At 41.6% G+C, this 243,793-nt stretch overlaps 1 protein-coding gene and 2 long non-coding RNA genes across 11 annotated transcripts; 2 read left to right on the top strand and 1 right to left on the bottom strand.

Annotated features, from left to right (window-relative positions):
• The first annotated feature begins 23,774 nt into the window (after positions 1-23,774).
• On the top strand, positions 23,775-238,942 carry esrrb (estrogen-related receptor beta). Of its 9 annotated transcripts, XM_034159547.1 has the most exons (10): positions 23,775-24,112; positions 24,557-24,632; positions 34,805-36,806; positions 40,693-40,889; positions 166,335-166,744; positions 185,696-185,821; positions 198,787-198,897; positions 199,203-199,364; positions 225,078-225,347; positions 238,558-238,942. In XM_034159547.1, exons 4-10 carry the CDS (start codon positions 40,735-40,737, stop codon positions 238,800-238,802), a joined length of 1,479 nt encoding a protein of 492 aa, XP_034015438.1. In that variant the 5' UTR covers positions 23,775-24,112; positions 24,557-24,632; positions 34,805-36,806; positions 40,693-40,734; the 3' UTR covers positions 238,803-238,942. The 9 variants fall into 9 exon arrangements, with proteins under 9 accessions (XP_034015438.1, XP_034015441.1, XP_034015437.1 ...); XM_034159550.1 differs by lacking the exons at positions 34,805-36,806; positions 40,693-40,889; XM_034159549.1 differs by lacking the exons at positions 23,775-24,112; positions 24,557-24,632; positions 34,805-36,806; positions 40,693-40,889 and adding exons at positions 138,401-139,205; positions 139,416-139,472.
• LOC117500772 lies at positions 50,569-63,896 on the top strand. The gene is made up of 4 exons (XR_004557843.1): positions 50,569-51,185; positions 52,024-52,136; positions 52,261-52,379; positions 63,683-63,896. It is a non-coding gene; the product is annotated as an uncharacterized LOC117500772 (long non-coding RNA).
• Positions 116,372-133,585, bottom strand: LOC117500773. The gene is made up of 3 exons (XR_004557844.1): positions 133,575-133,585; positions 121,379-121,385; positions 116,372-116,436 (listed from the first exon to the last, which is right to left on the bottom strand). It is a non-coding gene; the product is annotated as an uncharacterized LOC117500773 (long non-coding RNA).
• Positions 238,943-243,793: the final 4,851 nt, after the last annotated feature.

Here is a 243,793-nt window from a genome sequence, read left to right as displayed (position 1 = left end):
GGGCAAATAATGTTGTGATTTGGCACTATATAAATAAACTGAATTGAACTGAATTGTTCAAAGGCACTTTAGTGAGTTTCCTGTCTGACTGGGGAGTTGAACATATGATGGTCAATTCTCTTCTTCAGGCCACCACACTTCCTGTTGATCTCACTTGATCTCATTCCAGGAATTTCAGCAATTGGCTTTATGATGTTTAGAAATGCATATATGCTGCCTTCATGTGCTAAACAATCTGCCGGACTAACGCAGCTCGCTCCTTTTGTGCTTTCTGTAATCTACCACGCTGCAATAATCTGTCACAATGTCACTGAGCTTTAGTCATTTGTGTCGTGTTGTTTCCTTGATTGCAGCAGCATGATGGATGAGCTGGTGCAAGATCTGGTGTCTGCGCTGGAGCAGACCTCGGAGCAGAATCAGCTGGGTGAGCTGTGGCAGGAAATGGTTCTGAGTCCACTACGGCAGAGCAGGCAGATCCGTCGGCGTAGAGGCCGCAAGCGACACCGTGAGGCCTCCTTGTATTCGCTGGTGAACAGGTGCTGCTTAATTGAGGCGTCTGAGTCGAGCTTGGATGAGGCCGTAAAAGGATACAGGGGGAACGGTCCACAAACCTTCACGGCCTCTGCAGCCAACGGCAGTGACTCTGATGACATGGTTGAAACCAACCGGTGGCACTCCCTCTCGAGAGGCCCAGCAGAGACGAGGCAGCGCTCCTGGCCGGAATCAGACTCCTTCACCGAGAATAATCCTGGAAAGCCACTCAGGAGGAGGAGGAAAGTCAAGCGTATGACTTCAGACGTCAGGGTCACGTTGAAGCAGAAGATTTTTCGACACAGGCCACCTCGGACGCAGCGTCTGTCAGGGATGAAGAAGAGGTCCGTCGGCTGGGTCGGAGCGGACCGGCAGACTGAAGCAGTGAGGCTGATGGGAAAAGAGCGCTGGAAGAATAAGCTCACACTGGAAGCTGCGGAATGGAGAGATGCTGCAGATGAAATCATTTCTGAGGGGTAATGTTTCCATCATGTTTGAAGTGACACTCTGCAGGATTTAGGGTGTTTCTGAGCGGAAATGAAATACAGCTTAATGTTGATGTGGTAGCCCAGAAGAGAAGGAAAACTGAAGAAAAAGGAAGCAGTATGAGTGGTTGCTTCCCGAACACTGTCTACTGGTTGCTAGAGCAGCCAAGGAGATTGAAACCTCCATTTTTGTGAAATGGAAGATCTTACATATTGGTTATCACAAGATAAGGCAAGGGAGAATGAATCTCCATCACAAAAGAAGCAAAAATCTGGTGGTGATATAATGCAATCTGCATCCTCGCCACTTGTTGGCACTAAGTCCTACACAGTATAACTTTAAGAACATGTCCAAAAAAGAGAGAGAAAAATCCAAATGTGTTTAAAGCAACAGGCTTAAAATCATCCAGTCAGGATTTTCAAAACACTTTCTTTAATTTCAAATGACGCGTTGCCAAAGCAGTTAAACCTGTAACATAAAAGTCATGAGCACATCAGACAGAAGCAATTAAAGAAGGAGACATTTAAGATGATCTATACTGCCCGTCTTCATCTAGCCAATTGTCAGTATCTACTGTCCTCAACTAACCACCCTCCCCCCCGCTCCCCAAAAATGTATTACAATCATGCCACTAGACTTTAAAGTATTGAGTCGGCATTAAAAATGAATGACGGCGTCTCTTCATCTGCTGTAGCTGCAACGATCACCAGGGAGAGATCTTTGATAGTTACGCCTCTGGGCATCTTCCAGCTCATTATTTCCTTTTGAGAAATATTGTCACAAATAAATAAGTGACTTTGTGTGGTATTGATTTGTTTTGAAATGAATTCCTGTCTCGGGCTGGGTAATTAAAGCTGCACCTGTCCCAGTGTCCCACTGTGCACCCTCTCATGTGCATTTTATTTAGCAAAAGAAAATGCTGCTGTAACTGGCAGCAGAGTAGCAAATTACATCATCTCAACTGCACGCACACCTGACTGCAGTGTGGAAACAACCAGGCCAAATGGGAATTTGTTCCAAATAAAAATCTGTTGCATTATCTCGTCAGAGGAGGTTATTAAGATCTTTAGTAATGAAGGTGTTTGCCCTTAAGCGCGCCTTAGTTTCCATATGTATAAACGCAGTCGAGTCCATCAGTTCTTGAGCTGATAGAGTTTTTGTCTTTTTTGCCTCTGTACACCATCATAATAGAGTTGAAATGAAACAATCAAGATGTGTTTGTAGTCGAGACTTTCAGCTTTATTTCAAAGAGTTTAACGAAAACATTCCATTAAACATTTAGGAATTACAGCCATTTTTATACACAGTGCCTCCAGTTTCTGAGTGTGTAACTAATTGGACAAATGTATTTTAAGGACTAATCATCACTTTTACAGCCAGTCTTCTCTGGACAAGTCAGCTTGTCAGCTTAATATGTCTTGGACTTCATTTACATCACATATTATCAAGTATGGCACGGGATGATAAATTTGTCTGGAGCAGACAGCTCTCAAAAACTGAGTGTCCGTACAAGAGGCAGGCTAATGAGGGAAGCTACCCAAACACCTAAACAACTGGGAAAGAGTTGTTGGTTTCTAAAAGCGTGAATGGAGGAGCTGTGCATAGTGCAGTTTTGTCTGTTGCACCACTGATTATACAACTTTATAGTGGAGTGAAACACAAACAGATTTTAACTGGAAAGTTCAGTTACAGTTTATCAAAAGGCACATGGGAGAATATGAGTGTTGATTTGATCCATTTCTCTTTTCCACTCGACCATAAAGCTGGACATGGGCCTGGTTTCATAAAGCAGTCTAATCTTGTTTACTTGACTAAACTCACTCAGTCGACTAATCTTCTGACGTTAGCCGTTCCACAAAGTGCTTCGTCGGTGAAAGTTTTGCGTTACCCGACTAAAGTTTTTAGCCTGGTACAGAGACGGCTAATGTTATTTCAGTCAGCAAAAGTTCAGTGTCTTACCTCAAAAAAAAGTGGCTCTCATGTACCACCACATGATGGAGGACGAAGGAAGGAGAGTGTTCCGGGACCGGAATAATCCATTCGAGATGTTTATGGATGCTGAGGTCGGGAGCGCTTCTCCTCTGCTGCGGAGGACTCAGCCATGTTGTTAGCAAATGACCAACCCGGAAGTAAACAAAAATGTTGCGCAATTGAGGCGTTTGTTTGCAACGGCACTCGTGACGCCGCTATGACCGTGAAAATTGAGATTGAAACTGAGATTGGACGGATAATGTTGCATGACTAACTTTACTCGACTAAATAAACTTAGTAGACTAAAATATTAGACTGCTTTATGAAACTGGTGGCTTCCCTCACTTGTCTCATTCTTGCACGTTCACTGAGTTTTTGAGAACTGCCCACTCCAAATTTTCCATATTGTACCACAGTTTTTGCATTTAATGTAAATGAACATTCAAAATAATGCAGGGTGTATGGAATGGATTGCATTTTTTTTTTTGTCTTGCTTTTGTGTCTGATGCAGATGCTGAAGGTGCTTTACAATAATGCCTTACATTCATCCATTTACACATGCACACACATTGATGTCCGGGTGCTGCCATCCTAGGTGCTCATTTGCACAGTGCTTGGAACTTGAGCATTAATGTCCTCACTCAATCATAGTGACGATCTTCTGATCACAGGTCCAACCCTCCAACCTCTGGCTGCAGTTCCTAAATGGCGAATGTGATGTTTTTTGAACTGCTAGAATAAAAGCTGAAGGTTGACACTGAAAGCGTATCTAGATTGTTTCAATTCAAAACCACAGTGGTGGTGTGCAAATGCAAAATTCATCTGTCCAAATACTTATGGACCTGACGATATGGGCAGTGCTGGTCAGTTGTGCCTCGCTCCTTTAGTGCATAAATTTATTGGAGCCTGTCGCTCCTCATTCGTAATCTTCTGCTGTAGTAGATTTCTTTTGATGACCTAATTACCTACCGAGAGCACGAAAGGTGAGCAGATCACCGGTAATGGCACAGACAGAAGGCTTTACATCTTCCAGTTTAATTTGTGCTGACCTCTCTAGCCCCTAAACGATACTTGTTTTCTTACTTTATGGAAAAATCAATAGCCGTTCTGACGGAAAACAGCTCCGGAGAAGAAATAAATGGGAACATCGTGGCACACTGTCAATCATTTCTCACTTACACAATGCCGACGCTCGTGATTGCTGCTCAGTCGACTGCCACACCGTACCGAGGGCCAGACAATCTGACGGCGAAGCCCCGGTGCAGGAAATCGGGGAAAAAATGGCAGCGTTGATGAGGGTTGACAGTGGTACGTACAACAGTGATATTTATACTCAGAGAATATACGGTCCATTTGACATCGGACACAGATGCCGTTGTGGAAACCGGCCACCTAGATTTCTTCAGTGTCCATTAAACCGTTCTCATACAGAATGTCTGGTTGCTTAAAACGTGCTTCTCCTCAAGGTCACTGCCCGTACGTGCACACCGAGCGCAGCTCTTGCCTTAAGCCACCAAGTGCAAAGAGAGCAGATGTTGGCAGCTCCATTTGGGCTCCACATCCTTGATTAGACCTGGCCTGTGCCTGCTGGCACCGAGGCCACCTGGCACCCAGGCTGGCCCAGCACGTCGGCCTCACCTGTAGGCTGAAGCCGTCTCCGGATAAGCCTACTGGTTGTAGCAGTTGGATTCAGTCCACACAAAGCCACAGTGCGTGTTTTTCCCACAGTCAACTTTATTGTTGCTGTAATTTATATTTGAAGAGTCTTCGAGGAGTTTTGGAGAAAGCCGTGCACCATTTGCCAAAGTTAATTTTCATAAATCTCTGAGACTAATCCAATTACTGCAGCCCAGGGAGGGGTGGATAACCTTATAATCAGACACCCATGGAAGAGGGCATGGATTTGGGATGAGGTGGCTTGTTTGAAGAGTTTACAGATCCATTGTTATCAGTCCCCCCCCCCCCCCCCCCCCCCCCCCCCACATGCATTCTCTTTATTCCTCTGCAGAATGAGCCTAGGCTCAGTAAATGGCAACTAGTGTATAATCTCTGTGCAAACTGCTCTGCCTCTCACAGGAACTGAGACTTATTTCCTCATGAATAGTGCTCATCTGGATACTGTTTGTCGTGTAGTTTTTACGATTTGCATGTCTTTGATTCACTGTTGAAATTTCACTGAAACTTGAAGGTACGATGTGTAGGGTTTAGGGAACATTCAATTCGATTCCGATTCTTGGGGTGACGATTTGAATCAGAATCGATTTTCGATTCAAAGAGCTCTGAGAAATAGTTATATTACTTTAAAAATGTTTATGTTTAAGAAAATGCAGCTTTACAAGGTTAATTAAGTGATTCTAAAGATGTAAATTTACTTATCTGCTTTGCTCATTCAGAGTTGGCTGGCAGTTTAGCGAAGCGCTCGTCAGTAGTCGGCAGATGCCGCTGCTCCCCTATTTTAGCTCTGGGTGATAGCGTAGCATGTTGGCTTGCGGATTTGAAGTGTTTCCAAAGTACTTGACTTTCATTTTGCAGATTTTGCACACTGCATAAGTCATGTCAAGCTCCTTCTTACGCAGCAAATAATAAAATCCAAAATGCGCCCAAACATTTGCCTTCAGCAAAGACGGTGCTGGCAGAATTAGCTCTTTGTCCACCATGCTAAGCTACAGCCACTGAACTCTGCAGCTCACGAGTGTTTGAAGCACGGCGGGGACGCTGTAGTACGGAAGCTGTTGCCTGACAAACAGTACACACAGCGAGTAAGCAAGAAAATGTTTTTTAAAAATCGATTCTTGGACATTTTGGATCGATTCAGAATCGTAATAAATAAGAATCGCGATTCGGACAACAATCGATTTTTTCCGACACCCCTAGAACATAGCATTCATAACCATCTGTTAAATGGAAGTTGCTTCGTCTTCTCCTTCATTTTTCCTCTGAGTCGCCACAAGAGATCTGCATGTTGATTTGGCAAAAGTTTTGCACTGGATGCCCTTCTTGATACAACTCAATATTGCATGGATAATGGGCTGAGTATTGTCATAAGCTTAAAGCTTGGAATGTGGCCTTCATATCTACATAGGAGGAGGCCCTTTCATCGACACCACCACCCATGTTGCACCACCATGTTGATACAGTAGCCCAAAGGGGATGACTTTACTCCGCCTTTCATGTTTTGCAGCATGACCAGCTGGTTGCTGGTTGCAAGCAGGCTAACAAGTTTGAGAACCCCCATTTAATTGCTGGATCCGACCCATTGCTTATCACAAGAAATGGCTAGGGAGCGTTCATCCCTCTTGCCAAAGAAGGGAAATTGTAAAAGGATACAAAATCGGGGCCGCAATAGCACAATGCAATCTGCAAACCACCACTAGGAGTCACTAAATTCCACATGCTGTGGCTAATGTCTGTGAAGCAAAGGTTAAGTTTTCCAAAAAAAATGTTTTCGTTAAAGGTCACTGGTGAAGAAAGACGAGGCGTTTCTTTTGGTTGAGAGAAAAATGGCGGTCTCAATTATTCATGGCTTTAATTAGGGAGTACTTAATGGAAACGGTGTCACATCAGCCCTGTGCTGCTCCGAGCAACATCACATTTATCCATTTTAATATGGATAAATACTTAATGCATGTTTCTAATTCATTATTTATATCTGTGATTTTTAAACTTTTATACAAAATACCTCAAATAAGAATCAATTTTTTAACCTTAGAAAAAGTGGAGGTCATTATGAAGCTGGGAAGTGTTAATTTTAGTTTGTGTCTAAAGCTGTTGCTTTGTTTCAAAAGTTGCAACCTCTGAGTTCGTGGCTGTGCCCTCCACTGATGGGAGCTGGGAGCTCCAGATGCTGGGCGGCATGTTCGAAGGTTGGGTGCAGCAGAGCAAAATCCTGAGGAATCAGCCTGGAGAGATTGGGGGGTGGGGGAGGGAATCCTGGGACTGCTGGGCTAAGCCAGTCATCTTCCAGATTCCCTGGAGTTGCCTTCTTCCTCACATCTGCTCCTTGTGGATGTGAGAGGAGCTGATGCAGGACCATCTGGCTCCAAAGACGTGCAGGCCGGATGGTGTTTTTTCTGATGCTGCCGTCTCCAGCACGCATCAGCAATATGGCAAAGCAGCGTATCAGCGCATGTCTGACCCTATAATCAAGGGCAGCAACAGCTAACAGGAAGCAAAATGCAAGGCTGCCTAAAGACTCCAGAACTTTCCAAATGTCATTTTTTCCTTGCTTGTAATAATTGGTTTGGTTGGTTTTATTGGGGAGGAGCACTCCCTAAAATGCATTCCCATTGCTGAGGAATGCGGATCAGAATCTTCACACAGATCTAGTCTAGGCTGTAGTTGTTGGTTCAACATTCTGATCAAGATTTGTGTTGTTTTAGTGCTTTTCGCCTTTTTTTTTTAAACTGCTTCACTTTTTTAAAATCAGTTATTTTAAAACATTAACTGTAAAGTCTCTGAGTGCTTTTCTTGAATTATTGTTTGTGTGAGAAATCCTGAAATCCACCATATGCTTAAAATAATACAATCTACTTTTTTAAATTGTGTGTGTGTGTTTTAAAGGGATATTTGGTATTTTTCAAACTGGTCTATTTTTAGATTGTTTTAGGTTCATCTTTTCACTCAGGAACAAAAAGGATTTTAATCAGTACAGTGTCAAATTAGAACACAAACAGCGTCGCAAGCTAACTGGCTACACAATAGATTGTACAGGGCAAGCTAAAAACACTTGTAATAAACTGCTTCTTGTCACCACTGAACAGGTTAAAATGTCATTAGAAGTTTCTGGTAGCACAGAGGAGGAGCCGTATGGAGGTGAATGTGTGCATGGTTACCTCACTGAATGAAAAGAAACTTTTCAAATGACAGTTAGGCACTTACCTGGATGCCCAACACCGTCGGTCTCCACTGAGACATTTTAGGTTGATTTCTGATGAGGGGCTCCTTCTTCACAAGTGCTGCAGTTCCCCTTTAAATTATTGAGGTACGGTGCATCCGGAAAGTATTCACAGCGCTTCACTATCTTACAGCTTTATTCCAAAATGGAGTAAATTAATTTTTTCCCCCAAAATTCTACTCACAACACCCCATAATGACATGAAAAAAGTTTTTTGTTTTGTTTTGAAATTTTGCAAATTTATTAAAAATAAAAGACTAAGAAAATGCGTGTACGTAAGTATTCACACCCTTTGCTCAATCCTTTGTTGATGCAACTTTGGCAGCAATTACAGCCTCAAGTCTTCTTGAATTTGATGCCACACACTTGGTGCACCTATCTCTGGGTTTTTTTGCCCATTCCTCTTTGCAGCACCTCTCAAACTCCATCAGGTTGGACATTTTCAGATCTCTCCAGAGATGCTCAATTGGATTCAGGTCTGGACTCTGGCTGGGCCACTCAAGGACATTCACAGAGTTGACCTGAAGCCACTCCTTTGATATCTTGACTGTGTGTTTAAGGTCATTGTCCTGCTGAAAGACGAACCGTTGCCCCAGTCTGAGGTCAGGAGCGCTCTGGAGCAGGTTTTCATCCAGGATGTCTCTGTACATTGCTGCATTCATCTTTCCCTCAATCCTGACTAGTCTCCCAGTTCCTGCTGCTGAAAAACATCCCCACAGCATGATGCTACCACCACCATGCTTCACTGTAGGGATGGTGCCTGGTTTCCTCCAAACATGACGCCTGGCATTCACGCCAAAGAGTTCAATCTTTGTCTCATCAGACCAGAGAATTTTGTTTCTTATGGTCTGAGAGTCCTTCAGGTGCCTTTTACTAAGGAGTGGCTTCCATCTGGCCACTCTACCATACAGGCCTGATTAATGGATTGCTGCAGAGATGGTTGTCCTTCTGGAAGGTTCTCATCTTTCCACAGAGGAATGCTGGAGCTCTGACAGGGAGACTATTGGGTTCTTGGTCACCTCCCTGACTAAGGCCCTTCTTCCCCAACCGCTCAGTTTAGACAGGCAGCCAGCTCTAGGAAGAGTCCCGGTGGATCAGAGCTTCTTCCATTTGTGGATGATGGAGGCCAGTGTGCTCATTGGGACCTTCAAAACAGCAGAAATGTTTCTGTACCCTTCCCCAGATTTGTGCCTTGAGATAATCATGTCTCAGAGGTCTACAGACAATTCCTTTAACTTCATGCTTGGTTTGTGCTCTGACATGCACTGTCAACCGTGGGACCTTATATGTAGACGGGTGTGTGTCTTTCCAAATCATGTCCAATCAACTGAATTTACTCCAGGTGGACTCCAATTAAGCTGGAGAATCATCTCAATGATGATCAGTGGAAACAGAATGCACCTGAGCTCAATTTTGAGCTTCATGGCAAAGGCTGTGAATACTGATGTAGATGTGATTTGTTAGTTTTTTGTTGCATAAAGTTGCAAAAAAAACAAAAAAAACAAATCTGAACTTTTTTTTCACTTTGTCATTATGGGGTATTGTGTGCAGAATTTTGAGGGGAAAAAAAAAAGAATTTCATCCATTTTCGAATAAGGCTGTACCATAACAAAATGTGGAAAAACTGAAGCGCTGTAAATACGTTCCAGATGCACTGGTACCAGAGAAATGGAAAAAAGACTAAATATGGCCAGTTCATTGGATTTTTTCCCAACTATACCATTTTATATAAACCTTTTATCAGAGTGAAACGTGAGCTCTGGTCAGTTTATTTATGGTGGATGTGCTGCACAGTAAATATATTAATGCTGCATTTAAGTCAGACTTTTTTTTTAACTTGGTGATTCCAGTTGCTTGTGTTAAAAATCGTTGCCAGTAATGTAACATGTATCCTAATCATATTTAGGGCTATTCTTTCTTGTGTAAGCAAAGAATGACACAGTTATGTTTGGTAGGAGGAAATTTTGAGGTCCTCGTCACATGCATCTTTTGACCCCTGGTTGCGTATGTGGACCTCTCGGGTTGCGGTGGGTGACACAGATGCTTGCTCGGGTTCATGGTGAGTGGTTGCTACCCACTGAGCAGATGTTGTGTGAAAGCACGTCTGCGGGCCACTCTCTGTGCAGGGCACCCCCAGAGGGAGGGGCGGGCACACGAATGCGTTTCGCTCTCCTGTCATCCTCAACGACGCCGGCCAGATTAGATTGGAGCTGACAGCGGGGGATATTCGATTAGATTGTGCATGTCACTCAGTGGCTTCGATCAGAGTCCTTCCTCGTGCCTTTGCAACAAGGGACAACACAGCATGCGCCGTCTTTTTGTGTCATTTCCATTTATGTCGACCTCTAACTACGGATCGCTTCATTATTTTTATATTGAGTGCTACCTGTTAAATATCGACGTTACAGCAGCATGTAGATTTTTGATTTACATTGTTCGCTTCTCAGATGCGGCAACATTGTCCGACCTATGAGCCAGATGTCATTGATATTAAAGCAATAATCCAGATTTGTTTTTATTTGCAGGGAAAGCAGCAGTACATGCAGCAGTGACCCTGGTCTTTTCACCAATGACGAAGGAAGACAAGGTAATAAAAGTGCAGTCATTCTGACAAATGGGGACAGTTAAAGTGCAACAGTTAGTTAAAGAGAGTTTGAGTTTGTTTTGCTGTGCACTTGACAGCGGGCGTCTCCGTCTTGCTGAAAGACCCGAATGCTAAAGTTGTCCGATTTGGGCGATGCACTGCTTAACTCTGAGGGAATCCTGCAGCGACAGGGGGAGGTTTCCATACAATGCGCCGGTTTCTGGGCACCCAGGCGACTCTAATAAGACGTTGTCATGTCGTGTTAATGAGCGCTGAAGCCTTTGCTAATCTCATTAGCCGTGTTGGGCCCAGGCAGCCTCTGATTTAACAGTTGTCACTACACCTTGACTGTGAGAAGCGCGGTTCCTCAGTGTGCTTTGCTGACTGACAGGTTTGAGAAGAGCTTTCTGTCTGAGGGGGAGAGAGAGAGAGAGACAGTGGAAGGATATCTTCTTACCCTATAATGAAATGTACTCATTAGAGAAAGACCCACATTTGAGGGAGTGCAACACCTGCGTCTTATGTGTTTAGTACCAAGACATGCAAATTCATTCTTTGTGATTCTGTGACACCAATTTCAACCACTTTATCATTGAATAACATGTTGTTCGGGTTGTATAGTTATGACTTTGAGTTTGACCTTTAGCAGCCACAATGAGTTTCAGTGGTCACAGGACAAACATATACAACAGTCTTTCTTTTTTTGTTTTGGCTTCTTGTTTTTGATCAGGGTTACCACAGTGAATATGATATGGATCCACATATCAAATTTTACATTTGATGCACAAAGTTTATGCTGGATGTCCTCCCTGATGCAACTCCAGATATGCTATAAGCATTCTGGAGTGACTTTTAAGTGATTTTTTTTTCCCAGCCTCAAATTATTTTGTCCTTGGCTAAACCTTAGTTATCGCACCAAATTTGGTCCAAATTAGGCCAAAACTCTTTCAGTTATTTTGTTCACATACAGACGGACACATAGTCCCACTTGTGCAGGTCAAAAAGCATAGATGTAATCCTCAGCATTACTTCCAGAATTCAGATGTTTCGTAGTCACATTAGCACTCGAGTCACTTTACTCGCATTACCTCGTGTCTCCACCATTATCCTCAGATCCTGAAAAGTATTAAAGCAAGAACCATTCATAAATTTTTGTTGTGCACTGGAGAGACATTTGAGTTTAAAATAATAAAATACAAATGAGAAGGCAGTTTCCGAATTTCATCTTGTATGGTTGCTAATGAGTTTCCTGAGGTGATAACTAGATATCTTGGTATTAGATCTCTGCAGAGGATCTTTGGATACCACTGGAATGGCTTTCTGTTGACCAAATGGTTACTTGAGTCCCTTTAACACCGGGCCAATGTAGGGTTGCGTAATGTGGCGTACTGACTACACCGAGCTTATGCAGCCCTACATAGCAATATGCTGAGGGATGCAAAGGGGTCCAAGAAATGGATGCAAAAAATTAAACGTTTAACGTTTTGCAAAAAACTTAATTTTTCGCGGACATTTGGCATACAGCACTGAATGCAGTTCTCAGTTCAAGTCTATGCAACACTCCACTACTGTATGCAAGACTATGCAACACTGCGCTACTGTACACCATACCTCCGCTTTTGTATGCTACCCCATGCCAGTCCGGCGAGAAATCCTTTTAGGTTTTTTATCAGTACATAGCTGCATTGCTAGATCTTTTTACATTAATGTAGGGTTGAAATATCCTTTCTAACTCTGTCTGTCGCAGTGCCTGATTCCATGTGCGTCCCTATTTGCAGGTGATGATGAACAGAGTGACTGGTTCTTCGAGGGGGACTGTGGTGTTGGCACGGGTGTGGCCAGCCTGCTACCCAGCTGGGAACCAGACAAACATCTTTCTCTTGTGGACAGCCGCCCCTCGGCCACCTTCCTGCAGCCTGCGCAGTGCTCTCAGCGAGGTCAAGCACAGTCCCTATCAAAATCACACCAGTTGTAATCTGCTTCTCTTTGGTCTCTTAAAGCTACAAGGCATCTTAGCCCCTCAGGTCATCTGTAAGTGGTCTTCACACTGTTGCAACGGTACAATATGAGACTGAGGCCATCCTTAAAATCGGGTAATTCTGCCTTTTGTAAAAGCCTTCCTAAAGACCTGCAATGTACTCACTCCTATAAGTGATCTTTTTCGGCTCTTAACTGCTTGCATTTATGGAAACAAATTTCAGGCAATGTTTTAGTTCTTACATTTCCACAATTTCAATAATTTCATTCCGTAGGATTTTTCTTTTATCTATTCCTGTATGACTCAGTGTGAGATCGGGAAACATCTTTGTAAAGGTAGAAATAATTTTGCACAAGTTATACAAAAGAAATCCATGTACATTAATAGGTTGAAGTTGGGGTAAAGATGGATTTTTTTTTTTTTTTTGCGAATGAATGAAAAAGTCAGTGCATTTCTCCATAATGGGAGTGTCAAACTTGTGGAGAAATTCATGACTCTGGGACCTCAATAAATGAAGTCCAGAGATGTTTTGGAAAGAGTTTATGGATTTGTGTGGTTGCTGGACAGAGCGGTCTGGTGATACCGATGCGCTTGCTGTAGGATGAACATCCACATCTTGAGAATAATTGGTAATTCCAGTCTTACTGTGTATGTGTGTGTGCATGTGTGTGTGTGTGTGTGTAAGACTTGTACCCAAACCACTTGACACTGGGCCTTGGTCAAGGCCTCAATGAGCCTTAAAGCCCTTTTTTTCCCAAAAAAATTTGGGCTAGAAGGTTTCAAGCCTTGGTTATCTCAAGAACATTCATGACATTTTCAATGCATTTGGAATTTCACTATTTTGAAATACAATTTAAATAGCTAAACAACTCAGAATATTACTTTTGTGTCAAGCCTTGGCAATGGCCTTGGAGGGTCAAGGCCTTGGCCTGGGTCTTGGGTGTGAAAAACCTTTGTCCGTGAGGGTTTGAGCCCTTGACTACAACACTACTAACCAGTGCTTTAAGTAGATAACTGGATATCTCTGTCATCTCTGTTGAGCTCCACTGTAATAACTTTGTGTCAAATGAGTGGTTCCTTAAGGAGCCCCAGATGAGGCGTACTACCTGTATCGTGAATAAACAACAATTGCGAAACTATACTCATGCAGCTCCTTTTTTCCTGATCGTGATACAGTGCTGACACCCCTGGCAACTCAGTGAGGCAAAGGGGAATCTCTACATACACCTGACTGCAGAAGATAGATGCTACAGTCTGAAGATGAGGATGAACCAGTGGTTTGTCTTGGTGGTTGCCAGTCAGAACCCAGGGTTACGCGGGTGTGGTTAATGTGGCGAGACACAGTGCATGCACTCAGACCTGACCTCATGCACAGCTTCAGTGCAAGTGGAATAGGGGTTTTTGATATTTCTTGCTGCTGGCATGTATGTTATAAATGTGTAACTGCAGTTTGCTTTGACTTTATTTTTTTTTCTTGTTTTTCTCTTTTTAATGTCATGGATCTTATCTGACCATTGAAACATTGACAGAGTAACATAATGTGTTGTGCTGCTGCAGGGTATCACCCACGCCTCAAACGAATACGTGGCACCGCCGCCTGCTGCATCAGGAAGGAAAGGAGACGACTCACCGCCAAGGTTAGTGCCATTGTACTTCTTCAGTAGACGTACTATAGAACTGAAAGCAATAATCATATTTTTGCATATGTTTATGTGTAGCTTTAATTTTTGTTTTACAGAGCAACAACATGCCCGTGTTGGTCGAGAGACTGAGACACATCTCTCAAGATCCATACCGGAGAGAGTAAGATATGCTGTTTAGAAGTAGTGCAAAATTGTGTCTAATTCTTGCTTTATAACATTTGTTTGCATCTGTGATTTTGCATCCTGTTTGGAATTTTTGATTGCCTTCTTTATGCATTCTCCTGCCATCTGCTGGAAAATCAGCTTGCAGTTTCAAACTGTTTCTTTTGAGTCCTGTCTTTTTGTGCACAGTTTGTTCAGGCTCGTGAAACTGCAAAATTCTTCACACGCTTTATCGATTCTTTTTATTTCCAGTTCACTCCTTGATGTGCAATACCTGTGTTCCACTCCTTGATGTGCAATACCTGTGTTCCACTCCTTGATGTGCAATACCTGTGTTCCACTCCTTGATGTGCAATACCTGTGTTCTGTCAATGTGATGTCAGAGGGCTGCCGTCACAGTATTTGACACTACGTTACATAAAGCTGCTTCTTAAGGGATTATTAGAGATATCGATCAGTTTTTCCATATTAAAGCTTAGTATGTCGTTGAAATCTATAGTCAACTTGTTAAAATAAACCAAGAAAGAGGTCCCTGTGAATTACAGTAATCCAAGTCTCTGAGACTGTGTGCAGGTAATTTCAGTGCATGTGGCTATGTGGTCTTTAGTTGATGGTTTCTCTCATCAAAAGTACGAATGTACACACCCAACTGTGTATGACATCACAAGTACAAGCTGTGTTTGAAACAGAGAAGTCCGTCCCATCTATTTTCCACATTTGATCTGGGACTGGGTTGTTGTGGCGAATCCTAAGTGAAGACGCCCAGATGTTCCTTTGCCTAGCCTCATCCTCCAGTTATTCCTTGGGATTCCAGGGTGTTTCTAAGGCAAATGGGACATATAGTCCCTGTAGTGGAATGTACTTTGGACCCCATAGTGGTGGTAGGTGAGAGGAGGATGTTAGCTAAATTGACATCAATTATGGACAATCCCTCTCACCCACATGAGATGGTGGGAGCCTTAAGCAGCTCTTTCAGTTATGCAAGTGCTGCTGTCAGACTGTATAATACCTCAAAATGTTTTAAACACCATAACCACCTGCTGATTCTGCACAATTAACTATTGCCCTGGTCAGACCAAATAATGAATGATAAATAATGAGCCACCTTGCATGAGACGTAAGCACCAGGGCTTACGTCTTCCGCCACCTTTTGTGCTTTATTACATGCATAACTGTGCAATTTATCCTATGCAGTAATTTTGCCATATCTATACATCCTTATACATATATATATAGACCCACTTAAGCCCTGGTCAGACCGAATAATAAAGGCATTTATAATGAGCCACGTATGGATTTGTCAGAAATCAGTGATTATTCGAATAATGAGCCACGTATATGATGTTCTTCTGAAGGAATTGCAGGAAACAGATGTTAAAAATGGCCACAAGGGCTTTCTCCGAGTGGAACCTGCTCTGCTGCAGGTAGTCCTTGTTGCCGCCAGGTACTCAGATAATGGGCTTCTAACAGCCTTGTACTCACCACTAACATGCCTCTAACATCCTCGTTTGTCCTCGTAGTACCTCATACACGAATCACCCCATGCTATTTTTGCTAAATTTTGAACTTATGCACCCACAAGCAACTTTAATGTCAATATTTTTCTTTTCTTTACTACTATATGATTCTTGCTGCTGAAACAAGTGAGTTTCCCTGCTGTGGGATCAATAAAGTTTATCTTATTTTATCTTAGTGTGTTCTGAGTCTACCCCAGAGTCTCCTCGTAGCTGAATACATCTGGAAACTCTCCAGAGGAAAACTTTCAGGAGACATCGGGTATCTCCAACCCCTCATCTGGATCTTTTCGAAGCAAAGCAGAAACGTCAGGCTGCTACTGTTTAGGTTCATTGCAACATGGAAACACAAGAGGGTCAGGGCCAAAGTGATTCACATGGCATCCTGGGGTAGGGATTTTTTTGGCACAGTCATTTGCGGTTCCTAGCAGTTCATTGTTAGGAATCAGAAATTGGTTTTAAGGTAGACAGTGCAACCACATTAGATGGACCTAATGCACGATGAACCGTTTGATGTTTGACGTTAGGAATCGGTTGAGTGGAGCTGTTATGGTGTTATGCTGCTACTTCTGCATCCTCAAACTTTCATTTATATTCAAAAGTCAGCGTGAGATTCTTTCAGGATTTCTGCAATCAAGATCCAAGCAACTTTTGACTTAGTTTACATTATCATGGAAAGTGAAGGTTAACAATAAACAAAGAATTATCTTGTATTGCACGGAAACAAATCGGACGGAATTGAACCGTTAGTTAATAAAAAGTATTGTATCATAGCATATGTATGCAGCTACACATCGGATTGTTTTGTAATGGAAAGATGCACAACCCTACTGGCTGCATACATTTTTATTGTGCAAACAACTGGAGAGATTTTTCTTAACTCTGTATACAGCAATATTATGCTTGGATATGGCAATACTTCAGTTTGGTACTTTTCAAGGTCAGTGTTTCCACATAATGAAATCCTGTGTGTTGACATAGTTATAATGCAGATTCCAGCCCCAGAATTGATGGAACTGTAGAAAAACATTTTTTTTTTTTTTTTTTGAGGAAAAAAAAAAGAGGTTTATTCAAAAGATATTGTCAAAGCATCACATCGCTCCAAGTCATCTCCAGGACTGTTGGATCTGCATAGGGGGGGGACTGTTGAGAAGCTGAGCAGCCCCTTGGCCTCAAGACTGTGGGGCTCCTCCATTGTATTGTTTCTGCCGTGCCTATTTATGGTGCATTCTTAATTTTGTTGAACGCACTCTCTCTCTCTCTCTCTATCTATCTATCTATCTCTCTCTCTCTCGGGTTATTTCACACAGCACTCTCCCACTCCTTGATGAGGGGCAAAAACACGACTGATATGAAAAGCCCCTGACTTCTTAGGGCTTTCTTTTCTAAACTGGTCCTTTCTTCTCCACCTGAAAGGTTCCTTCAGATTCCAGTTTGAGGCATTGTGAATACTAATTTCTCTCTATTAAAAAACCCTCATATCCCTGCCATGCTCTCATTTGAATGGCAGACTCGGGGGAGACCTCTTAATTCCTTTATAGTGGGATTCAAGACCTTTCACTTCAAAAAGTATAAATCATACTCCCAAATGAATTGGGGGGTGGAGGGGGAGATTGACGAGAGGGGCTTCTGATGTGTCCCATTGGACGGCATGAGCTGAATCTGACTCCCCAAGCTGCTCAAATCCACTCTCCGCTGAGACGGTTCCTCTGTCCTTATGACCCAGCTCACAGGAGCCCGTTTACTTTCACTCCCACAATAAACTCCAAAACACAAACTCAGGAATGGGAACAGTGATCGTCACACAACCCCTGACTGCAGCAGTTAGGCTTTCTGCTGCATGGACGTAATCCAACATGCTTGTGACTCAGTCTTGAGGACCTCAGGAACTGGAAAAGTCCAAGTGGAAGCCAGTCTTTCACCTGGCCATGGAAGATAGATGGCTACATTCGAGAGGTGGAGATGGCTCGGTTGTCTGCCTGGGTGGTTGCCATCCAGGACCTAAGATGATTCCGTGGTGTGGCGGACATGTTGATGTGGAAAAAAAAAAGTGCACACACTCAGATGTGACCTGATTTGATGGCCGTGACGTTTCCCATGACGCTACCTTAATTGACCTGTGTCTGTTTTTTTGGTGCGTGAGCAGCTTACTGGAAAATGACTGACTCTTTATCTCAGAGAGGACTTTGAGAGAAGATTTAACTTGAAACAGAAACTTTCATTTTTGGGGTGAAACCACAAAAATAGGTGGTACTACTAACATATTTATATATATTTAAAAGGTTTTTGGCAAGTTGCAAGTTTGACAAGTTTTCTGTGAACCTTTTTTTTGGTTTTCGTTTCTTCTGGAATAGATTTCATTCCAAGAAAATGCACTGTTCTAGGAGTGCCCTTCTATGTTTTCACTCATATAATTTCTTGGTTTTCCACTAGAAGAAGCAGGAAGTCTTATATGTGCACAAAGGTCCATTGCTACTTATATCCCTGGATTCTATAGCATGAAACAGATCAGTGTCTGCGGCCACCTCCGGACAGGTACCAGTCAGAAATAGTTTGCTTCCCTAACCAAATCCATTACCCATTTTCAGCGTGGTGGACTGAGACAATGTACACAAAACATCTTTTCCTAAGACACAGACAGGTAGCCTGACTGGGAATCAAACCCAGGTCTACATGTAGTCCAGCTCCTTATCTACTGGGCTATTCATTTACTCATTCATTTTCTCTAGGCCCAGGTCATGGAGGCAGTAGACCAAGCAGCTCATCCCACACTTCCTCATCCTTTGCCAGGTCCTCTAACCTTTTCTGGTGAATTTTGAGGGGTTCCCAAACTAGCTGTGAGGTATAATCTCTCCATCATGTCTTGGGTCTTGGGTCTCCTCCCAGTTGGATGTGCCTGTAATATCTCCTTAGGAAGACGACCTACAGTAGTAGGTTATCTCCCAACTACTAACAACAATAAACATTGAATAACTAAATTCTAATCATGCAGTGATTAAAAAGCACACACCCTTAGCGGGAACCAAGTGTGTGTCCAGTTTGCTATCATAAATGTATTATTTTTTTGGTCTCTAATAGTAAGTCCCTTCGGCTAATATGAAATATTTTTGTGACATCAGCTGACTGTTCACACAAACCACAAAAGCTTCACCTTGTTGGTTGTCTAGAAGATGCTGCAGTGACATCACAGCACTTTTCTAAAAAGTGGAAGAATTTTCAAATTAGAAGGCTCTCAGTGGGGACATGAAAAAGGGTAATGGATTGCATTATATAGCACTCTTTTATCTGAATCTGAAGCTCAAAGCATTTTTACAGTGATACGTCACATTCACACACACGCGCGCACACACATGCACACACTGGGTGGTGCTATGCAAGGCACTCAACTGCACACCGAGAGCAACAGAGGGTTTAACGCTTAAACACTGGACCATCCTGATGGTGGCTGCATGCAGCTGCATATGCTCAGTTCTCAATTACAGCAATTGAAAAAAGATGCTGGCACTCAGAAAATAGCAGTACATGAACACGAAGCCTTTCGGGTTGAGGTAGCATGGTCCGAATGGACCTTTTGCCTGGGGGGTTTGTGCTGTACTGAATGCCCGTCCAGCTCGTGCGGAGGTCCTCCTCTTGACGCTCTTTAAAATGTCACGTCTTGATTTTACGCCGCGATATTTTTCATTTCTTTTGAACACATACCCCACATGATCGATTTCTTGCGCTGAGCTCTCATACATTTGACTTTTCTTGTTTTTGAACACCCTTGAGAGCAAAGTGTTTTCTCTGCGTGTAGAGTGTAAGCATTAATCTTGTACCACAGCCAGGTTGAAATGATACTGTATTTATAAAAGCTGTCATCTCCTGTTTGGCAGGAGTTAACGGCAACAATCAGAGATTTTGACGTTAAGTGATAAAGGCTGCGTGATGCTGTTTATCCTCGTACCGCCGTGTGAATAGGCATGATGCTTTGTGGGATTTGCCCGTAATGCTCAGAACCTGGTGGCTCCATTAAAATGCATAACTGCCTCCCACCTGAGCCCGACACCAGCGGCTTTTATTTATTGACTTATTTATTTCTAAATGACACTCGCGCTGAGAGATAAATCATAGTCTTACACCACTCTCCTACCAGTTTTCATTTTAATTGTGAGATCTTGGTGTCAGCAGTAAGTATATTGGTGTGAGTGGCCTATTGATTATTGATTTGGAGCTATTGATTATGCTCCTTGGAGACTCTAATCCTTTCTGATTCATTTGAATACCTCTATTAATCTTGAGATCCTGCTTGCACCCGAAGCACTATGTACCCTAATGAAAATAGATGGCTGTTTTGTAACTGCAGCTTCTCACTACTCTTTTGATTTATTATTTTTAATTGATATTTGCTTTTTCGATGTGGGCACCAAAAATTACAATTGACCCTGTGTCAGTGCTGTTTTACTTGGTGCCCTCAGGGACCACATTGAGTTTGGAGGTGCCTCATGAGCAGAAAAAAAATCCATCTTGGAGACTTTTCACCTCAGTGTCCTTGTGTCTTTTATACAATTTAGTTGTTGGATAGCTTCAATACATAGAACTTGCTTTAATTATTATTATTATTTTTTGATAATTATTATTTTTTGGGCAATTCTATGGTAACGGAATTACAACAGATGCAAAATCTGGACATATGGCATCTAACCACGACAGATTAGCTCAGATTGTAATTCCGTTACCGTAGAATTGCCCTTTTGTAGTTGTGGAGTAAGTCGGTCAGTAGTAAGTAGGTTTCTATCTGTTGTGGAGGATACCCCTCAGGAAATGTTGGTGGAATTGCTCAAGGGTCTTCAGGTGGCAGCAGTATGTGGTCTCAGATCCGTACAGCAGGGTTGACATGGTGAAGGCTTTGTTGGTGAGGATTTTTATTTTGTGCTGAAGGTCTCTGTTGTTGAAATCATGGGTGCAAAGCTGGCCGAAGGCAGTCCCTGCACGCTTGTGTTGGTATCGAATGTTTTGACCTCGGCCAGATTGGACTTGGACATTTTGGCCCTAGAACGTGTGGACGTAGTGCAAATACATTGAAAAATATTAGTGTAATATTACACTTAGTGTTGGGAGCTCCGGAAGGAATGCCACAGCCGAAACATCCAGTATTTAACACCAGTTAGAGGGCAGGATGAAGACAGGTCAAGTGGGCAGTAGGTTAAGAGCCAAGAAGTGGAGTCAGTGATGCAGACAAATCATTTGCGGGTCAGTCAGAAGGAGGGTTGAGCAGACAGGTTCAGCACTCGGATGTCAAATCGGCAATACGGTCAGACCAGGAAGGAGGTGGGCAGAACAAGTGATGAGTCGGAAACCTTAATGAGGCAGGATAGAGGCAGATAAAAGCTCAGGAGCAGGTAAGACACGCGTCAACAACAGAGCAGAGGTTTTCCAGTGTGACAGGCAGATGGCAGCGGTACAAGAGCCGGCTGGGTTAGTCATAAATCAGACAGACAATAAGCAGGTTTGAGATTTCAACACAGTTGCACAAAACAGTCTGGCAGTAATTGAATGGTGAGCTGACTTAATGCTGCACGCTGATTGAAACTGGGAAGCAGGTGAGCAGAAATGGGTGGAGTTGGTTACCAGCAGGTAAACTACAAACGAGAGAGAGAGCAAGAGAGAGACTGGTTTAGAGGTACTGTGAAAATTTCTCATCACCCAGTCAGTATATTTAGGGGGAGAGCAACTGTCCAACATCTGGTTTGCAATTAAAAATGATGAAGTAGCAGATGTTCAGTAGTATAATCAGTGTTTTGCACACTTTTTTGGAAGCGGGGTGGGAGGCTCTAAAACGCCTTTGGGTTCCGCTCTGAAATAAATGTTCATGTTTTGCTTCAGTTAATGAACCAGCTGATGGCATGCTCAGGTTTGATTAGCATTGTCCTGGGTGTCTTGGTGGGTTTTGGTGCAGACCCGTGGTGGATCTACATCTCTGCCTTGAGCAGGGGTGAGCCTTTACCTCCTTCCAGGCTTCAGGTCACACCTCCCCGCAACCGAGTGCCCTGGCCCAAAATGCAATGAAGGAAGAGATGGAGGGATGGATCTCCACACATCAAGACCAAATGCATCAGGGTATTACGTTTAATACCGCAGGCGGGCTTTGTGAAATAATGGGACGTTTAAATGTGGATCGATTTTGGAATTAAAAAGTTAGTTTGCAAAGATTTACTGTACTGAGTTCAATGGCTGAGCTCTTTATCAGGGCCGCAAATGGCTGGTTATGTGCTGTCCGACAGAGGTGCGTTTGAGGGATCGATAGGCGCGTGATTTACTAACTGGAGTACAGGTAATCAATAAGTATAAAAGTAAATGAAATATGCATTACTGGGATTTTATTAGAGAGGGGTAGCAGGGAGAGAATAACGGTCAAGCCATTTATTTTTATATCTATTGATTATACAACATAGAGACTTCGCTCAAAGCATGCCGCTCACAGCTCTCGACACCCTGCGCCTGCACACTCATGTGATTTATGGGTGCTGAGGTCATGGCACATGATGGCTTTTAAAAGGCTGCCCTGACAGGCCCTGATTGTAGCGCACGCCTGTTGGGGTTGTGAACGCTATGTAGCCTGCAGTACTAGACCAGCGGAGCCGGTTAGCGAGGAGCGCTCCTCTGCTGGATCGGAGTCTGTCTTGATTTCTCTTTTACAGGTGATGTTTATTGGTATTTTCAAACAGGGTGCCTTGTTGTTCTTTCAGTCCACTCCAGGATTAGTCCATGGGCCAAGCAGGTTTTCAGTACCACTTAAGGGGACAAAATGACACTTAGAATCCAGCCTCAGTGTATCATGGCCTACACAAAAATATATGATAGCCATCCTAGGGTGGTAGCTGTAGCCAGGTAGGGATCAATGAAGAATTACACAGAGGTCAAACTTTAAAAATGCTCCAGTCATGTTGAAAACTATATCACATTACTTGTCTGATTATAACGATTCCAAAAAGGTATAGTTTGGACTATCTATGACTGAATGTTCTGGAGTTATGGGGTCAAAACAGCCAAAATGGTGACAAAGGTCAATTTCAGTTTGTACAGGGGTCAAATATTAAAGTTGCTCCAATTTCAGTAAAAAATGATGCAAATTATTGTTTGGGTTAATAGGGTTCTAAAAAGGAATAGTTTGCATCATCTGTCATGCTTAGTTATCATGTTACAGGGCAATATATGTAATAGGTCATAGAATCCAATGGATGTTGACCTTGTTTGACCTTTACTTTGGAGACAAAGCATTCAAAACAGTCAAAACTATTCCATTTATTGATCCTTTTATTTCAACCAATAATTTGCATCATTTGTTGCTGAAATTGGAGCAACTTTAACTTTTGACCCCTGTACAAACTGAAATTGACCTTTGTCAACATTTTTGCTGTTTTTACCCCATAACTCCAGAACATTCCATCATAGATAGTCTAAACTATACTTTTTTGGAATTATGATCAGACAAGTAATGTGACATAGTTTCCAACATGACTGGAGCATTTTTAAAGTTTGACCTCTGTGTAATTCTTCATTGACCCCTACCTGGCTACAGCTACCATCCTGGGATGGCTATCGTACATGCTTGTGTAGGCCATGATACACTGAGGCTGGATTCTAAGTGTCATTTTTTTCCCCTTAATGGTACCGATTAGGTCAAAATTCATGACTGGCTCATGAACTAGATGTCATGAGAAAAGGTTTTGCATTATTATTAATGGAATCTGGTTGGCTTATGTGCACCCTACAGCTCCATGCTCCTTTTTCCTTTGTGGTGGTCCATTTCACCAGCCATACCCTGTGCACCCAACACGTCTCCATGAGTGAGGTTGACCTTAATGTTACATCTCTGACATCAGGGCTCTTCAGCACGTGGGCAGGGTGGGGTCGGTATGAGGGGGCATTTTCTGTTCAGTGCTCCTCACGTATGACGCAGGAGGAGCAGAGCAGCTGTAATTTGTTGATTTGAACTCTGCAGTGACTCAGCTTCATTCAGGTTCTTCTCATTCAGTGTTTTAACCAGACCAGCACTCGTGAGACTGCACAATACTGGTAATGCCTAAAATGGTGTCGATCGCAACCCTCAAACACCGTGGCTGGCGGACACCGGTGGTCAGGGAAACTGTCTGACTGAAGAAGGAGTCCTTCGGGGAGATGTTTCTCGGAGGACTCCGGAGGCAGATGCACGGTAGCGACAGGCCTGAAGGGCGGCAGCTACCCTGCTCAGCATGCTGCTCACGTTGGAGCGACATCTCTGCTGTTTTGGCATTGTGGGATAGCTCGTCTGACTATTTTCACCTGACCAGCGCTGAATTTGGAGGCATGAGAAGATGCTGCTGGATGAATGTGAGTATGCTGACTTCCGATCATTTAGATGTAAAAACACACAAGATACAGGAGTTCTTGTGCCAAATATACTCATGTTTTTCTTACCCATGAAAACACACTGTCATCGCAAATACAGCATTGTTTGGGAACTACTTTTTGCGCAGGAATTCATCAAGCACGTCGGCTGTGGGTGTGTACTAACACAGAATATACAAAACCTGTATAGTTGTATATCTTTAAACTCTGTAGGTGTGTGCGTGTGGGTGTGAATGTGTTTGTCTGTCTATATGTGGCCCTGTGAGAGACTGGCGTCCTGTCCAGGGTGTACCCGGCTGGGATAGACTCCAGCCCCCCGTGACCCTTAATTGGAGTAAGGGGTTTAAGATGATTGAGCTTAACGCCTTCTCTGTGTGTGTTCTTTTTTTGTGTTGGCTCCACTCAGTCTGTTTGTGTGTTCTCCAGGCAGACTAACGGCCCTCTGGGAATGTTACACACAGGAAGAGGAGGAAAACAGTAACTGTGTTCGTCACACCACCAGGTAAGTTCATCCTCCTCCTCACGGGGAAACAAATCTCTTATATTGTCAGGCACTCGTCATAAACACACCATATACACCTGATAATAAAATGTGTTTCATAATCATATCTAGATGTGATTACATTTACACCTGGTATTAAAATGTACCTCATATCCATACAACACTGCATCATGTGTATAATTTACTCACCAAATATCTAAATCTTACAAATGAAGACAGAGAGATTTAGTCACTCCTCATTGTTTTTTTTCTCAGTCGTAATTTGTGTAGTTTGCTCAGTATTGCAGATTGAGAAGTACTTATAAGTACCTTGTGTATGTAGAGTTATCAGCAGACTGGTGTAGAGTTTTGTGTGAAGCTAAAGAAAATGCGTCTAAGGTGAAGTTAGCAGGCGCCGCGAGTGTTCGGACTAGCGGTTCTGCCTTTTTTCATTAGACTGATGGCTCAGGGGGCCTTGATTCTTCGGCGGATTGAAATCTGAATTGGTTTGTCCACCTTTGCTGGTGCGTCGTCTCTCGGCGCTGCACCCCTACAGCTGCTGTTTGTCATTTAAATAACAAATGCTGGCGGTTCCCTGATTTAGTGAGGGGTGCGGGCCTCTGATGTGTATTAATATTACCACACAGTGCACTGTACCGGGCCCATCATTCATTTGGATAAAAGAGGTGGAATTTAAAAACAGCCAATGCTTTACTTGGATACAGATTGCATCCATTTATTGCGCTGAGTGATGGAACGGCCGGCGACTCTGTCCTTCACCTCCCCAACTCCGAGCCACTTCCCATAAAAGTAAAAGAGGATTCACCCCTGCCCCTTCAGGGCCCCTCATATTTAACACGGGGATAAAGGGGCATCCCTCAGAGCGACACTTTACTGAACCACAGTCTGCTGTAAATACGAAATACATCAGGCAAATAACCTGTGAGAACATCAGGAACATCACAGTAAATGTTTAATTTGTGTTTGACAGAATGTAATCAGGATGCATTCGCATGATATCTTCTGATAAGATGTTTCATAACTAGAGAATATTTATTTGTATGAGCTGCAACACTGGATTAAATTATTATTATTGTTATTATTTTCAATTGCATCGATGCTGATTTCTTCTCGGCCTGTTTTCGAGTGTTGTTTTGGTTCTGGAGTACAGTGCCCCCTGTCCACTGTGATTTATCATGCACGCCATGTCGTCCAATGTCAGTTTCTGCATCTACAACTGCTCTGTATAAATCTTTATTTTGGCAGCCTGCTGCACCACATCTCTCCTCAGTAATCTCACCACCGCCTGAGATGCACATTCACGCTGACAAGCCCTCGCACAGTGTGTACAAATTTTGGGGTGTTGCCGTTCTGCTATAAAGGTGTACGGCCACAAACACTAGCCTGTAGTTGTTTTTTGGTAAACGTCTTGTTTGCATGGGAGTTGTTTGTGTGTGATGCACATTGAAGTCACAGAATCCTGTTTCGTTCTTTGTAACACAACAGCCTGGTCTTTGTCTGAGTTGGTGGGAGGAAGTGGATAGCTGTGTTAGCGGTTGATTTGAAACTCTGTAATCAGGAGTGAAAATGGTCTGCGGTTAGAGGTGTCTTTCTTGGCTCCATGGGGAATTACTGAGGCGGTACCCAGCTGTTGCTTTGTCTTCTTTCTTTACGCTTGTCGCACTTCTGTGGTAGTGTTGAAGATGGTTGAAGAAAAAAAAAAGATAAAAGAACAATACCTTATCAAGCCAGGTATCTGTTTGGATTAGAAGACCATTCCATTTCCCAGACTTAAATTGGCCATTTTCTGCTTTCTCGCCACTGTCAATCCAACAATCCAACTCGCTCCAACACCTTCATTCTGGATTTACAACTAAACATGGCAGGTTTCCCAAACACTAAATTTATACTGGTAATCCCAGATTTTTCAGAGTATAAATCGCATCGGAGTATAAATTGCACGTGTTTAAAAAAAAAAAAAAAAAAAGCCACTTCAAGAGGAAAAAAAAACCTGGATAACTGGAAGACAGACAAACAGGCATAAAATTGGAACTTCCATCCAATTTTAGTTGTGTAGATTAATCCATAACAGAAAAATGAGAGTGATTGAGGCACTTTTGATTGGGATATAATGCAAAATGTACATTAAATGGGCTTTTCAATATTAAATTCAAATGTCCACAAAATCTGGATCACATCTGGATCAATTTTTGTGCCAGTCTACACCTCACTTTCAAATATGACAGTGATCAGGGCACGTTTAAGATATAATGTAAAATGTTAAATTTCAATGGCCACAAAATCTGTAATCAGATCCAGATCAAACGTTGTCAGTCCATAAAGGATATCATCCTACATAAGGCTCTCAAATATGAAAGAGATTCAATCTTTTTTGACAGTTATTAATTTTTGAGATTCTGTTCAATGTTAAAGATAGGGATTTTTCCAATTTTCCAGGATTTTTCCTGCATTTGACCTTTGGCCCATGACCTTAAAAATTGAATCAGTTCTTGCTTATCAGGATATGAATCCTCTATAAAAATTACATAACAATATATAAAACTTGTGGGTTACAGGCTGTTCACGAACAAATAAACAAACAAACAGGGATGAAAACATAACCTCCACCCAACTTCTAAAAATCCAATCTACGAAGAAACCATCTTTCTCTGCCTGTTGTTTTAATTGGAAAGGAGCAGTTGCTCACCACATTCCATCTCTCTGACGTTTTACTTTAAATCATGCAGTTTGTACTTCCACAGACATAAAATTATTCAACACGGAGGATGTTTGACTCGGCTTACTGGGTGTGTATCAGTGTAGTTCTGATTCTTGTATCAGTTCACCTTTACGGCCTTTTTTGTAAATGTATCTTGGCAGTGCAGTGCAAAAACAGATGTTAAACAGTAAACTGAGGAATGCACTTTAAGGCAGGGGTGACAAACTGCTCCCGGAGGTCACCTGGCCTGATTTCCAACTCTTCCTGCTCCACCCACTGCTAATTAACTGTCAGATGTGCTCAGCCAATCAAGAGCCAGAGCATCTTTATCTCCAAGTGATGAATAGCAACAGAATCGCAAACGTATTTTGCGTGCTAAGTGTTGCGGAGTGCATCGTTGGTGTCTGTTTAGAACCTGGACAGACTGTTACACATCACTACTATCTCTTCACGTCGGAAAGTGGCACATGTGGGCTTCCACGCGGAGGCCAGCCGTGCCGCCTCCCCCTTTTCCTCTCCGTCTTCATGTGTCTCCTTGCCTGAGCAAGACGGCTGTGTGACAGATCACCTGCGTCTGAGGCCCGCCGTGTTCCTGCCCGGCGGTCCGGCCCCCTCTCATTAATGCCCAGGCTGGTGCGAGGGCTGTATGGCAGCACAAGACAAATAACGCTACCACTCAGCCATCACTTCTGCTGACAGAAATGCAGCCCACCGCACTATTTCGCCCTCTCCGGCTTCACTCTGCACCCTGCCCGTGTCCTTCAAAAACCCCGTCTCCACCTGCACCTGCGCTGCTCCACCAAACTTCGGCGGTGGCTTTTGCCGAGAGGCCGAGCGCAGAGACTCTGTCATCTAATCCCCAAAAGTGGTGCCTCATTTTCTCACAGCGCATCCTGTTTTCCTGTTGCTTTCTTGGAGACATTGTCTCTGCTGTTGTCGAAGCTGTCAGCTGCTCTTCATGTGTATGTGTGCGACTCTCAGCGGGAGGCCTGATTTTAATGTTTTTTCAGTTGTGTAAAATAGAAACTGGGCATGACTGAGAAGGGAAAAAACCCCAGCAAAGGCTAATCATTAAAGAGCTGTTCAACCCTGTTTGTTTAAGTGTGGAAATCGGCAGGCCCATTACTGTCAATGTGTAATTAGCTGATTAATAAATGGGGGGAAGAGGGGGGCAGGGAATGATTGTTTTTAAAGAGCATCACATGAGAGCTTATTAAGATGGCACAATGGTTCCATTCAACTGCCCTTCATCGCCAACAATAAATACATGCACCGTAGTTCTCCCATTTGCAGTGTAATGTCATTACTGACTTTGACTTACAAACGCTTCAATTTACAACAATACCTACAGAGCAAATACATAACATTATAACCAGTCTAGGTTTGGAGTTTTTCTTTAAATTCCTTAAACAAGTTTCATTCAGGTGAAATCGGGGGTGCTTTTTTCAGTATTTTTAAATGATCAATACTCAGAGATACTGTGACACTGTTGAATATTGATTCTTGCATAACTTACATGACTGAAGCACGCGGACATGAAAACAGAAATGTGAATGCTACTGGGATACACCAGCCATATAAGTAATGTAAAAGTAAATGGTGACACCTTAATAGAATTGTTGATTAGTAGTGGTGTGCGATAGTGCAAGATGTGCTATTGATAAAGATAAAGATCAACTTTATTTATCCCGAAGGAAATGATTTTGCCAGAGTACTGAAACAGTAAACAACGGTTAGTTACATACAGAAATACAGAAAGTGTTAGTAGTTAAATAGAAAAATAAAAAACTAAATACAGGGCCAGTATTAGCGATACTGATACTGATACTTTTTAATAATAAAGGTGCATGCATCATCAAATTGCTGAATCTGAAATAATTTTCATGACTTAAGTGTTTTTGTGATTTTTTTTTTTTTTTTTTTTTTTTTTTTAACTTTGGATTATTAATTAGTTAAAATCCAGGACAGAATTTGGGCAAAGTTTATAGGTAATTGAAAATACTTTATCATAATAAAGGTTGTTGTTCAGAAACAATAAAACAGTAACAAAATATTTTTTCCCCATACGCTGTCATGTCTGGATTTTTTCTTAAGGTGCGTTTACACATAACCAAGATGCGTTACGAATGTCATTTTTCTGTCATTCGTGATACATTTCTGACATTCTTAATGTGACTTAATGCATCTGAATAGGTTTCTTAATAGTGCGTGTTGGTGCGTGATATTCTTGTTATTTGTGGAGCATGTTTTTGCCTGTCAAAAAATCTTCCACGAATGTCACACACCACCCTCTTTTCGTCTCACGTCGTGGAGGTCGCAACTGAGCGTGTTGATCCGTCTTGATGAGTAGTGATCCTTAATAGAACGTGACAACGTTCGTAGTGGTTCCTGTGATGGTTCTTGGAGCCCAAACTGTCACGCGTTATTACGAAGTGACACAGAAACTGAAACGCGGCGTCACATTTCACTGCGCGCCACAACAAATCCATTTTCTGTCACGTGCGCACAGTTAAACTCGGCTCCAAATGTCATTCCACGGTTCCTGCTGAAGCTCCTCAGGACGCTCCTGCAGGTGTTTCACCTGCTGTTATAACTGATGAGCGGGAGAACGAGTCTGAGCCAGAGGAACCAGAGGAGCGAGAGGAGACTCACGTCTCGCCAGACATCTCTGCACCTCCTCCAGTCCGGCGGAGGAAATGGTAAATGGACTGCATTTATATAGCGCTTTTCCATCTGCATCAGACGCTCAAAGCGCTTTACAATTATGCCTCACATTCACCCCAATGTCAGGGTGCTGCCATACAAGGCGCTCACTACACACCGGGAGCAATAGGGGATTAAAGGCCTTGCCCAAGGGCCCTTAGTGATTTTCCAGTCAGGTGGGGATTTGAACCCATGATCTTCTGGACTCAAGCCCAACACCTTAACCACTAGACCATCACCTCCCCAAGGAAGATGCATGCGCACAATTAAACCCTGCTGCACCCCATTCAGTTTGATTGCTGACACCAAGTCGGCTAAAAGTCTAATTCCAGTGCTCTTCAGCGCGCTCCTGTGGATGTTCCACCTGCTGCATGTACCTGATGTTTGGGAAAATGCGTTAGACGAGACCCGCATGAAGCCACACATCTGGCTCTGTCCGTCTCCTCCTCTTCCTCTCTGCGCCACTCCATGGCACAGAGCCCAACTATGCATGCAGTCACAAAGTTCTGAAAAACTGGATCTGAATTCGGTTGGATGAATATGGGTGTGTGTGTGTGGAGACAATTCACCTCGTTCACAACGTGACAGAACTTAACGATGCACTGTTACGCGCAATAGCGCGCAACAATGCGGAACACTTTTCTTGACTGTGCGTAATGGTTCCTGATAATTCTCCAGCAACACGTGCCATTATCGTAATGTGTGGTAACAGGTAACAGGTTGCAGCAGTTCCTGAGGACACCTGACGCCTCTGCCCAGAGTCATCACATTCGTGATCAGCGGACAAGAATGTGTACTTCGTGGCATTCGTGACTTGTCGTCGTTATGTGTAAACGCAGCATTAAATAAACAGTCTGGATTTTTTCTTAAATAAACAGTGTACAAAATTATCACTCCACAACAAATGTAGAATTTCAAGTAGAATGTGTGTTCAGCAAATACAATACAAATATAAAACAAAATTTTTCCTCTTCAGTGCACTTCTTTTCTAAATGCAGCAGTGCATACAGGAGAAAGACTGAAACTAAAGTATTGATCTCATTAAACTGGTATCGATTAATATCAAAACCAATGTTAGTATCGACATTTGGATTGATCCGCCCACCACTATTGATTAGCACGGTGCTTTTGAATTATTTTCCTCTTTGTGATTTCTTTTGTATTACATATTACAACAAATTGTAGCATAAAATGCAGGCACTGGCTGAGACATACAGAAAAATATCAGGAGATAGAAAGTTTGTTGCCCTGGCACTGTATGCTCTCAGCAATAGCAGCCATGGGCATATAGAAACTACATGCTGCAGCAGATAGGGAGGGTAAAGTCTGTCCTTGTAGAGGATAGATTTGTGTAGTAAACAACACAATTCATTGCATGGTGTAAATCAGACGTTTGACCCCATTGACCTTCAGTGGCTGAACTTCCTGGGGCAATTCTGGGATCCACCTATATATATGTGCCAAGTTTGGTCTAAATCATGTTGAAATTCAGTATCCTAGATCTCAGTGGCCTTGGCCGGTCCAGAAATGAACCCTTTAAATGCAATCAGGTTGATGTTGGGTAGAAATTGAAAAACGTCGCTGGAAGTAGTTGCTCAACACACAGACAGACACACCAACATGACCTTGAGCCCTGTGGTTGACCACTGGCAAATTTGACCGTGCCTGGGAAATTCAGAACTTGCCTACATATGTGTGCCAGGTTTGGTGCAAATCAGAATAAAAACTCAGAAGTTTGACTGTTGTCCCCAGTGATATTGACCTTTGACAAAACAAACCCTTTACAGGTTCTGCCTTCATCCCCACACAAAGTTGGGTGCAAATTGGAGTTAAATAAACGTCACAATTTTGCCGTTTGACCCCAGTGACCTTGATCTTTGCCAAAATGAACATTTTAAGTGCAATTCCAGGGTCAACCTTCATCCCCAGGTTTGGTGTAAACTGTCCACAATGCCTGGAAGGAGTAGAGGAACAACAAACAAATGGACAAATGTTGCTCAAATTATAGTTTGATATGTGTTAAGGTCGACTAATTCTTTAGGCATCTTAATTTGGGATACAAGTCCCCCCCTGACCCCTCCTCTACCATCCCTGCCCACCCATCCCCAATTTCCTGTAAACCAAGCTGATACATTCAAATTGTGTTTTTTTTTTTTTTTAACACTCCAAAATCCAGTTATATTGAATTTACATCAATAACTATAGGAAATGCTTAAAAGTACAACCAGTTTAAGTTTGTGGTTTTTCTTTCAAATAGTTATTTATGTAAATAGTTGACACTTATTTGTCAGTAGATTACATCACTACAGCTCCACTTTTACGTCAGTTCTCAGTGGAGAAACAGATCATCTTGAACCAGCCTTTGACCTTGTCTGTCTGTATGTACCTTTGGTTTTGATTCCATGCACGTTAACACACTCGGTGACGTTCCTGGGCTCCTCTTTGTGGCTGAAACATGTGAAAACACCTGGATTATGATCCTGGACTTTAACTGTGTTTCCAAGGAAATGTTTGGGTTGAACCTCAGCAACGGTTAGTCATCGTTCCCTCAAGAAATATTAATCAATTATCTTGCCCGTTGGATCAGTTTGGGAAAGAAGTCATCTGGAAAGAGGCACAAGCAGATATAATGGAAAGGAGCAATAGCACATGCCAGTGAATGCTGTAATGCCTAATCCTTAGAGACAGCCCAGAGCCACAATGTCACTTCTACTTTCTTTGTCCTCTGCTCTGGGGACTGCCTCGCAAATGTCTTGTGTGACCGCCGCTAACTTTTTGGGAGGGAAGGAAAGATTTATTTATCAACGCGGAGTAGAAAAGCAGAAAAGCATGTTAGGGAGCGCAATTGTTTTAGAGTTCCTCTGTCTTCTGGCGAAATTGGCCCCACTTCTGTTTCAGATATTTTCCCTTCACTCCCTGTGACGAAAAGCTTTAAAGGTGAGTGAGATCAAGAGAATGAGGATCTTTAAAAAGGAAGGAAGTCAGTGAGAAGTGAGTTTGTGATGAATGAAGTTAAAAACATCCCGTGCTCATACGTAGCGTACCCAGAGAGGCAGCGTTAAGCCATAAGAGCGGCACAGATTGGCCTTTTAATAACCATGTCCACAAGTCTTACGAGGCCAAATTGGATTTGGCTCACTTGACCAAAACCTCATTAATACTTAGCTTAATGGAAGAGGATTGCTTCAACATTTTTATTTCAGTATACCTCAAACTGGGAACAATTAAGAAAAATGTAATTTATATATATATATATATATATATATATATATATACACTGTAATTTATTGCTTATTCTTGGGGCTGTACTACATGTTAGGGCTACACAAAATATCGTCATTGCAGTGTATGCATGTGCAGTAATCACAACGCAGGATGTGCAATGTTGGTTAATACAAAAAACCCTCCATTGTCAGTCATGTTATAGTCCATGGTGGGTACAGCTAACCTAAACATTAGTTTCAATCACCACTAGTCTGCTAAATGCAACATTAACTGTGATAATGCTACACCGATCAACCATTATATGAATTTAACTTTGACTTTTTTTGGAAAGTGCTGAAATTTTAATGTGTTATAATGTAAACATTGAGATTTCCAAAACGGTTTAGCAGGTCAAGCTCAGATGATGATCAAAAGTAACATAAATAATTAAATGAACAAATTAAATTAGACTAGTTTCCATCCAGCATAGGGTTTATTCACGAGTATATGAAGTATTAAATGAATAAGAAATATTAAGAAATTAAAATACACATGGAAAAATAATTAAAAAAATCTAATTAATGCATTCACTCTGGCTTGAACTTGTCGAAGTGATGCTTGTTGCTTTGACGCTATGTGTCAGTTTTGCTTGTATTAGTGTATAAGCACCAATAGAAACAAACACATGATTTTAGAGTTTACAAACAATTTTGACTGTTAAAACTGTATTTTTTAAAACTGTTGGCTAACGCAAAGCCAGAGGAACTAAATTAAGTAGGAGCTAAGTGGTCCAAAAATGATTTTCAAAGTTATCTGACAAGCTAATTAGCAAACAAAAAAGTTAGCTCTGCTAATTAGCTGTTAGCTGATTAGCTGAACTGTCCATAACAAATCTGCAAGAGACGTGAGTCTGATATAACATAATTCACTCTAAGGGTTCTTGGATACATAGTTTCTTTTTAAAATGTCATTGTTTATTGTTTGTTAGTTATATCAAGCTTCTGGTGGATGGTACTGTAAAATTGTGTTGTCTCTTAAAGTGCTTTGAGTTAATGTAAAGTTCCCTCAGAATTTATGTTTAGGACGTTTATTGTGAAATATCAGCACAGACCCATATTTTTTTGTGTTGTATTTGACTGAAAGAAGTTCTTGTTGGTGTTGAGGTGGTAGAACTGTCCTGCAAAATGAGAGAAACAGGACAAAAACACAGAAATGGCTCCAAAAACAAAATCAACATCAGTTGTCTATGAGACAAGGTCTTTGGGAGTTTTTACAGAGTTATTATTATTATTATTATTATTATTATTTTTTTTTAACTTGGGTAGGCAGGGGGTATTTTTTTAGTTTCCAGGTTTTATTTTCTGTGCAGATGCATTCCCTTACAATAATCACTCTAATCATTACAATGAATAATTCTTTCCAAATAGCTTCCAAATTTTTGGACTGCATTAATATTGGACTTTCCTGTTCAAAGCACTTTACAGTGATGCCTCACATTCACTCATTCACATGCATCCCTACTACCTATCCAGAAAATGTCTTTAAACATATTTTTTTTCCTCTGCAGCTAGCAACAAATTTCAAAAGGACGGGACGAAGGAACAGGAGCCAGTAACACCTAAACCATGCGTCAGGATCACGACTTTCTTCTTCCCATCGTTCTTCCAGGAGGGAAAAACACTCAGAAAAACCCAACAAGCATCAACACAAAGCAGCAAAAGGAAATGTGTAGCACTGCAGCTGGCAAAAACGTGAGAAAGAACAAAAAAAGACACAAAGCACATCCTTACTCTTCAAATCAGCATGTTAATACGTCGTTCTTGGTAGTCTGTTAAGCATGCCAAATGTTAATGCAATCAAGCCTCGTTAAGCCTTCATCTGGCGTGCGCTTGAGGAAGAAGGCAGCTTCAAGAGTCACCTCATTTGTCTCAAGACCAGGCAACTCCTCCTGATTCTACACACAGTCTGCAGGCCACCTGCTACCACACAATTCAACAATTTTGTGAAGTGTTTGTCAGCAGGGACTCCGGGAAGGCGGTCAGGTGTGGGCGGTTTGTTGGGGATCCATTTGAGTTTATACGTGCCGCGGAGTGAGGACATCGACGGCGGCGTAGCGGCTCGGAGACAGGAGAGCATCAGAATGTTTGGCTGTTATCGGGTTCAGAGAGTCGACCAACAGTCGAGCGTCACACAGAGTACAGGCCTCCTATTAGCATGGATTTGAAAAGCTACTGTTTTTACAAAGGTGCTCATTAGCACAACACAGAGGGAGCGTGGTCGCGGTCCTCAGAGGGCCGCTTCTGTTCTTGTCGACTCACCTTCCATATTCAAATTTCCCCAAATGTAGTTAAGTTCAAGGCCAGTTGCAAATCTGTTTGAACAGCCTGTTTTTCAGCTGCTGAGCGCTTTTGGGACTGTGGAGAAAAACGGTCAGGAGAGAGGAGTGGAGCAATGTACACACTGTTTCCACCTACCCCGGGGGTAGATATTTTACCAGCTCCCTCTGCATCAGTTGCATTAAAAGATCAGTGGCACCATACAACTGGATCAAACGGGACACTTCATACCAAGCTGGTAAATAAGGGTCAGGCAAGGTCTAGGGGCACATGCTGGTGTCGCTCATCGCTGCTTGTTTGGAAACCACCAGTCCATCCCCATCTCTAAGGAGTAGCCACCACTCTGCTGCAGGCAGGTGATCCAAGCATCTTTTAAAAATCAGTTTTAAATTTTTGCATATATGTCATACACATCATATCGTAAAATTGGTACCTCAGTTGGATAAGGAGTTGGGCTGTCAATATGTAGACCTGGGTTCACACTACCTGTGTCTATGGGCAAGACACATCACCAGCATTATCTCAGTCCACCCAGCTGTAAGTGGGTAGCAGGCTTGGCTTGGGAAGTAACCTGCTTTGGACTGGTGTCCCATCCAGGGGGTGTCATGTAGAAAGGTTACATACGCACAAAAACATAGCACACATCCTTCTCCACGATAACGTACAGATGTATCAAAAGTGAAATGACTGTGGAAATGTGCAGTGCCCCACGCCAAGTTCATGGCTTGCGTAAGCACATTTCTACAGCTATTGTTCCTCTAGCAACATGTAGAAGTGATGTTGGGAACCATTAATAGTGTGAAAACAAAAGTCATCACAGTGATTTTCACATCAGAGACACACTTGTGAACAATTAACACACCCATGTGTTTGCAGTTATATGGGTGGATATAAATGCATGCGCAAAGTGATGTGTAAAATGGCACTAACAATGGCTACATTGGTGGCAACACAAGGATTTATTTGCTAATGATGAAAATTGGCTCATAAGCTGATTTTGTTTACCAAGGCCACTGTTACTGGAGTTGTGTGCAGAACTGCGGCCGATCCTAGAGTGCAATACGGCAAGGAGCCAGGGGTTGTCTATGCCCACACAGGTGCTGACCATGCTGGGCTTCCTGGCAACAGGGGTATTCCCACGGGAGCTGACCGATCGGTCAGGAGTGTGCCAGTGAACCTTGAGTCGAGCCATGCCAGTTGTTTGGAATGCCATCATCTGAATCAGTCATCCAGGTACATTACATTCCAGCATCAAAGGGCAATTTGCAGTGAGAGCCGGTTTCCCTAATGCTATTGACTGCACACATATTGCTATAAAGGTGCCATCACATGATGAACTTGTTTTCGTTTATAAAAAATATTTTTATTCCATCAATGGACTTATCTCTGTGCTTGTTCTGTTGGACCTCAGTGCTGCTTTTGATACTGTTGACCATAAAATTTTATTACAGAGATTAGAGCATGTCATAGGTATTAAAGGCATTGCGCTGCGGTGGTTTGAATCATATTTGTCTAATAGATTACAGTTTGTTCATGTAAATGGGGAATCTTCTTCACAGACTAAAGTTAATTATGGAGTTCCACAAGGTTCTGTGCTAGGACCAATTTTATTCACTTTATACATGCTTCCCTTGGGCAGTATTATTAGACGGTATTGCTTAAATTTTCATTGTTACGCAGATGATACCCAGCTTTATCTATCCATGAAGCCAGAGGATACACACCAATTAGCTAAACTGCAGGATTGTCTTACAGACATAAAGACATGGATGACCTCTAATTTCCTGCTTTTAAACTCAGATAAAACTGAAGTTATTGTACTTGGCCCCACAAATCTTAGAAGCATGGTGTCTAACCAGATCGTTACTCTGGATGGCATTTCCCTGATCTCTAGTAATACTGTGAGAAATCTTGGAGTTATTTTTGATCAGGATATGTCATTCAAAGCGCATATTAAACAAATATGTAGGACTGCCTTTTTGCATTTACGCAGTATCTCTAAAATCAGAAAGGTCTTGTCTCAGAGTGATGCTGAAAAACTAATTCATGCATTTATTTCCTCTAGGCTGGACTATTGTAATTCATTATTATCAGGTTGTCCTAAAAGTTCCCTAAAAAGCCTTCAGTTGGTTCAGAATGCTGCAGCTAGAGTACTGACGGGGACTAGCAGGAGAGAGCATATCTCACCCGTGTTGGCCTCTCTTCATTGGCTTCCTGTTAATTCTAGAATAGAATTTAAAATTCTTCTTCTTACTTATAAGGTTTTGAATAATCAGGTCCCATCTTATCTTAGGGACCTCGTAGTACCATATTACCCCATTAGAGCGCTTCGCTCTCAGACTGCGGGCTTACTTGTAGTTCCTAGGGTTTGTAAGAGTAGAATGGGAGGCAGAGCCTTCAGCTTTCAGGCTCCTCTCCTGTGGAACCAGCTCCCAATTCAGATCAGGGAGACAGATACCCTCTCTACTTTTAAGATTAGGCTTAAAACTTTCCTTTTCGCTAAGGCTTATAGTTAGGGCTGTGCATCCCAAACAGTGCATCCCATGATGCACTGTTTCTTTCTCTTTTTGCTCTGTATGCACCACTCTGCATTTAATCATTAGTGATCGATCTCTGCTCCCCTCCACAGCATATCTTTTTCCTGGTTCTCTCCCTCAGCCCCAACCAGTCCCAGCAGAAGACTGCCCCTCCCTGAGCCTGGTTCTGCTGGAGGTTTCTTCCTGTTAAAAGGGAGTTTTTCCTTCCCACTGTAGCCAAGTGCTTGCTCACAGGGGGTCGTTTTGACCGTTGGGGTTTTACATCATTATTGTATGGCCTTGCCTTACAATATAAAGCGCCTTGGGGCAACTGTTTGTTGTGATTTGGCGCTATATAAAAAAAAAATTGATTGATTGATTGAGGGCTGGATCGGGTGACCCTGGACCATCCCTTGGTTATGTTGCTTTAGACGTAGACTGTGGGGGGGTTCCCATGATGCACTGTTTCTTTCTCTTTTTGCTCCATATGCATCACTCTGCTTTTAATCATTAGTGATCGATCTCTTTTTCCTGGTTCTTTCCCTCAGCCCCAACCAGTCTCAGCAGAAGACTGCCCCTCCCTGAGCCTGGTTCTGCTGGAGGTTTCTTCCTGTTAAAAGGGAGTTTTTCCTTCCCACTGTGGCCAAGTGCTTGCTCATAGGGGGTCGTTTTGACCGTTGGGGTTTTTCATAATTATTGTATGGCCTTGCCTTGCAATATGGAGCGCCTTGGGGCAACTGTTTGTTGTGATTTGGCGCTATATAAGAAAAAAGTTGATTGATTGATTGATTGATCAATGTTCAAACCCAACCCAAATGCATTGGGTTGGGTTGGGAACAGGCTAGAGGCTGGCACGGTGCGTGATGGATGGCTGCTTGATGAGTAAATAGTTTAATCGTGTCATTGTTCTGAATGAAAACCAGAGTGGGCATGTTTGGGCATGTGCTCATTAAAATATGTTTTTGGTTATTAATTTTTTTTGGTTTGTTTCTTGATGGTGAAACTACTGGCCCAGATTGTCTATGTTCAGTATTTGTCAAAAAGCACGTGCTGAATGTTGTGAATTTCACACACTATCAGTCGCGGCGCACCTCTTATTTTTTAACTTCAGTGTGTGCACACTGCTCTGAGCCCACAGTGTTTACGGCCTCTTACACAAGCTCCCACGGACTTCTTTTCCATTTCATATTTATCCTGTTTGGCAGGGTGCCAAATAAAATAGCCTTGTGTGTATCCATTTTATTTCCATCATCTGTAGCTCACACTCTGTATAATTTCTTTTCTTTGTTCACGTGGAATGATCGGACAGAGGGGGGAATCCCAGGTCCTAGGGCCTATTTTAAAAAGTTTGCATATTTAAATGGGGTGTGGACAGAGAGGAGTTTGGTACTTCTGCATGTGCACTTAATTCTACGTTGATTGGGATGTACAAACAGAACGTGCTTGGATTCATGCTTACGCACACGTTGATACATCAGAATTTTTTCGTGCGTACAACAGTTTCTCGGTTTTAGCGTACACCATTTTTCAGTAGGAAATCCAGGCAAGTCTTTGTACATGAGGCCCCTGGTCATGTGATCACAACGTGTCACACAGTTTACTTTGTTGCAAACTAGATTGTCAGACGCTTTATGCCCACAGCCGCTTGGAGTGTTATCAGAAATAATTCACCGTCTTCAGAAACAATTTCTCAAATTTATATATGGAGAAGGGGCTCCAGTTCATGCCAATATGATGGCACCGAAAAGACTACACAGTGTGCACATTGTGTTCCAACTACAAGATAACTTCTCAGTGACAAGAAATGCATTAACATATGCTCCTTATGACACGCATTCCAGACAATTTAAAGCCTAATTTAAAGGAAGAATTTCATTTAGTAGAATGAAATTTACCAATTAACTTGAGTTATACATGTGCAGTAATCCGTGTGAAGGCTTTATGTGATCATGTTGGCCAGGGATGACATTTATAAATGCTGTGTGTGCACACTCGCCTAACTGGACGCCACACACAAGACGTGCCACCATGGGAATCAGTCAGAGAACGTCCCACCTCCCATCTGCTGCAGCTGCAGCTTGACCAGATCGGCTGCAGGTTGTGCAGGAATACAAGAACTCCTCCTCTTTAAGATCACGCTGGGAATGCATTAGGAGGACAAAAAAGGAGAGACAGATTGGATAAATAAATGCTTTGAAAGCTGCTTTTTAAAACGACGCCCCCACACACACGACAAGTGTCAACTGTCATGTGCTAAAGGAGGTTCTCGCTCTTGTCTAATCTGTCAGTTTGAGTTCTGCTTCCAAGTCACCAACAAGGAAGAAGTTACTTCCATTGCCAGCAGGGAAAAAAAAAAAAAGACTTCGCCACGTCTTTGGTACAGTAATTAGCCGTCATGGTAATGATGTCTCAGCCACACCGCACACCCTGAAATTAATTCCAACATGCAGGAAATGGGGAGGAATGGTTTCCGTGCAGCCAGTCAATTGCCCTGTTACAGTTAAGGAATCCAGCAAGCGGGTGCCACTCATATTTCATCCCAGGTAAAGATTACCTGTCAGGCCCATGGGAGATGTATTGATCTGTTTTCCTTTTTCCGCCAGCAATCACCTGACAAAGGCACCTAGGAGGCGAGTGAATGAGTGATGCCTGGTCTGTCTCCTGCAGCACTCCGGTTTCTAGTGTCCGCCACCGGGCAGAGGCGTGATGAAGAAAAAGGGGAGATAACACACTTGCAAACTGTGTTTGAACCTCCTCTGTATGCATGCAGGGTGCGGCCCCTTTGTCCCTCCGTTCACAGGTCAGTGAGGAATTTACCTTTTTTGGCTCCTTTCTTGTCTCTGGCATTTGTTCTCCTGTGTAGTGATGATATATTAGGAAAAAAAAAGCGTGCAGAAGAGCTGCACTGGTTCCTGCTGACAAATACACGTTGTGATTGTCGGTACATCAACCCACTTTGGTTTTTTTTTGTGAAAGTGACCTGGTTTGATCTCGGGACTTTCACAGGGAATTAAAATTTTTTGTGGTCTCGGGGTTTCCTGCGACTGTGGGTGTAGTGCTGCTGCAGCAGCGGTGATCAATATATTTTTCAGTGTGTCGTGTTTCCTCAGCAGCTAAACGTGTGCACATATATGCCTCGATCAGTAGAATGTTGATATTGTCCGTGTAGCCGTGCATTTATAGCGATTACACTGTATAAAATGTGACATTTATTTCGCAATGTATAATTATAGCTACATTACATGAGGATTTAGGTCTGAGGCATTAAATTAATACTTTCAATTTTGTGATGGTGGCAGTAGATATGTCTCTCTAATTTTCGCTATTGTATTTTATCATTTCATTTACAAGGTTTTAAATATAGCTCCCTGATATCAGGGTTCTTAGGCAGCTATCCACATTTGATATGTAGGACAAACAGCATCTTATCTCATGAGCTGTTATCTTTATATTTAATAGCAGTGAAGGCATGCTTAATTGCTTTGCAAATGATCTAAAGAGGATTATTTTTGCGCCTTCCGTAGGAAGCGTGCACCGTGTCAATGTGTAGCTGTTTTCACATGTGATGCTCTGGATAATGTCCGGAGAGGTAACTTGCCGGTTGGTCTGCTCCCAGTTCATCTACTTCCCATTTGGCCTACTCCCAGTTCGTCTATTTGCCATTTGGTCTCCTCCCATTTCGTCTACTCTCAGAAATGTAGAGTCATGCCATTTTGTCTATTCTCGTATTTTCCTGTTTTTTTTTCTTAATTATTTACAAGATTTTGAATTATAAGAGGTTGTAATGATTAGATAAACCAAAAATACCCCCAATTTTCAGAAGATTTTTTTCCAGCATTTTTATTTAGGGTTAGGGTTAGCCTGGAGTTTCTTTTGTATTTGTATCAGTTGCTATATTTAAAGACAAAAATAAGTAATTGATATTACTCTTTTAGTTTATTTAGAAAGCTTGATTTTAGTATATTGTAGAAATTAATTTCCTTAATTTCATGCAAAAAATAAAAACTAACAACTAAAAGTTTAATTTTAAGTTTCATTTGCATAAAAATCCAAAACAAAATGGGAGTAGACTAAATGGGATTTATGTGCTTTCCTAAGAGTAGACAAAATGGGAGTAGACCAACCGGGTACCTAGCTGTAGACGAACTGGGAATTTTAGAGTAGACAAAATGGGAGTAGGCCAACTGGGAATCTAGCTGTAGACGAACTGGGAATTTTAGAGTAGACCAAATGGGAGTAGACCAACTGGGTACCTAGCTGTAGACGAACTGGGAATTTTAGAGTAGACCAAATGGGAGTAGACCAACCGGGTACCTAGCTGTAGATGAACTGGGAATTTTAGAGTAGACCAAATGGGAGTAGACCAACCGGGTACCTAGCTGTAGATGAACTGGGAATTTTAGAGTAGACCAAATGGGAGTAGGCCAACTGGGAACCTAGCTGTAGACAAACTGGGAATTTTAGAGTAGACCAAATGGGAGTAGGCCAACTGGGAACCTAGCTGTAGATGAACTGGGAATTTTAGAGTAGACCAAATGGGAGTAGGCCAACTGGGAACCTAGCTGTAGTAGAACTGGCAATTTTAGAGTAGACCAAATGGGAGAAGGCCAACTGTGAACCTAGCTGTAGATGAACTGGGAATTTTAGAGTAGACAAAATGGGAGTTGACCAACCGTCTGGAGAATCCAGTTCAGATAACGCCCTGGAGTTGCCCTTTTTCACGTTTAAACACACACAACAGCAGACTGTCTGAGCCAAACGTCCTCACCCACTGTGAATATTGCAGGAGGCAAAACATTACCAGTTCAGTTTCTTGAATTTGTCTGACGATTTTCACACCAACAACCAACAACAGGCAGACAAATATTCCTGTCACAGTTTAAAGTAGGGTTTGCTAATGATTACTCCTCAGTTTACCTGCACACATTTCTTTGGTTTTGTCCTCATGTGTTTCAGCATCCCTCTCACTGAGTTCTCCACCAGAATGTCTTGCACCCTTGCTACACCTTCTCACATTTATTTTTCCTAGTGTCTGTGGAGATTCTCAGTTGTCCAGGTCTTGGTGTTCAAGTAGGTTGAGAGCCTGTCCACATGGAGATGAGGTTAAATGTATGTGCAAAAGTTTTGTTTCGTATCTGCGTTTCAGAGCCTCTTTTTGAAAACCAGTCCCAAAGTGGATACATCTCAAAACTCCGGCTTTGCGTTTTCTAGTGTACAACCAATATACGACTTTTGTGAAACAGTGATGTTATAGTTCCAACTTTCTAACCTCAGCCGTCACCTTGGCCTCAAGACGTTACAGCTTTTTCTGTCGGGTGTCTCACATACTGCACTGTAAACCCAAACAAGTTAGCAGAACTTAAAAATACTGAGGTAATCAGTTGCCACAATATTTTTGAGTTCATAAACTTAAAGTTAATTGTTCCCAGAACTTAAACATTTTGATTATATGCTACTTGTGCCTCATGATTACAATTAAATTAAAGTGTTCATTAAGTAAAAGTAGTCCCTTCAGCTGCTCCCTTGCTTTTCACTCAGGGTTGCTACAGCAGATCTGAGGTGGATCTGCATGCTGAGCTGACAACTTTTACACCGGATGCCCCTCCTGACGCAACTCCACATTACATAGAGAAATGTGGCAGGGGTGGGGTTTGAACCATGAACCTTCTGCACCAAAACCAAGCGCACTAACCACTTGGCCACCACCCCTGCTAAAGTGTTCACTAAGTCAACTCAAATATTTCCATATATAATTAATTATTTTAAGTTGTGCTTAAGTTATACTTTGAAGTTTTGCTTACTTAATATACAATTAGTTCAAATCAGTAAAAAATTCTGAGTTCAATTTACTCAAAAAGCAAGACCATGTTACATAAGTAAGTCAAACATTTTCTTGAAACTTTGAGTTTACACTAATTAATCCTTTTAATTATTTTGAACATTTGGGTTTAGAGTGTGCGCCTGAAATGCGTACTTTATATCGGCGTATTTGGATTAACACAGTTCCCAGTCAACATTCTCTAGTAGTTTCGTCAGTTTATAATCCAATGTGACTCGAAACAGAAGCTCAACTTCATATGCTCCACGTCTTTCTTCTCCTTTTTTTATGGGAGTGTTACAGCACCACCACCGGTGTACGCAGATATTTCTTGAAATAGTGCCATGTTTACAGAACACTTTTCAAAACCGACAAAGAAAAAGATCGTATAGGGAAAGGTTTGTTTCCATGTGAACAAGGCATCAGTCACGTCAACTGGGCTTGTTTAGTTCCTTGAAGACCTTTCGCTCTTCATCCAGAAAAGCTGCATCCGTGAGATCAGTCAAACGAGTCTTTTACATTCTAGTTACCTTTTCCATTTTACCCTGTCACTGTCAGCTCACATTAGAAAATGCTGTTAAAAACCATTGGTCTGGAGTTGACGTGAAGTTTGAGCTTCTCACTGCTTGTTCTTTAAAAATCTAATTTTATTTTAGGTGTAGGAACTTGTGTACTGTATATTATATATTTAGTTTTTGTACACACACATTTATACATCTGGTGTATGGTCATGGTTGAATGTATGCAACTTATTTCTTATTTTTGGGTTTTATTTATGACATATTTGTGTTTTCAAAGTGCTTTAATTAAGGTATTGTAAAGATTTCTGTCTGTGGATTCTAATCTAGTGATTATCAAACATGCTGGAAAAAATATGTATGACCTTTCACCAAACTTATTTTTTAAATCCTCATTATTACCGAAACTAATAAAACGCATGAGAGGGCTGACACGTACTTTTTAAACTATATGTGACTTAATATTAGGACTTGTTTGACTTCATTATGAACTCACTTATGCCAGTTGATCCACAAATATTTTATGGATCAATGTGAGCTTTTTATCAAATCTCTATCCACGTTGGCAGTGGAGGTATGATGGTAAACATGTTTGTTTGTTTGGCTGTGTTTTGATTGATCTTTGACCAATCTCTTCCAAAATTTTTATCTAACTCAAGTAATATTCCCACTATATTTGGTGAAAAAACGTCCAGTCGTATTTGTGAACATCAGCTGCATCTTTTTTCCAAGTCTTCAACTAAAAAAAGACAAAAGCATTTGTGTATTGATAGAAAATCTGTAGGCAATCTATTTTTTGCCTGTTAATTCAGACCTTTTAAGACTGGCATGCTTGCTTGAGGACTAATGTAATTGTTTTCTGTCAAGTTTCTCCTTGATGTAAGTTTGTCTTCTTTTCTGAATCCATTGTGAGCTGGAGTTTGACTTGTAGCATCAGAATCGTCCTGTACTCGTCCTTCCAGCCATGTACACATAAGAACCACCGTGCTTTTAATTCCCCCGTGTAAAGTGTTTATAATAAAACTTGCAGTAATTCTAAACTGACTGTGCAGTAAATGAGTTTCAGTGATGATGACTGTGTGAAACGTATCCAAACCAGTAAATGTGCCAAAAGCATTTTTAATTAAAAGTCACATTGTGCAAAATTGTGTTTTTCTCATGTTTTACGATGACACATAGTTTGATTTTTATGAGAAACATCTGTAAAGTCCAATAACTCCTTATCTGCATGTAGAAATGTCCAATATTTTACATAGAGTAGCCATGAAGACAGTAAAGACAATGACAATCTAACATTTGACCTCAGTGAATTTGACTTTTCACCCAGATTATTGACCTCTGGTTGACCTTGGCAGGGCAATTCTGGAATCCACTTATATGTTTGCCACATTTGGCATCTTTGTTTTAAAATTAGAACTTTTCCTGTTCTGGCAAAGAATGTCTAAAATATTGCACTGACAAAGTACAAGATTACATTTTTCATTATTAAAATAAACATCTTTTCTTCTTTTTAGTGAAATACAGTAATATATGGAGCTAATTTCATCATTAAATGAAGAAACTCTTTGTTCTGCTTGAATAAATCAGCTGTTAAGCCAACCCACTAAATTACCTCAGGTATTCATTAAATTATGACAAAAATCATGAATGTGCATATGTTATGATACATTTCAACTTGAGATACTTTTAAAATTCAAACTGCAAACAATTATTGATTTATAGATATTTACACATAATATATGTTAATTGCAAAGACGGCTTCTTTGCAGGTCAGTTTCTATTATCACGTGCAACTCTTTCTATCTTGTATTTTTTTTTCTCTCACTGAATATAAATGTTGGTAAGGTCAAGAAAAGCCACTCTGGGCTGATGGAGGTTATCAATTAATCCTCCTCCCTGTTAATTTTGTGATGTGAACGCTGACACTGGCGCTGGTCAGTTTCATTGCTGGTCCACACTTACAAATCACATCATCAGCCGTCTGAGCTCCCACGGCCACCTCTTGCCCACCAGATTGATGGTAAAAGGGAGAAAAAGAAAAAATCAATGGTATGCGTCACGTTTGGCATCGCCTTTTCTATACGTTACCTCACTTGGGGGAAATTGAAAGCAGAGTTTGAACAGACTGACAAACGTGAGCCGAGTGAAGTCTCTCAAGACGGCAAAGTGACCGATTCAATCTGCTTCTTTACTTGCAGGCTGTGATCTTCTCGATTTGTACTACTTAGTGCAAACATTCACTCCGGACCGCTGGAAAAGATTAATCTGGGCAAATGTTGGTTCAGCTTCTAATAAATGGCGCTTTGTCTCCAAACTGACTTGGAAGCGTCTGCGTAGGTGACCCTTTGAGTAACAGTAGTCACTTTCCTTCTTCTCCATCACTTCATCCTCATCATCACTGTGAGAACTGTGAACCAATGTTTCCCTTCAGATCTTGCTGTGAAGTTTTTTTTCTCTCTCACTCCCTCTCGCTGACATGCACCCCCCTCCTCCACCACCCTAATGGGAAATTCAAATATCACATATCGGTTGAATGCAGTATTCACTTAGAGAGAGATAACACTCCAGTCTCATGTATCCAGTTTAGAAGTGACGCAGCCACCAGATCCTGAAACCAGATCTGACTGTGTATAAATTCTACGTCGGGCGTGTGAGCTACTTTTATTGGGGTACACATCAGTCCTCTTGTGTGTTTGAGGGAGATTCTAGGGTATCTGTGCACACCCCCAAGGGTATCTTACACCGGCGCCATTCCTTTTCATTTCTGCTGGCATTGTAATCACAACCTTACGAGCTTCAGCGGGTGAAGTACGCAGAAAGTTGTGTTTCCTGACAGCCAATAAAATCCTTATAATCTCCCTGATTCAAGCAACCCATTTAGAAAAAGAAAAAAAACACTAACTAGAGCTATCACTCAGACCGCCCCCTTTCCTTTTTTTAATGCCCTTTTTTTTAAATTTAATATATAGCCCATGAAAAATGAGAGACTCCTGCTTCTCCGTGTAGATATTTTGTTGCCGATGATGCGAGACCATTTTCCATCACAGCTTTGTTTCCAGCGGGTGAGCGGATAATCTTTTACAGCGGAGGGAGGGAGGGCAGCGCTCCCATCAATCTTCATGGCTATAGCCTCCACATGGTTGTGTTTCCTCAACACAACGTTTCCTCGGCACCGCAGCAGCGGTACGCTGAGGGTCAAGCACCAGCCAGGGTTTGTGTTCACACCTCCAAACCGGAACTGAGGAACTGGACCCTCCGTATCCAGCACACAGTTGCGGTGCCTCATTGTTATTGCACTGTCCGCGCACTGATCCAAACACATCATTCTCCATGTACATCTCCAAGGGCATCTGGCGCAAAACCTTTGCTAAAATCAACTCGCAGATCCATGCAGGTTCTGCTGTGGTGATGTTGACGAAAAACAGGAGATTCAGGTTTTAATGACTCGACTACAACACTGGTAATGACCAAAAACAACCAAATTTACTCACGACATCGATTACTGCTAAAGTAAATCTCAGAATTATTCGGTAACCTCAAGCTTCTAATAACGCCAGTGAAACTTTTCGTTAAACTGAAACAAACACCTGCTTTGACATTTGACCTCTAATAAAATGTCCAGTCACTGAACCACAGCGTCTACCAACCATATTTTTGGACTTACTTCATTCAGGATCTTTCACGTTTCTGTTCGAGTCAGTTGAATATTTTTTTCCTGAGAATAACCAGGAACGGGACAGCACAGTGGATTAGTGGTTAGCACAGATGCCTCACAGTGAGAAGGTCCCAGGTTTGCTTCCTGCCTGGTCCTTTCTGTGTGGACTTTCACGTTCTTCCTGTGTTTGTGTGGGTTCCCTCTGGGTGGTTCGGCTTCCTCCCCTTTTCCGAAGACATGCAGGTTTGGTGAATCAAAAACTTTAAATTGCCCGTAGGTGGGAGTCTCTATGTGGCCATGTGATGGAGTGGTGAACTGTTCACGGTCTACGCCACCTATTGCCTAATGACCACTGCAGTAGGCTCCAGCTCCCCGTGACTGGAATAAGTGAGTATATAAAATAAATGAATGAATATCCAGAAATGTTACACTTAGAGAACAGGTGTCTCTGTGGCATATGAGTTGGACTAAGAACCTATAGACCAGTGTTCGATTCCAAGTGTGTCTGCTTCAGGCTTTCTCTCCATGGACAAGTCCCTTCATCTGCATTGTCCCAGTCCACCTAGCTGTAGATGGTGCTGTCCTTGAGGGGGGACTTGTGTCCTGTCATGGTGTCATCCGCTTTACGCTTCTGTTTCCATGGGTAAGCACCGGTTGAAGGACCGGCATAGGTCTTACTCTTTTGGATGACCTCAATTAAATGTAAAGAATCTATTCATGGTTATGCCAAATGTATGTTCCCAGAGAATACTTTAGCTGTTTCTACTGCATACAGAAAGTGACAAGTTTTGTAAAGCCAAAGATCTGAGTTATAGTGGTAAAATCTGGTCCAGACAGCCTCTTTAGAGGGACCCCTAGTGGCTCCATGCAAGCGTACCGGCGGGCAGGAGTGCTGCTGCCGCTCTGCCCTGACAATTGCTCCTCCCCTGGAAATGATGCCGTTGTATTGACAATAATGTGAAGTGGCAGAATCGATGGGTAAAATTCTCCCAGAGCTTCCAGTCACACACAGGGAGCTGTGGAAGCGCTCACCTGTCATCCCTGCAGCACCAGGATTAGAGCCTGTGACAGCACCGGCAGCATGAATAGAAAGATGCTGCTAGTCGTCATCGTCGCTGACAGGCGGGAAATGGTTCCTGTGCGCACGCCTTTGTTATTTGCATGTATCATTACCAGGTTAGAGCCGAGTGCAGTGCTGTTTCCTGCAATGTTATTTATTTATATTGAGAACTACCTAATGACAAGAAAAAAAAAACACGAACTAAAGTTAATGAGAGTGTCCCTCTTAGAAAAATAGATCTGTTCCACAATTTAATAGCATTTATTCTGGGCCAGTGCCAAACTTTCTCCAACTTTCCTGAAAATTACTTTGACAGTCCAACAGACATGGATGAAATCCTTAAAACAGGGTTTCATGAGATGTTGAAGAGTTTGATGAGCTAGTTTTTCTTTAAGAATCTACCTACTTGTAAGGATTTAAATTGGCATTCACCTTAGGCTTGGGAGTGTGCAGTTTGTGTGAGCTAACACTTTGAGCATGGATGCAGTTTGTGCATGACTGCAGTTTGTGTTTACCATTAGTTTGCATCTAGCAGCAGTTTGTACATGGCAGCAGTTTGTGCACAGTAGCACTTTGTGCATGGCAGCAGTTTGTGCACAGTAGCACTTTGTGCATGGCAACAGTTTGTACACAGTAGCACTGTGTGCATGGCAACAGTTTGTACATGGCAGCAGTTTGTGCACCGTAGTAGTTTGTGCATGGCAATAGTTTGTGCACAGTAACAGTTGTGCTCAGCAGCAGTTTCTACATGGCAATGGTTTGTCCGCAGTAGCATTTTGTGCATGGCAACAGTTCATTGTTTGCAGTAGCATTTTGTGCATGGCAACAGTTCATTGTGTGCAGTAGCATTTTGTGCATGGCAACAGTTCATTGTTTGCAGTAGCATTATGTGCATGGCAACAGTTCATTGTTTGCAGTAGCATTTTGTGCATGGCAACAGTTCATTGTTTGCAGTAGCATTTTGTGCATGGCAACAGTTCATTGTGTGCAGTAGCATTTTGTGCATGGCAACAGTTCATTGTGTGCAGTATCATTTTGTGCATGGCAACAGTTCATTGTGGGCAGTACCAGTTTGTACATGGCAACAGTTTGTGCAGTAGCAGTTTGTGCATGGCAATGGTTTGTGTGTAGTAACAGTTTGTACATGTCAGCAGTTTGTACACAGTAGCACTTTGTGCATGGCAACAGTTTGGGCACAGTAGCAATTTGTGTATGTCAGCAGTTTGTACATGGCAAGGGTTTGTGCACAGTAGTAGTTTGTGCACAGTAGCAGTTTGTATATGGCAACAGTTTGTGTGCAGTCGCAGTCTGTGCACAACAGCACTTTGCGTGCAGTTGCAGTTTGTGCGCTGCAGCACTTTCTCCATGGCTGCACTTTGTATGTGGCAGCACTTTGTGCAGCAGTGTATGGAGGTCGGGTGTCCTGACAGTAGGGAAACTCCATATTCTCTAATTGATCGACAAAAGATGTGCATGAAAAGACGTTAAAGCAAAATGAAGTCATAACAGTGGATTGAGACATTTATTAAGTCGGACCAAAGAGCCCCAGAAACGTTGAAATTGTTTATTGATTTTTGTGTTTTGGCTGGCTGCGCAGGAGTCATCAGTGGTGCTGCTGCCACAGGACTGCTGTGCAGACGGAGGCACTGACTTCCTCCTACAGAAGGTAAATTTAGCTGCTGTAATACAAAGCCCTCGTTGGAACTGTTGCTCCGCCATTTCTATGAATCCTGATTTTATAATCTGTCAGTCAGACCGAGTGGCCCATTCGTACCACCAGACAGGTCACGGCAGGTGTGATGGCTGATAGTTACACAAAAAAAAGGTTATTTGACTTTTAGAGTCTGATAGTTTTCCCATATTGATTTTACTGCACTTCCATTTCTGTTTGTTTGTTTTTCCCTGGATGCAAAAATGTTGCAAATAGCACAAATAAATATACAGTATTAGTCTGTACATCTGGATTAATGCAGCTCTCTTCAAGTCATTGACCAGGTCCTCCCGTGCAGTTCTGGGCTTTCTCAGAATCATCCTTACGCCACGAGGTGAGATCTTGCACAGAGCCCCAGACCTAGTAAGACTGACAGTCATGTGTTTCTTCCATTTTTTTAATAATTGCGTTAACAATTGCTGCCTTCTCACCAAGCTGCTTGCCTGTTGTCCTGTAGTCCATCCCAGCCTTGTGCAGGTCTATAAGTTTGTCCTTGGTGTCCTCTTTGGTGTTAGCCATGGTGGACAGGTTTGAATTTGATTGAGTATGTGCACAGGTGTCTTTAATACAGCTAATGAGTTCAAAAAGGTGCAATTAATACAGATAAAGAGTGCAGAATAGGAGGGCTTCTTAAAGAAAAACAGGTCTGTGAGAGCCAGAATTCTTGCTGGTTGGTAGGTGTTCAAATACTTATTTCATGCATTAAAATGCAAATTAATTATTTAAAAATCATGCAAATAATTTAAGTTTTTTTTTTTCCTTTTAGATTCTGTCTTTCACAGTTGTACCTACGATAAAAATTACAGACCTCTCCATTCTTTGTAGGTGGAAAAACTTGCAAAATCGACATTGGATCAAATACTTATTTGCCTCACTGTATGTTTAGCACATTATTAGCCTACGCACTGTACATGAAACTGGTAGAGCTTGCCCATTCATTTTAAAGTATTTAAAAAATATATTTGATCAATTTCAGTTCTGCTCTGTAATTTTAAGGAGGGCTTCATAGCATTTCCGCTGCAGATACATGCCCATGCGTGTGTGTGTGCAATCAAAGGCACCCTGAGCAGTGCCGCTGAGTGTTAGGTAGAGTTCAACCATACTGGTGACATCAATCTGCCTGTTCTTTATTAGACGGAGCAGTGAGGTGTAACTGACTGCATTGTCCACAGATGGACTGGGGCCCGGAGCACACAGGACCCTGGTCAGCCACCCTGACAATACAATCAATAACCGCGCACTCATTACAGGAGCGCTGCCTACCTTCTCCTGCAGTCCTACGCTGGTGAGCCTCAAATCCCCAACCCTTGCTTTGAATCTGCCGGCGCCGTTCACCATCTTTTTTCTTTTTCTCTATCTCCAGGTATGTGCTCTAACATTATCACCTCCATATTCTCAAATTCTCTCAGGTGTTGAAACAGGAAGATCTCGATAGATGTCCCAGATCTAGTATTCAGGCTGCTACAGTGGTCCAGTCGGATTTTAGTGGATGATGGTGATCCGGTATAGAGCCCGGGGCCTATAAATGGTAATGCCCTCCACTTGCCTTGCTCATAAAGCATAATGAAAGGAGGTTATAAATCCTACCAATTAGCTGCGTCCATCAGTCGCCTTAATTGGAGTGTCGTGACTGGCTAGGGGATGACCTTGTGTGCCAGAAAACCAAGACAGACGAGGGGGCCGCGGGGGAGGACGGCTTGGCTGTGGAGGACACAGGCTTCTTTAAATCAGCTGTATCCAAGAGTCCCTTCTTTAAAGGATAAATTCAGGGTTTTGTTTTTTTTTACACTTATCAGCCTAAAACATTGTTCGCAATCAAGCTTCTGATTGCTGAAGTCACCTCTGACGACTGCTTTATTTGCATAAAATCCCTTTTTGAAAAATTAGACAGGAAATAATGACAGTGAACGAGGCGGCCGGGGAGTTAATAGTCCACTGTATGTTCAAAATAGCAAATCTGTTATGTAACTGTCAACACGTTAGCGATATGACTGAATCTGTAAAAATACACTGAGCTAACTGTATTGTTAGCCTTGCTGCAAAGCGGAAAAGAGGCATTGTAATGGCTACATGTCTGTTTGTCTGTAAACGGAGATATCTTCAATGCACAAAGAGAATTTTAAATCCAACTTGGTGGGTAATCTCAGTGGACATATCCCTTGCTACACAGGTCATGTCAGTGTTGTAGGTCAAAGGTCAAAGTTGAATCAGAGGCTATTGTCTAATGTCTCCAGGGATATCTTCAAAATGCAAAGAGCTATTTCAGTCCAACTTTGTGGGTAAACTTAGTGGACCATCCTCTCACAGTACGTCATTGTCAGGGCCCGTGGTCCTCTTTTAAATTATATTAATATCCATATCTCAGGAACTAGATGAGATATTGAAATGTGGTTTTCTGCATAAATTTCAGCTCTCTTGGGGCTCAAAAAGGATCCTATGACATCATGATGTAGTCAAGCGCAGTCAAAAACTTAACTGTTGGCTGCCAGGCATTGTAGTTGTCTGAATGCTTTGTTTTCTAATATACTGAATTATATCAACCTTGAACATTTGTTCTCGCTTCCATGCCACTGCTTTTGGTTTCACCACTTGGATCCCATGGCATACCAAAACCAGATGAGGTCTTTGAACTGTTATCCTTGCTTTGGGTCTGTTTCTCCAAGGTAGAAGGTCACATATGTTCCCCAAAGAGCATGTACTTCTAACACTTCTAACACAAGTTTTCTGAGGCAACCATGAAACTGTGCGCTTTGTTGTGACTTTGAGAAATTAAAGCCCTATGTTGATGATCTATAGTATAGGGCATTTAGAGTAAGTCCAGCCCCACTTTTGTGCTTGCACAGCATGTCATAGTACAAGGTAACGGAGTTGTATTTAGTCAGTTACTCATGGGTGTGTTTTAGGCTTGACAAGAAGTAAAACAATCAGTCACTTGATTCACCCAGTGCACTTCTGTTTGGACAGTACACTCAACTGAGAGGTTTTCTGTCCATTTGACATGTGCATACAACCTGCCAAAGTGCACTAATGAAGAGGAGACACCAAAGCTGCCTGAGGTGAAGCAGTAAAGTTTTCTATTAGTGTTTACTTTTATTTCATTTAAATATTGTTTTCAATTCCGTTTTATTGTGTGTGCAAGCAGAGTGTATAATATATTCTAGAAGACATACCTTACTGAATTTTCATGTGTTTTGTGTCCCCCTATGTTATGGACATCTAAATTTTACTCCGTGTGAACACCAGAAATGCACTGAGCTCTACTTTGGACCAAGCTTTTAGTGCTTTCTGCTTCCTTACAATCGCAATCTGCCGTCACATGTTGGTGCCTTCATTCCGCAGTGATGGTGTTTTCGAGGTTTTGAAGCTGATCACTGATCACAGGCGATCAGGAGGCACTGCTCATCCTTTAGTGCAGCGTTTGTTCTTTCCTTCCCTCAGTAGAACAGGTGCATCTGTGCGCTGTCTTCCTGTGGGCGTGGCCACCACGCCTTCCCTCTCAACACCTCAGTCTGACCCTTTCTGTACCCACTCAAACCTGAGACCTCGGCTTCCATTCTGGCTGCTAACATCCAATATCTGCTGATGGTGTGGGGAAACCCTGCAGCCGTCTGTCCGCATTGGGACACCGATGAGTCCTCGCACTCTCTCTCTCTCTGTGGGATTAAACAGTGAGGACCAGTTTACCAACAGCTGTCAGCGAGAGCCGCAGACAGGTGTTTCCGTTTTCTCTTACCGTACAGAGATAGTTCAGTCATCAAGCTTTGAACTGCAGATAAGAGAGGAAGCAGATGATCCATGGGGCGGGTGTATCTGGGGCCAGGGCGATGGAGTGAAAGGACAGTACAGACAGATGGGGTCCAGGAGAGGACCAGGAAAGACATAAACAGAGAGTGATGCTACTACTCTGTTTAGACTGCAATCCGCCAATTGTGCAGCTAGTTTAGTGTTGGAAATCATGACCTCGTGAGCTTTGCCATGTTCTCTGCAAAAGGTACCAAGTGAATAATTAGATCACAGTAACTCAGAAACAATAAATGCTGTCATCTTCTAAGTCTCCGTATAAACGGGACACATAATGAGAATAAGATGATTAAAAATTGGTTATCGCTGATGCAACAGGTAAAAAGAAAAAGCAGTCAAAATGTGTTTAATGTAACATCTGCTGTATTCACCTGTCTGGTGAAGCCAATGTGGTTGGAGTTAGATGTAGCTTGAAATAAGTTTGTCAGTTTGTTTAATTTCCAAAGCCAAGACCACTGCTGCTTGTTCATATCAACAACACTGATCATTTGATGGACAAGAATTCACTTTTAGATTTAAAGTTGGATTTTTTACATTAAAAATATAAATTACGAACATATATCCAAACATACTTTACCGTCGTTTTCTCACACGACATTTCCAAACTGGCATTTCGTAACTATGCGGACGTAGACGTTCCCCTTACTGTGAACAATCTGAAGTATTTCTGTTAGTTGTGGTTAAGTTGAGGTTGAATGTAATTTTAGTGAAACAAACGACTCCAAAAGTTGCTTTTTTCTAATGTTCTTACATCCCGTCCTTCCCGATTCTGCTCTGATAACTCTCTGCTCTGATAACTCTCTGCTCCTCCTCGCCTTGCCTTTTATGAATGCAAAACGATGGACGAGAGGAAATTAATTTCCAATAAATCCTCGACAGAGCAGCTTTTGTCTTTGACTTGGGCACGTGGATTCTGTGGACCTGCCAGGTGTTGCGCTACGGACTCGTCCTGGCCCCCGTGCTCTGTGGCGGGGTGCACGATGAAAGGCCTCGGGTGGCACATCAAAGCAGCCATTGAGATCGAGCCACGAGCAGGACAGAGAGACACTTGTGCGGACTGACGAAATCTGACACCCTCTGACAGAAGCCCACTCTAGGCCACGCTGACAAACGTGTTCCCGGGAGATCAGCTGGCATCTCATTCACATCCACTGACTCGCTGCCTGCTGACTCCCATTTTTGTCTGTAGAAACAAACGGGCTGAAATATTAAAGATTTCAAAAACTATTCATTATTATGGCTATGATTTATGATGAGTAACAATACAAAGTTCTTCTTAGTGCCAGTTACAGAATCTTTACAGAGCGTCTCTGTGTGTGGCGTCATATGCGAGTGAGGTTTAAAATCTACTCCCCCCCCCCCCCCCATGAGCAAGCACATTGGTGACAGCAGTAATGAAAAACTACCTCAGGTATTTTTTGATTGCAGGAAGAAACCTGAAGCAGACCAGACTGAGTGGGGTGTCCATCTGCTTTGTAATGTCAAGTCTAGGAGCATGTGCTGTGGGCATGGATGTCCCCTTGACCTTCTCCAGCCACTGGGGTCTGCAACACTGAAGCGCCTGTGTGCTGGATGATGCTCAGAGAAAACCAAATGAAGTAAAAACATGTCAAATCTGTACCAAATGGTTTTGGTCTCCATAGCTAGGGCTAGTTACCCCCTTTTTAACAACTGTAAGGGTGGGGGAGTGTGGGGAGAGATCTTTTTTTATTATTTACTTTTAATCACGCAACATTATGAATAATTAGGTACATGGTCACTTTGATGGACAGCGTCTGTTTGCCGTGTTCAGTACTGCTAGCAGTACTGCTAGCTGCTGTGGACAGACTATTTGTTCTTTCTGAGCATTTTATTGGAAATACGAGGTCTATTAGAAAACTAACCGGCAGTTTTATAAAAAAAAAAAAAAAACTATATGGATTTGAATCACGTGCGATTACACCAGACATGCTTGAACCCTCGTGCGCATGCGTGAGTTTTTTCATGCGTGTCAGTGACGTCATTCGCCTTTGGGCAGGCTTTGAGTGAGCACTGGTCCAGCTCTCTGGGCTGAAATCCTTTGTCTGAGACGCTGCTGGAGACGGCGCGCGTTGCTTTATCAAAATTTTTCCAGGACCTGTGAGGGATATCCGAGTGGACACTATTCGAGAAATTCAGCTGGTTCTCGGTGAAAAGTTTAACGGCTGATGAAAGATTGTGGAGTTTCTTTCGCTTTAAGGACAGCTCACAAAGCGGATCTGCGCGGCGCGGTCGGCGGTGGCGTCCGTCTGGCTCTTTCGAGCTGAAAACATCCTAATTTAAGGCTCTGTTCACCCAGGTCGTCGTCAGAGAACAGAGAAGTTTCAGAAGAAGTCGGCATGAGGAGTTTATGCGGACATTCCACTGTTAAAGGAGATTTTGTAATGAAAGAACGTGCGGGCAAATTCACCGAGTCGGTTCCGTGACGACGACGCAAATCCGTCTGCGCCGCGACAGGAAAAACACCTCCATGTTGAAAACCATTTGTAAAATTCAGGCGGCTTTTGATGGCTTTGAACAAGTGAGTATCTGAGAAATTGTTTAACAGCTGGGCATGTTCCAACTTGCCTGTTAAGGTTTCCAACGGAGGTTTTTTTTCCTGTCGCGACCCCCCGCCGTCGGGTCCGGCCCGACATGTGAATCTGCCCGCACGTTCTTTCATTACAAAATCTCCTTTAACAGTGGAATGTCCGCATAAACTCCTCATGCCGACCTCTTCTGAAACTTCTCTGTTCTCTGACGACGACCTGGGTGAACAGAGCCTGAAATGTGGAAGTTTTCAACTTGAAACAGCGAGACGCCGCCGCCTCTGAGCGCAGATCGCCGTCAGTCGCCGTGGGCCGTCCTTAAAGCGACACTATCAGACCAAAATCTCTCATCAGCCGTTAAAATTTTTACCGAAAACCAGCTGAATTTATCGAATGGTGTCCACTCAGTTGTGCCTTAGAGTTTTTGAAAGATTTTGATCAAACAAAGCAGCAGTCTCTGAGCCATTCCTAAACTGAAATGAAAAAATCGACGAGAGGGTGGACGACTCCTCACTCAAAGCCTGCCCACAAGCGAATGTTGTAACCAACAGGCGTGAAAAAACTCTCGCATGCCCACGAGGGTTCAAGCATGTCTGATGTAATCACACGTGATTCAAATCCATATAGTTTTTGAAAAAAATAATAAGGTCGGATACTTTTCTAACAGACCTCGTACCTGAGATAATATGGCTTGCTGTGTGGTAAACTGTAGTAACGGACACCCAGAGAAGTCTAGTATTTCCATCCAGTGAAAGTTTTATATTATTTAATTTCCATGTTAGCATTGATAGCACTGTTAGCTTGATGAAATTAACTCCACTTTTATTCCACAGATACTGAGGCAATAAGCTGCTTATAATTTTTATATTTAAATCCCACAGGATTCCGGTTTAGCTTTAACGTCTTTCACTTTTGAAAACGTCAAGTCCAAACAGACGGATAAAGTATTCATACATTAAGGTCTTGGAAATAAAGCAAAATTGTAAAATGTATGTTTTGGATGTTCAAATGGTAATGCTGCTAATACTGCTAATGCACTTCAGATCTGCTTCAGAGTTGAGGATCTTTATCAGGATGATCTTATTAACCAAGCAGCTCCTGAATGTCATTCCCACACAGATAAAAAAAAAAGGAAGTGTGTTTTAATGAAGTGTAATATAATTTTAAATGTGAGTCTGTCTCAAATTAGCAGCAGCCGGGTCGTGACGGCGCCACTGCTTTCATCGGTGACCTCAAACAAGCCTCACCTGTCAGGCAGTAAAAGAGCACGCAGGGCTTTCAATTACCACTAGTGGACATGTCCATGTCCAACATGACGAGACGTAATAATAAACACGGAGACAAACACGTAACACTGATCAAATAACAGGGTGCAACAATACTTCAAACTCTGTCTGCCCCTTTGTTTATTAAGAGTTGCAATAGAACCACAGATAAACACATTTCAAAATATGATTTGTCTGTTTTCTAGTTCATTCTGATCATTGTATTGATCGATTGCCAATATCAAATATTGGTTTTTGGAGATTTTGCTCTGGCTTGGCCTACTCTGGCAGTTATAAGATGCTATATGTCATGGGTCCAGGTCAGGTCTGGGTGCGTGCACTGGCAGGTTGTCTTATCCAACACAATGTGGAACTGGTTGGCACCCATCTAGACAAACTGTCCATCCATAACTCTGGAAAGTAACCATCGATCTGCTGCAGGTGCAACGTAGGTATCCCATTGGCCTTCTCCAGCCACTGGGGGCCTTGACGCTGGATCATGCCTAGAGAAAAGCACCACATGGCCCAAATGTCAAAGCTGACGTTCCCTGACAAAGTGATACTCCTTATCTGAGTCTCTGTAATGGGTTATAGCTTGAAAATTACCAAAAAGACCACTGATTAGCCTCTACCAAGGTCCATAACATCCTCTCTTATAATTTGAAAGTTCCTGAGGTGCACTGGGGTTGGTCCTTATCCCCTGATACTGTAGCCTAAACCAGATGAGAGTCCATGATGCTTTCTGGATGGGGCACCAATCTGTCATGGGTCACTTTCCCATTTAAAACTGGGTGGACTGGGAAAATGCAGATGAATGTCTTGTCCAAGGATACAGGCAGGTGGCATGACCAGGAATCGAATCCAAGTCTACATATTGATAACCCAACTCTGATCCTACTGAGGTCTACCTTGTCTGTACTGTTTTATAATGTGAAAAATAAGAATGTTTTAATTCAAGCAAAATCTAAACATTAAATCAGAATCACCACCTAAATGACAAATCAACTGTGATAAAAAAGAATGTTAAACCCAACATGTTGGTGAAAACCTTCTCAGTTGAGGAACATGCATTACTTAATATGTTTTCTGTACAGGACCGACCACAACCAAATAGTTCACCTTTAAAAGGTGTGACCTTAAATAATAAAAGATGCTTGTCTTGACACTACGGTTGATGTTGCTTGGTAATATACTGCAGCGGAAGGGCAGAGCAGTTGTCTGCGTTCTGCACCTTCACCAGCCGTTCAGCCTGAAGTCTATAAATCCCAGCGCGGCGAGCAATCCAGGAGCTGAAATAGTCTACGACCAGCTCACCGGACACCGGTATTACCTGCGCTCATACTATACGCCATGTGAGCCTCCAGATACTTGTCTTTGTTAGGGTGTTTATGCTTGTGCATGAGCAGTTCAACCTTTGCGCTTGGCGGTACTTCGATTAGCTTGTAGTTTCCACCCGTAATCTCTTGCGACTCGCCTTCTCAGTCACTCCACCGCCCCCCATCCCGCCACATGCCACCAGGCTGTGCATATACAAATCACTACGGCCTTGTTAACATAGTTTAGTGAAGATGTCAGCTTTACGAGGGCTGGGATCCTTACTATGTGCGGCAGGGACAGCAGAGGAGGAGTAAACCCACAAGAGGAGTACGGCGGGGTACAGAAGCCATACACCATAAATTTTGGTGTGAGGTATATGGAAGTTGTGAAGTGACAGGCCCGGACCTCTCTGGAATACTGTGAACCCTCACTGTGATTTAACAGGGACACAGCAGCATACAGAAATGGACGCTCCGTTTGTCTGTCAGTTAGTGCATAGCCCAGAAAACCATATGTGACTTATTGATTCCGCAAGGTGGAACTAAGTTTAACAATGCATTTTGATTCCCTATATGTCTGTGGAAGTAAAAATAGGGTGATGGACCTTTGTGTTACCCAGGTCAGGTAGGTAATCTTAGACGTCAATGTCATTCCAATAGCATGTATCAGTATAGCTCAAGTAACAAAATAATGTAAACATGTTGAAGTGTCGTGCAAGAAGCTTCCTGAATAGTATTGTTTCAAAAAGACATAGTGTAAATTGAAACAATCCCCAAGTGAGGTCTGGGAGTATGGGCTGGAGCCACTTGTTGTTGCATCCATCACACCGCGGACAGACAGCTGGTCCATCCGTACCTCTTCAGTGTCATAGCCAGGAGAAACATGGCATCCCCTTGGGTATCTCCAGTTGCTGGAGATCTCAATATGGAAGGATAAAATGTTGTAGCTGTTGCTTTTTCACAAATCAAGTGATTGTTGTTATCTGACTCTCCCTAAGTAACCACTGGTTTGACACAAAGCCATTCCAGCTGTCCACAAGGATCCTCAGAAAAGACCTAGTACCAAAGACATCCAGTCGTCGCCTTAGGCCAATGGTTAGCGTCAAAGTCTCACAACCATACAGGAAGCACCAGGACCTTAAAGACTTAGTCCTTCATTGTCCTACAGAGATGTTGGCATAACCAAACACCCCTGTCCCAGGTGTCTCCCAGGCGTAAAGCCTGAGAACCCAGAGATATGGATGTAAGTGAAATTCTACAAGTTCAACACTTCCATCACATGGAGATACAACTCTGATGGCCAAGTCCAGTAAGTAATGGAAACCTGGATGTTACTCTTGATCCAGGAAAAATGAAAACCTGGACACTCCAATTCGTCACTGCGATCAGATCGCAACTTCGTCCATAATCGTAATCACCATTTGTGCTTTTCCAACGAGCAGCTGTTAAAAAGATTAATAATATTAAAAGCTGTTTTTTAAAAAACCTTTCCCATGAATTCTACTATATATATATATATATATATATTCTACTGTACTCGTATAATTTTATTTTTTATTAAAATTGTTACTTACGTACTTACTGAAAAATGTATGTGGAATGTGTTTGTTTAGTGATAACTTAAGCCTTCATGTCCAGTTTGGAGCTAAATGAAATACACAAAAATAAAGATTTATTAAGGTTGAATGTATGATAATATTTTACTTTGTACCAACTGTCAGAAAACTGTTTAAAATTTCAGGAAAATGAGTTTGCTTCAGGTTGAGACATTCTCAGGTTCATCAGTGACAATAAAAAACACTGATATTTAGGCGAGATGTGGTTTTGGAGGAGGATGGAAAAGATCAGCTGGAGAGAGCACGTGAGAAATGAAGAAGTACTGAAGAGAGTTGGAGAAAAGAGAAGCCTAAAAGTTACAATCTGGAAGAGGAAAGCGCGATGGATTGGCCACATCATGAGATCAGAAGGAATGTTAAGAACAGTGCTGGAGGGGAGAGCAGATGGAAAGAGAGGGAGAGGAAGGAAGAGGTTGGCAATGCTGGACAACATACCAGAAGGGCGTGGCTGTCACATCATAAAGGAGATGGCGATGGATCGAGAGAGATGGTGTGCGGTTGTGCATGCTGGACCTGCCCAAGAGCAGACCACCTAAGAGAGAGATTTAGGCAGACAAAGGACTTCATGTTGGATGTTTGAAAGTTGTTATTTCAGGAACACCATGAGGCAGTTCCTGGGATTATCTCATGTGATGTCGCTAAATATGTAACTGTGGAAGGATTTGGGATTACTGAAAATGCTGAACAACAAAAGACTATTTGTAGAGACTTGATCTTTTCACTTTGATCCAGATTTTGTGATTGATCTATACGAACTTTGATTACTGATTGCTTTGATCCCACAATCAGGATCACTAATTTGTTCAGCAATCAAGATAAAATATCAGGATCTGCTTTGTAATCCTGGTTACTTTGATCCTATAATCAGGATTGCTGATTTATTCAGCAATCTTAATCAAAGGTCATGCTCCAGTCTTTGATTCAGATTCATTTGATCCTGTATTCAGGATAACAGACAGACCAACAAAGAGTTATGGAAAAATTTCTGAGATGTCAGGGATGACAGCCATCAGGAGTTATTAAGGTCAAAAGTCAGATGTCAGGATCTTTGCTTAAAATCAAATGTCAAGATCACAGGTGAGCTATCATGATCAAAGTCAATGATCAGGATCAAAGGTCAGATATCAGGATTGTCGCTTAGGATGAAATATTAAGACAATAAATGAGCAATCAGGATCAGGATCAAAGATCAGCAAATAGAAACAAAGTTGAGTGATCAAGATCAAAGGCCAGATATCAGGATTGTCATTGAGGATCACAAATAAGATCAGCAGTCCTAAACAAAGGTGACTAATCAGGATAACTGATCAGTTTCAGGGTCAAAAATCAGCTACAAAGATAGTCACTTAGGATCAAAGATTAGGTCAGTAATTTGGATCAAAGGTCAGTGATCAGGATCTGATGATGCTACAGCCACAATAAAAAGGAAGATGCAAGTAAAATGTCAACAGAGACGTGACTGGATGTCTGCTGGCAGAGGCGTGCACTCTGAATTCTCTATATACTTTATAGCTCACGTAAGACGGCTCATTTGATCAAGGCTGCAGGAAAAGTACATTCTCTGATTTTTGGTGCATGTGTGTTTGGTTGCTGGCATCATCATATTGTTAATCTCATTTCCCAATAATTGAAAATGAAAAGCAGCTCTGAGTTTATCAGGCAGATAAATGGGCGGCCCTTCCTCGCTGAAGATCTAATATGTCATGTGTCAAGGCAGTGCTTTACCTGCCGCCAGTTAATAACCGCGGCGAAGGGACTTATGATTTAGGAGAGCCGGGCTCTTTGTTTGCCTTACCAAACACCTGATGGCTTCCTTAATTAACCGCCCATAATTAGTGGCCCCCGCCATGCCAGGTAGGAGCGGTTCAGCAGAAATAGGAGGCGTTAGATGCAGGGAGGAACTCCATCAGGGTTGACCTTTTTTGGGGAATTACTCATATTAAAGATTTAATTCAGAATTCAGTGAAAACTTCATTTTTTGTTCTAATGGTGAGGTCTCTCTTGTCTCCAGTCTGGAATGGGTTCTAATCCCTGCCTGCAAGTCCTTAATGATCACCTTTATAAATTAAAGAATGCACATGCTTGATTTTTTTTTTCTTTCTTTAATCTTCCTGTCCAACAAGTTGAAGATTAGATTTTTTGTAATCACCTCTGGAATATTGGTTAAAAGGTATCCTCAAATATGCTAATTGAAATGTGTAACGTATTCTGTTCATTTTTATGGTATATTATTGCATAGGGATTACAATACAGAGTTTATTGAACAAATGTCTTTTCTTCCTCGAAGGTGAAAAACAATCTCAGCTATTCACCTGCTGGTCGGGAGACGGGTACTGCCTTTGGTGTGTGATGGATACGGACCCCGGGACAGAAAAGACAATGTAATTGTGAGTGTAGTCATCCTGATAAAGTGCCACTGAATAGATTAAGTGTAGGGTTTTGTTACACAGTAATGTTTTAAAATGTGTAATCCTGCAGGTGATTTGATGCTTGCTGAAGGACGGGTGGACCCCACAGTACTGTCCTTATTCTGCACCCCCATCTCTGTTTCAGGGAGACTGACACATTTAATCATTTAAATTGGCTTTTGATAAAAACATTCATCACCTGAAAGTCTTATTTTTTCAGTCAAAACAGATATCTATAAATTGATCTTAATTTACTACAAATGTAAAACAAAATGGCTCATTTCTCAAGTATCTGTGCTTTCAAGTTGGTATTTATTATGGGCACCTGCAGGGGCGGATCTAGCGTTGGGGGGGGGGGGCGTTGTGACTTGGTTAGGTGTGTCAAAGCATGTCCCTAGGGGTCTGGATGCATGCTTCCTCATAAAAGTTTGATAATGTATATAGTCTTTGTCCTGCACTCGAAGGCAATCTGGAGATACGGTCTCTTTAGTCATCATTTTTAACTCACAATTTTTATTTTATACACTGGAAATAGTCTGAGGATAGTGACTTCAGTCAAGTGAGCTGAACTGTGCACGGCAGAAACTAATTCTGCATGCAGCAGCGTTAATCAATGAACCTTTGTTTATACAAGACCTTTCCCATATTTTACTTTTGGTCAATATCTCGGGGGGGGGGGTACAACCCCGCCTCCCCAACCCCCTGCCTCAAAATCCACCTCTGACCTGATTCATCTTTGCAGTTGAGTTCATCTGCCAACCTAGGGTTTGATTCCAGGTGTGTCCACTTCAGGACACATGTCTGTCTTTCACACTACCTAATCTCTTTGGGTCCTGAACGGCAACCACGGGGCACTTGAAGGCCGAGAACACACGTTTCCCCTGGCTATGGCAAATCGATGCTTACTTTTGAAATTTTGGGAAGAACTGGTTGCCTGCTTGGGTCTCAGTCTACCCAGGTAGGCAAGTATATCAGTACCAGCCTTGGATTAGCTGCATTTATTTATTTATTTTTTTAATGTGGTGCTACTGCTTCATGCAACAAAAAGTAAAATTACTTAATCTATCCATTATTTATTTATAATACAACACCACATGAGCAAGCAGAAACTAGCAAGCAAATTAATGTTGTTGTACGAGGCACAAATATTGGGTAAACCTCTTGCCACCACTGAACAGATGATCATATATGAGGTAAACATGCAATGTAATTAAATGTAGGAAAACTCAGTGCATTATGTATTTATCACACAAACATTTTGTTAGCAAGCACAAGCTTACAGGTTAATTAACGTTATTGTTTGAGGCACAAAACTTGAATAAACTGCTTCTTGCTGCCACTGAACAGCTAAACGTGCATTGTAGTTAAATGTTTGAAGACTCTTTGTAAAACATTTGTAAAGGATAATAGCCTTAGCTGATTTGTATGAAAGTTACATTCCCGCTTTTTATTCCAGAGCATGGTCTTTCAGTTTGAGAGCAGGATTTCTTAAATTCACTCAATCTCTAAGACACAGAAAATCTCTCACATTAAGATCTTCTTCATTATTTTATTTCATAGTGGTTGGCATCCAGCTTAATGGTGCATTATCACCTCCTGTACTGAAATGTGAATCACAGTACCTCATTCACTACATAGGAGCAGCTTGGTCACACATGTAGATGGCACCATCCTTTGGCCATAGATGACATACAGCATTTTTTTCCCCCATATAAAATTCACATCAGAATATAAATTGCAGGACCTCCCCAATTTGTGAAAATAAATAAATAAATGCAATTTATAATCTGGAAAATAAGGTATACCAGTAAGACCTTTAATCCCCCAACATCACATTTCCTGGTTTTATTCTTATTTATTAGTTTTAGTTTATGAATAAAGTGCACATCTTCATGCATTTCCACACCATGAATGAATGAAGAAAATACCCTGCTTTGATCTCCAGTGCAACCACCTGGTCTCATTTCATCGTGCACATGCACATACTCCACCGCCGCATGCATGCATTTATTTATTCGTTATATTTCCTAATTCAGTTTGACGAATGAGTGACAGCTTGACACTTCATTCGGCAAGATTAATAGAACGACACAATATTTACGTGGCAGAGACAGCCAATTATCCCACCATCTATCATCCAGATTATCTTCCTGATTGAAAACTACTCGTCCATGTAATCGGAATTATTTGGAATTAGAAGGGAATTTATGGCTTCTTGTTTCACTTTTCCTGGACTGGTGGTAAATTAGAAATATTAGATACATAAAGAGAATATAGAGATGAAGTGGGATAAATTGAAGCTGAGAATTAAATATCATGCTTGCTGCTTTATTTTTAATTTTTTTTACTTTTTCTTCCTTTTGCTTCACTGTTTCATAGGCTATCTTCACATATTAACACACAGGTTACACTTTACATTGATATTATAATTCAGATTTATAAGAGGAGACGTCGTAATGTTTGTCCATTAATGGGACCATTTAGAATTGAAAAATGGGCGTCGTTGTGTGATTGAGTCATGAGTTATTTAATCAGAAAGCAGAATTAGACGTGTTTGACTTTGAAGACAGTAATGGGTAGATCTTATCGACAGAGATAGCTTTGTGTGTATTGATCTCCAGCTACATTTTTAAGTGTCCGTCTCACGCCACCATTCGTTTTGTCTGTCCTTCATCTTCTGCTGATTAATTCAACCCTCTCATTCTGTCTCACCTACTATACTTAGCGTTCTGTTTTCATACATCACCTTTTTGTGCCAATTTCTTCTCAAACCTTCATTTAGCTAATCTCTCTATCACATTATTGCCTTTTAGTATATCTACTTTTCATAACCAAAATGCACCCACTTTATCTTTTAACAAGCATTTGGAGAATTCATAGTCTCACGATCTCCCCTGCATGTGTTGGCGACTATTGCAAACCCAGTAGCATCCATCCATTTTCTATACCCGCTTAGCCCAATGAAGGGTCGAAGGAACGGTTGGAGCCTATTCCAGCACTTATAGGGTGTGAGGCAGTGTACACCCTGGACAGGATGCCAGTTTGTCGCAGGGCCACATATAGACAAACACCTTCACACCCGCACACACACCTGTGTTCAGTTTAAAGTTCCTGATCCATCTAACCTGTATATCTTTGGATGTGGGAGAACATGAAAACTCCACACAGAAAGGCCCCATTTGGGAAGCGATCCCATGACCTTCTTGCTGTGAGGCAACAGTGCTAACCACTAAGCCACCGTGCTGCCCCAAACCCAGTAGCAGAGATGGAAAATTATTCTTCAGTTGATCACAACAAATCACAATCGAAAGAAGCACATAAAGTTAGAAACTATTCATGAAAAGACTTTTACATGTCATGATCATGCAGGCAAGTCTTCCTGGTCACCAGTTAGGTATTGCCACCTGTCTGCCAGAATGCCCTCCATTCTACCCAGTCAGCGTACAGGGTGGTCCTCTCGACATCTTCCAATGATGAAGCTCTAACATTGATAGCGTCCCTGATGTTGTCTGTCCAACTCTTCTAGTTCTTCCTCTGGATCTCTTTGTTGTAGGTCACCACCCAGGACGCCTCACCAGGGTCTTGATGGTATCCATTCTCTTGATATGTCATAGCTGGCTCTGCTGAATAATTCTTAACACACTCTGGACCCTCAGTTGCTCCCTGATGTTTTCATTGCTGAGTCGATCACGCCTGGTCAGTCCTCTGAAAACTCCCAGGGCTCTCATCTCCACAGCCTTGACTGTACTCTTTGTGGTCAGCGACCCTACCTCATAGCCATAGAGTAGAATGGGCTGCAAAATGGAGGTGTTCGTAGCCACCTTCACACCTGCTGGTATATCTTTGTCCTTGAAGAGAGAGTTCTTGACGTACTCTCCTATCCTCCCGTTGGTGGTGGTCTCCATAACAGTGGTGTTGTTGGACAACTCCCAGGTACCAGGTACACCCAGGCCCTTGCTCTCTCGCCTTTGAACCACTGCTTCGATTGGTTCAAGGTTCAAAGTAAAGCCGCGCTGCAGAAAAGTTGTTTACGGACCCGCTGCAGGGTCTGTAATCAATAGAGAAATTATCATTTCCTGACAAACACCCCCCAAAACAACGGCCACTCTGAAGGACCGATAACAGAATCGTTAAGCACAAAGCTTATTGATGTCGGTGGATCGAGTCATTTCTTAACGATACCCGAAAGGAAACGGTTCTCGATACCCATCCCTAGCTGCTAAGGGGTTAGCTCATTGCCTTTAGAGGAACAAACCAGAGCTAACGTGCCATTCTAACGTGCAATTCTTACAACAGGAATATGGCACGACACAAATTTAAAAACAAAGAAAATGTGATACAGGCTGTACTGATTGCTGGGGTTGATTTTGTCGCAGAGTCGGAACTGACCCTTTACTGAGTATTAAATGCCGACTGAAGCCAGCTCGAAATCGTGCAAGGTTTGTGAAACAGTCCTCCGTGAAATGTGCAGAGCAAAGAAATAGTCGGCGGTTGTATGTACTGGGGATGCGGTTAAAAAGGAATAAAGCCAATGATCGTGTACATTGCTTTCCGTGGGAAGATCATAGTTCGCTAAAACAGCCTGGGAAAGCACACCTGTAGCTCGCCATTGCTTCTTTTCGAGTGTTACGAATGGGTGGGCACAACCTTATGAATAATTAATTTCGAAGGGGCGTGTGTGAAAGGTGTGGGTGTGTGTGTGTGTGGGGGGGCTATTGGTGAAAAAGTGACGTAAGTTTTCTCTCAAAAACGGATTGGCCTGTTTCTAGGGGCAATTCAAAAAAGGAGAAATACTTGAAATAGAGGTTCTGAAACTTGCTGGCACTTCGTGTGTATTCCCCACAGCGGGGAGACTCTGAACTAACACCAGAAACATGAAAAAGATGATTTTGATTCTCTATCCCATTTAAGGAAGTACAAGATCTGTCACATCCACATTGGCTTTGTTTTTCAACACTGGAGGTTGCCGCTTATGTCAGACTGACTAACTGGTAACAGAGTACTCGTGAATACATAATGAGCGGTTGTTTGACTGAACAATTTGTGTTGTCATCTGGTGGAAAAGCGAGTTAGTAAAATGTGCACTGGACATTTTGCAACTGGACATTTTGGCAGTGTGGCTGTCATGGCTGACAGTAAAGCAGCAGCACATCAGCATGAATCAATACACTCTATTTCTACAGAAACTTAGTAAATTACAGTAGACTTATAATGCGATCTGTTACCAAAGTGGTCAATAGCTGAAGCAAAATAAAAACACCTGATATTTGTTACGGTACATAAATTGACTGAGCATTTTTCTCTCTCGGTCTTTAGTAATGAAATTTGGAAAATGACATTTCATCCATTTAGTAAATCCTGGCCCGTCTAAAAGCCGAGCACTCAGTCATTTCTTCTTTTAGAAATGGCGAAAATTGCCACATAGAACAATGTTGCTGAGGTTTGATATTTATCGGCTGCTGCGCGTTCAGACTTGTAAAATAGGATTACGCCGTCCCGATATACGTAGTGCCTCGACTACTCGCTTGTTTATTTTTAGCGTCTTATTAGGGGAGCTGAAAAACGTCAAAGAGTGCCAAAATTATCCTGCAAATTGCTGACGAGGATATATGGAAGGTCTCCAATGGTTATTCCAAGCAATCTGTCTGCATTGTGGCACAATGTGACTGCTGCGCTTGCGATACCAAACAAGGGGACCTTAGTGTGACGGAGAGGAGAGACGCGCTAAAAGTCAGACGCGCGGCCCGGACAGGATCACCAGCGTGCATACGTCACGTCCACGTGACATCAAATCTTGTGGAATTATTAAAAATAAAAAGCTACACAAAAGAGACAGCTGTGGTGATATTTATAAGTTAACATATTTCAAAATTTGCTCACAAAAACAAATTTTAACTGTTTTTTCCTGACCACGGTCTGAAACACGATGCTGCAGGAGTCGTCAGTATTTTTGGTCAATCTCACGAGTTGGCAGAGTTGGTTCACTCTGCCGGTCGACTCCTTTGACCCCAGGGAGCAAATTAACAGCATGGAGTGCGTCTTCCCTGTAACCTTTCAGCATCCTGAATGACATTTGTGCTTCCCTTTGCCTTTGGCCTGGGTGCACAGCAGCCGGAGAGCGGGATGCAGAGAGATGCCGCGTACACTAAGAAATGTGTGCACGTGTTTGCGTCTCGGTCATTCGAGCTGTTCTGTGGCTGCTTCCTCTGTTGTCAATCTGAAAGTGTGCAGCAGTGGGGTCGTGACCCCAGAACATGGTGCAGATCTACAAACCCAATGAGACAGAGGATAAATCAAAGCTGATAAATCACAGGTTTGTTTCGTTATCAGCGCACTGAAAGTGTTAACAACTGTCTGAATTATACGTATGTAATTTCATTTGTTGAAATTAGTTAGAGAGGTGAGTAGCCTTGAATAAACTGAACAAACTGTCGTCTTTATTCACGCATGTTAATATTAGGCAAAAGTGCAGATAAACAAATAAAGAAAACATAAAAAAAACAGGATAGGCATATAAAATTGATTATGTCTGCATTGTCATTAAAATTAAGATTCTCATAGAGGATAAAACCATCTCTGGCCTCAATTATCTCTTAAAATATGCAAAATAATTTATTTAAAACTTTTTGACATCATTTTGGCCACTAATAAAGTAATATTTTCTGCTTTGTCTATTGGTTTATTAACAGAATTACTCAGTTTGTTGAACTGGTTTCATGAAACAATGAAAATATTATTATTATTATTAACAATGCCAGACTCAGCATCTTATTATTGAAACAGTTTTTTTTATACTTGGTGGAATGTTGTGAATCAGTAATTATTTATTTTAATCAATTCACTAATCATTCAATTCAATTACAGATTCCTGTAATGTTTCAGCCAGATTAGAGGGTGAATAAACTTATGAGCCATCAACGGGTCCAAAATGGACTCATGGCGGGCGTGCTGTCTGAAGACGGGTCCAAAGCAGAGTTGATTTCGGCCACAATACGTGATCTTCATCCATTCTCTATCTGCTGCGAGGTGGAAGTGGACTCTGATCCGGAACCGTTTAGCGGATCTGTTCCGAACCTTGTGATACAGCTGCAGTGGATCCGAGATGGAGTCTGTCTGCTGTCGGGGTAAATTAATTTTTTTTTTTTTATTTAAAAATATTACACACACATATGCTATATCTCCCATCTGGAGTGGGATCTCCACGGGATCCCTCATGAAGAGTTAGAAGATGCGGTCAAGGATAGGGGAAGTTTGGGATGAGCTGGTTGGTCTGCTGCCACTGCAACCCAGAACCAGACAACAGAATATCAGTGAATTAGCGTACAGAAGGACTCCGTTTAACATCTTTGAATTTTACCTCGCTGTCTCTCTTGTAGGCAGCACGGTCGGTGGCTTAGTGGTTAGTACTGTTGCCACATAGCAAGAAGGTCACGGGATCGATTCTCACCTGCGACCTTTCTGTGTGGACTTTGCATGTTCTCTCCGTGTTTCCATGGGTTCCCTCCGGGTGCTCCGGCTTCCTCCCACATCCAAAGACATGCAGGTTAAGTGGATTGGAAACTTTAAATTGTCTGTAGGTGTGCGTGTGGGTGTGAATGTGTTTGTTTGTCTTTTTCTGGCCCTGCGACAGACTGGTGTCCTGTCCAGGGTGTACCCTGCCTCATGTCCTATGACTGCTGGGATAGGCTCCACCCCCCCCGTGACCCTTAATTGGAGTAAGCGGTTGAAGATGAGTGAACTAAAGTTTTATTTATTCATTTATTTCTGAACTAATGCATTGATGCCATTGCACCTTGAGTGGAATGAACATCTGTTGGCAGTATCTGCCTGTCGTTTTATGCTCTGTACATCAGTTGGACACTGAGCTGCTTCTGATCTGCATCATTTTCAGCAGAGTGGCCACAAATACATCTTCTCTGCATCCAGATTGCTTCCCCTATAATGATGGGAGTGGATTATACATCCCTATTACTTGTACAACAAGCGCAGCAGAAGCTTCGAGCGGCGAAGGAGACATTGTGGACCGGCTGAAGGTGTGTGTGCGGGAGAAGAGAGCTGGAAATCCGGTTGGGTATATGAACCTTCCAGGCAAGCTGTCACGGCGCTAATGGAAGAAGTGGAGCAGAGGGTCAGGAGTCTTCAGCACCTGTGTAGAAGATTAATGACCACAGAGCCAGCGGAGGGAAAGATGGACAGAAAAAGAGAAAGAGACAAAGGGAGAGGAACTCTGAAACAGCCCTGTCTAACTCAAAGGTCAAACATGTTTGACCTTTGCTAGGCGGGTACAATATTAACTACAGTAAGTCGGCGCACTTTCTGCACTGCGGTGCAGCGAGTCCACAGAATTAGCTCATAAAATCAACCAAATATTTGCAGAATTCATTTTGCCGGACCCACGTTAGAGCATCGAGATTCGTATTCTGCACAAGCTGTGAAAAAGGCGCTCTCAGGCAGCCACGACGGCGGAGCCCTTTAGGATCACCTCAGTCGCATGTAATGCCGCAGAAAAGAGATATCATCATTATCTCGACACAAAGGCGGCCCTCACATTGTTAAAACAATTTGCTGCAGCTAATGTCTGCTGTCAGAGCAGCGCTCGGGTCTGCTTCCGGGAGTTAAGTTGTAGGGGATTTTTTTTTCCTGCACCCCACCACTGCCTCCTTCCCGCCTGCCTGGGGAATCACAGCAGGTACGAGGCTCATTTCCTCATCAAACACAGAACGAGTGATTTGGAATATTTATGAGGCTCCCAATTTAAGTTAAACATTTAACAAAAAGCATCCGATTAAAAATGAGACAGCAGAAAGGGTTAAAGTCCTGTAGGCACCAGGGCTAAAAATTAAACACGGAATGCTGGAGATGAATTAAAGCAGCCGGCGTGAGCTGGGCGACGTTAACGCTGTAGAACCAGCGGTGATCTGCTATATATGTTGAAACAAAGCTTTACATGGCTGTGACTGGAATAGTAATGAAGATATATCATGCTTTGATAAAGTGACTGCAGGATCAAATCTGAATAACGTCCATAATAATGTGAGAACTTTCCATAAATGAAATGAACCAAACATCAAACAGAGACATGTGAATGACTTCATCAGGAGGAGAGAAAAAAAAAAAAGCACACAACATGCAGCTGTTGAGTAGTGCTAGTAAAACTGTTGAGGTCAGAGGTCGCGTGTAACACAATGCCATATTGACTTTATTGATAATCTGTGGCTCGTTTATATTCTTTCTCTCCTCTGGTGCATATATGAGCAGATCAGTGAGAGTCTAAGCAGGAGGAGGAGGGGTCAGCCGGCTCGCCTTACTTCTTGTTTAATCGCCAGTCTCTTGGGGACGCTCCCTCATCCTTCAGTCGGCCGTGAAAAAGTTGAAGTGCTCTGTATCGCCCGACGATGAGATGCTTGTCAGTATGTGTTTGTGTGTATGCTGGAGGAGCACGGGGGGAACAACTCATTCCAATTAAAGTGGAACCCAGTAGAGGGACATACCTGTACCCTTCTATCATATTAAATTATATTATAATTTAATATATCTATAGATTAATAAATCAATTTGAAAACAGCTATTTTATTGTACAGTTAGTTATTCATTTATTGTTTACTATTACTATTTCAGTCCTCCATATATTACATCCTTTTGAACATGTGATGTGTGTCTTATATACACTCAACAAAATATAAACGCAACACTTTTGGTTTTGCTCCCATTTTGTATGAGATGAACTCAAAGATCTAAAACTTTTTCCACATACACAATATCACAATTTTCCTCAAATATTGTTCACAAACCAGTCTAAATCTGTGATAGTGAGCACTTCTTCTTTGCTGAGATAATCCATCCCACCTCACAGGTGTGCCATATCAAGATGCTGATTAGACACCATGATTAGTGCACAGGTGTGCCTTAGACTGCCCACAATAAAAGGCCACTCTGAAAGGTGCAGTTTGTTTTATTGGGGGGGGATACCAGTCAGTATCTGGTGTGACCACCATTTGCCTCATGCAGTGTAACACATCTCCTTCGCATAGAGTTGATCAGGTTGTCAATTGTGGCCTGTGGAATGTTGGTCCACTCCTCTTCAATGGCTGTGCAAAGTTGCTGGATATTGGCAGGAACTGGTACACGCTGTCGTATACGCCGGTCCAGAGCATCCCAAACATGCTCAATGGGTGACATGTCCGGTGAGTATGCCGGCCATGCAAGAACTGGGACATTTTCAGCTTCCAAGAATTGTGTATAGATCCTTGCAACATGGGGCCGTGCATTATCCTGCTGCAACATGAGGTGATGTTCTTGGATGTATGGCACAACAATGGGCCTCAGGATCTCGTCACGGTATCTCTGTGCATGCAAAATGCCATCAATAAAATGCACCTGTGTTCTTCGTCCATAACAGACGCCTGCCCATACCATAACCCCACCGCCACCATGGGCCACTCAATCCACAACATTGACATCAGAAAACCGCTCACCCACACGATGCCACACACGCTGTCTGCCATCTGCCCTGAACAGTGTGAACCGGGATTCATCCGTGAAGAGAACACCTCTCCAACGTGCCAAACGCCAGCGAATGTGAGCATTTGCCCACTCAAGTCGGTTACGACGACGAACTGGAGTCAGGTCGAGACCCCGATGAGGACGACGAGCATGCAGATGAGCTTCCCTGAGACGGTTTCTGACAGTTTGTGCAGAAATTCTTTGGTTATGCAAACCGATTGTTTCAGCAGCTGTCCGAGTGGCTGGTGTCAGACGATCTTGGAGGTGAACATGCTGGATGTGGAGGTCCTTGGGCTGGTGTGGCTAAACGTGGTCTGCGGTTGTGAGGCTGGTTGGATGTACTGCCAAATTCTCTGAAATGCCTTTGGAGACGGCTTATGGTAGAGAAATGAACATTCAATACACGAGCAACAGCTTTGGTTGACATTCCTGCTGTCAGCATGCCAATTGCACGCTCCCTTCAAATCTTGCGACATCTGTGGCATTGTGCTGTGTGATAAAACTGCACCTTTCAGAGTGGCCTTTTATTGTGGGCCAGTCTAAGGCACACCTGTGGCACTAATCATGGTGTCTAATCAGCATCTTGGTATGGCACACCTGTGAGGTGGGATGGATTATCTCAGCAAAGGAGAAGTGCTCACTATCACAGATTTAGACTGGTTTGTGAACAATATTGAGAGAAATGGTGATATTGTGTATGTGGAAAAAGTTTTAGATCTTTGAGTTCATCTCATACAAAATGGGAGCAAAACCAAAGTGTTGCGTTTATATTTTTGTTGAGTGTGTGTGTGTGTATATATATATATATATATATATATATATATATATATATATATATATATTATTTGTCCCTCTGAGCCCCATTGTTCATCATGACATTTTTCATATTTCTTATGGTCCTTTGAAGTAACCATGTACACTAAATGCTTCTGTAAGTGAAGAATAACTATAAGGTGCAAGACTTGCAGGTGCAGGGAAAAATCTGTCCATAGTGAGTAATAATGGCTTGAGGTTCAGAGAATCAATGAGAAACTGAGGGGAAAAACTGCACTAACTTGGTAAAAGTGACAAGCATTCCTTGGATCCACACTGGGAATTGGGACTCTTTGGCCTATGCCCCACCCAACCAAATGTCATACAAATCAATCCATAAGTTTCTGATAATCCAGGTGATAATCAACAAAGCAATAGACACATAAAAACACAGCCTTCTTGCAGAGGTAGTAATCTATATCTTGATCATGTCACAGGTGTGTAGAGACAGGGGAGGTCTTCAGTACGAGGTGTCTTCCAACGATCCTTGGACTCTCCTGGAATGACTGTTGAACAAGCGTTGACTCAGTGAGACTCAGATGAGGGATACCACTTGCACTGTGAGAGAACACCAGCTACAGCACTTCAGGCAAACTGTATTAATCTGCTCTGTCCTGGTCTACAACTGTACACTGGATAGATGGGAGTGTCAGTTCAAAGACAGCGTACACATACAGATTACAAATTGAATTTTCACAGCTGAGCTGAAGATGCTGTGATTTTCGTTAGGAGTAACAAGGATGGACAGGATTAGGAATGAACATAAATGAACAGCACAGGTAGGATGGTTTGGAGACAAAGCCACAGAGGTGAGATTGAGATGGTTGGGGGAAGTGCAGAGGAGGTCCCGGGATATATAGGGAGAAGGATGCTGAGGATGGAGCCACCAGGCAGGAGGAGAAGAGGGAGGCCAAAGAGGAGGTTTATGGATGTGATGGAGGACATGTAAGTGGCTGGTGTGACAGGACGATGCAGAAGACAGGCTGAGATGGAGATGGACCCTATCCCAAAAGAAGAAGAGTTTTCGGTGTTACAAATTTGGATTGAGATAGGACTTCTACTGGTCTGATGAATGTTTATTCCAGTCACATTTTGAATTATACAGTTTAAATCACAATACAACACTGTTGTGTCCCATCCCGAATTTTTGTTGATGATTGAAGTCTGCCTCCAAGATCTGATGGGGGTGGGGGGAGATTCTGATTTTTGTACTCTGTCAGTTGGATGAGGTAATGAGAGTTGGGTAACCCCGGCTTCAGTGACTAAAAGTCCATACATGTATCATTTCTACCTGTGCACCTAAAACAGGTGATTTCATTGATTAGCTCATCTACCTGCCTGAAGAGTTGAACTAATTAGACTCAGCTGGTTTAGTGGGTGGATGGAACAAATATGTGGGAGGACTTTTCCTCACTGAAGCCGAGATTACCCAGCCCTGGAGGTAACCCAGCAGCTGGAGAAGGCAAATGGAACCCCCATGTTTCACCTGGCTGAGGTAGATGATTAATTTCAAGAGCTGGAGATGGGCCGGTTGACTGCCTGGGTGGTTGCCAACAGGACCCAAGGTGGACAACCGGTCCATCCCCAGCTATTATTCTGACAGGCTGTCTGGCCATTGTCCAGATGTGTGCTGCCAATAGGTATTAGTCCAGCAACCAATCCAGAAGGAGAATGCTGAGTTGCATCCCAAGAACACCATATCTACTGTGAAGCATGGGGGAGGAAACATCATGTTTGGAGCTGTTTTCCTGCAAAGGGGACAGGACGACTGATCCGTGTTAAGGGAACAATGAACATGGCCATGTATCATGAGATTTTAAGACAAAGCCTCCTTCCATCAGTGCGAGCATTGAAGATGCAATGTGGCTGGGTCTTCCAGCATGACCATGATCCCAAACACACCACTCAGGCAACGAAGGAGTGGCTCCATAAAAGCATTTCAAGTTCCTGGAGTGGCCTAGCCAGTCTCCAGACTTCAACCCCATAGAAAATTGTTGAGGGAGTTGAAAGCCCGTGTTGCCCAGTGACAGCCCCAAAACATCACTGCTCTAGAGGAGATCTGCATGGAGGAATGGGCCAAAATACCAGCTACGTGTGTGCAAACCTGGTGAAGACTTACAGGAAACGTTTGACCTCTGTCATTGCCAACAAAGATTATGTTACAAAGTATTGAGTTGAGCTTTTATTATTGACCAATTACTTATTTTCCACCATAATTTACAAATAAATTCTTTAAAAAATCCTACAATGTGATTTCCTGGATTTTTTTTTTTTTTTCATTTTGTCTCTTACAGTTGAAGTGTACCTATGTTGAAAATTACAGACCTCTCTCATCTTTCTAAGTATTTAGTCAGGGACTGACTTAAGAGTATTCTAATGTCTCCTTCGTTGGTGCAAAGGGTTTCTCATTATTATCTTGTTGCCTGGAATGAAGGTCTTCCAAAGGCAGCCCTCCTATTGTGGCGGTGTGATCTCATTTTCTCAGCAGAAGGGTGAAACACTTGCCACCCTCTGATCCACCTGGCAGCAGGGGAAGGCTGGACCGAGACAAGCCGGCCAGCCTGCTGACCTCTGGGGAAAAAATATCCCCAACTTGCACTGGGGAGAAAGCCTCTGCAGGCCGACTACGGGGCAAGACTGACTGAAGCAATATGGGCCTGATTAGCTGACAACGGCGACTGGGTTTTTGCAAGCTCCCCTATTCTTCGGCGTAGGTGGGCAAAGGGGCAAAGCAGCTAAAATAGGAATGAACGTATCGATCCTGATAGCATTATGAGAGTGACACACCAGCTATTTTTACAAAGGGAACACTGCTGGCGAAGGCGATCTCTTTGTGACGTAGATAAGCTCCATATAGAAGATTGGAGCCAGTTGATGGGGAAAGAAAAAAAAGTGCAGGTGCGATTTTAAGTACGTGAGGACAATGAATCCATACAGTGATACAATAAAGTTACAGCAACACGCATTGTCACGGTGTTCCAAAGCCATCCTCTTTCCTTGCTGCCCTTAGTGCCCACAGGGAAGTGAGCTGCACCGTTTTTGAATGCGGCAGCCTACCGGAGTTCAGAGGAGGCTTATTCTCACTCATTGCCACTCACTGAACTCCTCCACTCTTTTTGCATAAAGTAATTGCTGTTGGGGAGCGCATGCTGCAGAGAGTTGCGTAGGCTCTACAAGCACAGAGAGTGAGATTAGGCAATAAAACGGCTAAGTCAGTGCTACTTAGGCACTCCCAGATCCAGCGTCTGTCACTGTGCTGCAGTGATGAGGGCTGACAGTGATGAATATTGGCCAAAAGTTGGTATTCCACATGATGATTTTCCCTAATGAGAATTGATGAATGCGGGAGGGAGGGACTGAGGATTGTGTGATGAGAAGAGGGACCACTCATTAGCAGCCAGTCATGCTAAGTTGAGCGGCTTTTAGGTGGGGAAAGTCTGCGCATTGTGCACAAACGTCACTTTACGCCGTCTTCAAGTTGCGTGTGTCAGCTCACACGTACAGCTTGTTATCTGTAGTAATCTCTGATTCCATATGCATGAAGCCGTGGTAACACCTGGCCGTCGGAGAGAGACGGGCCTCTGCTGCTGGAGCTGAAGCCACGTCAGCCTGAGCTGGTCTAGCAGATGGCAGTGCAGGTTTTGAAAACCCGTGGCCCAGAACGAGCCCCAGGCAGCCCCAGAGGCCGGTGCTCAGCCTAAGCTCCACATGTGACAAGCCGAGAAGGACATTAAGTGGGTAATAGTTAATAGTGAACCAGGTCATATACTACACAACCACCACTTTTGTGTGCAGAACTGGGCTGTGACCAAGCGGACGTTTAACTTTAAAATGTGCTAAATGGACAAAAAAGCCATTTGTAGGCTGTCGCAGCCTTGGATAAACATTATTCCATACTTGGGGTGATTTAATAGCTTGTTATGCGATGTGTGATAAAGGATATTGTTGGAAATGTTGCTCTTTCAGTCATATGACTGACCAAAGAATGCTATCTTGCTCATTTCAACATTTTCCACTATAAATGTTATTTGCCCAGGACCATGTGATGTGTCACTCCACTATGGTTAAGTATAGATGAAGAGATAGCTTATTTAATATCCAGGGGCTTATTTCACAGCGGCTGGCAGGTCACAGCATGATGACAGCTAACAAGCCAGCCTAGCAGGATGGAACATAAGCCACGCAGAGCAATGTCGGCTGTGGCCTGCACTGTTCTGGGAGTGGACAGAGAATAGAAACACTCAGGATGGTGCATTAATATACATTTAGTGGGGAAAGCATATGTACATTTGGTTATATGGTTATGGCTGGTGCAAAATGAGATGCATCAGATTTCTAAATGCTTGTTACGCAGGTTTTGAAGCTTCACTAATCCCCTTAAATGCTCTAATCAAGAAATTTGGAGTTTCTTATTGTGCATCTTCATGCTCAGAGTACCGAAAGAGAGCTCTTGAACAGATGGATCACTGGGATAAAGAGTTGGGTGACCAATAATTAGTCCTGGGTTTTGATTCCCAGTCCTATTACCTGTCTGTGTCCTTGGACAAGGCAGCTCTGTCCAATCACAATACTCTCCTTTCACCCTACTTCTTCATTCTTTGCCTTCATTTTGCCCATTTGTGTGAAGGGCGAAGGGTTAGAGTGAAGTAAGAGTATTGGGATCGGTCCTTCGTCTGTATTGTCCAAGTCCACCAAGGTGTAAATGGGTACTAGCATTAGCTGGGGAAGTAACCTGACTTGGATTGGCATCCCATCCAGACTCCTGTAGACTCTTGTCTTCTTTCCCCTGCGAAAACCTAGGGATAAACACTGGCACCAATGGACCTTGGTGACTATATAGGACTTACCGCTTCTACTTATTGCACCCAGAGTAGTGACAGGGAGCTGTAACACAGGTTGATCAGTGGATAAGGAGATGCGCTAACCAATTTGTAGAAAAGCTTCAGTTCCTGGTAGCGCTATCTGTCTGTTCTTGGACAAGACACTTCAGTGTCCCAGTCCACCTTGGTATAAATGGGTACCAGCATTGGCTGGGGAAGTATCCTGTGTCAGACTAGAGTCCTGTTCTGAAGGATTAGGATTCTCATCTGTTTCACACTATAGAAACTAGGAATAAGTATTGGCACCAGTGGACCTCAGGGCCAGTACAGGACTTTGTCACAGGCTGATTGAAAGTGTGTATGCGGCAACACCTAAAATCGCAATTGTCTTTTCCACACTGTATTTTCATTGGGGTTTCTCACATGAAAATAGCTTTAAAAGCACCGGTTTAATTATGATGGCTACTTTTGTCGTGCAGTAAACACTATGTCCAATAGGCACATTCAAAACCATTAACCACTTTGTGCTCTATTCATAATTGGATTTTAACTGCAGGTTCCCTCATACATTTAGCCATCGCCATCTCCAGTATTGGATTTTTCCAATACTTACTCACACAGCTCTCTCTTTATTCCATTCATGTTGAAATTACATGGTTTTTAATCAGGCAATGCATAAAATGTCTGACTGGACTGAAGTCATTAAATGTGTCTGCCTCCACACAGACACATACACACAGCCCACCGACTGCACTGCCTATTAGAGAGATGGAGGATTATGGCCTAAATGAAGCTATTAGTTACGCAAACCTAATGATCATCTTATTTGTATGTATAAATCGCAACCATTTCCCTTGCTTGAGGCAAATATGTATTCTCTCAGATGATTTTAGGGGGAACTGGATAAAAACAACAGCATCAACAATAAAAACAAAGTCAGGATGCATAATGAAAAGAGCGGAGGCAAAGCCGCTCAGGCGATTGCATCTAATGCCCCTCGCCACTATATGAACTCCTTTATAGGGATTACCCCTGGTTCTAGAGAGGTTGATTATTAGACGCTCGCAAAGGTTTCGTTTGAATCGCCCCAGTTAAACGAGAAATTGGAGGCTGAGGAGAGAGGCTAATAACAGTTATTAACCCCGTGCGGGCGGCGGTGTAAAAGAGCGCCACAATAACGAGGTGCACCACCAAGGTTTGAGGCACGGCACAGCTAGCACACCCCTGAGGAGAAGCTAACTTATTAAAATAATGAATTAGCCGACCAGATTACTGCAGCCTGCGGCAAAGGCAATTATCCCTCTCCAAATCCCTGGACAGAGCTCCCTAGCGCCACTATAAAACAAGTGCTCAGAAAGCAGGAGCCCTTCGCTCCACACAAATGAATAGGCTGTTAATTAGGATCTCTCCCGCTGCGGGTAGCCGTCCCGCTACCATAACAGAAACACCACTTCCACGACTGGTAGAAGGAGGGGGGGGAGAAAGTAACGGGAGGATACTGAATGACGATGTGACTGCAGAAGATACGGAATGTGGAAATAGAGTGAGTGAAACTGTGAAAAGCTCCAGTCGGAAGGAAATGTGCATAGAATGAAAGAGGTGAAAGAGACGGATCGACTGCAAGAATCAACAGCTTTAACTCTAAACTCAGTCTGAGGTCTTGTACGAGACAAACACTAAGAAATCAGTCTTCATCTGAGAGAAAATTGTGGCAAGGATTTGTAAATTTTCTGAGCTATACCTGTAAATTTAATATATATCTGTGGGTTTTTGGACTGTTGGATGGACAAACCAAACTATTTCAATATGTTGCCTTGATTAATGATTATTGCTGAAAATGTCTTAAATGAACCATAGGATTGCCGTGGCAGAGCTGTGAAAATGTCAAACATACAGTATATGGAGTTAAATGTACTTAGTGTGTCTGTGTAAGTCTGAGAAAGTGTAATATCTTGGAAAATAAAAGTATTTGATCTGTAATCTGGTGTCGCCGACCAAACGGTCCCCCCTAAAAATCAGTCTGCCTTGAATTCACTGAGCATGCGTCATTAGCCGCGGTTCAGAGATTATCACCTCGTTTCTGCTTAAAACTGCACTCCAGTCATCATCTATCTCAGCGACAAATATCTGAAGCTTTTGTACAACAATCATTTCCACATAAATTCAGCATTATTTCATCATAAAAGCTGGAGGAAGCGATCAGAGTGCCGTGGCTACACAAGCTGCTAGCTAATGCGTTCACTGCGCATTGGCCATTTCAGAGCATCACAGAGTATCACCTCGTTTCTGCTTAAAACGGCCGCGTTTCTGCTAAAAACTGACTTTAGAATGATTTACGAGGTTTTAACTTTATCATCTGATGGTTAATAATCACAGTAATGTATTGGATCGCTTTAGGTAAAGAGACTCTGTTAGACGAGCGGCTGAGCTCCGAAATGACGCATGTGCAGTGGAGGCAGAGCGGGTCAATTTTTAGGGGTGGACCGTTTTGTCTGCAACACCGGTAGAGACAGATACTCTATTTTTTTACTTAGTTTGGGCCCAAAAAATCAAATAAAAAAACTGGACTGGGACGTCCCTATTCACAATTTGAAAAGGCCATTCCCGGGTGAGCTGGTGGAATTTGACGACTGGTTCACTTGCTGTTGCATTTGTAGTTGTGGAGGTGGAGAACATGCATTCAGGGTTTTTATCAGTAGTTATGTGAACAGTTTTTGTGGAGGAAAACACTATGAAAGATGGGGTGCACTTTTGGCTTTGGACAAATCTACATAAAAATGTACTGTAACCAGTGTTCCTGGTTCAATTTGTGCCACCTGCACTGCATATGTATCACTATCTTCAGATCTCGCTTTGCTGTGCTCTCACCCAAAGGCAAAAATACCAGCAAAACATAAAACAACAGTACAGTATTGTTTTTAGAGGATTATTGCTGCTGGAAATGTCTTTAAGCAGCATCAGACCAGTTTATTTTATTTTTTTTTGCATTTGTAACATTGTTGAACCGTGAACAGTCATACCTTAAAATAGCTTTAAAATGAGCACGGAATGAACTAAAGGTGGTTCATCTAGCTCATGTTCCTTAAGGGTTAACCCCATCCTCCTTATGGAGAGCTGTTCGTCCTGGCGTAAAGAAACAATCAGACAAGAAGGCAAGTGAAGTAGGCCAATGGCCACCCTGAAAAACTGCCTGCTGCACCTCATGACTGTTTATATATATATGTATATAATCGTAGTATCACATGGTTGACATCATGAAACAAATCTCAGCACCCTTCACTAGCACCTTCTCTACATCAGTAGAAACGACAAAGTTTGAAGGCTAGATTCACATTGTCCTACATAGCTCTACTAACACAGTGTCCAAGTGGAAACTTTGCCAAAGAGATGACAACTATACACGCTATAGCTCAGCTTATGCATTTTAGCGGCAAAGGTTTAATATATGCACTGACACTTGATCGGATATCTTGTTCTTAAATGAGCTTAAATTCACATTATAACAAAATTACGAAGCGTTATCGAACAAGCATTTTCTAATACGGGACTATCATTGCTGTGTGGGTGCACAGTTTGAATTCTGTTTAGCCCTTTCTGTTTGTTTAAATGTCCTTTGCTTATCCTTGGTGCTTCCAGTGCTTGTGCATCGTGGTCATACACAGTTTGGGTAAACATCAGACAACATGGGTCAGAGAACATGCACTGGTGCTGTGCACCATTGCATCCACCGCACTTAGGCTGTGTTCACATGTTGAGGGCAGAAAAACCATCATAGCAGCCATTATAGCAGAATTCCTGCGATCTGCAGCAGCGGACTGTAGGTGATGAGAGGCACAGTCATTTTTATTGCCACCGACATGGGTAATAATTTACTTAATTGAAAGATGCAACAGAGTTTTATCATGTATAATTAAAACAGGAAGATGTTGCTCTGATGGCTTTTTAAAACTTTTATAGATTAATTCCTCTCTGTAATATCAAACAAATTATTCACATTTACCTGATTAAAACCGGGTGACTCTCTGCACTTAAATAACCCATCTCTCATTGTCCGTCTTTACTCCTTGTTAAAGACAAAACAACATCCGGTTTGTCTTTTTTTGCTGTCGTAAGTGGCAAAAGTTGGAAATTTTGAACTTTTGATAGCAAGTGCCATCACGGTGCCATCACCAGTTCCCCAATGGTTGGCAGCATGGCCCTAATAATCTTCTCTGCTGCCCTCACAACTCTCCCCAGTGGCTTCCTGCCTGCAAGGCTGCTACTTTCTGCAGACTGCAGAGACATTCATGGACAACATTACATCTTACTGTGCAGAAAGCAAAATGTGCCTTTTACAGAAATGTTACCTTTCATGCAGTCACTCTCGAGTACACTTTAACACCAGTTTAGCCAGAAAAGATTGCAATCTGTTGTCTACAATGAATTGTATATGTTTAATGCATACATTATGACATTCTTATGTATGTTTACAGTCATTGAGAATATGTAACATTGTTAAAGGTGCACTTTTTTAGATTATTTCCTCCCAAGATGACGATTGTGGTCAAACAAATATGCAGGACACGGAACAAGATTTTATGCCGGTGTACTATGACTATGCCTTCGAGGCTTGACATGAATGCAATTTCATGTAATTTGAATGCCTTTCATGAGGCAAGGACTCTTTTTGAACTGTCTTAAAAAGCTCATCCGCCATGGCAGTTGCCAGTGGCCCTGGGTACAGAGGAGTCATGTCGACAGGCCCAATTAATGATGGGGCGTCTGAGAGTGAATGAATGAGGAGCTTTGAGAGGATTCCTCCACCTTAAATCCCCCTGTGCTGCTGCTCCCAGACTGCCTGTGAAGAACAATCAAACAGCAGCAACCCCCCTCCTATTTATCACTTTAAGACATTAGCCAGACATGGGCCTGAATATTAACCAGCTCCTTTTGCAGGAGAGTTCTACACCAAAGGCTGCGTGTGGCAACATACATTTTTAATCACAGGGGAAAACGAGGCCTCTCAATCGCTCTCATCTGTTACTATGTGCTTAACTCTTGCCGGGGTTTTTTTTTTCTCAAAAAGGACCCTCAGAAAAAGAAGATGACAAAACATTACTTATTGTTTCTTTGTAGATTTTATTTAAATTAAAAATAAAGTCACATTGAAACAAGAAAATCCTTTTGTTCAAGTTCTTAAATTCCATCCATGGTTGAATTGCTATTTGTATTTTTTTTAAATATGACTTAAAATTTTTAGTTACCTCATTGGTCCTAGTAGGTAGCGAAGCTACGTCACAGGTCAGAATGGTGCATTTGGAAGGTGGCTGACAAATTTGTTATTGCAGTTTGGAAAGATGCTGTATGCATCAACACAAGAAGACCTCAAAGCATCAAGAGTCTCCTTTTTCATCTAGAGCAACAACTATGGACTAGATCAGTGGGCTTAAATTGGTTCCAGGGAGCCAAGAGGGTGCAGAATTTTATTGCAAACACAGACTATGCTGGAGTTAACCATAAAGCAGGAAACAAGAACTGGCAATAGAACAAGCTTTAGTTTTTGTTGGCTTTTCATACTGTACATGGGAAAGTACTGGTTAGCTATGCTAAAGTTTTACCTGTCACTTAAGCCCTGTTCTCACTTCCACCAGTATATAACCCAGAAGGTAATGGTTTGAAACCTTGCCTCTGCCTTGGACTATCTTAAGCCTGACCAAACAGTACACATGACTACAACTGAGGAAGAGTTCAGAAAGCTACAAAATGTTTCAGGATTGTCATTTGAAATATGGAAGCTTCCATCTCTTTTTGCCAATCCAAGCTGTTGGAATATTACCCATCTTAGGGTGGCTTCCCATTGATGCGTTTTGGCCCAGATTTCCATCCCAATTGCAACTTCTTTAAAAAAGTAGTTGAAAAAAATTTGTATTACCTGCTATTTTATATCCACCTCCATACAAGTGTAACTGAATATTGCCGAATACATTCGATTCCCCACTCTTTTCTAAAATATGTCTGTTAACATCTCAAAACTGTCTTCTGTTGAAGAGTGAAACATGTTTTTCATGGGTTTCATGTTGGATAAGAGGATCAGAAAGAAACTTTGCCTGTGAGAAAGGTAGGTCCCGATTACTGCATATTGTATATATCGGCCCAATCTGCATCAGTTACATCCATTTATTCTTGTTTTGTGGTTCATGATTTATCCTGACCTCATGAATTTTTTTTAAGTATGTTTAAAACTTTCCAGATTCCTCACACTGTTCTACAACGGTGATTTTTGTTTGTTTGTTTTGTTTTTTTTTTACCACAGATTACACCTGTTTTTAGGTTCCAATTGGGTATATGATTAAAAATAATACATTTATCTATTTTTGCACCAAAATGTACACAGTCTTGTAGCAGGCAATGGGAGATTTTTGTTAGATCACCCACATCTCAAAACAGCAAGGTATTGTCTTTGTTTCTCCACACTCACCGTGTCTTACTGTCTTTTAGCTTTTTGCAGTTTTATCAAACTGCACTTTTTAGTTTCACCACGTGGCCTCCTCTTAGATCAAAAGTGATTCTTCATCTCATGCAGACAGAATCTCTGACTGACTGTGTTGACTGGACTCATGGAGTTCATTTCAAAGGTTTGTTTTAAAAAAAAGTGAAGCGGGAGCCAGAATTCCGATGTTTAATTGGAGTTATGTTCTCCAGAGTCTGGAGTTCCTCCTGTCAATGCATCAGCCTCTGTGGTGCCAGGCCTGTGGTGGCATCGGGAAGAGCAGAGCCCGGGTACCAAGGCATGCGGGGAGGTGATCTTTTCCTTCCATCCCTTCCCTCTGGGTGCGCCTACTCTAACACATGGTACCCTGGTACCAAGGTCAGTTTTGTGGCGCTACAGGGGGAGGTGGCCCAATTATCAGGAGAAGAGACATTCATAAGAACAATCTAAAGGAGAGTCAGATCTTAAATTACATTCAGTCATAAATAATGACAAGGCTTTCTATATCCAGAAGCATTCCTTCTAAGTTAGTCAAGGGCAAAAAAAAGAGGTTATACAGGGGTAGTGGCCAAGTGGTTCGTGTGCTTGGTTTCAGTGAGGAAGGTTACTGGTTCAAACCCCGCCCTGCCACATTTCTCCATGTAATGTGGAGTTGCACCAAGAAGGGCATCCGGTGTAAAACTTGTGCCAAAACAACACGTGGATCCACCTTGGGTCTGTTGTGGCGACCCAGAGAAAAAAACATGACTTAATTTTATTAAAAGATTAAAAGTAAAGACGAGATAAGATGTAAAGATGAAGTACCAAAATGACTATTTTTGTACAAAAAGACAGTAAGCTGTGGAATTCTTAAGGAAATTTTCTTTTAATAATTAAAAAGCCTTTATTTAAGTGGTTAATGTATAAACTGAAGAAGTTGAAGAGATTACTTTTGAATATTGATTTTCTGGTGGTGGTTTTTTTTTTTCTCGTTTAAATCACTATTAATAAATGAATATTTTATAAATTGTAAGTATAAAATAATTTAGCAACAGGATGCATTGCCAGGCACTTGCCAGCATTTATCAATCTCAATCTCTCTGTGTAAGAAAGTGAAAACTAAAAGGAAAGTCATTTTGTGCCCAATCAAAGTTTTCCTTTGGAAATTTTGCCTTCCATTAAGAATCAAATTAGCACTGAAGCATTGCTTTGGAGAACGGTCTGCCGCCTTTAAAACACACACCCAGTTCTAATTTGTGATTTATTACGTGCGTGGTGGTGTGCTGGTTTATCTGCTCCACAGTGGGTAGGGCATGTGTTTGAGTGCACGAGTGTGTGCTTGCCGGTGCATATGTGACGCAGAGGGGGGGGTGAATCAGGATAAAATGTGGCTAAGCGGAGTGTGCAGCCATCATTCACAGCTGTGGGTCAGCACTCACACATGACAGCAGGTGACCAGTGGCAGATGGGAAAGGTCAAAGACCTGCAGGCTCCACTCTCCCAGAGTTTACAGAGCTTAAAAAAAAAAATCCTGCAGATGCAGCACAAAACTTGACTCCATAAAATAGGTTATTTGGGTCCATCGCTGGGTTTTGATGAGATATTTGCAAGCTTGCTTGGCTGGAAGCCTCTCCGCCAGATGTGTTCTCTCTGTGTCATCTTGCTCCTTCATGATTTTACTTTATTTGTTGCGTTTTCTGCAGACGTTGAATAGCATGTACCCTTTGTTGGCGTGCACCTTGATGTTTTTCAGTGAGTCTCTCTTGTGAACTTGAGGTATCTCATTTGTCTAATGCAGATTCATCATTCACCTGCTTGTGCACCCAGTTTCAGTGTTGCCATGCTTGGCTCAAAAATGCATTGCTGCATTTTGCAGTATCAGCTTTTCCTCAGTCGTGATGATGGGTCCTGGTGCTAACAGGTGACCTAAGGTGATGTCTTTTCAGAGGAACCACTGGAATGACTATATGCCAAACAAGCTGTTACTTCAGCCCAATTGATGCTACTCTGTATCCGAAACTGCGTAGCCACGTAGAGCCCTTTGCCTCATTACGAATCCCCTCTCCATGGCCCGACATGCATCTCCCAGAAATTGGAACTACATGTGAAAATGATGGCGATCGCACGGAGACTGCACAGGCTGTGATTGGTCCACTGAACTACATCATTTCTGGAAGGTCGTCAAATCTGTCAGCCGACATACGAAAATACCTGAAGTGCATTTCTTCATTCACGTCCCGAAGAGGTTGAACAAGTGTTGAATATTCGCCCGTCCTCTGTCTCAATTCGTTCAGTGAACTTACAGACTACCTCTGCACCCGTCTCCTCTTTCGTTGTCGTCTCAACATTTGCGATAAAAGCATTTGCTGTTCAATGTTGATTCCAACTCCAACAACTGTCCTTCTCTCTTGGTCGCCACTATTCACTGTGTTTGGACGAACACAACCAGGAGGTAAATAATCAACGACTTTCATGACCATAGATGGTAGGACAGTTATGGGATGGTAGGACAGTTTTCACATCACTCCCCCTACTGTTCTGGCAGCCCAGTCTCACGTTTTTGTTTGTGTCCCCATCACGAAAACCGCCCCATTTTTGTGACACGTTTTTTTTTTTTCATTTTGCTATTTATAATGCTCTCCCTTCTCTTAACTCGAACCATAATCATAGCATAAGTGTGTCCCCTCCTCTAAACCTAACCATAACCCCCCCGTGCCCCGTCACGAAAAGCACCCCATTTTCATGCTCCTGTTACGAACCCATAGATTAATGTAGTTTTCGTAATGCCACCACAAACTGCCGTGAGACGTGGTATATTGCTTTGTGACACCCACCGACGCAACGGAGAACTTCAAAAGGGTCACGACCACATGGTGGCCACAGAGTTACAGAGTAGTAGGAGCATAAAAAGGCCTTTAGGGGAGATTACGTTGTCAGGTATCACATGCATTGCGAGGGGATATCAGCTACCACATTTTAGTCATGTGGCTTATTTCTTAGTGCATAATCCACGACGCAGGTGCCTCAGTGTTGAGGACACAGGATTAGGAAAAGGACAAGGGGTGCTCTACTTTCACCAGGCTGTAGTGGATAGATGGTTACTTTCAAGATATTAGGATGGATTGGGTGTCTGTCTGGGTGGTTCCATGGTGTGGTGGATGTGGTGACACCAGCACTTGCACCCACACTTGAGTTGCCTAGCTTGTCATTAAGGAAGCCAAACACATATAATGGTGTCACCTTACACACAGTTTCAGTAAGCAAAATATTTTGCAAAACATGACCCCTTTAAATGTGCATAATTGTGGTGTTTTTGTTGTTAGCCCAAATAGCTAAATCGTCTAGTTATATTTTGTTTTAGGGAGGATAAAATCTGCTGGGTGAAGCTTAGTGATGAAGTTCTACGTGGGAAACCTTTTGTACGAGCATCTCCATTGTGGGAAAAGGGCATAGATAGGAAGGCAGATAGTGCTGATCAATAAGAAGTGCAGTTTTCTCGCCAGGCTTTCTTTCATATCTCGGTCTTGTTTGTATTTTAAAGGGGTCGGGAGTAGGGTCTGGTAAAGTGGTGGTGTGGGCGGGCTTCTGCCCCTTTATCAATCAGGATTTTAATTACACACGTCTAGGGCGACAGCTAGATTAGAAACCAATCGACGCTATCGGCCACAAAATCTAATTACTGTTTATTGACAGATAAGGGCAGGGCCCCTTCACTTTTCCAAATAAGATAAACCTCCCCCCTCCTACACAATGAAGAGCAGCTCATACTGTCCGTAAAAGAGTCTATGATAAGTAACCCTTCACCAGAGAATTCACCTGTGCTTTACCTCTATACTTCTGGTAGAGGCGACAGGATCAGTGCGACAGGATCAGTACAACAAAGCCGCATCACACTTTAAGCACAAACTCCTTCTTCAGCTTGTCTTTGTAATAGTACAAGTGTGAAGTTGGATCAAAAAGTCAGGTTTTCTCCTTGATAAAATCCCTTGTGATCATTATGCAGATGGTTTTGTCTTGATTTAAACTATGGATTTAACTATAAACAAAAAAGAAATAAAGGTGAGCCCATTTTTGAGGGATACTCAAAGAATGGGTTCACAGAATGGGTTCACTTAAAACAGATTCTGCAGAGACTTTCAAGTCCAGACTTAAGACGCACTTGTTTTCCCTTTCGTGTGGCTAGTATACTGGCATAGTATGGTAGTATGCTTGCTACCCTTTTAAATTGATCTTATTAGTAAAGAGAGCGGGCCACAGCCTCAACTTTACCTAAAGTCTGGGTCTTTTAGTGAATCTTAGGGCTGGTGGCCAGCGATCACCTTAGTATGTCTTCTGTTTTTCTTGTTGCTTAATCCTGACAAATTATACCACATTTGGTGTCTTTCTGCCACCTGATTCTGTTTTTTTTTTCTCTGTTTGAGGTGTAGCTTCTTCCAAAGATGGGGGTGGGCGTCTTCTTCTGCAGTCTGCAAGCCACCAGCATGGACTCCCAAATTTCCTGTATATTGTGTCTGTAGCATGGCCCAAGCAGAGGGTCACCCCTTTGAGTCTGGTCTGCTTGAGGTTTCTTCCTCAGATCATCAGAGGCATTTTTCCTTCCCGCTGTTGCCTGTGTGTTTGCTCTAGGGGTTGGTAAGGTTAGACCTTACTTGTGTGAAGCGCCTTGAGGCAACTTTGTTGTGATTTGGCGCAATACAAATAAAATAAATTGAACTAAATGTGTGCTGTGTGTCAAAATGACAACTGCATTGAGTGGAAACTAGCAGTGACATTTGCATTGTGTTAGGTGCTGCTTTGCATAGGGTACAGATAGGGCCCTAACATCACGTTCTCCCCAGGAGATCCTTGCCCTCCTCTGTGCTGGAAAATGCCCAAACCTCCCATGCAACCCCACCTCCAACCATATCAGCCCTTTTACAGCCTTCGTCGACTGTGCAATGCACTTTGCCTTTAAAAGCGCGAATCTGCCTCAGGTAAATATGGAGTAAATGATTGGATTATTGTTCTTTCATTTGGTTGTGTAGTAATGGCGGGATTATAAACATTGCAGAGTATAGATTTTCTGTCAGATCCTATGAATCAGACATCCTTATCTCATTTCCAGACTGCCGCTCCACCCTGCACTGTCACAATCTGGGAGAGCGCAGCAAAGCCATATAAATGTCTGCACACACAGTAATACAGGCATAAACATAAACAGACAGCCAGATAAGCACACACACACACACACACACACACACACATATGGCTTACATGGAGGCAGACAGAGAGACCGTTGTCACCCAGCACGGCACAGCCACTCCAAAGTCCATTCGAAGATTTCAAAAACCACTTAGGCCTCCTGTCCATATTTGTTAAGCAAGTAAATCTAAGGGCTGCGGCGCACTGAATTCAGAGAGAAAGGGGAGACGGTGATGCAGAGAACATTGGGGGGAGCTGGGGGGTCTCCTAAATGAAATTTCGGCAAGGGTGGGATGGAGGTGGCTGACAGCAGGTGGAGGGAGAGAGACTCGGCCCCTCTGATTTGCTTTCAGTCATGTAAAGAAAAATGTTTGGCTTTGAATTATGCAGCATTTTTGACCATGGCTGGAGATTGATGTGCGATTCCTCTGATGCTCGGACCTGATTTTCCTAGTTGTACCTGATGTGTTTCTGGATGTCGTGCACTCTCCCGCCCCTCACAGTCTCTTCGCTGAATTTCTTTTTCACTGGATTACCAACAGTGTAATTGGGTTAGGGAGCTGTACGGAGCAGCGTCCACTGCACAGGAATGCTTTTGTTCAAATCCATCAAAACTCCTCGCTCAACAAAAGTCAACATAACAACGCACACGGATCTGGTATTAGCAGCAACGCTGATTTGAGAGCACAAATATGCAACTTATAGGGTTTCTGATGTCTCCATTCTAAAACATCAAACTAAATTTTTTTCAGTCTTATGGTATTCAGTCACAGATGTTGTTTTGACAGAAAATTTCAGATTGAATTTCAGAGTAATTTGCCTTGAACAGTAGATTTGTGAGATTTCTGGACGGATGCACTAACGTGCTTGACTAATGAACTGATGGAGACATTCAGTCGTCTTAGCAGTGACATTCGTGCCTCTGGGTCCTTGGCCTTTGAGATCAGGAGAGACCTGGTAAGAACTTATTGAGTCAGAGGTTTTTGGTGATGCTGATGTCTTTGCGTGAGACTGACATCCCAAGTCTTTAGGGTCATGGTGCCTCCAAGCTGACTTTATGGGTGTGAGACTTAGTCCCAAAGATACTCTGTGTCTTCGGAGGATCCTTTGGTACAGCTGGAATGACTTTTGATGAGTATCACTTGCATTGTGAGGGAATATCAACTATGAAATTGTGGATATTTTGTGTGTTTTTCTGTGCGTGATCCAGCACGCAAGTGTGTCATTGGGGACCACGGCTTGAGAAGGCTAACGGGACATCTATGGTTCATTTGGCTGTGACAGATAGAAGATGTAAGTCCGATATAGGCCCTGAGGCCCATTGATGCCGGTGCTTATCTCTGGATTCTGTAGCATCAAGCGGGTGAGAGTTTATGACTCCCCCCTGGACAGGATGCAAGTTACTTCCCCAGTTGATGCTACTTTCCATTTGCAGCTTGTCCAAGTACTCAGACAGCGTGAGCAGGATTCCAACCCAGGTCTACTTATTGGCAGGCCAGCTCCTTATCCACTCAGCTAGCTGCTCTGCGACAGAGAAATGGAGATGGATCAGTTGTCTGCCTGGGTGGTTACCTTTGTGGACTCAGGGTGGTTCCGTTGAATGGTGCATGTGCTGATATTCAGCACCAGTGCATGCTTCCAGCCTTGGTTGGACTTCAGGACATATCTATTTGGGATGCATCCACTTGGGAGGACTCCTGATACCATACTCCCAGACTTCATTTGACATGCTGTGTTTACAAAGGTGACTTTTGAAATTCCGACTGCAGGTCAAGTCTGGGAGCGCTGCACTGGCACTGCACATTACCACATCCACCACACTATAGAACTGCCTTGAGTTCTGGTTGGCAACCACTCAAGCAAGCAACCTCTCCATCACCACCTCCTGGAAGTAGTCACCTTATTACTGCAGCCAGGTGATTCATAGGTATCCCACTGACCTTTGCAGTTGCTAGGCTCCTCAGCTTAGCCACCTGCACGCTGGATCATACACAGAGAAGCGCATCACATGTCCATAATGTCGTAGCTGATGCAAGTAGTACACCTCATCTGATTTTCCCAAAGTAACCATTTCACACAAAGTAAAGCCTTGATACTACAGATCTCTGCAGCTTTACCTGCCCTTGGTTGTTCCTCAATCTTTGCAGTCTCTCTGAAGTTTGGAGGTTCACAGCTAACTGGTGAATCAGACACTAGAACCCTGGCACTGAAGATGTCCAACATCCTATCAGTTAAGATCAACCTTATAAAACTGCTTAAAGTAGCCAGTGCAACAGGACGGCGCAGCACAGTCATCTGTCACAACCACACCATCACTTGCCAAGACTGTGATGGGATGAGGTGTAGGATCGGAGGAGCACAGTTCTCCGATTCCTGTGGAAGCAGGTCTAGGGTCACTGGGCCACAGATGGTTTGTCACCTACTCACATATTCCTCTTGCAAACACTTAGTTGTCTACCCTCAGTGCCAAAACATCCCACCTTTTCAGCTTTTTACAACCTAACTTCTGAGCGCAGATCGCCGTCAGTCGCCGTGGGCCGTCCTTAAAGCGACACTATCAGACCAAAATCTCTCATCAGCCGTTAAAATTTTTACCGAAAACCAGCTGAATTTATCGAATGGTGTCCACTCAGTTGTGCCTTAGAGTTTTTGAAAGATTTTGATCAAACAAAGCAGCAGTCTCTGAGCCATTCCTAAACTGAAATGAAAAAATCGACGAGAGGGTGGACGACTCCTCACTCAAAGCCTGCCCACAAGCGAATGTTGTAACCAACAGGCGTGAAAAAACTCTCGCATGCCCACGAGGGTTCAAGCATGTCTGATGTAATCACACGTGATTCAAATCCATATAGTTTTGAAAAAATAATAAGGTCGGATACTTTTCTAACAGACCTCGTACCTGAGATAATATGGCTTGCTGTGTGGTAAACTGTAGTAACGGACACCCAGAGAAGTCTAGTATTTCCATCCAGTGAAAGTTTTATATTATTTAATTTCCATGTTAGCATTGATAGCACTGTTAGCTTGATGAAATTAACTCCACTTTTATTCCACAGATACTGAGGCAATAAGCTGCTTATAATTTTTATATTAAATCCCACAGGATTCCGGTTTAGCTTTAACGTCTTTCACTTTTGAAAACGTCAAGTCCAAACAGACGGATAAAGTATTCATACATTAAGGTCTTGGAAATAAAGCAAAATTGTAAAATGTATGTTTTGGATGTTCAAATGGTAATGCTGCTAATACTGCTAATGCACTTCAGATCTGCTTCAGAGTTGAGGATCTTTATCAGGATGATCTTATTAACCAAGCAGCTCCTGAATGTCATTCCCACACAGATAAAAAAAAAGGAAGTGTGTTTTAATGAAGTGTAATATAATTTTAAATGTGAGTCTGTCTCAAATTAGCAGCAGCCGGGTCGTGACGGCGCCACTGCTTTCATCGGTGACCTCAAACAAGCCTCACCTGTCAGGCAGTAAAAGAGCACGCAGGGCTTTCAATTACCACTAGTGGACATGTCCATGTCCAACATGACGAGACGTAATAATAAACACGGAGACACGTAACACTGATCAAATAACAGGGTGCAACAATACTTCAAACTCTGTCTGCCCCTTTGTTTATTAAGAGTTGCAATAGAACCACAGATAAACACATTTCAAAATATGATTTGTCTGTTTTCTAGTTCATTCTGATCATTGTATTGATCGATTGCCAATATCAAATATTGGTTTTTGGAGATTTTGCTCTGGCTTGGCCTACTCTGGCAGTTATAAGATGCTATATGTCATGGGTCCAGGTCAGGTCTGGGTGCGTGCACTGGCAGGTTGTCTTATCCAACACAATGTGGAACTGGTTGGCACCCATCTAGACAAACTGTCCATCCATAACTCTGGAAAGTAACCATCGATCTGCTGCAGGTGCAACGTAGGTATCCCATTGGCCTTCTCCAGCCACTGGGGGCCTTGACGCTGGATCATGCCTAGAGAAAAGCACCACATGGCCCAAATGTCAAAGCTGACGTTCCCTGACAAAGTGATACTCCTTATCTGAGTCTCTGTAATGGGTTATAGCTTGAAAATTACCAAAAGACCACTGATTAGCCTCTACCAAGGTCCATAACATCCTCTCTTATAATTTGAAAGTTCCTGAGGTGCACTGGGGTTGGTCCTTATCCCCTGATACTGTAGCCTAAACCAGATGAGAGCCCATGATGCTTTCTGGATGGGGCACCAATCTGTCATGGGTCACTTTCCCATTTAAAACTGGGTGGACTGGGAAAATGCAGATGAATGTCTTGTCCAAGGATACAGGCAGGTGGGCATGACCAGAATCGAATCCAAGTCTACATATTGATAACCAACTCTGATCCTACTGAGGTCTACCTTGTCGTACTGTTTTATAATGTGAAAAATAAGAATGTTTTAATTCAAGCAAAATCTAAACATTTAAATCAGAATCACCACCTAAAGACAAATCAACTGTGAATAAAAAGAATGTTAAACCCAACATGTTGGTTGAAAACCTTCTCGTTGAGGAACATGCATTACTTAATATGTTTCTGTACAGGACCGACCACAACCAAATAGTTCACCTTAAAAGGTGTGACCTTAAATAATAAAGATGCTTGTCTTGACACTACGGTTGATGTTGCTTGGTAATATACTGCAGCGGAAGGGCAGAGCCGTTGTCTGCGTTCTGCACCTTCACCAGCCGTTCAGCCTGAAGTCTATAAATCCCAGCGCGGCGAGCAATCCAGGAGCTGAAATAGTCTACGACCAGCTCACCGGACACCGGTATTACCTGCGCTCATACTATACGCCATGTGAGCCTCAGATACTTGTCTTGTTAGGGTGTTTATGCTTGTGCATGAGCAGTTCAACCTTTGCGCTTGGCGGTACTTCGATTAGCTTGTAGTTCCACCGTAATCTCTTGGGCGACTCGCCTTCTCAGTCACTCCACCGCCCCCCATCCCGCCACATGCCACCAGGCTGTGCATATACAAATCACTACGGCCTTGTTAACATAGTTTAGTGAAGATGTCAGCTTTACGAGGGCTGGGATCCTTACTATGTGCGGCAGGGACAGCAGAGGAGGAGTAAACCCACAAGAGGAGTACGGCGGGGTACAGAAGCCACACACCATAAATTTTGGTGTGAGGTATATGGAAGTTGTGAAGTGACAGGCCGGACCTCTCTGGAATACTGTGAACCCCACTGTGATTTAACAGGGACACAGCAGCATACAGAAATGGACGCTCCGTTTGTCTGTCAGTTAGTGCATAGCCCAGAAACCATATGTGACTTATTGATGCCGCAAGGTGGAACTAAGTTTACAATGCATTTTGATTCCCTATATGTCTGTGGAAGTAAAATAGGGTGTGGACCTTGTGTTACCCAGGTCAGGTAGGTAATCTTAGACGTCAATGTCATTCCAATAGCATGTATCAGTATAGCTCAAGTAACAAAATAATGTAAACATGTTGAAGTGTCGGGCAGAAGCTTCCTGAATAGTATTGTTTCAAAAAGACATAGTGTAAATTGAAACAATCCCCAAGTGAGGTCTGGGAGTATGGGCTGGAGCCACTTGTTGTTGCATCCATCACACCGCGGACAGACAGCTGGTCCATCCGTACCTCTTCAGTGTCATAGCCAGGAGAAACATGGCATCCCTTGGGTATCTCCAGTTGCTGGAGATCTCAATATGGAAGGATAAAATGTGTAGCTGTTGCTTTTTCACAAATCAAGTGATTGTTGTTATCTGACTCTCCCTAAGTAACCACTGGTTTGACACAAAGCATTCCAGCTGTCCACAAGGATCCTCAGAAAAGACCTAGTACCAAAGACATCCAGTCGTCGCCTTAGGCCAATGGTTAGCGTCAAAGTCTCACAACCATACAGGAAGCACCAGGACCTTAAAGACTTAGTCCTTCATTGTCCTACAGAGATGTTGGCATAACCAAACACCCCTGTCCCAGGTGTCTCCCAGGCGTAAAGCCTGAGAACCCAGAGATATGGATGTAAGTGAAATTCTACAAGTTCAACACTTCCATCACATGGAGATACAACTCTGATGGCCAAGTCCAGTAAGTAATGGAAACCTGGATGTTACTCTTGATCCAGGAAAAATGAAAACCTGGACACTCCAATTCGTCACTGCGATCAGATCGCAACTTCGTCCATAATCGTAATCACCATTTGTGCTTTTCCAACGAGCAGCTGTTAAAAAGATTAATAATATTAAAGCTGTTTTTTAAAAACCTTTCCCATGAATTCTACTATATATATATATATATATATATATATAGTCTACTGTACTCGTATAATTTATTTTTTATTAAAATTGTTACTTACGTACTTACTGAAAAATGTATGTGGAATGTGTTTGTTTAGTGATAACTTAAGCCTTCATGTCCAGTTTGGAGCTAAATGAAATACACAAAAATAAAGATTTATTAAGGTTGAATGTATGATAATATTTTACTTGTACCAACTGTCAGAAAACTGTTTAAAATTTCAGGAAAATGAGTTTGCTTCAGGTTGAGACATTCTCAGGTTCATCAGTGACAATAAAAAACACTGATATTTAGGCGAGATGTGGTTTGGAGGAGATGGAAAAGATCAGCTGGAGAGAGCACGTGAGAAATGAAGAAGTACTGAAGAGAGTTGGAGAAAAGAGAAGCCTAAAAGTTACAATCTGGAAGAGGAAAGCGCGATGGATTGGCCACATCATGAGATCAGAAGGAATGTTAAGAACAGTGCTGGAGGGGAGAGCAGATGGAAAGAGAGGGAGAGGAAGGAAGAGGTTGGCAATGCTGGACAACATACCAGAAGGGGCGTGGCTGTCACATCATAAAGGAGATGGCGATGGATCGAGAGAGATGGTGTGCGGTTGTGCATGCTGGACCTGCCCAAGAGCAGACCACCTAAGAGAGAGATTTAGGCAGACAAAGGACTTCATGTTGGATGTTTGAAAGTTGTTATTTCAGGAACACCATGAGGCGAGTTCCTGGGATTATCTCATGTGATGTCGCTAAATATGTAACTGTGGAAGGATTTGGGATTACTGAAAAATGCTGAACAACAAAAGACTATTTGTAGAGACTTGATCTTTTCACTTTGATCCAGATTTTGTGATTGATCTATACGAACTTTGATTACTGATTGCTTTGATCCCACAATCAGGATCACTAATTTGTTCAGCAATCAAGATAAAATATCAGGATCTGCTTTGTAATCCTGGTTACTTTGATCCTATAATCAGGATTGCTGATTTATTCAGCAATCTTAATCAAAGGTCATGCTCCAGTCTTTGATTCAGATTCATTTGATCCTGTATTCAGGATAACAGACAGACCAACAAGAGTTATGGAAAAATTTCTGAGATGTCAGGGATGACAGCCATCAGGAGTTATTAAGGTCAAAAGTCAGATGTCAGGATCTTTGCTTAAAATCAAATGTCAAGATCACAGGTGAGCTATCATGATCAAAGTCAAATGATCAGATCAAAGGTCAGATATCAGGATTGTCGCTTAGGATGAAATATTAAGACAATAAATGAGCAATCAGGATCAGGATCAAAGATCAGCAAATAGAAACAAAGTTGAGTGATCAAGATCAAAGGCCAGATATCAGGATTGTCATTGAGGATCACAAATAAGATCAGCAGTCCTAAACAAAGGTGACTAATCAGGATAACTGATCAGTTTCAGGGTCAAAAATCAGCTACAAAGATAGTCACTTAGGATCAAAGATTAGGTCAGTAATTTGGATCAAAGGTCAGTGATCAGGATCTGATGATGCTACAGCCACAATAAAAAGGAAGATGCAAGTAAAATGTCAACAGAGACGTGACTGGATGTCTGCTGGCAGAGGCGTGCACTCTGAATTCTCTATATACTTTATAGCTCACGTAAGACGGCTCATTTGATCAAGGCTGCAGGAAAAGTACATTCTCTGATTTTTGGTGCATGGTGTTTTGGTTGCTGGCATCATCATATTGTTAATCTCATTTCCCAATAATTGAAAATGAAAAGCAGCTCTGAGTTTATCAGGCAGATAAATGGGCGGCCCTTCCTCGCTGAAGATCTAATATGTCATGTGTCAAGGCAGTGCTTTACCTGCCGCCAGTTAATAACCGCGGCGAAGGGACTTATGATTTAGGAGAGCCGGGCTCTTGTTTGCCTTACCAAACACCTGATGGCTTCCTTAATTAACCGCCCATAATTAGTGGCCCCCGCCATGCCAGGTAGGAGCGGTTCAGCAGAAATAGGAGCGTTAGATGCAGGAGGAACTCCATCAGGGTTGACCTTTTTTGGGGAATTACTCATATTAAAGATTTAATTCAGAATTCAGTGAAAACTTCATTTTTTGTTCTAATGGTGAGGTCTCTCTTGTCTCCAGTCTGGAATGGGTTCTAATCCCTGCCTGCAAGTCCTTAATGATCACCTTTATAAATTAAAGAATGCACATGCTTGATTTTTTTTTTCTTTCTTTAATCTTCCTGTCCAACAAGTTGAAGATTAGATTTTTTGTAATCACCTCTGGAATATTGGTTAAAAGGTATCCTCAAATATGCTAATTGAAATGTGTAACGTATTCTGTTCATTTTTATGGTATATTATTGCATAGGGATTACAATACAGAGTTTATTGAACAAATGTCTTTTCTTCCTCGAAGGTGAAAAACAATCTCAGCTATTCACCTGCTGGTCGGGAGACGGGTACTGCCTTTGGTGTGTGATGGATACGGACCCCGGGACAGAAAAGACAATGTAATTGTGAGTGTAGTCATCCTGATAAAGTGCCACTGAATAGATTAAGTGTAGGGTTTTGTTACACAGTAATGTTTTAAAATGTGTAATCCTGCAGGTGATTTGATGCTTGCTGAAGGACGGGTGGACCCCACAGTACTGTCCTTATTCTGCACCCCCATCTCTGTTTCAGGGAGACTGACACATTTAATCATTTAAATTGGCTTTTGATAAAACATTCATCACCTGAAAGTCTTATTTTTTCAGTCAAAACAGATATCTATAAATTGATCTTAATTTACTACAAATGTAAAACAAAATGGCTCATTTCTCAAGTATCTGTGCTTTCAAGTTGGTATTTATTATGGGCACCTGCAGGGGCGGATCTAGCGTTGGGGGGGGGGGGCGTTGTGACTTGGTTAGGTGTGTCAAAGCATGTCCCTAGGGGTCTGGATGCATGCTTCCTCATAAAAGTTTGATAATGTATATAGTCTTTGTCCTGCACATCGAAGGCAATCTGGAGATACGGTCTCTTTAGTCATCATTTTTAACTCACAATTTTTATTTTATACACTGGAAATAGTCTGAGGATAGTGACTTCAGTCAAGTGAGCTGAACTGTGCACGGCAGAAACTAATTCTGCATGCAGCAGCGTTAATCAATGAACCTTTGTTTATACAAGACCTTTCCCATATTTTACTTTTGGTCAATATCTCGGGGGGGGGGGTACAACCCCGCCTCCCCAACCCCCTGCCTCAAAATCCACCTCTGACCTGATTCATCTTTGCAGTTGAGTTCATCTGCCAACCTAGGGTTTGATTCCAGGTGTGTCCACTTCAGGACACATGTCTGTCTTTCACACTACCTAATCTCTTTGGGTCCTGAACGGCAACCACGGGGCACTTGAAGGCCGAGAACACACGTTTCCCCTGGCTATGGCAAATCGATGCTTACTTTTGAAATTTTGGGAAAGAACTGGTTGCCTGCTTGGGTCTCAGTCTACCCAGGTAGGCAAGTATATCAGTACCAGCCTTGGATTAGCTGCATTTATTTATTTATTTTTTTAATGTGGTGCTACTGCTTCATGCAACAAAAAGTAAAATTACTTAATCTATCCATTATTTATTTATAATACAAACACCACATGAGCAAGCAGAAACTAGCAAGCAAATTAATGTTGTTGTACGAGGCACAAATATTGGGTAAACCTCTTGCCACCACTGAACAGATGATCATATATGAGGTAAACATGCAATGTAATTAAATGTAGGAAAACTCAGTGCATTATGTATTTATCACACAAACATTTTGTTAGCAAGCACAAGCTTACAGGTTAATTAACGTTATTGTTTGAGGCACAAAACTTGAATAAACTGCTTCTTGCTGCCACTGAACAGCTAAACGTGCATTGTAGTTAAATGTTTGAAGACTCTTTTGTAAAACATTTGTAAAGGATAATAGCCTTAGCTGATTTGTATGAAAGTTACATTCCCGCTTTTTATTCCAGAGCATGGTCTTTCAGTTTGAGAGCAGGATTTCTTAAATTCACTCAATCTCTAAGACACAGAAAATCTCTCACATTAAGATCTTCTTCATTATTTTATTTCATAGTGGTTGGCATCCAGCTTAATGGTGCATTATCACCTCCTGTACTGAAATGTGAATCACAGTACCTCATTCACTACATAGGAGCAGCTTGTCACACATGTAGATGGCACCATCCTTTGGCCATAGATGACAATACAGCATTTTTTTCCCCCATATAAAATTCACATCAGAATATAAATTGCAGGACCTCCCCAATTTGTGAAAATAAATAAATAAATGCAATTTATAATCTGGAAAATAAGGTATACCAGTAAGACCTTTAATCCCCCAACATCACATTTCCTGGTTTTATTCTTATTTATTTAGTTTTAGTTTATGAATAAAGTGCACATCTTCATGCATTTCCACACCATGAATGAATGAAGAAAATACCCTGCTTTGATCTCCAGTGCAACCACCTGGTCTCATTTCATCGTGCACATGCACATACTCCACCGCCGCATGCATGCATTTATTTATTCGTTATATTTCCTAATTCAGTTTGACGAATGAGTGACAGCTTGACACTTCATTCGGCAAGATTAATAGAACGACACAATATTTACGTGGCAGAGACAGCCAATTATCCCACCATCTATCATCCAGATTATCTTCCTGATTGAAAACTACTCGTCCATGTAATCGGAATTATTTGGAATTAGAAGGGAATTTATGGCTTCTTGTTTCACTTTTCCTGGACTGGTGGTAAATTAGAAATATTAGATACATAAAGAGAATATAGAGATGAAGTGGGATAAATTGAAGCTGAGAATTAAATATCATGCTTGCTGCTTTATTTTTAATTTTTTTTACTTTTTCTTCCTTTTGCTTCACTGTTTCATAGGCTATCTTCACATATTAACACACAGGTTACACTTTACATTGATATTATAATTCAGATTTATAAGAGGAGACGTCGTAATGTTTGTCCATTAATGGGACCATTTAGAATTGAAAAATGGGCGTCGTTGTGTGATTGAGTCATGAGTTATTTAATCAGAAAGCAGAATTAGACGTGTTTGACTTTGAAGACAGTAATGGGTAGATCTTATCGACAGAGATAGCTTTGTGTGTATTGATCTCCAGCTACATTTTTAAGTGTCCGTCTCACGCCACCATTCGTTTTGTCTGTCCTTCATCTTCTGCTGATTAATTCAACCCTCTCATTCTGTCTCACCTACTATACTTAGCGTTCTGTTTTCATACATCACCTTTTTGTGCCAATTTCTTCTCAAACCTTCATTTAGCTAATCTCTCTATCACATTATTGCCTTTTAGTATATCTACTTTTCATAACCAAAATGCACCCACTTTATCTTTTAACAAGCATTTGGAGAATTCATAGTCTCACGATCTCCCCTGCATGTGTTGGCGACTATTGCAAACCCAGTAGCATCCATCCATTTTCTATACCCGCTTAGCCCAATGAAGGGTCGAAGGAACGGTTGGAGCCTATTCCAGCACTTATAGGGTGTGAGGCAGTGTACACCCTGGACAGGATGCCAGTTTGTCGCAGGGCCACATATAGACAAACACCTTCACACCCGCACACACACCTGTGTTCAGTTTAAAGTTCCTGATCCATCTAACCTGTATATCTTTGGATGTGGGAGAACATGAAAACTCCACACAGAAAGGCCCCATTTGGGAAGCGATCCCATGACCTTCTTGCTGTGAGGCAACAGTGCTAACCACTAAGCCACCGTGCTGCCCCAAACCCAGTAGCAGAGATGGAAAATTATTCTTCAGTTGATCACAACAAATCACAATCGAAAGAAGCACATAAAGTTAGAAACTATTCATGAAAAGACTTTACATGTCATGATCATGCAGGCAAGTCTTCCTGGTCACCAGTTAGGTATTGCCACCTGTCTGCCAGAATGCCCTCCATTCTACCCAGTCAGCGTACAGGGTGGTCCTCTCGACATCTTCCAATGATGAAGCTCTAACATTGATAGCGTCCCTGATGTTGTCTGTCCAACTCTTTCTAGTTCTTCCTCTGGATCTCTTTGTTGTAGGTCACCACCCAGGACGCCTCACCAGGGTCTTGATGGTATCCATTCTCTTGATATGTCATAGCTGGCTCTGCTGAATAATTCTTAACACACTCTGGACCCTCAGTTGCTCCCTGATGTTTTCATTGCTGAGTCGATCACGCCTGGTCAGTCCTCTGAAACTCCCAGGGCTCTCATCTCCACAGCCTTGACTGTACTCTTTGTGGTCAGCGACCCTACCTCATAGCCATAGAGTAGAATGGGCTGCAAAATGGAGGTGTTCGTAGCCACCTTCACACCTGCTGGTATATCTTTGTCCTTGAAGAGAGAGTTCTTGACGTACTCTCCTATCCTCCCGTTGGTGGTGGTCTCCATAACAGTGGTGTTGTTGGACAACTCCCAGGTACCAGGTACACCCAGGCCCTTGCTCTCTCGCCTTTGAACCACTGCTTCGATTGGTTCAAGGTTCAAAGTAAAGCCGCGCTGCAGAAAAGTTGTTTACGGACCCGCTGCAGGGTCTGTAATCAATAGAGAAATTATCATTTTCCTGACAAACACCCCCCAAAACAACGGCCACTCTGAAGGACCGATAACAGAATCGTTAAGCACAAAGCTTATTGATGTCGGTGGATCGAGTCATTTCTTAACGATACCCGAAAGGAAACGGTTCTCGATACCCATCCCTAGCTGCTAAGGGGTTAGCTCATTGCCTTTAGAGGAACAAACCAGAGCTAACGTGCCATTCTAACGTGCAATTCTTACAACAGGAATATGGCACGACACAAATTTAAAACAAAAGAAAATGTGATACAGGCTGTACTGATTGCTGGGGTTGATTTTGTCGCAGAGTCGGAACTGACCCTTTACTGAGTATTAAATGCCGACTGAAGCCAGCTCGAAATCGTGCAAGGTTTGTGAAACAGTCCTCCGTGAAATGTGCAGAGCAAAGAAATAGTCGGCGGTTGTATGTACTGGGGATGCGGTTAAAAAGGAATAAAAGCCAATGATCGTGTACATTGCTTTCCGTGGGAAGATCATAGTTCGCTAAAACAGCCTGGGAAAGCACACCTGTAGCTCGCCATTGCTTCTTTTCGAGTGTTACGAATGGGTGGGCACAACCTTATGAATAATTAATTTCGAAGGGGCGTGTGTGAAAGGGTGTGGGTGTGTGTGTGTGTGGGGGGGCTATTGGTGAAAAAGTGACGTAAGTTTTCTCTCAAAAACGGATTGGCCTGTTTTCTAGGGGCAATTCAAAAAAGGAGAAATACTTGAAATAGAGGTTCTGAAACTTGCTGGCACTTCGTGTGTATTCCCCACAGCGGGGAGACTCTGAACTAACACCAGAAACATGAAAAAGATGATTTTGATTCTCTATCCCATTTAAGGAAGTACAAGATCTGTCACATCCACATTGGCTTTGTTTTTCAACACTGGAGGTTGCCGCTTATGTCAGACTGACTAACTGGTAACAGAGTACTCGTGAATACATAATGAGCGGTTGTTTGACTGAACAATTTGTGTTGTCATCTGGTGGAAAAGCGAGTTAGTAAAATGTGCACTGGACATTTTGCAACTGGACATTTTGGCAGTGTGGCTGTCATGGCTGACAGTAAAGCAGCAGCACATCAGCATGAATCAATACACTCTATTTCTACAGAAACTTTAGTAAATTACAGTAGACTTATAATGCGATCTGTTACCAAAGTGGTCAATAGCTGAAGCAAAAATAAAAACACCTGATATTTGTTACGGTACATAAATTGACTGAGCATTTTTCTCTCTCGGTCTTTAGTAATGAAATTTGGAAAATGACATTTCATCCATTTAGTAAATCCTGGCCCGTCTAAAAGCCGAGCACTCAGTCATTTCTTCTTTTAGAAATGGCGAAAATTGCCACATAGAACAATGTTGCTGAGGTTTGATATTTATCGGCTGCTGCGCGTTCAGACTTGTAAAATAGGATTACGCCGTCCCGATATACGTAGTGCCTCGACTACTCGCTTGTTTATTTTTAGCGTCTTATTAGGGGAGCTGAAAAACGTCAAAGAGTGCCAAAATTATCCTGCAAATTGCTGACGAGGATATATGGAAGGTCTCCAATGGTTATTCCAAGCAATCTGTCTGCATTGTGGCACAATGTGACTGCTGCGCTTGCGATACCAAACAAGGGGACCTTAGTGTGACGGAGAGGAGAGACGCGCTAAAAGTCAGACGCGCGGCCCGGACAGGATCACCAGCGTGCATACGTCACGTCCACGTGACATCAAATCTTGTGGAATTATTAAAAATAAAAAGCTACACAAAAGAGACAGCTGTGGTGATATTTATAAGTTAACATATTTCAAAATTTGCTCACAAAAACAAATTTTAACTGCTTTTTCCTGACCACGGTCTGAAAACACGATGCTGCAGGAGTCGTCAGTATTTTTGGTCAATCTCACGAGTTGGCAGAGTTGGTTCACTCTGCCGGTCGACTCCTTTGACCCCAGGGAGCAAATTAACAGCATGGAGTGCGTCTTCCCTGTAACCTTTCAGCATCCTGAATGACATTTGTGCTTCCCTTTGCCTTTGGGCCTGGGTGCACAGCAGCCGGAGAGCGGGATGCAGAGAGATGCCGCGTACACTAAGAAATGTGTGCACGTGTTTGCGTCTCGGTCATTCGAGCTGTTCTGTGGCTGCTTCCTCTGTTGTCAATCTGAAAGTGTGCAGCAGTGGGGTCGTGACCCCAGAACATGGTGCAGATCTACAAACCCAATGAGACAGAGGATAAATCAAAGCTGATAAATCACAGGTTTGTTTCGTTATCAGCGCACTGAAAGTGTTAACAACTGTCTGAATTATACGTATGTAATTTCATTTGTTGAAATTAGTTTAGAGAGGTGAGTAGCCTTGAATAAACTGAACAAACTGTCGTCTTTATTCACGCATGTTAATATTAGGCAAAAGTGCAGATAAACAAATAAAGAAAACATAAAAAAAACAGGATAGGCATATAAAATTGATTATGTCTGCATTGTCATTAAAATTAAGATTCTCATAGAGGATAAAACCATCTCTGGCCTCAATTATCTCTTAAAATATGCAAAATAATTTATTTAAAACTTTTTGACATCATTTTGGCCACTAATAAAGTAATATTTTCTGCTTTGTCTATTGGTTTATTAACAGAATTACTCAGTTTGTTGAACTGGTTTCATGAAACAATGAAAATATTATTATTATTATTAACAATGCCAGACTCAGCATCTTATTATTGAAACAGTTTTTTTTTATACTTTGGTGGAATGTTGTGAATCAGTAATTATTTATTTTAATCAATTCACTAATCATTCAATTCAATTACAGATTCCTGTAATGTTTCAGCCAGATTAGAGGGTGAATAAACTTATGAGCCATCAACGGGTCCAAAATGGACTCATGGCGGGCGTGCTGTCTGAAGACGGGTCCAAAGCAGAGTTGATTTCGGCCACAATACGTGATCTTCATCCATTCTCTATCTGCTGCGAGGTGGAAGTGGACTCTGATCCGGAACCGTTTAGCGGATCTGTTCCGAACCTTGTGATACAGCTGCAGTGGATCCGAGATGGAGTCTGTCTGCTGTCGGGGTAAATTAATTTTTTTTTTTTTTATTTAAAAATATTACACACACATATGCTATATCTCCCATCTGGAGTGGGATCTCCACGGGATCCCTCATGAAGAGTTAGAAGATGCGGTCAAGGATAGGGGAAGTTTGGGATGAGCTGGTTGGTCTGCTGCCACTGCAACCCAGAACCAGACAACAGAATATCAGTGAATTAGCGTACAGAAGGACTCCGTTTAACATCTTTGAATTTTACCTCGCTGTCTCTCTTGTAGGCAGCACGGTCGGTGGCTTAGTGGTTAGTACTGTTGCCACATAGCAAGAAGGTCACGGGATCGATTCTCACCTGCGACCTTTCTGTGTGGACTTTGCATGTTCTCTCCGTGTTTCCATGGGTTCCCTCCGGGTGCTCCGGCTTCCTCCCACATCCAAAGACATGCAGGTTAAGTGGATTGGAAACTTTAAATTGTCTGTAGGTGTGCGTGTGGGGTGTGAATGTGTTTGTTTGTCTTTTCTGGCCCTGCGACAGACTGGTGTCCTGTCCAGGGTGTACCCTGCCTCATGTCCTATGACTGCTGGGATAGGCTCCACCCCCCCGTGACCCTTAATTGGAGTAAGCGGTTGAAGATGAGTGAACTAAAGTTTTATTTATTCATTTATTTCTGAACTAATGCATTGATGCCATTGCACCTTGAGTGGAATGAACATCTGTTGGCAGTATCTGCCTGTCGTTTTATGCTCTGTACATCAGTTGGACACTGAGCTGCTTCTGATCTGCATCATTTTCAGCAGAGTGGCCACAAATACATCTTCTCTGCATCCAGATTGCTTCCCCTATAATGATGGGAGTGGATTATACATCCCTTATTACTTGTACAACAAGCGCAGCAGAAGCTTCGAGCGGCGAAGGAGACATTGTGGACCGGCTGAAGGTGTGTGTGCGGGAGAAGAGAGCTGGAAATCCGGTTGGGTATATGAACCTTCCAGGCAAGCTGTCACGGCGCTAATGGAAGAAGTGGAGCAGAGGGTCAGGAGTCTTCAGCACCTGTGTAGAAGATTAATGACCACAGAGCCAGCGGAGGGAAAGATGGACAGAAAAAGAGAAAGAGACAAAGGGAGAGGAACTCTGAAACAGCCCTGTCTAACTCAAAGGTCAAACATGTTTGACCTTTGCTAGGCGGGTACAATATTAACTACAGTAAGTCGGCGCACTTTCTGCACTGCGGTGCAGCGAGTCCACAGAATTAGCTCATAAAATCAACCAAATATTTGCAGAATTCATTTTGCCGGACCCACGTTAGAGCATCGAGATTCGTATTCTGCACAAGCTGTGAAAAAGGCGCTCTCAGGCAGCCACGACGGCGGAGCCCTTTAGGATCACCTCAGTCGCATGTAATGCCGCAGAAAAGAGATATCATCATTATCTCGACACAAAGGCGGCCCTCACATTGTTAAAACAATTTGCTGCAGCTAATGTCTGCTGTCAGAGCAGCGCTCGGGTCTGCTTCCGGGAGTTAAGTTGTAGGGGATTTTTTTTTCCTGCACCCCACCACTGCCTCCTTCCCGCCTGCCTGGGGAATCACAGCAGGTACGAGGCTCATTTCCTCATCAAACACAGAACGAGTGATTTGGAATATTTATGAGGCTCCCAATTTAAGTTAAACATTTAACAAAAAAGCATCCGATTAAAAATGAGACAGCAGAAAGGGTTAAAGTCCCTGTAGGCAGCCAGGGCTAAAAATTAAACACGGAATGCTGGAGATGAATTAAAGCAGCCGGCGTGAGCTGGGCGACGTTAACGCTGTAGAACCAGCGGTGATCTGCTATATATGTTGAAACAAAGCTTTACATGGCTGTGACTGGAATAGTAATGAAGATATATCATGCTTTGATAAAGTGACTGCAGGATCAAATCTGAATAACGTCCATAATAATGTGAGAACTTTCCATAAATGAAATGAACCAAACATCAAACAGAGACATGTGAATGACTTCATCAGGAGGAGAGAAAAAAAAAAGCACACAACATGCAGCTGTTGAGTAGTGCTAGTAAAACTGTTGAGGTCAGAGGTCGCGTGTAACACAATGCCATATTGACTTTATTGATAATCTGTGGCTCGTTTATATTCTTTCTCTCCTCTGGTGCATATATGAGCAGATCAGTGAGAGTCTAAGCAGGAGGAGGAGGGGTCAGCCGGCTCGCCTTACTTCTTGTTTAATCGCCAGTCTCTTGGGGACGCTCCCTCATCCTTCAGTCGGCCGTGAAAAAGTTGAAGTGCTCTGTATCGCCCGACGATGAGATGCTTGTCAGTATGTGTTTGTGTGTATGCTGGAGGAGCACGGGGGGGAACAACTCATTCCAATTAAAGTGGAACCCAGTAGAGGACATACCTGTACCCTTCTATCATATTAAATTATATTATAATTTAATATATCTATAGATTAATAAATCAATTTGAAAACAGCTATTTTATTGTACAGTTAGTTATTCATTTATTGTTTTACTATTACTATTTCAGTCCTCCATATATTACATCCTTTTGAACATGTGATGTGTGTCTTATATACACTCAACAAAAATATAAACGCAACACTTTTGGTTTTGCTCCCATTTTGTATGAGATGAACTCAAAGATCTAAAACTTTTTCCACATACACAATATCACAATTTTCCTCAAATATTGTTCACAAACCAGTCTAAATCTGTGATAGTGAGCACTTCTTCTTTGCTGAGATAATCCATCCCACCTCACAGGTGTGCCATATCAAGATGCTGATTAGACACCATGATTAGTGCACAGGTGTGCCTTAGACTGCCCACAATAAAAGGCCACTCTGAAAGGTGCAGTTTTGTTTTATTGGGGGGGGATACCAGTCAGTATCTGGTGTGACCACCATTTGCCTCATGCAGTGTAACACATCTCCTTCGCATAGAGTTGATCAGGTTGTCAATTGTGGCCTGTGGAATGTTGGTCCACTCCTCTTCAATGGCTGTGCAAAGTTGCTGGATATTGGCAGGAACTGGTACACGCTGTCGTATACGCCGGTCCAGAGCATCCCAAACATGCTCAATGGGTGACATGTCCGGTGAGTATGCCGGCCATGCAAGAACTGGGACATTTTCAGCTTCCAAGAATTGTGTATAGATCCTTGCAACATGGGGCTGTGCATTATCCTGCTGCAACATGAGGTGATGTTCTTGGATGTATGACACAACAATGGGCCTCAGGATCTCGTCACGGTATCTCTGTGCATTCAAAATGCCATCAATAAAATGCACCTGAGGTCTTCGTCCATAACAGACGCCTGCCCATACCATAACCCCACCGCCACCATGGGCCACTCAATCCACAACATTGACATCAGAAAACCGCTCACCCACACGATGCCACACACGCTGTCTGCCATCTGCCCTGAACAGTGTGAACCGGGATTCATCCGTGAAGAGAACACCTCTCCAACGTGCCAAACGCCAGCGAATGTGAGCATTTGCCCACTCAAGTCGGTTACGACGACGAACTGGAGTCAGGTCGAGACCCCGATGAGGACGACGAGCATGCAGATGAGCTTCCCTGAGACGGTTTCTGACAGTTTGTGCAGAAATTCTTTGGTTATGCAAACCGATTGTTTCAGCAGCTGTCCGAGTGGCTGGTGTCAGACGATCTTGGAGGTGAACATGCTGGATGTGGAGGTCCTGGGCTGGTGTGGCTAAACGTGGTCTGCGGTTGTGAGGCTGGTTGGATGTACTGCCAAATTCTCTGAAATGCCTTTGGAGACGGCTTATGGTAGAGAAATGAACATTCAATACACGAGCAACAGCTTTGGTTGACATTCCTGCTGTCAGCATGCCAATTGCACGCTCCCTCAAATCTTGCGACATCTGTGGCATTGTGCTGTGTGATAAAACTGCACCTTTCAGAGTGGCCTTTTATTGTGGGCAGTCTAAGGCACACCTGTGCACTAATCATGGTGTCTAATCAGCATCTTGGTATGGCACACCTGTGAGGTGGGATGGATTATCTCAGCAAAGGAGAAGTGCTCACTATCACAGATTTAGACTGGTTTGTGAACAATATTTGAGAGAAATGGTGATATTGTGTATGTGGAAAAAGTTTTAGATCTTTGAGTTCATCTCATACAAAATGGGAGCAAAACCAAAAGTGTTGCGTTTATATTTTTGTTGAGTGTGTGTGTGTGTATATATATATATATATATATATATATATATATATATATATATATATTTGTCCCTCTGAGCCCCATTGTTCATCATGACATTTTTCATATTTCTTATGGTCTTTGAAGTAACCATGTACACTAAATGCTTCTGTAAGTGAAGAATAACTATAAAGGTGCAAGACTTGCAGGTGCAGGGAAAAATCTGTCCATAGTGAGTAATAATGGCTTGAGGTTCAGAGAATCAATGAGAAACTGAGGGGAAAAACTGCACTAACTTGGTAAAAGTGACAAGCATTCCTTGGATCCACACTGGGAATTGGGACTCTTTTGGCCTATGCCCCACCCAACCAAATGTCATACAAATCAATCCATAAGTTTCTGAATAATCCAGGTGATAATCAAACAAAGCAATAGACACATAAAAACACAGCCTTCTTGGCAGAGGTAGTAATCTATATCTTGATCATGTCACAGGTGTGTAGAGACAGGGAGGTCTTCAGTACGAGGTGTCTTCCAACGATCCTTGGACTCTCCTGGAATGACTGTTGAACAAGCGTTGACTCAGTGAGACTCAGATGAGGGATACCACTTGCACTGTGAGAGAACACCAGCTACAGCACTTCAGGGCAAACTGTATTAATCTGCTCTGTCCTGGTCTACAACTGTACACTGGATAGATGGGAGTGTCAGTTCAAAGACAGCGTACACATACAGATTACAAATTGAATTTTCACAGCTGAGCTGAAGATGCTGTGATTTTCGTTAGGAGTAACAAGGATGGACAGGATTAGGAATGAACATAAATGAACAGCACAGGTAGGATGGTTTGGAGACAAAGCCACAGAGGTGAGATTGAGATGGTTGGGGGAAGTGCAGAGGAGGGTCCCGGGATATATAGGGAGAAGGATGCTGAGGATGGAGCCACCAGGCAGGAGGAGAAGAGGGAGGCCAAAGAGGAGGTTTATGGATGTGATGGAGGACATGTAAGTGGCTGGTGTGACAGGACGATGCAGAAGACAGGCTGAGATGGAGATGGACCCTATCCCAAAAGAAGAAGAGTTTTCGGTGTTACAAATTTTGGATTGAGATAGGACTTCTACTGGTCTGATGAATGTTTATTTCCAGTCACATTTTGAATTATACAGTTTAATCACAATACAACACTGTTGTGTCCCATCCCGAATTTTTGTTGATGATTGAAGTCTGCCTCCAAGATCTGATGGGGGGTGGGGGGAGATTCTGATTTTTGTACTCTGTCAGTTGGATGAGGTAATGAGAGTTGGGTAACCCCGGCTTCAGTGACTAAAAGTCCATACATGTATCATTTCTACCTGTGCACCTAAAACAGGTGATTTCATTGATTAGCTCATCTACCTGCCTGAAGAGTTGAACTAATTAGACTCAGCTGGTTTAGTGGGTGGATGGAACAAATATGTGGGAGGACTTTTCCTCACTGAAGCCGAGATTACCCAGCCCTGGAGGTAACCCAGCAGCTGGAGAAGGCAAATGGAACCCCATGTTTCACCTGGCTGAGGTAGATGATTAATTTCAAGAGCTGGAGATGGGCCGGTTGACTGCCTGGGTGGTTGCCAACAGGACCCAAGGTGGACAACCGGTCCATCCCCAGCTATTATTCTGACAGGCTGTCTGGCCATTGTCCAGATGTGTGCTGCCAATAGGTATTAGTCCAGCAACCAATCCAGAAGGAGAATGCTGAGTTGCATCCCAAGAACACCATATCTACTGTGAAGCATGGGGGAGGAAACATCATGTTTTGGAGCTGTTTTCCTGCAAAGGGGACAGGACGACTGATCCGTGTTAAGGGAACAATGAACATGGCCATGTATCATGAGATTTTAAGACAAAGCCTCCTTCCATCAGTGCGAGCATTGAAGATGCAATGTGGCTGGGTCTTCCAGCATGACCATGATCCCAAACACACCACTCAGGCAACGAAGGAGTGGCTCCATAAAAAGCATTTCAAGTTCCTGGAGTGGCCTAGCCAGTCTCCAGACTTCAACCCCATAGAAAATTTGTTGAGGGAGTTGAAAGCCCGTGTTGCCCAGTGACAGCCCCAAAACATCACTGCTCTAGAGGAGATCTGCATGGAGGAATGGGCCAAAATACCAGCTACGTGTGTGCAAACCTGGTGAAGACTTACAGGAAACGTTTGACCTCTGTCATTGCCAACAAAGATTATGTTACAAAGTATTGAGTTGAGCTTTTATTATTGACCAATTACTTATTTTCCACCATAATTTACAAATAAATTCTTTAAAAATCCTACAATGTGATTTCCTGGATTTTTTTTTTTTTTTCATTTTGTCTCTTACAGTTGAAGTGTACCTATGTTGAAAATTACAGACCTCTCTCATCTTTCTAAGTATTTAGTCAGGGACTGACTTAAGAGTATTCTAATGTCTCCTTCGTTGGTGCAAAGGGTTTCTCATTATTATCTTGTTGCCTGGAATGAAGGTCTTCCAAAGGCAGCCCTCCTATTGTGGCGGTGTGATCTCATTTTCTCAGCAGAAGGGTGAAACACTTGCCACCCTCTGATCCACCTGGCAGCAGGGGAAGGCTGGACCGAGACAAGCCGGCCAGCCTGCTGACCTCTGGGGAAAAATATCCCCAACTTGCACTGGGGAGAAAGCCTCTGCAGGCCGACTACGGGGCAAGACTGACTGAAGCAATATGGGCCTGATTAGCTGACACGGCGACTGGGTTTTTGCAAGCTCCCCTATTCTTCGGCGTAGGTGGGCAAAGGGGCAAAGCAGCTAAAATAGGAATGAACGTATCGATCCTGATAGCATTATGAGAGTGACACACCAGCTATTTTTACAAAGGGAACACTGCTGGCGAAGGCGATCTCTTTGTGACGTAGATAAGCTCCATATAGAAGATTGGAGCCAGTTGATGGGGAAAGAAAAAAAGTGCAGGTGCGATTTTAAGTACGTGAGGACAATGAATCCATACAGTGATACAATAAAGTTACAGCAACACGCATTGTCACGGTGTTCCAAAGCCATCCTCTTTCCTTGCTGCCCTTTAGTGCCCACAGGGAAGTGAGCTGCACCGTTTTTGAATGCGGCAGCCTACCGGAGTTCAGAGGAGGCTTATTCTCACTCATGCCACTCACTGAACTCCTCCACTCTTTTTGCATAAAGTAATTGCTGTTGGGGAGCGCATGCTGCAGAGAGTTGCGTAGGCTCTACAAGCACAGAGAGTGAGATTAGGCAATAAAACGGCTAAGTCAGTGCTACTTAGGCACTCCCAGATCCAGCGTCTGTCACTGTGCTGCAGTGGATGAGGGCTGACAGTGATGAATATTGGCCAAAAGTTGGTATTCCACATGATGATTTTCCCTAATGAGAATTGATGAATGCGGGAGGGAGGGACTGAGGATTGTGTGATGAGAAGAGGGACCACTCATTAGCAGCCAGTCATGCTAAGTTGAGCGGCTTTTAGGTGGGGAAAGTCTGCGCATTGTGCACAAACGTCACTTTACGCCGTCTTCAAGTTGCGTGTGTCAGCTCACACGTACAGCTTGTTATCTGTAGTAATCTCTGATTCCATATGCATGAAGCCGTGGTAACACCTGGCCGTCGGAGAGAGACGGGCCTCTGCTGCTGGAGCTGAAGCCACGTCAGCCTGAGCTGGTCTAGCAGATGGCAGTGCAGGTTTTGAAAACCCGTGGCCCAGAACGAGCCCCAGGCAGCCCCAGAGGCCGGTGCTCAGCCTAAGCTCCACATGTGACAAGCCGAGAAGGACATTAAGTGGGTAATAGTTAATAGTGAACCAGGTCATATACTACACAACCACCACTTTTGTGTGCAGAACTGGGCTGTGACCAAGCGGACGTTTAACTTTAAAATGTGCTAAATGGACAAAAAAGCCATTTGTAGGCTGTCGCAGCCTTGGATAAACATTATTCCATACTTGGGGTGATTTAATAGCTTGTTATGCGATGTGTGATAAAGGATATTGTTGGAAATGTTGCTCTTTCAGTCATATGACTGACCAAAGAATGCTATCTTGCTCATTTCAACATTTTCCACTATAAATGTTATTTGCCCAGGACCATGTGATGTGTCACTCCACTATGGTTAAGTATAGATGAAGAGATAGCTTATTTAATATCCAGGGGCTTATTTCACAGCGGCTGGCAGGTCACAGCATGATGACAGCTAAACAAGCCAGCCTACAGGATGGAACATAAGCCACGCAGAGCATGTCGGCTGTGGCCTGCACTTTCCTGGAGTGGACAGAGAATAGAAACACTCAGGATGGTGCATTAATATACATTTAGTGGGGAAAGCATATGTACATTTGGTTATATGGTTATGGCTGGTGCAGAAATGAAGATGCATCAGATTTCTAAATGCTTGTTACGCAGGTTTTGAAGCTTCACTAATCCCCTTAAATGCTCTAATCAAGAAATTTGGAGTTTCTTTATGTGCATCTTCATGCTCAGAGTACCGAAAGAGAGCTCTTGAACAGATGGATCACTGGGATAAAGAGTTGGGTGACCAATAATTAGTCCTGGGTTTGATTCCCAGTCCTATTACCTGTCTGTGTCCTTGGACAAGGCAGCTCTGTCCAATCACAATACTCTCCTTTCACCCTACTTCTTCATTCTTTGCCTTCATTTTGCCCATTTGTGTGAATGGGCGAAGGGTTAGAGTGAAGTAAGAGTATTGGGATCGGTCCTTCGTCTGTATTGTCCAAGTCCACCAAGGTGTAAATGGGTACTAGCATTAGCTGGGGAAGTAACCTGACTTGGATTGGCATCCCATCCAGACTCCTGTAGACTCTTGTCTTCTTTCCCCTGCGAAACCTAGGGATAAACACTGGCACCAATGGACCTTGGTGACTATATAGGACTTACCGCTTCTACTTATTGCACCCAGAGTAGTGACAGGGAGCTGTAACACAGGTTGATCAGTGGGATAAGGAGATGCGCTACCAATTTGTAGAAAAGCTTCAGTTCCTGGTAGCGCTATCTGTCTGTTCTTGGACAAGACACTTCAGTGTCCCAGTCCACCTTGGTATAAATGGGTACCAGCATTGGCTGGGGAAGTATCCTGTGTCAGACTAGAGTCCTGTTCTGAAGGAATTAGGATTCTCATCTGTTTCACACTATAGAAACTAGGAATAAGTATTGGCACCAGTGGACCTCAGGGCCAGTACAGGACTTTGTCACAGGCTGATTGAAAGTGTGTATGCGGCAACACCTAAAATCGCAATTGTCTTTTCCACACTGTATTTTCATTGGGGTTTCTCACATGAAAATAGCTTTAAAAGCACCGGTTTAAATTATGATGGCTACTTTTGTCGTGCAGTAAAACACTATGTCCAATAGGCACATTCAAAACCATTAACCACTTTGTGCTCTATTCATAATTGGATTTTAACTGCAGGTTCCCTCATACATTTAGCCATCGCCATCTCCAGTATTGGATTTTTCCAATACTTACTCACACGGCTCTCTCTTTATTCCATTCATGTTGAAATTACATGGTTTTTAATCAGGCAATGCATAAAATGTCTGACTGGACTGAAGTCATTAAATGTGTCTGCCTCCACACAGACACATACACACAGCCCACCGACTGCACTGCCTATTAGAGAGATGGAGGATTATGGCCTAAATGAAGCTATTAGTTACGCAAACCTAATGATCATCTTATTTGTATGTATAAATCGCAACCATTTCCCTTGCTTGAGGCAAATATGTATTCTCTCAGATGATTTTAGGGGGAACTGGATAAAAACAACAGCATCAACAATAAAAACAAAGTCAGGATGCATAATGAAAAGAGCGGAGGCAAAGCCGCTCAGGCGATTGCATCTAATGCCCCTCGCCACTATATGAACTCCTTTATAGGGATTACCCCTGGTTCTAGAGAGGTTGATTATTAGACGCTCGCAAAGGTTTCGTTTGAATCGCCCCAGTTAAACGAGAAATTGGAGGCTGAGGAGAGAGGCTAATAACAGTTATTAACCCCGTGCGGGCGGCGGTGTAAAAGAGCGCCACAATAACGAGGTGCACCACCAAGGTTTGAGGCACGGCACAGCTAGCACACCCCTGAGGAGAAGCTAACTTATTAAAATAATGAATTAGCCGACCAGATTACTGCAGCCTGCGGCAAAGGCAATTATCCCTCTCCAAATCCCTGGACAGAGCTCCCTAGCGCCACTATAAAACAAGTGCTCAGAAAGCAGGAGCCCTTCGCTCCACACAAATGAATAGGCTGTTAATTAGGATCTCTCCCGCTGCGGGTAGCCGTCCCGCTACCATAACAGAAACACCACTTCCACGACTGGTAGAAGGAGGGGGGGAGAAAGTAACGGGAGGATACTGAATGACGATGTGACTGCAGAAGATACGGAATGTGGAAATAGAGTGAGTGAAACTGTGAAAAGCTCCAGTCGGAAGGAAATGTGCATAGAATGAAAGAGGTGAAAGAGACGGATCGACTGCAAGAATCAACAGCTTTAACTCTAAACTCAGTCTGAGGTCTTGTACGAGACAAACACTAAGAAATCAGTCTTCATCTGAGAGAAAATTGTGGCAAGGATTTGTAAATTTTCTGAGCTATACCTGTAAATTTAATATATATCTGTGGGTTTTTGGACTGTTGGATGGACAAACCAAACTATTTCAATATGTTGCCTTGATTAATGATTATTGCTGAAAATGTCTTAAATGAACCATAGGATTGCCGTGGCAGAGCTGTGAAATGTCAAACATACAGTATATGGAGTTAAATGTACTTAGTGTGTCTGTGTAAGTCTGAGAAAGTGTATATCTTGGAAAATAAAAGTATTTGATCTGTAATCTGGTGTCGCCGACCAAACGGTCCCCCCTAAAAATCAGTCTGCCTTGAATTCACTGAGCATGCGTCATTAGCCGCGGTCAGAGATTATCACCTCGTTTCTGCTTAAAACTGCACTCCAGTCATCATCTATCTCAGCGACAATATCTGAAGCTTTTGTACAACAATCTTTCCACATAAATTCAGCATTATTTCATCATAAAAGCTGGAGGAAGCGATCAGAGTGCCGTGGCTACACAAGCTGCTAGCTAATGCGTTCACTGCGCATTGGCCATTTCAGAGCATCACAGAGTATCACCTCGTTTCTGCTTAAAACGGCCGCGTTTCTGCTAAAACTGACTTAGAATGATTTACGAGGTTTTAACTTTATCATCTGATGGTTAATAATCACAGTAATGTATTGGATCGCTTTAGGTAAAGAGACTCTGTTAGACGAGCGGCTGAGCTCCGAAATGACGCATGTGCAGTGGAGGCAGAGCGGGTCAATTTTTAGGGGTGGACCGTTTTGTCTGCAACACCGGTAGAGACAGATACTCTATTTTTTTACTTAGTTTGGGCCCAAAAAATCAAATAAAAAAACTGGACTGGGACGTCCCTATTCACAATTTGAAAAGGCCATTCCCGGGTGAGCTGGTGGAATTTGACGACTGGTTCACTTGCTGTTGCATTTGTAGTTGTGGAGGTGGAGAACATGCATTCAGGGTTTTTATCAGTAGTTATGTGAACAGTTTTTGTGGAGGAAAACACTATGAAAGATGGGGTGCACTTTGGCTTTGGACAATCTACATAAAATGTACTGTAACCAGTGTTCCTGGTTCAATTCGTGCCACCTGCACTGCATATGTATCACTATCTTCAGATCTCGCTTTGCTGTGCTCTCACCCAAAGGCAAAAATACCAGCAAAACATAAAACAACAGTACAGTATTGTTTTTAGAGGATTATTGCTGCTGGAAATGTCTTTAAGCAGCATCAGACCAGTTTATTTTATTTTTTTTTGCATTTGTAACATTGTTGAACCGTGAACAGTCATACCTTAAAATAGCTTTAAAATGAGCACGGAATGAACTAAAGGTGGTTCATCTAGCTCATGTTCCTTAAGGGTTAACCCCATCCTCCTTATGGAGAGCTGTTCGTCCTGGCGTAAAGAAACAATCAGACAAGAAGGCAAGTGAAGTAGGCCAATGGCCACCCTGAAAAACTGCCTGCTGCACCTCATGACTGTTTATATATATATATGTATATAATCGTAGTATCACATGGTTGACATCATGAAACAAATCTCAGCACCCTTCACTAGCACCTTCTCTACATCAGTAGAAACGACAAAGTTTTGAAGGCTAGATTCACATTGTCCTACATAGCTCTACTAACACAGTGTCCAAGTGGAAACTTTGCCAAAGAGATGACAACTATACACGCTATAGCTCAGCTTATGCATTTTAGCGGCAAAGGTTTAATATATGCACTGACACTTGATCGGATATCTTGTTCTTAAATGAGCTTAAATTCACATTATAACAAAATTACGAAGCGTTATCGAACAAGCATTTTCTAATACGGGACTATCATTGCTGTGTGGGTGCACAGTTTGAATTCTGTTTAGCCCTTTCTGTTTGTTTAAATGTCCTTTGCTTATCCTTGGTGCTTCCAGTGCTTGTGCATCGTGGTCATACACAGTTTGGGTAAACATCAGACAACATGGGTCAGAGAACAGCACTGGTGCTGTGCACCATTGCATCCACCGCACTTAGGCTGTGTTCACATGTTGAGGGCAGAAAACCATCATAGCAGCCATTATAGCAGAATTCCTGCGATCTGCAGCAGCGGACTGTAGGTGATGAGAGGCACAGTCATTTTTATTGCCACCGACATGGGTAATAATTTACTTAATTGAAAGATGCAACAGAGTTTTATCATGTATAATTAAAACAGGAAGATGTTGCTCGATGGCTTTTTAAAACTTTTATAGATTAATTCCTCTCTGTAATATCAAACAAATTATTCACATTTACCTGATTAAAACCGGGGTGACTCTCTGCACTTAAATAACCCATCTCTCATTGTCCGTCTTTACTCCTTGTTAAAGACAAAACAACATCCGGTTTGTCTTTTTTGCTGTCGTAAGTGGCAAAAGTTGAAATTTTGAACTTTTGATAGGCAAGTGCCATCACGGTGCCATCACCAGTTCCCCAATGGTTGGCAGCATGGCCCTAATAATCTTCTCTGCTGCCCTCACAACTCTCCCAGTGGCTTCCTGCCTGCAAGGCTGCTACTTTCTGCAGACTGCAGAGACATTCATGGACAACATTACATCTTACTGTGCAGAAAGCAAATGTGCCTTTTACAGAAATGTTACCTTTCATGCAGTCACTCTCGAGTACACTTTAACACCAGTTTAGCCAGAAAAGATTGCAATCTGTTGTCTACAATGAATTGTATATGTTTAATGCATACATTATGACATTCTTATGTATGTTTACAGTCATTGAGAATATGTAACATTGTTAAAGGTGCACTTTTTTAGATTATTTCCTCCCAAGATGACGATTATGTGGTCAAACAAATATGCAGGACACGGAACAAGATTTTATGCCGGTGTACTATGACTATGCCTTCGAGGCTTGACATGAATGCAATTTCATGTAATTTGAATGCCTTTCATGAGGCAAGGACTCTTTTGAACTGTCTTAAAAAGCTCATCCGCCATGGCAGTTGCCAGTGGCCCTGGGTACAGAGGAGTCATGTCGACAGGCCCAATTAATGATGGGGCGTCTGGAGTGAATGAATGAGGAGCTTTGAGAGGATTCCTCCACCTTAAATCCCCCTGTGCTGCTGCTCCCAGACTGCCTGTGAAGAACAATCAAACAGCAGCAACCCCCCTCCTATTTATCACTTTAAGACATTAGCCAGACATGGGCCTGAATATTAACCAGCTCCTTTTGCAGGAGAGTTCTACACCAAAGGCTGCGTGTGGCAACATACATTTTTAATCACAGGGGAAAACGAGGCCTCTCAATCGCTCTCATCTGTTACTATGTGCTTAACTCTTGCCGGGGTTTTTTTTTTCTCAAAAAGGACCCTCAGAAAAAGAAGATGACAAAAACATTACTTATTGTTTCTTTGTAGATTTTATTTAAATTAAAATAAAAGTCACATTGAAACAAGAAAATCCTTTTGTTCAAGTTCTTAAATTCCATCCATGGTTGAATTGCTATTTGTATTTTTTTTAAATATGACTTAAAATTTTTAGTTACCTCATTGGTCCTAGTAGGTAGCGAAGCTACGTCACAGGTCAGAATGGTGCATTTGGAAGGTGGCTGACAAATTTGTTATTGCAGTTTGGAAAGATGCTGTATGCATCAACACAAGAAGACCTCAAAGCATCAAGAGTCTCCTTTTTCATCTAGAGCAACAACTATGGACTAGATCAGTGGGCTTAAATTGGTTCCAGGGAGCCAAGAGGGTGCAGAATTTTATTGCAACACAGACTATGCTGGAGTTAACCATAAAGCAGGAAACAAGAACTGGCAATAGAACAAGCTTTAGTTTTTGTTGGCTTTCATACTGTACATGGGAAAGTACTGGTTAGCTATGCTAAAGTTTTACCTGTCACTTAAGCCCTGTTCTCACTTCCACCAGTATATAACCCAGAAGGTAATGGTTTGAAACCTTGCCTCTGCCTTGGACTATCTTAAGCCTGACCAAACAGTACACATGACTACAACTGAGGAAGAAGTTCAGAAAGCTACAAAATGTTTCAGGATTGTCATTTGAAATATGGAAGCTTCCATCTCTTTTTGCCAATCCAAGCTGTTTGGAATATTACCCATCTTAGGGTGGCTTCCCATTGATGCGTTTTGGCCCAGATTTCCATCCCAATGCAACTTCTTTAAAAAAGTAGTTGAAAAAAATTTGTATTACCTGCTATTTTATATCCCCTCCATAAAAGTGTAACTGAATATTGCCGAATACATTCGATTCCCCACTCTTTCTAAAGATATGTCGTTAACATCTCAAAACTGTCTTCTGTTGAAGAGTGAAACATGTTTTCATGGGTTTCATGTTGGATAAGAGGATCAGAAAGAAACTTTGCCTGTGAGAAAGGTAGGTCCGATTACTGCATATTGTATATATCGGCCAATCTGCATCAGTTACATCCATTTATTCTTGTTTTGTGGTTCATGATTTATCCTGACCTCATGAATTTTTTTTAAGTATGTTTAAACTTTCCAGATTCCTCACACTGTTCTACAACGGTGATTTTTGTTGTTTGTTTTGTTTTTTTTTACCACAGATTACCCTGTTTTAGGTTCCAATTGGGTATATGATTAAAAATAATACATTTATCTATTTTTGCACCAAAATGTACACAGTCTTGTAGCAGGCAATGGGAGATTTTTGTTAGATCACCCACATCTCAAAACAGCAAGGTATTGTCTTTGTTTCTCCACACTCACCGTGTCTTACTGTCTTTTAGCTTTTTGCAGTTTTATCAAACTGCACTTTTAGTTTCACCACGTGGCCTCCTCTTAGATCAAAAGTGATTCTCATCTCATGCAGACAGAATCTCTGACTGACTGTGTTGACTGGACTCATGGAGTTCATTTCAAAGGTTGTTTTAAAAAAAAGTGAAGCGGGAGCCAGAATTCCGATGTTTAATTGGAGTTATGTTCTCCAGAGTCTGGAGTTCCTCCTGTCAATGCATCAGCCTCTGTGGTGCCAGGCCTGTGGTGGCATCGGGAAGAGCAGAGCCCGGGTACCAAGGCATGCGGGAGGTGATCGTTTCCTTCCATCCCTTCCCTCTGGGTGCGCCTACTCTAACACATGTACCCTGGTACCAAGGTCAGTTTTGTGGCGCTACAGGGGGAGGTGGCCCAATTATCAGGAGAAGAGACATTCATAAGAACAATCTAAAGGAGAGTCAGATCTTAAATTACATTCAGTCATAAATAATGACAAGGCTTTCTATATCCAGAGCATTCCTTCTAAGTTAGTCAGGGCAAAAAAAAGAGGTTATACAGGGGTAGTGGCCAAGTGGTCGTGTGCTGGTTTCAGTGAGGAAGGTTACTGGTTCAACCCCGCCCTGCCACAGTTTCTCCATGTATGTGGAGTTGCACCAAGAAGGGCATCCGGTGTAAAAACTTGTGCCAAAACAACACGGGATCCACCTTGGGGTCTGTTGTGGCGACCCAGAGAAAAAAACATGACTTATTTTTATTAAAATAGATTATAAAGTAAAGACGAGATAAGAATGTAAAGATGAAGTACCAAAATGACTATTTTTGTACAAAAAGACAGTAAGCTGTGGAATTCTTAAGGAAATTTTCTTTTAATAATTAAAAAGCCTTATTTAAGTGGTTAATGTATAAACTGAAGAAGTTGAAGAGATTACTTTTGAATATTGATTTTCTGTGGGGGTTGTTTTTTTTTCTCGTTAAATCACTATTAATAATGAATATTTTATAAATTGTAAGTATAAATATTTAGCAACAGGATGCATTGCCAGGCACTTGCAGCATTTATCAATCTCAATCTCTCTGTGTAAGAAGTGAAAACTAAAAGGAAAGTCATTTTGTGCCCAATCAAAGTTTTCCTTTGGAAATTTGCCTTCCATTAAGAATCAAATTAGCACTGAAGCATTGCTTTGGAGAACGGTCTGCCGCCTTTAAAACACACCACCCAGTTCTAATTTGGTGATTTATTACGTGCGTGGTGTGTGCTGGTTTATCTGCTCCACAGGGGTAGGGCATGTGTTTGAGTGCACGAGTGTTGTGCTTGCCGGTGCATATGTGACGCAGAGGGGGGGGGTGAATCAGGATAAAATGTGGCTAAGCGGAGTGTGCAGCCATCATTCACAGCTGTGGGTCAGCACTCACACATGACAGCAGGTGACCAGTGCAGATGGGAAAGGTCAAGACCTGCAGGCTCCACTCTCCCAGAGTTTACAGGAGCTTAAAAAAAAAAATCCTGCAGATGCAGCACAAAACTTGACTCCATAAAATAGGTTATTTGGGTCCATCGCTGGGTATTTGATGAGATATTGCAAGCTTGCTTGGCTGAAGCCTCTCCGCCAGATGTGTTCTCTCTGTGTCATCTTGCTCCTTCATGATTTTACTTTATTTGTTGCGTTTTCTGCAGACGTTGAATAGCATGTACCCTTTGTTGGCGTGCACCTTGATGTTTTTCAGTGAGTCTCTCTTGTGAACTTGAGGTATCTCATTTGTCTAATGCAGATTCATCATTCACCTGCTTGTGCACCCAGTTTCAGTGTTGCCATGCTTGGCTCAAAAATGCATTGCTGCATTTTGCAGTATCAGCTTTTCCTCAGTCGTGATGATGGGTCCTGGTGCTAACAGGTGACCTAAGGTGATGTCTTTTCAGAGGAACCACTGGAATGACTATATGCCAAACAAGCTGTTACTTCAGCCCAATTGATGCTACTCTGTATCCCGAAACTGCGTAGCCACGTAGAGCCCTTTGCCTCATTACGAATCCCCTCTCCATGGCCCGACATGCACCTCCCAGAAATTGGAACTACATGTGAAATGATGGCGATCGCACGGAGACTGCACAGGCTGTGATTGGTCCACTGAACTACATCATTTCTGGAAGGTCGTCAAATCTGTCAGCCGACATACGAAAATACCTGAAGTGCATTTCTTCATTCACGTCCCGAAGAGGTTGAACAAGTGTTGAATATTCGCCCGTCCTCTGTCTCAATTCGTTCAGTGAACTTACAGACTACCTCTGCACCCGTCTCCTCTTTCGTTGTCGTCTCAACATTTGCGATAAAGCATTTGCTGTTCAATGTTGATTCCAACTCCAACAACTGTCCTTCTCTCTTGGTCGCCACTATTCACTGTGTTGGACGAACACAACCAGGAGGTAAATAATCAACGACTTTCATGACCATAGATGGTAGGACAGTTATGGGATGGTAGGACAGTTTTCACATCACTCCCCCTACTGTTCTGGCAGCCCAGTCTCACGTTCTTGTTTGTGTCCCCATCACGAAAACCGCCCCATTTTTGTGACACGCTTTTTTTTTTCATTTTGCTATTTATAATGCTCTCCCTTCTCTTAACTCGAACCATAATCATAGCATAAGTGTGTCCCCTCCTCTAAACCTAACCATAACCCCCCCGTGCCCCGTCACGAAAAGCACCCATTTTCATGCTCCTGTTACGAACCCATAGATTAATGTAGTTTTCGTAATGCCACCACAAACTGGCCGTGAGACGTGGTATATTGCTTTGTGACACCCACCGACGCAACGGAGAACTTCAAAGGGTCACGACCACATGGTGGCCACAGAGTTACAGAGTAGTAGGAGCATAAAAAGGCCTTTAGGGGAGATTACGTTGTCAGGTATCACATGCATTGCGAGGGGATATCAGCTACCACATTTAGTCATGTGGCTTATTTCTTAGTGCATAATCCACGACGCAGGTGCCTCAGTGTGAGGACACAGGATTAGGAAAAGGACAAGGGTGCTCTAGCTTCACCAGGCTGTAGTGAGAGATGGTTACTTTCAAGATATAGGATGGATTGGGTGTCTGTCTGGTGGTTCCATGGTGTGGTGGATGTGGTGACACCAGCACTTGCACCCACACTTGAGTTGCCTAGCTTGTCATTAAGGAAGCCAAACACATATAATGGTGTCACCTTACACACAGTTTCAGTAAGCAAAATATTTTGCAAAACATGACCCCTTTAAATGTGCATAATTGTGGTGTTTTTGTTGTTAGCCCAAATAGCTAAATCGTCTAGTTATATTTTGTTTTAGGGAGGATAAAATCTGCTGGGTGAAGCTTAGTGATGAAGTTCTACGTGGGAAACCTTTTGTACGAGCATCTCCATTGTGGGAAAAGGGCATAGATAGGAAGGCAGATAGTGCTGATCAATAAGAAGTGCAGTTTCTCGCCAGGCTTTCTTTCATATCTCGGTCTTGTTTGTATTTTAAAGGGGTCGGGAGTAGGGTCTGGTAAAGTGGTGGTGTGGGCGGGCTTCTGCCCCTTTATCAATCAGGATTTTAATTACACACGTCCTAGGGCGACAGCTAGATTAGAAACAATCGACGCTATCGGCCACAAAATCTAATTACTGTTTATTGACAGATAAGGGCAGGGCCCCTTCACTTTTCCAAATAAGATAAACCTCCCCCCTCCTACACAATGAAGAGCAGCTCATACTGTCCGTAAAAGAGTCTATGATAAGTAACCCTTCACCAGAGAATTCACCTGTGCTTTACCTCTATACTTCTGGTAGAGGCGACAGGATCAGTGCGACAGGATCAGTACAACAAAGCCGCATCACACTTTAAGCACAAACTCCTTCTTCAGCTTGTTTGTCTTTGTAATAGTACAAGTGTGAAGTTGGATCAAAAAGTCAGGTTTTCTCCTTGATAAAATCCCTTGTGATCATTATGCAGATGGTTTTGTCTTGATTTAAACTATGGATTTAACTATAAACAAAAAAGAAATAAAGGTGAGCCCATTTTGAGGGATACTCAAAGAATGGGTTCACAGAATGGGTTCACTTAAAACAGATTCTGCAGAGACTTTCAAGTCCAGACTTAAGACGCACTTGTTTCCCTTTCGTGTGCTAGTATACTGGCATAGTATGGTAGTATGCTTGCTACCCTTTTAAATTGATCTTATTAGTAAAGAGAGCGGGCCACAGCCTCAACTTTACCTAAAGTCTGGGTCTTTTAGTGAATCTTAGGGGCTGGTGGCCAGCGATCACCTTAGTATGTCTTCTGTTTTTCTTGTTGCTTAATCCTGACAAATTATACCACATTTGGTGTCTTTCTGCCACCTGATTCTGTTTTTTTTTTCTCTGTTTGAGGTGTAGCTTCTTCCAAAGATGGGGGTGGGCGTCTTCTTCTGCAGTCTGCAAGCCACCAGCATGGACTCCCAAATTTCCTGTATATTGTGTCTGTAGCATGGCCCAAGCAGAGGGTCACCCCTTTGAGTCTGGTCTGCTTGAGGTTTCTTCCTCAGATCATCAGAAGGCATTTTTCCTTCCCGCTGTTGCCTGTGTGTTTGCTCTAGGGGTTGGTAAGGTTAGACCTTACTTGTGTGAAGCGCCTTGAGGCAACTTTGTTGTGATTTGGCGCAATACAAATAAAATAAATTGAACTAAATGTGTGCTGTGTGTCAAAATGACAACTGCATTGAGTGGAAACTAGCAGTGACATTTGCATTGTGTTAGGTGCTGCTTTGCATAGGGTACAGATAGGGCCCTAACATCACGTTCTCCCCAGGAGATCCTTGCCCTCCTCTGTGCTGGAAAATGCCCAAACCTCCCATGCAACCCCACCTCCAACCATATCAGCCCTTTTACAGCCTTCGTCGACTGTGCAATGCACTTTGCCTTTAAAAGCGCGAATCTGCCTCAGGTAAATATGGAGTAAATGATTGGATATTGTTCTTTCATTTGGTTGTGTAGTAATGGCGGGATTATAAACATTGCAGAGTATAGATTTTCTGTCAGATCCTATGAATCAGACATCCTTATCTCATTTCCAGACTGCCGCTCCACCCTGCACTGTCACAATCTGGGAGAGCGCAGCAAAGCCATATAAATGTCTGCACACACAGTAATACAGGCATAAACATAAACAGACAGCCAGATAAGCACACACACACACACACACACACACACACATATGGCTTACATGGAGGCAGACAGAGAGACCGTTGTCACCCAGCACGGCACAGCCACTCCAAAGTCCATTCGAAGATTTCAAAAACCACTTAGGCCTCCTGTCCATATTTGTTAAGCAAGTAAATCTAAGGGCTGCGGCGCACTGAATTCAGAGAGAAAGGGGAGACGGTGATGCAGAGAACATTGGGGGGAGCTGGGGGGATGTCTCCTAAATGAAATTTCGGCAAGGGTGGGATGGAGGGTGGCTGACAGCAGGTGGAGGGAGAGAGACTCGGCCCCTCTGATTTGCTTTCAGTCATGTAAAGAAAAATGTTTGGCTTTGAATTATGCAGCATTTTTGACCATGGCTGGAGATTGATGTGCGATTCCTCTGATGCTCGGACCTGATTTTCCTAGTTGTACCTGATGTGTTTCTGGATGTCGTGCACTCTCCCGCCCCTCACAGTCTCTTCGCTGAATTTCTTTTTCACTGGATTACCAACAGTGTAATTGGGTTAGGGAGCTGTACGGAGCAGCGTCCACTGCACAGGAATGCTTTTGTTCAAATCCATCAAAACTCCTCGCTCAACAAAAGTCAACATAACAACGCACACGGATCTGGTATTAGCAGCAACGCTGATTTGAGAGCACAATATGCAACTTATAGGGTTTCTGATGTCTCCATTCTAAAACATCAAACTAATTTTTTCAGTCTTATGGTATTCAGTCACAGATGTTGTTTTGACTGAAAATTTCAGATTGAATTTCAGAGTAATTTGCCTTGAACAGTAGATTTGTGAGATTCTGGACGGATGCACTAACGTGCTTGACTAATGAACTGATGGAGACATTCAGTCGTCTTAGCAGTGACATTCGTGCCTCTGGGTCCTTGGCCTTTGAGATCAGGAGAGACCTGGTAAGAACTTATTGAGTCAGAGGTTTTGGTGATGCTGATGTCTTTGCGTGAGACTGACATCCCAAGTCTTTAGGGTCATGGTGCCTCCAAGCTGACTTTATGGGTGTGAGACTTAGTCCCAAAGATACTCTGTGTCTTCGGAGGATCCTTTGGTACAGCTGGAATGACTTTTGATGAGTATCACTTGCATTGTGAGGGAATATCAACTATGAAATTGTGGATATTTTGTGTGTTTTTCTGTGCGTGATCCAGCACGCAGTGTGTCATTGGGGACCACGGCTTGAGAAGGCTAACGGGACATCTATGGTTCATTTGGCTGTGACAGATAGAAGATGTAAGTCCGATATAGGCCCTGAGGCCCATTGATGCCGGTGCTTATCTCTGGATTCTGTAGCATCAAGCGGGTGAGAGTTTATGACTCCCCCCTGGACAGGATGCAAGTTACTTCCCCAGTTGATGCTACTTTCCATTTGCAGCTTGTCCAAGTACTCAGACAGCGTGAGCAGGATTCCAACCCAGGTCTACTTATTGGCAGGCCAGCTCCTTATCCACTCAGCTAGCTGCTCTGCGACAGAGAAATGGAGATGGATCAGTTGTCTGCCTGGGTGGTTACCTTTGTGGACTCAGGGTGGTTCCGTTGAATGGTGCATGTGCTGATATTCAGCACCAGTGCATGCTTCCAGCCTTGGTTGGACTTCAGGACATATCTATTTGGGATGCATCCACTTGGGAGGACTCCTGATACCATACTCCCAGACTTCATTTGACATGCTGTGTTTACAAAGGTGACTTTTGAAATTCCGACTGCAGGTCAAGTCTGGGAGCGCTGCACTGGCACTGCACATTACCACATCCACCACACTATAGAACTGCCTTGAGTTCTGGTTGGCAACCACTCAAGCAAGCAACCTCTCCATCACCACCTCCTGGAAGTAGTCACCTTATTTACTGCAGCCAGGTGATTCATAGGTATCCCACTGACCTTTGCAGTTGCTAGGCTCCTCAGCTTAGCCACCTGCACGCTGGATCATACACAGAGAAGCGCATCACATGTCCATAATGTCGTAGCTGATGCAAGTAGTACACCTCATCTGATTTTCCCAAAGTAACCATTTCACACAAAGTAAAGCCTTGATACTACAGATCTCTGCAGCTTTACCTGCCCTTGGTTGTTCCTCAATCTTTGCAGTCTCTCTGAAGTTTGGAGGTTCACAGCTAACTGGTGAATCAGACACTAGAACCCTGGCACTGAAGATGTCCAACATCCTATCAGTTAAGATCAACCTTATAAAACTGCTTAAAGTAGCCAGTGCAACAGGACGGCGCAGCACAGTCATCTGTCACAACCACACCATCACTTGCCAAGACTGTGATGGGATGAGGTGTAGGATCGGAGGAGCACAGTTCTCCGATTCCTGTGGAAGCAGGTCTAGGGTCACTGGGCCACAGATGGTTTGTCACCTACTCACATATTCCTCTTGCAAACACTTAGTTGTCTACCCTCAGTGCCAAAACATCCCACCTTTTCAGCTTTTTACAACCTGGAACTTTCCACCAAACCATGCACACTATCTGTTGATAATATTCAGTATGCCCTCAAACCTGAAATACCTCTTACTGTGAACACTGAAAACACCATTGAAATTCTTGTCAACATTAGCTTTTGCTAAATTTATTTTATAGAATATCACTCTGCCACAATCCATTATAAACTTCTTAAAATAGATTAGTGTCAGTATCAGTATTGGTGTATTGGTATCGGTAGCTTTTAGTCAGTTCCCAGAAGTAGTTTGTAGAAATTAGAGGTGTAATGGTACACAAAAATCACGCCTCATATGTACTGTCATTTTGATGTCACAATTCATTTTGTTTTCTTATCAAAAGAATACGGTACAAGGTGCAATTGAGAAGATTGACCCAGAAAAAGTAGGGCATAGTTCTCCATCTTTTACATTCTGAGAAACCAACATTTCTTGAGAATGTGTGAAGGTTTGACTCACTGGGTGCAGTGTTGAGAAATGTTGGTTTCTCAGCCTCAAAACCTCTCAGTTTCCCTGCATATATGCTATAAAAATACCTAGGTCATTTGTTGTTGCTTTTGCTTGGTCTGGATTTTTAGTGAGAGGCTGCTTAATGTCCATCATCCATCCAGCAGGTGGCAGACAAGCTACTTGTAAATTCAACCACACCTGCTCCTAATTTTCCATCATCCATTCAACATCCACCAGCCATCAGTGCAGGTCAGACATATGAGGGCTATTATATAAGCACAAAAAAATATTTTTTACAGGATGCATACCTGGACTTTTCAAATCTTAAATGGTAAATAAAGGTGAATTTTTCCTTTATTTCAGGTTTTCTGTGGATTGTTAAGCCTTGTAGATAACAAAACTAACAGCGGGAACTGAACAGGACGCGCGTGTTGTCATTCCTTTGTGCTGAAGCGGTCTGCCATTACATTTATAGATTCTCTCTTTGATGGGATAATTTCGTCTTTATATCTCTCACAAATGAAGTGATCCTCAGCGCTTCTTTGCACAGCTCAATGTGCACGGCTCCTTTTCAAATGCAGTTAATTGCATTCTGAAGGAATCAATGATACTTTCACGGTGACAATATTATTCTTTTATGTCACTTAATTTCCTCAGTGAAATGATTACATCAATAGCCTGGAACCCATTTCTATCTTTCAGCATGAATTAATCTATTAAGCGCAGTAATTACATGTTTGTAATGGATAGGTTTTTGTAACAGTGGCCAAGTCGCCATTGTGTGGCTGCTTGTTGGCTCTGTCCTGACTGTCATTCATTCGGTTTATGAATTGCACTATTACCCGAGGACAGAAATATATAAATAAGGGTCCAGCTCTGCTGCAGCTTTGAGGTGGCCTTGCTGTGAGATAGCCCTCCCTCTAGTGGAGATGATGGAGTTGGTTACTGCTGTCAACTGGTTTTATGCACTCGTTCATAGATGAGGCAGCCAGAATGTGAAATGTCTGGATGAAAATCGTTGAAGAGACAGGCAGGGTCAGAAAATATACAAGCAATATTCTTTTTCCCCCCTCTTATCCACATGAATCAACCCACAGGAGTTAAGGGTCATGGGTATCATTGAGATGCTTTTACATTTTGATATTTATGAATCAATGACATTGTGTGTCAGTCCTCACAGTCGTCATGTGCTGCATCACATTCTGTGACAGATCAGATTCTCTGACCTGATGAAATGTAGTGACATCAGTTAAATGGCAATTATATATGTTTTTATGCTGCTGACATTTAAAAACTTATATTAAATATTTAACAAAAAAAAGTGCAGCAATTTCATAATAATGCTGAAAAGAGGAACGCAATTTCATTATCTGGCAAGTCAAAAGTTGTATAAATGCCCATCAGTTTCTGCAAAGCTAAATGGTTGAATATACGGAAGAACTAACACTTTGACCTTTGACCATATATTTATATTTGAAGCTTTCATGCTTTGAAGAAACCAACTGTACTCACTGCTGGATTGCAATGTCTTTCAGCATGGCTCACAAATGATGTAATTATGATGTCACATCTCATGATTATAACATAGTATTTCAGAATTATAACTTATTTTGTCATAGCATGCCATATTGAGGACTTACTATGACCTCTCTTGGAGTTATGACTTAGTATCTAACATTCTGATTTCATATTTATCACAAAAATGTCATAATTAGGATGTCACGTCATGATCATAACATAATATTTTATAATTATAACTTATTTTGTCATAGCATGCCATATTGAGGACTTATGACTTCACTTGTAATTATGACTTAGTATCTAACATTCTGACTTTATTTATCACAAAAACATAATTATGACTTCACATCTCATGATTATAACATAGTATTTCATAATTAGAACTTATTTTGTCATAGCATGCCATATTGAGGACTTATTATGACCTCTCTTGGAGTTATGACTTAGTATCTAACATTCTGATTTCATATTTATCACAAAAATGTCATAATTAGGATGTCACATCATGATTATAACATACTATTTCATAAATATAACTTATTTTGTCATAGCATGCCATATTGAGGACTTATTAAGACTTTTTTTGGAATTATCATTTAGTATCTATCATTCTGACTTAATATTTATCACAAAAATGTCATAATTATGACATCACATGTCATGATTATAATATACTATTTCATAAATATAACTTATTTTGTCATAGCATGCCATATTGAGGACTTATTATGACTTCTCTTGGAATTATGACTTAGTATCTAACATTCTGACTTAATATTTATCACAAAAATGTCATAATTATGACATGACATGTCATGATTTCCAACCTGGAACTGAACCTGGAGCCTTGCTGAATGGAACATTCCATCTTTTACCGCATGAAATATTCTTTCCATTGCATGAATGAAAAACAGTAATTATTTGTTTAATATAATGCCTAACAATCCTAACGATGTAGTCCATACCCAATGCTGTGTATTGAATTCTTCCTTTACAGACTGCTGTCTGCTTTCCTCAGTAGAGGGAAAAATTGCGACAAAAATTTATAGAGCTCTTAATCCGACAGCACTTGCACATCAGGTAGAGATGTTCCAGCAAATGCTGCCTCCAGATGGCTTACGGAGTACTCGATTTGTTTTTTTGTGTGTTACAAGAATGAGGACCGTGAAAAAAGAAACCCCGCCATGTTTGTTTTTAAGCTAAGCGACATCGCTGCATGTATGAGCGCATGTGGTGGCGCGGTGCAATGGAACAAAGAGCCAAAATTGCACAGTAAATGGAACCAAATTTGCACGGTCTGTGGAACATAAAGGTCAATAGGACAATGGTCAGTGGAACATAAAGGTCAATAGGACAATAGGTCAATAGGTGTAGCTTCTTCCAAAGATGGGGGTGGGCGTCTTCTTCTGCAGTCTGCAAGCCACCAGCATGGACTCCCCTATTCTTGATAAATGACCTAAACTTTTTCATTGTTTATATCAAAATAGTTTACTTTTTTCTGTTGATTAGATAATTGATTAAACATTTGAGCATTTTGCAGTCATGCAAAATGCACACACAGAAATTTTCTTTCTATCCAACCTCATAAAATATTAACTACTGCATACTTGTGTAAAATACAACAACTTTGCTTTTGTTCTTGATGAGTTATATAATATCTCTTAATTATAATTTTATATCCATTATGATTACTATCTCAAAATTTTGAGAAAACACTATTTAATGGGTGGGGGAGGAAAAGTTAGAGGATGGATATTTTGTGCCTTCTTTGTTTTTAATGAATAAACATTACATTTTGTTGCTTATTTTTAAATTGACATTAACTTGCTTCCATACAGGTCACAGGATTTAGTGCAACACCTGTGCTGGTTGCCATGGAGTCAGCAGGGCTTTTACGGTTCTTAAGTGCAACAAAAACAGTGATAAAGTGATTTGTTTGTACAGGTTTCGGATATGTGATATAGAAACAGTAACCTGTGCCTCAGCACAGACGCGACGCTGTTGTTGACCTCTTATTTATTCATCAGCAGTGGAAAGAAAATAACCGACTGACGTGCGCACGTCACTGTCGCCTGAAAATAAGTCCGATAACTACACAAAACACCTTCAAAAAGGTTTCCACTGAAAAAATATAGCTTTACTTACACCCTAAAGGAGACAAAAATAACAACAAGCGTGAACCCAGAGTGAGAACAGCGATATATTTCTGTTCCTCGGGACAGATTTTTTTTGTGTGGTGGTGTTTGGTTTACTCGCCGGTTTCGTGCGGCGGGCGGAGTTAATAGTGACGGCCACAGGCTCTGTGTGACCGCGGAGTTGCGCCCTTAAACGGCGCGCTCAGAGACCTACAACAGACAAACCTTCACTACAACCTGGAGACAGCGTTTGTGTTCAGCAGCTCGAAAATTGTCCACCTGGAGATGACGTGACTTTTAAAGGTACTAAACTCTTACTTGCTTTGGTCAGTTTCCCCTCTTTAGTATTTTTTTCTTTTGTCAATAATTTGGGAAAATAATTGTTTCACCTGTAGCTTCTCAGTGAACGTGCTTATGCCTAGCAGCGACATGCTATTTGACAAAACAAATGTGTTATTGTATTAAAAAAAAATAAATATAGGGATATTATTGACTTTGTGTCAAATCATTTGTTAATATTGTCCAACCTCATTCACACTGCTGAATAAAAGTGACACCACACTGGGTGCCTGAAATCTGAAATCTCCACCAATATTTTCGATATGGATGCAAAGTTGAGTAAATTTCATTTTTAACTGCTGAAATTATGAATTTACACAAGAGAAGTCTGAATAACTACAAGAAATATAATTCTACGTAAATTCAAACAACAATATTGTGATTGCAGTTTTAGGGATGCCAGGTTTTGTCAGCATTTTAATGCTTTAGTGGGAGTTTTGTACTTGGATTGGATAGGAAAAATGTAGAGGAATGGCTGAGTTAGTCCTTCCAACTCACCTTGTATAGACAATAACTCAAAAAGAATAAATACTATCATTGTATACCTCACCAGTTTAAATTAGCACATAATGAGGATGAACTGTTTACTTTATAGGGAAGCTTAATGCCTTAGCTCAGTCCAAAAAGCAACTTTGTTTTTGCCTATGTGCGTAATATCCCATAGAAGAGCCTGCCACTTGCTGGATTGTTAGTGGATGAAAGATGGATTATGGAAAATTACATACAGCTCTGGTACTTCGGGGAAGTGTACATATATTCGACCGGTTCTGAGGCTTTGAACTACCAAGAAAAATTGCAGTAGTTCTGTTGAAATACAAACAAACAGGAGCGGTAACTTTAAATAGTCCCCTGTTCCTCCTGACTGTAATCCCACACTAACACCATCGCACCATGAGTGACTGCTGGTGCGCAGTGCAGGTCTGTTCTTTATTTGTATCGGATATCTTCCTGCCAAGTCAACTGTCACACAAAGTGATTTCATAACAGAGCTGATAAGAGTCAACGTTAGCAGCAGCATGGCTTTCACAGCCTGCACTGTCACTCGTGCGCCTCAGGAGACCAAAGGGAAATATTCAGAGACATGATGGAGGCAAATATCAACGTGGAAGTCGGAACACAGGTTTGATAGCAGGCTAACATCATGAGAATGTGTATTCTGTTGGGTGCTGCAGGCTCTAATGTGTGTGTGTGTGTGTTTTTTTTTTTTTTTTTGCAATAATTTGGCATGTGAATGCATCCCTAAATAAGAAGGATTTGAAGACAGAACTCTAAAGTGATGTTGTTTGCCTAATAGCTAATGCATTGGAATATTATGCAATGTTTTTTGGAGTAGTTTCTCTACTTCTGCAGTCTGAGTTGCTATAATTTTATTACTCCATTTGGAAATGAACTGAGAGATGTTTTATTTGAATAGAATTCAGTTGCTGTGTATCTGAACCACTGTGGCGACACTGTTGCTGCACATCGATAGGCCTGTGATGATCGATAGGGATTGCGTGATGTTTTTCGCATTGATTATAGAAATGTGAGACCATGAATGGAACACAATGCTTCTCAGTGAGTCACGCTGTTCCTGCTTTATAGCGTAGAAACCAGTGCAGTGACCCACCACACCTTTTTCATGGGTCTGCTGGTGGATCTGGACTCCTCCTCACTGACTCTGATTTTTTTTTAATCTGGCTGGGTGAGGAGCAAGCTTCAGGAAGGTGGGAAGCTGTTCAGTCTTTCTGCTCAACCCAACCAAGTGTCAGCCTTTGAGGGAGCTGTTGGTTTCTACAGTAAGATGCCATGGTAAGCTCTGTTTTTATAATGTGCAGATACAGTAACACAGAGACCCTCGCTGACTGTGAAATGCAATCTGCATTCTCCACATTCTTATTGAGCTTGATCAACAGCGAAACACAGGCGGTTCTAAAGCCAGGGTTAGCGAAGACAGAGCTGGATTTTCCGCCGCTTTAGAAGCTGACGGGTTTCCAGAATACGAGTTACGGCTCGAGATCGTCTCTCACAGATGGGCAAAGGTTCACGGTGGTCTCTCGTATGTAAGCTGGCGACACAGTTCAATAAATACATTTACTGCCCTTTGTGGTTGGGAAGCCGGTGCTTTTTGGAAGTGAAGTGCTGCAGATGCAGTTGACTGCTTGCTGTAACTTATATCTTGTTTATTACGCCGGTGTCACATTTGACTTTATAGAACAGTCGCGTTGATGACTTGATATCTTAAAGCTGTATTTGATGCTTTTATTTTTTTTCCACTTGTCAGACTCCTATGAGATACCAGTAAAGTTTTGTGTTGTGTGAAGGGAATATCGCTTTGATTTTCTGATGGTTTTGTTTGATATTATTGTGTTGAATATTTTTACACTTACTTGATTTGCCATTCACTGTATAAAATTATTAAAAAACAAAATGCTAGTGATGTAGGTAGCTTCCTCAAATTATGTGTTTTGGTTTGCAAATTTATAGTTATATAAAGCAAAAAAAAGAGAAAACAAACTCTTCATATTAAAGAATCTGTCGCCAGTCACACCTCTGCTTTCTATTCTTGATAAATGACCTAAACTTTTCATTGTTTATATCAAAATAGTTTACTTTTTCTGTTGATTAGATAATTGATTAAACATGTGAGCATTTTGCAGTCATGCAAAATGCACACACAGAAATTTTCTTTCTATCCAACCTCATAAAATATTAACTACTGCATACTTGTGTAAAATACAACAACAACTTTTCTTTTGTTCTTGAATGATTGTTGGGTGCTGAAGGAAATTAATCAGTTAATTCTTAATTATGTCAGTGATGGTAAATGCATGCACTTGCACAGTACTTGTAACCTCCCTGTTTTTTGTAGTTGTAGTCTTTGTTAATCTCATGATACAATCTTTTTTGGGGGGGTTGTTAGCAAGATTACTCAACAATCCTGCAAAAAAATGTGTGGTACAAAAGGTTGGTATAGGAAGGAAGGATAGAAACCATAAAATTTTGGGGTTAGCTCCATAAAAAGAGGCTGATTGAGGGAAGGTTCATTATCATTCTTTAATTAAAAAAATTGGTGGATAGGGCATACCATGTTCATAAAACATTGTAGAACTGTTGGGGTAATCCTGGAATAAATCCCAAATCACTTTTGCAAAGGGAGCTCATTTAAAAACCCAAAAAAATTTCAAGACTTCAACATAGGTTGAGTCACTACTAAATAGTTTTTCACACAACCTGGTATTAATGTTGGACTACCAGCAGAATTTGAAGGTAGAATAATGTAAAATGTCAAAGCCAGAAAAGTTGAAAAAAATGTTTTTAAACGTGAGATGGGGATGATTTAGGAATTAACCCAGTTTTGCAAATCTTTGTAAAAGAAGATTCAGTCCAAATTGGGGCAGATAAGAGAAAATCCAAAAATTCTTTAGTTGTATTCTAAAAGGAATGCTCTCTGAGTGCCCATCTCGTTTGTGTCTTCATTTAAGATGCTGACATCTTGATTTTCTTATTGAAAACTTGCGTGTTCAGTTTTCTCCTCAGTTGCATCTGTATTTATTTATTTATTTGTTTTTGTGGCAGGTTGTTTTGTCTTGGCGTGTGTCTTGTTTGTACGCCGCGACGTGAGCGAGCGGGCGAGCGAGCGTTGGGATCCCTCCCCCCTGGTGTTCCGCCGGCCCCTCTGTCACTTTAAGCCCTGCCCCTCAGAGCCAGCCAACAGCAGCTGTTCCATATTCATCAAGCCCTTGAGTCTTAAAGAGCCCTATCCCGAGCATGGAAAGAGTCATTCCTCTCGCTCGCTCTCCACATCTCAGTGCTCATCCCGCTGCTCTCTCTCTCTCTCTCTCTCTCTCTCTCTTTTTCTCACACCCCCCTTTACCTCTCTGTCTGTCTCTCCTTGCATATACACACACACACATACACACACACATGCTCACGCACACGCGTGCCCACTTGATCCATCAGAGTCTAGCATACCTGTGCAGGCTGGGGGCAGCGGTGCTGGAGTGGCTTTCAGCAGCGTTGCCTCTGAGGTTGCTCTGCTGTCATTTGGGGAAGAAGCGGCTCTCAGTTGTTTCCTCTTTCCTCTTCTTCTTCTCCTTCCTGGAATGCTAAAACTGGACTGATGGACATTTCAGAACTTTGTCTTCCAGACCCTCTCAGCTATCATAACCAGTAGGTGCACTTTGTTTCATACTTTTAACCCCTCTTGTGATGAACTTTTACTTCTTTCACTCTCTCTCTTTCTCTTTTTTTCATCCGTGTCTGTTGTTTTGAACCTTTTTATTCTCCTGACTGAACTTTTTACTGTTTAGCGCTGATGCAGTTGAGCTTTTTGTCGGCTTTTGACTTAAACATGCACTTTCTCTTGTTCTTCATTTTAAGGGGGTTTCAGTCTTGTGGGATCATGACAGTACATAGAGCAACAGAGCAGGTGCAACTGTGAGTAAAAACTGTCAGTAGATTATTTAGACAGCATGTCTGCCTCTAAAAATTGAATTTAGAGCATTTTGCCCCGATGGAAAAGGTATATTTTTTTTAAACATTTTGGGGTTGTCTGTCCAGTTGGGTCAAGAGGTCTTAGAATGATGACTCTGTTCCTATCAGGAAAATGAGAGTAATATTTTACAGAGATGAGAATAACATGAATCCGTGGAATAGCAGAAATTGCACATTGTAATATGTGTAGTAAGAGAAAGGGGAAAGTGAGAAAGGTAACGTCAGCGAGCTGTCCCAGGCAGCAGCACGCAAGTCATGCTGCCATGTGCCGGGACAGTCTGGACTTACATTTCATAACACCACATCTAAATTCTCCCAAAAGTTGTATATAAAACAAAATAAAACACTCTAAGTTCTCCAAATTTTAAATCTTTGTTCCATCTTTAATTGGAAAAAGTTTAATCTTACAGTCTGATGAAAAATATGGTGAAATTGTGTGAAGCTTTGCTGAATTTAGAGATTTTTGTTTTATTTTAAAACATTTTCTTGAAATATTGTTAACGCATTGTGTGCAGAAGTGGTGATTGTTGCGAGCTATTAAAGATGAACATTTCAGTTGCCTTTGTGCCTTTATAAAATTTAAGATTTGGCACTGTAGTGTGTGACATAAAATGACAAGAAAATAAATAACCTCTGACTTATTGTGGCTTAACTAAGTTGTCTGTTTTTGTCTCTGAGATATATTGAATAATATGGATCGATACCATGATTGAGTTTTTTATATATATGTATATATATTTTTAACTTAAAATTTCTCACTTGTTAATACTGTAGTTACTCTTTACTGCAGGTTTTAATCACTTAAAGGACAAAAAGGTCAACATATCTTAGATATGCATGAAGGGATTTGTTTTGTTTTTTTATCCTAGAACAGATCATAGACCTTGACTGCTGTTTCTTATAAACCGTAAACCTAAATAACGCAAACAGCAGCTCAGCAGCAGAACAGCGTTCAATATTTATGAAAAATATCAGGTATTATATTTTTATGTGCATATATATTTTCTGTAATCTGAGATGTCAAACTGGGAAAGCAAAACTAAATAAATATTAATATAATATTTAAAATTCAAGCCATGCCACTCCACCTTTTACTGTGTATTAAAAATGTTTAATTAAATGCTTCTGTTATGTTTTCAAAATATATGAGCTTTTTCATTTTGAATTGTTTGGTCTGCTAAAGAAAAAAAAATCTATTTTTAAATAGTATTGCATCACATTCACTGCAGCAAGAAGAAACATGATTAAATATTAATGTTGTCAGTTATACTGAGGATCATTTCTTGAAAAAGGTTAAACACGACTGGACAGTTTCACCTCGTTTCTATTCAGTTCATCTATAAACAGGAAGAAACATGAATTCAATTCAGCTTTTACACTTAAATCTGTAAAATAATGTCATCTTGAGACAAGTTAGTTAATTTTAAATTATAGATTCATAAATTTAAAATCTGTAAAATGTTGTTTAACATGATTATTTTTGCATGCAACAATTTTTAATATTTGGTGTGCGATGAATTGGAGTTTGCATAATATAATTATAGAAACAAATGAATATTTAACGGCTTTTACGTGAGGATGAAAATAGAATTATTATAATGTAGCATTAATATGGATATGTATAATCATGTAAACTACAAAAAATGACTTTGTGAATACAATGTTTACATTTGTAAACCTGAGTTGTGAACAGCTTGATGCCAACTTACTGTTGATGTCTGAAAATTTGCTTTTACTGTCAAATATGGATTTAATAAGTTGATGGAACACAATAAAATGCACAAATTATTGTGCAAAAGTGTTCTTTTTCATTTTTTTCAAAGTTATTATTATTTTATTTAATTTTTGTATTTTTTGCAGATGACAGGTTGAAACCAACAGTTTGTTATTTATAGGCTTGCTCCTGCTTTTTGTCAATTTTTGTGCCAACTATGCCCCTCGTCTGCTGATTGCCGTCGTGATTCTTGGTTAAGTGGAGAATGAGCTCGAAGACTGTTGTGGAATTACTGTAGTATTTGCTCTATAGATTGACCTGAGGGCATCACTGCCGCCTGGGAATTGGACTGAAACTGAGTTTTTCTTTACGGACTCATACTGTTTTTGTCGATGTTGTGTTTTTGCTCATGCTTGAGGGCAAATTAATAGCAGTGCGACAGTCAGGTTTTGCCGTAGTTTGTGTTCTGCATGTGTGCTGGCTCCAATCCGCATGTCTTTAGTGTGCAGACTATTAGAGTCAACCTGTTGTTTGCTTTTGCTTGATGCATTTAAGTCTAAATATGTTTTGGCTCATGCGGAGACGGGCCGTTTACTGTGCAGGTTTGACAGGATTATTGTCGACCGTGTGTTGCAGTGGCTGTTCACGCCACTCAGAACTTGCTGAGGATTGTCAGTTTGAGTTCCTGCGCGCTTGTGACAAAACGCACACAGGCTGGGTGGCAGTCAACTGAGATGTGACTTCTTTGTGTTTCCAAATGTTCCATCAACACCCTGGCTCTTCTTAAGCCCTGACGTAGCTGCTGCCATAAACTGACCAGGCTATCCAATTTCCTTTGATGAAATAAGAGCTTTTTAATGTATTTTTAGAGAAGTTAGCACACAGTGATGAATTAGATTTCAATTTGTTTGACTTCATTCCCAGCTCGCTGCATTAGAGCCTGCAAACACCCATCTCTCACAGTCCGTGCGCTTGATTCTTATTAGGTTTCAGAAAACAAGGCGAGGGAATTGCATTAGTGTATCTTAAGTTAAAAGCTCTTTGCTCTTTGACCAAGTGTTTCATTGTTATTGGGTTAATCAGATTTTTGCTGTCTTCATGGAGATGCTATCGCGGGCTAGAAGCAGTGGTGGGTAACCAAAGCAGCCGTGCACAGACACTATCCAGATGGGATCAGCTTACGGTAATTTGGTTTCAGAATACATTACCAGAAGAGGCTCCTGGCCGAGACTGGACGCTCCGCTACGAGCTGGTGGCCTCAGCCGCTGCAGTGTCCTGCTCAGCTGACTGGCCAAGCCACCTGTCCCATTCCCACCCCTCTCCTCTCCTGTGGCATTTAGGAAGTGTTCGGTTTTTACAACTCGTTTTAATGCCTAACTCTGAATTCATTTTCTTCTTCTAGCAGTCAGTCCACTGGATATACTGAAACCTACTTAATTCTGGTATCCAGTATCATTAATTTCACGATAAATATGTCAGCTGGTGCTGAGCGACAAGAGGATGGAGAGCATTTTTGTCCCCACTCAGGCCAAATGGGAATGGGAAATATTGACACTGTCTGGATAGTCACTGTTCTGGAGCTCTGGTGGCTTTTGGCCATGTCCAGCTTTTTGGGCATTTTCACTTCAAGTCCTGTTTTTCACACTTGTCATACATTGTCAGGTGCATAGGGAGTTGGATGGTGAGACAGTTTTTGTAATTTTGCTTTCTGTACATGCAGTTGAAATGAAAAAAAAATCAAGATGTTCTTGAAGTGTGGACCTTTAGTTTTAATTTAAGGGGTTAACAAAAACATCACATAAAACATTTAGAATTAGAGCCTTTTTATAGAGCCCCTCCATTTTCAGAGGCTATGAATAATTGCTGAAAGTAAATGTAATAATATTAATAATAATAATAAGTAAGTCCTCTATAGGTGCTGATGCTGGTTTTTGTAGCATGAACTGGATGGATATGTAGAACTCCCTCTGGATGGGACATCAGTCTGACATAGCTTACTGCTTCTCCAGCCAAGACTGGTACCCATTTACAGCTGGGTTGATGAAGACAGTGCAGATAAAAACAGGCAGCATAACTGTTAATCAAACCCGGGTCCACATACAGGTTGCCCAACATCTGATCCCACTGAGGTGATGTACCTGTACCTGTTAAAAATAAAATGCTTTAATTTCATTGCCTGAGTTTTATGAAAGTTGTAGGTGCTCAGTGACATAAAAACTAAATTAAAAATGTAATCTGTAATCTTGCAGTATTAAAAATTTCTTGCATTTTGTTATTGCTCTCATAGGGCTATCTGTGACTTTATATACATCGGTCATTAATAAATACAAACAGTGTGGTTCTGTGCGGTAAAGCTGAGTGACCGTGTAAAAAAGGGGACTAATGAGGGAAGCCACCAAATCGCCTCTGAAGGCGTTAACAGCTTCTGTGGTGGTAGGAACTGCAGAGTGAAACTTTGTGTGTTACACACCTTCATGTTGGAGTAAAACAGAGAAGGATTGCGAGCTAAGAAAGCAAATCAAATCTAGGCTTGAATCTCCCTTGTGCCTTCTGGCATATTGTTTTTAAAGAAAATCTGTGCCAAAACATCTTGAATGTTTTAATTTCAGCTCTACTGCAGTCACGGACAGAAACAAAATTACAAAAATAGCACCCCAGCCCAAACAGATGCTAACATGACTGCAGTGTAACCGGTGGCTCTTAATTGTCCAGGCAGTAATTAGATGGGATGATGAGAGAGGACAAAACATAAGCCAGGTAGTTTTCCGTGCAGCATCAACCTCATTTGCTGCAAGAAACCCCCTTGTTTCCCCTGGAGATTCCATTTCATGTCATACATGATAATAACAAATCAAAATACACCACAGCTTTTGTGCCATTATACATATTTGTGATTAGTATTTGAATTTTTAAATATAACACCCTTGCAACTCTTTCTCATCACATACAACCTCACAGAAAGCACCGGGCCACCACCGCTCACGCCCCTCCTGATGTTTCGTCCACGTTCACCTTGGACACCTCTGCGGCAGTGTGAGAATCTGTTTAAAAATAACCAGCTCCATTAGTCTAGAAGGATAATGCTGGCCTACCTGGGCTCTCATGCCCTTGTGGCACCAGAGTGCTATCACTGACACGGTGCATCAGCACTTCTTCCTGTTGCTCCAACATTGAAGGGCCGCTCTTCATTTGTACAGACCCGCACAAGTGTGTGCATGCACACAAATTAAAGTAAAAAAAAATGTTTAATGTCATAATATGCTTGAAAAAATGGCAAAAATGCTGTCGCAAATTGTGAAATGAGCTAAAACACATACCTGCAAAACAAAACAAGACGTGTTAAATGTTGTGATCTGTGGATTTGAACACTCACAGTTGTGCTGCTCATTGAACGAGTTTTCTAATTGTAACAAAGGGGGGTTGGGGATGCGCATGGCTTACACATACACGCGTGATGAGAAAAGAAAAGAAAGCGATGTAAGGCGGGCAAATATATATATGGGTGTTTATCAGTGAAGGCTGTTGGTATTGAGCGGGCAGTTGTTTGAAGGTTATGTTTCAGGGCAGTAATTGAAATGCAAAATAACATTAGGATCGATGGTTAGCTTTGTTTATTTATGAAATCAATATTGAAACCGTCCGTCACAGAAGCAGCTCTTATTCACACTGACAGCTTCTCTGCACGCGGCTTTTAGAACGAGTAACATTTTTTTTTTTAACAGTGTTGCTAAAATGTTTTCAAACACAGTCCATACTTTGTCTTAAAGTCTTGTCAGATGTTGACGAGGAACCAATGATAACCAGTGATACTGAAGTGTCCAAAAAATCCAACCACTATACAGTACCAAAGTCTTAATTTGTTTATGAACAAGGTTTTTTTATTGATTATTTCTATTCTCTTGACTTAAATTTTGAAGTTTATCTCAAAACCTGGCACAATTAATAACAAGTAATATTAAAAAAAAAGAATGTGCCCAAAGATTTTTCAGTTATTGCACAAAATTACAAAATTCTGCACAATTAAAGTTTAATTGAATTGACTGAGCGTTTGTGTACATGCAAACACATATGTAACTAAATGCTTCAAGAAAACAGATAAAATCAGTGTTTGAGTCGCCCATCTGCTGGCTGGCAAACAGTAACTGGAATTATGCACCCCCTCTCCATGGGTGACTTGTTGGCTTCCCTTACTAGTCTTCTTCTTGCTTGTCTGCTTAGTTTTTAAGGACTGCTTCCCCCAGACAGATTTAGCACACAGTTGTATTTGTTGATGGTGATTATAAATGAAGTGTAAGACATATTCAGTGACTTGGAAATGGTCATATGTTCATCCCCTGACATGACTTAAAAAAAATTTATAAAGTGGCAATATAGTTGTCGTGCTAATATTTATTGATATTTATGCAGAGAAAGAGAGGGAAAGATTTGTTTTCACTGTGTGTTTAAAGGAAGTAAATGTAGAAGTTGTAATATAGAGGAATCTGAATGTTTGCTAAATCATGACAACAAATAAATAAATAAATAGTGCTAATTAACCCTCAAGCAACCAATCTATTTTTGAGTCTATGTGGGGTTACTTATGAGCCTATTGACTTTATATTGGAATACTTCTATATAAATGATTGTTTTAGGGTACTTCATATTTATTTGAATACATTTGTACATCATCCTTTTCATCCTTTTTGTTCTCACTCTCCACTGTAAAGCTCAGTGAGTTAGTTGAACTCAAACCATTTGAGTTTGTCAACTTAAATAAAATAATTTTAAAAATGTAATTGTTAAAGTTTTAGTAACTTAACAATTTATAGTTAATTAAACTTATGTAAATCTAGTTGATGTTTTTCAATTAAAAAGTGACATACATTTCTGCCTAAAAAATTTGCAATACATTTTGGATTAGATTTTTTGATGCATTCTTTGGTTTACTTGTTGACTCTGCGTTGTGTTGTTATGACTCCACCCATTCTCTCCCCTCGGGACTTGAATTCACGATATCCGGCATGGAAGCCGGGCTCTCTAAACAGAAGGCTAAAACCCAAGGCTCTGGCCTTGTGACCAGAGAATTCTTTTGAGCCGTTGGGAGTGAGGTTTACTAACTACATATGCACAGCGACATTTGCTGGCCTCCGTTACATAAACTCAGTTAAAATGAGTAAATGGAATGCACTGGAAATACATCACCAACATTCAAATGCCCCAAAACTTTAAATGCACTTCAAGGAACTGAGTTGTTATGACAACAATTCATTTTTGAGTTAGTTTAATTAATGGAAATGTGTGACTATAACTTAAATCAAAGTTTGAGTTACATTAACTTAATTATTGTATTAAAATGGAGTGTTCGGTTTAACAGTGTGGGCATCAAGAATCAGTCTCAATGCTTGTGCAGGTGTAAATCTTGGTATTCTAGATTTGTTGGCATGGCCAACAGACTTAGACATAAGTCATAGGTGACCCCGCACAAGTTAGGATTATACTTGCCACACGGATCGGCTGATCATTGCAAAATTCTGTGAATGAATGCAGGACAAATAGATTGACAAATTCATGGTAGGAAACTTTTTCCAATTAAAATCAGAAAAATGGTGCACAAAGGTATATGCCTAGGGTCATAAATAACCCCACTTGGTCACTTGAGGGTTAAGGTGTAAAAACCCAAAGGTTGCAAAATGTGTAACTGCTCAACTTTAGTGCATATAACCCATAACCAGGGATAACCGTTTCAACAAACAACACTTTCAGTTTACAAATTTACATTACCAATGGATACTGAGCTACAGCCACCCCTGACATCGGGGTGAATGTGAGGCATTATTGTAAAGCGCTTTGAGCGTCTGATGCAGATGGAAATGCACTATATAAATGCAGTCCATTTACCATTCTACAACCAGTCAGAGCAACAAAACGTTATGTACCAGGGTACTTAAAACATTTCTTGACCTCACCTAGAAAACATCACAGAAGAAAGATTGTTCTTGCATTATTACATTATTTTTCAAATCCTGAGCCTCCAGATAGTTTTGTTTGCAGATGACTGAGAACGTTTTGCAGTACACTCATACACTGAGTGATGCAAAATGCTCACATCAACTTTAACCTTGTTAATGCGCAGCGAATCAGTTTAGATAAGCTGACAAGCTACTAACATTAATAACATAACTTATTAAAGAATGGCATGAATCGTGCATGTTGCATTGTTTGTGTTGTATTGCGCTTACCATCATGTGGTAAATTCATCATTAGAGCTATTTGCAAGTTAGCTTCTCTGACTACAGTTAGTCTAGACTAGGTATCTAGTTACACCTTCCCATTCATGTGGCTTGTAGTTCAACCAAATACATAGACTTTTATTTTTACGTAGCAGCCAACTCTGATTTGTAAGGTGAACATCATCCTCGACAATCACCATAAGGTTTTCTTGGAGGTTAAGCAGGTGGGACTCCGGACTACCAAATAAAACCCGTGTTCACGCCATCACATACACGTCTTCAGATGCGTTTAGTCTTCACTTACAAACACATCGCTACACATCTGCATTGCTTTGTACAGTAAATGTGTGTGCGTCTTCAGGACTTCATGTTGCATTCAATTACAGCTTGTAAACTCTAGTTTTGTTCTTTAAAACTTGGAAACATTTTGTGAAGCATTTCTTGTGATATGGCAAATTCATTCCCCTATGGGTCAATTTACTATAAGAAACGGACATCTTAACATCTGTACAGTGACGCTGACAAACCATCACCGCTTGATATGTTGGAAGTGTGACTTTGTTGTAAGGTGTATTTTTGTGTATTTATATCCCATCTTATGTGACACAGTAATTACCTCTTAGACTTGACTAATCAGTTTTTTTTCCTCTCTGTCTCACTCTATACTTGTATATACTTATTCCCTGCTTTTGAGTTATAAGCACGTGCGTGGATGTGTGGGTTCAACTCTCGCCTCTTGGCCACAAAAAACATTAAAATGCCTCCTTATGAGTAGCAATGAGCGCAATCCAATGCGCACGCTGAGTGTGCGGTTGTTGAACCTGCCAGTCGGAGAGCCCCTCCCACCGCGTACGTCCGCTGACACCAGACATGGGCGCGTGCTGAAATGTATGTTTAGATTGCCCCCTGAAGGAGACACATTAATTCACGAAATATCCCCAAATTTAATTATTCCTGAATGGTGTGGTGGTGGACACCACCATATAAATCAGTTAGACCCACCCGCCTTTTTATTACCAGCACTATTTATGGGGAATGTGTGGCAGCTGGTAGAGATGAGCCTGTAAAAAGCTAGAGGCTATTGCTATGATTATGTCTGCTGAGGCAGACGCAGTCATAGCAATAGAGTTTGGAGCAGCATCAGTTAATTTGGGAGCTGTTTAAATTATGTGTACTTGCCATAAAAAAAGCCAAATCAATTTTAAAATTTAAAGTGCTGTATTGTGGACTTTTTTGTCATTTTACCTGCTTGTGTGATTAAACTCTGTGTGTGAGACCGTACAAATATTTGCACATCAGATTGCATTCAAATGATCCTGGACATTTGATAAAGCCGCTAATTTTGCTCTATTCATTTTGTGTATTTGTGTATGTGTCTGAGCTTCGGCTTGTCTGTTTGTGTTTGCCTCGTGTTCTGATGAAGATGATAATTTTTGGTTGATGCGAGATGGGGGCTTTGTTGTTAGCAGGTAGAGCTTCTCCCTCCAAACAAGGACAGTCTATCAGAAGAAGATTAATGAAGTAATTTCATGCATGGCTCTATGCCTCCGTCCCCCCCCGTACACACAGTCACAGTGTCTAAACCTGTGATTTACATTGGACTGTGTTAAATGGCCTTAACCCTTTATAATAATATTTCTTTATGTTTATAATTCTCATACCCACTGCAGGAAGCATGCAAACCAGTCAGCCATCTTGCAGTTTGACAGTTTCTTCTACACATTGTGCAGATTTGTAGATAGGTTTTAACTAACATTTTCACGTTTTAAGCTTTCTATCCGTCATATGTTTTAAACCCCCCCCCCCCTTCATTTTTACGCAGGAAATCCTGCTGAGACCATAGGAAGGTGTAATGTGCTTCATGTCTGATAGATTTTCAGATAATTTATGGCAAATTCAGATTTCTAGGAATAAAAAAGCTTTTACATAATCTGTTTCCACTTCAGTTTTCATGGTCATATTGCCACACAGAGAGTTATATTCTACTGGAAATTCAAGGATTATCTTTATTTATGACTAGGAATCGCATGGTCCTGTTGCAGTGTGTGTTGCACAGCAATTAGGGCTACAACTAACTATCAGTTGTTTCCTTGATTAATTGATTAGTTGTTAGGTTACATCAAATGTCACAAAAAAGTGAAAAATGTCAATCAGCTTTTTCTAAAGACCAAGATGACATCATCAAATGTATTGATTTGTCTACAACCCTTCGAAATTTACTTTATTGTCACAGAGCAGTAAAGAAACCACAAAATATTCACATTTAAAGAGGCTGAAATCAGAGAATTTAGACATAAAATAAGATTCAAAATAATTAATAGATTTTCAGAATGCTGCATTGGGACTGAAATTTTTTCCTTCAAAATATATCTGAAAAATATGGGGGGCCTTATAATAACAGACTAGACTTTTACATGTCCTACATCAGCAATAACAGACAGCACCAAACACTGGTGAACAGCATGAGGTGACCGTATAGACAGACTCATATCAGCATCTTAGATACTGCTCACACTTATGGTGCAGAATGGCAATTATTTACCCACACAGCTTTAACAAGCTCACAACAATAACCAGCATATAACATTTACAAATAACTCATTAAATCACCATTTATTTACAACTACAATTCTCCCAGAATCCTTGTGGTTCCCATGTCAGTTATGTCCATTCCTGTCCACTGTAGTGCCTGTTTTGAGTGGTGCACAAAGTGCTCCTCACAATTTAAGTTCAACAGTGGAGTCACATTATTTTCAGTGCTCAAACTGCATTAGGAGGGATTTTTAAAGAGAAAAGCAGTATCTATTAAGTTATCACATCACGTCATGCCACGTTTTACTTCCACATCAGACCAGGAAAAGCTAGAGCAGCACTTTCTCCATTTTCTATAGCCAGACAGTGTGTCAGTCGAGTGTTTTCACAGGTCCACACCTGTTCCTTCGTCCCTTCAAGGGAAACTCTGAGGACTTTTTGGGAATTTTCCTGTATGAAAAGTCCTGGGAATGCGACACTTGTTACACCATTACACAAGTGGTGAGCTTGTGACAGTGTTTATTGCACCACGTTATTGCACTTTATACTTTATTATTGTTTGATGCATCCTCACCTGTTTTTCCCCGTCTTTTCAAATGCTTTTATTCACATTATTTTCATCTAGTTTCTTTCAAGAACAAGATTTCCTCTTTAAAAGGAACCAAAATTGCACGGTAAATGGAACCAACTTTGCATGGTCAGTGGAACGCAATGGCAAATGGGAGGAATGATCCATATCATGTGACATGCAAACCACCAACCAAATGACAAGGCTCTAGTCAGGCATTATATAATTATTTATATCGTAAAGTCTGCTACAATTCCGTTGAATTCAGAGGCCTGCATTCGATATAAGACTTTATCATTTCTCGTTATCCACCTGGTGCAAGGGTGCAAGCTGAATGTTTAAGAAAGAAGTGAGCATGGACAGAAATGATGACACTGATGTCTCACAGGAATTTCAAAGTAAAGGCATGATGGTGTGTGTCTATTCACTTTGCATTGAATATGTTGGATCATTGATTGTTGAATCGATACAATTGATCCAGACTGATATATTGTTACACCCTTACCACTGATATGCCTTTTTTAAAATTCATAGTTTGTACAGATTATTAGTAATCAAGGAGAAAAATCACCTTTGTTTGTAGCTGATAGGATTTTACTTTGAAAACGCTGTTTTTCTGTCAGCATATAATCCAACACAAAAGTTCCACTAAAAGTTTTTAAACTTATAATTACTTATATTGTAAAACATTTCAATGTAATAGTTTGTTAAATAATCTCTTTCCACAGAGTAGAAAAGGTGGATATTGGAACGCATTCTCTGTGATTCTGCCTGACCGTACGAGGTCTGTCCATAAAGTATAGGTCCTTTTTATTTTTTTCAAAAACTATATGGATTTCATTCATATGTTTTTACGTCAGACATGCTTGAACCCTCGTGCGCATGCGTGGGTTTTTCCACGCCTGTCGGTGACGTCATTTGCCTGTGAGCACTCCTTGTGGGAGGAGTCGTCCAGCCCCTCGTCGGAATTCCTTTGTCTGAGAAGTTGCTGAGAGACTGGCGCTTTGTTTGATCAAAATTTTTTCTAAACCTGTGAGACATCGAAATGGACACGGTTCGAAATATTAAGCTGGTTTTCGGTGAAAATTTTAACGGCTGATGAGAGATTTTGAGGTGATACTGTTGCTTTAAGGACTTCCCACGGTGCAAGACGTCGTGCAGCACTCCCAGGCGCCGTCGTCAGCCTGTTTCAAGCTGAAAACCTCCACATTTCAGGCTCTATTGATCCAGGACGTCGTGAGAGAACAGAGAAGTTTCAGAAGAAGTCGGTTTCAGCATTTTATCCGGATATTCGACTGTTAAAGGAGATTTTTTTAATGAAAGACATGCGGACGGGTCCGCACGTCGGGACGCAGCCGGCGCGGTGCGGCGGCACAGGAAAAACACCTCCGTGTTGATAACCATTTGTAAAATCCAGGCGGCTTTTGATGGCTTTCAGTGGAGTGAGTATATGAGAAATTGTTTAACAGCTGGACATGTTCCAACTTGTCCTTAAGGCTTCCAACGGCGGTGTTTTTCCTGTGGTGGAGCGTCGCGGCGGCTGCGAGCCGACGCTGCAATCCGCCCGCACGTCTTTCATTAAAAAAATCTCCTTTAACAGTGGAATATCCGGATAAAATGCTGAAACCGACTTCTTCTGAAACTTCTCTGTTCTCTCACGACGTCCTGGATCAATAGAGCCTGAAATGTGGAGGTTTTCAGCTTGAAACAGGTTGACGACGGCGCCTGCACGACGTCTCGCTCCGTGGGAAGTCCTTAAAGCGACAGTATCACCTCAAAATCTCTCATCAGCCGTTAAAATTTTCACAGAAAACAAGCTTAATTTTTCGAACCGTGTCCACTTCGATGTGTCTCACAGGTTTAGAAAAAATTTTGATCAAACAAAGCGCCAGTCTCTCAGCAACTTCTCAGACAAAGGAATTCCGACGAGGGGCTGGACGACTCCTCCCACAAGGAGTGCTCACAGGCGAATGACGTCTCAGACAGGCGTGGAAAAACTCACACATGCGCACGAGGGTTCAAGCATGTCTGACGTAAAAACATATGAATGAAATCCATATAGTTTTTGAAAAAAATAAAAAGGACCTATACTTTATGGACAGCCCTCGTATGTCCAGTTTGTCTGTTTGTTCATCTTTGCATGTTTTCTGATCATACAAGATGAGCTCCAGCTTAAACTACTGAGCAGAATTTGTGACATTTGTCAGGTTTCTCGATTAGGTACTAGTCTTGAAAGAGTTTGAAGAAGTTTCAGAGATTTATGTAAAGTGTTTTCCTTTCCATAGACATGGTAAGGCAGCAGCAGTTCTGTCATCTCTAACTCAGTGTGCTTCACAATAAAAGCAACTTCAGACCAGCAACAGCTCCACTCAGGACACAGTAAAGAGCTTTATTATGAAGGAACAATGGTGGTGCTTAGCCTATTATTCGGCGAATAACAGACAAAGGGCATATGTAAACATAATATATATTTAAAGTTTAAAAATTAACACATTTTTGAAGTTGTTAGAAAAATAAAAAATTCACAGTATATTCTACCACATGGCAATGATAAGGTTAATTGATGGCTACATCAATAGGTACTGATACTTAGAATAAAAAAAGTTCCACAGTGCCTCAGTTTCCATGATTCCTGAATTATGACAAACTAATTCCATGGTGGGGGATATTGGCTACAGTATTCCCTTATTTAATTCTATTTGGCTATTTTCAGTCATTTTCTATATTAAATAATCAATTTGTTAATCCTAACACTAATTAAAGATCAATTGATTATAATTACAAATAGGAGAGAATGTTACAGATAAAAAGTAACAAAATAAGGAATCGGAAAAAGTACAAGGCAAAAGTAATAGTCTAATGTAACAGTACATACACAGTAAATTTTTCAGAGTAAAATTTACTAAAGCTGGGATAACATTTGGTCCCAGTCTAAGTAGAGTAAAATACACTCATAGAGTGAAATCAGCCCTACCGTCTTGTCAGATCAAGTGTTTCTACTCCAATAAGAGTTGATGTAGCACTGTGATAGAATTGATTTAGCACTGTTAGATAGAGTATATTTAACTCTATTTGAGCTGGGACCAAATGTTATCCCAGCAGAGTAAATTTTATTCTGAAACATTTACTGTGTAGGAGAGTCCCTGGTTCCCAACCTGGAGTCTGAGCGCTCCTTACAGGGCGCCAAAGATTCCGGCCGGGGGGGTGTATGAGGTTTTGTCTGCTCTGAGGTTGTCAAAATTAGGAATGCTAAATAATTTCAGAACACATTTTTGGACAATCAAAACTAATTACAGAGATTCACTCTTTTTTAGGTACAAGTTGGTGGAACTCCAAGGAAAACTGGTTGACATGCACTTTTGTAGGGGAACGCTATTCCTAACCCTACTGTAACCCTAGCAGATCATCCCATAAAACCTTTCACATTCATTCATCCATTCCTTGGGTATTTGCCATAGACTGTATAAATACTGTACAAACCCTCCCTGACATGACCCAAAGGTTTTCTGAAACTCAAATAGCGCAGCTTTGGAGGTCACCATCTTGTCAGTGCTTAACTTCCTGTTGACCCATAAGTGGCAAAAAGGCGGAGCATGGGAGAGACCTGTGTAAATTAGCTGGGATAAATGAAGCCTGCACACACACCCCAGCTTGAGTTCCCAAGCAAGCAATGCTACGGCTAACAGGCTAAGTTTGGTTTAGGTGTTTCATTAATGAATATTTTTGTGGACTAGTCAGTCATTTTCATAACAGGTGGCTTGTGTACTGGTATTAAAATGTACGACTGGCATATTGCCCTTGCTATTGTGGCGCCATCAGTGGACCTAATATCGCCATGCTGTTATATAGCACTAACATATAAATTAAATAATACTAAAATATGACTCAACGAAAATACTTGAGCACAACTTTGTTGATGGTATGTTAGTACATTTAACCATGCAGCAAGCTAGTTTATCTGAGGTATCTGTAATAAAATGCTCAGAAAGGACAAACAGTCGAAGCAGTCGAGTCCACAGCGGAGAGCAGCCTTTGCTACCGGGGTTGACTCCACCATAACGCTGTCGCTAAAAGTGACCATGCCCCAATTATTCCCAACTTTGTGGCTCCAACTAATAAGTTACAAAATAAGAGAAAAAAAAGCTCACCCCTGTAGAGTTGTCATGAAGAGGAAAACTAGCATTCGAGACCCAAACTGTTTTTGCTGTAAACATTGGACATTTTAACGTGGGGGTCTATGGGGAGTAAATTGCTTTTGGAGCCAGCCTCAAAATTTTTCCAATTCTGCATTTCTTTAATTTCACAGGACCATATGTTTGTTCTTGGTATTTTCCAATATTTACTTTCCTTTTTCCTTATAAAAGCTGTTACTTTTAAGCTGTTACTTTCTATCCACACACCATTAGCTCTGTATAGCCTCTCATGTTTGTGCCAGTGTCTTGGGGGTGCATCATGTGACGAGCTTTGCCGAAGACTTTTATTACACAAAATATCTACACAGTCACTAATCATTAAGGGCCCATTTTTGCTCGTAGTGGAATATAATTGCTTTTCCTACTCATCGTGAACCATTGTGGAATCTGTGTTGTAAAATTACACCATGACCACACCACATAATGGATGTAATGGAAACTATTTTTTTCCTCATAAAATAGCAGAATTAGCAATTTGATCCAAAATGTAGTGCACAGGAGGCTGGACTTATCCCTGAACTTAGAGTATGATGCTGCTGCTCTGCTGGGAGCTTCTCCATTAAGTGCCCACAGAAGATTAACGCTTTGCTTCCCAAAGTGGGCAGTTTAAACGGATGACAGCTGTCTAATGTCCCTCACAGACTATAATTCTAGCCACACTCAACACCCTGGACTCAGCCTCTTATAAGAACTAGATCTGCCCAGTGTGACCCAGACGGACAAACAGCAGCGCCTGTATCACAGGAGGCTCTGTCTTTCCTGCCAGCAGCATCTCCAGAACAGGAAGGAGCGGGAGGGAAGATCAATAGATGTGATCTGCTTCTTGGCCGGTGCTATCTTGTGCTGCTGCTGGAGCACGAGGCTCATGTTGTCGTCGTGGAGTGAGCTCATAGCTTAATAAAGACGGTGACATCGCTGCGGAGCGGCTAAATATAATCCTCTGATGGAGACTAAAAAGACTTTAATTGTCCAGACCACAGAGCAGAATGGACCCCCCAGTTGTAACCTTGCATGAGCATCTAGTCTCCGGACCATTGATCCGGGGCCCTCGTTCTCCACTGGAACAATAAACAGTGTTCTTTTTCTCACTGCATATCAGTTACTTTATTTTCTTCCTTTCCTGTTTTTCTGGCTCCTCTTTCCTTTGCTTATGTATTTCCTTCTGTAGATCGGCACATCATAAATCTCTGTCAGCTTCTGTTGAGTGTTTAGCATATCTGTTAATAAAAAGGCCCCGCCCCTCCCTTCAGGTCCACCTCCTCCGTACTCTTCTCCCCCTGCCAGAAAACGACTAATGAATGAGAAACCTTAAAATTAGGGGCCTCGCCCTCATGCATTAGAATGAGTCCCTGTGGAGTGCCAACATTTCCTCCAGCCAAACCACAGCCATCAAACACCCTCATATCTCCAATCTTGATATTCTGTCTATATCGCAAATACGCACTCGGACAAACTGATGCAACATTGGTGCAAGCATGGGCATAATGTCAGGCCCACACATATTTGGACATTGAGAGTTCTTGTTATTTTTCCTCTGTACACATCACAGTGGAGTTGAAAATAAACATTAAAGATGTGCTTGTAGTGTAGATTTGAAGGGTTCAAATGCAAAACCCAGTATCTCCAAAACCATAAATTTTTAGTTGAGGCCAACATGTACTTGACTGTCAAGGGGACCATCAGTGTGCAAAATATGAAAGAATTTGAACAAACTGCTTTCATTTTATTGATGAAAGTCTGCATTTCCGAATATGGTTTCCTTTAAATCTCCATTTTCAACTGCATTTTTCTCCATTTAAAAAAAAAAATACTTACTGGGTTTTGCATCTGAACTCTTCATTAGAATATTTGATTGCCTGCTTATGAACTACAGCCATTTTTTGTACACAGTCCTGCTATTGTCAGAGGTCATAAGTTATTAGGTGAGCTAAATTTAAGGAATATTGCTCATAAAAATCAGCACTTTTACAGTAAGTATTTTTTAGACATGTCAGACTCTATAGTGCAAGATGGCAAACTGTGAGGGAAGCCACCAAGACACCCATGGCAACATGGTGAATCTTTTGCCTGTTGCATCACCATTTGTACAGTTTCATGTTGAAGTGGCACAGAGAAGGATTTTCTGAATAAGAAGATATAAAATTTCAACCAGTTTGCCAGACTACATGTGGGAGACTTGTTGATTTAACCTCTTTCCTTTTATTAAAATCCTTCTGTGCTCCACTCTGCCATGAAACTGTGCAACTAGTGATGCAACAGGTAAAAAGCCAGTTGGACAAACATCATCACTTCCACCCAAGCCTATACATTAACTCCTTCAGAGCTGGCAGGAGTGCCTTGGTGGCTTCCCTCACTTGTTATTGAGACAGTTATTGAGAACTGTGTACTCTTGGACAGAGCTACCATATTGTTTGTGTTTCTGATGGATTGATGTAAAAGAAGTCTAAGTCATACTCTGTAACTTGAACATATTAATATATCCACCTCATTATTGTCTAAAGGAAACTGTCTATAAAAGTGAACAATGATCCTTATATTTATTAGTTGGTCGAATTACTTTTAGGTTCTGAAAATGTAGGGTGTGTAAAAAAAAAAAAAAGTAATTTCTAAAAGGGTAATGTGATATTTTTCTTAAAACCAAAAAGTCTGCACTACAAGTACATCTAGATTGTTTCATTTCAACACCAGTACAGAGACAAAATAAAAAAAAAAGATGTTTCTCTTTTTTTTTGCCACCAAATCCCTGATGGTAATTAACCAGGAACCAGTTAGACAAAGCTTTATCCTCCTATCCTTCGTATATCTACAAAACATATTCTGGAATATCATTTGTTACCCCCCCCGAGGCTGTCGCCTGCTTGTCATTTACATGTTCCTGTGTGAGAAAGCACCTTTTGCTTTGCACCCATGGCGGCAGGTAGAGCGCTGTTTTCTGTGCTGATTTTCAGCATGGTCTCTGCTCTCCTCAAATGAATCCCCGCCTGTGTGTCGGAGCGGTAAGAGGTGGCAGTGGCCCCTAGAGGAGAGGTCAGCGTGGCAGCTGCCAGTGGGTTCTGGCTGTGGCAGGGAGCCTGAGCCGGGCTGAGAGGAGGTCTGTCAGGAGCTAATTGAGTTCGTCCTTCCTGCGCTGACTCTGGGGCTTGTGGCTTATCAGGCCACATCGCCTGGGGCCCTCCAGACAGATCTGCCCCTATTGGGGCATCTGATATCACCGTCACCCTGCCTGCAGATGTCAAAGCCCATTTCCACCACCCAAACCTTCCCCTCCGCTTACCGAGTCTGATCAGGTAACAAGGAAGCGGCACTCTGGGATGAGGTTGGCAAACGTTATAAAACGGTGTTTTTAGGCATCTGGTGACCTTGTGCCTGAAAAGGACATTAGGAATTTACTCACTGTTCGAGTTGAGCCTCTAGTGCAGGTTTGTGTTGTATGCCTGTGATTTCTACATGAAACAGAGATGTAGTCGCCCAGAGGATGTGAGTAACGGGCGAAGATGTCCATGCGAGGGAAGCTCTCAGCAGGAACACTTACACATTGGCTCAATTAGATCCTGAATGTTCTGCGTTTTTAGGAGAGTGTCATCCGGGGTTCGGAGTTCCTCTCACAAAGTGAGTGAAGTGTTGAGACGTGGTGGCGGCCGCGGTGGGGGTTTAGTTCTGTCGGAAGTCGAGGAACCGCGAGCGCAAGAGGAGCTGCCAGATCATTAGGCCAGCTAATCCCGGTCACAGCAGCACCGGTGGAATGATATTAGGGATCTGAAACACTGTTAGGAGGGCCAGGTGGAATCAGATTAAAACCAAACTGCGCAGTGTGCGTTTGCGGGGCCCATAAGCCACGACTCAGCATGAATTTTGATCGGTACAAAGGGAACAAAAGGAGGAAGAACAGAGGGAGAAAAGGAGACGGACAGAGATACTGTATCTTGGATGAGCGTTGCTCCTTTGGGCAGCCAGGCAGCAGAATTTCAAAAGCTCTTACTCTGAGGAAGGAAGGAAGACAGAACTATAGATTTTACAGCATCGAGTCTCAGTTAGTTCAGCGATGCCTTTCCTGGCTGCTCAGTCTGTGTCGTGCACACGCTAATTAGCACCTGCCCCACATATTGAATTATTTATTACAACTATTGCTGCTGTCAAACTATTTAATGTTCATAATTCATTTTCCCATGTAATGGTATTTATAGATTTGAATTGAACCTGTCCCATTAGAGAGTCAGAATATTTATAGGAATATTTGACTATTTGATTAATATAGTAGGTTCGTGTGGTTAGTGTCATTAATCAATATATGCAAGGCTGTTAAAAACATAAGCATAGAAGTATTATAATATGTCATAGCACTTTGAGTTAAGGGGATTCTTGCCCGGCATTTATTATAAATGACCACATTGAGCTGGAGGGGAAACAGTTAAGACACTTACGCAATTATGCTAAGTGTCACCCTGAAGGTGGCCTTTGAACCAGGGGTTAAGCTCACTCTGAATTTGTGAAATAAAAGCTAAATATAGCCATCTTGTGCTCCTGTGTTTTAATATATAGCCTTTAATTTGCCGAGTGCAGGTGCTTTGTCGCGCAGGTGCACATATCCATCTGAAACGGAGAACATAAAGCAGATGAATACGGAGCCGTGCACTAATTTATGGCGATGTAATCTGCATTTATTATCAACAGCGGCGAGTTCTATTTTAGAAAGGCATGAAATGGATTCACTCTTGCAATTTCTCACCACAAGGGTGTTTAAAGAGTACAAATGAACAATTTATGCAACAGCAAAATTTTCATAACCACCTCCCAGTGTTGTTGCTTATCGTAGCACAATTTTTTTGTGTATTGCTTGCATTGTCTTTTCACCAGCATAATTATACCTGTGTATCATGTTTTCAACGGTTTAAGCTGAGAGGAATTCCAAAAGTGCTCAAGCACAGGGCTGATTCCGCAAGGTCAATGGTTTTAAGAGGGGGCATTCTTTTTTTTTATTATTTATTTTAGCAGTTAACCTTTTTGTGAATTTCCAGAGGTGGCAAGCACCTGGAGCGCCAATGAATATACATGACAGCGGGGAGGGAAACCCAGGAATGAGATTTAATTTGACACCCTGACCCCCATCTCCACAGGCCCAGGCAGCCAGGGTGAGAAAATAAGGCTGACCCACTGACCCCTGGGCCCGAACCCTTCTGTCGCCCACCCTCACAATTAAATCAGCCTGGGAGAACAAGAGACAGTCCGGCTGACCTATAAGAGACACGCCAGAGGTCTCTGGATCCCTGTTTCCACACTCCAATCAAGAAGATAGACCCCAGTTTGGAGTGTGCACCCGCTCCCCTCCCAGTGCTGATGGTAAACTGACAAATTTGTAAACATTAGCATTACTCAGCAATATGCTAATGGTCCTAATGTGCTAAGGCACAACAACTCAGACTGTCTAGCTGCCACTCACTTTGAACCCCTCTCTCTGAATTTACATAAGCCACACAAGGCCCAATTTTGTTAATGCAGGCAAGTGGCAATGACCTTTCACCCCTTCTGGGTTACCTAATAGAAAGGCATGCACGTGTGAATGCGCACAACCTCGCTTTGACTCCGGCAACTCGCTGTATCTACACGCCATCACAGTGCACCGAGTCTTCCACCAGCTCACCTTGACAGCAGAGAGAGTCCAACATGTCCAATCTTAAGTTTCTCGTCCTCTCGGTGTCCGAGTGTAGTTTAAAGGTTACCGAGTCAGATTGAAGTAGATTCATAAGGGCAAGGAAGGCTTCGGAAGGCATTTGGTGGCTGCTGACAAAAGGCTGCACTTTAGGCTGCACACATTACAGCATCAGATTGCATGTACTCCAAAACACAGTTATTAGGCCGACAGTGGAAAAAGTCAATATCTTGCCATCATGTTTCCTTTTGGTTGACTGCTGACTCAAGGAGACATGCCAAGGTCCACTTTGCTCTCTAAACTGTGGCGATGCCCCCGGACTTGATGTGCCATGTCTGTGTTTTTTTTAAGTTGAGTGCTCTGCCTTTCCTTTTGCATCTCGCTCACTTTTCTCTTTCACTTTTCCTTTGTGTCTGTGTGCTTTTATTGTGACACTGTGTGTGCACCTGTGGTGGTGATGTGCAGTACGGATATGCAAGTCAGCCAGGTGGCATGTTGAAATTTCCATTCCATGTTGGGGAAAAATATCATATTTAAGAATGATGCTTCTTAATCATCTAACATGTACACCTGTAAACCCAAATAAGTTAGCAGAACTCAAAAATACTGAGGTAATCAGTGTCCACAATATTTTTGAGTTCATAAACTTAAACTCAGTTGATTTTATGCTACTTGTACCTCATAATTACAATTAAATTAAAGTGTTAATTAAAAGTTCCTTCAGCTGCTTCCTTGCTTTTCACTCAGGGTTGCAACAGCAGATCCGAGGTGTTGAGCTGACAAGTTTTACACCGGATGCCCCTCCTGACACAACTTCACATTACATAGAGAAATGTGGCAGGGGTGGGGTTTGAACCACGAATCTTCTGCACCAAAACCAGGCGCGCTAACCACTTGGCCACCACCCCTGCTAAATTGTTCACTAAGTCAACTCAAATATTTCCATATATAATTATTTAATTCTTTTAAGTTGTCCTTAAGTTATACTTTGAAGTTTGCTTACTTAATATACAGTTAGTTCAAGTCAATCAAAAATTCTGAGTTTAATTTACTCAAAAAGCAAGACCATATTACACAAACTTGAAATATTTAAGTAAGTCAAACGTTTTCTAAAAACTTTGAGTTTACACTACTTAATCTTTTTAATTAATTTGAGCATTCATGTTTAGAGTGTAGTTTTAGTCTCCAAGATGCCAGAGACATCAAATTTCTAGATTATTGATATGGAAAAAACAACAACAAAAAAGATCAGATGCCTCCTAAAATGTGGAATGCAGACATATTTGAACATTGCTTTGACATTATTAATGTAATTAATGCATTAATGCAATGGAAGTACCAGTACATTCCACAGTTTGGGAGTCACAAGTTCAAAAGCACTTTGGTTTGCAGCCCAGACTGAAATCCAAATGACTAAATTAATTTTACTCACTCGTATGAGTGAGAAAGCACAGCAGTGTCATAACTGTTGAAGTGGCATCGAGCCGTCCCTTAAATGGAGATTCAAACTAGAAGATCTCATTTTGAAGCCTTGCACATACTTTGGAAAACTTTCCAAGGTCCAAGAGGCTGTCCATAATGAAGCTAGATGTTCTGTCAACTTTGACATACTTATGTAATCCCTGTAGCATTATTACACATGCTTTGATGTAACCAGGAGGTTTTATAGAAGCGCGTGCTGTTTTTGCACACATCACATTGTCCACGTCTGGCACACTACGTCAAGATACCACACGCTACATCATGTGTGGGTAGCGGTGACTTTCAGATGTTTTTGTCACGTTTATAAACCAGGATGCACATCCATGAATGTGACAACAGGCCTTTACTCAGCTGGAAGTATGACATTAGAGTAATCTTTCCAAACGTCAGTATGTACTACAAACTATGACACTAGACATCCATAAGCTTTAAAAACTTAAAAATGGTCAACCTGCATGTTTAAAATAATAATAATTCTTGAGTCATTCTTCACACATTTCTGAAGACACTAAAGTCAGATTTAAAAAATATACGAAAGCTACAAATAATAGCAAGTGTGAAATACTAAGAAAGCTGATGGGTATACTTTTCATGAGTCTAAAAGTTTCTGTTGGTTTGTTAATTTGGTTTTATGTTTTAGCATTGAGTTGTCTACGCATTTACTGTAGTGATGAAGTTCATATTTTCTTAGTACAGTATATTATTATTTGCATTTGGATTTAGACTTGTAGAGATGTATTTGTTATGTCAGATTGAAGCCTTTTGGGATTGTAAAGTAGATCAAACCTACCTGGACTACTTATCGTATTTTTTCAATATTAATTTCAAACGTCCACAAAATCCACAATCCAGATCAGATCCAGATCAAACTTTGTCAGGTGATAGCGAGTGCCTGTCTGCACCTCACTTTCAAATATGAGAGTGATTGGGGCACATTTGATTAAGATATAATGTAAAATATAATTAAATGAGATTTTCAGTGTTTAATTTAAATGGCCAGAAAATCTGTAATCTGGATCAGATCCGGATCAAACCTTGTCAGTGAATAAAGGATACCATCCTACATAATGTCCGCACAAATGAAAGACATTTTTAACAAAGTTTTGAATTTTTAAAAGTTCATTCATTGTTAAAGGATAGGGATTTTCCAATTTTCTAAGATTTTTCCTGACTTTGACCTTTGACCTTGAAAACTGAATCAGTTCTTGCCTATCCAGATATGAGTCCTCTGTAAAAAATTCACAAGGATATATCAAATCAATTCAAATCAATTTTATTTATATAGCACCAAATCACAACAAACAGTTGCCCCAAGGCGCTTCATATTGCAAGGCAAAGCCATACAATAATTACGGAAAAACCCCAACGGTCAAAACGACCCCCTGTGAGCAAGCACTTGGCGACAGTGGGAAGGAAAAACTCCCTTTTAACAGGAAGAAACCTCCAGCAGAACCAGGCTCAGGGAGGGGCAGTCTTCTGCTGGGACTGGTTGGGGCTGAGGGAGAGAATCAGGAAAAAGACATGCTGTGGAGGGGAGCAGAGATCAATCACTAATGATTAAATGCAGAGTGGTGCATACAGAGCAAAAAGAGAAAGAAACACACAGTGCATCATGGGAACCCCCCAGCAGTCTAAGTCTATAGCAGCATAACTAAGGGATGGTTCAGGGTCACCTGATCCAGCCCTAACTATAAGCTTTAGCAAAAAGGAAAATTTTAAGCCTAATCTTAAAAGTAGAGAGGGTGTCTGTCTCCCTGATCCGAATTGGGAGCTGGTTCCACAGGAGAGGAGCCTGAAAGCTGAAGGATCTGCCTCCCATTCTACTCTTAAAAACCCAAGGAACTACAAGTAAGCCTGCAGTCTGAGAGCAAAGCGCTCTATTGGGGTGATATGGTACTATGAGGTCCCTAAGATAAGATGGGACCTGATTATTCAAAACCTTATAAGTAAGAAGAAGAATTTTAAATTCTATTCTAGAATTAACAGGAAGCCAATGAAGAGAAGCCAATATGGGTGAAATATGCTCTCTCCTTCTAGTCCCTGTCAATACTCTAGCTGCAGCATTTTGAATTAACTGAAGGCTTTTCAGGGAACTTTTAGGACAACCTGATAATAATCAATTACAAGACCTTTCTAATTTTAGAGATATTGCGCAAATGCAAAAAAGCAGCCCTACATATTTGTTTAATATATGCATTGAATGACATATCCTGATCAAAAATGACTCCAAGATTTCTCACAGTATTACTAGAGGTCAGGGTAATGCCATCCAGAGTAAGGATCTGGTTAGATACCATGTTTCTAAGATTTGTGGGGCCAAGTACAATAACTTCAGTTTTATCTGAGTTTAAAAGCAGGAAATTAGAGGTCATCCATGTCTTTATGTCTGTAAGACAATCCTGCAGTTTAGCTAATTGGTGTGTGTCCTCTGGCTTCATGGATAGATAAAGCTGGGTATCATCTGCATAACAATGAAAATTTAAGCAATGCTGTCTAATAATACTGCCTAAGGGAAACATGTATAAAGTGAATAAAATTGGTCCTAGCACAGAACCTTGTGGAACTCCATAATTAACCTTAGTCTGTGAAGAAGATTCCCCATTTACATGAACAAATTGTAATCTATTAGATAAATATGATTCAAACCACTGCAGTGCAGTGCCTTTAATACCTATGGCATGCTCTAATCTCTGTAATAAAATTTTATGGTCAACAGTATCAAAAGCAGCACTGAGGTCTAACAGAACAAGCACAGAGATGAGTCCACTGTCTGAGGCCTTAAGAAGATCATTTGTAACCTTCACTAATGCTGTTTCTGTACTATGATGAATTCTAAACCCTGACTGAAACTCTTCAAATAGACCATTCCTCTGCAGATGATCAGTTAGCTGTTTTACAACTACCCTTTCAAGAATTTTTGAGAGAAAAGGAAGGTTGGAGATTGGCCTATAATTAGCTAAGATAGCTGGATCAAGTGATGGCTTTTTAAGTAATGGTTTAATTACTGCCACCTTAAAAGCCTGTGGTACATAGCCAACTATTAAAGATAGATTGATCATATTTAAGACCAAAGCATTAATTAATGGTAGGGCTTCCTTGAGCAGCCTGGTAGGAATGGGGTCTAATAGACATGTTGATGGTTTGTAGGAAGTAACTAATGAAAATAACTCAGACATATGATATCACATATCAGACAGACTCAGATATATGAAAAATTGTGGGTTACAGGCTGTTAATAAACAAACAAAGGTGTGAAAACAACCTCCACCCCACTTCGGTGGCAGCAGTGGTAAAAAAAAAGAAAAGAAAAGAATAAATGCCAATAATAAAATGAACACCACAACAATGCACAAAAATCCAAAATTCAACATCTGATATTCCAGAAAAACTGTGCTTTATACTCTACTGCAACTTACAGGTTTTTCCTCTTCAACAGGCATTTTTTAACATGTGCGACTTAGACTTATTAAAGTATGGTAATTTTATTGGAGTGGTGTGTTGAATATTATGATTTCTCTACATGGTAATACACACACACACACAGATAGATATATATGTAGATAGATAGATAGGTTGAAGTTGGTCTATGAATCTGTGTGATCTGATCTTCATTGAAATGTGAGCTGAAAGTGCATCCTCATTCATCTGAGTGAGTAGAAGGAACTGATAAATAATTGTGGGTCCATAAATGAAACATTATACCCTTACTTTAAATTCTCTCTCCCTGTTCAGTTTCAAACACAGCATCATCCCGACTCTCCTAATAAAGCTAATATTGGGTATTTTTTTGTTTTCTTCCAGATGAAGATTGATGTTCGTTTAAAATTTGGATGTTTATTGTAATAAAGACACTATTATTCTGACTTTCCTCATTTGTCATACTTTTATAATGGCAAACTGTTATTCACATACATCAAAATTTGTAATTTTGAAAAAAACCTGATTGTTGTTAAGGCTTCCTTGGACTTGGGCTTTTTTTAAGATGTTAGATTAATGACATTAATCTTGCAATTCGTTTTTTAATACAGTAATTTTCTGAGGACTCCTTAGGTAAATTTACACGATAGACCCTAAAAGGAAGCATCATGCTAGAAATGGTGCTTTTAGCCACTGAGTTAAGTGTGATACCTGGCTGTGAAGATCTTTTTTTTGCAACTTCTGTCCCCATCTGACAGCAGCTATGTGCATCAAGAAATCTTGCGTTGACACTATAAAATGACATGAACCTGCTCGTTTTCTTCTGGATCACTTTCTGTGTAGAAAGCCCAAACCTCTTTGTTCAGAAACACATAATAGGCAAAGTTTAAACTTTTTCTTATAAAGCTCCTTCCTTATGAAAAATCTAGCATAAAATTAAAATAAAATAATATTTTGTGGTAACTATGAAGACCTCTTCTAATCAACTTCTCCTGCCTTTTCCCTCGACCCATCTCCACTGTCTCACCCCGTCCCTTTCCCAGGCTGCTGAATAGAATGGCCGCTGATGACCGGCACCTACCGTCGAGTTGTGGCTCCTACATCAAGACGGAGCCATCCAGCCCTTCTTCGGTCATCGACACGGTTAGCCACCACAGCCCCAGTGGTAACTCAGACGCCAGTGGTGGCTATGTCAGTGCCATGAACAGCCATTCCAACGGCCTGGACTCTCCACCTATGTTCTCCCCCGGTGGACTCGGGGCCGGCGCCTGCCGCAAGCGCTATGATGACTGCTCCAGCACCATCATGGAGGACTCATCCATTAAGTGCGAATACATGTTGAACTCCCTCCCCAAGAGGCTGTGCCTGGTCTGTGGAGATATAGCCTCAGGGTATCACTATGGGGTGGCCTCATGTGAGGCCTGCAAAGCCTTTTTTAAAAGGACAATACAAGGTATTTTTTCCTCCTCTCACCCCCTGCAAACACATAAACACACTCGGTACAAGTGATTTCATGCCACTCTTCATACACGGCAGCCATTTCCTCACAAGCGCATTTAACACGCTCAGTCTAAGCTACTCGCCATGTAAAAGAGGGGGTTCACACTGGCAGCCCGGGGGCCTGCATAAGACCTGCGAGCTGGTGATGTATGGCCTGAGGCCACATGACAAATTTTCACATAGTTTCCTTTCTCTACGTCAACCTAGAAAAGGTGTGCACTTGGAAACAAGACATTTGTGGAAAGCCATTGCCTTCTCTCTCAAATCCTCATCCACATTTAAAAGCATTACGGTAAAAAAGAACTCATGGGGCTAGAGGTGCCATTCATGTGACTCACTCTCAAAGCTGCTGACAGCAGAGTCGCTTGCTTTATAAGTCAAATTTGGGTTGTAATTATTGTCTTTGGTTTAAAAAAAAAAGGAGGTGCCTTCAGCTGCTTCCTTGATTGCACTCAGGGTTCCCACAGCAAATCCGAGGTAGACCTGCATGTTGATTTGGCACGAGTTTTAGGCCGGATGCCCTTTCTGACACAACTCCACATTGCACGGAGAAATGCAGCAGGGGTGGGGTTTGAACCAGGAACCTTCTGCACTGAAACTAAGTGCACTAACCACTTGGCCACCACCCTGCATCATTATTGTCTTCGGTAATAAATCTTTAAAAAAAATCACAGTTATTTAAGTATGTTAGCAAATCATATAATTTCAGTCAGAAAATATATTTATCTAATAAGTTTGTTTCCAACACGGGGTCAGTTTTGTTATGTCAGACTCATATAGGAAACATAGAAAATTGAAATATGTTTGACTTTATAAAGCAGTAGGGGTCCTGTGAGAAATGTTGTATTCCCTTCTGATGTGGATATTTTGGATCAGTTTGGGACATCTCAAGTTATTACAATCTTTAACTGACCAAATGGCAATATACCATCACAGTCAGGAAAAATACTTGATTCGATCATAATATGATGCTTAAAGATATAATGATCATAATATATTATAATGGTATATAGGAATCACCCTGTCCTTGCATCATTTCATGGGTTTTGCAAGTGCAAATTCTGCTAAACCATTTGTCGGATTTCGGTGAAACTTCATATAACAACATGGCGCCATATGAAGATGTGCATGAAGAAAAATTATTCCAGTCCAATGTGTTCAAGAAGAGATAATTGTAATTTTGTGTTTAATTGATGCATCATATGATATTGATTTCATTAGCTCAGTTCCCTCCAAACTGATCAGTAGATTTTAATAAAACGTCACACAATGGCAGTGCACCGTATGAGGCTGTGCATGAAATGGTAATGGTAAATGGACTGCATTTATATAGCACTTTTCCATCTGCATCAGATGCTCAAAGCGCTTTACAATAATGCCTCACATTCACCCTGATGTGATGGTGCTGCAATACAAGGTACTCACTACACACCGGGAGCAACTAGGGGATTAAGGACCTTGCCCAAGGGCTCTTAGTGATTTTCCAGTCAGGCTGGGATGACATGAACCTGCTCATTTTCTTCTGGATCACTTTCTGTGTAGAAAGCCCACACCTCTTTGTCCAGAAACACATAATAGGCTTTAACCACTAGACCATCACCTCAGAAATGAAGAATGAAGAAATATAATTTCAGTCTGCCACAATCACAGGGAGATCATTTTTTTTTTTTTATGTACTGTGCAGAGGTGAACCAGTTTGTTAATAGAGATATTGAATCAACATTTTTAAAACTCCCACATGTAAACAACGTGTAGATTTATTGTTGATTTTGAAAAAAAATTTGAAAAAAATGAAATTGTGACATAGCAGTCATGAGAGTATGATGTCATCATCAGGCGTTGGAGTATGGTGGACAGGACATCATTCACAGGGTCAGATTTGGTGATTGGCTACTTGCACAGATGTCACTGGGGGGTTGTTCTTCCAACCCTGTTTTGTCTTTTAGTGTGCATGTGCCTGGGGACGACTGGACGATTGGTTGTCTGCGCTGCACGACGTATCACAGCTTCTCATTACAGAGGCAATGAAAGCCCCCCCCCCCCCCACACACACACACACACTGTCAAATCGGGTGCTTTGCTCTTGATTAATCAGGAAGACGGAGATATTGTTGACTGTCAAATTCAAATCTACACAACACGGACAGCTGCCCAGGTCGAAACCTTGCTGGCTTAGCAGCCGAAGGCATGCAGCAGGAAAAATAGCTAAAATATCAAAGTGAGCCAAACCTTTTAGAGGCGATGATGAGAGAGCAGAAGAAAACGTGATATTTATTCATTATGAGTGTGATGGCTTTTATGTCATCATCAACATATGACTGCATTATATGGAATCAGGCTGCCTTGATGTTAAGTGTTGATTTTGGACATTACAGGCGTATCAGCTTTAGACAGTCTGTGTACCTTTTGCAGGCAAACAAAAGCATTAGGCCAAATCCTCTTGTTTACTCCTGCTGCCATCAGCAATCCTGTCTGTTGACAAAAGATGAACATTTTTTCTCAAGTAACATAACGTGCTTTTGTTCGCTCGCTAAAAGTACACTGACGGCAACACAATGGAAGAGAAAAGAGGCATCTGGGAAGAAAGACGTCTTAAGTGGAGCGATAGCCCAAACAATTAAGAGGAAGGTACGTGGAAGCGGAAAGAAAAAAAAAAAAGAAGAAAAAGCTCTTCTTTTTCTCCCCTCACTTTGCATTGTCGATTTGAAATCCCCCTCTTTCTCTTCTTGGAGGGCTGCCTGTAATGGAGCTAATCTGCCGTCGTTTGTCCGAGCCACAGGAGTTTTGTCAATAACAATCAGCGTTTGGAAAGTGTAATTAAGGCCGAGGCTTTTCATTAGGAAGAAGGGAGGGGGCCGTCTCCAGGGATGGGCATGCCAATTAGAAACTCAGGCACGCGTTGCCGGGTAATTTCAGCGAAAGGAGGGGAAAAAAACCCAGGACTTCTTTTAGATTGGAGAGGGACCCTGCTGCTCTTTCAGACGAAAGGAGGAGAGGCTTAATGGCATAATAATCAGACCGGGGTCCCGGGCAGAGACGGCAGGAGGACGCGGGGACTTTTTGGGGGAGGTGAATGCCTTCCAAAATGATAAAAGAAACACATGCAGCATTGCTGGATGAAAATGAATGCAGCAAGAAAGCAGGATGTATAGCCCTTGAAAGAATGCAAGAGTGCCGTTGATGAGAACTGATTAATTAAAGGAAAAATGAGGCAGTCAAGGGTGGAGTGTGAGACGGCCCACTCTAATGAGAAGAAAACAAAGGACCTGTCTTTTCCAGCCCTTTATCATATTGTTCTGTAGCACTTATGGCAAACAGCATGCTAAGTTATTGTTAGCCGTGTACATGACAGTTCCTTTATTGCCCTGTGCTCACCTTCTCTCATGCCGCAGCAGCAGTTCCCTGATAGCTAAATTCTCTTTATACTTTTTAAATTATATATACATATATATATACTGTAAATTTTAGGGATGTCACGATACCACGTTTTCCAGGTCCAATATGATACCAATACGGGAAATTTCAGACACTGCCGATATGGTACCAATCCAGTAGTGTTTTCCTTGCCTTAAAATGACTAAACTGGAAATATAAGTATTCATCTGGATGGATTTTATTGGATTTTATTTTATTAATTTACAATATCCCATCCAGTAAATTTAGCCAATGTTGGACTGATACCAATCTGAATTTTGGATTGGACCACCCCTAGTAAATTTCAGTGCAATATCTTGGCACAGCTTTGTGAAAAGTTAATTTTCCATTTCATCTGGTCTCCTCCAATTCTTCAGTGGAAGCCAAGGGATGAGTATCATTGAGTTTTTAACAGTTCTACTGGTTATTGGTACTGATTATTGGTCAGGTACTTAAACGGTATTCTTAGTGGTACTTTTGCTTTGATATAAAGCACTGTCCCACACACCACAATAACAGTGTATATCATTGAAACATTACTGAGTTTAGCCCTATTCTGATGAGATTTGTTTATATAAGGAGATGGAGTTGTTTAATATTTATTATGACCAAAGAACATGAAATAAGAAAGCTGTGAACAAACCACCAAGTCATTCTCAAGTCATCAATCCGCAAGTCACAAACCAAGTCTCAAGTCAGCTTGCAAACAATTGGTGGTCATTATGACTTGAGACTTGACTTGGGTCTTGCTGATTCATGACTTGAGAGTGACTTGATGGTGACGTCATCCCACCTCTGGAACAAACACACCAGATGCACAGCTATCACTTCTCAAGTAAATAAATAATGACCAGGCTTTCACACATTTTCGTGATGCTTTTTTTTTAAATTTTATTTTACTATTTCTAATCCAACCCCTTTTCATAACTCTAACCATAGCATAACATAGGTCTGCCCCTTCCCCTAACCCTAACCATAACCCCTCAGACCCCTCGTGTCACCCCTAATTTCGTGCCCTCGTCACAAAATGAATTTGTGCCCCATCACAAAAAGAGCCCCATTTTCATGATGGTATCATGAACCATAGATTAATTTAGTTTTCGTAATGCCATCACGAACTACTGTGAGATTGAGTGGGCTTTGCACCAGTGTGTACTTCTTGTGTGCATATCAGAGCAGGTAACCTGAACAGCTCTCATGGAGATAAACTAATTTGGATATTATTTTTTATCTGCATGCAGCACACGTGTGCACTCGTGAGAAAGAGTGAACTGCCCCACTCCCCACACACATGCCTAGAGAGAGAGAGAGAAAGAAAGAGAGAGAGAGAGAGAGAGAGAGAGAGAGAGAGAGAGAAAGAGAGCTCTATTTTGGATAGTCAATAGCAAAAATGCATGAGCAGAGGTGGTGGCCAAGCGGTTTGTCCGCTTGTTTCCAGTGCAGAAGGTTCCCGCTCAAACCCCACCTTTGTCCATTCTGTATGTGATGTGGAGTTGTGTCAGACAGGGCATCCGGTGTAATATGCAAATCTGCATTGGGTTTGTTGTGGCAACCCTAAGTGGAAAACAAGGGATTTGCTAATAGCGAGAATGTGTCAATTCATTTTCTTAATTTCTCCAGTACTGAAAGCAATACCATTAGCATCGGCACTTCTAGCTACTCTGATCTTTAATAATTTAACCCCAGGGCCTTTTTAATATTGGGTTTCAGTACCCACCCTGAGTGTATGCCTCTACCTTTTCAGTAAAAAGGAAAGGAAAATCCATCTTCTGTCACCTATTCATCCCCTGAAAAGCCCCTTGATCTCCTGGTTGGAGATAGTTACATTAGTCAAGACTGGGCCCAAATTAATGTCAACATGGATCGCCATTAATCCTAGAAATACCCCTGCTCCCATTTCCTTCCAAATCATACCCCCCACCTGCCCTACCAATCAAAAAAAATAAATCTCTTATTGAACCAAGTTTTCTTCCCATTCTGAACGCACGTGTAAAATTGCTTGGAACCAGCTGAACTCTGTGGCCCTCTTTATATGAAGTAATAGACCTTGACAGTAAGCCTGTAAAAGTCAGTTTAGATTTTGATGAGAAATACCTGCTTTTTTTTTACTGTAATTTACTTACAAGACCTGACTTTTCCCTCTATGCCCTGGCATGGGTCCTGAAAAGCCATAAAATAGATTGAGACACATACTTATCAAGAGAAGATGGAGGGAAATCTTATTCTTCTCCTTTCGCTGTGTATTGTTATTGCTAACATACCATAACCTTTCTAAACTGAGATAAACCCTCACGTGTTGGTTGAGTTCAAAGGGCTTCTGCTCATGTCCTTCATTTATAAATCTCCATTCCCATGCAGAACTTGTCAGATTTACTGAAAACAATCTAGGTTATTGAAATTTGACACTTCCACTTTAGCTTTCACGTATCTTCACATATCATTTCTGTATTCTGATATATATATATATATATATATATAATACAAATAATGGATGGTAAGGAGTCCAACATAGAGAAATATTGGATGAAGAAAAGTTATATTGGACTCGGCCAATATTTGAATCCAATATTGAATCCAATATTTCTCTATGTTGGACGACTTGCCATCCATCAATTGTTATGTTCTCCACCCCCCTCCCAAATTAAGCAAACAACAAAGAGTCAAGTAAATTAGATCAATTTATTTTGTTGTGAACAGCATATGATTGATTCTGATGCGATGAATGCTTCTAAAACGTCAGTAGCGTGCTTGTCTACCTTCTTAGTGTTTTTGGCATCCTTGGAATTCAATATTTCCACCAGTTCCTCCTCTGTGAACTCAGCAAACCTCACTGGTAGACGATTTTCTGCTGTTGTTGACATGTTTGTTGTCATTTTTTCAGCCAGCGTCCGTCAGCTAGTTCCTGACCTTCGTATGCCGCGCTCTGATTGGCTAGCTGTTGGCAATAAGCTCTAACGCTATTGGTCAGTGGGAACCGATCCAATATAACTTTTGGTCCTAGCCTTTGACTTTGAGTTAGCAGAAGTTAGCGTGGGCGCTAACGTCTACAAAATGTCTTGTAAGTCACTCCAGAGGTGTTATCAGGTTCCAAAAACAGTGTTTTCAGTTTTAGAAGTGTTTTTAGAAGTGTACGAGGTATCTTATAAAACTAACCGGCAGTTTTATATAAAAAAAAAAAACTATATGGATTTGATTGACATGCGATTACACCAATCATGCTTGAACCCTCGTGCGCATGCGTGAGTTTTTTCACGCGTGTCGGTGATGTCATTTCCCTGTGGGCAGGCCTTGAGTGAGATGTGGTCCAGCCCTTTCGGCTGAATTCCTTTGTTTCACACATGCTAGCTTTTACATAATAATATGAGAAACATGTTATATTTGCACATAAACAAAGCAGTTTTGGAGTGCCAGAGAGACCAGCCAGTGACATCACGGTGTCACTCTATTCTGATTGGCTGTTACCCCCACCCCTCAAAAAATGTACAAACAAACAAAAAACAGATTTGCATGATTCATAGCATAAAAATATGAAACTGAATGTGATGTTTTAACATCTTAAAATACCTCTTAAAATAAGTCAAGGTTAGCCATTCGAACTTGTCCAAAGTCTGTGTCTTAAGAATGTTCTCTGTGAATTTGAAGACTCTGGCAGTAATAGGACTGGTCATGCTGAGCACAGACAGACAGATGGACGGACCAACGCAAAGCCTTCGCAATACAATGACAAAATGACAGTTGTCACCTACTGACAGTAATTCTGCTATAATGACTGGAATGATGGTGATTCTGCGATCAACGTGAGGCCAGCATAAGTCTGTTCCAACATATTTTGGATGCATCTCTGAAATTACATGACAAATATAAAACAATATAAGATTGGGGACAACATGTTTTCACAATAAATTTAAATTTTGTCCGAACCATAAAGTTCATAAATGTGAATCTAAATGCAGAAATCTGAAAGGGAAAAGATGGCAGAATAACAAAGTTTTACCTGTTCATTAATTAAAATGTCCATAAAAACAAACAAAGCTCAGGTTTACAGAGAAACAAACAGATTAAGAAGTTACAGGAGATACAGGACAGAGGAGTCCAGTTTTGGTTTGTCAGTGAGCCCCCCCCCCCCCAGAGAACAAATGAGTAGCTGCCCCCTCTTTCACCACCGACACACATACACACAATTTCAACATCTTTGTGTGTTTCTTTTTATTCTTTAACACATCTTAAACACATTTAAAAAGTATTTGTGCGTTTTTAAGGAACTGTCTATGCATTTACACATTTTACAGCCTTTGTAAACATTTTAATCGTGTATAAAAGAACTTTCTATTCTTCTATTTTTACCTTTTGTCATATTTTAAACATCATTTTTTAAAACATTTAAACATCTTTGTGTGTTTTTAAATGTCTTTGGCATAACTAACACATTTTAACATAATATGATAGGATTTTATTTTGATTCCTTATCGATTCCCTTGTCAATACCTCTTGTCAATTTTCTGTGTACTAAAAGTAGGCTATACAGGTTATGTAGGCTATACATTTTATTGAGTCTTAAAGTAAATAAATATGAAATTGGTCACTGGATCCTTGATCTCTGGACATAAATAAAAATAAAAATAAAAAATCTGTAGTTTTTCCTCACAAGTATTTCCTTTCAGACATTAATGGCACAAATGTCACTCCATACCTCTGAGCTGAGCTCTTACAGCTGGCTGTGCTGCACGTCAACATCAATGTAATTCATAAAGAACACAGGACATCTCATTTTAGGAAGACAAAAAAATGTTTTAGTCTGTTGTAGTTTGTTGTCTGTGTTACAACGTTTGGAAAGAGGTGTCATATGATTTAAAATGGCGATTCACTTTGAAGTTATTAATTCCGACTGGGCTCTAACTTGACTTGGCAGAGAGAGGCGTAGCGTTGGGAGCTGTGCAAACAGAACAGAGGGCGATTCTCCTTTCTTGCCCGCAACAACACAAAAGTCCCAGTTAGTGACTTTAATCTGCACAAAAGTGACTCACGATTGACATTTTAAATGGCTTTGAGAGGGGTTAAGAAGCAGACTTGCCGCTTATGAAAAGGAAGCAGCGGATTGGAGCACTGCTGCGTTTCTTCAAGCTTCAAGAACAACCGCTGCAGAAGTGGTTGATTACAGACCCACTGCAGGGTCTGTCAAAACCCGCAGTTTGAAAACCAGTGTCGTAGAGGATGTTTTGTGATATAACTTGAGGAAGAGAAAGAATGAGTGAGCAGCTCATACAGACAGCCATTCCCTTATTTCAGTGTTGTATAGAACTCTCCCAATCAGGACACTTGTTCCAAATATATCAGTCTAAAAGGTTACACAACACTGTTGTGGTACTACAGTGTCACTTTCTATGAAGTTTCAGTATTCAAGTATAATATATGCTGTGGGATTTATTTAGCATTTTTCTCTCACTTTGGCTGAGGATAATGTTCTTGCATGATACGAGGTCAGGCATGGGGCTGAACATTGTTCATATCAGCAGTGTCTTCTGTTCCCCCAAAATGGAAGAACATAATGTTGTAAAAAGACAGACCAGTTTTAATGCAAGTGGAAAAGGGGTTTTAAATTCACCTTACTATTCTTGTCAAGTACTGTACCGACACAACCAGTGTTAGACCTCAGTTGTGACTGGTAACACACGTCAAATCTGACATACCGTTTGAAGATATGGTGCCTAATCGCTAAACAAGACCAGGATATATGCACCGGATAAAGGATCATTACACATTGTAGGTGAAAGATGAAAGCCAGCTATATACATCACACGATGATGGGATTTGAATTAATCAGCATTACAGCAGGATGAGAAAAACACATTTTATATTGCAACATATGTGGTGTAGCTGCAGTAGCATTGTGTATGTTCATGAGATGAGACTGCATCTGCAGCCGTACTGCCTGGTCTTGCATATGTGTTATTATTGGCAGAGAGGCATGCATGCATACAGGCAGACAGCTCATGCACACACACACACACACTACACATCTGCACTTGATGACACAGATGTCATGACACACTCACCTGTCACTGAATAATGAAGTGTTGTAGGTCCACTGGACTTCCATAAAGAATTTGTGTGAGGTTGAGACAACCAACAGAGCAGCTGAAAGAAAGAAAAAGAATGCATAGGGTTGGGAACAAGTTGTGTTTTGTAGATTTGCAGTAGAATTTTGAATGTTCAGTGCAGTAAAATGCAGGCAGCCATACCACTCTGTGCACACCTGATCCTGTAAGAGCTCAGAAATTAAGCAGAGGAGGCCCTGATTAGTACTTGGCTGGGACATTGCTTTAGGAACACCAGGAGCTGTTCACATTTGTCCCCGTAGAACTGGATTTCTATCAGAAAAGGCATCTGGTGGAAAACTGTTGTGTCAGCCCTGAGTGACCAAGCTGCAGTCAAAAGTAAAATGTGGGATCAATAAGTATGTACATTTTTCTCTCTATCACACCGTGATAGACCACAACCTGTTACACAGTTTGCCCACTCCCCCTTCTCCTTTGCTGCATGGAGCATATAAGGTCAGGACACACAGTGTAATGTTATTCTGCAGTTCTTATACAATATGTTGCTGCATTGCTGTAGCTGCATTTCCATTATAGAGTTCCACAAAAATTAAGCAATAGTTTCAGAATGTCGACAAAACACAATAGCGATGGACGGCTTTTTCAAATTGCCTGAAAGTAAGTGAGTGTAAAAAGGTTTGTCTGATATTTAAGTTCTTTTCAAAATATGCTTTTTCCGTTATGCATATTTTTAGTTTGCTTCTTCAAGTTGTGCAATTTGTAGAGGAATGGAAACTCACCTATACATGTGTTTTCTATGCAACGATATGACATAGTATCATGTAGTGTATCGCCACATTAAACTAATCTAAAATTAATTTCTATTCCTGCTTTAGGACTGCAATGACCAAGTTTATTTTCAAATAATTTGTCATTTTTGATCAGTTACTTGATTAATAGAACACCAGAAAAAGCACAGTTGTTCAGATCCCTGTTTACCCAAAAATCCAAAATCCAAAGTTATACAGAAGATGAGTTTATCTGATATTTGTCTTGTTTTGTTGCACACACTTTGTTTAGTGTAGAAGGTTTTTAAACCACTCCAGAATGATCTTGTGTTGGCTTAAACCAGGTCAAGACATGAGAGGAAATTGAAAAACTTCAAATAGGTCTGTACTTGTGTGCATCAGTTTGAAGCCAGTTTATCACAAGTTGAAATGAATAATTTCCAAATATCACATTTTAATTAATTAGTAAATCAGTCAGAATCATTGCTGATGTTTATTTTCTGTACAGGTTCATAATGTCATGTCCCTTTATTCTAGTTTGATTAATATCAATACATTACATTTTGGTTAAGTTATAAATGCTTTATTTCTCCATCAAGGAGAAATGAGTCCATTATAGAAATATACAATTTTTTCAGGCCCAACATGTGAATGTTGGGCCTGTTGATTCATGAGTGCATGAATCATATGCTTATCTGTATTGACACATTATTTGAAGAATTTAGTTTAACAATGACAGACATTTGCATTTTTTGTAAGTGAGCATAATGCAATTTAATTTGAATTCTATTTTAATTTATTTCAATTTATTTTCATTTATATAGCACCAAATCACAACAAAGTTTCCTCAAGGTGCTTCACACAAGTAAGGTCTAACCTTACCAACCCCTAGAGCAAGCACACAGGTGACAGCGGTAAGGAAAAACTCCCACTGATGATTTGAGGAAGAAACCTCAAGCAGAGCAGACTCAAAGGAGTGACCCTCTGCTTGGGCCATGCTACCAACACAATTTACAAAACAAATATAAAGGAAATTTTGGGCATCCATGCCAGTGCGCAGGATGAGAGGCTTGCAGAAGAAGATACCACCCCCATCTCTGGATGGAGCCGCATCTCAAACAGAGAGAAAAAATAAAATCAGGCATCAGAAAAATTAAGTATAATTTGTCAGCATTAAGCAACAAGAAAAACAGAAGAAATACTAAGGTGATTGCCTTATATCTGGGTTAGAAATCATTATGCTAATTCTCTTCATGTCTTTGGGACTGGGGTAAATAAATTTTATATAGTTATATAAATAAAATTTATATAGTTTTGTTTTTTAGATAAAACTATATAAATCCTGTATGTTCGTTTTGTGAATTGTTTTGTAATTTGTGTCTGCAGCATGGTCCAAGCAGAGGGTCACCCCTTTGAGTCTGGTCTGCTTGAGGTTTCTTCCTCAGAGGGACTTTTTCCTTACCACTGTTGCTCTGGGGGTTGGTAAGGTTAGACCTTACTTGTGTGAAGCGCCTTGAGGCAACCTTGTGGTGATTTGTCGCTATATAAATGAAAATAAATAAAATAGAAAATAAAAAGATATATAATTTTTATTTTTACAGTCACATATTTTCTGTTTTGTGTTAATCAGTTTATCGCAATAAACTTCAAGCTCACAATTTTTTTTTTTTTTTTTTTTTTGCTTTTTGCATTTTGTTGCCAGATCTGCCATTTTCTTCACGTTTGGGTCATCCCTCATGTTTTTGACATTGTCATTTTAGATCAGCAAAACTGAGCTCGCTGTGAAGTGGGATTTTATTATACAGTGACCCTGAAGAGTCCCTCTCTTAAACAGAAGCTAAATGCAGAGGTGAAAAACGAGTTATAATCTACCCCTCTTCCCTCTTTGAGCTACAACTTAACCCGTCTGACAGAACATCAAACGAACACGAGACTTGAGAGGACAGGTGGACAGAGTAGCGCCGGCAGGCGTGAGCTTGCATTTCTTTTTGTTTCTGAAGTGTAATATCTTAACAAAGGACTCACACTCTTAGTTGGCCTCCAGGTGTGTTACACTCACGTGTCCTCTACACCTCTGAAAAGGAGGGGGAGAAAAAGATACCCTGTAAACAAACTGTCCCCGGGGACACACAGGGTCAGCTGTGTCTTGTTTGGTTTAGCAAGCAAACCAGCAACAGCATGCACCTGAGCCAGCCACGGATTTCTTTTTTTTGGATTTTTTGAATGAAGATATGAAGTGACAACCAACAAACACACCTGAATCTTTCGTTCTCCAGTCAATATGCATGTGTGTTTTGTTGTATCTTAACTCTCATCAAATTGTTGATTGAATACTATCGCATATGCCAATGTAATTCCAAAGATCTCTGTGAATTGATTCCGGCACAGAGCAGCACTGATTAAGCCCACCCAGCGTCTGGGAAATGGTGTGGATTATTATGGTCTGGTTCTGCTATGACAACAAAGAAAACAGTCAGTGCAAAGACAATCAGAGCTCATCAGCCGCATCCCTCACACTTTTATTTACCCCAATCCCAAAGAGATGAAGAGAATTAGCATAATGATTTCTAACCCAGATATAACGAGGAATTTCTAATTATTTATAACATCTTGGGACCCTCCACTTGATCTGTCCAATAATGTTAACATAATTGCATAAGTTGTCAAAGGGTGTTGGAAGGCTGGTGGAAGAACGCTAGCAGAATATTACATAGCTTCCTGTTGTTTCTGAGCAGAATTAAAGAGGGCCAGCGCTGGGAAGCAATCTCTGTTTTTTAGATTTGTTTTTTAATGCAAAAAAAATAAAAAAATAAAATAAAATATGGTCCATAAAGTTTATTGAAAGGATGATGAATGTGCATCTGGTAAAGTATATTCATTGACACACCATATTTTGACATGAGTGGATGATTTAATACAATTTCTAATTCCTCAACTCTGCTGTGTGGTCAATAGAAATGAATCCGAGGTTAAAAGAAAAGTTTACAGAATACCAATGTCAAAAGCTTTAAAGCTCAAAGCCCATTCAAGATGAGCATAATTTAAATTCCTCGGCTCAAGTGACCATTATATTGAAACCCTTTATTGAAAACCCCTGAATACAGTAAAATGTAGGGAATCAGACAGAAGCGGAGGAATTGCCTCACATACCCTGTCCTTTCTATTGCTAATGCTAGAGTAGAGCACAACCGACTCTTTTATTGTGTAGCAATGAAACTTTTTCATTGCGCCATCCTAGAATCAGACGCCGCTGCAGATGAATAATTCATAAGGCCTCTTGCCGGTACTCTATGTAAATAGTCAACAATGGCGACAGTGGTAACAACAGGTTTTGGTCTGCTAGAGTATTATGTAAAGTGGTCAGGGCCAGCAGCCTGCTATTGAGGCAGAAGCAGGCCCCAGTGAGCACAGGGGAACATGGCTTGTGCCCCGAGCCCAGAGGGGACATGACCAGAATTAATGAGGACAATTTTGTTTTGGACTAGGGTGGCATTAACAGATGGGTCCTAAAGGACTACTGTGACATTACCACTACTACACCACCCCTTACCCCTTTTTCTACCATGCTACATGCTCCCCCCACCACCACCTTTGCTGATAGATGTTATGCTACTGGAAGCCAAGTGAACTCAAAGGCCACTCAGAGAGCATATACCTCAACCAAAGTCAAACACATCAGGTCTGGAATACCATACTATGGAACTGTCTTAGGTCCTGGATGGCAGCCACTCAGGCATACAACTGGTTCATTCCCACCTCTTGAAAATAACCATCTATTTGCCACACAGCTAGGTGATGCTTAGCCCTTGGTCTTCTCCAGCCACTGTGGTCCTCAACACTGAACCTTTGCTGGATCATCCCCAACCAATCGCACAACATAGCGAAAGTGTTGTAGCTGTCGTTCCCTCACAATGTGAGAGATACTACTCATCTGAGTCTCCCTAAGTAATTGTTCATATGACACAAAGTCATTACAGTGGTATCCAATGATCCTCAGAAGAGACCAAGTACCAAAGTCATTGTCTTAGGTCACTGGTTAGCATCGAAGTCAAACACCTGTGTTGTTGTTGTCCATTCGGCTGCTCCTGTTTTGTGTTCGGGGTCGCCACAGCAGATACAACCAGATCCGCACTGATATTTGGCATGTTTTACGCCGGATGCCCTTCCTGATGCAACTCCAGTTTTACCTGGAGAAATACACACAGCTGCTGGTGTTCCAAGAGGTCTCCCATCCAAGTACTAACCAGGTCCTGCACTGCTTAGCTTCTGAGATCTGACGGGATCAGGCTTACACAGAGCAGATCGGCCTATACACACTCAAAAAACTGATGCATTGGATGAACTCAATTCAATTATGAGCAGGATGTCCAGCTAATAAATACATGTTGCCCCAACGCAAATAAAGAACATCCATGCAAGATAATGTAATTTAATTTAGTTGGGACAACATATACGAGGTCTGTCCAAAAAGTATCGGACCTTTTTATTTTTTGCAAAAACCATATGGATTTGAATCATGTTTGCATCAGCCAAGCTTGAACCTTCGTGCGCATGCGTGAGTTTTTTCACGCCTGTCGGTTGCGTCATTCGCCTGTGAGCAGGCTTTGTGTGAGCAGTGGTCCACCCCTCTCGTCGTTTTTTTATTGCGAATAAATGTCTGAACGATTTGGAGCTTTGCTGCATCAAATTTTTTCCAGAAACTGTGAGAGACCTCCAGGTGGACACCGTTCGGAAAATTAATATGGCTTTCAGGGACGATTTTGTGGGGATTACACAGATTAAGGAGTGTTACTGCCGCTTTAAGGACAGCCCACAACTGCTGAGAGTGCGCTGCGCTCCCAGCGCCGATCGACAGGTTGAATCAATCAGATCATTTCCAACGTGAAGGCTTTGTTGATCCGGGACGTCGTCTGACTTCCACAAAAAAAGGAAAAAGGCGTGGACATCAGCACTTTTTCGGCACATTCCACTGTTAAAGGAGTTTTTTTCATGGAAAGAAAAGCGGACAGATGCACCACCATGCTGTTCATGGCACGGGACAAAACCACCTCCATGTTGGTCTCACAGGACGGCTTTGAGATGGCTTTCAGACGGCTGTCGGTGGGTTTTCAGTCATGTGACTAACCAAGAAATTGTGGATGAGCTGGACATGCCAGAACATGTCCTGTGAGGCTTCATCACGGTGTTGCTTTGCGCCATGCGGCTCCACGGCGACGTGCGGAATTCCTCCACTCCTCTTTCCATGACAAAAACTCCTGTAACAGTGGAATGTGCCGTTCATTTCCAAACTGGACGCTGTGTTTTATCCGGTACGTCCTCTGACTAGCACAGGAATTGCGGAAGACGTGGACATCAGCACTTTTTCGGCACATTGAGACAGACGTGCGGAGGAATTTTATATTTATTAGACGGAAATCTTGCCCATAATTTAATTGATTGACTTCATCCAGTGAGTTATTTGTTTTAGTGATACACTCAAAAAACTAACTTATTGGATTGGATTCCATCTAATAAATATATGTAGTCCCAACTAAATTAAATTACATTATCTTGCATGGATGTGCTTTATTTAAGTTTGGACTACATATATTTATTAGATGGAAATCCTGCACATAATTGAATTGAGTTCATCCAAAGAGCCATTTTTTGAGTGCAGTAAGACAGGAAACACAAGGACCCTACAGACTTAGACTTTTGTTCTCCTGCAAAGGTATCGGCATCACCGAACACCTTTGTCCAGCGACCTCATGAGTCCATAAACTCTTCCTGGGTGTCTCTCATTCTCAGAGACGTGAATGACAGTACAGTGATACGTGAATGTCTCTACAAGTTCAACACTTTCACTGCATACAGATACATTTCTAAGGGCTGAGTCCAGAAAGTCATTGAAATCTCAGAACTTAAGTCTTGATCCAGAGCAATCACAAACCCAAATGCTCCGACTCCTCGCTGATGTTAAGTGCTACCTTCTACGCACTCCTTGATTCCAAAAAGATCACAGCCAGTCAAACAATCATGTATTTTAACTGGAATTAATAACATGCAGAATGTGTGTAGTCCTGTTTCTCACAACACAACTCCATACACATCACCCGTGTCTGGCTCCGCATTTCACTGCAATGAGAATTAGGATCTGCACAAAATTGCACTTTCGAATTGTTTGTCAAGTGATGTATGACTGACAGCTTTTATCAATCAGTGTATTAGTTTTTTAGAAATTGATTGTCTTGCTGTGTAATAGAATGTAAAGCAATTACTGAGAATCCCCATCTGGATTCTGATCAGTATTAAAATTTAATGGGTTCCTCCTCTCTACAAGATGGGTCATTTTGCCATTTTTCTTGGATACTTAATGAAAATATTTGTGAAATTCTTCAAAATGCAAATGATTACAAACATGTAAAAAAAAAAGTTGAAAAAAGCAGCACTTAGAATCACATTTTGATCCAGAACATCAAAATATAATAGGTGCTTCCACTTAATGAACTTGATCATTCAACCAAGTTTGGTAGAAGTTTTATTTATTTTAATTTATTTTAACAACAACTGTGAGTTAAATCAGCCGCCTTGGTGGTGAAGCATCATTCATTATATTCAATCTGGTATTGAAGATTATTGCCAAGAATGGGCTTTAAGATAGTGAATACTTTTTTCTGAAAGCTGGAAAACATTTTTGTATATTTATTTCTCTTGTCAAAAAAGTCAGTAGTCAGTGGAAGAGGTAAGTCCAACGTGGGTCCCGAGAGCCATTATTGCCAGGGCTTATCCAAGAATACTACTGTATCATGAAGCAGATGAGAGTCTGTGACTCCCGCTAGATGGGATGCCAGTCTGATGCAGGTTACTTCTCCTGCCAAGGCAGGTATCCATTTACAGCTGGGACTGGGAGACTGTAGTCTTGTCCAAGAATACAGGCAGGCGTCATGACCGGGACTCCCACTTATCTACCTGCTCTACAGGTAGAGCATTGGGACCATTGTCTAATTGGTCCCATGGTACCATAGTCAGCACTGAGATAAAATAGCTTGTCATATTAAATGAGGACACTAGTGGTCAAGATCTCATCGTTATGATCCAGATTTCATTGAACATGCACATTAGGGTGGTCCTCTACAGTATGCCAGTAAAAAAATGTGACTTTCTTAAGGTGCTTCCTGATAAAATTGTTCATGTTGATGAGAAAATGTTTTGTGCAAAATTTTATTTCGATACGACTGTTCTAACCACTGCCGCATGCGGGGTGGAAATTGCAATTGTTGAGCATATTAGCGCAAACCAGCCATAGTAATGTACCTGTTCACAAATGAAATACAAATTAAAACAACAATCCTTTCTCCTTTAACTGACCATAAAAGAGAGATTTTTTAAAAAGTATTACATGTCACTGTCCACCTATTTGGTGAAAACAAACAGTCATGGGGAGTGGCGTTTGGCTCTGATTTTCTTCGCTTCTGGGAACTGACGTCGATGCCACTCAACAACTTGCAGCAGGTATCGGCACTGCTGTTCATCCTTCATTAGGTTGTGATTGTAATCCTGGATAAGTGCAGCTGCTCGCTCAGCAAAATCACTGACAGCAGCAACGTTATCCAGGACCTGCTGTGACAACTGGAATGCTGGGTTGTCCTCCCACTCTTAGGGGTCCTTGATGAGGAAGTCCATGTTGATGTTGAATGCCTCAAAAATGCCACCAGACGCAGATGAGACCAAATCTGCCACTATTGAACTAACGTGTCCAGTCCATAACTCAAATTGTCACTCACACATCACATAAAGCAGGGGCCAGGCGGCAGTGGTTAATATTTTTCAAATCCCTTGAAATTTATTGTTATACTTAAAGGAACCAAAAAATGATGAATCACCTTGAAAAAAGTTGAATTCTGTTTTTCGGGACCACCCTAATGCACATTGGAATAAAGTTCAGGTCTAGATGGAGGAAAACCAGACCAGTGCTCTGGTGTCTGACAGCAAGGCATCACATGATACTAGTGCAAGCTGTTGAAGCATGAGAGGCAGAAATCTCCTAATTTTGTCCTTTGGGCCTTTTTCATCATTGAAATAAGGGGTTTGACCTCTATCTGACAGTTTTTACAGGTGGGCAGATGATGTCTGTTACTGTCTTTAAGGCATCTTCCGATGGTTTAATCCCAAATACTTTCATTTGTCCATAAATACTAGAAATTGTTTTTAACTTCATATATTACATTTGGAGGAATGTTATTATTTTAAAGTACTGTGTATCCTGTTGATATACACATTTACACTTGGAAGGTGCTCAGTCTGCCCACACATCATTTACCTGGAACACTTTTAGGAATAAGGGCACCACAGCAGCAGTTGGTGATCTTTTATTTCAGTGGTCTCCAAACTATTCCAGAAAGGGCCGAGAGGGTGCAGGTTTTCTTTGCAGCCACTGACTTCAGCAGGTGATTTCACTGATTAACATCACTTGGAGCAGGTGGGATATGTTCATCAGTGAAATCACCTGCTGGAGTCAGTGGCTGCAAAGAAAACCTGCACCCTCTCGGCCCTTTCTGGAATAGTTTGGAGACCACTGTTTTTTTTTAACCTTCCAACCATAAACACACCATTCTGTAATTTTAGCGTGTGATGTGCTGGATCTTCATGTTTATTGTTATTTACCTGTTTTCTTGCTCTTCTTCTCAGGGAACATAGAATACAGCTGTCCCGCCACAAATGAGTGCGAGATCACAAAACGGAGACGCAAATCATGTCAGGCGTGTCGCTTCATGAAATGCCTCAAAGTGGGGATGCTCAAAGAAGGTAAGAAGAGTAAGAACATTTTTGTTTATTATAACACATACGTCATTGATTTGCTCAGGAATTTGCCATTTGGAATACTATTGTCAACCTGTCGGCTTTATCAAAAATACTGATTTCAGTCTCACAGTTTCCTCAGCACCATAGTGTGTTTAGAGTGACAAATACGTTCAAGTGGCCGGCTGAAACAACAGTTCTCAGCCATTCTGTCCTCGTGCTAACAACGCAGTGGTAAATAATGTTCAGTTGAGCTGGGGACAAAAATATGCTGAATAGGCTGATCTTGCAGTCTGAGTAATAGAAATGTAACAGTATTCTGGCTGGAAAGGTTCATGCTGGCTCCCTGAGCACGCAATCGGTACAGTCTTTGCTCCCCCAGGTGTATTGATCCAGTAAATGTTTTTTGAACATCTCAGTTCTCATTTTGTGGATGTTTTAAAAAAAAAAAAACTCACACCAGCAGGGAATTCAGCAACATTTAAACAGCCCCCATTGCCACCAGGCCCCCTGAGAGCCGCTGGGCTTGGCTCCTCTTCCGGGACGAGACACCTATCCCTTACCTCATTGCACTACTTGATGTGTTCTCGCCTGCTTCCCTCTATCTCTGTCGCTCACTTGTTAGTTGTGTGAAAAAGAGCAGAAAAATGAATAATGAAAGCTGTGTGTGTGGTGGGGGGGTGAAGCTGTGGTATGCTTATTCACGGCTTCTCTATGATCAGTCCAGTAACTCCATAAGGAAATATGTCATCGTTCTTGTTTTTATTTTGCTGTCCTCATATGCTAAGTAGTGTTGTCACATGGTGTGGGACTTTTTTTTTCCGCAATTAACACCTTTAAGCGCTGCATTATTCCTTCCATTATCTTTTTCAAACTCCATACGCAGTTGCACATGAACACTTACCACCTGAAGCCAAAGTCAGAGCCTGTATGGATCTCTGCACGGTAACAGAATCCCCCCGGCCTGTGTGTAGCCAAATTAAGCCCCAGTGCCAGAAAGACAGCGTAATCGCATTACTGTATGATGAAAAATTGATGCCAATGTATCATCTCAGAGAATAAGAGTCTACAAAAATATGTAGTTGTGGCTATAAATGAATGAGCAGCATCAGGGCAGATATAGTGACTATTATCAGCACTCACTGACTGATTGAAGGGTTAAGTGATTTTTTTTTTTCAAATAACTAAATGCTCTTACATTCAAAATGATTTAATGTATTTGTCACGATTAATGTAGTTTTTACTTTACTTTGACACCCGGCACTTTAGGTTGTTACTGAGTTGAAATGGAAAGATAGACGCCCAGCTTGTGTCCACTGTAAGCTCTATGAAGCCTTCGGCTCAACGCCACGCTCATGCGCCTGGTGTGGAGATGGCCGCCGCTCATGTGATTGAGGTTGCCACTTACTTTCATTACTGCAGAAAGGTCACATTGTGTCTCAATGGAAAATCACCTAATTATAACTTTACAAGTCCAACAAAGTGCAGTGCTAACCTTCTATCCATCATTCAGTGGGAAACATGCAATCACTGCTGCGCAGAAATAATGATTATTTTCAAAATCAATTAATTGATTTTTTTAGACTATTTTTTGGTTGATTGTTTTCCTCTTTGAAGTGGTCACATTTAAGCTGCTCTTTTTTGCAAATGGAGTCTTTGGATGAGACTTGGAACAGTGTGGTGGTTTCTCTTCATTGCATTATAATAAAAGAAAAGCTTCTAGGGATGAGTGCACATTAGTTTACAGTGTGTTTTGACACTGCACATTTTAGCATTTAGTGGAGGAAGTGGGCGTGAAGATTCTTCAGTGATCACATGACAAACAGCATCTGCATATATTTTCTTTTTATCCTCATCGTGAAGCAAGCAGAATGAGACTGAAGTAATGACCATATCTGTATGCAGCAACATTTTCAAAATGCAAACAGCAATTTGAGTAAATCATAGTGGATAAACTCAATAGACCATCCCCTCGTAACACAGGACATCACAATGTCATAGGTCAAAGGACACTGTCAAATCAGAGGTCATCTATATAACACATTAATGAACATATCTCAGGAACTAGATGAGATAGTGAAATGTGGTTTGCTGCATGGACCTCTGCTGTCCTGGCGCTGACAAATCTATCAAACATCTGATGATGTCATGTGAAGTTGGAAAAATTTGGTGCATCTTCAGGAAAGCTGTTGCAAAACATACATGTCCAAGCCAACCCAGTCTCATGCTTTTTACGTGCTCCCGTCATGAAATGAGTCACTTTTCGTTACGTGTTTTTTTTTTGCCATTTGTAACCCTACCCTTTCCCCTAACCCTAACCCCCACAGACACCCCCCACGCCACCCTGCATTTCGTGATACTGTCACGAAATGAATTTGTGATGCTGTCACGAAAATGTGCCGCATTTCGTGACAGTATCCCAAACTAATAAATTAGTTCACTTTTCGTGATGCTGTCACGAGCTGGCATGAGATTGGGTTGTGTAAACACATGCATGTATGCATGCATGCTCTCCTTTGCAACTACATAGACTTTTCATACATGCATTATGCACACGTAAGCTTAAACATCACTTTATAATAATAATGTTAAATTTATGTTGTCCTATCAGTATAGAAAATCATGCTTATATTTTATATCACACTGAATCGATACAGCTGCTGCATCCTTATAGCTGGTGAGATGACGAGGCACTGAAATCATCCGGATTTCTTGTTTGTGAAGGTTAGACTGCAGGTTTGTGTCAGAGCGCCAGAAAGAAAAAAGTACTCCAGAATATAAATATATGCTGTTGCTCATACATCTCGGCTTCTTCATTGCTGAGATATATACCCTCCAAAAAAAATATTTTTTCCAACCATGTTTTCTTTGACCTTGATCTTTAACCAAAGTACTCCAAAGTCTCATCACCTCTACACACCTGTCCAAGTAATATTCAAAACAAATTTGAAGGAAACCTGTGCAGCCATTTTTGAGTTATCTTGTCCGCAGACCCACCAGTGAAAACAATACCCTGCTTGCCGCTTCCCCGACATGCAGGGTAATGAATTATTGGAGTAAAGTGAGAATATGGGCAGTTGGCATTCACCTGAATACCTCAAAATTTTAAGCAGCTCACAGATTTCGGTTTAATATATATCTGTCACACTTATGCTGTTGCATGTTTCTTGGACATAGAAGTCTGTACACTCAGGTACTTAGAAGTTAGAGATATAATTTTTTTAAATACACTGTGTGTGAATGTGTCAATTTCCAGACAGTATCAGCAGTTTTAAAGTAATGTGAGTGTATCACGTTATGACACCGAAACATGTTCAACCCTGAAGGGGCGATAAGTAGTTAAAGTCGAAATGGTCTTGAAAGATCAGCAGTTTGATTACAGAAGATCTGCTTCTACCCCGTGTTGAGTCGCTGTACTTTCCCTCGACTGTATAAAAGAGGAAATGATCAATAGGAGAATCAAATGTCAGGGGCAACAGGTTTTTCCTCTAATCAATGGAAACGGATCAAAGCTTAGAGCAAGGGAGAAGACAAGATACTATTGAGAGATTACACGCATTGTTCAGTGGTAGTTGGTCTCTTCCTTTCTCCCTTGTTCACCCTGCATGTACAGTAGTGTTCAGAATAATAGTAGTGCTATGTAACTAAAAAGATTAATCCAGGTTTTGAGTATATTTCTTATTGTTACATGGGAAACAAGGTACCAGTAGATTCAGTAAATTCTCACAAATCCAACAAGACCAAGCATTCATGATATGCACACTCTTAAGGCTATGAAATTGGGCGATTAGTAAAAAAAGTAGAAAAGGGGGTGTTCACAATAATAGTAGCATCTGCTGTTGACGCTACAAACAAAACTGTTATGTTCAAACTGCTTTTTTAGCAATCCTGTGAATCTCTAAACTAGTATTTAGTTGTATAACCACAGTTTTCCATGATTTCTTCACATCTGCGAGGCATTAATTTTGTTGGTTTGGAACCAAGATTTTGCTCATTTACTAGTGTGCTTGGGGTCATTGTCTTGTTGAAACACCCATTTCAAGGGCATGTCCTCTTCAGCATAAGGCAACATGACCTCTTCAAGTATTATGACATATCCAAACTGATCCATGATACCTGGTATGCGATATATAGGCCCAACACCATAGTAAGAGAAACATGCCCATATCATGATGCTTGCACCACCATGCTTCACTGTCTTCACTGTGAACTGTGGCTTGAATTCAGAGTTTGGGGGTCGTCTCACAAACTGTCTGCGGCCCTTGGACCCAAAAAGAACAATTTTACTCTCATCAGTCCACAAAATATTCCTCTATTTCTCTTTAGGCCAGTTGATGTGTTCTTTGGCAAATTGTAACCTCTTCTGCACATGTCTTTTATTTAACAGAGGGACTTTGTGGGGGATTCTTGCAAATAAATTAGCTTCACACAGGTGTCTTCTAACTGTCACAGCACTTACAGGTAACTCCAGACTGTCTTTGATCATCCTGGAGCTGATCAATGGGTGAGCCTTTGCCATTCTGGTTATTCCTCTATCCATTTTGATGGTTGTTTTCCATTTTCTTCCATGCGTCTCTGTTTTTTTTTTGGTCCATTTTAAAGCATTGGAGATCATTGTAGATGAACAGCCTATACTTTTTTGCACCTGTGTATAAGTTTTCCCCTCTCCAATCAACTTTTTCATCAAACTACACTGTTTTTCTGAACAATGTCTTGAATGTCCCATTTTCCTCAGGCTTTCAAAGAGAAAAGCATGTTCAACAGGTGCTGGCTTCATCCTTAAATAGGGGACACCTGATTCACACCTGTTTGTTCCACAAAATTGACAAACTCACTGACTGAATGTCACACTACTATTATTGTGAACACCCCTTTTTCTACTTTTTTTTTACTAATAGCCCAATTTCATAGCCTTAAGAGTGTGCATATCATGAATGCTTGGTCTTGTTGGATTTGTGAGAATCTACTGAATCTACTGGTACATTGTTTCCTATGTAACAATAAGAAATATACTCAAAACCTGGATGAATCTTTTTAGTCACATAGCACTACTATTATTCTGAACACTACTGTAAATGAATACACACAGACACATTGTGCAGAAAAAAATGCTTGATATCCATGAAGAAACATAGATATATATTTTGTACAATAGCTTTTTGTTCCATTGTGTTTGTGGAAGTGCATATGATCCTTTCTTATTGTAAGATCACAATGTGACAGTCATGAGCATTTGTGGAACAAAGGCACAGAGGGTGCATGTGCTGATATGCAATACAACTTTCCCAGCATGTTGCAGTCCAGCAGACTGGCATGCGCAGAACAACCACATCCCACAATAGCCCTTTCAGTGGCACATAGAGCACATACGTTCAAACCGCACTCGACTCATATCATTGCAGAAATACTTCACGTGCACATATCTGCATGCTTTGTCGGCCATCTATAATCGTACAACAAAGGCGTTCTCATTCTTTGATGCTGCAGCCAAGGTGTTTCTGCTGAGGAGAGCCTCACTTCAAATATTATGTCACCAGAGGTTGTCCTGATTTTATTACAGTTTGACTAAGACCAATTACTACTTTGGTTAAAGTTACTGTGTGTAGGATTTAGGGGTGTTGATGAGCAGAAATGGAATATAACATTTATAGTCATTGTTAATTTGTGTACAAATTACCTGTTACAAGAAATCAATGTATTTTCATGAGCTTAGAATGAGCCTTGCATATCTATTTGGGAATGGGCCCCCTCATGGAGGCCGCCATGTTGCACCGCCATGTTGATACAACAGCCCAAACTTACTACACTTTTCATATTTTTCAAGCACGGCTGTAAGACTGAAGAAAAATTTGAGGAATCTTTGTTTGCGCCCCTATACACTGTGTACTGGTTGCTAGCACAGGCTAACAAGTTTGAGAACCTTCATTTTTGTGAAATGGACAATCATACATGTCGCTTACCACAAGCGAGGGAGTGTCAATAAAGAAGTGAAAATGTGACCAGTGATGGGATAATGAAATCTGCAACCTCATCACTAGATTACACAAAATCTTACATCCTGTAGCTTTAATTAATGTGAAGTCACCCCACTGGCGCCCATTCAACTCAGCTTCACCTTGTCGTTTTACCTGCTGATGTCAGACATGTCCCTTTTTCTGTAGGACCAGTAAAAATGTTGTCCCACTTGGTGAGAACGTTCAGTGTTGAAGCCTGATAGCGTTAGCCTGATAGTGTTAGCCTGGTGGCCGTGTGCTTGGCATCTGCAAGACTGCATATTTCATTTCAACAGGTTTTTAAGAAAATTGTGCTTTTTTTTAACAAACTTAGATATAAATAATCTTTGCAATTAGCATTATTAGTAGTGAAGGCATGCCCACGCCTGTGCACGCGCACGCACACACACATACACACACACTGCTGCCTGAAGCTTCTGTGCAAAGTGCACAACAGCATCAATTTGGAGTTCATGTGGTCGTTGCACTTTGACATGCAAACGTGAGTAGCTTGGGTCAGGCCTTCATTTAACGGACAGTCCGCTCAAGCGATGGAGCACCAGTTGCCTCAGGATATCAGCTCACCATGGATATTGTAGCTAACCTGTAAACAGAGAATGTGATGAGGGTGTGAGTATGGCAGCCCTTGTGGTCAGCAGATTGGTGGTGGGGCGGCTGCAGGGGGGAAGTGTGTGGCAAATTTTCCACTACTCTTGCTTATCACCACTCGTGATTAAAAATTCTGCCACAGACTTACAAGCATGCAAAGCTGGCAATGCGGCCCTTTGAAATAGTGCTGACGGCAGTTTAGCGAGGCGGCTTCCTTGAAAGGAAAGGTTCATCATGCCTTGCCATGTTGTCTTCTGATTTTCCCAGCTAAAATAGGGCCAGTCTAAGCCCCCCTTGGCATTGCCAACCATCCCAGATATCCTGACACTTTCCCCAGGGACAGACACCCAGAACAGGTGAGAGACTCAAAATAAGGGCCCCGACCATTCGCCGGCCACACAAAGTGAGTGAAGACAGGCCCTTTTGTAGGAGTGTGCTCAGAGGGGATTATTATTGTTTTTGGAGAGAAAGAAGAGCCCTAGGTCAGCTGGTCTCCACCCCCACCCTGAGGCCTGTGTTAATCTGTGCACAAATGCCAGCCGCCTTGGCCAAAAGCCCTTTCTCCCAGCACCCTCCTTTGAAGAGGTGATACCCAAGCTCGTTCACTGCTACCCTCGCACGCTGTGGAGTGGGCCATAAAACAGTGAGATGACTTTGGATGTGGTGGTACTCAATTCCCTTCTCTCCTTATAACACCCCTGCTGTTTATTCTGGAGGGTTGGGGTGCCACAGTCTGGCCAGAATCAGCCCACTTAAAGCTTGTAGGGCTACTAAAGGGGCATGCAAACCTCACAGGGGCCCCTATAAAGTCTTGGCCATAGTATTTGACAGCATGAGTGAATGAATCTGTCTCGCTGCTCTTAATCACTCTCTCTTTCTCTCTGCTTGTGTCTGGCCTGGATGGACAGTAAAATGAGACAGGTTAGTGCCAAGCTTTAATTCCTGTCAGCGTCTGTTAATTATGCCCGGGACTGTTCTAATTAAAAGAGGCACCGATCTACCTTCATAGCTGGCTTTACGCTGGCCGACATGACCACGCGACTCAAACGGCAGAGTGGATCACAGCGAGCAGAAGCGCAGCCACCTGGCAACAGACGAGCTCATCTGGAGAGCCCGAAGAAACTGTAGAAAGTGGTGACATCACATTGAACAACGAGTGGAATTTTCCATGTCTACAGTAGCGACGGCACCATCTCAGGTGAACTGGAAAGTTCTTAAGCACTTAAGTCCAGCAGAGTGACTGAAGAGATCCCTTAAGGCCACTTCAGAGGCAAGATTCATGCTCACTTAAAAGAAAATAAATATGTTGATACTAGGGGGTGTAACAATTAAAAGGAATAGTAATTGATACGACACTGATACACTGTTGGGAAAGTTCTTGTGCTTTTTTATTTTTCATTATCTGTCAGCTTTCCTCAAGGAATAAGATAAGAGAAGGCCACTCTCCCCCATTTGAGAAAAATACGTTTGTCATGGCCAACCTTGAGTAGATAAGTCTGGCAGCTGTATTGAGACGTGATGAGGGTTATGACTGGCAAAAGTATTGCTAGGAACCCCCCATGTGATCCAAGCTGGACATAGTCTGAGGTTTTGCTAATGTGCTTCAGTGATGACACTCCCACGGTAGTAAAGACTTCAGATTGAAGCAAGACATCTGTCTTCAGCCCCGTTTACACATAGACGGTAAGAGCTCCCGGAAGCATCCCGGAAGAGTTTTTGGCCATCTTAAGGATCACACGCCGTTGTTAACGCAGGCACTAGGGGGCGTGGCTTAGTTCCGGCTTTACCGGGAATCGTCGAAAAAATTATTCAACATGTCGAATAATTCCGGGAGTGCTCCCGGAGAATTCGCGTGACGACGGAGACAACGCGAACAACGACGTTTGATATTTTTTAATCGCCGTTTCATCCTGCCCCTTCCTGTAGTGCCGCAGTTTACACCGCCGTAATTGGCGGCCGGTGTTGTATCCCTAATCAATGGCGTGTAAAACGGCGATAGAGCCCACATCAGCATCCTCAAGGGCGTTTTAACCGGCAACAGAGGCAGACAAAACGGCGGCGCTAGTGAACAGTACGCCATTCTAAACGCCACCTCCAAGTTAACGGTGTTCCAAATGGCCGATAGGCGGCGGTCAATATAAAAATGCTAGCGCGCTGCATGCAGGCCTCTCACTCGTGGCCAGCTCCAGATATTTTTGCAGAGAAGCTCCAGTATGCCTCCTAAAAGAAAATTGGCAGCGGCAAGGACTTACCAAGAGGTCTGGTTCAGAAGCAGAGGGTAGCCCTGTGGTGGAGACGGAGCAACACGTTGAGGAGGGGAAAAAGGAAGGAGAAGAAAAGGCTGAGTATGATCTCCCTCCCCTTGCAGTGACAGAGGCTTCGACCTATTATACTCTGGGGGCGGTGCCTATATGCAAAAGTTCCTGGAGTAACGCAGGATTTGCCTGTATAAATCCAGCGGTACACAGGGCATTATCGGCGGCAGCAGAACACCGCCGTTCTCACGTGCGTCTTAACCTGCGATTGTAAAGGATAGAACTGGGTATTAACCCCCGTTGCCTGACGTGTGCCGGATGCTACGGCGTCAAAACGGCGCTTTATTCGGCGGATTTAGCGGCGTTTTATCCGCGTTTTTGCGGCTAGTATGGCGGTCAAAACGCCTGCGAAATGCTCCGCCCCTTTCCACTGCGAAAACAGCCGGAAGTACCGCGAACTTCGGTCTACGTACTACCCGCCGACAAAACCGTCTATGTGTAAACCATGCTTTCCTCTTCCTCTGCCACAAGTCAGGGCAGTTATTATTATTATTGTTATTATTATATTATTTTTCTGACATACACAAACCCTTGAATTGATTTAAATGATCCAAGAATTGATTCATGCCTCAATTTTAATGTTATACATCAGTTGAATGAAGCTTGTTTCACTGCTTCTTAAAACGTTCTCAAAAACTCAAAGGTCAGGACTGGTCACAGTAATGTTAAATTCCTGAGGTAAAATGAAAATCAACATGTCTGATACTCATAGACTGTATAACGGGATAAATGTACCCATTACCTGCTTGAATCTTTCCTTTATAATAAGTATCAGCCCTGAATTGTATCCCACAGGCCTAGATACTGTATGTAAGTAAATTCTTTCAGCTTAACCTTTTTGCTCAGGGTCACCACAGGAGGTTTGATATGGATTTGGCACATGTTTTACACTGGTACCCTTCCTGGTGCAAATCCACATTGCCTGGAGAATGGACACTGGTGGTCTTGAACTAGGATTCCAAGCAAGTCCACTGCCCACTTGGCAATAATATGTATACATCTGGTATCATTTTATAAGGGAGCGATACACCCCCCTAGTGGATACGATACATATGAAGATGAAACTGTCACTGTGTGAAGTACAGGTAGCTGCCGCCACGCGATTCCCCGGTGCTTGCTGGGAAAGACGAGGCTCCGATGGGATTGTGAGTAATTAGGTTAGTAGGAAATTGAAAGACAGTCCTAATCAGATTTGTGTTTCTAGGGAGTCAAATAATTTATATAAGTACAAGAAATGTTTTTTTTACAGTTACATGACAGTACAGTTTTACTTAATCGGGGGGGGGGGGGGGGGGGCTTGATGATTTAGTAGTGAAAATCAAAAATGTATTTAGCATAATTTCACTGTTATATGATTCTCTTTGTTAAATGAAGGGCAGTTCTATTTCACATCACGTGATTTTCCATTCTGCATTTATCCAGCGTCCTCTAATCATCGTGCACGGGTTCACGTCCAAACTCATCCTCTCCAAGAGCAGTCGCTGATGGGCAAATTGTATTAAGCTCATTTGCAGTGGCCACACAATGCTCAGGTTTGACACCGTCCTTGTTATAAAGTGATGAAATCATCAAGGAAGTGCTATGGCTATGGGTGTTGTTTGCTCAGAGGACGCGGGAGGCTGACAAATTAACTCCTCCTCCTCCTCCTCCTCTGCGCGCGTTTCACTGAGCCTTTTTTCCTCGTCCGCCCTTTAGTATTAAATTTGTTTGCAGGTTTTGTTATGCACAGGAGGTAAATTGATGAGGTTCTCCCTCGTGACAGGATTAAGATATCAGGGATATTTAAATTGTACGACATTGGTGGCAGCAACATGCTGGTAAAATGTGAGGATGCGTGATATACATGTTTGCATACGATTACATTAAGTAAGCAAATACCTGCCCGGTGGTATCAAATAAATAGAAGGAGCAGAGATGAAATATTTTCAACTACGTTGAAAATTAATAGAATAGAAAAGACATCCAAATGGAAACATTCTTATCAAATAATGAGATAATAAATAACTTATGTTATGATGAGGCCGGCTTGACATTTACAGTATCAGTTTGGAACCTGGACCCCAAGGTGTGGCCGGGGGTGATAAGGCCTCAGTGCTCCTCCAGTAAAACAGGGGTGAAATAAGGGTCTTTTATGGGAAAGCAATACCTAGTTATCTATCTGCAGTTTGACAGCGGATGTTTGGTACACCGGGAGTGGACGCACCTGAGCTCGCACACAGGCAAAGAGGCATGATGCTGGCAGCTAATTAGTATGCAGTCTACCTCACCCCAAAAGCTAAATAATTAGAGGGCCAGTCTGTGAGATCATTGACCCTGTGTTAAATATTCATATGTTTAGACCTGCTCTGGGCTCAGCTGTGTCACAGTAGACCAGCGAGGCATGGACCACATATGGGAAGTCAGCCGCGCCTCTCAGACATCAACACACACACAGTCACTCAAACACACACACACACACACACACACACACACACACACACACACACACACACACACACACACACACACACACACACACACACACACACACACACACACACACACACACAGTTAAGCCGCGGTCCCGAGGTGTTACAATGCAAACACACAAGCTTGAGATCATCACGGTTACTTTGCTGCTACTTTTACACATGATCTGTCTCTGTGCAAACGAATACAGCATGCAGGACTCGTGATGATCAGCCAGTCAGCACAAGACACAGGTGATTGTACGTAGACAATGTCTCATTATAAAGACATGCAACACTCTGCAGGATTTCCACAAATTATGCTGGAATTTCTTTTTATTTTAGTTTTTTTTTTAATTTAGCTTAATATGAGGTGTAATAAGAGCTCACCACTTTGTTAATGTGAGATGCAATATTAAAACTGTCCTGTGGGTGTGCATGTGTGTGTATGTAAGCCATCACTATAAAGTGCCTTGTGCTTATAGAAATATGTGCTACATAAATAAACTAAATTTAACATCTGAATACATGAAAAAACAGGGACTACATTGTGTTCTTGATTTTATTTAAATCAAACTTTTAACTTTTTTAATTTCATATATTTCACCAATAAATGACATTCATGAAAATTCAAATTCTGCTTTTCAGGAAAATTATGAAGTAAAATATACAAGAAAAAAATAATATAAATGTAAAGATCCCCCCCCCCCCCCCAAAAAAAAAAAAATCATAACACATTTGAAACTAAAACCAGCTTTTGAGTGAATAGTTACGTTTTTCCACATTGCCACAGACTAATATTGTTAAATGTGTTTGAAATAATTAAAACCACACCATTTTATACACATCAAGAACATAGTTTTTTTTTTAAAGGTGGTAAGAATAACATAATGCAAGAAATGTACAAAAGAAAAAAAAACATAGATTAAGATATAAACAATAAACTTGTAATATATGAAAATCTATGCTGGAAATGTGCTGATGGATTGTGGATTATAGTTCACATTACTACATACAAACCTGATTTAGGATCAGGTTCTAAACACTCAGCACAGAAATTGACAATTTTTTCCTTGAGGACTCAAACTAATTAATTATTGTCAGAAACAGAACTTTGCAAACATTTTCAACATCTTAATGTTTCTCTACAAATGTGTTTATTGGGTCTTTTTTCATTCGTAGGTCAATAAGAGCTCACACATGAAATTTTAAGATATTTGTATCATTTTTGTGTAATTATAGAGTATGTTATATATGTATTAAAAGCAGAAAAAATGACCTGATTACCTGCTTCTGATTCCATAAATACAACACACAGGTGATCAAATATTAAGTAAATAATAAATTGATCAACTTAATGTTCTTGTAGAACCATAGGAGAGGTCACCAAAAATATTTTAAAGGTAAAGAGCAGTAAGACCAATAACTTGTTTTGTGTCTTCAATATTTAGCATTATTCAGCATAAATGATTTGGTATTTACAACCTTTTTTAAATTTATTTTTGCAGCATCTTCCTCTGTGACTCAGGTTTTTTTTTTTTTTTTTTTTTTTGCACAGTACTGTACCTCAGGTTTCTATGATGAAAACTGACATCTCCTGTTTCTGACTGTGGCAGGAGTTCGTCTGGACCGCGTGCGAGGAGGCCGACAGAAATACAAGAGGAGGTTGGACTCTGAAAACAATCCGTACCTGGGCTTGACGCTTCCCCCTCCCACCAAAAAGCCCCGTGAGTACTGCTCCATCACTAACCCATTGTCTCCCTCCTCTGCCGTCCCTCAGCCGGAAGACCTGAAATAAATTAATAAATTCTAGGCCAGACTCACGTTCCTCCATTTCTGCTGTGTTTGGATAGTTAAGAACTGATTGATCAGAAATGTAGGCGGGTATCGTTCTATGACACCAATATTACACAGTCAGTGTGCCACATGGTCCATTCAGACGTCTGCGATATTTATCCTTATGATACTTTTTCTTGCCTCTGTGAGCTTTGTAATGATATGACCTTTGACCTTTCCTTCCTTCCTCTCCTAGTCACAAAGATAGTGTCTCACCTGTTGGTGGCAGAACCAGAGAAGATCTACGCCATGCCCGACCCCACCATCCCGGAGAGCGACATCAAGGCTTTGACCACACTGTGCGACCTGGCTGACCGTGAGCTGGTGGTCATCATCGGCTGGGCCAAACACATCCCAGGTATAAAAACACATTCTGCTCATCTACTTTTCTTCTTCTTTTTTTCAGCTTTTTTCCCTCTCAAACCTTTGCACCCTTTGCACTTATTTTGAGGTCTTTTTTTTGTATTTTTATTGACTCTGTTTTAAAGCTCTTTTTTTGATCAACATTGTAGAACCAAATTAGACACTATGCATTCAACCTAGTAACATTATGAATGAGAGTGAAATAGTACGTATAACAAGTTCCAATCATACATGAAGCGCTGTAAAGATTTTAACTGGAAGGCATTCAGCCAAGGCCACATATGTTCCAGAAAATATGTTTTTGATCAAATTCAGGACATTATCCATCCACTCATCAAATTTCAGCAACATCCTGTTGCAACTTTTTGACTTAAATGTTGCTGTGTGCCAAACATTCTTCTGGATCTCAGTTCCAGGACATATTATGGATCACCTCCTAAATACAATCACTTATTTCTCGTAACACCATCAATGCACTCACCAAGTTTCATGGCAATCTTTTCATTACTTTTTGAGTTATCCTGCTAAAAGACAAACAGACAAAGGATGGTGAAAACATTACCTCCTTGGATGAGGTAAAAAAAAAAAGTGTTATGGCTGTATTTTAAAAACTGTCTTTAAAAAAATCAATGCTGCTTCATTTATTGGTGCATTTTCGATTGTGAATTTTTTGTTGTTGTTGTAGTCATTTTTTTAAAAAAATGTCCCAACACTGCCTTGCATATTCTAAGATTAATAACAGGTGTAAGACTTTCAAAACAAACAAATAAACAAACAAACAAAATAATAATAATTTTAAGCTCATTAATTTAAAAAACTCCTTTGATTTTCTTATCTTCAAACATTGTAAGAAGAGCCTGCTTTGCACAGTTTCCGTGTTTTCTATTTTCCATCAAGATACCGGCAATATTTTAAGCATGGAATTTGCTGCTTTTGGTTGACTGACATTGTGTGACATGAAATGGTTGTAACGCAGTCTAACGAGTCACGTGCACTCTGGTTATTTTCACACAGTTGGTCTTGTTTGCTGCAGCGACTCACAGGTCTGAAGTGACAGCTGCATATTTTACTATACAGTATTTTAAGACCTTTTTTTTATCCCAAACTGGCAAAAAAAATAAAAAATAAAAATAAAAATATTGATATCAAATGATGCATGTCAGGTATATTCTCATTAACTTACATACTGTACATGGGAGCTCTTTTTATTTTACTCACACCCGTATGGAGGAAGTGATTGGAAATAAAAGAAGGGAGGGGGAAGCAGCGCAGTGCACGTTTGCATCACAAAGAGATTTGAATAAAAAAGTAAACATATACATTACTGCAGTTACTGCAGGGTAAAGTCAGGGTTTGACTTAATGGGGGCTGGATGCAGTTGTCGACTTGGGCTGTGAAAGCTTGTGTCAATGCTGCAGTGTTTTATAAAATCCACCCAGAAGCTCTGTAAAATGAGAGAGTATCTAAAACAGTTTGTTTGTTTTAAAATATGAAACCAAAAATAATAAAAATCCACATCAATATTCATTTCCAAAACCAAAATGAAAAAAATGGATAGCAAGTTGTTTTCCAGTTTTCAATTTATTAGCTCATTAAAATAAACAAACAAATAATTAAATACAAATAAAATTATACCAAGCACTCAAATCCACCTTTATTTTTGTTGACCTGGAAGCAACTGTATCGGCGAGAGGTGTAATTCTCCCCCCTGCCCAGGATGACCCAGACCAATTAACATAAAGGGGCGTGTCTATAAAACCTTCAACTTGCCACTGAGTGCTCCCAGTGAACATTTTTTTCTGTTAAAAAGACATTTAAAAGATACCTTAAACCGTGTATTTTTTGACGATTAAACATTCACACTTAGACTGTTTTTAACTGTGACTTTGTTGCATTAGATTATAATTTTGGAGCCTAACTAGGAAACCACATTCATGTGTTTCATGTAAAAGCCAGTAATGGAAACCCATATCAAATCTTCATGTTGATTTGGCAGGAGTTGTACACCGGATGGCCTTCCTGATGCAACTCCACATTATATGGAGAATGGGCACTGATGGTCTTGAATGGGGAACCTTCTGATTGGGAAGCAAGCACGCCAACGGTTTACCATCACCCTGTCAATTACCTACAAATCCATTTATAAATTCACCACTTTAAAAAAAAGCCAGAGTGCCAAGGGCCCTGTGGGTTACCAGCTCAAGTAAAGCCCGACAAAATATCCATTTTCTGCATAAAAATGGCCACCATTTCCAAACAAAAGAATCTACACAAATAATTGTGGGACAGAAACAATGTCATTGACCAATATTGTGCCCTTGTTAAATTAAAAGAAAAGTTACTGGACAGATTTTTGAGAAAATTGGGTCTAAATACCCAAATTGCCTGTTTTTGGCATAAAAATGGCAGGCATTTCCAAATAAACAAATCTATGACTATATTTTTTTGACATGAAATATGTCAACGACCCATATTACACCCTTTACAAATTAGAAAAAAGTTAATAGACAGTTTTTGAGAAAATTGACTTTAAATGTGCAATGGCTATTTTCAGCAAATAAATGTCTGCCATTTCCAAATGAATGAATCTATGACTATATTTTTTGACGTGAAATATGTCAATGACCCATATTACCCCTTTGACAAATTAGAAAAAAGTTATCAGACAGGTTTCGAGAAAATTGACTTTAAATGTTCAAAAATGGCTATTTTCGGCAAAAAATGGCTGCCATTTCCAAATGAATGAATCTATGACTAGTTTTGGATGTGGAATATGTCAATGACCCGTATTACCCCTTTGACAAATTAGAAAAAAAGTTATCAGACAGGTTAAGTGCTCAAATGGCTATTTTCGGCATAAAAATGGCCACCATTTCCAAATGCACGAATACCAATTTGACTTCTAGACGGGAACAATGTCAATGACCCATATTACACCCTTGCCTAATTCTAAAAAGTCATCAGACAGTTTTTGAGATATCACAATAAACAAATGACGCCCGCATCTACGACTGATGCTGCGTCATGACATAGGGTTAGCAGCCTATCCGCCGGTTACCCAAAAAGCAGCTTTTAGTTTGTGCAGCAGCTTCTTTGCTGTGCAATTAAACGTGTGCACACACATGTGTAGATAATTAATGTCAGAGTGCTCGTGCAACCACAGGGTATGTGGGACGGAATTGGTGCAAAATGGACAGAGCTGTGCAAGAAACAAATCAATAGAGCGCATCTAAAATGCTCTGCATTGAACAGCGAGGGGGGACACAGACCCGGTGCCAACACGTGGCGTAATCACCGGGGAGATTTAAAGCAAAGTTGGGGACCTGCCCAGTCAAACAAGAAATCATATCACACGCACACACAAGCACGCGCAGGTACACGTGTTGAATTATTGATGGGCATAATCATGTTTCTTTCTTGCCCCCATAGACACTGTGATAGACGAGGTGTTAGGTTATAAGAGGCTGTTGAATTAAGGGTACAGTGCCTCACGTCAGCAGAGATTTTGCTTCTTTCACAGGTTTTTGTCTGATTTTGACAGAGAGCACGTTGTTTAGCTGCGCTTTTTTTCTGCAACCGAGGCAGATTTTCCTTGATCTTGAGCTTGACCCCCCCATAACTCTATAACATTACAGCACTGTGGACGCGGAGACAGTAACAAACTAAATTAATGTGTCCCTCAGTGCTAACTCCATAACCTCTTCCTCTCATCAGCATAACGCGGAGAGGCGCAGAGCTGTCAGCCTGCAGGAAACGTGTCACATTGCTGCGATGTGTGTGTGTGTGTGTGTGTGTGTGTGTGTGTGTGTGTGTGTGTGTGTGTGTGTGTGTGTGTGTGTGTGTGTGTGTGTGTGTGTGTGTGTGCGCGCATGCTTTGGCATCACATCAGATAATTCAAAAGACATTTTGAAACAGCAATTCAAACATTTAAAAGGTTAATTTATTTTCAGCAAAGTGGACTCCGGCTGACCTTAGGCGAGAGCATTTTGTACCGAAAAGGTATTAGAGTACTTCTCAGAAGAAGGGGTATTAATCAGCACAGATCTGATAGTAAGGAGATTAGAGATGGATATGCTCCCGGCCCCTGGCCTCAGCCTCCATCCCTTGCACATCTAAACTGTTTGGATCGCTCCCCATGGGGGCCTGCACGGTCAGCACACTGAGAGTTTAACCAAGGAGCTTAGTCAGGACTGGATCACAGCTGACCTGATAACACACTCTCATCAGTGTGACCCAAAAAAAAATTTACACCGGTGCCACAGATGTGCGCACAAACTGTGACACAGTCACAACCTCATGCACGTGGCCGCATCTCCAACTAAAAGCTCACATATACACATACAGTGAACGTAATCACATTATTCCAATTTCATTCTGATTGCGTAATTTCAGGGTCAACTGAGGACAGTGAGCGCTGAATTCATCACAGCGAACGAAGTGCATTTTGACTCGGGTGTTTTTCTGCACGAATTGCATTCGGCGCACACTTCCTTTTTAACATCGATTGCTGAATTGTGCTGCAGTTTTAGTGTCTGTAACACGCTAACTAGGTTTTGCGTCGGAACGGCACCTTAATAAGATTACGCTGGCGCGTATTGTGCTGTGGAAAGATTCATAACGTTAATGGGATTTGCAGCAGACAGCTTGTCATTCCGAATGTGTTGATAATGATCATTTAACCCAAAACCCGAGGAGGTAAGCCTCAGCGCCTGTTCCAACCATCAGCACTAAACGCTGTGCAGTACCTGGGAGATGATTCACCTTAAGTAGATTATTCTGCTCTGCATCTGTTCACATGCACACATGCTTACGCTTGTGGATTTCATTTTGCGTTTGTTCACTTTTTTTAAACGTCTGACTGTATTGTCAAATCAGAGCGCCGGCTCGGCTCCGTCCCCTTTGGTGGTGTCTGTATTAGGACAGTGGGTGTCCTCTGGCCATGAAATAGCTGCATAATTGAGTTGTACATGGCTGAACCTGATCAGAGACGGTTCACTGGTCTGAGCGAGACTCCATGCACTAATACTCCATGCACCAACAGTACCCGGGGGTAGCCGAACACTCTCACCTCCCATCCAGCCACTCAGGATGAGACGGAAAAGAGGGGACAAATTGCTGATTGCATTCTGATAGATTTTTGCAGCTGTAGGCGATGGAATTAAAAAGATTAACAGTTCATTATGAAATAGACCACATTGTTTAGGTCGCTGACAGATGGGCCAGTATCTAAAGTCTAAATGTAGCAATTTAACTATCACGAAAAACCGGCACTTCCCCATCTCCCAATTGATTTTTAATTTAATTTATTCTCAGCTAATATTTGAAAATTTGTATAAGTGGCGTAATTTGGTGTAGAGTGGCCCTCTCGAGTTTTAATTGAAGGGTGAGTGTAGGATATCAGAGCTGTGTCATTAGTGTAGATGGTATCTTTGCCTTACGGGGTTCAAAGTCAGCTTTTCACATTGCTGCTCCATTATCAGAAACCTCGTTAGAATTTAACGATTATGGGATCACCTCAAGTTTGTCTGTGGCCTGCATAACTCAAAATTATGCACTGATTTTGTTCATTACATTGTTAATGATTAATTTTTTTAGGGATGTATTTTGGCAATGAGAAATTGGGGATGCAGATTTATATTTTTAATTTTATTTCAAATTAATCGCCTTCTGATTGATTTTTAATTCCCCTCTATTCTCGTGGTAACGTTTGAAAATGCATTTTAAAAGTGCCATAATTTTGAACAGAGTGGCTCTATTGAGTTTTAATAGGAGGGCGACTGTAGGATATGAGAGCTGTGTCATTAGCATTGATGGTATCTTTGCCTCACAGGGTTCAATGTCAACTTCATCATTTCTGCTTCATTTTGAATACATGGAAAGGAAATGACTGGCCAAGTCCACAACGGTTAAGTGTTTTAAAATTTTAGAGATTAGATATCAACATGGTGGCTTAGTGGTTAGCACTATTGCCCCACAGCAACAAGGTCATGGGTTCGATTCTCACCTGTGGCCTTTCTGTGTGGAGTCTGCATGTTCTCCCCGTGTTTGCGTGGGTTCCCTCCGGGTGCTCCGCCTTCCTCCCTCATCCAAAGATATGCAGGTTAGGTGGATTGGAAATCTTTAAATTGTCCGTAGGTGTGCGTGCAGGTGTAAATGTGTGTGTCTGTCTATATGTGGCCTTGTGACAGACTGGTGTCCTGTCCAGAGTGTACCCCGCCTCACGCCCTATGACTGCTGGGACAGACTCCAGCCCCCACTTCCCTGTAACCCTTAATTGGAGTAAGTGGTTGAAGATGAGTGAACAAGGGAGCGATATCAACATCTCACAAAAGGCACCAATATTAAAGCTACATTGTGTAGGATTTAGTGGCATTTATACCGAGAAATGGGAAATAACATTCGTAACCATTTGTTCATTAGTGTGTAATTACCTGCAACAACAAATTGGTGTTTTTATACTCTTAGAATGAGTCTTTCATATCTATATGGGTTTGGGCCCCGTGATCGACACCACCATGTTGCACCATCATGTTGATACAGTAACCCAAAAGAGATATACTTACTTTGCCTTTTGCATTTTGGAGCCCAACTGGAAGACTGACGAAAAAACAAGAGGAATCATTGGTTGCTGTCTTTTACACTGTCTGTTGGTTGCTAGTGCAGGCTAGCAAGTTTGACAACCCTCATTTTTGTGAAATAGAGGCTTATACATATTGTTTATCACAAGAAAAGGCAAGGGAACATGAACCCATTGCTAAAGATGCAAAAACATGAAGGGAAAAAATAATTGCGTGAGTGACTGCATAATGTAATCTGTAACCTCACCAGTCGGTGACACTAAATCCTACAGACTGTAGCTTTAAAAATTCCTCAGTGTGATCAGGCCAGGTTGCAGTCTTACTGTGTAATGAAGTAGATTTTGAAGATTTGTGTTCCAAGCCTTTTCACAGATTTGTCATTGCCAAACCAAGCCTTGCCTTCATCCCGGATCTCCCTTTTGATTAATTGATAATCACTGTGGAGCCTTTGGACAATGGTGTCACTGCTCCAAACAGCACCATGAAGCAGAGTGTAATATGGCTGTAGCCTGAGGGGGGGGGCGGGGTCATTAGGAGAGATGTTATGGGGGATGCTGACAGATGGCTTGTTGCTCCTAAGGTGCTAACAACCTTTGACATACAAGCAAACCACTGTCTACCCCTCTGGCCTCCTGTAAAGCTGTGTTTCACTTTGTCACACAGGTTTTGGCGGCAGGAACTAAGTGCACTAAAAACTTCAGTGTGACTTATACAAGAAGTGCTCATTGGTCAGTGTTTGCCATACCTCCCATCCTAGTGTGTTTTTAATAAGTCCTCACTGACTGTAAGGCTAGAAGAAGGACGTCCACTTGCATCAGTGCCCATGATAACATGAACACAGTTTATTGGATTTTTACCAAATTATAGCATTGAGTTTGTTTGTTTGTTTATTTTTAGTTTTGTTGTTTTTGGAAGGGTGGGTGGCTGAGTATCACCATGTATAGTGGAACTTCAGTTTTAGAACGTAATTGGTTCTCAAATGTTGTTCTTAAACCGAATTGTTCTTAAATTGAAACCAATTTTCCCATAAGAAACCATGTAAAATGGATTAATCCATTCCTGCCCCCAAAAGAACACTGTGTTTTTACCTTTTTAATGGCATTTCATGCATAAAAGGCAGACAAAATACCAAGAATATGCATAGTATCCAAAACAAAATACTGTACATTAATTATAATAAAACAAACAATTCAATTTCACCTTACCTTTACAGAAAAGACCATAAGAACATTGGGAACGACTGGGCGTGTCTTTGCTCTTTGCTCCGTTAGGACATTTCACTGCACAACAAGACAGATTATTTCAGGTGTTTGTCATAAAACACTCCAAACGTCCTAACCAATCAGACGCCTCTGTTGCAGTGAAACTCTGGTCGGATTTAATTTTGTATGCTAACAGCATTAGCACTTGTAGCAGCTTTTGGTAGCTTCACCCGTTAGCTCCACTTAATGTATGATTACTGGTAAAAATACGCAGCTCATAACTTTTAATGTCCACAACAACGTAAACCATTAGGAGAACTACTGCACAGTCCCCAAAATAGAATTTAATAAACACCTGAAGACGGAGTTTCTTGCTTCTTAGTTTATTGGCGGATTGCAACCCAACATGGTGCATTACTGCACCTACTATGGCGGAGGTGTTCATGCACCAAGACTTTGTTTGAAAAGTGATGCATTTTTCGTTCAAAAACCGAGGTTCCACTGTAATTAGTTCCTTTTAAAAATGTTACAATACTGTCATTTACTCAAACTACTTGAACAATAATCTGCTTAGCTGTTGGAAGTTCCAGGCTATATGTCGCACAAGAGTATTGGCTGTCCAAAAATACATCATGAAGAGGAAAAAACATACATAACTCCCAATGGTCTGTAAGTCACATTTATTTTTGAATGTGTTGCTCCTGCATCATGCAACAAGAAGCAAAATGAATTTAATTGGTGCATTAATTATTTCTAATGCAAGCACCGCATTAGCAAGAAGAAGTTAACAGGCTAATTAAGTTATAGTACGAGACACAAAGAACTTTTACATACTGTAAAATGTTATGTAAGTCAGTTAATTTAGATATTTTTCACAACAAATGCAATACTCACAGTAAGATGTTTATGCATTGGTTTGATTCTGACACTCACCTCTAGTTATTTGCTATTAGAGTCAGACAAGGTAAACCTAATAAAATGGCCTTGTTTGTGTTGTTCTACTCATTACTGGCGTTTTGGGAATATTCATCATCTGCACTTTAGTGGATTTCAGTTCATCAGTTCCATGTTTGACAGACACCCGCCTGCCGCGTTGGTTGTTAGCATGGAGGCAGGGATGTTGAAACCAGCTCACGCTTCTTGTATATTGTCGTGTTTTGTGTCAGCTCAACCCTCCGCCATAATCAGCCACCCATCAGCGCGCCCTCCTCCCCCAGCCCCCTGTGGGCTCCTGTTTTCTCTTTGCCATTAAATTGTGAAAACTACTTACTGTGTTGCCAGTCTGATCCCTCTCAAGCTGCGTAATCTCCTTGTAATAGAGTGTGAATACTGCCCGGCAATAAATCAGCACCTCATCAGTGCACTTTATTAAATATAGACACCAACAGACAGCTCTTAGTATATTCAATTTACCCTCTGACGTAGGCTTCAACACTGGAGATAAAGATAGATTGAGCAATCAGGTGGATGCTGAGGCCTGAACTCAGGCAGAGGAACGAGGGGAAGGCAGAAAAAGCTACAGGGAGATTGAGATGGGGGCGTATCGGAGGCAGACAGGCAGTCAGGAGTGTGCAGGGCCAGGAAAGGGACATCTGCCAGGCAGGGTGGGGGAGGGCTTTGTTTAGTTACTGTGACACGAGCAGGTACGCGCAGAATCACAATGATGTGAGTGGACTGTTCATATTGTCTTTAGTGCACGTGTAATATTTGTGCAGAATTCCAAATCTTACACGAAGCATTCCACGTAAATCTCAGGCGTGTCAGCAGAGCGCACTCGCTCATTAAGCCATGTTGCAGGATGGTAGCGCAGAAAAATTATGTGCAATAACGGCAGCGATTAAAATGAGATTTGTCCTCATCTTTTGGGCCAAACAGAGATATGAATCATCATTATTGGGCAGTGTGACCCTGGGGACAGATATAGACTTCAGTGCTTGGGTCAAGAGGTCATTGGGTTCAGATTAAAACAAGGGGATTACTGTATTTGACATTCTTCCACCTCATAACGGTATCACGCTAACAGTCAAATCACCCATTCGCCAGCTACTTGCAATGGGATAATGGGCTGGTTATCACTTTGCAAAGTGGCAGATAGGCAGCTCCCCTGAAAGTGAGCGCTGAACTGGAAAAGAAAAAAGCGATTAATTTTTGGCCTTCAGCCTCTCCTTTATTGAACTTAGTTGAATTTTGGCTACAGCCTCAACAAATCAGCATCCAGGAAAGACTCTGAGCAAACTGTTGTACACATAGTTGGACTTCCTGTCAAATTATTCATATCAAGCACATCCGTTTACAACCCCAATTCCAGTGAAGTTGGGACATTGTGTGAAATATAAATAAAAACAGAATACAGTGATTTGCAAATCCTCTTCAACCTATATTCAATCGAATACACCACAAAGACAAGATATTTAAGTTCAAACTGATAAATTTTATTGTTTTTGTCCAAATATTTGCTCATTTTGAAATGGATGCCTGCAACACGTTTCAAAAAAGCTGGGACAGTGGTATGTTTACCACTGCGTTGCATCACCTTTCCTTCTAACAACACTCAGTAAGTGTCTGGGAACTGAGGACACTCATGATTGGGTATAAACAGAGCATCCCCAAAAGGCTCAACCGTTCACAAGCAAAGATGGGGCTAGGATCACCACTTTGTGAACAACTGTGTGAAAAATAGTCCAGCAGTTTAAGAACAATGTTTCTCAACATTCAAATGCAATAAATTTAGGAATTCCATCATCTACAGTCCATAATATAATCAGAAGATTCAGAGAATCTGGAGAACTTTCTACATGTAAGCGGCAAGGCTGAAAACCAACATTGAATGCTCTTGACCTTCGATCCGACATCATTGTGTAGAGGATCTTACTGCGTGGGCTCAGGAACACTTCAGAAAACCATTGCCAGTTAACACAGTTCCTCGCTACATCTACAAGTGCAAGTTAAAACTCTACCATGCAAAGCAAAAACCAAACATCAACAACATCCAGAAACACTGCCGCCTTCTCTGGGTGCGAACTCATTTGAAATGGACAGTCGCAAAGTGGAAAAGTGTGCTGTGGTTTGATGAGTCCACATTTCAAATTGTTTTTGGAAATCATGGACGTGGTGTCCTCCGGACAAAAGAGGAAAAAGACCATCCAGATTGTTACCAGGGCAAAGTTCAAAAGCCAGGATCTGTGATGGTATGGGGGGGTGTTAATTCCCATGGCATGGGCAACTTACACATCTGTGATGGCACCATCAGTGCTGAAAGGTACATCCAGGTTTTGGAGCAACACATGCTGCCATCCAAGCAACGTCTTTTTCAGGGACGTCCCTGCTTATTTCAGCAAGACAATGCCAAGCCATATTCTGCACGCGTTACAACAGCGTGGCTTCATAGTAAAAGAGTGCAGGTACTAGACTGGCCTGCCTGCAGTCCAGACCTGTCGCCCATTGAAAATGTGTGGCGCATTATGAAGTGCAAAATACGACAACAGAGACCCCGGACTGTTGAACACCTGAAGTCGTACATCAAGCAAGAATGGGAAAGAATTCCACCTACAAAGCTTCAACAATTAGTGTCCTCAGTTAGTGAGTGTTGTTAGAAGGAAAGGTGATGTAACACAGTGGTAAACATATCACTGTCCCAACTTTTTGAAATGAGTTGCAGGCATCCATTTCAAAATGAGCAAATATTTGCACAAAAACAATAAAGTTTATCAGTTTGAACATTAAATATCTTGTCTTTGTGGTGTATTCAATTGAATATAGGTTGAAGAGGATTTGCAAATCATTGTATTCTGTTTTTATTTACATTTTACACAACGTCCCAACTTCATTGGAATTGGTGTTGTATTACTAAGAAGAAATCAGGTGTCATTCCAGGTGGATACATCCCAGTTAAACGCTTCCAGATGTCAAGTTTGGGAGCATGTGCAGGTGCCACACTTCTCGGCATCCACTGCCCCATGGAATCACACAGGTCCTGGATGGTAATCACCCAGGCAGACAACTAATCCATTCCGAACTCTCAACAATAAAGCTCATATCTCACTGGGCAGCTACTGTTGGCGTGAAAGTGCGAATGACATTCTCAAGGGATTTTCCAAAATCTCTCAATGTTCACGGGGTTTCTCAGTTTCCTCCCGTGAGTCACAAATCAAATTTGTGTCTCCAGCTACTCGCAGCCCAGTGAGTTAATACCTTAGCCATCTATCTGCCCTGGCCAGCTGAAACGTGAGCATCCCCTTGGCTTTCTCCAGCTGGCGCAGTGTTCAACATTTATGCACCTGTGTGCTGGATCATAGACACCGAAATGTGCCACGTGGTCCAAATGTCACAGTTGGTGGTCTCTCACAACGCAAGTGTTACTCCTCATCTGAGTCTCCTTAAATAACCGCTTGTTCGACACAAAGTCATTCCAGCAGTACTCAAGGATCCTCTGAAGAGATCAAGTACCAAAGATTGCCACTGTCACTGGTTAGCGTTGAAGCCTCACGGCCATGCAATAAGGACACTAAAGACGGGCTTTTGTTCTTTTGCAAAGATGCCGCCGCTGCCACCTAACGCCTCCGTCAAGCAACCTATGACTCTGCAATCTCAGTGAACTAGTATTTTGTTGCACATTAAAGACCAAAAAAGACCAAAAAAAAAAAATTTAAGAGTTGACCAGTGATACAATGCTAAAGTACGAGTATTCACTAAATTGTCTAATAAGACTACTCAAAGTGGATCTGTTTTTCAGATACTGGCCAGTATAATCTGTATCTTACAGTCAAAATATTTGTATTAATATAATAAATAACCTAAACGTAATTTTGATTGGCTTCTCCTGATGTGTTCAGGTAAGTTCAGGAAGAATTACATTTCGGCAGCTAAGAGCACAAACACAAGGACTTTACGTTTAGGTTTTTTTATGTTGCTTTTGTATCTTACAAATCAGATGGCAGTCTGTTTTGGGTTTTTTTTTCTTTGTCCTCTAACATGTAAAACAGAAAGCTTTGATACGGAATGGAGGCAGATCACTCAGGTGGTTTAAAAAAAAACAAAAAACAAAAAAAGCCTTTTTTGAACCTCCGGGGTCCTTTTAGGAGCAGTTTTACTCTAACTGCAGCCGGCGAGCACTTGACTTGGCTGAGGTGAGATTGCCGCTGGGCACAAGTCTTCAGAGCCTTCTTGTCCTTCTGATAGCCAGCCGTGATAGATCAGCTCCTGTCCAGCCAGAATTACTCTTTCCTCTCCCCTCCTGCTCCCTTCCCTTTTCACTCCCTCTTTCTCTCGGCCTTATCTCTCTCCTCTCTGGCCCATATCTTCTCCTCTTTTATCCTCCATTTCTCTCTCTCGCTCCCCCCGTCCCCAACCTCCCCACCACCACCTCTGTCTGCTCAGTTGTCTGATTGAGGGTGAGTTACGAGGGAGCTGCAGCTGGAAGGGGCCACCGTGCCTCGTAATTACATCTCTTTTTATTACCCACACTAATGGCCCTCGGGGAGAGGGAAACAATAATAAATTAATAGAATATGAACTCCAGCTCAACAGAAATCTCCAGCATTTCATTTTGGACTATCCTGGCCTCTGGCAGATGAAACTTTACTCTGATTAATCTCTGCAAGGGGTTCTAAACCAGCCGTCTGCCCCCCTCCTGCACATAGCCACAGGCTTTTGGGGGAGATAAAGGGGGAGATGATGGTTTTGGCTGGACTTTAGTGATCTTCAAGTCATGAATGATGGTGTGTTGATGCGGTTAGTGGTATTTTCCCGATCTTTAGTGTTGTTTTTTTTTGGCGTCAGTGTTTGTTCTTCCTGCCAAGGAGGTTATGTTTTCATTATTGTTTTTATCTTTCTGACTGTAGGCAGGATTATGCAAAAACTACGAGGCCAGTTTTACTAAAACTTGATGGACAGGTGGCACATGTGTCAAGGAGGAGTTTATGAAAAATTTGGAGGGTATCTGGATATTTTCTCATGTTCTTTAACATTGTGAACTTAACTTTTTTGTGCCAGTTCTGTCAGTGTCTCAAGAAATATGTGGTGAATGTTCATGAAGAAAAAAAATCAAGCATATTTATAGTGATAATATTTGTAAGATTTAATGCAGATCCTTATACAAGGTCGACTCGAGTAGAACACAATATGCTTTTGGAGGAGTGTGAAATTAATTAAGTCACTGTATGGTAGTGGTGCCCAACTTTGGGGGCTGTGGGCCACATTTAGCCAGCTCTCCTGTTGTTTTGCCCTGCCAAGGCAAGTGATAAAGTCTGCAAATATATAAATCACTGCTAAGCAAATTAAACACTGGTGTGTTTATTATTTTGAAATTCTATTTTATATTTAGACTATTAATTTTCTAAAATTAATTTAAATGTGAAGCCCCTTTCAACTTTTCACAAAATCGTCACAACTTACTTTGTGTTGAAATCTAGTATCTTTATTTATATGCAAATTCAGCAATGTTTTTTCAGATAAAGTATTTAATTTAGGAGGATGCCTTGGCAAATATAATGAGTTTGCGCTGTGAGATCATGATGACATGGAGGAGGAAGGACATGTGCAAGTTTTGAAGTTCATGTTGCATTTTATGGAAACTGAGACCTGGAAATTTCTGACTTTGTACAGCATCAAACAGCATCTATTGTATCATTGCATCTTGTCTGTTGACTCACATGTGACAAATTACTAAATTGTGCATACTGGAGATATAAGATTGTGAATTTGATTACTAAAGATAAAAATTGTAGTGGTGCCATCAAAAATCCTTTTGATGACTTAAAAAAATCCAAAGGACTACAGCTTTGAATCTAATGTAATTGTATGTATATAATCCAGGGGTGGTCCACCTTGGATCTGCTGTGAAAACAAGGGAGCAGCTGAATGGTCTTACTAATAGTATGTATACAACCCCTGGCAAAAATTATGGAATCACCGGCCTCGGAGGATGTTCATTCAATTGTTTAATTTTGTAGAAAAAAAGCAGATCACAGACATGACACAAAACTAAAGTCATTTCAAATGGCAACTTTCTGGCTTTAAGGAACACTATAAGAAATCAAGAAAAAAAGATTGTGGCAGTCAGTAACGGTTACTTTTTTAGACCAAGCAGAGGAAAAAAATATGGACTCACTCAATTCTGAGGAATAAATTATGGAATCAATCAATCAATCAATCAATTTTTTTTATATAGCGCCAAATCACAACAAACAGTTGCCCCAAGGCGCTTTATATTGTAAGGCAAGGCCATACAATAATTATGTAAAACCCCAACGGTCAAAACGACCCCCTGTGAGCAAGCACTTGGCTACAGTGGGAAGGAAAAACTCCCTTTTAACAGGAAGAAACCTCCAGCAGAACCAGGCTCAGGGAGGGGCAGTCTTCTGCTGGGACTGGTTGGGGCTGAGGGAGAGAACCAGGAAAAAGACATGCTGTGGAGGGGAGCAGAGATCGATCACTAATGATTAAATGCAGAGTGGTGCATACAGAGCAAAAAGAGAAAGAAACAGTGCATCATGGGAACCCCCCAGCAGTCTACGTCTATAGCAGCATAACTAAGGGATGGTTCAGGGTCACCTGATCCAGCCCTAACTATAAGCTTTAGCAAAAAGGAAAGTTTTAAGCCTAATCTTAAAAGTAGAGAGGGTGTCTGTCTCCCTGATCTGAATTGGGAGCTGGTTCCACAGGAGAGGAGCCTGAAAGCTGAAGGCTCTGCCTCCCATTCTACTCTTACAAACCCTAGGAACTACAAGTAAGCCTGCAGTCTGAGAGCGAAGCGCTCTATTGGGGTGATATGGTACTATGAGGTCCCTAAGATAAGATGGGGCCTGATTATTCAAAACCTTATAAGTAAGAAGAAGAATTTTAAATTCTATTCTAGAATTAACAGGAAGCCAATGAAGAGAGGCCAATATGGGTGAGATATGCTCTCTCCTTCTAGTCCCCGTCAGTACTCTAGCTGCAGCATTTTGAATTAACTGAAGGCTTTTTAGGGAACTTTTAGGACAACCTGATAATAATGAATTACAATAGTCCAGCCTAGAGGAAATAAATGCATGAATTAGTTTTTCAGCATCACTCTGAGACAAGACCTTTCTGATTTTAGAGATATTGCGTAAATGCAAAAAAGCAGTCCTATATATTTGTTTAATATGCGCTTTGAATGACATGTCCTGATCAAAAATGACTCCAAGATTTCTCACAGTATTACTAGAGGTCAGGGTAATGCCATCCAGAGTAAGGATCTGGTTAGACACCATGTTTCTAAGATTTGTGGGGCCAAGTACAATAACTTCAGCTTTATCTGAGATTAAAAGCAGGAAATTAGAGGTCATCCATGTCTTTATGTCTGTAAGACAATCCTGCAGTTTAGCTAATTGGTGTGTGTCCTCTGGCTTCATGGATAGATAAAGTTGGGTATCATCTGCGTAACAATGAAAATTTAAGCAATACCGTCTAATAATACTGCCTAAGGGAAGCATGTATAAAGTGAATAAAATTGGTCCTAGCACAGAACGTTGTGGAACTCCATAATTAACTTTAGTCTGTGAAGAAGATTCCCCATTTACATGAACAAATTGTAATCTATTAGACAAATATGATTCAAACCACCGCAGCGCAGTGCCTTTAATACCTATGGCATGCTCTAATCTCTGTAATAAAATTTTATGGTCAACAGTATCAAAAGCAGCACTGAGGTCTAACAGAACAAGCACAGAGATGAGTCCACTGTCCAAGGCCATAAGAAGATCATTTGTAACCTTCACTAATGCTGTTTCTGTACTATGATGAATTCTAAAACCTGACTGAAACTCTTCAAATAGACCATTCCTCTGCAGATGATCAGTTAGCTGTTTTACAACTACCCTTTCAAGAATTTTTGAGAGAAAAGGAAGGTTGGAGATTGGCCTATAATTAGCTAAGATAGCTGGGTCAAGTGATGGCTTTTAAGTAATGGTTTAATTACTGCCACCTTAAAAGCCTGTGGTACATAGCCAACTAACAAAGATAGATTGATCATATTTAAGATCGAAGCATTAAATAATGGTAGGGCTTCCTTGAGCAGCCTGGTAGGAATGGGGTCTAATAAACATGTTGATGGTTTGGATGAAGTAACTAATGAAAATAACTCAGACAGAACAATCGGAGAGAAAGAGTCTAACCAAATACCGGCATCACTGAAAGCAGCCAAAGATAACGATACGTCTTTGGGATGGTTATGAGTAATTTTTTCTCTAATAGTTAAAATTTTGTTAGCAAAGAAAGTCATGAAGTCATTACTAGTTAAAGTTAATGGAATACTCAGCTCAATAGAGCTCTGACTCTTTGTCAGCCTGGCTACAGTGCTGAAAAGAAACCTGGGGTTGTTCTTATTTTCTTCAATTAGTGATGAGTAGAAAGATGTCCTAGCTTTACGGAGGGCTTTTTTATAGAGCAACAGACTCTTTTTCCAGGCTAAGTGAAGATCTTCTAAATTAGTGAGACGCCATTTCCTCTCCAACTTACGGGTTATCTGCTTTAAGCTACGAGTTTGTGAGTTATACCACGGAGTCAGGCACTTCTGATTTAAAGCTCTCTTTTTTAGAGGAGCTACAGCATCCAAAGTTGTCTTCAATGAGGATGTAAAACTATTGACGAGATACTCTGTCTCACTTACAGAGTTTAGGTAGCTACTCTGCACTGTGTTGGTATATGGCATTAGAGAACATAAAGAAGGAATCATATCCTTAAACCTAGTTACAGCGCTTTCTGAAAGACTTCTAGTGTAATGAAACTTATTCCCCACTGCTGGGTAGTCCATCAGAGTAAATGTAAATGTTATTAAGAAATGATCAGACAGAAGGGAGTTTTCAGGGAATACTGTTAAGTCTTCTATTTCCATACCATAAGTCAGAACAAGATCTAAGATATGATTAAAGTGGTGGGTGGACTCATTTACTTTTTGAGCAAAGCCAATAGAGTCTAATAATAGATTAAATGCAGTGTTGAGGCTGTCATTCTCAGCATCTGTGTGGATGTTAAAATCGCCCACTATAATTATCTTATCTGAGCTAAGCACTAAGTCAGACAAAAGGTCTGAAAATTCACAGAGAAACTCACAGTAACGACCAGGTGGACGATAGATAATAACAAATAAAACTGGTTTTTGGGACTTCCAATTTGGATGGACAAGACTAAGAGTCAAGCTTTCAAATGAATTAAAGCTCTGTCTGGGTTTTTGATTAATTAATAAGCTGGAATGGAAGATTGCTGCTAATCCTCCGCCCCGGCCCGTGCTACGAGCATTCTGACAGTTAGTGTGACTCGGGGGTGTTGACTCATTTAAACTAACATATTCATCCTGCTGTAACCAGGTTTCTGTAAGGCAGTATAAATCAATATGTTGATCAATTATTATATCATTTACCAACAGGGACTTAGAAGAGAGAGACCTAATGTTTAATAGACCACATTTAACTGTTTTAGTCTGTGGTGCAGTTGAAGGTGCTATATTATTTTTTCTTTTTGAATTTTTATGCTTAAATAGATTTTTGCTGGTTATTGGTAGTCTGGGAGCAGGCACCGTCTCTACGGGGATGGGGTAATGAGGGGATGGCAGGGGGAGAGAAGCTGCAGAGAGGTGTGTAAGACTACAACTCTGCTTCCTGGTCCCAACCCTGGATAGTCACGGTTTGGAGGATTTAAGAAAATTGGCCAGATTTCTAGAAATGAGAGCTGCTCCATCCAAAGTGGGATGGATGCCGTCTCTCCTAACAAGACCAGGTTTTCCCCAGAAGCTTTGCCAATTATCTATGAAGCCCACCTCATTTTTTGGACACCAAGACAGCCAGCAATTCAAGGAGAACATGCGGCTAAACATGTCACTCCCGGTCTGTTTGGGGAGGGGCCCAGAGAAAACTACAGAGTCCGACATTGTTTTTGCAAAGTTACACACCGATTTAATGTTAATTTTAGTGACCTCCGATTGGCGTAACCGGGTGTCATTACTGCAGACGTGAATTACAGTCTTACCAAATTTACGCTTAGCCTTAGCCAGCAGTTTCAAATTTCCTTCAATGTCGCCTGCTCTGGCCCCCGGAAGACAATTGACTATGGTTGCTGGTGTCGCTAACTTCACATTTCGCAAAACAGTCGCCAATAACCAGAGTTTGATCCTCGGCGGGTGTGTCGTCGAGTGGGGAAAAACGGTTAGAGATGTGAACGGGTTGGCGGTGTACACGGGGCTTCTGTTTAGGGCTACGCTTCCTCCTCACAGTCACCCAGTCAGCCTGCTTTCCCGGCTGCTCGGGATCTGCCAGGGGGTAACTAATGGCGGCTAAGCTACCTTGGTCCGCACCGACTACAGGGGCCTGGCTAGCTGTAGAATTTTCCACGGTGCGGAGCCGAGTCTCCAATTCGCCCAGCCTGGCCTCCAAAGCTACGAATAAGCTACACTTATTACAAGTACCCTTACTGCTAAAGGAGGCCGAGGAATAACTAAACATTTCACACCCAGAGCAGAAAAGTGCGGGAGAGACAGGAGAAGCCGCCATGCTAAATCGGCTAAGAGCTAGTAGCTACGCTAAGCTAGCGGATTCCTAAAAAACACGCAAAGTGAATAATGTGTAAATAATTTAGAGGTGATTCAGCAGAAGGAGTGCTTTAGTTAAGGCACGTAAAGATTACACTGGGAAACAAATCGTAATCTAGATAACTAGATCAGTCTAACTGCGCAGATTAAACAGCTAACAGATACAGCAAAACACCGCTGTGCTCCGGAACAGGAAGTGATACAATACCGCAGTGAGAGCCAACCACCAGTAGAGGCCAACCCTGTAAATTTTCATCCCCAAAACTAACACCTGCATCAAATCACATCTGCTTGTTAGTCTGCATCTAAAAAGGAGTGATCACACCTTGGAGAGCTGTTGCACCAAGTGGACTGACATGAATCATGGCTCCAACACGAGAGATGTCAGTTGAAACAAAGGAGAGGATTATCAAACTCTTAAAAGAGGGTAAATCATCATGCAATGTTGCAAAAGATGTTGGTTGTTCACAGTCAGCTGTGTCTAAACTCTGGACCAAATACAAACAACATGGGAAGGTTGTTAAAGGCAAACATACTGGTAGACCAAGGAAGACATCAAAGCGTCAAGACAGAAAACTTAAAGCAATATTTCTCAAAAATCGAAAATGCACAACAAAACAAATGAGGAACGAATGGGAGGAAACTGGAGTCAACGTCTGTGACCGAACTGTAAGAAACCGCCTAAAGGAAATGGGATTTACATACAGAAAAGCTAAACGAAAGCCATCATTAACACCTAAACAGAAAAAAGCAAGGTTACAATGGGCTAAAGAAAAGCAATCGTGGACTGTGGATGACTGGATGAAAGTCATATTCAGTGATGAATCTCGAATCTGCATTGGGCAAGGTGATGATGCTGGAACTTTTGTTTGGTGCTGTTCCAATGAGATTTATAAAGATGACTGCCTGAAGACAACATGTTAATTTCCACAGTCATTGATGATATGGGGCTGCATGTCATGTAAAGGCACTGGGGAGATGGCTGTCATTACATCATCAATAAATGTACAAGTTTACGTTGATATTTTGGACACTTTTCTGATGTTTAAGGATGATGAAATAATTTTTCAAGAAGATAATGTATCTTGCCATAGAGCAAAAACTGTGAAAACATTCCTTTCAAAAAGACACATAGGGTCAATTTCATGACATAGGGTTAATGTCAACGAGCAGATGTGATTTGATGCAGGTGTTAGTTTTGGGGATGGAAATTTACAGGGTGATTCCATAATTTATTCCTCAGAATTGAGTGAGTCCATATTTTTTTCCTCTGCTTGGTCTAAAAAAGTAACCGTTACTGACTGCCACAATCTTTTTTCCTTGATTTCTTATAGTGTTTCTTAAAGCCAGAAAGTTGCCATTTGAAATGACTTTAGTTTTATGTCATGTCTGTGATCTGCTTTTTTTCTACAAAATTAAACAACAGAATGAACATCCTCCGAGGCCGGTGATTCCATAATTTTTGCCAGGGGTTGTATAATCCACACAAAGTCAACATTTATTTTTGGATATTATTTTTATTTTGAATCTGGGCGCCTCTGCTCTGCGGTCCATCATTGGCAATGCTCACATTTTATCTTGGAATATTAAAAATGCCTTTAAGATTCCCTGTAAGCACGTTGCTTAAGTCAAAGTTAATGAAGAGCTCTGCATTATCTTGTGCATTATCTCCATCTTCCTCTCGAAAAGACTTTCAGACAGAAATCTGCACACAGCAGTGGAGTGGAAAAAGACCGTTCAAGTGCTCAGACAGGCTTTTGATTTGGTCAATATTGTGTCATGTTTGGTCAAACCCTGCCAAGGCAGTGGGCTGGAAATGAAGATGTAAATATTGATATTTCATTAGAGGAAATCACCCACTCTGACGGCACTTAACCGGGCCACCTTCAGAACGCGGCGGCCGGAGCGCCGTGTGACCTGTGGAGTCGAGAAGTCACTTCATTACTCGATTAAATTGAGTGAAAAAAGGCGAGGTAACGACATGAGATCCCATTTGGAGCAATAATTTAGGCCCTGAAGAGAGAGGATGGAGCAAGGAGAAAACACCACCTCTCCATCTCACAACACTGGATTAAATTCAAGGACTTTTAGCGTCAAAGGTAATTGTAGGCTGCTGGGCTGTATGTGTGCATAAGGCTGAGAGGTGTCGGCTGTATGCGTACACCTCTAAAGCCTCTCCAACAAACCCTGAACAAGGCCTTCACATAGGCTGTCACATTGGGAGCAGCGCTTTAGTTCCGCTTCAGTCCTTCTTGGCATTAAAAGGCTCAACAAAGCCTCGCCTGTGATTGCGATGCCAACCTGATGCGGCAATCAAGACCATGTCCATGCTTGCATGACAATTTCCCTCCGGCCAGTCCACATTCTGTCCAATTTAATGACCATGTATGCAGACAAGGAAATAACACAACAAAAAGATTTTAAGGTGCATTCTGGATGCGGGTAATGGCACAGGACTTCACAAAATATGGCTTATTGCCTCCGTTGATTATAGTCAACTGTTCTGAGTGCTGTTGGCACTTTGCTTTGTTGGGTCTAATTTGGGAAGAGCCCTGACCAATCCAGCACCTTTCTGTTTGCACTCTATTCTACTGACTATTGATTCCCCTTCAAAATGTGAAGGCCCTCGCATTCTGATCACAATCTGTTAATTAATGTATCCTCCAGCTCTTTCCCTGCTGTGGTCATCACCACGATAAAAGAAATTGAACACTCAGGTACCACTCTCTCTTACTTTTTTCTGTCTGTCTGCCTCTCTCTCTCTCTCTCTCTCTCTCTCTCTCTCTCTCTCTCTCTCTCTCTCTCTCTCTCTCTCTCTCCCAGTGGCAGTTACAGAGTTTTTTCCTTGGTGGGGCTAAGTGGCAACATGATTATTTAGTGGATCCAAAGTCCATATATGATTATATATATATATATATGATTTTAAAAGTTTTGTCAAGTGTCTATAGGTAGTGTGGTGTCTACAAAGTGGTTTCTACTTTGAAAGCATTTGCTTTCAAAATAAAAGCTTCCCCATTCAAGAACACCTGTGCCCATTCTCCATGTAATGTAGAGTTACGTCAAAGAATGACATCCAGTGTAAATATCCCAAAGTGGATCTGTACCAGATTTGCTGTGGTGACCCAGAAACACTGGAAGCAGCTGGGTTTCCATTACAGATTTACGCAAAAGTTAAGCGATATTTTCAGAATGTGGACAAGTCACAATAGCGAAATTACTTCATTTACAATAACTGATGAAATCTGATTGCTGGGTTTTGTCTTCTTGCAATAACTGTCCTTCTATTGAGGCTCTCGTAAGAACTTGTAAGTACGATAGTCAGTCTCAGTGTGTTATTTCAGCCACATGTTCCATGTCATATATTTTAGAATGCCATCTGATTCTTTCTCTATGTCATATGACCTGAAGTAGCGGAAAATGTGTTGCCATTGCAGTTTTTTGAAAGATGGGGTTTTCAAATCACCTGAAAAACCACTTCATGCAAGAGCAAAAATTTTTTTTGCAATATTTTTTGAAATACACGTTTTCATTAACCCTTTCTAAGCCTTTATATCCCATCGATGGGAAATTTCACTTTTTATTTGTGAGATACTGACAAGCCAAAATGAGGCCGGTGGTAGGGGGTTAAGCGTATCTTCAATTTGCTACATCAGATTACACAATATGGAGGGTAATGGAAACCTGCCATTTGACATACATGCTGTCACTTCACCTATACAATACACAACAGATAGAGCTAACAGTAGTAATTGTTTAAAAGTAATAATTATCTTTCTGACAGGACAGAAGTTGAGATTTGTAAAATCTGTGTAAAATTATGCAGCTCTCATACCTGACCATGTTTTTACAATTTGATGCAGTAATGGGCTGAGATACAAATCGAACACCTCGGATGATTTCTGCCAGCAGCTCTCGCCTGGCCACACGTTGTGCTGAATCCTCCCTAGTAAGCTAAAGTTGTGAAAAGCCATTTGCTTCTAGAGCTCAGGTGGACTTCTGCCCACATTGGCCCAATTTACAGTCAATGAAGGACAGTCCTGAACAGGTATGGTGTAACTCCAGGCAAACTCCAATGTACACTCAGTACTCAATTCTGGACAGCAGGGTTACTCTTTCTGTTGGTGTGAAAATTGGACGTTGAGTTTTACCATGCTTACACCGAGCCACCAGAGCTTAGCACGAGTCAGACCGAGGCATCCAAGAGTCTGCTAAAAATTTAGCAAATGTTCAAAACCAACCTTTCCCAACTTGTCTTGTCTTAAGCCATGTAAAGCACCAGACTAACTACCCCTCCCAGTTATGCTTACTATTAACAGGACGTGCATACAGTCACCACTCTGGCAACCTCGGACGCAAACCCGTCGAAGTGGAGCAGCTGTATTTCAGGGAGAACAATACAAAAAAAAAAAAAACTGTACAACTAAAGGTGCCTTGACACTTGCATGCATTTAACCCAGTGCTGCCGTGCAATTCATTGTGCCAATGCCATCCGCTGTGTCCTGCTGGATGCTGCATTTTGTACCGCTTGGACGCTGCGTTATATAAAATAATTATTTCGTAGCGGATTAATCATTTGCTCTTAGAGTTCGACTGATGAAACCACCTCTAATCGCTTCTGGAATCACAGAGGAATTTTCTACAACTGCAGCTTTCTCTCTCTCTCTCTCTCTCTCTCTCTCTCTCTCTCTCTCTCTCTCTCTCTCTCTCTCTCTCTCTCGTGCGCTTCATGACGTGGAGAACACATTTGGAATCATCCGAAAAGGTAATTATTTGTAATATTTATATTGTAATGGCTTGGAAAAACAGTTGAATTTTCATTCCTTCTTTTGAGTATCTGTAAAATTATGTTTATGATAGGTGTAAGATCTCGTAATAATTGTTCAGATGAGCTGCACTGATGCAATGACTCGCACTGACACTCAGTATTTTTGAACTGTTTGCGCAATTTTCATGTGAAGTTCACATAAATAATGTGTTCCAGAATTTCACAATTTTTTTTGCACACTTGCACAAAGCCGTGCACAGTTTACAACGGTTTACAGCGAGTTTACTCTCTGGCACGGCAGATTGCATACCAGTGTGTGGATCAAATTCGTGCAAGTGTCAAGGCACCTTAAGACACAAGCAGAGCAGTCGGGATCAAGGTTATTGGGCTGTTCTCCTGCCCTTTCTTATTTTCACAAAGCTCAGGTTCCTGGATGGAGTACTTTGACCAAAAAAGAAAAAAAAATCCATTTAATCACGCTAGTATATCAAAAATTTTGTGTTGTGTGAGTGGTGTGAACTCGGTCAGTTTATCCCTTTGCAATGCAGAAACAATATCTTGCGGGCGCTATGGAAACCCACCCAGGTCTGCCTTGTAATTGCCTGTGCTCTCTATGTCTCCACTTTTTAAAAATTTCTCTCATGTGTCCTCATTGTGTCTTCATGTGAATATGTGAACATGGTAGGAGGAGTTAAACATCCGTTTGCTCTGCTGCTGCTCTTTGAAATCACTTAAAAGAAAAATGGGCTATGGGTGTGGCGAGCACGCTGGTCAATACTATAATCTATCGTTTTTTAATCAGGCAGTGGCAGGTAGCATGGTGGCAACAAACTTGTAAACGCAGCCATATTAATCAGGGATGGAGCTGAAGAGCCAAATACGCTGTCAGATTCAGCTGCCTGAGGGTGCCGTATGCAAGAGGGGGAAGGGAGGTAGGGGACAGAATGGAAAGGGTGGTGGTGGTGGTGGGGGGTGTCTGTCATGTGGTTTATTGACAGCTGAAGGGAAGTATGAAGGGGGGAAAGGGATGAGATGACTATCTGCTCCCCCACTGCTCTCTCCCTTTACTCTTTTCACCTTCGCTCTTTTTAATTTGTTTGAATTCCTCACAGCTCATCTTTGAGGGATCTCACAGTTTGTTTTATTTAATGTTCTATTCCAAGCATATGTAGAGGTGTTGAAGGGGAAATGACAGCGCTTTGATGCATCCGAGCCCATTCCAGTCCATACCAGCTTCCAAAAGGACCTTGTTCCACTAAAACATTTGAACTCTTTCTCCAGTAATCCTTTTTTTTTCTTCAGTCTGTTAATGAGAGAGACCCTTCGGCTGCGCCATTGTTTTCACTCGGGGTCACCACAGCAAATACAAGATGGATTTGCATGTTGAATTGGTAGATGTTTTATGCTGGATGCCCTTCCTGACGCAACTCCACATTACATGGAGAAATGTGATGGGGTGGGAGTTGAACCAGGAACCTTCCCCAGTCTGTAAAAATCCTTGATAAAATATGAGGCTCGGATATGTAAGAAGAATAAATGTTTTTACAGAGATGAGGACAGATTACATTCTTTCTGCCCCGGGTCCTTCTGTCCTCACGCTGTCTGTCTCTTTGTCCAGGATTCTCCACTCTTTCTCTGGGAGATCAGATGAGTCTACTGCAAAGCGCCTGGATGGAGATCCTCATCCTCAGCATTGTGTTCCGCTCGCTGCCGTATGAAGATGAGCTGGTGTACGCCGAGGACTACATCATGGACGAGGAGCACTCGCGGCTGACGGGCCTGCTCGACCTCTACGTCTCCATCCTGCAACTGGTCCGCAAATACAAAAAGCTCAAAGTGGAGAAGGAGGAGTTTGTCACGCTGAAGGCCATCGCGCTCGCAAACTCAGGTGGGTTTGCTTCAATATTACATCACAAAGACTTTTAAAAAATGTGCATTTAAAAATTATTTCTGAAAAAGTATCTTTGCATTCCATAATAGTAAAATTTTAAAAAATGTGTGAAATACATGTTATTTTCTGCAGCCCCTGTTGTTAATCTTTGAAGCTTAAAAAATTGATTGATTGATTGATTTCTAGTTAATACTAACTTCTTCTTCTTCTTCTGTAATTGTGTTTTTGACTAAACATTGTTTACTGTTTCTGTACTCTGGCAAAATAATTTTCTTCGAGATAAATAAAGTTGATCTTTGACTTTCATGTTAGCTGGTTTTATCCAGATGTGAAGCTAATGTTAGCTTGTTGTATCCAGGTGTGACGCAAATGTTAGCTGGTTGTGTCTAGGTGTGAAGCTAATGTTAGCTTGTTGTATCCAGGTGTGGAGCTAATGATAGCTTGTTGTGTTCAGGTGTGAAGCTAATATTAGCTGGTTGTGTCTAGGTGTGAAGCTAATATTAACTTGTTGTATCTGGGTGTGGAGCTAATGTTAGCTTGTTGTGTTCAGGTGTGAAGCTAATATTAGCATTTGTACCCTGCTATAAAGCTAATGTCAGCTTGTTGTAGCAGGGTTTGATGGTAATATCTGCTTGTTCTGTCCAGGTTTGATGGTAATATCTACAGTGCATCTGGAAAATAATCACAGCGGTTAATCTTTCCACATTTTGTTATGTTACAGCCTTATTCGAAAATGGATAAAATTCATTTTACCCCATAATGACAATGTGAAAAACGTTTTTTTTTTTTATAAAATATTTTTGAAGATGTATTAAAAATAATAATAAAAAAGAAAACCTAAGAAATCATTTGTACATAAGTATTCACAGCCTTTGCCATGAAGTTCAAAATTGAGCTCAGGTGCCTCCTTTTTCCACTGATCATCCTTGAGATGTTTCTACAGCTTAATTGGAGTCCACCTGTGGTAATTTCAGTTGATTGGACATGATTTGGAAAGACACACACCTGTCTACATATAAGGTCCCACAGTTGACAGTGTATGTCAGAGCACAAACCAAGCATGAAGTCAAAGGAATTGTCACTAGACCTCCAAAGACAGGATTGTCTCAAGGCACAAATCTGGGGAAGGGTGCAGAAACAATTCTGCCGCTTTGAAGGTCCCAGTGAGCATAGTGGTCTCCATCATCCATAAATGGAAGAAGTTCGGGTCAACCAGGACTCTTCCTAGAGCTGGACGCCGTCTAAACTGAGTGATTGGGAGAGAAGGGCCTTAGTTAGGGAGGTGACTAAGAACCTGATAGTCACTCTTTCAGAACTCCAGCATTCCTCTGTGGAGAGAGGAGAACCTTCCAGAAGGACAACCATCTCTACAGCAATCCACCAATCAGGCCTGTATGGTAGCGAGGCCAGATGGTACAGCAATATCCTGGATGAAGACCATCCTGGACCAGTTTACCATGAAAACCTCTCCAGAGCGCTCTTGACCTCAGACTGGGGCGATGGTTCATCTTTCAGCAGGACAGTGACCCTAAGCAGACAGTCAAGATATCAAAGGAGTGGCTTCAAGACAACTCTGTGAATGTCCTTGAATGGCCCAGCCAGAGCCCAGACCTGAATTCGAATAACATCTCTGGAGTGATCTGAAAATGCCTGTGCACCGACCGACACTCCCCATCCAACCTGATGGAGCTTGAGAGTTGCTGCAAAGAGAAATGGACAAAACTGCCCAAAGATAGGTGCGCCAAGCTTGTGGCATCATATTCAAGAAGACTTGAGGCTGTAATTGCTGCCAAAGTATTGAGCAATTGGTGTGAATACTTATATACATGTGATTTCTTAGTTTTTTTTTATTTTTAATAAATTTGCAAAAGCCCCCCCCCCCAAAAAAAAATCATTGTTGTCATTATGGGGTATTTTGTGTAGAATTTTGATGTTCTGTCTCATTGTGGTGCTAATGTCTGCTTGTTCTGTCCAAAAGTGGTTCTAATGTCTGCTTGCGCTTTTGGTGCTAATATGGACTTGTTCTATCCGGGCGTGATGCTAACTGTCGCTCATGCAGAGAGAGCAGTTAACAGGATCAGCGCTCATCAGTAAAACTACAAATGAACATAGAACATCAATATCGACTGCAATTTATTGAAAACAAACGGATAAGCCTCCTTATATTCATTCATTCATTCATCTTCTACTGCTTAGTCCAATTAAGGGTCGCGGGGGGCTGGAGCCTATCCCAGCAGTCATAGGGCGCAAGGCGGGGTGCACCCAGGAAATTTTCTTAAAATTTTTAGTACTAATTCGAAGAGTGAATAAAAATAAAGAAAAATCTGCAAAGGTCTTGGGATTAATTCAATATTATTATTTAAAATTATTACTTCAGTCATGTTTTAATGTAACACTATGTGGATACTTCCAGATACCCCATTAATTTATTTTGTTTCATGAATTTTAATATATTTTATGCATTTTTAGTCACTATGCAAACTATTGTACTATTTATGAATGTATTCCAAGATTCACTCAAAAAATTATATCTTGATATGCATAGTCATTTTTTTTGGGGGGGGGGGGGGGGCGTATTTTATTTTATGTTTTAATATATTTTTCTAAATATATTAAATATTATATATACTATTTATGAATTTATTGCGTGATTTTTTTTTTTAAGATCTACCCTCCCATTCATTTATGGAATTGGATGTTGTATTTAATGTTTTTCTTTCATTTGTTTAATTTCATTATATATACATTTTTATATATTTTTGTATATTATATATTTTTCAGACACTGTGCTAAAAATTGCACTGTTTATCCATCAGGTTCTTTGTTATTCTTTGCTGGACCTGTGAGTAATGCACACTAAACAGCGTGCATATCTAAAACACTCCTGGCGTTGTCTAGCACTCTTTCAGAAATGACATTTCTTAGTTTTTCTGGAGTTTTCCCAGTGTAACCTTTAGTTTGGAGCGTGAGATGGAGAGATGGAGAGAAGATAAGGGCAGCATACTGGAATGAAGGATGGAGGCTTGGGCGTTTTTAATTGAACACCTTCCATGTAGTGGTATTTCTCCACAGCTCCCTCGTCCCCTTTTTCTCCCCCCACCTCTGTCTCCATAACAGTAGCTGCCGGGCACAGCAGCCACGGGAGATAAATTTAGCATTTCATTAGGAGTATAGGACCTGTCAATAAAATGTGTTAAGTCAAATGGAATGAGTATCAGGGAGTGATAGGCCTCGTTTGTTCCAATGTGAAGACGGCACGCTGTTATTGACAGTCTCCTTTTTGCGCAGGCAGGACCTGTCCCGCTCTGATCAATGCACGCCTCGGTCACCGGGCCGCTCTGCCTTGTTTTGTCCAGGTTGAAAAATGAAAATGCTGATGGTGCGACTTTGCTTTCAGACGGCAGAGCTACGCTCAGGGGGTGTAGGTGAGGTGTGTGAGCGAGGGGAGTCGGTGGGTGAGGGGGGGAGTAGGAGGTGTCCAGAACGTTAGAACAAGGTCTCGGGGAGATCACCCTCCTGGGAGCCCCTCTGTCTGACAGCTGTGAAAATTCATAGCGATTGATTTTGTAATTAGCAGTTTATCAATCGGATCGACATGGCCTCGTTGATGGATTGCAGGGAAATTGTTTCTTCAAAGTTGTTTTTTAAATCCGACACCTTCCTCCGAGAACTCCAGGCTGTGTGCGCCGTCTCTTTTCCTTCCCATCTGTTTGGATGCCTCAATCGTTCCCCTCGTTTCCCCCTCCTCACCGCGAAACATCCCGTTATATCACAGTTCAGTAAATTGACAAAGTGTGTGTCTGGGCTCGCACATAAACAAATAAATAAATAATAAGACTTTTGAGGTTATGAGTGAATCCTGTATGAGAATAACAAGTTAATTATGTCACACCACATTCCCTCTGATATATTTTTTTGCCTTTTTCCCTTTTGTTCTTCCACCCCCTCCCCTGCCCTCCCTCCCTTCCCCTCACTTTGCAAAACGACCTACTTCATTTTACCACTGTGGATTTGAAAACCGTCAGGGTGAGAAATGTCTCAAGGTCTTGGGAATACAGTTGTTCCAGTCAATGAATTTGGGGCGAAGTCTGAAATCTGTTTTGCCTTTTATTGTCCCGTGTGGTAAAATATGCACCGCCAAGGTGAGACGAGTGAGGCAGCCAATGACATGCCGCCTCTGGAGGGCCAGACACCAGTTAACCAGTGAGAGAACCATGACCTCGGGCTATCCCTAAGAGAAGTCCGTGGGGGGGGGACTCAAACATGATGTACTGTAGTATCCGATAAAAAAGAAGTAGACTTTGTCACAGGAGTGACACCTTCCAGTGTGACGTTGAGCCTGTAAAGTTTTCTTTGCGAAAAATTTTAAAGCTAGTATGATTTAGGAGTGGTGATTAGCAGAAATAGAATATTCAGTGCATCTGGAAAGTATTCACAGCGCTTCACTTTTTCCATGTTTTGCTATATTATAGCATTATTCCAAAAAGGATGAAATTCATTTCTGTCCCGCAAAATTCTACTCACAACACCCCATAATGACAACATGATTTTTTTTTTTGCAAATTTATTAAAAATAAATAACTAACAAATCACATGTACATTAGAATTCACATCCTTTGCTCAATACATTTACAATACAAATACATTTTTCGATCTCTCCAGAGATGTTCAGTTAAGATGTACAAGATGTACCTGAGCTCAATTTTGAGTTTCATTGCAAAGGCTGTGATTTCTTAGGCTTTTTTTTTAATTTTTAATACATTTGCAAAAATCTAAAAAAAAACAAAACTTTTTACACATTGTCATTATGAGGTATTGTGTATAGAATTTTGAGGAAATAAATGAATTTCATCCATTTTGGAATAAGGCTGTAACATAAAATGTGGAAAAGTGAAGCACTGTGAATACTTTCTGGATCTTCTTCTTCTTTGTCTTTCGGCTGTTCCCGTTAGGGGTCGCCACAGCAGATCAATCATTTCCATCTCACCCTGTCCTCTGTATCTTCCTCTGTCACACCAACCACCTGCATGTCCTCTCTCAGCACATCCATGAACCTCCTCTTTGGTCTCCCTCTTCTCCTCCTGCCTGGTGGCTCCATCCTCAGCATCCTTCTCCCTATATACCCTGGGTCCCTCCTCTGCACATGTTCAAACCATCTCAATCTCGCCTCACTGACTTTGTCTCCAAACTGTCCCACCTGAGCTGTCCCTCTGATATGTTCATTCCTAATCTTGTCCATTCTTGTCACTCCCAAAGAGAATCTCAACATCTTCAGCTCTGCCACCTCCAGCTCTGCCTCCTGTCTTTTTGTTAATGCCACTGTCTCTAAACCATACAACATAGCTGGTCTCACTACTGTTTTGTAAATTTTCCCCTTCACCCTTGTTGATATTCTTTGGTCACAAATCACTCCTGCCACCTTTCTCCACCCACTCCACCCTGCCTGCACTCTCTTCTTCACCTCTCTACCGCACTCTCCATTACTTTGAACAGTTGACCCCAAATATTTAAACTCATCTACTTTCACCACTTCTACTCCTTGTAACTGCACTATTCCACTGGGCTTCCTCTCATTCACACACATGTACTCAGTCTTGCTTCTACTGACTTTCATTCCCCTTCTCTCCAAAGCATATCTCCACTTCTCCAGACTAGACTCAACTTGCTCTCTACTCTCACTACAGATCACAATGTCATCTGCAAACATCATAGTCCATGGGGACTCCTGTCTGATCTCATCTGTCAACCTGTCCATCACCACTGCAAACAAGAAAGGACTCAGAGCTGATCCTTGGTGTAATCCCACCTCCACCTTGAATGAGTCTGTCATTCCGACTGCGCATCTCACCGCTGTCACACTATTCTTGTACATGTCCTGCACTACCCTAACATACTTCTCTGCCACTCCAGACTTCCTCATACAATACCACAACTCTTCTCTTGGCACCCTATCATAAGCTTTTTCTAAGTCCACAAACACACAATGTTACTCTTTCTGTCCTTCTCTGTACTTTTCCAACAGTATTCTCAGAGCAAATATTGCATCTGTAGTGCTCTTTCTCGGCATGAAACCATATTGCTGCTCACAGATCTTCACCTGTTTTCTAAGCCTAGCTTCTACTACTCTTTCCCATAACTTCATGCTGTGGCTGATCAGCTTTATGCCTCTGTAGTTACTGCAGCTCTGCACATCACCCTTGTTCTTGAAAATAGGAACCAGCACACTTCGTCTCCACTCCTCAGGCATGCTCTCACTTTCCAAGATTTTATTAAACAATCTGGTTAGAAACTCTACTGCCATCTCTCCTAGACATTTCCATGCCTCCACTGGAATGTCATCTGGACCGACTGCCTTTCCACTCTTTATCCTCTTCATAGCAGCCCTCACTTCTTCCTTGCTAATCTCTTGTACTTCCTGATTTACTCTCACCACATCATCCAGCCTTTTCTCTCGCTCATTTTCTTTATTCATCAGCTCTTCAAAATATTCCCTCCACCTTCTCAGCACACACTCCTCACTTGTCAGCACATTACCATGTGCATCTTTTACCACCCTAACCTGCTGCACATCCTTTCCAGCTCTGTTCCTTTGTCTGGCCAATCGGTACAAGTCCTTTTCTCCTTCCTTACTATTCAGCTTCTTGTACAGCTCGCAATATGCCTTTTCATTTGCTTTTGCCACTTCTCTTTTCACCTTACGCCGCATCTCCTTGTACTCCTGTCTACTTTCTTCATCTCTCCGACTATCCCAAAACTTTTTCGCCAACCTCTTTCTCCTTATGCTTTCCTGGACCTCTTCATTCCACCACCAAGTCTCCTTGTCTTCCTTCCACTGTCCAGATGTCATACCCAGTACTGTCCTAGCTGTCTCCCTCACCACATCTGCAGTACTTTTCCAGTTGTCCAAAATTGCTTCCCCTCCAACCAGTGCTTCTCTCACCTGCTCGCTAAATTTCACACAACAGTCTTCCTCCTTCAGCATCCACCATCTGATCCTTTGTTGAGCTCTCACTCTCTTCTTCTTCTTTACCTCTAAAGTCATCTTACATACAACCATCCTATGCTGTCTAGTGACACTCTCTCCTTCTACCACCTTACAGTCTGTGATTTCTTTTAGCTTGCATCTCCTATAAAGAATGTAGTCCACCTGTGTGCAACTTCCTGCACTCTTATATGTTACCCTGTGCTCCTCCCTTTTCTTATAGTAGGTATTCACCACAGCCATTTCCATCCTTTTTGCAAAATCAACTACCATCTGTCCTTCCCCATTCCTATCCTTGATACCATATCTACCCATTACTTCCTCATCACCTCTGTTCCCTTCACCAACATGCCCATTGAAGTCTGCTCCTATCACCACTCTTTCATGCTTGGGCACACTCTCCACCACCTCATCTAACACACTCCAGAAATCTTCTTTCTCCTTCATCTCACAACCTACCTGTGGGGCATATGCACTGATGATATTCATCATCACCCCTTCAATTTCCAGCTTCACACTCATCACCCTGTCAGACACTCGCTTAACCTCCAACACACTTTTTACTCTTCCTTTAAAATGACCCCAACACCATTTCTCTTCCTGTCCTCACCATGGTACAACAACTTGTACCCACCGCCGATGCTCCTGCTCTTACTTCCCTTCCACTTGATCTCTTGCACACACAATATGTCTACCTTTCTCCTCTCCATCATATCAGCCAGCTCTCTCCCTTTACCAGTCATACCAACATTCAAAGTCCCCACTCTCATTTCCACCCTTCTAGTTTTCTTCTTCTCCCGCTGTTCGTGGCAACGTTTTCCTCCTCTTCTTCATCGTCTTCGCCCAGCAGTAGCCCAATTTCCACCGGCACCCTGTTGGGCAATAGCACCGGTGGCGGACGTTGTTAACCCGGGTCGCGACCGATCCGGTATGGGAATTCGATTCTGAGTCTGCATAGTTCGGTTGGCTTGTTTTACGCCGGATGCCCTTCCTGACGCAACCCTCCTCATTTATCCGGGCTTGGGACCGGCACTCAGAATGTACTGGCTTTACACCCAATGTGGCTGAGTTACTGTGAATACTTTCTGGATGCACTATAGAATTCATAACCAGTGTTATAATAATAATTACCTGCAACAACAAATTCATGTTTTCATAAACATAAAATGAGTTCTTCATTTCTAAACGAACACACGTTCTCTGCTTTTTTGCACTTTGCCGTGCAGAATGGTGAAGAAAAATTGAGTGGAATCAGTGTTAGCTCTCCGATACACCGTCCACTGGTTGCTAGTAGAGGCTAACGAGCTTGCGACCCCTAATTTTTGTGAAATATAGGATCATAAATACTGATTTATCACAACAGAAGGAAAGGGAGCATGAACCCTCGTTCTCAAAGAAGCCAAAACAAGAAGGGAAACAAGACTGTGACGGGTGACGGCATAATGCAATCTGCAGCTTCACCACTAGGTGACAGTATCCTACGTACTGTAGTTTTAATGAAATTTGGACTCCCTTCAAACTGAAAAATGATATGAATATTGTTCAAACGTGTCTCTTGTTGCATCTTGTACCAAAAAAAGCACCGTTTTGTGTGTTTTTTTTCTCAGGGTCACAAACTCCTTCGAGGGTGTTGGGAGGAAATTAATTGAAAGGAAGTGTTACATTCATCTCAGGCTTGTTCATGGCGTTCAATTCTCTAATGGAGCCTTTTTCCCCCTTTTGTTATAAAACAATCTGTCCTTTGGAACGGTGAGATGTTTAATGTGTAGTCACTCAGCACAGATTGGCTGCTATTCATGCCATTGTTACTGGATGATAACATTGATTTTCAGTCTCGCTGGTCAATAGCTGTATGGATATCCTGGCCAGTCCAGCCATAAATAAATAAGTAAATACAAATAAAGCAAACATTTTTTTTTATTTTTTTATGCTCTGTTCTTTATCTTGTCAGGGTGTGAGTTATACTGATGTGTTCCCCGCCTCACTCCGCGAAATGAGCAGTAAAAATCAATCATGACATTTTATTTGGTTTTAGAACAATCCAGTTCCCGTCTCTCTTGTTACACAAATGAGGAGGTCGTATGTTTACATACACCTTGGCTGAAAACTTTCCAACAGTTTGATTTCATTCTATCAGGGTAAAAATTCAAAGCACAAACAGCATTTGTTTTCGTTTACTTTCGTTTTTGACCAGGTTGCCAGGTATGTGCTTTATATGCCACCCAGTTGCCAGGTCTTTACTTTATAAGCCAGCCTGACAGGAGGCATGCCAGAGAAAGCCGTTTCATCCCATTTTGGCACTTTTTCTGGATCGTGGGGGATTGCAATAGAAGCGTGCCCTGTGGAATAGGGGTGTTAGTTCAGTTTTTATTCAGTTTGTCAGATTTTCTGTGGGTCAGAGGTTGGCATGCTACAAGTTGACAACCTCTTGGGGAAGTTTCCAGAAAGTGCTGTAATTACTTTTGAAGCTTCAGATTGGCCAGTTGGTATAATTACCTGGTGCACTGGTGGCTGTATTTGAGAATTTATCTGTCAAACCAATGACTTCAACATTGAAGAATATATGAAAATCTAGAAGTCAAGACATCTGAAGACAAATAATTTATCACTACAAATCAGGTTCCCCCTCAAAATCCATCTCCAGAAGAGTCAAGGTGCTTTGAGGAACTAATCTATTGTTTGATGATACAAGAATGTTGGAACCAGAAAGATCATCCAGGATGGAGACCCAATTTGACACCCAAGGTTGAATGAACTTCAGTTCAAAAGGGCCAACTGAACTCAGAATTACTGCTAAGGACCTGATGAAGGAATTGGAGGCATCATGTCAAAATGTATGCATCACTATCCACCATTCAGAGAGCCCGCCATAGTTCTAGGCTAAGGAAGCCATTACTCCAAAATTGGCCGAAGAAATTTTTACCATACCATACCAACTTTATTTATACAGCACTTTAACACAGCCACTGTTAACACAATGATAAGATGAGATAAGATAAACTTTATTGATCTCACAGAGGAGAAATTCACATGTTACGTCAGCTCTTAAAAAACACAAGATGGGTGAGTAGAGGAAAGTAGAGGAAAATGTTCATCAAACAGCTTGTGCAAGGATAAGCAATAATAATAATACTTGTAACAGTACAAGACATAAGAAATGAGGTAGGAATAGAATATGTATGTATATATGTACACACACACACACACACACATACATGCATATGTGTATATATATATATATATATATATATATATATATATATATATATATATATATATATATATATATATATGCATACGCATATACACACACATACCTATACACATATACATATATGCATATATATAAACATGATTGGGATTGAAAAGGAGATAGGAGCATCTTCTTTACAATATGTGAAATGGAGTTAGGTGTGGTAAGGTGACATTAGTGCAGGGATTTGTAAACGAGTTGTTATTTCACATGATTTGTGGACATATTAATATTGCATGTGATTTGTGGACATATTATTGCATGTGGTTATTTCACAGTGTTATTGTACAGTCTGACAGCGGCAGGGAGGAACGACCTGTGGTATTCTTCCTTCTTGCACTGATGGTGCCTCAGCCTGTCACTGAACGAGCTGTTCAGCTCCACTACAGTCCAGTGCAGGGGGTGAGAGGAGTTGTTCATGATGGATTTGATCTTGGTTAACACCCTCCTCTCAGCCACCTCCTCCAGAGAGTCCAGAGGACAGCCCAGGACAGAGCTGGACTTCCTGACCAGCTTGTTCAGTCTCTTTCTCTCCCGCTCTGTGCTGCCTGGGGCCCAACAGACGACAGCATAGAGGAGAGCTGAGGCTACAACAGAGTCGTAGAAGGTCTTAAGCAGATGCCTGCTCACTCCAAAGGATCTCAGTCTCCTCAGGAGGTGGAGGCTACACACAAAGTGCACAAAGTGCTACACACATCTTTTTTTTAATCTCTTTTTGAGATAAAAAGAAGACAAAAAGTCTGATCCCCTTGGAGAAATGGTCTCTGGTTAAATGAGGCAAAAAAAGTGTAATTGTAAGGGTATAATTATCAATCTCAGGGGCTATTTTTCTTTGGTGGCATCTCCTGTTTGCTCAGGTGTCACAACAAGTCAAGTTTGAAAGCATGCTCTGGTGCTGCACTTTGCTGCATCTACAACACCACGGGAACTACCCCGGGTCCTGGGTGGCAACCACCAAGGCAGACAACCGGTCTGTTCACACATCTCTAACTTGGACATCTCCTTGGCCTACTTCAGCCACTGAGGTCCTCAACACTCAGTCACCTGCATGCTGGATCACGGACAGAGAAACATGCCACATGTATCTACAACACCCCGCATACAGGATGCCAGGTCACCACAGGTCACTTCCCAGGCCAAGGCCAGTACCCATTACTGCTGGGTGGACTTGGACAATGCAGATAAAGCATCTTTGTCTGAGAACACAGACAGGTAGCCTGAACAGGAATCTCTCCCAGGTCTACATGTTGGTACCCTGACTCCAATCCCACTGAGCTACCTGTTTCCTGCAGACAGTAGTGAAATTGTTGGAGTCCTAAATCTCAAAGCCATGACCTGAATCCCTGAGAAAGTTTGGAGAGTGAAGTGAAATTTCATTTACATCAGTTCTGTCAGGAGGAATCAAGGGACCAGACTATTTGGAGCCTTAATCGTAATGGCGCTGCACAGTAGTGCAGCGGCTCCTCTCACCCCCCGCTGACACTTTTTCTTCTACTGATTTTTCTGCTGCGAAGAACGGTGTGTTTTAAGTACAGCTCATCTGATCTTTGGATGCTTTCCCGCTGTGTCCAAACTGTAAGGCAGCACTGGGCAGACTGCAGCTTCTAAAAGCAGTGGGCTCACGTTTTGCAGTTCAACACACAGGTTCTTCTGTTTAACTTACTTTAGGTTTAACTTATTTTAGTAATGTGTAATTTATTTGTATATATTTTGCGTATCTTTTACTTGTTGCCACCATCAACAAAGTTGGACGGATGTTATGTTTTCACCCCTGTTTGTTTGTTTGTTTGTTTGTTTGTGAACAGCCTGTAACTCAAAATTTTTCATATTTCTTTATGACATTTTTGCAGATGATTTATATCCTGATAGGCAAGAACTGATTCAATTTTCAAGGTCATAGGTCAAAGTCAGGAAAAATCTTGGAAAATTGGGAAAATCCCTATCCTTTAACATTGAATGAATTTTCAAAAATTCATAATTCTGTCAAAAAAGATCAAATTACTTTCGTATTTGAGATCCTTATGCAGGATGGTATCCTTTATCGACTGATAAAGTTTGATCTGGATTTGATCCAGATGACAGATTTTGTGGCCATTTAAATTTAACATTGAAAACCCCATTTAATGTATATTTTTACATTATATCTTAGCCAAACACGCCCCAATCACTCTCGTATTTGAAAGTGAGGTGCAAACTCACTATCACCTGACAAAGTTTGATCCGGATCTGATCCAGATCATGGATTTTGTGGACATTTGAATTTAATATTGAAAAGCTCATTTGGTGTACATTTTACATTATATCTCAAACAAAAGTACCTCAGTCACTCTCATTTTTCTGTTATGGATTAATCTACACCACCAAAATTGGACAGAGGTTCCAGTTTTATGCCTGTTTGTCTATCTTCAAGTTATCCATCGGAAACCAAGTGCCAAAAAGCAGTGACAAATTGTGACTAGCAGAGATAACCAGTGTTCTGTGAAAATGATCTGAAAAAGAATTCAGAAATCAAAATCGAAAAAACAAACAAATAAACAAAAAACCTGACAACACCACAAAAAACAAACAAACAAACAAACAAAAAAACTTTGAGTACAGACTTTTGTTTCCTTTGTGTATTACATGCTGGAATGACAATAAATGAACCTTGACCTTGACTTTGAATGGACTGAAATTCCAGCAAAATATTACAAAAACAGAAGCTTGTGGCAGGTTGTCCTATTTGATTCAGCAATTAAAAAGCAGAACTAGCAAATACTAACAAAATGTATGTAAATGTTTGACTCACTGAAAATTTTACTTAAAAAAAGTTGAAGCATCTCTTAATCATTATTTTGAAAAGCATCTCTCACATGTCGTAGCTGACTTAACACAAATTGTTTGGTCAAGTGAAATCTGTGGAGTTTGAATAGTGACTTTTTTTTTTATTTTGCAGATTTGAACCTTCTCCTTCTGTGCTCTTGTCCCACCAGACTCCATGCACATAGAGGACATGGAGGCGGTCCAGAAGCTTCAGGACGCGCTCCACGAAGCCTTGCAGGACTATGAGAGCAGCCAGCACCAGGATGACCCACGGCGGGCGGGAAAACTGCTCATGACCCTGCCCCTGCTGCGGCAGACGGCCACCAAAGCTGTGCAGCACTTTTACAGCATCAAGGTGCAGGGCAAGGTGCCCATGCACAAACTCTTCCTGGAGATGCTGGAGGCCAAAGTCTGATGCAGTGACTCAGAGAGTGACTGGAACCAAGACTGAAAGTACTCAGGGGAGGGAGAACCCCACTGACTGTGTAAGGCAGAACGGACACTGACCTCTCTCACTCGTCCTCCTGGAACCCCGGGACTCTAAAAAAATTAAATTAAATTAAAAAAAAGAACAAATGCAAAACTTGGTTATTAGTATAAATATAAAAATGATGCAGATTAATTTAAAATATATAAGAAATGCTATGTACAGTAATAATTTTTTTGGTTTTTGTTAATCGTTGGTGGTCATGCTGTATATAAAGAACGACCCCTTCTGCCCCTCAGCATCTTCAGAATAAGTAGTTGCCAGTTCTTCATATCAACATGAAGGGTTTTTTTTTTAATCAGTTAAATTTATTCTGAAGCAGAGGAGTCAACAACCGTAACCAGACTCTCGTATCTCACTTATGCTTTTAACCTGGAATTTGGCCAGGACATGTACATATTTATTATTGGAAGACTGAGTGTACAGTACGAAGTCTGGTGAACTTGGTGGCCATTTTCTCCAGGAAAAAAAGATGAACTAAAATTCATACCTAAATGTGAACTCTCATCACTTTAACTATCCTTGGATATACCTCTCCAGTGCATCATCACAGTGATGTAGTCTTTATGGATCTGGTCAAGACTGGAAGACCTGTTGGTCCACGTTTAATCCACCGAGCATCATCGTTGGTCATCTTATTCTCTAGTATTACTACTCAGCAATAAATGGAGCAGTGGCAACGCCAGATTTAACCTCCAGTCGTCCATGCGTTGATGCTAGAAGACAGAATCTGTGTAGTCCTACACACCGCTGCACCACTAGTGTTGCTCCTCTCTTGTAGGTGTTTGAACCCCAAATTTGGTCATTCGCGTACAGATAGATGCACTAATTCGGGTTAAATGAACGATGATTAGTGCATTTGGTTTGGCAGCATCAAAGGATTTTAGCCACCCAGAAGATTCCCTGTTCAAACAATCAGCTGCCCATATGTCACCCTCTCTATTTTGGGCTCCTTTAAGCCTGTGGCCCAGTCAGGGAGCGAGGTGCCCATGATGTGCTCTCACCATTTTAGACACCTCCCATCGTTTAATAACCATGTCTGCATTTATAGACCTTCAAGTAAATTGAGGTGAATGGCAGGTGCAGTGGTACTTCACACTGGGATTATTTTTAACCCTGCAGGATTTCTGCTGACTGCACGACCTCCCTCTAGAAATGTGGAACACCTCTTAACCTCAGGTTGACACGGCAGCTAGTGCACAGTAACACCCTTCCCACATGCCAGGAGGTGGGCAGGCATCCGCGAGGACAGCTACGATTGCCCAAGCTTGCACGTGTAAAAAGCTATGCAAGAAACAAAGTGTCAACATGCTCCAAAGGCTAGCGGGAACCCAACTGTGTGTCAGTACAAGGTGTGATCTCCGGTGAGAGAAGGGGAACTCATGCTCCCCATTCCCTGTGTTTATCTACATGCCAGTTAGTCTGGGAGTAAAACTAGTCCAGTCCAGCAGAGCTTATGTGGGAGAGAATGTGAGCAAATCCTTGTACTACTTATACTGTACAATAGTGTTCAGAATAATAGTAGTGCTGTGTGACTAAAAAGATTAATCCAGGTTTTGAGTATATTTCTTATTGTTACATGGGAAACAAGGAGATTCAGTAGATTCTCACAAATCCAACAAGACCAAGAATTCATGATATGCACACTCTTAAGGCTATGAAATTGGGCTATTAGTAAAAAAAAAGTAGAAAAGGGGGTGTTCACAATAATAGTAGTGTGACATTCAGTCAGTGAGTTCGTCAATTTTGTGGAACAAACAGGCGTGAATCAGGTGTCCCCTATTTAAGGATGAAGCCAGCACCTGTTGAACATGCTTTTCTCTTTGAAAGCCTGAGGAAAATGGGACGTTCAAGACATTGTTCAGAAGAACAGCGTAGTTTGATTAAAAAGTTGATTGGAGAGGGGAAAACTTATACACAGGTGCAAAAAATTATAGGCTGTTCATCTACAATGATCTCCAATGCTTTAAAATGGACAAAAAAACAGAGACGCGTGGAAGAAAATGGAAAACAACCATCAAAATGGCTAGAAGAATAACCAGAATGAATGAATGAATGGATTTATTCAACACACACACACAAATCCGAAAGAACAGAAACATACAAATAACATGAAAGTTATATAAACAAAGCCTGTGAGTCCGAAAGGGTGTGGGCAGAAGCAAAGCTTATCAATGCCCACCCCTGCTAGTACAAGTCCAACAATTATAACAGTCATAATAACATAAACACAAATTCACAACACACTACATATCAACACACAGACATGAAGTTCAATATTCAATTACACTTCAATTCATGTATAAGTATATTATGTATATATATAAAGCGCCAAATCACAACAAACTTGGCCCAAGTCACTCCACTCAAATATGAATGGCAAAGGCTCACCCACTGATCAGCTCCAGGATGATCAAAGACAGTCTGGAGTTACCTGTAAGTGCTGTGACAGTTAGAAGACGCCTGTGTGAAGCTAATTTATTTGCAAGAATCCCCCGCAAAGTCCCTCTGTTCAATAAAAGACATGTGCAGAAGAGGTTACAATTTGCCAAAGAACACATCAACTGGCCTAAAGAGAAATGGAGGAATATTTTGTGGACTGATGAGAGTAAAATTATTCTTTTTGGGTCCAAGGGCCGCAGACAGTTTGTGAGACAACCCCCAAACTCTGAATTCAAGCCACAGTTCACAGTGAAGACAGTGAAGCATGGTGGTGCAAGCATCATGATATGGGCATGTTTCTCCTACTATGGTGCTGGGCCTATATATCGCATACCAGGTATCATGGATCAGTTTGGATATGTCAAAATACTTGAAGAGGTCATGTTGCCTTATGCTGAAGAAGTCATGCCCTTGAAATGGGTGTTTCAACAAGGCAATGACCCCAAGCACACTAGTAAACGAGTAAAATCTTGGTTCCAAACCAACAAAATTAATGCCTCACAGATGTGAAGAAATCATAAAAAAAACTGTGGTTATACAACTAAATACTAGTTTAGTGATTCACAGGATTGCTAAAAAAAAGCTGTTTAAACATAATAGTTTTGAGTTTGTAGCGTCAACAGCAGATGCTGCTATTATTGTGAACACCCCCTTTTCTACATTTTTTTTACGAGTAGCCCAATTTCATAGCCTTAAGAGTGTGCATATTATGAATGCTTGGTTTGGATTTGTGAGAATCTACTGAATCTACTGGTACCTTGTTTCCCATGTAACAATAAGAATTATACTCTAAACCTGAATTAATCTTTTTAGTCACATAGCACTACTATTATTCTGAACACATGATGTCACGACTACCCTTACCAAAAAGTAGTACATGCAAGTATGTTTCAAGTATACTTCCAGTTTACTTTTTATATACTTATCAGTACTATTTTTTGGTAAGGGTATAGACCCGTGCAGTCGCATGACTCCTCCTCCTCCAGCATGTTGGTTGGGAAAAAGACCTACCGCTTTTGGAAAATGAAGCACAGATCTAAATCTGCAAATCTACCCCTCTAAATTAATTGAACCCGTTTCCATCCCAGGAACTCGTGGACCATTTTAGGGTGTCTGACACCTTTGCATGTCTTTACAGCTGGGACCTCCCTTAAAAGGTGATTTTTGAGGCCTTTTATGGGAGAGATATTAAGTCTCCACTCTAGGGTACTCTCTGAAAAGCCGATGGGCAGGACTCAACAATCAATCAATCAATCAATTTTATTTATATAGCGCCAAATCACAACAAACAGTTGCCCCAAGGCGCTTTATATTGTAAGGCAAGGCCATACAATAATTACGTAAAAACCCCAACGGTCAAAACGACCCCCTGTGAGCAAGCACTTGGCGACAGTGGGAAGGAAAAACTCCCTTTTAACAGGAAGAAATCTCCAGCAGAACCAGGCTCAGGGAGGGGCAGGCTTCTGCTGGGACTGGTTGGGGCTGAGTGAGAGAACCAGGAAAAAGACATGCTGTGGAGGGGAGCAGAGATCAATCACTAATGATTAAATCCAGAGTGGTGCATACAGAGCAAAAAGAGAAAGAAACACTCAGTGCATCATGAGAACCCCCCAGCAGTCTAAGTTTATAGCAGCATAACTAAGGGATGGTTCAGGGTCACCTGATCCAGCCCTAACTATAAGCTTTAGCAAAAAGGAAAGTTTTAAGCCTAATCTTAAAAGTAGAGAGGGTGTCTGTCTCCCTGATCTGAATTGGGAGCTGGTTCCACAGGAGAGGAGCCTGAAAGCTGAAGGCTCTGCCTCCCATTCTACTCTTACAAACCCTAGGAACTACAAGTAAGCCTGCAGTCTGAGAGCGAAGCGCTCTATTGGGGTGATATGGTACTATGAGGTCCCTAAGATAAGATGGGACCTGATTATTCAAAACCTTATAAGTAAGAAGAAGAATTTTAAATTCTATTCTAGAATTAACAGGAAGCCAATGAAGAGAGGCCAATATGGGTGAGATATGCTCTCTCCTTCTAGTCCCCGTTAGTACTCTAGCTGCAGCATTTTGAAATAGCTGAAGACTTTTCAGGGAACTTTTAGGACAACCTGATAATAATGAATTACAATAGTCCAGCCTAGAGGAAATAAATGCATGAATTAGTTTTTCAGCATCACTCTGAGACAAGACCTTTCTAATTTTAGAGATATTGCGTAAATGCAAAAAAGCAGTCCTACATATTTGTTTAATATGCGCTTTGAATGACATATCCTGATCAAAAATGACTCCAAGATTTCTCACAGTATTACTAGAGGTCAGGGTAATGCCATCCAGAGTAACGATCTGGTTAGACACCATGTTTCTAAGATTTGTGGGGCCAAGTACAATAACTTCAGTTTTATCTGAGTTTAAAAGCAGGAAATTAGAGGTCATCCATGTCTTTATGTCTGTAAGACAGTCCTGCAGTTTAGCTAATTGGTGTGTGTCCTCTG

The sequence above is a fragment of the Thalassophryne amazonica genome, chromosome 19 (assembly GCF_902500255.1).
Source record: "Thalassophryne amazonica chromosome 19, fThaAma1.1, whole genome shotgun sequence".
Classification (NCBI taxonomy): Eukaryota; Metazoa; Chordata; class Actinopteri; order Batrachoidiformes; family Batrachoididae; genus Thalassophryne; species Thalassophryne amazonica.
Note: the sequence above shows the minus strand (reverse complement) of the source record. Positions and strands in the feature narration are given on the sequence as shown.

Excerpts from the sequence above, each read along its gene's own strand:
- esrrb (XM_034159547.1), top strand. The coding sequence starts at position 40,735 with ATGCCTGGTCTGTCTCCTGCAGCACTCCGGTTTCTAGTGTCCGCCACC. Across the intron at positions 40,890-166,334 it reads CTTTGTCCCTCCGTTCACAG|GCTGCTGAATAGAATGGCCG; the intron begins GTCAGTGAGGAA and ends TCCCTTTCCCAG. Across the intron at positions 199,365-225,077 it reads CTGGGCCAAACACATCCCAG|GATTCTCCACTCTTTCTCTG; the intron begins GTATAAAAACAC and ends CTCTTTGTCCAG.